The sequence below is a fragment of the Pempheris klunzingeri genome, chromosome 15 (assembly GCF_042242105.1).
Source record: "Pempheris klunzingeri isolate RE-2024b chromosome 15, fPemKlu1.hap1, whole genome shotgun sequence".
Taxonomy (NCBI): Eukaryota; Metazoa; Chordata; class Actinopteri; order Acropomatiformes; family Pempheridae; genus Pempheris; species Pempheris klunzingeri.
Window position 1 is genome coordinate 12,383,619 of NC_092026.1, and position 212,660 is coordinate 12,596,278.

General features: G+C 39.6%; 5 protein-coding genes across 6 annotated transcripts in view; 4 read left to right on the forward strand and 1 right to left on the reverse strand.

Annotated features, from left to right (window-relative positions):
* atp6v0b (ATPase H+ transporting V0 subunit b) overlaps nt 1-6,014 on the forward strand; it is an 8,673-nt gene extending 2,659 nt beyond the window's left edge. Inside the window, exons 3-8 of the mRNA XM_070845511.1 lie at nt 1-32; nt 1,243-1,320; nt 2,032-2,101; nt 2,305-2,356; nt 3,511-3,701; nt 3,903-6,014. The exon at nt 1-32 is cut by the window's left edge and continues 52 nt beyond it. Of these exons, the coding sequence (XP_070701612.1) occupies nt 1-32; nt 1,243-1,320; nt 2,032-2,101; nt 2,305-2,356; nt 3,511-3,701; nt 3,903-3,929 (450 nt within the window). The 3' untranslated portion in view covers nt 3,930-6,014. The remainder of the gene's footprint in view (nt 33-1,242; nt 1,321-2,031; nt 2,102-2,304; nt 2,357-3,510; nt 3,702-3,902) is intronic.
* A 21,450-nt stretch (nt 6,015-27,464) lies between these two features.
* On the forward strand, nt 27,465-162,213 carry b4galt2 (UDP-Gal:betaGlcNAc beta 1,4- galactosyltransferase, polypeptide 2). The gene is made up of 7 exons (XM_070845154.1): nt 27,465-27,876; nt 82,993-83,111; nt 84,165-84,281; nt 129,257-129,444; nt 135,328-135,450; nt 153,578-153,682; nt 162,063-162,213. Exons 1-7 carry the CDS (start codon nt 27,465-27,467, stop codon nt 162,211-162,213), a joined length of 1,215 nt encoding a protein of 404 aa, XP_070701255.1.
* Nucleotides 162,214-168,877: 6,664 nt separating this feature from the next.
* On the reverse strand, nt 168,878-171,659 carry LOC139214789 (von Willebrand factor C domain-containing protein 2-like). The gene is made up of 3 exons (XM_070845712.1): nt 171,309-171,659; nt 170,144-170,273; nt 168,878-169,921 (listed from the first exon to the last, which is right to left on the reverse strand). Exons 1-3 carry the CDS (start codon nt 171,657-171,659, stop codon nt 169,731-169,733), a joined length of 672 nt encoding a protein of 223 aa, XP_070701813.1. The 3' UTR covers nt 168,878-169,730.
* Nucleotides 171,660-189,788: 18,129 nt separating this feature from the next.
* Nucleotides 189,789-192,827, forward strand: LOC139214373 (protein THEM6-like). The gene is made up of 3 exons (XM_070845214.1): nt 189,789-189,868; nt 191,526-192,033; nt 192,120-192,827. The coding sequence occupies exons 2-3, from the start codon at nt 191,530-191,532 to the stop codon at nt 192,225-192,227; spliced, it is 612 nt and encodes a 203-aa protein (XP_070701315.1). The 5' UTR covers nt 189,789-189,868; nt 191,526-191,529; the 3' UTR covers nt 192,228-192,827.
* A 2,339-nt stretch (nt 192,828-195,166) lies between these two features.
* On the forward strand, nt 195,167-197,446 carry LOC139214473 (protein THEM6-like). 2 transcript variants are annotated; one of them, XM_070845339.1, is made up of 3 exons: nt 195,167-195,253; nt 195,821-196,325; nt 196,907-197,446. In XM_070845339.1, exons 2-3 carry the CDS (start codon nt 195,825-195,827, stop codon nt 197,012-197,014), a joined length of 609 nt encoding a protein of 202 aa, XP_070701440.1. In that variant the 5' UTR covers nt 195,167-195,253; nt 195,821-195,824; the 3' UTR covers nt 197,015-197,446. The 2 variants fall into 2 exon arrangements, with proteins under 2 accessions (XP_070701440.1, XP_070701439.1); XM_070845338.1 differs by having other exon boundaries at nt 195,212-195,253; nt 195,825-196,325.
* The last annotated feature ends 15,214 nt before the right edge of the window (nt 197,447-212,660 follow it).

Here is a 212,660-nt window from a genome sequence, read left to right on the forward strand (position 1 = left end):
GCCATCTCTCTGTCTGTGGTGGGAGCTGCCTGGTGAGTACCTAACAAGGAACACAGTTTGACGCAGTATTTTCAATGTGTAAACCAGTGGTGGTGGTACTGGAAGGAAGGCCTAAAATGCACCATTCCTTCATAGTTATTTCCTCTTCTTTGAAACACTCAGGACAGTTGATCATCGTCGTGTAAATGTGGAACTGGAAAATGTGAGAATTGGCAACACAGGAACTCTCGAAGTATCTTTAGGATGGCTTTGTGTTCAGTCTTTAGGTTTTAAAATAAATTAGTGAATCAAAAACTTGAATCTCCATCACCTTCATACTACATTACAACAAAACAAACGCTTTTGATGAGCTTTATTTTTACATTTCGCTGAGGGCTTGTGAACAAAACAAACCAGCAAGCTTTTTTTCACACCACTGAATCGGATTTAATAGTTTGATCATAAACTTGGATTACAGATTACAGAGAATATTTCATATTTTAAAGACGCCAGCTGTCAGAAAAAAACTTTGGCTTTGCTTTGCACTTCTGTTGTCAACCTTGTAGCTGAGGATAAACCAGAGATTTGATATCAATGATTCACCAGCGTGAACAGACGGTCAGAGAGCTCTCTAACTGATTTCCTTTTGATGCAGATTCTATCGGCTTGCTGTGTTGTGGCCCGGCCATGCTGTGTGTGTGCATATGAATGTGACCAAATGTAATATAGCTGAAATGCATTCACATATGATACTGACATTGTGTCTCTAATCTACACGTTGCATCACTGATTTCCTTTCATCAATACATGGACATTCCTCTTTTAATAATGACATCATTCAAAATTTGTTGGAAGCGTCTTGTCCCATTTGTTCTATCCGTATCCACATGTATTCTACTGTCAGCTGCCTGTGTCTTAAGTTTGTTTAGTTTATTTTCATGTAGTTATATTCATTCAGTATAGGCTTTATAAACTCATAGGCTTATAAGCTAGTATAGACTCATTAGGCTTTTCTGTGGTATGTGTTTGTGCAGTACAAAAAAGAACCCTTCCGCTGATAAGCCCCTACTATGATAGTTAATGGTATAATTGGAATTGGAAGTGTTCACGTGCCTAAATAAGTACTTTGTCTAGCTGACAGGAGCTGCAGGCTGACTTGTCATTAGTGTTTTCCAGAATATGTAAATCAATAAGTAGTTTTCTGGTTATTCCTTTTCTTAATCCGTAATCTTTGTTGTGCTGATCGTTGTTGGTGTTTTCCAGGGGGATCTACATCACTGGCTCAAGCATCATTGGCGGTGGCGTTAAGGCTCCACGAATCAAAACCAAGAATTTGGTCAGGTGAGTTCATTCAGGCATAAAAATGTTCATTCCATTTTGTCCTATTCTCCTCTGTTATATCCTATTTTATATTGTCATGTTTTATTCACTGCATTTTAGTTGTAGTTATAATTTTGACTTTCTCACCGACCTCATTTGCTCTTTTTGATTTATGTAAAGTAGCTGCTGTACCGCTGCAATTTTCCCTTTGGGTGTAGTCAAACACTCCATCCATGCCTCCCTCATGAAACCTATAGGCTCAGCTGCAAATCTTAGTGTTATTCAGTTAAACAAACTTATATATTATAAGTATTGCTGTTAAATTTGCTGTAAAAATTGCATTTTTATATTAAATTCTAACCTCCAGTTGAAATAATGGGCATAAAATGGTTTGGAATTACATTCCTCACAATGAAATGTAGTAGCCAATTAATACCATAAACCTCTGTAAATACTTCTCAGATTAGAACAGCAGTTTTATACAAGTGCTAGATATTTACAAAATCCCTGCTCGCACTGGCTTTCCCAACACGCTGTAGCCAGTGACTGAGCACCGATGAGTGACTGCTAGTGTAGGCAGTGAATTACGGCTTCGCCAAGCGTCGATGAACACAGTTTGTTACTGTTAGTCCTCAGCACCACTTTGTAGAGACTTGGGAGAACAAATTGGCAATTTCAAACCCAATCACTTCTCTTACTTGGTTTCTCTTTTTTTTTTATGTCTCCCTCTAGCATCATTTTCTGTGAGGCTGTGGCGATCTATGGGATCATCATGGCCATTGTAATCAGCAACATGGCTGAGGTAAGCAATAAGTGTTTTTGTTGTTCATGATCAAGACAACTGTGCAATTATCCATTTTGTCTCGTTCAGGAAATGGGGATCAACACAACCATAAATTTAAGTATTACACATATGGGACAGACAAGTTTAAGGAGTAAGGATGGTTGTTTGTCCATGAAAATATAAATAGATCTCTTAAATAATCTTTCCTTCTTTCTTTATAGAACTTTAGTGGAAACACCCCTGAGACCATCGGATCAAAAAATTACCAAGCTGGTAAGAAAACTGGCATAAAGCGAATGTTGTCACAGAATTTTAAACTTTGATAGAATACTAGTGTAAAAAACCAATACGCGATACCTCTTTCGAAACCACAGCAAAAAAACTCATAGACACACAAAAGAGAATCTTTTAATCAACAACCTGCACCCAGTGCTGATGCAGAAAAAGTCACCGAACACAAACCAACTCATTTTCAATAGTGTTAATTGACAGAGTGGAATTGATAGACAAAAAAAAGTAGTGGTCAGACATTTTATTATCCGATGAATCAGGGAAAGCTCTGCACTCGCCTGCTGAGGCACATATGTGTTACTATGGTTACCAAATGATTGCATCGTTTATACAGATCAGATCAGCAGATACATTTTTTAGCAGTTTAGCTTTTAAAATCATGCAAAGTCACGTATTTGCCAGCAGGGTTCGATTGACAGCTTTCACAAATGTATCGCACTGACCAAGAGACTGTTTTAACCAAACAAAGCTGGTCAGGTGTGAGAACACAAGTTTGGATATTTATAATGTTATGGTGCTTTACCACAGCTGCCACTGTTCATAGCATGATTAACTTTACTCGTGTCATTAACCCTAACTAAAAGTTGCAAACGCTAGCCAGCTCACGTTAGCCGTGCCCTGAGGTAAATTTCTCACTAGCTTAATGTTAACGTTAAGGTTAGCTGCTAGCGTTACAGTATAAGCCACTTGTTTTTTCATTAATGAAAATAACTGTACACTTATTGAATTACACTAACGTAATATTACCTCTCAAGTTTGATTTCCTTCCCTGTTGTTTCATCTGTGAAGCTTTGGGTTGAAAATCAGTTTTATTTATTTTTTTTATAGCTCTAGTACTTTTGATACTATTGAATAATGTATAAATTATGAATTATTGTGAATAATTCCTCGTCTGGTATTCAAGATTCCTTCCTTACGTAATGGTTGTAAACTGCAATGAAGATGTAGCCTAAATTAGTATTAAGTATTGATTGCACAACACATTTACAAAATCAAATTGACAGATCTGTTAATATGCATGTACCCCAAATTGAATGCACTCATAAACTATGACAGTCTAGATCCATTCTTACTGGCCAGGTTCATAGTAGGTTAGTCATGGACGTCTCTGACTCATTTGATTTCCGTCTGACTAGGTTACTCCATGTTCGGAGCTGGTCTGACTGTGGGCTTTTCCAACCTCTTCTGTGGCATCTGTGTCGGCATTGTGGGCAGCGGAGCAGCATTGGCGGACGCCCAGAACGCCAGCCTCTTTGTGAAGATCCTCATCGTGGAAATCTTTGGCAGTGCAATTGGCCTGTTTGGTGTCATTGTAGCCATTCTGCAGGTGAATGAGCCCAGCTGCTTCATTTCTGCTTCTCCACAGTCTTTCTTTTTTCCTTAGAGTAGGAAACTATCCGTGGCTTTTGTCATGTTGACCATTGGCGCAGACTTATTCTCATAAAAGCTTGAATGGATAGACGTTATTTAGGTGTGATATGACTGTATTTCGAATTCTGTAATAACTGTTTTCCTTTTTCTCCCCCAGACGTCAAAAGTAAAGATGGGTGACTAGAAGAATCATTCATACACTGAGAAGATAAAAAGACACTGCTGGAATATAAGATGGATTATTGTGTAAATATATCGTAAATTATTTAAATGTCTCCATTGGCCTGGTATTGTTTTTAATTCTTGTCATTCATGCAAGAGTGGTACATGCACACCTTACGGTCTTGTCCTGAGAGGAAACAAGAATTTTGAATGGGGGAAAACTGGAAGAAATAACCCGATGCCAGTATTTCCTGTGCATTTCTTACACTTTTTTAGTGCACAAGATGCTGATAAATGAGTGAACAAGCCAAATGTACATGTTGCGAAGGTTTCCCAACACCAGCCCGTCTGTAGTTTTCAGTGCTGTGAAGACGACCTGCAGCTGCAGCGTATGGTTTGAATCCCTCTCAAACTTTAAGGACAGGTCCATGTATTTTCTGACTACTCTTGGATGAATGGCGAGTTTAAAAATTACACTAGAGTATTTGAAAATATTTGTGCGTGTGTGTGTGTGTATGCTGGACATGTGTTTGTTTGTTTTTTTCTTTTTTCCTGTGAAGCATGAGGGTGTTTACCATTGTGTTTATTACTGTAGCCTGGTCTCAGTTTTTTTTGTTTTTGTAACTGTTCTTTGCTAATAAGCAAGTGGTCCTTAATCCACACTGTGGCCCAAAGACAGTATGTGTCAGGCCTCCTGCTGTAGAAGTGACAGAAAAATCTATGAAGTTTCAAATTATATCGCTGATCTAGAATCATCAGTAAGGTCACTGAACAGTTAGACATGCTCTTTGGGAGGCCAAATAGTGTCACATCACAGCAGTAGATCTGCTCTAAATATGTCATCCTGTCATTAATTCACTTACTTCCCAAAAACGTCATGGAAGTAAGATGTCTGCATTTGAAACTTATGAGCCTCCTGAACATAGCTGCCAGCCATATCCACCCCTTCTTCTCTACTTTTTGAGTTATGGAGTTTCTGCAAGGATGAGTTGGACTTGAAAGTGGATTTTTCAGTGTTGATGCGGAGGAGGATACCCAAAATACCTTTCTTTTGAGAGACCCTGTGTCCATACTGTGACTTTAGCATGAAGGCAAAGTTGGAAATGAACAAAGTCAAACTTGCTTTTCTCTTTCTCAAGTCACGACTCAACTTGATCTTAAACAGGATACAGGAATGTATTTTCGAGAGCACCTCAGTTAAATTGTATCAACTGCTCCTCTGACTTTGATTTTATGTTATCTCTGGTGGTCAAGCTCCTAAAACTCCAGGCTCCATTACATAATCAAAAAACTATACAGATTTTTCTCATTTTTTATCTCCTTACTTTACACAGAAATTACAAATCTTCATAGTTCTATATTTTTTATGAACCTGTCTTGTTTTGAATGTACATCCTAACATGTCGGCTGTTTAAGTCTTTAGTCCCTAATGATTTTCTAACATTCCTCACAGAAGCTTATCGTGTGTGTTAACCTGATATGGGTAGAGTGCAATTTTACACTTAAATTAGACCCCTGCTGCATCACAACAAAGCCATTATTCATTTTTAGTCATCAAAGCGTGTACTTTTTATTAGCTGGTAGCTACAAAGGATTTCAGCTTTTTCCTTTTGATGCTGATTTGTAAATCTAGATTATTTTTTCTGAACCTTTGGCTGACAGAAGAATTAAGTTGATGTGACCATGAGTGCTCAGTGCTTGTATGAAAACACATTCTGTGACACTATTTGTTCTTAATGCATCATTCCACAAATATGTCCTGTAATTTCCCCTCCCCCCAACCCTCTTGTGGAGCTGTGAATGAGTGTGAACAATTGATCTTAACATGGGGAAACTGGATTGTCTTCGGTGTGTGTAGACCTGGCCTCCCAAAGGTGTCTAAACAGCAAGATCGTCTTTGCCCTTATGATGGTTTTATAATGAAACCAGGCTCTGTACCAAACCCCAGGCTCTCAGTGACTAGTTGGTACCGTGTGTGCATTATGTTGATGTGATGGTGATCAGAAAATAAGTCATTGTTTTTGACACTGTGTATAATAAGAACAGAAACAGATCGTCCTACTGGCTTCATAAATGTCATTGAAAAAATAAAATGGTCCAATCAAGATTTCTGTATTTGCTTCTGATTTATGTTCATGTTGTGATTTCGTCACTCCTATAGTGATCACCAAGTGTCTGGTCATAATAAACACTAGTGCGTGTACTGCTGTTTGAAATATGAGCGGCATGTGACCGAGGCTGCTGACTGTCTGTCTGTCTGTCTGCCTGCCTGTCGTGTTTACCTGCTTCCACTAGATGGAGCAGAAAACTACAAAATTCTCACTAATGAATCCATCTGCTGTATTTATGAAAGTTATTTTGATGCCAGATCAACTCAATCTAAAATCTAATGACTGCAATAAACAAATAGACAAAAAGCTTCTCAGTAAACCAAGACCATATGACCAATTAGTTAACTAAATGAATAAAAAGGAGTGCAAAATCTTTAAAATATGGCTGTCAAAAAGAAGAAGTCTGTTTCTATCTGAGGTTAAACAAAACCTATAAGGTAAGATTAACCTGTTCATGCCTGTATCTTTAGACTTCTTTGAATTTCCACTTTGTTACATATGTATTGAAAAGTGCAATTTTATTATCATTGAGACAAAACGTATTTACTATATAATACTGTGATGCCAGCACAAACAAGAGTAAAAGTGTCTCAATCTGCCAATACCATAACGATTAGTCGACTAATGGAGTTTGCCATACAAACCTTTAAAATATGATCAAAGGTTATGAAAAGAAAGACGAAATATTCAGTCCATCTGTGCTTAAACAAAACCTGCAAGATGAAGATGCATGTCTTCTGTTTATTAAGACATTTGAATCATTTCATACTGTCTTCTGCAACACTAACATCGACTGTGAAATCAATGAACATCATTATCATTACTATAATTATTATTATTTCAAACTAATATTATTAACTCCCTGTCTTCGTGTGTGGATTTCTGAGTAAAGTAGGTTATCACATTGCCAGCTTCCCATCAGTGTCAGAGGAGCAGAATAAAAAGACAGCGGGTTTCTGGACCAGCAGGGCTTCCGTAGGCAGCAGGAGCGGAGGGACCTGCTCGCCGCCTCAGTCTGACAGCATCCTTTTCTTTGCTTTCTTCTCATCCTCACCAAAACACAGCGGGATGACGGAACATCATGAGGATAGCATCTCTCTTCTTACCGGTTTGCGGTAGAATATCGGTACGGGCTACGTTAGCCGTTTGGCTAGCGTAATGCTAAACAACATGAGGCTTTTCTCCTGATGAAGAGCACACAATACAGCCTGTCTGGAAGCGAAAAGAGTGTAGTTAAACCCAGCAGGGCGAGCTGGGCTGAGCCTCTAGCTTTCAGTGGAGGTTTTTTTTTTTTTGTACAAATTTGCTACAACATTTTTGCCAACTACAAGCTCATTGACAGCTTGTTTTTTTTTATTTTAATGTTTTCCTCGGCTGATATTTATGAAATCAGCGGTGCTCCAGTAAAGAAGACGCACCGATAGAAGTCTTCGCTTGACAAACATCAAGGTAGGTGCTCTATCTGCCCCGTTGGGACGCATTGTTTCATTCAGCATCGCATGCACGCTTCCCCTTTGTTTCCATCCAGCCTCCATACATCTATGCTGCCATCCTGCAAGCCTCTGATTTCATCCAAGATGTGGATATTATGGGGATATAATCGCATGCACTGCCCCCTACCCCTCTTTTGTTATCATGCACATTTCCTCAAACTAGCAGCATCTTAACACCCGCCATACTAGGCTTCACTCTGCACTGTTTCACCACACTAGATCAACCATCCCAGCCTACAGACTGCTGAGTATCAGGAGGGATACTCACCCATGCATTTGGGTTTAATTTGGAGCTTTTTAAGCTCTTTAAATCCACTTTCTCCTACAGCATTTACTGTGAAATTTCTCAAAGTATGCGTTCCCTTATGTAAAAGAAGGGATGCAAAGTCAATGGACTGTAGCATCTCTTGTCTCATGGTCTGCTCACAGCACACTAAGAGCAAAGAGTACCAGTGTGCACGGCCAGCTTTGCATTGTGGAAACAAGAGAGGAGAAAGAGGAGGAGGAGGAGGGGGCTTCTTCATCGTGATGTTTAACCTAACTAGGCGTTCACACAGAAGCTCTGTACCTAGACCATAATCCAGTCTGACATCTCTCTCATTTATGACACAGTATCTCTTTAGGGCTGCCGCTATAGAGGCTATAAGAGCAAGTGGACTGGAAATGCGTCTCTTTGTGCTGTCACGAAGTTGTCCAGTGCAGAGCGGCCTTTGGTGTAGTGTTTAGTAGAGTTTAAATCTTTCTTTTAATTGCACCAAGCATTTGATCTCGTCCCGTTAAGGCCGTGCTTTATGATTTGCATAGTCATTCTGTAAAATGTCAGAAAATAGTGAGAAATGCCATCAAAATGTCTTTAATCGTAACTTCATGTTATCAAACGGATTGTTTTGTCCGACCAACAGTCCAAAACCTTAAAGATATTCAGGATACGATCACAAAAGAGAGGAGAAAGGCAGCAGATACTCTCTATTTAGAAGGTGACATTTAAAAAAGAAAATTGAATGAAGTGATTAACGATCAAAATGGTAAAAAGAAACAGCTGATTACTGCTCTGTAAATCCACTACATTCGTCTATACAGAGTAACCTTCAAGAAGCCCCTGTTACACAACAATCATTTGTTCAACTCAATTAATCAGATTAGTTAAGATCAGATAAGTATGTGTGGTCTGTATGTACTCTACGCATCTCGTGTGTGCGTACAGCCTGGAGGAAAGGTTCCCTTTATACAAAACAATCTCAACTTAAGCAACAGATGATCACTTGTTCTGGAGCTTATGACCGCATCACACTGTCCTCATCAGTCGTTCGTGTCCGCTCAGTTGCCATGTGCTGACCAGCCATTTTCACTGAAGACATGTCAGTAGGAAATGCCGGTTTGAATAACAACATTAAAGATGGCTGAGTTCCATTTAGCTGCTTCAGTTTCAGGGTCCTAGTAATGTGCATGCTGGCTTACTACCGGGACACTTTAATAGACACACCGTTAATGGTAGTAGTAAGTACCACCTGTGCTTTTCCTACTACGACAATGATTTCATTAACCATGTGATATGGTTGAAAGCTCCACAAAAGCTTACAAGTGGACCTTGAGTAGGTACTCTTTTTGTTAATTGTTGTTTCCGAGCTCAAGAATTAACTGTCAAGCTGCACACGGTTTCAGTAAACCGGTTCAGTGTCACAGAGCACATATCTTAGTCCAGTTAAATGCTCTTGTGCAGCAATATTACAGGAACATCTTTTGACCATCTGCTGTAAAAACCTGTGTTATCTGCGATTTGACTCAAGGCTCATCAGATAGCTGAGAGGTCGTTATGGCATCAGACTGTGTAATTACAGGTGTCAGGGTGGTGGTGTTTTTTATTTGATAGTTTTCTGTGTTTTGTATGTGTCACATTGTGTGTGTGTGTGTGTGTGTGTGTGTGTGTCAGGATCTTCCTGCTGGCTTACAGGTGCAGGCTAACCGTTCTCTGTTGATTTCCTCTCACATGAAGTGTGATGAAGAAAGCTTACCGCTGTCATACATGCTCTGATCAAGGCTTCATGTAGTCAGCCTATTTATTACAAATAGATGTACCCGAAAGATCAACACATGCTGGGATTCTTCCGCTGTTTTTGTCCTGACTTAGTTGTTGTAGAGGAATACAGATCCAAGCGTGGTCAGAGTGGTCTCTGTGGTTAGTCAGTTTGTTGGACCCAGAAGGTCACCGGTTCAGTCAGGGTTACTCCAGCTGTTTGCTATTTCTGTTTAAAGTCCTTCCTAAATTCTTGTTACATTGTGAGGAAACATTTTTAAAGTACACAGGAAGTCAATTTAGCATCAAAAATGGTCACATAACAAATGTTAATCTATGTTATATTACTTTACTTTTAGATTATATTAATCTAAAAGTGAAAACTAGCTTGTGTGGTGCAGCTTATTTTCATTTAGCCATGTGTAAATCTCCTCTTAGTATTACGTAATAATTTGGCTAATTCTTAACGTACGAAGAGCTGGTGTCGAAGCGTCCTCGAGGCTCTGATTTGATTCAGTCACTTTTTCAAGGGTACACATTTCTAAATAGAGGGTATATTTTATAGGCATACGTCTTCTCTACTGTACTGGCTCATGTGTTCTGAGTGAGGGTTTTTATGATAAGAAATAAATAAATAATAAAAAGAAATTCAGCCAGCCTCCCGTGTGCTGTAGCTTGGTTGATCATAGCATGTCACTGTTGCAACTGAGTGTAAATACTATGATCAGGTCAGTCATTTTCCTGTTCAGTCCTGCACAGGGGAAGGCACAGCTGTAGACGAACTCGCTTCCATCTTTCATGAAGTGAAGCAGTGGAGAACAAACAGCATGTTTCACATCGGTTTCCTCAGCTTCACTCATTCTCCTCGTCTTGTTGGTCCTGACCGTACAGACTGTAGTCATAGGAACTGTATGTGTCCTGAGATGATCTGAAGGATCCATGTCAGAGCTAATTTCGAGATATTTCAATGGACTGATATTTGCTAAAACGAACGTGATCCTTTCTTTTCTGAACTCTGTGGTTAACAAAAAAATGTACGAAATGGCTGAGCTCCATCGTTAATTATCATCAGCAAAGTGGGCATACAAAACATTCAGGTAGCAGCTGCTGCTTTTCAGCTGGACCGTGGCTTTTCACCGGCTAAAATGACAAACGTTATAGGTGGCGGTTCGTATCAGCTAGCGTTAATTAATGCAAATTCAGCGAATAAGTTGCTAACAAGTCAAAAGCAATTATTTCTGAGAGAAGAAACTAAATAAGTTACTCTGTAACACTGCTGTTCAACCAGAGGGGTCTGGGTGCTTCTATAATTCTCCCAATTCCAAGTGGGATATATCTGCTCTCTATCTGATCATGTCACGTCGATTTCAGGAGTCACATTGGTTAATCTTTCATTCATATTATATCCAGACATGCCTGATTCTGTTCTATTCTATCTTATGCTACCTGTCAGGGCGAGACACTTCAAACTGGACCGTTGTTGCGTCTCCCTTTCTGCCCAGTTTCCGGTCATGTCTCCACTGTCGCCATCTAACAAAAGGCACAACATGGCCCCCATTACATGGGGGTACAGTGCTATTTAAAGAAATGCTTTGACATTTTGCGAAATGCTTGGCTGTTTGCCTGGCAACCTCGCTGTAATAACAAGACTCAAGGAAGGCGCTCCTGTCCAACATATAGTCCCCCACATAACCAACCTGGAAAAACCACAAGTTGCCTTTTTTATACTTTGGTTTTGTAGAGATTAAAGAAATGAAATATAACGTTATATTAGTGGGCTGTAGAGGTGCTGGTAAGTAGATTTTGAACAGAGCCAGGGCTGCTGGTTCCCCTTGTGTCCTGTCCTTGTGCAAAGCTAAGCTAACCTGCTGCTGGCTGTTGCTTCATATTTAATGGACAAATGTGAGAGTGGTATCGATCTTCTCATGCAACTCTCAGCAAGAAAGCAAACACGCCTAAAATCTCAAACTATTCCTTTGTTGGAGTTATTGCAGACAACTGCTGAAGATGATCTCTTCCCAGGCAAAGGAACAACGAGTAAGGCCTATGCAACGTCTCGTTATTAGATACGTTATCAGGTACAGGTCAGATGTTAATACCAGGTCTAAATGAGGTAGAGTACTTCAGACTAGCCTACTAGTTAGTAACACAAGATTTCTAATGGCTGTTATCTTTACAGGCCAGTTTAACTCCTCAACATTGAAATTATGAAGCAAGGGAGCTACCCTTCAGTCAGGTTTATCTTCAGTTTATCCATCATGCTCTATCCAGCATGACTACAGATAAACATTGTTCTCTTTCTCACTTAAAAGAATCAACCCTCCTCCAAACTCCAGCTATTAACTTAATAGAGTTATAAAAAAAAAATAACATTGAAGGACTCATTGAAAGCAGCCATTGAAAGCATAACTGGACAGTAGTGGCCTTAAGCCTAATGTCCCACTGATGTATTAAGCCAAAAAAACCCCACACTTATTTAAATAAACTGTCTTTAAAACCTCTCACCAAATCCTCATCTCACCCCCTGTACCCACAATCCTTCTCCCAGTGAAGCCTTCCTTCCGCTGAAGCACTTCATTTATTTCTTTGCTCCGTTGCCAAATGAGCAGCTGGATCAGAGCGAGAGGGAGGGAGACATAGAGGAAGAGGGGTGAGAGAGATGATGATGTCTCCACTGTAGTCTATGGATTGTAGCTACAGACGGGACTTTGTTGTATTTGCATAAGGCGAGAGCAGTGTGCGTGCCGAGAAACAGCAGACGCAACGCTGGAGCAGAATTCCTCAAATGGCTTTCAGCATCTGACTCTATGTGATAATACTTTCCCAGTCTCATCAAATACCTTTCCATGCTGCGATATGCCATTGATTTTATCTGGTTTTTTTTTTGACAATTTTGTCTGGCGAGCCAAATTTACAAAAACCCAGAAGGGAGTGGGACCTTTAAAACAAAGCAGGGCACTTGTTTTTCAGATGAGAGAAAGCAGAAAGAAGGGCAGAGAGGCAATGTGATATCAGACTTTTAAACAGTCCAACCTCCTTCAGATCAGAGACAGCTGAGAGGCAATTTAATATCCGCATGGGCTGAGCTGAGTAAAGGAGGGTTGAGCACAGAGAACACTGTAGTTTTGTTCTGATTAGGTCTGCATTTACTCTCTTTTCTCCTCAGCCTCCCTCCACTCAGCTCCTTTCATATATGCTCTTTTCTTCTCCCCTCGGTTCTGTTTTTAGCTTGATGTCTGTGCAGCTGGAGTGAAATGCATGTACAAGTCCACAGTCTTCACTTGGTACAATGCGTCTGTCAAGATAATCAGATAACAGCACAGACTGATCCCCTCATTCATGTACTTATATACATTTCCTTATATAATAAACATGAAATAGTTTATTCCATAATGGGCAGAAAATGAATATTTCAGTTACGTATGAATTGTAATCATACTTTTTACTGACAGCTGAAATATCTCATAACTGTAATGCAGTGTTCATGCTATGGACACTCCTTTTTTGTTTCATTGTAGGAACCAAAATGGAGATTTCAGACACAGCACAGGCTTAATGAGATATTATATTAAGGTGGTAGCATTGCAACACTTGCTAGCAGCATGGCTCTAGGTATGGGAATGTCGATCGTTCCACCACTTTGATCCAAGCTAGGATGTATCCCCTTGAAGTCTTTTCATAGACTGCCATGACTTTACTTCGCACTTGATTTATTACCTCAGTAACCACTTTCCTAATGACTTTTTTTGTCCCAATGGCTATTTTGAACTCTTCTTCAACACAGCATGATGTTCATTTTGTGAATTATGGTGCCATTTAGAGTAAAATAGACATTAAAGTAGGTATGTTTTAAGGCAGGATTGTCTTGTGATCAACCAATCAGAGGCGGGCCATGCCCCAACCTAACCAATCAGTCGGGCAGAAAAAAAGTGTCACCTCTGGCTCCAAAATCAAAATGGCAACGGCCTTAAACCAAGTTGGCGAACTTAGCCATTCATGATCCCATCAGGACGAATTCACTTCAGCTTCAGCTGTACTTTGTGTTTAGCGGTAATAAGCAAATGCTAACTTGGTGACATGCTAACATAACACGCTAACAAAGATGGTGAACATGGTACACTGTATATGTTTTTCTGACGGGGTTGCAGAAATATCATAACAGGACAATGAGACGCATGCTTGTCCCGTAGACTTAAACTGGAATGATGTCACACACATAGTAATTGCTTTTTTTATGCGCAAGGATTTTATCTCAAAGACCTAAAAAAAAAAAAATCATAACATAAACTGTCATAATCAACATTGTTGTTTCAGGTGTCCAGTTAACAGTTTTATAGACGTTTAGACAGAGAACAGCTTGGAGTTTTACTTTTTTTTCACCAAGTTTGGCTGAATTTGCGGATGTTAATCAGCTACGGATGATTAAGTTTGCCAGCGACAGTTATCATTGCAGCAGGTGAATTCAACAACTTTCACCTCTTCTCGCTTGTCAAGATAACAGATTATGGTTAACTAAGTGCTATTGTAGTCCTGGTGATTAGAAAATTGCATTCTCAAAGCAATAAGAACGATTAGATGTCCTCCCAGATAGACGGGTTAGAATTCTCCTCTCCTCTCCTCTCCTCTCCTCTGAGCATGTTTGTAAGCAGAGGATGACAGTGGGGGAGAGCAGAGGTCAGAGTCACTCTCATATAGCGCTCCTCTCCTGTCTTCACTTCTCTTATTTTCCACTGTTTATTCTCTCTTTGCTCTCTTTCTCTCTCCCTCAGTTAGAAACTGTACTGGTTGCCTTTCCTCTTGGCGTTAAATATTTAAATATTTATGTGTTCAAAATATAGGTCTATATACGGCATTTGCATCAACAAACATTTATCAAAGTTACACACTCAGTACAAATCATGAACTATTGGAATAAACCTGGCTAAATGTAGACACGGTCTCAATCCTACTCTGAGGCACAACTGACACATTATTTTGGCATGCAGCTCTGACAGCTATCATGTTATCAGTCATGTACCCCACACTTTGGCCTTGAGTTATCAAACTGATCTCATGGCACAAATCAAAGGTTATCAAGGGGTAACTTTGTGCTGCAGGCTCCTCTTCAGGCTCTGTGGCTTTGCTGAAGCAGATAAACATGTAGCAAGTGTTTTTTTTTCTTCTTCTTCTTCTTTATCTGACTCTTTGTTGTTCCCCTATCTGTTGTTAGGAGAAATTGTGATCTCTGTTTGAGTTTCGAGAGCTGCAGCTTCTCCTCCCTTTGAGCAATAAAGCATTTGGCAGATATGCAATAAAATGTAATATTCAGCGTAAATCTATTAGCTAGTTGCTCTTCTGCAGAATGAAACAGCAAAGGTTTATGGTTGCTGATTATAATGATTATGCTAATTATTGATAAGTCTGTTTAAAATCTCCCATATGAATTAAAAAGATAAATTGTTATAGTTGTCAGAAAATAATGAAAATTGGGCTCATTTGTCTGCTGATGTAAAACTGAGTAAATCTGCAAATTGTCACATTTGAGAATGTTTGGCAACTTTATGTGATGTATGGACAAAGCTACTAATTGATTATCAAAATTGCTATTGTTTGATTCTTTGATGATTGATGATTGTTCGAGTGTCAGAAATGCCTCAATTAAGATGAGCGAAATCATTTAGCTGTCCTGGAAAATAGTCATTGGAAAAACATCTATGCTGGTTTTTGAAATTGAAAAAGAAATTGCCATATTTCTTCATTTGACATGTCATAAGTGAAGTGGCTGCAGTCTCTGTGTCGAATAAAGCCTCCCAAAATAGAAAAGGGGTAACATAAACATGTCGGGCTGAATAATGAAGAGAACATTAAATGGCAATTCAGTCAGATTTTCAGGCTACCCATGACCTTAGATCCAACTAGACAAATCAACTGAGGTCTCCCATTATAATCATTATGACTTAAATCTGCCCTGGGCAGTGGTCTTATTTATTATGTAAGACCTACATTTATTATGTAATAATTATACTAATGTTGAATATAGTAATGATTTATTGATGTCTAAATAGCACATATAATCCATGGAGCAGCTTTGAAAACCGCTGTCTTTTCACTTACTGTTACATATCAACTCTGTCAATATCATTTATTTCCTTTTTGTTAGTCTGTTTCATCACTTACTAGGCTGAGGGATGGAGTCGGTGTTGTGCTGGAGTTGAGTGGAGCAGAGTGGCTGACTCATTCAAGATGTGCCGTCAACAGTGAGACTGGAAAAGCAAAATCATGTATTCAGTGGTCTCAAACTCAGCCACTTGGTGGTGAATGATGAGCTCCGACTGACATATTGGTCCAAAGCCATAGTTCTCAATTAGGATTCATTATTCCGATCAGATTTTTTTTTTTTCTCTGGATGCTCACATTGTTTAATAAATTTGGTCAGTATCAGATTCCAATGTGAACTGGTCATGGTCTGGAAATGACCAGCAGCTAAAAAAATCAGATTTGGGCCACTGTTGCCTGCAGTTCGAACGTAGCCTGGTGACAGTGGGATTTCATGGGTATATTTTACACAACATGATCAGATCAGGGCTCAAAGTTATTTTGATTCTGATGGAATAACTTGCTCAAGAAAACTGTTAGTAGCTGATATGTCATGCTCAGCTTGCTGAAATTTAATTTTACATATTATTGTAGTTGTAAAAATATGTTTTTACTTTTTACTGATTTCCATCTTAAACTCATGACTTATTTACACACCTATTTAAACACTTGTTTATGAGAAATTGTGAGTTTTTTTGTTAATTGATTAAGCATTTGGTCAATGAAATGAAATGTCAAAAAACTGTGAACTGCAGGTGACTTTAATGAATATGCTAAATTTCTCCAAACAACAGTTCAATCCAAATCCACCAAATTGTCTTCAGAACAGTGAATTTTGTGGCATTTTTTATTTGATCATTTTTCAAAAGAGTTGCTGGTTGATTGTGTCTTGATTAACCTTTCAGATGACTAATTGTTGCAGCTTTAGTTTGAACACAGTATGGGAGCGAGAATTCATGTGATGGTGGTGTTTGAAATTTTATGAGCTTTGATCTTACTATAATATTGGATTTTATTATCTGTTCTGTGTCCAGGCTGAAACACAGACAATGGTACAATATGACAGTACGTCATTTTCTTAACTCCTGCACAATATGTTTTATCGTTGCCATCATGCCCTGCTTCTTACTGACATGACCCAGATCCTTCGTAATGACAGTGTGTAGTGTGCTCCTCTGTTTCCATCCTTTCTCTCCCTCCCCCCCCTCTCGCTTCATTTTTTATGATATCACTCATTCTTTTGTGCTTTCAATGGGGGGATATAATCTTCAGCAGACCTCGCTAGACTGGATTTCTTTGAAAACTGATTTGCAGTGTGGAAAAACCTTGACTTTAGATAGACTGCAATACCCATGAAAACATTTTTGAAATTGTAAATATAGATAAATCAGTCAAAAAAGTGCAGTTTTATGAGACATACTCTCTTTTAAGTGACCTTGTTTTGTGTGCAGTCAAAGTAAATTTTGCTGCTTTTGCTGCTTTTTCCTAACACTGTTGAAGCTGGTAGTGCCAAAACCAAGAGATAACTTCTCCGTCCCGCTGTGCACCGGTTTGTTTGTGGGAGATGAACTTGCCTACAGCAAGATGTGCTGGAGCCATGAGAGAGCTCTGAGGCTCCGTACTATCAAGTGCAGCATGGCTAATGCATTTTTGATAAGACCGGGAGGGCTGGGTTGTAGGTTAAAACGCAAGAGGCCTGGGGCTCAAGAGACAGAGGGAGAGCAAAGGAGGGAAAAGCGAGAAGAGAGAGAAATAATATAATTTTTCCTATGATAGCTTTTCTACCTTTATTTTATTTATTTCTACCTACTTTGTTGCAGTTGAAATATAAAGAAATTATACATTCACATTATGTTTTTGGCCACCAGGGGGTAGTGGAAATAAGATGTAAACTCAACGCTGACATATTTCCTATCTAGACATCCAGGAGATGCAACATTAGTATTCAGTTTAAGTTGTGTTTCAGGCTACCTGGCAAATATAAGACCAACATTCACTCTTCTTTTAGTTCTGTTTCTGGTCTCCACCAACTCCTGAGGAAAATATGCAACTCCTTAGCTGGTAAATGCTCCACAATGCTCACCAACTAGTTACTAATTGTGTCTGTCTGCTGTGTGGGGCTGTACAGGTACGTGTATTTGTTATATGTATTTATGTATGAAGCAACAGCCAGCAGCAGGTTAGCGTAGCGTAGCACTAAGACTGGAAATGGGGGGGGGGGCAGCTAGCCTGGTCCTCTCCAAAGGTGACAAGGTCTGTATACCAGCGACTCTAAAGCTCACAAATTAACGTTTTATATCTCTTTGTGTAATTTACCAGAGGAGACTCCAGGATGTTGCTGTGCCTGACCAAGTCGCTGGCTGTCTCATTTAACAGACAGAAATAGGAGTGGTATAAATCTTCTCATCTAACTCTCGGCAAGAAAGCAAAAAAAAAAAAAAAAAAAAAATCCCAAAATGTCAGACTATTCCTTTAGGCTCCAAAGAGGGAACTGCAGGATTGGATGAAAATTCTCTGTTAGTTCATCACTAGCGACACGTTTCACATACAAGTAGTACAATTAATGATCCACTGTTTATATGAACATATCTGTCAAAACCACTTTTCTGGCTCCAGAAGGATAATACAAGTGGACAGAAATAATTGTCAAAGCTGTAAGACAAAGGAAATCTTCTCATAATGCTGAATGTGGAAGTCAGTTGTCTTTCACATCAGTTGATGAGAAGATGAGTGTATAAAATAAACAAAACAAAGCCTGTAGCCTGAGGGTTCGACTGAAAACATCTGCGAAAGAAACACACAGAGCTAGAGACTCGAGATGTAGCTGTGAGTGTGTGTGTGTGTGTGTGTGCACGCTAGAGAAAGGCCTTCTGCTCTGTTGCATTAAACCTTATTATATGTGATCAATGATGATGTCATCGACGGGAAAATCGAGGCCTGTGTACAGTCTCATATTCTTACTTTATTTGAGGTGCTCAGCTCTCTGATGCTAAATGAATAGAAATGTATCATGCTGAGGAGTCGGCCCCGGGCAATATCATCTGTATTACTTTATATTCAAACAACCCATCATCACTACATCGCTCTGCAGTTTATAGACATTTTCAATTTTTGCATCTACACCTGATGCACAGCCTCATGTTCCACCTCCCATACTTTCTTTGATCTTCTGCCACGTGCCTTCAGCAAGGTGACCTGCGTTAAAGCCACATGTGTCCTCGTGTGTCTGCCCTGCTGAGGTGCCCTTGAGCACGACGCTGATCTCCCAACAGCTCCAGTGGTGCCGCACTTGAAACAAAACTAAAACCGTCCATTCAGAAATTGTCGAGGGTCACACTTCGTTCCACAAAAGCCAACTGTGACGGTAATTATGTGTTGAAATGGTGTTGCGTGGCTTGTTGCTGCGGAGCCTGTTAAGTGTTAAGTCTCACCTGGTAGGAAGGCGACCTGAGGGGTGAGACCGACTGATGGAACAAGTAGAAATGTTAGGGAAGGAAAGGAAAGGAAACATTGGAGGTATTAACTAAAGGAAAGGAAAGATCTCTGCATAACCTTGCCTTTAGACCAACAGTAAATGCTTTTCCTTTAGCATAACTAATCTGATGTTTCTATGGTGCACTGCAGGCAGCTGTGGTTGTGCCATTTCTAACAGCAGTAGATATTAGTCACTGTATCCTTGCAGAGATAATGTTGCTAATTTCATATTTTTGTATGGTCTGTTCTGTGATTAAACAGCTAATTGTCACTTTTTTAAAGCAAAAATGACAAAAATTCTTTGATTCCAACTTACTTCCAACACTAATTCACAACTTAATTATGAATTAGTGTTACTTTTCTTTGTCTTCTATAATGTTAAACTGAGTATATGTGTACTGCGTTAAAAAAAACTGTGTGGGAGGTCAACATTTTGCACCATTGTCTGACATTTGTGAGACATTCAAGAAATAATAAAGAGATTCATTGATAATCAAAATAATCATTAGCTGCAGCCATAATCTGTCATATGGAGACCATGCAGTGATTTTCAGAACCCTGTGAATATTGACATACAGTACATGATTTTATTTATTTATTTATGTATTTATTCTTTCATTCATTCATTCATGTTTGTCTCTTAACATCAGCAGTGGCTTCTTCTTCGGATACACTAATGCGTATTAATAATATCCATGATACAAGCAAACATCAGACTGCACAAATGTGCATGTCTCTCATAACTGCTTGAAATAATTGATGCTTGAAAATACTTTCCTCCTTTTGTGTTCCTGTCTTTGAGGAGAATATGAAGCGTGGCTGCAGTTTTGAATATTTGACACGTCAGGTTGCTTGGTTTGAATGAGAAGGGAAGCGGTGCTGCACTGTGAAAGCAATCTGTGGAGGGGAACAGAAGCTACTATGCAGCATGAGTGGAAGGAGGAATTTAGAAAACTTTTCATTCGCACTTAAAGATTCCTCCACCTCATGCACTGAATGTGAATTCCGCTGTAAACTGACTGGACTGAACTTGGGAACTTAAGTTAGCATTACCATGGAGGATTCCCCAGGCTTGCTTTTGACCCTTTGGACCTGAATGTACTATAGCTGAAGCTGAACTCAACCCACAGATGTTCCAGTCGATCTGACCAGTGGTCAACAGTGGAGGATAAAACGTCTCCTGCACAACTCAACACTACACTACACACTACACTCAACGCTATAACTTCTCTACAGAGCAACAGCCGTTGCTTATAGGATAAATCATTAATGTAACTGTGTGTAACAGGAGGTGGTGTTACTTTTTTACTTAATTTTTTTGAGTTTTTAGTTATCCCTTCACATTAAAAGCCCCCTGTTTAGTCACAGGCCATCTCTCCTTCCAGCATATGCTCGGCCTAGACTCGATGAATTATGTACACTCACAAATTACCAGTCTGGCCACCCGTCTGGCAACCAATTAAAATTTTAAGATACAGATGTTGCAGACATTCTGCGAGCTTTAGTTGGCACTTCATCTGAATGTACTTTTTGATACTGTGTGATCGTGTGTGTGCGTGTGTGTGTGTGTGTGTTCTAAGACTGCAAGTGAGGCATCCATCGCATTTATGTGACAAGACCTGAAATTATTAAACAAGTATCTTAAAGAGTTCCTTTAAAACCTGCAAATGTTCATGTGCACACAGAAGTGTTTCAGCTTACCCCGTACATGGCAAATTAATGCCTCGATTTGACAGACTGCCCTTTGAGACAGATTGGTGTGGACACACACACTCTGTCAGTGAATCGTGTACATATGTTAGTTATATCCCTCTAGTTAATCTTACATCCATGTTTGTGTGCATCCTCTTTAGGGTTTGACTGCCAAAATGACTTAAGTTCCTGACCTAAGTGGAATTTTAACATATTATGTGGTATTATTACTTTAAGCCTTTGAAAGTCACATCTGTAATTGTGTACATGAACAACTGTCCAGTAAAGCCAGAAACCACAGTACTACAACTAAGCCCCGCGGTGTTATTAAAATGTAAATTTTTTGAGCTGAACCATAAAGGATGAACTTGACTGAAAAAAAAAAAAAAAAAGTTTAATAACTCAGAAGAGCATTTTTTTCATCTTAAATTAAGAATTATCACTAACTATTAGAAAGGAAGCTAATTTGCATAGCAAGAATGATTAAAGTTTATAACTCAGTGTTCTGGTTTCTGGCTTTAAGAGATCTCCATAATTATACACACTTGCTTTTCCTAACCATAAAAATAACATTATATCCTACCGATTGGGAGATTGCATGAAAGCAGATAGTGATAGAATCAGTAGTTTGTGTGTACATCAAATGAAACATGCTGTCTTTATGCCCTTGCTATATAAATTTAAAACGGCTCCTTCGGCTGGCTGGTGCTTCCTTAAACCTGCTGTGAGGAGCTCTTGTCTCCCCCTTCTGCTAGTGAGGAAGTGACCACACAAGCGCTGCCAATGCGTGCTCATGACGTTTGCTGATTTAATTCATTTTATTTGTTTATTTATTCATTATGAGTTTCTGTCAGAAACTTTTCTTGTTTTCTCATTTTTTTTTTTGCCATACTCTGCTGCTTGCTATAGCTTAGTCCGTCGCGACAGTTGCTCCCCGCTTAAGCTCTGGCAAACCACTCATTCCTGGTTGATGTGAAATGCATCACTGCCGGTGCACCAATGGGGGAATGTCACACCTGACAGCAGATTTAAAAACTCTCGAAATGGTGGTGACAGGCTTAATCAGAACTGTGTGAACTCTTTGGTAAGGTATTTGTTGAATGCGTGGTACTGGTATGTAAAAGTCCTGCTCTGCAGCTTGAACGTACTGTTTATTTTCTGGTGATAAATACAGTGCAGTGCAAAAAGAGTGTTTTTGGAAATGTACAGTCCCTGTGCCTCCTGTCAAAGCTGATGGCAACAAACCTGAAAAGGTGTTAAAAACGTGGACCCAGAATTAGACTGTCAACGCTGAGGTGAAACAGGAAATAGTTTCTTGTTCTTACAGATACGTCTGTCACTTCCCCTCTTACTGTATGCTAGTGCAAGTGTCTTTGCATGTTTTTATATGTTGCAATAAATTTAGCACTGCGGCAATGAAAAGCTAGATTTGCACGTTTGTGTGCTCAGTGTGTGTTTGTGTATGTACAATATTTGAAATGCTTCATAAGGGAATCAGTCTGTATTTAAATTATGAGTTCAAAGAGCTTATTTGGCTTGTAGTTTGTCAAGAACTGAGGCGTAAGATGATCACTGCAAGAAAGTGACATTAACACTAACATGCATTCACCCTACCTATGCAAAGCGAAATAGAGATGACAGGCTGTTAAGTTTTATGTTTTTCTCTGTCAGTCTTTTTCCTCCCTTTCTGAGGTCAGTTGCTCTTGTATGTTTTAATATTCTAGTAAAAGCTTTAGTATGAGGAAATCAGCATCTTAAATTCTGGTTGAAGTGCTGCTTGAAACACTCTTTTATTTTGTATCCAGCGCTTGCCAAAACAGCAGCTTAACTCAAGATGCTCTGTAGAGTTTGTAGAGAAATGGAATTCGGGTTTTCACCTCTTAAACAGAATCAATATAATTTCCTTTTGGTAGGAAAAAAACAAAAAAAAGAAATGAAAGATCTGAAAGATCAGATGTACAGAACTGTGTGAGTGAACTTTAAAAGTTTAACAAATGCCATCACAAGTTGCCAGAGACCAAAGAGACGATTTCAAATGGCTCATTTAGTCCAAAACATTTTTGAGAAGCCGCAGCCAGGAAATATTTGATATTTTACAGCATAATTAATTAAAATTGTGACTTATATTCTTTCAGAAAATCAGTTTATTCATTGACATTTCCAGTACTAATGATGCTCTGTGTTAGTTCAGACAGACTGCTGACGTTACTCTGGCATTAGCTGATTGATATCAGCTGCTTCATTCATGCATAACAATCACTGGTTGTTTAGCTACCAGCTGACTAGTTTCGTCCAATCATACTGTATTTAGGCAGGTGTACAATGTGACCAATATAACCCGACACTTCTCATTATTACTCTGTCACTTAATAGTTATTAGTTCTTCATTAACAATTTACTGGAGTAACATTTTTATGCTTTAGTGAGAGATTAATTAAACAAGATATAATGTTTTAATTAGTGAGCTTTAGAAGCCATTGTTTGAACAGAGCCGGGCTGTTTCTCATTGTATCCACTCAATTCAACCAGGAGTGACTTGTTTCACTAGAGGCTTGAAGAGTGATCAAGAATATTAAGTGACAAATGCATGACTTTGCAGTTATATCCCATCAGAATGAATTGGGTATATATTAAATGTATAACCATGTACATGGGGGTAAAGATGTACGATATGAAAGGAAACCCCCCCCCTGATGGAGTCTAGACACTGGTGGAGAACTGAAGGATGCGGATCTGACTTCTGAGACGATTGGAGGCCCACGATCAGCTGATGAGTTGGAAGCGGGAAGAGAGAGCATAAGCTTAACGAGTGATCATGACTAGTCTACCTGGTTGATCGCTAAGCTTCATTATGCTAAGCTAGGTTAACTGTCTGCTTTATATTTACTATCCAAACAAAAACAATGGCACCAGTCTTCTCATCTAACTGTCCTCTAGAAAGCTAATCATTTCAAACATGTTTTTAATGGCCTTAAGTGTTGGTTACCTTGGTGAGGTGTCACCCATGCCCGCCTCTTGATCCCGCTAGCTCACTTTGGCGACACCCTCTTTCACAATTTCTCCCTTGCAGTATTGTAATTAATCCACAATCCACTGAACAATGAGTTAGCACGGTTGTTAACCTCTGTGATGAGGGCTGCGCTTTCTGCAGCTTTACAAAGAGATTAGTGAGCCCACTACTCTCTGTGGTAGGAGAAACACTAAAATCCTCACAAATGACGACACACCTCTGGTTTAATATTGCTGAAAATTGGAGGCATGACGGACAGTGTTGTGCCCTTGATGGTGTAAGTTGTTCCTTTTTCACTTACTTCACACGTCATCTATATTATTTTCCCACTCCATCATCGATTTTAAATATCTATTTGAATTTCATCTTTGCCTGGAACTTGCTTTTGCTCAGTGATGATGATGATGGTGATGATGATGGTGATGGTGATGGTGGTGGTGGTTTTCCCCAGGACTGTCCAGTCTTGGTCTGCTCGTTTAGAAGCAGCCTTGGAACTTAATGGAGATGGAAACAGGCAGTTGAATTCCACTCCGGTTATTTTCATAGCATTTCTCTGCGGGTTTCTCCGCAGATGTGATATGATCAGGGAGTGTTATGAAATTTATTGCTGTTGTTAAAAGGGGAGTTACAAGGATCCTTGAATAAACTAGTTACATAAAAGGTCTATTTCTCTCTTGTCACTGTGGCCATCTCTGCCTTTTCTTTTCTCTCTCCTTGGTCTTTCTCTTCATCTCCGTGACTTACAAGCTTCAAAGCACTTCGCAGACTCATTCCTGACTTTCCAGTTTCTCCCCAGGTGACATTTACATATTAAGTTGAAAGTGAACACTCTGCACCGCCCTGTGTACAATCCCTGTGAGATGTCCCACAGAGAGGAAAAAAACAGCAGACAGGAGCAAGAGAGCAAGTGGAAGTGAGATTTCCTCTGCTTCTATTTATTGTCTTTTGTTTCGGTCCGCTGACCTTTTCCAAGACAAAATAAATAAATAGATAAATAAATAAAATCCCAAGATAGCACTTGTTGTCTTGAGAAAAGTCAGCGAAATGTCAGCAAATAAAGAGGTCGAGGTGCAGAAGGATTTAGCCCTCATGGACTTCATTTTGGTGGCTCACATGAGAGAAAAAGCACTGACGTGCGTCGCATCTACATTGATCTAGGATAAGTCCTGCGCGTTTGGTCGTCCAGGGCAAAATAGGTTCTCGATCCCGTCTGTGGATTTATGCCATCTGTTTTTCTGCTGGTGATTTTAACAGCTCCTCGCTACATTTTTACATGGTTCAACACCTGTTGGACACCGATGGCAACCTGCTAGCCCCGGAGCTCTGTAGCTGAAGCAGAAAATAGGGCAAGGATCTTCTGTCTGTCTTACTGATTTTCTGTCTGACTGCCTCACCACATGTTTGAAAAATTCACCTCTGATGCATTACATGCCAGCCTGTTTAGTCACTGAAGAACAGCACGGCTGGGAAATAAATCCTGACCTGCACAAGCATTATGGTGCAACTTGCGTGTGGTGTCTGGGTCCTTTGGTCAGCAGAAATCCATCTCATTAAGTTGCTCACACATTCTCACCCCCCCACACCCCTTGAGGCTCGGTCTTGGCAGTCTCGACTTTGCTGCCCACAGACAAAAGTCAGAACACAGCAAGCAGCGGCCAACTTTCTAGACAGGCAGCCACCGTCAGATCAGTCACCCAGCATATGTTCCAATTTGCTGCATTTTTGTGTCTTACTTGCCTCAAGATGCTCAAGAGAAACTCACCTGACTGGTCAAGCATAGATCTTAGTTCATTCTGCAAGTTTACCTTCATGTGTTTTGATGTTTTAAGAGTTGCACTTGGTATAATTGGATTTTCTTCTCTATTTAGCAGTATTTTACAAACCATTCAGGCCAGGTAGGCCTGGGTGAACAAGAATAGACATAAAATGAAACATTCAAAGGCATGAAAGTAATCAGTGTGAAGTTGAAGACAGTATAAGTGTATCAGTCAGTCAGGCTAATGGAACGGCCAGTTTCCAGAAATGGCAAATATTTTGCAAAAATATAACATTTGCCAGATTTGAAGGATTTTCCCAGAGGATATCTGGGATGTTTAGTACTACTGGAGAAAATCTGTGCTGCCTCATGCTTTAGATATATGTCCTTTTGCAATTAGCAGCATTTGTATTTCAACAATTATCTCTCCCTCGCTTTCTCTCTCTCTGACCCGGTTGGTTTTACATCAGAAGCGCTGGTGTCTGTCAGGGTTTTTATCGTCTACTTCAGGCTCATCTTCTTATATTCTCTCATTGATTGAAAAAGCCATAAACTCGCAATAAGTATAGCCTGTGGGAAATCTTGGAAAGCGCCGCCTCTTTCTCTCTCTGCTTGTATGTTCACTGCATTGTGTATTCCCACTTGCCATCTCATTCCATCATAAATGCTTTTTAAAGCACTTGACTGGAAAATTGACTTGGCATGTCAATTGATGCTGAATGGCCCCAGTCAAGGCTTTTTGTTTGTCTGCGTCCGTAGACGCTTTTGTTGTTGATTCTGTCAAATTGTCATGTTTTCTTCTTTTTCTACTGAGGGTGAACTTCTAAATTAATTGCATTGCTATTAAGCCAGGCATATTGAGTAAGAACAAGGTCACTGAATAATCTTAAAATGCCAGAGGAAGATCAATGATGTTCGGGTTGATTTTATACAGCGAATAATGCAATAAGCCACTGTACTGAGTGAACATGCACAACTGAAATAGATTATGCTTCAACTGCATTGGTTTAAGTTAGCAGTCAAGGCTTTGCATCAAGGTCCTGCATCACCCCGTCACCCAGGTTCAGCTAAAGAAGTCAACAGTTTGACACAAAATACTGACTTTAAACAATTCAATTGATTTAAGAATTATTTTATTGCTTCTGAATCAAGTATTCAACAAAACTGTGTAATAACACTGTTTAACTGCACACAGCTAGTCCTTTTAGTTAAACATTTGATAAATTAGTGTAATTAAATCACCTCTGTCTTTCATTTTCCTTCAGGTGCCTGAGACTCTCCTGGTTTAAGACTACCAGCAAAGAGGACAGTGTTTCGGAGATCACCAATCAACTCTGTGAGTCTGACTGACTCGATGCCATAAGACGAGGAAATCTTGACTGAAATGTCAGCTGACCCTCTACTCTACACTAATGAATGTTTGTCAGCAGCTTCCAGTTGTGCTCCATCACTGGGATCACGTATCAATTGGAAGTTTTAAGCTATAGTCATCGGACTTGCCTTTAACATTGGTATATCACGTGGCTGAAGCAGCAACTTGATACTGAGATTTTGACTAACTCAACATATGCTCATATGCCCATATCAGCAAAGTTTTATCCAAAGTCGGGGCCTTATGTCTGAGATTACACTGAGGTTATCATTAGTACTTACTTGAACATTAATATATTAGTGAATGAGCATAAGTTCTTGGATCAAGGTTCATCTCACCCAAATATTTTAGTACTTTTGTCATGCAGGGAATCTGTGGACGCAGCAGAAACAAGGTGGCAACTCAGACTTTAGGTGTAGCTGACTGTGTAGCCTCCATATCCTCATTAATGACCCCATGACCCCTGCAGAAGTCAGATAGTCGGGTGTCAGGTAACCACATGTCCTCATCAGAGATCTAACAGCAGCTGATATTTCCCTAATGGCCGCCAGGATGAGCGCATGCCTGTAGCCGTGCCAGCGTTGTCGTGGCTGGCCGTCGCAGGACGGTCATCTTCCTCGGCCATGACCCGGCTGATGCTGGGCCGGACTCTGGAGCGCATATGTAAAGGCGTCCTGCTGCTCTGCCTGCTCCACTTCCTCATCATGATGATCCTGTACTTCGATGTCTACTCGCAGCGCTTTGACCTCTTCAGCCGCTTCAACAATGGCCGCAACGGATCGAGGAATAACGTCAGTGGAGCAGCAGGAAACGGACATCATTATTACTATTACAATCTCACCCGGCCCAACACAACGTTGGCCAGCTATCTGGCCACAGGCGAGCAGCTGATGCCAAGTGTGCAGCCCGAGACCAATCAGACACCTTCTCCTAAACCGCTGCCACCGTGCCCTGAGATCCCGCCCGGCCTCGGTGAGTAAACTCATAGGCACTCCTCCACTTTCACCACATCTCCAAGTGCTATTAATAATAAGTCATGTATTGAATTAATTGACTTCATTAGAATTTTTGCTTTTCAAGAGCAGTAAAATGTCGACATTGGGAAGTTATTTCAGCAAAAAACAATCATTTTGAGTCAAAAAGTAACTTATGACAGGTGTTTCAGACTTGCCTAGTTTGCTCTGGCTATCATTTTACTTCATCCACTCTGTCCCTGCCATGTAGCCAGAAAGCTAACGCTAGCTCTTCAGCATTCCGCCGATGAAACACAAATGGCAGGAGCAGATGCGAATCAGATCTCTCTGCTCTGTCTCTGCTGTAACCGTATATTAAAATGGATATCTGTGCTCAGCTTGAAGCCTTTAGCACTGACAGTCCACAGCTGTATGAGATGACATGTTTTTTTTCCTTAATGCTTATGCCAACCCTGCAGGTGGTGCAGGTCTTTAAATATTCATGCTCAGCAGTCTTTCTCATGAAGTCATAAAAAGCATGTTTAAATGGTGGTTTAGTTTTTCTGCATTTTGCAGAAAAGAAATCAATTAAAGTGGTTAGAATTAAAATCAATATTCATATTTTTGTCTTACTGCCCAGCCCTATTTTGACTATAATATTTTTCAGTTCAAATTAAAATCCAAAAGGAAACATAGAGGGTTTTCCTTTTGTGTCTCGTGCTTTGAGTACAATGTGTTTGGGCTATGTCCTGCACTTACTTTATGCTGTAAACTCTTATTATAGTGTAAAAAATGATATACAAGCTTTTGATCTGCATGACTGAGCTTAAAATGAAGTTTTTCTATTTTAATCACTTTCTGTCTTGCTTGATCTCTTTTTCTAATGACCTATTTGTTTGATTTGTTTATCCAGTCGACTTGTTGTTATGGCCTGTACATACTATATGCCTGACAACGGAGGATTTGCACGCCATTGATTAGTGTAATGAATAACAGAGATGAGCCCTTGATCGGAGCTCGAAGCTGGAGGGTACATTTTATATTCTGTAAATAAATGCATCTCTAGTCCTACTCCAATTAGCGGGAGAGCAAGTGGAGCCATAATTTTGTTTTTCCGGGTCAGCATGCAACATAAAATGGATTTAATGTCAACGGTGTACACTGTGGTATTTCAACCTTATAGACTCACAGCGGAGCTATTAGCAGAGATTCATGCAGTTAGACACATAAACACTATAGAAACGCACACGGCAGCACAGGTGAAGCTTTAACAATATTTCTTTTGTGCTTTCATTTCTGAAACAAGCAGAAAGTGAAATAACTATATTAATTAAGATGCTTAGAGCAAATTGGAGACAGGTTGCAGGCATCGTGTGTACAGTTCTGTACACAGTCTTTTATTGAATGTTTTACAGTTTGTAACAATCTGCATTGCCTGCTTGAGCCCACACAAACATGTTCAATCATTAATTTAATTTAAGGAAAAGAAAGAAAAGTAAAAAGGAAATCATTAGAGATACTAGAGAGATACAAATCCCATAATCCAGACATCATCGCTATACCTGTGTCATGAGATTGTGCAGAGAGAGAAATTATTATTTTTTTGCTTGGAATGAATTGCCTTCATCAGTGAAAAGCCTTCTACGTACCTAGCAGTGGCATTATACACACACACACACACACACACACATACAGATAGATAGATATAAAGAATTATATGGCAGTAGCACACATACACACGTGGAAACACACAAACAGGAACACACACACATCACATTATCATCAGTATCTATCCACCCAACAACTCAGAGGTTGATTGAGTCACACTAAGCCCTGGGTTTACTAAATCCATAATTACATAGTGGACACAACCTCGTTCACACTGTATGTATGCACACACACACACACACACACACACACACACACACACACACACACACACACACACACACACACCCTCTCTCTCTCTCCTTATTTCTCATTAGCCAGTGCAGCCTTGACTGGTGATCTCTAAACAAGTGATCCTGATACCAGTGACTAAACCTGTTATATTCTACCTCTAAGCTAAGCTAAGCTAACCAGCCGCTGACAGCTGCTTCATATTTGGCGTACAGACATGAGGGTGGTGTTCTCGTCTAACTCTGGGCAAGAAAATGCATATTTTAGTTTTGTGAACTAAAACTCCAAACTAGCAGGTAGCCAGATGAACTTGCAGTGTACTTCGTGTGACCATTTTGCTTTTTAAAAGAACGCTCCCAGTTTATGCCTTTTTATTGGACAGCTGACAGCACAGTGATCGTTAAACTGGGAAACAAGGTGAGTGGAGCTCTAGTAGGATGCAAACCAGGGACATGGTGGTTCGTGGTTGGCACATTTATTTTTTTTAGTTTAGTTGTCTGTAATTCATAATAAACAATGAAGAAAAGGCTCATGGTTTTGACTAGACATAGCTCTGGTTATCTCACACAGATTACCTGTCAGCTGTTTTGTTACTTAAACAGAATATTAATTTATTTGCCTTTTCTCATTAATTTCTATAATTGCTATTTTGTGATCGCAACTTTTCCACCTATAGCTCATATTGTGCCCACACTGTCCGGAAACTTCTCTTTCTGGATGTTATTCCTATTTTCTGGCTCCTGTGCTGTGTTTTTTGAGGGGGAAATCTTTTCTCGTCATCTTACAGAAGTTGGACTGAGTTGTGAACCATTTAATATTGTCAACCTAAAAGCCCATTTAGGGCTTAGCATGAGAGATTTGGTTTTTACAAATAAACCTTTGATTTGATTTAACATATGTATTGGATGTTATGTAGATTTATATTCACAAAGTTAAGTCTGTTTCTTTCTTCCAATCATTAATTGAGAAATGTTATGCTATATTAATGCTACATGTAGGTGTATAGTAGATTTATATTCCTTTTGTCAGCTCACACTCCGCAGCAGTTTGCTGAAGAAAATTAAAATGTTTCCCCCACCTGTTCTATCTGTAAATGAGCTTTGTAAACTTAATCCCTTGCGAGCACCATTGTAGCTATGTCAACATCTTTTTTCTTTTTTTTCTTTCTATCTTTTTTTTTTTTCACTATTGCTTTTCTCATTTGATAATGAGGTTTGTAACGTGCTTTGAAATTGGGAGTGTGAGATAAAGCTGTCACGTTGATTTGTCTGAAGCTGAGGTTTGCTGATTCCATTATTTGGCCTGGAATTGGCTGTCAGTGACTCTTGATTTGGCATTCATACCAGGCACAGGTGTACTCTTGTAGCTTATCTCTCCCTTTTCTCTGTGATGGAGTGGCTGCCTGGGGGCTGTAATGAGCAGCAAGGCAGAGAAAGACTGAGCGAGTCTGTTTTTCAGTCACAGGTGCAGAGAAAGAGAGAGAGGGAGATCTAATGGATGGTGGTATGATGGTTGGTATGAAGTGAGACAGACAGAGAGGCGGGATGGAGTGAAGGAAGGAACAGCAGGTGGAGAGGTGAGGGGGTGTTGAGGGAAAAAGGGAGAGACCTTGGATAGAGGTACACACACACACACACAGAAAGAGAGACAGGGAGAAACAAACAAACAAGCCCTTGGCTGTCCCAGAACACCAGCTGACAGGTGCTGCCTGTATGAGTGGCTAGCATCCACAGTTTATACCCTGGCCGAGTGTGTGTGTGTGTGTGTGTTTGTATATGTGAGCCGGCATGTGGGATATGCAAATCAGCAGTTCATCAAAAAATCTAGCCTAAGCTTTGACAAACATTGCCAAAAGAAATGTTAAATAGCCACATCTTAAAATGGTTAAAAGGTACAATGGTAGAGAATATGGAATGTAAATTGAAAACTACAAATGAATGAATCTGTTATTATGGGTTATTTCAACATTTTCTTCTAGAAAGTATGTTAACATACTGCTGATTTGTTTTCCCAATTACCCTGTGGTGAGAAACATAATTGCCGTTATTGGTATTTTTTATCTTCTATGACTGAATATCTTTGGCTGGGTTTTGGACAGCCAAATCATATTGTAGTTTTTTTTTTTTTTTTTTTTTTTTTTTTTTCAACATTTCATTTAATCAAGAAATTAACTGGCACTTTAACCGAACCTTGAAAATAATCCATAGTTACAGACCTGTTGTTTTGCAAGATCTGCTATTATGGAGGAGAGCAAAAAAATATATATGTACACTGTTGCCCATAAAGTTGGAATAAAATGTTTTTTACCTCTTCTCATGAAATGATTGTGACAATGTGGTTTATTCTTGATAAATAAAGTGTATATCGTCTCAACTTTATTGATCAAACTCTTCCAAACATATCACAGTGAAACTTAAACCACAATTAACCTTTGCAAACTGTGTATTCAGGCTTTAACAAAATTGGGGGTATTGAACAATTATTCCAACTTTATGGGCAACAGTGTATAATGTTGTTTTACTGATAATTTGAATAACTACATTTTGCAACCTGCCAGATACTTAAATTAACAATATTTCCTCAATAGAAATCCTTAATAGAGAACACAATACTAGCTGTTGCAAATTATATTCACATAAACTTAATTGCTAGGAAAGTTCATTATTTGATGTGCCGCCTCTCCTGTCACTTCCTACCCTCTTTTTATTTCTAGAGAAACATCAACTTAAGACGCGTAACGGTCCAGAGTAGCTGCCTGTTTAAGCCTTTTTTATCTGGTTATTCATGCCACTTAGCGCCTGTATTTGTGCACGTTTTGCATATTTAATTTTCTCACTTGTCTACATTCGAAGGCACCCGACTTTTCTTTCCCTTAGCGAAGCCTTTTTGCCACTGCTACCTGTGAATCATTTGATGTGGGACCAGCCTCAGATGAAAAGGAGGTGTTGCATCAAGTCTGCATTGGACGGTGACACAAGCTTTAATGTGTTTTTGATCTGGAGTTTTTAATAAGCAATTTTCTACTCGTAGCCACTGTATGCTCAGGCGCCTGTGTGTGTGTGTTTGTGTGTTTGAATTCTTCTCGAGCTTCAACCCTATTATTTATTCTTGCCATTAATCACTTCCTCCTACACACATGGCATGCGGACGCTTGAGCGTGCTCACACACACACGCATGCAGCTCAGTGGGAGGTTAAAAGCTATTTTCCAGGCCTTGTTTTAATTGGATGCTCTACAGGGGTTTTCCCAATCAAATGTAATTAGCAAGAATTAACTGTCTTCTTACATTGTACAAAACTACGGATGCTAGACTGAGAGCAGGATGCACCTGAGCCGTCCTCATCCAGCAACATATGAACATAATGACTGAAATTAGAAAACTTTGTTGATATTAATGACTGCAAACAAACTACCAGAAATATTTCTCCTCTCTTTCTCTCTGTGAACTGGGGTCGTTCACAGGTAATGGTCAGTGCATTTGAAATACTGGAGAGATGTCGGAGTCGGATTTCCTCAACAATGGGTGCCACTGTAGCTGTAACTTTACCCCTACAGAAAGCTGATCATGCTTAGTTTAAAGTTTTTTGTCCTTTTTTCGTTCATGCTTTTCCTTAGCTTTTCTCCCTCGTGTTCTGCCTTGATGTTTCATTTCCCGCTTCTCTTAACTATTAGTTGTAAAATGTTACATTTTCTGTCATGAGTTTTATTGTCAAAGGATGAAACTCCTGCACTTTTTCTTCCCTGGTTTTATTGTCATCTTCCTTCCTCTTCTCTTCCAGTCTCTGCCACCTCTCTGTCCTTGCAGGATTGAACTTTACAGCCCGCTGTCACCCAACCTTTTCACTGTTCAAATAACTATAAAACTACAAAAAAGTAATCAAGTCTAGAGTTCCTTATTCTCATCCAGGTGGCTCCAGGTCAAGCAGAGCAGCTCAAACGTACGTCTGTGGTCGGGCACTTTGAAGTTGTAATTCCTGTACTGTGACGTAGAAGCAGCAGCTCAATACTGAGATACCGCTGCATCACTGAGCTGCTCATCTATCATGAAGCGTCACACCCGTCAGTCTGAGATCTCACTCAGAGATCTCATCTCGGCTGCTTGTATCTCATTCGCTCACTCACTGTCTGAAGAATGTGACTCCTGCGAGGTTCGGAACAATAATTGACTACATAATAGAGAACTTTGCTTTAAAGCTATAGAAAGTAGTCACAAATGGGACACGTTTGCTTTCCTCAGCAGCTGTAGGTGGGTAGCTTTCTTAAAAACAAGGGGAACACGCCCTCTGGCAACCGCACAGTTGTCTATTTATGTGTGGTGTCTTCTACGCTGTGTACACAGCCACTCGGCTGCGTTTACTTCAGAGTTTGACTGTGTGTGAATCCTCTGTGAGGATGGGAGTGCTGTTTGCAGCGGGCCAACCTAGTTTATTATGTTCATTAGATAATTGTTGGAATGCACCTTGAACGGAGCAAGATAAAAATAAAGAAAAAATAGAGAAGTAATCACTTTTCTGAGTAATTGGTTAAGAAATGCAATTGCCCTTTCAACAAATGGTTAGATCTGTATAACATGTTTCAAGTAACTTGCCCAACACTGATTAACATCATCCTTAAAAAATGCACAATTGCACACATGTACATACAGTTTATAGAAACCTACGCATACATTTGTATATTTTGCAGACCACTTTTCCACTTTTGGACCAGAGAGGAGTAGTCTTGTTTTATTCATAGCCAGAGAGTAATTTGAATGGAATGACATGTCCCTTGTAACCCTGAACTTTACATGTGTCCCCTGAGGGGGAAACCATCAGGAGAGCCTGAACCATTTCACATTTCACCCTCCCTCCTGGCAAAATGTGAAAAATACTGTTAAAACCTCTTTTAAAGCTGTTTGAATCCATGGAGGCCCCTTTCCTGCTTAGACCTTCACCTTCCCAATGCTCAGTGAACAGTGAATTTGTGGCACAGCATGTTTTATAACCTTTCTCCTACATTTTTAATAGACGGTTTAAATGGGGCTGCTTAGGTTGAGAACAATGCCCTTTGTTAGCTCACCCAATGGAGCCAAAGACTCGTACATTATATTTTGGTTCGACTTTGAAAAACTTGAAGAACTATGGATCAGGAGAGTCTATAGAACCATCGGTTAAGTTAACATGGCTTGTTGTTTGGCAACACAGTTTGTGCTTTTATGCCAGATAATTCCTTTAAAAACAGCTGGTGTTTTTATTTTGAAAAGCTATTTCTTCTAAAATTATAAACAAGGCAACATTGAAAAACAAGCATGTGGGCTGATGAAGTGTGGAGCACTGCATGACTTTATTAGTATTGATTTCTTCCCTGTAAATTATATTTCCTACAAAGAAAGAGAATGTCTCCAACAGCAAACACAAGCTGAGTAATGTTCATGTGCCTACAAAGAAATAATTGATTATGATCATTATCAGAGACTGCAACTGGAACTCATAACCGGTAGAAACAAAAAAGCACTGGCAATGCAGGACGTAGTGTGCAACTTATGTAGCCAGACAGAGAGTAAGAGAACGTGAATGGAGACTGGATGGAGATCTTACAGGAGATTGATGTCCTCTTTCAGCCCACATTTGCTTTTTTTCGTTCCCCATAATCAGGAACTGTCGCTACCTTAACCATACTGCAGTTGTCACCCATGGAAGTTGTAGAAGGCAGGAATTTGTAATCGTAAGGAGTCTGGCATTATTCTGTATCGATGTGTTAGTTTGGCGATACGGTTGCAAAAGAGAGGCATCTTGAACTGTAAAACTGAAAAACAACATATCATATCACTACATAATCAAAAGTGAATCATTGCACCCTCAGAGGCTTATTCTATATTCCTCATTAGTTCATGTTTAATATATAACCAGTACAACTATGTGAACATGCTTTGGCACAGTCTTCATCGTAGTAGCCTCATTTGTTATTTGATAAACATGACCCATTCATACCGTATGTCTTTCCTGCTTTATTTCCAGAAACTGCTGTATATATTCACATATTACTGGACAGCTCAAACCAAAGCAGAGCCTACAACAGTTCATAGTTTGTGCTTAAAATAAACCATACTTGGGATTAATTAAGCAAAATAACCCTAAGGTGAGCTCAAATAAAAAAGCTAAGACTTAATTTCTTACGTCAGTGTTTCCTCACCTATCGCTGTGTTTATTAGGCAAGGAAATTGCATCAGTCTGGTAAGAGAGGAAAACAGCCTATTTTCCTCACTGCTTTCAATCAAGCCAATAAACAAGGTCGTTCCCTTCAGAAACACATTGCTATGCACTCCCACACAGCGAGGAAGCCGACGCAGCCGTGGCCATGGAGGCAAAGGGCTCTTGACAACATAATGGCTGCCATAACTTCATTAAAATAGCTCTGCTTCCCTTCCTTAGTGCCATTCACTTCTTTCCACAGGACCATTCTGCTGCGTGTGTGAGTTTCCATCCACGTGTGGCTGCATAATTTAATTTCTTCACCTATCTATCTGGATATATTTTGGTTTTTGCAGGGCTTAAAATTCTCAGGCACGGTGCCTGGTTTCAGGTGTAGACTAGTTTTAAATTCATATAATATCTAATTCAATATATTTTAAATAATTGCTCCTAGACAACTTTTCTCAAATATTTCTTGCCTTTAAATCCCCGGGTATGGCTGTTCCTGTTTTTTACTTTCTTTCTGTGTTTCTTTTTCTGTCTTTCTCTTTATTTTCTGTATTTATTAGAGAAAAGATCATCGCCTCAACAAAGTTTTCCACTGTCCTCATTTAGAAACTGGATATAAAAAAAGCAGCATTAGCAATGTCCGTGCTTTCATCCAGTGAAATATGAGCTGGAACTCAGCCGTTACAAAAGGTGAAATGACACGTCCTCGACCATCCCACCGCCTCCTGTCGGGCCACTATGTTGCACAGTGATACTGTATCAACTGTCCCAGCAGCCTCATCACCCCTGGTGATGTGTTTGGCAGAAGGCAGAGTTAGACCTTCACCAACACTGTGTGGGTTCAGGAAATGTGATATGAGGCTAGAAAGGACACCTTCAGGGCTTGTTTTGGAGTCATTGTCGCTTGAATGAAGCTGATTATTTAGCTGATGTCGGCTGAAGACTGACAAATGGAGCACAGAACAAACATGATTTTTTTTTTTAAAAATGCGTGACGCAGGAATGTGATTTATCAATTAGTCTGTTGGTGTGTTTTCTTCACTTTATTTGTGAATGATGCTGTATGCTGAATGCATTTGCCACACATCATGTTGTTTGTGTGTGAAACTGTCCTCCCAAGAAGAACGACAGCATCAGACATAATAATAATAATACATTTCAGACATTTCAGTAAGTGCCCCAAAACAGCATGTTTACGTTCAAGTGCCAAAACCCTGTAGTCGCTGTAGTAAATATGATGGGAGCCAAAAGCAACAAATCATGTATGGAAAAGTTTTGGGAACAAGCATGGCCAATATTGTTCCCAAACCAAGTATTAATTATTGTTGCCGTGACAACAACGCTTAACAAAGTTCATGATGCTACCCTAAAACTAACCAAGTTGTGTTTGGGCTTAAACCTAACCAGACATTAACCACTGCATTGTCACATCGTAAAATGTATTTATTTTCCAGCTGTGCCATGCAACAGTTTTAGAAGGCACTTATAAATTATGTAAATTATTATGTTTTGAAGGAGTTTTTGGTACTGTATTGGTCATTTTCTGTGCACCTCTTACCACAAGTGGATACCAGCATATAGAAATACATAAGTACATCAGTATTATTTAATCCTTATTATTAAAATGTGTGATAAACCAGATATCCATCTTTGCTGCTATGCTTCCACGGCTCGCGTCCAGAATTGGCTTTTGGCTAATGTACAAAAATGTGCAAAAATGCCACCTAGGAATTCATAAAAAAAAGACAGTATAGTTGTGTGTGTGTGGCTGCATTTCCGCAACCATATGCTTGTTTGTCAAATACAAAGTGTGCTTGCTTGTGTGTGTTTACATGTTTGCAACAACACATACATGTGTGCATGTGCATATTGTTTATGTGTCTCTGTTTTATCCACAAGAGGATGTGTTCGTATCTGTTTCTGTGTGTAGGTGTGTGGATCCTAAACGTGTTGTTAGCGCTGTATGTGTGCCAGAAGCTCTCACATTATACTGTATGCTGAGTGTGTTTTGTAGTCTTGACGGGGTAATAAAACGCCTCCTCTCATCTCGGTTCTCCCGGTTCAGAGTGACTATTAAGATGTGTGTGCTCTAACAAGCAAGCTCTCCAAATGATAAATGACAAAACACACTGCCTCCACACTGCTGTCATCTGGCAACACACTGTTGTTTTTTTCTCTCACACATGAACACACACACACACACACACACACACACCGGTCAATCTCTCGTTTCTTTCTCACCTGACTTCTCCCTCAAATTTCACAACAAAAACAACTAGTGTGTCCCGTCAATGTAAAACATTCGCAGCAACAAATAAATAAAACAGATTATATTTCACAAAACAAATAAAAAAAAGAGTAGAAAATGCAGCTGCGATAGACGATGGGAATGACATTTCCATAGATATTACCAGTGTGGCAGGGTGCAGTGAAGGCAGCACACAGTCTGGCTGGTCTGCAGGCAGTTTCTAACTCATTCATACGGTACATCGCCCAAACACTCTTATGAAGTGTGACTCCTGGCGTAGATGGCTATGGCTGTTTTGATTGGTTGCTAAGCAGCAGCAGCCCATGCAGAGTGAGGTTAGGGTAGCCAGATAAAAGAAAAGCAGGGTCTATGTCAGCCAGACGAATTCAGGCGTCGCCTGATCAGCCCAGTGCATTTTTGCTACGTTTTGTTTGTTTCATTGTCATTGCCTTTTGTTTTCTGTTAACCAATAGAAGTGGAAAAGAAAGAAGTGACATGATTAGGAATCTGGAGAAAAAACCAGCCTCCTGCTACACAACATGTCACAAAAGGGAGATACAGGTGATCTGCTAGTGTGTAGGGAGTTGTGCTAACCAGCAATAATGAATAGAAAACAAAAAGAAATATGCCTTTTTGTAATAAATCCCTGAGGCAGGACAGATGGAACCAAGTTGGTACCCACAAATACACGACCATTGTAGGTTCACACAAGAAAAAGTGCTCCCTATTTTCTACTTTTGGTTCTCTAAGAGCGACATCCAATCAGATATCTTGTTTTGTGCCTCTGTGTCCTCTAGTTTAAATTCGCTGTAATGTGTTTGCTTGCGCTTTTTGTTTTTTCGTTTTGTTATCATTTCTTTCATGTGCATTTGTTTTTGAAATTTGGTATTTTGCACCTCAGAACCACCTTGAAACACAAAACAGCTTGGTAGATTTGCATATATCCTCGCCGTGAAAATGATAACAGAGATTGCTTTAGATACAAAAGGTCTGTAGTCCTTTGAGCCCACTGAGTGTTAGTAGATGTCGTGAGGGAAATGCAGTTCAATACGAATACTATATGAAGTGGTCATATGTGACACTGGCTTTCTTTGAGCGTTTGTGTAAATGTGCAAATGTGTGTGATTGCATGAACAGATCAAAGGGATTTGCTGACATCCATGTGGGATCATCCGTCTACTTGTCAATGCAGGAAGTTTATCTGATTGGTCATGGAGAAAATGGGAGCAATATTTGATGATTTGAGTGACCTATAATGTAATGTGGCAGATTTTACTACATGCAGGTTAGGCTGACTGTATATCTTGAAAAGAAAGAGAGGACAGGATAATTGGTTGGACCTGGTGAATCACCAGTACTCGGGTCAGTAAGGGCAGCTGGTCGTCTGCCAACCACAACCTCTGAGATCCTTCCTGCTTTCTGTGAGTCGGATACAGTTAATAGCAGTCGATTCAAACATTGCGTTGACCATGATGTCAGTTTTTGTGGCCATCTAAAGGCACTCAGTTGCTAAGTACTGGTTCCATATTGCATAATACATCTGCAGTAGTAGCTTCTCCGTTTCCTGTGGCAATGCCAGTAGAGACAATAGTGTCTACATTAACATTACACTCCAAAATTAAACACATTTGCCTGCATACTGGCATCTTTGAGCACGCTCAGTTCTCTCCCTTTGACAGTAGATTTCTTATTGTGTTATCCCCTCTTAATCAGTAACATCTGGCAGTAAACTGTGACTGTTTTGTATAGTTTTGTACATATCAAATGAATTGGATTAAAAGAAAAAATTATTTTGCGATACCTCTATTTAATTTCTGTACACAGATGGCACATGATATAATCTACGCATTCCCTTGGGGGGCAGGGGGTTTCTAAAGCGTCTGGATGTGAATCTTCAGTGTATTACCCATAGCATTTTCTACAGTGTTTCCCATTTCCAAAAAGAGAACAGTGTGACTCTGGGGTTGCGTGACATCACTCCCTATTCTAGCACACTATATTTACTCTCAGCTCTTTGAATGTCCTAAATATAGTGCCCTCAAAGTTTCCCATGTTAATGCACAACTTTTTGCTAAAAATCCAACAATGCAGTGCACAACTCTGAGGAAACTAAATCCCGATTTAGTGCTTATCATTGGGAGTATGTTAGGAAAAGACTCGTATTGATGTGGCTGGAAAGTTTGGACTGATCATGGAGGGTGGTCACCTGAATACACAGTGATAATAACCACAGTTAATTTGGGTTCTAGCAAGTTTCACTCTGTCCAAATGTGCCGAAAATGTTTGGCAGGATGAGACGGGCAGAGAGGAGGAAGAGCTGCTCTGCAGTTTGTTTACAGTAATCTAATGTGTTGTCAGAAACACTGAGCATCTATCATAATCACGGTGACACACACTGTATCTTTTAATATTGAAGCACTTTCCCCCCTGATTATATAACTAAATTAGCTGATCTTTAGCTGTCTTGATTAGTCTATCGAGTTGGTGCTGATGTTGAGGAGATTTTGTGTTGATGTTGAAGCTGGCCGTTGTTGACTTCATTAATTAGGCCACAAATCAGGGATGAGAGTAATCACTGGTGCCGGGCAAAGAATCCTCTGGAAGTTTTAGTTGATTAGTTATGTAGCACTGAAAGTTCTAGCAGGGAGTTTTTCCTCCTCAGTACTTAATTGCAGTGATATTAGTGTACGCAATTTTGTGGGATCAGAAATATTACCGTCAACCTTAAAACTGCTGTGTTTATTCTGGACAATACACAGTTTGAAGGCTATAATCTGAAATATATTTTTCTTAAAAATAAAACCATGTAAAAATTAGGTTATCCGTACTCCTACTGCCTGTCATGCTTTGACAAGGCTTCCCCAAATCACTCCTCTGTTACTGTGAGGGGGCAGTGGGACGGGATTAGTGTATTAGGCTGGTTATTAACAGCTGATGGTTGTGTTTAGACAGAAAAGAAAAATGACGCAAGTTTTCGGTCACCCAGCAGCAGCAATATTCATCAAACCATAAAATCTCAGGAAGCCATGCGTGTAGATAATGGCTTATTCACTTTTTTCTCAGTCAGATCATGTTAATAAATGTGTTTCATGTCTGTTTATTTTGCTACATTTTGAAAATTTAAAGCCTCAGTGGATGGCACCACTGGGTTCAGACTAAAATGTCTCAAGAACTTTTGGATGCATTGCAATAGAATTTAATACAGACATTAATGCCACCCTCAGGATGAATCCTCGGACTCTTCATCTAGGGTCATAATGCTATTTCCATCAGCCTCGGCTGTACTTTGCGTTAGACCTAACTAACAAATGTTAGCATGCTAACACACTAAGCTAAGATATAGAACATAATAAACATTGTTCTTCTGTTACCATCAGCATATTAGCATTGCGAGGTCAGGATTCAGCTCAGAGCACTGTAACACACAAAGTACAGCCTCACAGAGCTGCTAGCATGATTGTAAACTCTCTGTCTGGTTAAATTAGGCAGAGTAAATCCTTTGTAATGTCAGAGGTTTGTTTAGTGCTTTGACATGGTAATGTAGAGTACACACACATCACATCACATTACAGTGTAGCCACAGGCGTTGTATGACAGAAAACCACTCAAACTGTAATATGCATAAAACTCTAATATATGCCCCTGCGAAACACACACACACACACACACACACACACACACACTTATACACTGACCTTAACCTGGTTTGATTAGCATGATCTTAAAGAGGTGGCACATTGCCACAACACTAGCAGGAGAGAAGCAAACGATAACACTCGTGCTCAGATCAATCACATCAGCTGAATCCTCTGTGCTGACATGCAGTTAACAGTTACTGTAGAGAGACGATGAATACTTTGAGTGGGCCGACGTTTTGTCATATTCACCACCCTGTGAGGTTAGCTTTTAATGTGTCTAAGTAGGTGGATCTCAGTGTTTTCAGCAGGGGAATTGCTGTGCCTTGAAATAAGCGTTCATTCACAATGCTTTGCATATATTCATTAGCTGTGCAGAGGGCTGCTTCTGTAATATGCAGCCGCTTTGGAATGTAAAGCTCCCACAATAACTACTGAGTGCCGTCTGGATGTGTTTCATGCAGAAAATGTCTGTCTGAGGTAAAAACTGCAGTGCACTGCTTATATAACCCCCAACAGGCTTGCAGGATTTATCAATATCTCCATCTATAGGTATATGATGTGATATGAGCCTAAGCCTGGGAGGCATTTACGCCACCACATTAAAAAGTCGAGACCTTTTTATTAGAGGAGTGAGGTCCGACAGAGCGAAGCAGCACCGGCTGATTTGGGTGTGAGGGTTAGCGGGTTTTGTGTTTGTTCACGCCTCACAAATTTCATAGTTTGATTCAATACGGTTCACAGGTGTTGCAATTTAATACGTTTTCAGCACAGCAAAAACAAAGTAAGACTGTGCTTTTGAATTTAATATATCGTTTTGTTATTTTCATTCAACATTTCACATACATTCAACTTTATTTGAGACTTCAGAGTGCAGCAGCGAAGCCTGCACGAGCCATTTAGTGTGATAACCTAGAAGTAAAAAGAACCACAAGCAGTGCTTTAAAATATAACAAAAACATTCACTTATTTTTTTCAGTATTGCAGCAGCTTGCCTGCTGATAACATAACTTCCTTAGCTGACCTTAAAATAAGTGTTGTGATTCAGTATCAATACAATAGATATTAGCCGATGTTAAGATCTGCCCACTGCAGAGTGGGCAGATCATGTGAGAACATGTGGCTAACAAGAACATCTAAAGGCACATTCACCTGTGTTGGTCGCCACTTGGATTAATTTTTAATCAAGAACCTTGTATCAAATGAACTAATACCATTTGTAAAGCACATTTTCCAAAGGTGGCACATGGTAGGAATGTGAGGAATTGAGGAATGCGTCTTTCACTAAGTCGCCTTCAACCGTCCTCAATAGAAAAATAACCTCAATGTTTTTTTTTCCTCTCGCAGACATGAGAGTAACTCCTGTCCTTTCTACGTGGTAGTGTGACATTGCTGTACCGCCACAGCACCTCGCAGGGAGACAAGAGGTGGACGTATTAATCACAAAAATGGTGATTTTGACACTGACGTCATTGTACTGTCATTCAACGTGGGTTTTCTTGTAGCTATGACCGCAATGTTTTCTAACATGAGTCATAACTCTGAGTGTTTTTAACCTCGACCTTTAAACCTAACCAGACATTAACCACAGAGATGGCAGATCAGAAAACACTCTTATGACTTGTTTTTTTAGTGGTTACATGGACCGTTACGGACACTGACACACTGCCTGATTTGTTATTTAGGTATTATTGTGTTTTTTTTTCTTTCTTTTGTATCAGCACAGCTTAGAGTACATCATTACACTTATGCTATTGCTGCTTACGGTACTAAACAAGAAAATCTAGTTATAAAATGTAGATGATGATATAAACACAATCTAAATACATAACACCAATCTGCCTGTTTTGCGATTTCTTTATAATGACCCTTTACTTTATTTACTATGATAATATCTTGCTGTCTCATCCATCCAACTATCTGTTGTATCCATATATGTTTATTATGTATGTTTCATTCAAGTGTTTTGCACAGTGAAACAGACTTCTTAATTTTGCATGCTGTAATTTTCTTTTTCCCTCATCCTCAAACGCGTCACGCTTGTCTCGTACATAATGCACTGTGCTGCCATGTCCCACCCTTTTATGAATAAGTGTGAACCCTCAGCGCATGAATAGTTAAGTCATTGCCAAGCCCAGCAATACAACAAATTACCGTCACAATTTAATTATGCATGCCAGAGCACAGTTAGAAGTGTTTACAGATGGAGGACTGCCGTGGACCATCATGCCTAACGGATTAGCATTGTGAGAGATTTGATGTGGCTTAGTTAAAAGGATTATTACTAGTTGTGGCGCACGGATGGACTACGAATAAGGGGTTTGGATATATTTGGAATTTGAATGAATGGGATGAGCACTTGCTGCCGTATCATAGGAAAAATGATGTACCAAAGAATTCACGTTTGAATAGAAATGTCACCTCGTCCTACTTACTCTATTTTTGTCCTGTGTGATGTGGTGTTGCATTGTGTTACTACCACCTACTGAAAACACTGTAGCTCTCTCAAATTCCGTTCAGACCTTCAGTACTGTTTCTGTCAACTTTTCTGTTTTTTAGGTATAAAAACAGTCAGCGGTAAAGACTGTTTGTCAGCTGGTCGGCTGGTCCACCGCTTTGGTCCAGACTGAAATATCTCAGTCAGTCAGCTCAAAACTGAGTATGTTAACATGCTGATGTTAGCATTTAGCTCAAAAATGCAAAATAAAAACATACTCTGAAGAATTTGTGTGTTTCAATTTGTGGAATGGGTTTAGATTAAGGATTTAAGCAAAGTACAAATATGAATCAGTGCAAAAGGATGTAAAAAAAAAATGTTTTTGAGATGTGCAGGGATGAAGCCTTGTCTCTCGGGACTGTGACATTCATTGATGATGATGTTGTGGTTGGAATTTATGTTGTATTTATATATTGGTATATGTTGTTTTCTTTCTGTGAGTGTTGTGACATGCTGGATGGGCACCCGTACAATGGTTATGTATGTGTAAAAAGGGTAAACATTAAGATAATTAATACATTATATTTGACTTACCCTAAAGTAAATATTTATGATAAATATTTGTTATAGAAAAGGGGTATGATCATATTAGTGTATACTTCTTCTTACTCCTTTTCAGACATGTTATATTTATCTATTTTGTTTATTGAGAAGTTCCTGTATAACCCGTGTTTACTGTTTACTTGTTTGTTTGATGAAATTTTTTTGACCCAGTAACAAAAACATTCATGACTACACAGAGCAGCTAGAATTACTGTATACTTTTCAGAGTTTTAAATGGTTACAAACAGTCAACCTCCCCCATCCCAGTATCATGCCTCAAAAACTGTCATTCCTGGAGTGATGTGAACAGATGCTGGAAGTTTGGTTCAATATCCGAAAAGAAAGATTGATAAATAGTTAAAAGAAGGAAACATCCACAATCGCAAACCTCCCCAAACCTACTCAACCACTTCCTCATCCCTGCTCATAGGTCAAAGCAATTACTCTTATGTGTATGTTACCATAACAACTGTGAACCACTGTATGAAAAAACAGCCTAAATTGTAATAAACTGGCATTTTTCCCAGTACTTTTTATGAGACCAAGACTCCCAGATATCTGCTCACATTGTAGCAAAAATAAATCTCAACACATAAAAGACTGTAGTTGTGATGTTTGTGCGCTGTGATGGCCATTAGAACCGAACCACGTTGTTAAGTTGTCCTTAGTGTGTGCACAGTTTTGTGCTTTCTGTGCTGATTTTCCAAGCTGATTTTGATGCTTCATGTTGCATGTTATGTGTGAGGGAGACTAAAGAGCTCTCAGGTTAATAATTCACCATAGAGGAATGGGTGACGGAGCAGGAAGCGACGGAACAAATGAGAACAGGGAGCACAAAATGAGGGAGGAAAACGAAAAGATAAGTAACACGGGGCTGGAGGAGAAAGATGAACGGATGATGAACAGATTAAAGTCAAATGGAGAAGGTGATGGGGAGGAAGAGGAGAGAGTGGATCGTGAGAAGGAGCTGGAAAATGAAGACGAGGGAGGATTGAAGAAGGGTTTAGTATGCCAGAGCCGACGGCCTGGTGTCTGTGGAGAAGCCACATCCTCTATGGGAAGAATGGATCCATTTAGAGGGTCAGGAGGACACACACACACACACAGAATGAGCTACGTGGATATTTGTTTTAATTGATAACTAGTGTGCCTTAATATTCATAAGCAGACACTTTGACTCTGTAATGAGGAGCTGTATTACATACGAATAGAATCAGAGCAGATATACACTAGAGTCATTCTCCTTCGAGGAAAGTTTTAATTGGACCTTTGTCACATTAACAGCAACCATTTGAAAGTACAGATTAAATTTCGTGCTAATAGAATTGATTTGAGCATAGCTAATCTTCTCTTTCATCAGCTTTTATTTCAAAAGCCCTGGTTACTTTTTTCCCAATTTTGAGTATTTTACCTTTCCACTTATGATGCCTTATGGTGATTCATCGTAATGGAGCATGCTAATGCATCAGCTAACACCTCTATTCAGGCTCTTAGGTGAGTCACACAACGCCCAGCCGAGGGGAAGGGGATGAAAGACGATATATTTAACACAGCTCTGCAAATATTTGGACAGGGAGGCCATTGTTTGATGTGTCATCTCTGCACACTTTGAAGGTTTGAGATTTACTCAGCAGGTCAACAGACATCTGGCAAATTAGTTGGATAGCAGTCAAAGTTGTTGTACGAGTTAAAGATGGTGCAAGAAGCAGGGAGAAAGTTGATAGCCGAGTAAAGCCAGTAGCGAGAACGTGGGTACACAAAAGTGGACGAGGATGAGGTGGATGCTGGTTGGAGACTGTGTTCTGGTTTGGTTTCATTTAGACTTTGTCACTTGGGATTTTAGGTGAGAATAAATAAGGTAAGACTTTGAGTGAGAAGAGAAACCCAACACCTGGTAAAGCAAAAACCACCTTCATTTTCAGCAGATGTACGCCATCAAAGTCATTAATTTGTCTCATTTTGTGTCTCTCTGCATCTGTTCAGCCGTGCAATATTTGACTCATCTGTGCAATGTCCGACTATTAATTGTATTGGCATCGAAATCCTATTTCCTTATATTCTCTATTGTAAAATCTGTTCTTTGAAATATTTTGCTTGATGTTCCGTGATGATGCACTGAAATACCAAAGCAAATTCCTTGAAATATGAAGGCTTTTATGCCAATAACTGATTCTGATTTTGTGATTCCGGTTCCAAAAAAAAAGAAATATGTAGATATTCCAAATCTTTTCATGTTCAAATTTGCTCTACATTTGCTGTTTTACACTTACAGTAAGTTCACTCTCTGGGGTATTCTATTATGTCTGTAACTGGGGAAACAACATGTATTCTTATCAGAAGTCGCCATGGCTCGACCTGCGGCTTCAGTGAGCCCTGATCCAAATGACATTTAGCCTAATGGTGCCTCGGTCTCGGGTCCGTACGCCAATATGTGTAGTAGTTGAATGGATCCGAGCAGACTCAGCATCAGCTCTGACAATACGGTGCTTTGCAACCATCCGTGGGGAAAAATGTGTCGACACAAGACGAAGAGTGTGGACTGTGCCAGAAAAATGATTGATGGTATTTCCACCACAGCCACTCGTAAATTGGTGGCGCGTCATGCTGCTGTCAGTTTTATTGTCTTCGCTCTGTGTTGGACTGTTTATGTCGACTGCATCATTTTCTGGTCTCTGGCCTTTTTGGTTCCGGTCTAACAGTCTGCAGATCCCTCTCAGATTAGGCCTCCTCTTTTGGGGGGAAATTTATGGGGAGTCTCAGAGAAGATGTGCACCATGTACAATGAAACATCTTAAGTTTGATTTGTGGAGTTTTGCTTCATGTCAGTCCCCTCTTTCTGCTGTCCCTACATTTAATGTCTCCATCTTTACTAAATCATCCATGTCCAATGTCCAAAATGCAATTCTAGAAAAAGAACATTCATTTATGCATGTCAGATTTGAGTAGCTTTTCCACTGAACCCCATTTAGGATTGGGTTCAAACGTATTTTGCCATATAATTTCTGCCTTTTCAGATGTTTGGTTCTCCAGATTGTAAAAACTTGACCATAGCCTGACTCCTGGTTTGTATGTGCAAGTGCAAAGGGTTCAAACTTTTATTGAAATTGAAAAGCAGAACTGTAAACCATTTCGCTTTTAGCGATTTTCAGTTCTTCCACAATTAAAAACAGTTCACATTTTTCAGATACAGTGAAAGGTCAAAAGTAGATATGCACTCATCCAACCTGCGAAATCTGTATTGGCTCCATTAGTGACCTCTGAAGTGACTTGCATGTCAGGTCTGAAGTCCACATTAAATATTGTTTCTCTATCAATATCATAAAAATTCAGTTTTTAGTATCACAGTGATTCCTCGGCTCGTGTTACCTTACATGAAAATATATTCCACACAGTGATGTTTACATATTTCTTTGAAAAAAGAGAGTTCAGGTATTGGATCAGGAGTCAGTGTCAGGAGAGACTCTGAGGTTACAGGTCCTTATCAGGAGAGAAAAAGTCAGCTCGGTGCATCCACACTCAGCATGGTGTGCACAGGAGGAATTTATATGTTTTTTTTCCAGTGTAAAAACAAATTACATTGTCAGTAAGGAGACAGATTGTTAATAAATTGTTATGTAGTTATGACAGAGCTGACAAACAGTGAGCTGCATAAAGTTAATGACACATTTTATTCCTCGTTTGAAATGATGCAGCGTTGTTAAAGTACATACTTTCAGTTAAATGATTGTATTTCTTCATGTGTATAGCGCTTTCTATTCATGGCCCTTCATTCAAAGACAGCCAAATGTCTTTAGACAGACTTAAATTCTACTCAGATATAAATTATTAAAATGTAGTTAAAATACTTACTTTGCAATGACTTGTGCACAACCGTATATCACACATAAAGACGACTTTCCCCTTGATACCCATACTTATCTCTCAAGTTCTTTTTCCAACATTTTATGTTTGAGCATATCTTTATGAGGATTTAGCTGTGACTCCCCGGGGTGCTAAATTACCGTTTGGCCGCATGGTGTGCATGATTAACTGAAAGAATGTAAGTACATCAGGGTGTGATTCATCAAACCTGCTTCCAGTCTCCGTGCTGCTGTCTGAGAGCCTAAAGGAAGACATGTAACGGTTCACGTGGCGGGGATGAAATTACCATCCATTTAAGAAACAGCAGATTGTCTCACCAGAGGCATTTTATCCACAATGAGGAGCATCAAGTCAAAACATGAGGATACATGCCCCTCTTCTTAATTTAATCAGGAATTGATTATTGCTGAAATGACAAGCAGATTTGATCGATTAATCATTTTCAAGTCAAGTAATTTCTTTACAGAAAACTTTCGTAGGTTCAAGCCTCTCAGGGTTACATCTCGATGACCTCTTGTGCTCTTGAAACTTGTGATGAGGATTTGTCATGACATTTTACAGTTTTAGCAACTAATTGACAAAGAGATAAATATTAATCAATACTGTATGCATCAAAAAACAGACACAAGAGTCTGGGATTCAGCCACATTGGCACGGAAACAGTGGTCTGAATCAACTTCTGCATGAAATTCAGAAATGAATGATATTGCTGGTAAAAACCAAATAATTTTATTTATTTCTCTGCACTTCTCTGCCTCTGGTGTGTGTGTTTGTGTTGTTGTTTAAATATATCACACCGACCTGTATTATAGAGGTCTGATCTTCATTCTATGGAAAGCATTTCATTGTCAACACCGATCATTGCTGGTGAAATACCACCGCACAAGTGCCTTTACTGTACAGCTTCCACAGAGCTGCACAAGAGCACAGTCACGGTTTTCCCTAGAGAAGGGCTCATTGACCGCACTGGCAGTCACGCAAACACACACACACACACACACTTACGCATCAGCATGTAGCAGCCTGACAAACTGTACTTTATTGCATAGAGGCACAAAAACAATCACATGCATGTAGACACTCTTTTATTTACACACATGCTAATGAGTACATATTTTGGTGATATCACTGACACAGATACTCAGACTTCTGTGTGTGTGTGTGTGTGTGTGTGTGTGTGTGTGTGTGTGTGTGTGTGTGTGTGTGTGTGTGTGTGTGTGTGTGTGTGTGTGTGTGTGTGTGTGTGTGTGTGTGTGTATGAGACCGAGTGTGTGAGGGCTTCAGACAGACAGTCTGAGTTCCAATTACAACTCCTCAATCTCCCTTCAATTACCTGTGAAGAGTTCATGTAGGCCGTTAGAGAGACACAGCCCTCTTTCTCTCCCCAGGCACTCTCACACACACACCTGCACACACATTGACTCACAGTCAGTGGGAAATCAATGCACTGAACAATCCAGGTTGTTCCCTTGAAATACTTTAGGCTGCCAGTTCAGGTGGTAGTTCTTTAAAAGTTTGGCCTCTTGATCATAAAACTTTGAGCTTGTCTTCTATTTGTTAATTTACTTCCCATCAGATTTTGGAACGTCCTTCTCCCTTTACAGTTGAAGGTATGCGGCCTTGGTGCCTCGCGTCTAAACACGTGTAGTGTACAGGAGCCATATGGCTTAAATGTCAAATACCAGATATTGCCATTTCTCTTTTTTTACAGCCAGGTTCTAACTTGTCATATGCTCCTAATAATCTAGTGTTTACTGCAAAGATCCAAACCCCACCACTGCCACCATCTGATGCCATCCAACTTTCGAACAACAAAGTTTCGAGCCCCCTGTTGTCACACATGGGCCACAGAATAAACATGACATAAACATAAACGGTCCACGGAGAAAGTTTGTGAGCTTTCTCTTTTTAACTGTGGGCTTCCTGGCGAGCATTGCTACCACCCACAGGTGTTTATCATCACTGTTATTGGTTAGCGGCTCAGTCATTACCGTCCTTGCTTGTTGCTTTTTGTTGCCCAAGCCCGTACTTCTTCCTTCAAAGCGTTCCCATAGCTGTACATTCTGGCTCGTAGACGTTCCCCTTGACTGTGACAAAAAGCTGTAAAATACAATATGCAGTGCATTTCAGGCTTTTAGTCATGCTAGCAGTGTGGTTCTAGGGATTGTAAAGTTGGTCCAGACTGAAATATCTGTGTTGCAAATGTCAGAATGTCAGATCAACAACAACAACAACTTTGGTGATCCCTTAACGCTTCATCTAATGCCATCATCGGGGCAAAATTCGTACAGTATGAATAGATATCCACACAAGTGATGACACTCCAATCGGGCTCATCTGTGCTTTGTGTTTAGCGCTAATTAGCGAATGTTAGCATTACCTGGTAAACATCAGCATGTTAGCACTCTCACTGTGAGCAACCTCACTGAACCACTAGCATGGCTGTAAACTCTGGAGCCTTGTTTTTTTCTGTTGTGTTTAATAATTGCATTTGTTTTGTTTGACATGTTTTGTTATGAGGAATGCAGGAATGGGAAGTAAAAGACATAAACACTTTCTTTGTTTCCTTCTGGAAGTAATTATTGTCATAAATGTCCACAAGCAAGGCTATTGTGCTAAAAAAAGAGACATAATTAGGGGTTTTCACAAGTGCGTCAGATATTAGAAAATGCTTATTCTCAGTGGGAGAATGACACAAGTGATCCATTTGTACCAGGTGTATTAGACCACATCACAGTGTGTGCTTCTATAAAAATATTACTTAATAGGGAAAAACTACAGATTGCCATGAACTAATCAATACGGTAGAATTGCAATAGCAGCAACATATGCCCTCATCTCATCTCATCTCATTTATCACATCTGATCTCCTAGCAGGGGAAATTAAAACTGCCTTTGCCCTTCACGCTCCAGTTTGGAAAGACGATCTGCATTGGGTGCATTTTGTCACAATGACATCATCTGACCACGCTTTGTATGGATGTGTCAGAGTGAATTAGAGCTCACATAACCAACCCATGATCTCAGAGATGGACTCCAGAGTAAAGTCAGCTTCATGTGTCACATACTAGTCCCGAAACCTTTGATCAGGAGTCTGTCAGAACTTGGCGCCATGTGCTGTGGACACATTTTGCCATGACGATTGATTCATGTTTCATCATGTCTCTTTACAGTTAAGATATCATCGTTGTGTACACAAATTACCTCAGTTGCACCTAGAATACTCATAATTGCTGATATAGTGCAGTTGTGTCACCAACTCACACTCCCCTGTCAGCTGTCAGAAAATGGCTAGCTAGAGAGAGACTGCCTCCCAACTGTCTCCTAAACCTCTTATGCCTTCTGTCCCCCTGCCGGCAAATTTCAGTTTCCCTCCCGCTGCGCCTCTCGCCGTGTGTTTTCTTTCCTTTTTCTAAAGCCTTCATGTTCCCTGTGGATGATCAGCCACTGTAGCTTGACAGTTGCCTCTGACATGTGCAACATTGTTTAATCTGAAATTAGCTCATAACATGTTTGACAGCCGGGGGTTGTTGTTATCATTTTAAATTTTTCAGCATCAGGAGCAGAACAGGCTGGTGTTCAAGGCAGCAGGTCAGACCAGCCTGGCATTTGAGTTGATTAGAACTGATGAAGCTTAAAGCGTGCAATACAGAAATAGCTTCCTGTGCCTTGGAAGACAGCAAGAACTTAAGTTTGAGATTTGACCTTTGTTGAGTACAGAAAATATTAGAAATGGACAAATATTTGTTGGCTGAGGATGATCCACATTAACCCCCCCCCCCCCCGGGAAAAGAATATTTGATCTTTATTTGAGTCTTTGAGTGAGATACCAGCTCCAGCCTCGCTGGTGTGCCACTGACAGGAGGCCGTGAGAGACATTTCCCGACGACATTTATTTTCATTATCGATTAATCTGTTGATTCTTCTCTTGTTTAATAATTTTGGCTCTAAAATGTGAGAAAATGGTAAAGATTGCTCTATTTGAAGTCTTCACACTGCTCATTTTGTCCAACCAACATGCTGGAAAACCAAATACATTAATTTGTTTACCATTCAGTTTACCATTATAGAAGATGAACAAATGCAGCAGATCCTCATATTTGAGAAGCTAGAACCAGCACGTTTGGCATTTCACTTAAAAGATTACAATTAATTAATTATCAAAGGAGTTGCATATTTTAATTGATCAACTAATTGCTTTGTTTCACTGAATTCATTTATTCATAGAAGATGATACACATTAAATAAAATCAATATGATGTAATTGAGAAAGATTTAACCAGAAGGCTCTCTTTCATCTACAGTTCCTGGACAGGTTGATTTCATACAATAAAAGAAACAAAGAAGACATACAAAAAGCAGGTGAAACAACATGAAACACCCAATGAAATATGAATTAATTGGTTATTTGATGAAGCTAATTCCCAGACAGGACAGACATGTATGCATTATTAAACTGGAAGCCAAATTGAATAAAAGTAACAATATCTCATTGATCACTCATCTAAGTCATAAAAATATTGAAATTTACTGTGCAAAAAACTGTGAAATTACACATTACGGTGTATGTATACCGTTTATGATACAATACCTGTGTGTTCAGTTCTTCACATTTGTCTGCTGGGGTACTAATTCAGTTTTGATAAGGATGATTTCACACAATTATTCAGAACAGAAAGTTGTACTTGGCATCATCCGTGCATAGAAAGAACTTCACTGTCAGTGGAAATCTCACGTCTCCGGGTAGCTCCCATCGTGCCTGGATCATCTCCTTGTTTGTGTGATGTGCATCTCCACGTTATCCTTCCACAGACAGCACATCTCATCGATTAAGAGTTTATTTATGTATAAACGCTAGATGCACTGGGCATCTGTTAAACTAAGCACATTTAAAGGATTTGTTGGCACCCTCCAGGCACCCTGTTAGGGCCGTCTCTTTCAATGATCCTTTTAAAATTCAGCTGACTGGTGGGTGAGCTGAGCGTGTGAGGAAACAGCTTTCAAAATCATCTATGAGAGATTTGGTGGACTTACATTATTATACTTACTCTTATTCTGATATCTATGTTTATTAATTGGGTTTAATTCCTCTTATATAAAAACATTTTACCTTCTGTGTTCACATCCTCTTCATGGATGCAAAAACATCTAAAATGTGTTGTATTATCTGAGAACGAAGCCTCCCAAAAGCAAAAAATAAACTTACTAAGTCATGTGAAATTCACAAAGCAAATGAATAATTGACAAAAATAAAATGAAAACTGTCATTTTCAGAACTTGTTTATTTTTTTCCCACTCCAACTGTTTGTTTCAAATGCTCAGCACAAAGTCCAGGAGTGTTTGTTTGTGAGACAAATGCTGCAAAACAATATTTTGGTTAAACAGTCCTCTTTCCATTACTTTCATCCAAATCAAAGTAGAGAGGAGATTTAAAAAGACACATAAACACACACACACTAAGATGATGTGCTGTGCCTCGTAGCGGCGTATTGCCAGAGCTTGTTAATTTCATCTACAGTTCAACAGTCATGAGGTAATTATATTTAGGGCCCTCTGCACTTCCCTTAGTTTACTAGTACAACTTATTGTTCTACTTCCAGTGCACAACATCTGCGATGTTTTTTCTGAGGGAAGCAAAGCTGATTTTTATTATTTATTTTTTTTACAGTACATAATTTGATCACCTGCACTTGTCACAGTTTTACTACACTTGAAAAAGTTATTGAGTGGTTATAAAGAGTGGCTGTGGAAGGTCGTCTGTATGGTCTTACTGTATATATGCCTTTGTAATGCATCACAAAAGAGGCTGAGGAAATAAATTGGTCGGAGAACCGCAGAAAGCGTATTTGTAAAATACTGGCTCCTATTCAAGTAATTGGTTGCATTTAGTGAGTGAATGAGTTGTCTGCGCTAATGCTGTATTCCCAGTGGCAAAGATCTGTGAATTGGTGGTTGCCATTCAAACCGCCATTTGTGTGTTTCTTGAATTCACTCTATTAGTGAGATTTGTTAATCAGTACCTAAATTATCCACTGCAGCTGTAGAGCTGGATCTCAGCATGATGATTATTGTCCCACAGAGTCCTGTGCTGCAGCAGTGTTGTAAAGACAATGAAATCTCTCACATATAAAAGTTTTACATATAAAACATAAAACATTTTCAAGAGTTTACTCTACATTGTGTTGCTGTTAATCACTACATAAGTATAAACAAGTTTTGGGGGGAGTTTCTATGGTAAGGAATGTGCTCAGTAAACCTTAAAATGGTTTTGTATTATGTTAAAATTGTTTTACATAAGAATTCAAAGGAGACCTTTCTGTAGTAAACCATGCATGCCAATGGGCCTGTATATTCAAAATTAAGAATACAATAATGAGACATCAAGCATGAGAAATTTATTCAGAATAATTTTTGTTAAAGATGGCAAACATAATGATTCAACCAAAACAACAAAATACATCGTTTGGAACTGCCCCCCAAAACACCACATATACGCGTCACTTCCAAAAACTCTTGGGGGAAAAAAAAAAACCCCAAAGCAAATCACTGTTGGAAAATTAAAACCCTTTCCTGAATGGACACAGCTATGGTTGCGATGTGATTGGATTTGGGTGCAAAAATGACTTGGTTGCAATTGGGAAAAGGTCATGATTTTGGTTAAATTAACTTGCTTGGTTAATAGAAAGTTGGCTGTCCCCTGGAAATGGGAAGCGAACCGTAGTCTGGCAACATCTGCCAAAGAGCAATGTTCTGATGAACCATCCACTTGTTTTCGTTGGGAGGACGGCCTCAGCTGATTTGTCTGTATTCTCACAATTAGAATACAGCATTGTTTTTCCTTAACCTTAATGTGCGTCTCATGTAAGAGTATGTTATAACGAAAGGGGTCAACGCTGCAGCAATCAGCTCACTGACAATTTGAGATATTCTTAATTTGTACTACATGTGCTTGGCAGCAATTTAAAAGTCACCATATTTTCCCACTGTTGTCATGGTGTTCAATGGTGTTCACATATGGCCAGGTCTGCATTGTTGTGCAGTGTGGGCAGGCAGCAGAAGCTTAAGTGGTGATTTGTCACCTCATCCTACGTCTCGCATTGTGCTTTATATCTCCGCCTATTGACAGAGTAGTTGGCAGATTTAGCTTTACACATCATGCAGTTTGTATAAGACCTGACAGATGTGTTGCAGTTGTTGTTTTTTGTTTTTTTTAGTCCTTACCTACAGACATTTTTTAAAATTGTTTAATCATTTTAGCACACGTCCTGGGGCATCATAAATGTAGCTTTTACATGAATTTTACATGAATTTTCTATTTTCATCTCTAAATAAAAATACTTTGAAGTGAAAAAAAAAACCCACTTTACACTAAAGTGCTTGGAGAACAGGCTGTCACTGCAAAATACACTGAAGATTGTAGACAACTGCGTCCAAAGGAAATGGCTCCAAATTTTGTGTATCTCAATAGCTGTTTTTCAGGCTATTGAGACCTAGTACGGTACATTACCATGGTACCTGTATTTAGGTCACCGCTTTGAACTGTGAATACCTTTATCTTTCTCTCTCTCTCTCTCTTGCTTTCACACGCTACCACATACAGTCATGTGCAGTGCACATATGCTGCACAAATGCAAAGCATGCATACACTTTCACATGTATTGGGTCCATGCCACAGGGGACAAAAGTCCCTGGAAACCTCCCTGAACAATTAGTAGTTGTGGTAATCAGTAACAGTCGACTAGAAGAGGAGGGCAACGTCAAGCTGCAGACACAGCGGAAAACCCGCAGCAGCACCCTACGACTTCCTCTTTATAGCTCCTGTTCCTGTCAAGCCTACTTGTTTCATAGTTTGTTGTAAAGGGCGAGTCTGGTGACACTGTATATTTTCTTTTACTAAAACTATCAATGAATTGATTCAACTAACACATATTTCCTGTCCAGCCAAAGACTGATATAGTGTAGCGTATTTGTTTGTGCTGCAGATCTCCATTGTTGTCCATAAAATAATAAAAGCAGAGTATTGAGTCAGCAGTGTAGTTTATTTTGAGTTGATCCAACATTGTCCCACTGTCATGAAAACTAGTGTATGAAACTGCATGTTATTTCCCTGTTTTTTAGAGATAAACACCTTCAGTAGGACTGACTGGGCCACAGTGTAACAGACTTTTTGTTGACAAAAGAATAATAAACAATAAAGGTAACCATGTGATTTTAAGATCACTGGCCTTTCTATTTCTATCACTTTACGTCAAAACAAACACTAAAGATATTGGTACTTTTTAATGCACATAAAAAGATGTCATCAGGCAAAAACTAGGACAGGCGATTAGGATGAGCAGCAATTAAGTTATAATTGAATTCATGATATTTAGTTGCTGCTGTAAAGAGATTGAGGACCCAGACTTTTGGATTTGGGACTTTCCACACCAGGGCCAAAACCGTCTGGTTTGGAAATGATCCTATTTTCCTCTGCCCCAATTAGGCAGAGATACTGGATCAGCCTCGCAGCATTTGGACTGGGACTCAGCCATCTGTGTGTTCAGTACTGTTGTTCCTGTGCCACGACTCTTCTGTCAGAGGCTGCGTGTTTTCTGCTCTGTTGTATTGTGTTCTGGGGTTTAGTGATGCATTGTGTTCTTCTATAATCCAAAACATACAGTGCTGAGCTTTAGTTCTTAACTTCTAACTGGTATTGAATTTACTTTTCCATCATTTCCAAATATAGTATGAAGTTATTAAAAGCAAACTTCCAGCTCCAGTATTTTATTTGTGCAGACATAAAGCAGGACAGCCAAAAGTCGGCCAAAAGTCTTATATATGATTATTTATTTTCTTATTAATAAAATAAAATCTGCTTTGAAATGTTCCAACTTTACTAAGATACTTCGCTAATTATTAATTAGGGTTGGCCTCTAGCTCTCAGGCATGAGCAGCCTTGAAGAATCTCTCTAGTGTGGAAGAAATGGGTGAGGGTCCAAGGAAAGAAGAAAGGGCAGGAAATAAAGAAGGACAAACGAAAAAATGTAAGAGGAAGAGGTAGAAAGGATAACCATGGAGGGATGGATATGAGGGAAGGTTCAGGATGGGAGAAAGTGAGAGTGAAAGAAAAAATGAGAGAAATACTGAAAAATAGAGTAGATTTTACATTAGTGAAGGAGAGAACAAAAGTACTGAAGCACAAAGGTGAAAAGAATCCGTCCTGTATTGTGACAGTAGGATTTTTGTGTAACCTCTGTGTCTTCAATGTTCGTCATTTATTCTCTCTTTGCACTTTTGTGTCCTGTGTGACAGCCAGTTCAGCCTCTTCATGTTGTCGGTATTTTATTTGTTGCCGTATTACTGTTCTTACGATGCCTTGTTGAAGAGATGTGTTATGTGTAAAGAAAGAAAATGCTCAAAGAAAACAAATGAAAAACCAGTAACTAGAAGAAAATGGAAATGGTGCATTACAATTTTTACCTCTGATTCTCCAGCTGAGATGAGATGAAGTTTTGTCTCTTGGTGAACAGTTGATTGCGATCTCAGTACTATAAGTTTTTATGAATTTTGACAGGAGGTTACACTGTGCTTCTCCAAGAAGTCCTTTTGACACCACAGCGAGAAGAATACAAACCTCAGTTGGTCTCCAAAGTGTTTTTTTCCCCATCAGAGTTTCTGTGTATGTCATTTTGTGACTGCCGCCTCACTGAGAGACGTTCAGGGTTTCCATAATGCTGTTTACTGTCACCTAACCTGTAGTTACATTTTCTCACTTATTCCCTCTGTGAGTTTGTTTTGTGCGAGACGTGTTATTGTCACAAACCAACAAAGCATATTACTTCAAAATAGAGTTGTAGTGTGTAGACATAACGCTTAATCAAAAGTTACAGAATACAGGAATACAGCACATTGTGACCATTGTCACTAAGAAAACAGTCACATTGTTATTTCTGTAATCATCTGGAGACGGTCGTACCCAGTTCACACCAGGTCCATCCCACAATAAAAACAGATATATTTCCATTTTGACAAACAATCTACACCACCCTGAGATGAAGTGTAATGCATTTGTCACTCGATGGCAGCGGAAACAAGCTACACCTACACGTTATCGCCTTAAGTTGATGCAATGAACATGTTAGTAGTCAGTTGCCTATTTAGACAAAGCAACATTGGCATTAATTTGGAGTTGGTTTTTTTGCCCCTTGGGGGATATAAGTCCATATTCACTCTCTCTTTTAGCTCTATGTTTGGTCCCTACCAGCTCCTGAGGGAAATATTTGGCTCTTTAGCTGCCAATCGCTAGTCATGCTGTTGTTTTACGCTGAAAACAATGGCCTGTTGTGACCAAAACCAATGCTGTGAGAGTGATGTGAGTAAAGTGGTGGGCCAGAAAATGTAAAAAAAAAAAAAAAAAAAAAATAGAAGAGCTGAAAGAAGCTCAAAACTCTGAGGGGAAACTGAGTGATAATTCTCTGTAATTGTATCACTACGAGCGACCCCTTTCACATACAAATTTCATTTAATTTTAATCATTATTAAAAGAATAATATTGACTGTGGCCACTTTAATTGTGTCAGTAAGGATTGATCAGGGCTGCCAGCTTGCCAGCTTGGTTTTGCAAAGTAGAACTACAGTGACTAGGCAAAATAAAATTAATGAATCAATAAAAAAACAAAAACCCACAGTGCTGTCTTCCTCCTGATCACAGACTCAGTGAAATAAATGAAATCTGATTCTTCTAATTGTTGTACGCTTATGCTCAACAGGCGCTTTGAAGTGAAATTATAAAGTTATTAATCATTATTAGTGGCTGACTTTTTCAATCTTACATATCCTGTATTTTAATGAGTGAAAGTATAATTCTTATTCTTACTTTCACTCATACAGGATGTCAAAGTGTAAACACTGTGGCTTTTCATTTCTGTCAAGAGAAGGAATTTATTTCTACTCTCAATGATTAAATAAGCTGAAATACTGAATCCATCAGCAATATTTTCCTGCATTTTTGTTCATTTCACTGTGAGGTAAAAATAAACAAAAAAATGTAGCTGCACCCACTGTGAATCTTCCTCTCTGCTACCCTGCTGTCATTAAACAATTAATGTCTTTCATGTTAAGTAGTGATCATGGCTGTATGCAAAATCATTATTTTCTAAAAGGGATCTATCTAGTTGGAAAACACTACAGACCGTGTTCCCCGCTGAGAGGGGGCACGGCGTGTTTACTCAGGCATGGAGGACAAGGAACAAAACATGTGACCGGTGAGTTCAACTGTATTTATTCTTGTAACTGCAGGAGTTTTACCCAATTCAGTTCCAAAACCTTGAGACACACACTGAGCTTTTATTCATGGTTAGTTTTCATTTTGACAGAAAGAAAGAAGAGTTTCTTTCAGTGAATGGGTTTTTATATTGTAATGAAACTTGACCTCCAGAAAAAAAAAACCCAGCTGCAGCATCACTGAGCTGCAGGAAGAGAGAAAAAATTAAAGCAGCAGAGCAATTAAATACTTGAGCATCATTATTCTGTTTTTGACTGAGGCAGCATAACAAATATGAACACCAGAGACTGTGCCATGGATGTGATCCTTGCAGTTGGGCCATGAAATCCCACAGCCAGATTTTCACTGTGATAAAACTGTCGCTTCTGCCAGCATCTTTGGCAGCAAACTGGCCAGTTGGATGCAGCTCTGCAATGTAATTTAGCTATTTACAAAAAAAAACAAAAAAACAAAAAAACGTAAAACTGTAGAGTCAAGAAATCTTGATGGCTTGTGGAGGCAAAAATTAATTTGTAGGACTACTGTATTTGCTGAAAGTCAATTAATTGAACGTATACATCACAAGTAACTGTACTTTAAAAGTTATATTATTAATTATACAGGAACTATATCATCGCACATGCAGGATGTGTTTTTTTCTCTAACAGGCTCACCTAGCTAAAACTAATGCGATCTACTGCAACAGCCCTGGAATAAATCCTCCTTCACGAATGTTATAATGTTCAGTTATGGTTGAAACTATCTGAGAGAGGTCTGGATGCAACTGTAGGGTCATTTTGGAGGCTGCAGTTTTTAGTGCTTTTGAACTGTATTGAATTACACATAAGTTATTTAGCCTGTCCTCATTTATATGAAGGAGGAGGACAAAATAATAGTCCAGTATAACGGAGTACAGTTCAACAGCACCACAGACTACATCCTCCAAAACGACCTTACAGTTGAATCTACACCTCTCTAAAACAGTTTCAACTAAATTATTATAACTTTCATAAACTTTCATAAATTAGACTGCTCTAGTTTTAGCTAAGTGTACTCAATGAAATGGAGGGCGAGTTTACATTGGCAGTACATCATGCTGTGCTGTTTAAGGCAGTTTAATGTGCAGACTAACATTAGCACTGAATCAAGACACACATATTATACTCTTGATAATACCTTTTATAATATGAACATTTTCTACGGCTACTTTACCTGACAGTTGTCCAGACAGAGGAGAGAAATGTGATAAATTTCCACCTGTATACATCTTTATAGTATTATAAACTGTTGTGTGTTGTTTTAGCATCTGACCCCCAACTCATGGATTGAAGTGGACTTGAATACATTTTGTTAAAGTATCACTCTGTAAGGTTTATTGCCTCCTAGAAGCTTTTTTATGTTAGAGAATTATCACTTTTTTTGCAGTCACACTTTCCTGCAGCATGGCTCAAATATTTATATATAGACAATTTTATTTAGGTGACTTGAAACCCATACGGAAAATACTCCATGTCTTGGCGATTTCAGTCTGCTTACTTCAGTGGCAGATGCAGTTGACTTTGGTGTGATTGCTCAGCTCAGAAAGATTGCCGTCTCATACTGGGTAGTGCAAAACCACTCCGAGGACAGATCATTCACAGGAAATTATGAAAACTTTCTTCAAACTGCTCCCTGTGGTCACTATTTCTGGTTCAAGAAAAAATATTTAATCAGTTTATGTATCAAATTATTCCGGTTTTCATCCATTGTTCTGTAGTCACACTTTTTATGCCTGTGGTCATTTTGTTTTCCGCTAGTCTCTTTTTCTCTCTCTGCCCCTGCATGTTTCACCCTTTTCTGATTCCCTTTTGGCTTTATTTCCCTGCCTGCCAGTCTCATTTTCCATCCATCCATCCATCCATGCATCCATCATCTGTGATGCAGCCAGCGTCTGCCACGTAGCTTATCAAGTCTCACAGAGCTGGGGCTATGCTAATGTGGTGCTTGTGCTGTCATAAACAGTCTGTTCCCTGTTTGCATGGCTTGGCAGATAAAGAGTGATGCCCCTTTACCAACCCCTGTACATGTCTGGCATCTGTTTTCCTCAAACCTCCAGCTCTGCTTTTGTAGTTTGTTTTTGCATCAGTGGTTACATTTCCACTCCGTATGCAGATGTTTCACTGCTGATTGTTTATGAAGTGATGAAATCCTCTCAGTTGTGTTTGTGTTGTTCTTTGAGCTACAGAAACTTTGTGTCTGTGTCTAAATCTGGTGACTTGTTGTGCAGCAACCTTGTACAGTTGTATTTTTTTTGTTGCCGTGCTTTTGACCCCCATTTAAGATGAAGACACACTGGTGAAAACGCCTCATGACAAACTAGAAATACAGTGAAAACACAGCCGCAGACTGTTTTTTGCAGGACTCAGACAGCATGATGTATTTCAGCAGTGGTATGTAGCAGGCTGGCATTTGAATATCAGCACCATAACACCTGCGTCAGCAAATGTCTGGCAATACATCACATTCAGATGTTCCCTCTTACTCATATTGCTTTCATGCTGCTGCCTGTCATATTTCATACAACAATGAAATCTTTTTTTTTTTTTCCAAAATCCAGCTGAACAGTCAGCATAGTGAACAAGATATATTGCAATGCAGAAATATTAGCCTTTAAAATTACATTTAATTGTGTTTTAAGTTTTCATATTCTTTTATTTATGGAGTACTGCTGGCTGTCTTTAGATTAATGACTTGCCCTGAAATCAGCCATCATGAGTTGTACTTTATTCAATACGTTTTGTATGAAATTTTGCATGTATGCTGTCTGTCTGTCTGTCTGTCTTCTCAACAGTAAATACCACATTATTTTGTCTCAAAATGCTGTATGCATCTACTGAGAAAAATATTAGATCGAAGAAAGTACAAGAAACAACATTAATAATTCATCAAAATCATGAGAGGGTGAAAGAAGAAACAAGAGGAGTTAAGTCCCAGATAAACAAACCTTCACACTGAGTCTGAATGCAGGTTTTGTGTAAACAGGAGAGACCCGAGATCTGCAGGCTTTGTTGTCAATGAGAGGAGCAACTGTAGCTTGCAGCACAGGGGGCAGAAAGATCGTTTTACCACGAGATGTGCTGGAGGTTTTTCCTTTCCTCTCCTCTCCTCTCCTCTCAATATTTAACTATTTCTCATGTTCTGTCCACCGTAGCCGTAGCACAATGATGATAAATATTTTAGACGCGGCTTCCAAACATATTCACAGTAATTTCTTGCTTGATACAGTTTCGGCCATTTTTTAATACATCACTGAAAATCATGTGAGGCAAGCCGTGTAATGCAGGAAAACACCCCACTTGTCAGTAGGGATGCAGTTCAGAAGTAAATTACGGCCCCACAGATTTATATACTCCTTGTTGCTTGTTTGCAGATAGAAAAGGGGAGTAAACTCTCAGTTAAAGCTGCTTTAATCAATGCTATTGTCTTAACAATGGATAAAGTGACTCCACGTTTTGCGAAAAGTGTTGCTCATACTGATGAACCAACATAAACATTTTTACCCAACTCTTCATTTCCCCTTCGCTCTAAAACAGCTAATTTTTTTACAGCATGCAACTTTACTGTGTTGGTTCAGTCTCATCGCTCTTTTCAGCCTAATTTCTCGACGCAGCAGGCAACTGTTTTCAGTAAAAAGCGACTAACTGGTGAACAAAGTGCAGCATTCAGTGGCTAAAGAGTCAAATATGTCCCTCAGGAGTTGGTATAGACCAAAAACTGAGCTAAAAGGACCGTGAGCAACCTCTCAACCTCAAATGAATGATATTGTTGTTCCAGTTCTGCTAGATGTGTAAATAGGTAACTATTTACTAACACGATTGCCCCAAACTTGTAAATCCAGTAGCGCCTAGATTATAGATCTTTTTTTTTTTTTGACATACATGAATGTTAATGTTGAACATATCTGCTAACTCGTGCCTGCCAACAGAAAATATTCCACGTATGAACATATCTGTAAATGTGTTTGAGTTGTTTGTCCTGCTACAATATATCTGCTCCAAGCATGATAAACAATGATATTTAGACACCTCAAAGCTCTAGTTAAGGTCAGAGAATAATCATCATCTTGGCTAAATATTTCAAAATATCAACACTGACTTGAAGCAAGAGATGAAACAGAGAATTATATTCAACCCAAACCATGACCTACAAGTTTTGTAGTAGCCTAAACCTATACAACATGTGCCATGAAGGACACAAAAGTCCAGCAGTCCTTCTCCCCATGATTTCTCTGCAGTGTAAGAAGAAGAACAAATGCTGCCAGCGAACGTAATCCAGGCAGCAATTACATTTCCTCCAAAATGTATTTGGCAAAGCAAATAACTATATAAAGAGATTTTGTAGGAGACGGGGTGGATCAGTGCTACTGCAATTTCACAAGAGGGAGTGAGGAACTCTTCTGTTACTGCTGCTTCCAAAGATGATATTCATGTTACTTTAATACGGTAATCTGTCTTTTCTATCCACATATTATACAAGTCACAAGGTTAATTTGTCATTTAACAACACAGGCTTGCACAACGAAATGCAAATTATTGACCTATTAGATGTATGAGAAAATTACTATTATTAATTATTGTTATTATTACTATGGTACTGAAGTTTTTTTTTTACTGGCTGCCAGTTTTCACCCTCTTGTATCTACATGTACATTGTTCTATGCATATGAATGCATGAAATACAGGAAGACTCAGGACAACATGTGTCTTATTCACATGTTGACCATGTTTGACAGGTTCACTGTTTAAATGACATTACACCATCATCGAGGTAGCTACAGCAGAACTCAAGTTTCCACTGTAGAGAGAGAGAGAGAGAGAGAGAGAGAGAGAGAGAGAGAGAGAGAGAATACAGGCAGCAGAGAGGAGGCAGAAAGATCAGATTACTTCTCTGACAGATGCTGCTGATCAGGAACATTCTCCTCTCCTCTCCTCTCCTCTCCTCTCCTCTGTGTTTCTCTCTCTCTTTATCTCTGCATGGCTGGAGATGAAAGAGCATGTTGAACAGGGAGGAGAGGACAGCTGCTGATGGAGAGGAAACAAAAGAAGCCTTATGTCCTTCCTCTCCTCCTCCTCCTCTTCCATGCATTCTCTCTCTATCTCTATCTCCATCTCCCGCGTTCTCTCTCTTTGCTTTCCATTCATTTTGCTCTCTCTGTGCCTCTGCATACTTTACTTTCTCCCTCTGCCTCACTTGATGTCTTTCTTCAGTTCATTATTCTCTCCCACTTTCCTCAGCTTTACATTTCTCCTCCTTTCACCTCCTCCTCCTCCCTCCCTCCCTCCAGCATTCTCCTCTTCTCTTTATTCTTTCAGGTCTTTCAGTGCACTCTGTGGAAATCAGATCCGTCACTGTGTCTTTGGAGACGGATAGAGTTGGGTTGCCAGGGGTTTCAACCCAGCAGAAAAGCAAAACTGCAGTTACATCAGTTAAATCTGTTCGCATTGGAGGCACAGCCAAAGTCCGAGCATCGTGTGTGTGTGTGTGCGTCTGTGTGACTATGTGTGTCTATGTGTGTCTGTGTGTGTCTGTGTGTGTCTGTGTGTGTCTGTGCGTGTGTGTCTGTGTGTGTCTGTGTGTGTCTGTGTGTGTCTGTGTGTGTCTGTGCGTGTGTGTCTGTGTGTGTCTGTGTGTGTCTGTGTGTGTCTGTGTGCGTCTGTGTGTCTGTGCGTGTGTGTGTGTGTGTGTGCGTGACTGACAGCACGGTCAATGTGTGTGGGCAGTGTCATTTTATGAATGTAGCTTTGAGAGACTTTGTCTGTAGGTGGTTTTTCCTCCAAGTATTCAAAGTTTACATTCAATTGTTTCCAAATGAGAAGTTGAAAATATTTTTAAGCTTATTTGACTTTTTTCTACACTTCCTAAATAAGAAATGATGTGTTAGGTAACTGAACATAGGTATAATTATGCTATGTAATTCTTATATCATCATTTGATATTATTGTTAATATATATTACCATTCCACCAGATCATAAATGACCATAACGTTGAAGAAACACCTCTTGAACATGATAAACTTCTTGAAGGTAGGATTCTACTGCTGGTGTGTTGTATTAGACTGCACGAGTTTTAGCTAATGTAGGTGTGTATAAACTAGCAACCGAGTTGTACACGTAGATTAGACTCATCACACCAAAATCATTAGGTGTCATCTTCTGGGGACCATGAATGTCTGCATAAAATTTCATGGCAAGCCAACCAGTAGTTGTTAGGATATTTCAGTCTGGACTAAAGTGGTTGACCAGCAGGCTATCCATCCCTAAAGTCGTACTAGCATGGTAAAAAATGTGGCATTTCCACTTTAAACAACCAAGTTGTTTAAATGTATTGTAACTGGGTGGGTATTATTAATCTTGGGTTACAATAAAAGCATGAAATGTGGCCAACATTAGCTGACAGTATACAAGACCAGCATACTGAGTATAATCAGCCCATACCATAAATGGCAATTAATAATTAGTTCTTGAAAGCCAAATTTATTCACGTCAGAGCAGCTGAAAGATGTCTGTTTCACATTTTATTCACACATGAATTACTTTTGGTGGAAATAAAACACACTCTAGTTTTACTTGAAACCACATTTCCATTTATGCCTTTGTGTTTTGTTCTGTTGAATCAGAGATTGCTAAAAAAGAACTTACAAGAACAAGGGGTGAGAGGAGCTGATGTGTATATCTATAATATTATTGAGTGGTTCACTGTGTGTGTGTGTGTGTGTGTGTGTGTGTGTGTGTGTGTGTGTGTGTGTGTGTGTGTGTGTGTGTGTGTGTGTGTGTAATGGAATTGGCAGAGGTGTGTGCTTTGTCAAAAGTGAAAGGAATCACACTTTGCTGCCTGTTCTCATTCCTGCAGGTAGATATCATCATCAGCTACAGACGTGTCCACACACACACACACACACACACACACACACTCACTCACTCACTCACTCACTCACTCACTCACTCACTCACTCACTCACTCACTCACTCACTCACTCACTCACTCACACACGCATGAGCTGTGATGTGTGTGTGCTGCTTCTTATGTTGGTACTTCTATATTATTGCTGTGAACATCATATCTCTGAGTATTAGTGTAAGAAGAAGAAAGAAAACTCTCAAGTCTGTGTGTGTGTGTGTGTGCGCTGTATCGCTTTGTTGGTGCAGGTAAGAGTCATTTTTCATTCTTCATTTGCTGGACACAAAAGCTGCTGCTAAAGCAATGAAATTTGTGATTTCGGGGCCAGAAAAAGTTTTGGAGAACTAAAGGTATAGAAATGTCTTATTCCTTTTTATAACATCTGTGAATGAAGACATGGTGTTTTTCCTTACTTCAGTCCCATTCACATGAATGCTGTATCATAAACTGACGTGATGACATTTTATATCAAAAAAGTCGATGGTCAACTTCACTGTGATCATAATGTTCTTTAAAACCTCTTTTCTGGCCTTCAATCAACGCGCTAACTCGGGAACAGAAGGGGAGATTGTGACCATGTTCCCCATTTGGTCGGATACTGAATTGGTGACACAAATCTTGGGTGTCCACCTTGAAACTGTGGTGGCTCCAAAGATCCTCGAAGATGTGTGTGAAGCATCCACATATTAGAATTAGCTACTTTGCAGCAACATCCATATTTGAAGCTTTATCTACTGTCATGGTCACACATTTTAGTTCTAAAACCTTTTATTGGCCAGGCACGTGAAAATGAAGAAATTTGACTTTTGACCATCCTCTTCATTTCCTCTCCCTTAATGACAGCCAGGACAGGGGGCCTCCTCTTCCTCTGGATGGTGCATCACAAGCTCAGTGGTTTTCTCAGTCCTCTGTACTACTGTAAAAATACTCTCAAGTGAAGGCAGCATGTGTCTCACTGGAAATTACTGACGAGAATCATACATGTCAATAAAGTGATAACTGCAGTTATGGCAAAAATACACTTAATTCCTTTTTATGATTGTTTCCTTCACTACATATACTATATGAGACTCTGGATTGACATGGATGTAAACTGCAAATTGACTGTGTGGCAGAGGCATACAAGTGCGAGGAGGTAATAATTCTAGTTATTTCTATGAATATAAATGCCGAACGAGTGCAAAAAACAAAGACTCCAATTGCGCTGTCACGTCGAATGTAAACGTCTTCCAACAGCGGCTGCGGAGTGCTGATTTAAGCTGCAGCTCAAAGCATAAATCATTAACCTATGCAGGTACACTGCAGCTGAATAGGAGAAGTGTTTTCTTCTTTTTTTGCTGGACAGCAGACCATGTTTTATCTTAGAAGTCAGACTTATAAATGAAGAGAGAAGAGCAGGAGAGACCTCAGGTGTGGGGGAGTCCGTAGCAGCCTGTCAGGGCTGCTGGCTGGGCAAACACCAGGTGGAGAGATTGAAAGCATCCCTCTCTATCTTTCACTCTGTCTCTGTCTCTGTAATAGTCGGCACTTTCCTTCATACCTCTGGGTGTTTTCAGTCATTCTGTCTGCCACCAACTCACCTTCATTGTATGTTGTTTAAGCTTCATTCAAGCTTGCTTCAATAACATTGTCTTTTAGTTGGGACCAGGTAAGTAACTCAGTAAAACTCATTAGCCTCTTCGGTACACTCCCATGATGAGGGGCACTTATTACTCATTATATTAATATTTTCTTTTTATCCAGTTCATGCTTATCACTTTGGGCACACTGGCACAGCTTTTACAGCCTCTATTACAGGTTGTCGGAAAGTATTTAGACAAATAAAGACTTGACTTGGTAATTAAAAACATTTGCATTCAGTCCAGCTATTGCACTATTGTATTTGATCTAATGTGGGTTGGATTCCACCTAATCTGTACGTTGCTTCAGAGAAAAGAGTCTGCGAGGGTTCCTAAATGTGAATGTACTAACATTACAACAGCAGAATATAATAGCTAAGTGAAGCCACCCACATTGTCAGCTTGGGCCTTGCAAAATGTTGCATAAGTATCCCACAACTATACCCGTCTGTCTGCGTAGGCAGTCACCCAGATCTGCAGGTAGAACTGTCCCACTAAATCGTATACATCATTGTTAAAGCTAACTCAACCATTTGTTTTCACATTTTTCTTACATGTTTTAGCTTTAGCTAACAAGTATGATAATGTAGTAACAGAGAGGCATAACATTGACATTTTTTAAAAATTCTTTGTGGGGTGTTTTCTTCATTTTTCTCTGACAGATATTTAATAGTTCATGGTTAGCAGTAAAGTTTTTTGACTAATCATTGATAACTGTTAAGTTTTAGAACTGTGATTTTTGCATCTGTAACATATAACCAATTGCACTGTGGGACAGAAGAAAGCTGTATACTTTCCATTAGTTTTATAGTTTCATTATGGAGACTGTGATTTAAAATATGTGCACTATATAGATTTATATACATTTTCACATTTGGCTTATTTGGATTCTCAAATCAAATGGCAGAGGGTGAACATAGTGCACCATGTGATGAATGATTTAAGACATACAGCCCACATTGTGAAGCAGCACGATGTGTTCAGGCCCAGTATGGAGAAAGCGGTCACCTGTAATTTGGCAGCAATCAGAGCTCAACGCACATCAGTATTGCCTCACGTATAAAATGGAATAAGGATAGACTTGAAGATTATGCCTATATTACAGCCTGTCTAGGATGCTGGATTGATTAAAATTTAAGTGTGTCAGTTCCGTCAAATGCGCATGAGACAGATGAGTGAAAAACACGGCTCTTGTGAAGACACGCCATTTACACTGTTACCCAAAAAGTAGTTCTTCTTCCACACCTTTAAACTTGGTTTCCAAGAAGTCACCAAGGAAACCTACAATAAAACCGTAAAAATTGTCCCACAACTGTCCTGTATCCACAACTGAACTGCCTCCACAATTCAGAAATATAAAAGACATCTGCTCATAATCGATCCACAATTCTAAACGCTGTGTGCAAGACTTGAAACTGAGGTCAAAAGTCGCTGGCAATGTTTGGTCACACACTGCTAAGTTAATACTTCTGTAGTGTTATTTCTACTGCAAACCATCCACAGTTTAAATCTAATTTTTTTTCTCTTTTTTTTTTTTTTTTGGTTACTCCGTGAATTCTGTTTTCTTTTTCTGTGAGGATTCATCCATGACTCTGTGTGGCTCCTAATTATGGTGATGCACTGTGGAGTAAACAAGGGTCTGACTTATCAAGCTGCTTTTGATTCACTGTGCTGCTGCTACAGAAGCTTCGAGTTTGGAGATGGGCATGGATGACTTCAGTCTTTGCTTGTTTCCCTAATTGAACTAAGTAACCAAAAAAAAGCCTTATGGTGCAGAGTTGAAAAACACTGTAGCTGTTCTTTTCATATCTTGTAGCTCTCAAATTAAAACATATAGCCTGCACTTTACCCGCACAGTCATTAAGTCATTTTACTCCCAATGTAATTACAATAGAGTGCAAAATCATTAAACAGTGAGCCACTGTGTAAGGACTTTTAGAAGTCAAATTAAGCTGTTTGGTGTAGTGAAGAAAAGTTAAGAAGATTGTTTCATTGATGATTTAATAGAGGAATACACTCAGTGTGAGGATTTAGCTACATTTTTAATGAAGATCCCTTCAGTTTTTTTCTCTCTTTCATTTCTTACACAATTTATCTTAAGTCAAAGTAAAGTACAGCTCTGTGTCTTTGTGTGTATTTGGAAAGGCATCCATGTCTTTATATCCATCCTCCTTAATTACTGTAACTCCTTGTGTTTTAGTATCACTCATCCTGCCCAGCTAGTTCAGAAAGCTTTTAACTAAATCAAAATTCGAGACCATGCTTCTCTGATTGCTGCATCCCTCGACCGCCCTCCTGCTAGCTTGAGAATTTTTTGTTGCCCGACTACATATCACAAAATTTTTTTCCTTCCATTTCTGAACCTCTGCCCTCATTTGGAAAGATTTCTGATCCTCCTACCAAAAGACTCAAATCAAAACTATTGAATTCTTTTGCCTCTTCCATTTGATCTTTTCTCTTCTCTTCATCATTTTTAAGATTAAACATAGTGTAAATTATATCTGGCCTTGTTCAGGCTGCCAGCTCAAATCCTTTTTTTTTTAGCATATCCAGATTGTGTCCAGATTGATTTTAGAATGTCTGGGACAGCGAAAGACTACATGAAATGTGATTTTCTTTTTTTCAAAATCAGATCTAAACCACATTTTTAGATGGTTTGAAATAAGATTTCAGTGACATTTTCACAGATGTGTCTCAGTCCAGAAGCTCTGGCCACTCTAATCAGATTTCAGTGTCCTTTTTTTATTGTTCGCAATGCAACACGCAACAATGATGTCAAATCCGAAGTGTCAGATGTGCATCAGAGCGGCTGAGCAGAGTCCATGCTGTTGCTATCAGAGCAGTACGGAGGACAACAGAGAGAACGGAGGGGTTCTGCACCGTGACTTGACAGCTCGGTTTGTTGGAGGGTGAGATGATGGAACTGCTTCTGCTTCTACATCGGATAGCTGCTTCACCAGTGAATGTAGTTACACCTGCATCATTACCACAGCAGCCCATGCAGATAGACTGAGGATGTCTGGACACACAAATCCCGTCTGATTGCTTGCGAATAACAGTGTGTATAGTCCGTCTGAAAGATCTGATTTGAGAGACAAATGTGATTTGCCTGCAGTCCAAACAAAGCCTAAGTGTTCATTTTTCCCTTTATTTCTCCATTCGCCTACTTCCCTTTTCCACCTTGACTGCTTTGAATTCATTTCAAACGATGTTTCCTTCAAGACGTTAGGTCCACCAGGGTGTATCTGATGTCCATGTGTGTGTTTTGCATCTGCGTCCACGCACAGCCGGACGTATTTGGATGGCCTTTAATGGTGATGGACAGAAGAAAGAAACACCATGGAGAAAAGAGTGGAAGGAGATTAAAGCAGAGGAAGATCAAGATAGACATGCACAGAGGGACAGTGATACTGTCAGATGGGTTTATGTGCATCTCTGTGTGCACAGACAACATGCAAATACACACATGCATGCAGGAAGTGTCAAAGTACAGCCTTCAGAAATGTCAAATGTCAGATTCAGTTCAGGGAGAAATATGTGTGTGTACTTAGTCCTTCTGCGCTTGATGGACTGCTAAAAAAATCCCTCTAGGTCAGGCAAATATGATACACACACTGGTAAATTCCTCTTTGTAGGATATACAGTTCATCCAGTCGTCCACAGTAGCAACAAACCGCTTAAGACTGTGGTGCATTAGTGGCATTGTAGTATTATATGCACTGGCCATTTGTAGTAAGTAGAGTGTGGCTGTGTGTCGTTATAGGTCAGTCATTAGCTGATTTTTCTCTAGTTGCTCTTCTTTTTCTCTTTGTCTCGTAGCTCTCTGTCTCTTCACCCCGACTGTAGTCGACAATTCGCTGATTTGATCTAAGTACCCTGATTCAACTGCAAAGGATACAGTCGAATTGTCGCAGTAATGTGGAAGTGTAGGAGACAAAGGATAATTAAAGTAACGAATAATGAATCACTTTAATCATGGCGGTGGCCGTGGTGTTTTAGCCTTCATAAGAGGCAAAGGTATAAAGCTAAAGTTAATGATGTTTCAATGATTGATAAAGTTAGCAGCTGACTGACATTGTATAATTTTAACTTAATGATTAATGCCTTTATGATGGACCCTCCTGTATTTTATTTTATTCTATTTTACTTTACAAGCATTTTCAGCTCGCTTTAAATAATTTACTGTATATTAAAACTGCTACTTGACTTTTTACCTCTGAAATGTGACTTAAACTCAGCACTGGACAGATGATGAATACATTCAGCAGTGTTGTTTCTGGTTGAAGTGTTCTGCCAGCATGAAAAGTTGAGTCTACGCTGTAATCCTCTGGCAGCCTGAAACCAGCTCCCTGCACCGCTTCATGTCAGTCCACCCTGACCACACCAAGCCATGCAGCTCTGACTGCATCGTGACCTTGGAGGCTTCATGCTTTTGGCTATGGCTGTTTCAGGATACTGATTCTTCCGAGAATAGTGTTTGTGTGTGTGTGTGTGTGTGTGTCAGCATATGTGCCAACTACCACATCAATGTGCCAGCTGGACAGTAGCAGTGAGACCTGTAGCCGTTCTGCCAAACACACACATGCTTACACACACACACACACACTTACGTGCACACACACACACAGACAGACGCATGCTGGCATACTAGTGTCGTCTCATCTGCCAGTCATGCAGATTTGATATCATGTAATAGGGAGAACAGTCCAAATCATGCCAAAAACAGCATCTAGGGAAATACACACAAGTTTGTATGGTTGTCAGAGCCAGCACACAACACAGCTCTGCTGCTGCTGCTGCTGTCCCTAGATTACTTGGAATAGGTTAATTCCAGATTAATAGGATGATGATAATCAAGGATTACATTCGTATAATTGTCTGTTTTTAAGAGGCAATTGAACAACAGTTCGTGTGATTAAAAACAACACTTTTTTTCTTCTCTTCTTCTTTTCCTGTGATTGAGAGAGTTTTGCGAGGCAAAGGAAAGCTCCATGTTGTTATTATCGCTGTTAGGTAAACCTTTGACGTTACCTATATTTAAGGAGCTAAAATCTTTCAAATACAGCCAATTACATTTCTGTATACTATTTACTAATAACATACTTATGAGCTATTCATACTGATTTGGTGTACTGCTTCTGCAGAAATGTGTATATTGTACCATACTGTGGGAAAATGTTCAAATCCAGAATTTGGAAAGCTAATGTTAATGCTAGTGTAAAATATACTGTACACTCAGAACCGGTTACCCCTTAGGATGTCTTCAAAAATCTTAAAATGTATTGCATTTCCTCAAAAATGGCCTGAGGAAGTATTAAAAACTCTTCACATTTAATTGATGTTCAACACTTATGAACTAAAAGTGGGATTATTTTGAATTTTTGAGCAGTTTCAGTCAGCACCATCACACCTACAGCAAACACTCCCACTACTGGCTCTTTGTTTCATAATGGGCAACTGTCAATTTTGGCAAAGTTTAAATTAGTTTAAATGAATTAATCATCATTAGTCCTTCCATCCATTTTCTGCCGTTTATGTCAAGGTCACATCAATTTTAGTAAATTGTATTATTAGAAATTATTAAATACTGCAGGGAAGCTGTGCTTTAATTAATTTAGACCTTATTGTCCCTCTTGGTTTTAACCTTGAAACAAGTTTTAAATAGCATTCCCTGTTGTGCAAGTTTGATGATACAGTGAGTAAAGGCCTTTTGTGAATGTGTTGGATTCATGAATTACACTGTTTATCATTGGTTCTGCACCGTGTTACATGCTTCATATGACAACAATTTAAGGTTCTCTGGATATTTTCATGGATTACAACCCGTGATACAAATCAAATTAAAAAATGTCACAGTAACAGTAACAGTACGGCAGAGTAGTAAAACAGCACCTTTATTTCATGGATGTTATGTTTCCATGGAATCTGGCTCACGACCTCACACTCTGTCACCTCGCCTTCAGCGTGTGCTTCTGTTGTTACCTTACTCCGTTTCTTCTGCTGCTTCATTCCTCCCTTTGGTGTTCTGCTTTTGTCTGTTTAGCCACTCTTCTTCCCTTCTCTCATGCTCTTTCCTTTCCTTTATTCTTTCCTCTCTTTCACACACCCTGTTTCTTCTGCCAGGATACGATAGTGTGTTACATGCAGCCTCCATCTGTTTCATGCCCCCTACTTCCAACCTCTTCCGTCTCCGAACAAAAACACATCGGTGAACATACTGTGCTCATGGATTTGAGCCATTAAGTGCCTTTTGCCTTGCTTGTTTGGGTAATGATCCACAACACTGGTTTTGAATAGAGCGTTGAGTATTACTTCAATAAATGCTGCTCAAAGCACTGTTACTTGATGTAGGAAAAGGCACTATCAAAGACCTTTTTCCAGAATCGGCACTTGTATCTGAAGTGTTTACTTTCATCAGCTTGCTTGAAATTCACACAAATTCTCTGTTTACTTGTTTGTGTGTTGGTTGTTGTTGTTGGCCGTACATTTCACCAGGAAATAAAGATACTCAGTGATTCAATTTGTTACTCGCTCTATTTCTGATCATGGGAATACATCTAGTTAGCTACTGGCTCTGGAAGTCATTTTCCCCCACTTTAAATCCCCATTTGAAATGTTTGTTTTACTACTATCGCCAGTGTTTCTCAACATAGAGACAGTGGAGTCCCCTTGGTAATTATACTATATGTATATTTTATAATCAGCTGTGTTTCTTGAGAAGTTCAATTTTTGGTTTTGATTTGGAACATGGCTATAAAAACTACAATGACCAGTAGTCAGAACCGTTCCAAATTTATAATCCAAAAGTGAATTAATTCAAACTTCTGTGTTTCAAATGTTAAAATTTTTGCCTTTCACTCGTCCTTGGCAGCACATGCAGCAGAATTTTAAGCTTTGTGATTATGAGCTTCTTAACGAAATGCACCTTGGGAATTGTGGTTGACTTCTTTCCTTACGTATTTATATGCACAGTAATGCACATAAAGAATAATGAATACATCCTCCTACTTTGCAGCTTTTATCTCTTTGCTTGTGGGACCTGTATCCCGAGTCGTCTGTGTTAGCTGATTAAAAGCACACTATAAGTTTTTTCCTTCCAAGAAACTGGATGATTTTGGTTCATTTCACTGCAAGAGTTAGTAATATGTCAAGGTTAGGTGAATTGTCTGCTAAAAAATCATTTGAAAAATGAAAAAACTTACTGAAAATTCTCTGTGTTGTGCTGTCAAGGGAACTGCAGAACAGCAACCATTTTAATCCAAAAACAAACCAGTTTCACAATTTCCTCTTTGTAAAAATCATGTTTCCTTATTGTCATCTGAGTTTCATTTTCCAGCAACATAGCTTGTGACAACAAAGCTGTCAGTTTGTGAATGTTGCAGCGTTCTCTGCAACCTTTTGTGGCTCCCCTGTTAACCCTTTATCTGTTGTGCATTAGTACACAACCATGCAAATAGATGACTGGATGTTTTTTTGCGTGTCGAGGAGATTCTTGGATACCAATAATCCTCTGATCCAGTAAATTCACACTCTTGCATGCAGACGCAGAAACACGCACACACAAACGGGATTTCATAGTTGAATGCAGCCTTTGCCATGAATGGTTTTCCAAAGACAGACCTGCAATGAGGACTCTTGAAAAGATGTTTCAGCATCAGGACAAAGCAAGAGAGAGAAAAACAAAGTATAAGATACTGCAGAAAAAATGCATTGTATATGTAGCTGCTTGACGTGAAGACTTTTTTTTTTCACTCTTTCTCTTTCTCTCACATATTTTCCTCCCTCTCATTCCCTCCTTCCATCACAGCTCCTTTCCTCTGTCTGCCTCCGCCCCCATCTCCCTTTCTTTCTTTCTCCCCATCTCTGGAAAATAGCAATTACAGTCCACAGTAGGTAGAGGCACTTGTAAATGATTGAAAGAGAGGAGTGGACAGACTAATAAGATTCAGAGAGCTGAAACGTCTCTATTGTCACAGAGCCTGTGTCAGTGGGAGGCAGGAGGAGAGGAACAGTTTCTCCCTCCCTCTTCTTCTGTCCTTTCACTTTCTTTTCTCTAGTTTTTTTTTCTTTTTATTCCCTCATCCTGAAGCCAAAGAACTAAACTCAATTATAAACTCAGAATGTCTCCCTGAAATCTGACCATGACACTGCTTCAGTTGTCACTTAAATAACACAAAGGCACAAAAAGTCTCAGAACAGCACTGCTGATTAACAGACAGCCTGTCGTGTAGTTTGTGTGCTCAGATGGCCTGACCAGTGACTCTGCGAAGACACCACAAGTGGAACATTTTTGTGCAGACTTCAATGGGAAAAACGGGTTGTTTAGTTACTTGGTTCAGCTGTCATGGCCAAATGGAATCAAATAAATCACTGTTTATTTTTTTAATCTTTATTCAGGTTTGATCTCAAGCACTTGTGTAGATGATGATGATTTGATGATAATCAGATTTTTTTTATGTACATTTAACATTCAGTTACTGTTCATGGAGATATAACAGCACTGAGAAATTAAAGATTTTACTGCAGTGGCTGAACAAAGACATAATTGCATGTTTGTCGTTTTAGATAAAGGAGTAAGAACAGTATTTCAAAAAAAATTATGCAGTTTTTTCCTCAAATACCAAAGCTAATTGTAGAAAGTTACTTTATTACAGTTACTCATTTAAGTGTACTCCACCAATTTAGCATTGCACCTTTATAACGTTGTTGGTTTCAGACAAAAAGAATTAAAATCGAAGCAGCAGAATCAGAGATATCATCTAAAACTTGGCACCTACGTTTCAAACATTGCAACTCAACCATCTGCAGTTTGGTGTAAAACCACTGACTGCATAAAAGAACTCCTTCTCGTAGCTTCTGGGTTCTTGATAAGTGAAGCCAATGCAGAAGTGACTTAAACCTGCATTCTGTCTAATGGCCAACAGGAGGTGACTCCGCTGGCTCCAAAAAGAAGTCTGATTGTATGGAAGTCTACAAGAAAATGAGCCTAATTCTAAATGGATTTATTACCTTAGTTATATTAACGAGTTTATGGACTCAATCAAGCCCCCCTCAATACAGCATGATGTATTGAGAGGTAAATTATGGTCTCAGTAAAATAGTATGCCCAAGGTGGGACTACTTTGTGACTAACCAATCGGAGGTCGATCATGCCGAACATCAATTAATCAGATGCAGAGGTTTTTGGCAGAATGAATATCACTTCTGGTTTCGAACCCTAGATGTCGTCACACAAAATGCCAAACTCAAGGCCTTACTATGGCGGTCTGCAAATGATATACTTTTATATAGTCTGTGTGAAATTCAGTTATGTTATGCTAGTAGTGGCAATGTAGCCTTGAGCTACACAGGTCAGGGAAACTCACTTCTTTTTAACTCCGCATCTGCAGATTTTTTTTCATTTTCAAATGATTATGTGACCCAATCCAAACAGTCCCAAACAGAGAGACAACGCTGAAAGTGGCAGCCTCACGATGCTCCACCAGTTAACATTGAGTTCTCTAGTTCTCACCTCAAAAAACACATTTTCCTCCAGCAGTGATTGGAGGGGACCATCAGTGATGATAGGAAGGGAGGGAGAGGTGTGGATGTTGTCTGTAATATTGCAGTGAACTTTCAGCCTTGATATATGAGTTACTGTATGTGGTGAGAAGGGCAGAACAAATCAACAAAATGAGACAAAAAGAGCACTAAAATCTGTGAATGGATGCCACATCGTACAAAGGCCTCAGAACCAACAAAACACTCAACTGCTCCCATTTTTCTCCTATTTCTGTTTCCTTGTTAAGTCTGACCCAGGCTGAATCACAGCCTCAAATAGGGCGACTCACTCTCTCTCTCTGTGTGTGTGTGTGTGTGTGTGTGTGTGTGTGTGTTTAGAGTGCCTACTGCCTCAGGTCTGCTCTGAGTCTATTGTGTCGGTACATGTGCTACTAACCTAATAGCTCAGAGATTTAGTTCATTATTATTATTGTGGAGGGAAAATGTGTTGTGTGCACTGTGTGTGTGTGTGTGTGTGTGTGTGTGTGTGTGTGTGTGTGTGGGCGTGAGTGTGTGTGAGTGTGTGTGAGTGTGTATTTGTATTTGGATGCCTGTGCACAGAGTATATTTGCCGACAAAGCAGTGATGTATCCCCCAAAGTGCAGTGGGTGTCCCAGATAGAGCGATCAAGCAGCATGATTATAATGTATTACTGTAATATCACCACATAGAGAAACGTGAAATATTGCGTGTGTGTGTGTGGACATGTGTGATAATTGCATCTCTATAAGGCTCCCAAACATTACATCTCTCATTCATCATTTCTTCCTCCACCAACATTAGCTCAATTCCCACTCTCCTTTTTTTCTTACATGCAGATCTCTCCTTCTCTCTCTCTCTCTCTCTCCTTCTGTCATACACACACACTTTGTATTATTCATGTCTTCTATGTCGGGAGTAAAGCAGGATGATGTCAGTTGTTATTTTAAAAGGTTCTTCTACTCACACTGGACTATCTGAAGGCTTGCTGACCTCTACCTGTCACCATCTTTTCTAACAACATGTGTGCGAGTTGAGCTCCATCATGAGACTGAGGTGCGTCACTTCCTGTGCAGCTTTGTCAGTTTAGATCAGCTGTTTGTTATCAACAGAATCTGGATCTTAACATTTCTACCGCACAACAGAAGATTTCCGGAGCCGGCTGCCAAACAGCACTGAATTGACAAGATGTTAGTGATAAATCAAATGCAGAAAACAAACATTAAGGGAAGAAGGACACCAGTGGACAGTAGTTGTCTAAATGCGCTTGTGACTTGCTAGAAGATGAGAAAAGTGAAAGTACTTTTGAGTCAGATTTAATACAGAGGTTGAGTCCAAAATTGATTAGCTTAGCATAAAGACTGGCAACGGCTAGCAAACAGAATTGAAAATGACATTTTGTGCTTTTCACTGAGAGTTATGTGTTGTATATTTTGACAAACAACAGTTTATCCATCCGACCAACACTTCTCAGCAGCGTCTCCACTGGATGCATGACAACCTCAGGATTGATGAGACTCCTGGAAGTCACTGCAACTACTTTTTTCTTCATTTGTATTTGTGTACAGATTAAACAAACACATTTTGTGTAATTTATTGAGCTTTAGAGACGCTACTCCTGTACAAGTATTTGTGAACTTTGGACTGAGCCACGCTAACTGTTTCCCCCTGCTTCCAGTCTTTATGCTAAGCTACGCTCCTGGCTTTAGCTTTGTACTGAACGCATAGAAATGAGAGTGCCCTGTACCTGCCACCTGCCCTGTAAACAATAATCAGAGTTTTGATCCCTGCTGAGAGGTTTTAAGAATGTAAAGATCAGTTTGATTCACACCTGGGCCACATTTTAGATTTAATTGTAGTCATGTTGTTGAAGACATGTTTAGACATCGGCTTCTCTGCAAGCCTTGTTTTTAACCCTCAACAGGGGCTGCTCCATCTTTAAATACAGCACTACGTGATTCCAGAAAACCCAGTGTAAACTACACTGCTACTTCCTGAACACACAGCAAAGTCAAGGGGGAGAGTGTATGTGGCAGAGACACAGTGCACTAAAAACACACAATGCTGTCATTGCCTTGAACTGGATTTAAGACTTGTCCTACATAAAGCATAATATAGGTCTCTCAATTGGGTTATTGGTTTAGATTTAAAAGAGAAGACGTCAATGCACTATTAACCCAAAGGTGACGTCATTAATTAATTAAATAGCTTTAGTGTTAAAAAAAAAAACAACAACGCGACCTATGATCTAGAAATAGTATCTGTTTTGTGCTAGAACCTGCATTTTCTGATATTGTGTCTTACTTTTGCTGTCTCGGTGGTAACTAACTAGCTACCGTGTTCCATTTACTGCCTCATTAGTGTGAGAGAGAAAGGGGGGGGGGGACGAGTCACGAGTGTGTGAGAGGATGGAGGGTGAAAGGCAGAAGTGGTCAGGGGAGAGAGGGCTGTTGGGACTGTTTGTCTTCAGCTCTTGTGGTATGATAAAGAACTGTGTTATGAACATGTAACCTCGTTTGCATCGATCACGCTCCTCGTCTGTGCCACGTTGATTGGAGGAGACCTCTCAGCACAAGGCTCATATGTCAATGCTAAGTGGATTATTAACTTTTATACCTGAAGTGGCTTCATCTTGCTGTCTCTTCTCTGCAGCACAGCGCTCTCATATTGTTGACTCCTACACATGTCACGCAGCATAAATCCTACATTATCTGTACCTTTGATCAATGGAGACAGAGTCATTCATCAGGAAGTTGTGCTCATCTCAATGTCTCAAAGAATATTAGTTATTCTACAGTTTGTTTTTTTTCCTTTTTATTATTATTGTCAATTGTCGGATAAACGCGTGACGATGAGATGAGATTAGATTATTGTCAACAGATCTGACTTTCCTATCTTGTCTGTAGCATCAAACCCACTCACAAACACACACACATACATACGATTTTCCAATGTCGGATTTCTGTGTCTTTGAGGATAAACAAACAGCAACATGCTGCAGGGCTCTAATGTCCACTTAATTATTACACAGAGGTGAGATTTTGAGCACTGCTGCTTCTCATCAGACTAAAGTGACTATGCACGGCGCTATTTTAATTATGCACATGATACAAACATGTGAGTCGCTAATGTCACATGAAACATACATTGCGTGAATAAAACGTATGTATATCCATACACACACTAACCATCCTCATCTATATGTAAAGACACACACACACACAATACTGTACATTGCTAAGCATACATAAAGTGGTGAGGGTGACGCAGATCCTCAAATAAACATTATAAGCTATACAGGTAACATTAGAAGGAACACATCAAAGATAGACAGAAAGAAAAAAGTAGATCCAGAATAGTTCATGTGTCGATGTCTGTGTCTGCTCATTTTCTGAACTGCAGCCAGCAATTAGCGACATTTAATGTGGTGAGGTGAGAGGTGGTGGCCAAGTCTGCAGGAACTGCTTTCCTTTTTACATTTTCCACACTACTACGGCAACCAAGTGCAACACCGTGTGAGCTATTTTCATGTGTCACTCCTCTGTAAGAGGGCATGCTTTTCTTCCTGTCCGCGGGTCTTTCATTCACAAAAGATATGAGCACGTAACTCTCAAAACTCTTCATACAAACTAGCCTCTTTCAGTTGTACCCCGGCCTTTGGCACCAAGCCCATTCACTGCTAGTGTAGATGTAAATCTTTAAAAAAGGAAGGAAATATTTAGTTTCATTTAGTTACTCCTCACAAATAGGAGGCAATTGGGAACTTTTTTTATGTTGTGGATTTATAAGTAAGACTTATTAAAACTAAACTACAGAGCCCAGGTTCAATGCAGGGACATGTCGCCCAGTGCAATAGTCTCATTTATGTATTTTAATAGTTTCTGGACAACAATGGTGCGGAAGAAACGATATTAGGCTTTGGATACACAGAGAACACTTGTTAGTAGAATCAGTTAATATCTAGGGAAGACTCCGAAAAATATTCTTTAAATATATATTTAAGGAATTTGTGATATCAGCATACACATAAAAGCGGGGAAATACAAAATGTCCAACATGTCAACCTAAAATGATTATTTATACATGATTACAATTTACAGTATAGCACAAGACCAGGTATGTAAAACATACATCCTTGATATAACGACCCTTCCACAGAGATAATCCTCTATATCTATACCTTGAGTGACAAACATCATGTTGTATGGTTTTTTTTCCTTAAAACATGATGCTTCGCTAATTAAGTAATGAGTTCCTGGTCTGACATTGACATTGAACAAAAACATGCACTAATGAGTAACATTTTACTACAGAATGAGTCTGGTTTGTTAAAATGAGGCGTATGGTTGCAGGGGTTTGGTTGGAGCCCAAACAGCAGAGCTTGCTCATATATTTTAATGACCCTGGCTCCCTGAACGAGGAGCTGTATTTTAACGTCCAGGCCAGAGATTTAAAGCCAACTCCTCTTTTAAATTAGTCTGAACCTGCAATCTCATGCGCACAAATACACAGGCTCTGATAGCATTTGATCCACCAGTACTCAAAGGAATGATGGATAGATTTGTAGTGATATAACATATGGTGTAGCTTCATCACTGAGCAGCGTAATTACCTTTCATGTTGTGTTTACACTGACTGACTTCAAAGTCTTTGTTTATTTTTTTAGGAATATATGTTTTCCAAAGCCTGTGCATCTTATTAAATGCTGCATTATGCAGAGCATATCCCTTGAAACCATTATTTCTGCACACATTGCTTTGATACACGTACAGTACTGCTTTGAAGCTAAAAGCTCTCTCTCTCTGTCCCTCACTCCCTACATCCCTTGCTCCCTCTCTTGCTTTCTTTCGCCCGTCATCTGTTTTTTTTTTTTACTTTCCACTTCTTTTTTATCCTCTGCCTTCTCTGTTATGCTCTTCGTCTCGCTAACTCTTCCCTTTTTCCGTATTTCCTCAGTTGGCCGTTTGTTGATCGAGTTCAGCTCCCAGATGACGATGGAGCGCGTGCAGAAAGAGAACCCCAACGTGACGGAGGGTGGCCGCTACACGCCTCCTGACTGTCGGCCTAGATGGAAGGTCTGGAAACATGTCTGTCTGTCTGTCTGTAGTTCACATATTTGGAATGAAATACTGAAATACGCTCACACCATTCATTATGTAAGCCCATTCCTGCCTGTATAATAGGAATTTTAAGAGGAAACGAGAGGACAGGAAGTTATGCATGATAAAAAATTAAGATGCTTACGCTAAATCAAAATTATGAGCTAGTAATTAAAAATTATGAGATTGTCAAGTTTGGAGTCATTATGTCAAAATTATGAGATAATAAATCAGAATTATGAGAGAGTAAGTGAAAAATTAGACAGAATTTAATTAGTTTTTTTCATTTTATTTATTCACATCTGACTATTTTTTCCTTTTCCTGGCAGAAAATAGGCTTCCATATGTTGTCTCAATATTGGGTCTGCACACTTTGGCATTATATTTGGTTGCCAAAAAAGGGTTTTGTCTAATGAAGTGTTTCTCCTCTACACCACACTTCACTGGGGTCATGGTGCTTCCTTAAGCAGCGAAGATAACGCTAAAACAGGTGTGCCCATCACAATGCCTAACGACACAGAAACCAAGGTCAATTTGCTGCCTGTCTTCATCTGAGTGCAAAATTACCACGAACAGGGTAAATTACTGTTCAACCTTGGAGTGTTTGGACAGCTGAGACTGACTCACTTAAAACACAGAGATGCAGGACGGCCTCCAATCTGCACTCCACAGAGAGCTCCTTCCTTCAGCTTCTTCATTTATAATAAATGAGAACCAACTTTATGTACGTTATGACATTAACCAGGGGGATTTTCCACAGAAATGATTTTCTGGTGCTGAACAGTTCACTGTAGAATGAAACAAAGCTCATTTATGCGTAATTACTCAAAAAAACACTCTTTGATCTGAAAGAGAGAGGCTGTCTTCAGATAGTGCACACTGACTGATTATACTTGTGTCTCGTTTTTCATTTTCTTTCCCAGCATTGATGTAATTATGTATTAGAATGATCTACCAACTGATAGATGTGTTTTACAGTAAACACTGAATACAAACAAATTACTAACCGAGACTGTCCGTGCTGTTTAGGTGGCCATCATCATCCCTTTCCGTCACAGAGAAAACCACCTGAAGTACTGGCTCCACTACCTCCACCCCATCCTCAGACGGCAGAAGATTGACTACGGCATCTACATCATCAACCAGGTAGATAAGAGGGGAGGGACTCGGTCTGAATGAGATATAAGTAAGACAAGGATGGCTGCAACTACATCTTATATTCTTCATAGGTTAATCTGGATCATTTTTCAAAAATCTATCATGAGAATTTGTAGCCTTGCATTAGTGTGTGTATGTGCGTGTGTGAATGAAAATAGTAAGGACTAAAGGAAAGAAAGTGAAAGCTGACTGGCTGAAGGACAGACTCCACGAGAGGCCATCTCAGTGGCATACATGTTGAAGAGATTCTTGTTTAAGCTTTATTCTTTTTTGTAAGCTCACAAAGGAAACAAATCTTGAGATGGAGCTCAGCAAAGTTCGACACCCGATGCTGTTTTGCATGAGCGCTAATGTCGCGTTCTCATTATGTGGGACAGATGATGAAGATGAGAAAGATTCCCATGTGAATGGATAAGTGTTCATCAAGATGGTTGTATGATTACAGAGTTGGTTATGTGAGGATTTGAATACTGTGCATTTGACAGTGCAAGTTGCACTCAAATTTGGTTTTTGGGATGATGTGAGGCATCCATATTTATTTTGTTTTTATTTCTGTATTATTAAAGATTGTACAATCGTAATAACAACTTGGAAGTTGACGTAAACCTTGTTAACAAGTCTGAAACTCATAATTACAGTAACCTCGATAGGACACAGATGCTGCATTAATACCAGCCAGCCAAAAGAAAGAAAGAAAATGATAATGTGAGCCTGCTAATATGATCCTACTACAAAGCCTAATATAATCAGTTAATTGTTAATACGATGGCAAAAAATAGCGAAAAGTCCAACCAACAGTCCAAAACCCAAAGACATTCAGTAATATTAATCAGAGAAAAGCAGCAAATTTCAACATTTGAGAAGCTGGAACCAATGAACTTTGGCATTTTAACTTGATTTGTACCTCCAACAGCATTTAGAATAGTCATATTTAGATCATTCAAACATGGTCGTCTGCTTTCTCAAGCTGCAGTATGAGGCAGGATGCAAAATGTTTCATGACAGACTGGGTTACAGGCCAAGCAAAAGGCTATAGGAATGTCTTGTTGCAAGCACAAATTACTGTATTACAAGAACTAGATGTGAGCTAGATCTGTCAGCCCAAGTTAAGTTCTCAGGGATGAAAGAATAATTGCCACAAACAATTATTCTATTAATCTGTTCAAAATTGAGAACAAAGTCAATTTGCAGGTGCATAGCCTCCAAATGGCTGCCCTCCATCTTTTCTCATCCCTAACTCATCTTTGTTTCTTTTTCTCCTGTCCAAAACCCATCTGCAGAGCAAATCAGCAACTTATTTACTTTGGCTGCACTCAGTTAAGCAGAAGCAAAAGGAGCTTGATTTTCTAAGCAATGTTGTGACAGAGTGTGAGTCTTGCACGCTGCGCTGGGTGAGAGTTCTTCTTACTCTACATTATGGGTAATGAGCTCTCCTTTCTGCCCTTTCTCTCCCCTGTGGGCCTCGCGCAACGCCTTAATCACTCCCCCTGCGGAACAGACCTTTGGTTCCGCCTGCCCCGCTGTGCTCCACTCTTGATATGGCTACGCTCCAGTGTCTTACTCTCTCACTCCCGCTTTTACATTTATATACACACACACATAAAAACACATATTCTCTATGAGCATCTCTGAATCTTTCTTATCTCAAATGTAAAGCTGTTAGCGAGGGTAAGGGTGTGTAGAGCTGTAAGCGTGGCTGCAGTGTTGAGAGTAGTTTTTAACCTAACCTAACCTTTCCTTTCATTTCTCTAAGAATGAGCCTGGCTCCCCTCTCGGTGAAACTGCCATCACTCCTACAGGACTCATGTATACTTTGACTTCACTTTTCATCTGGAGGCAGTTTAGCTTGTTCAGAGGTCTTGGCACATGACATGTACTTTTAATCTGACTTGTGATTGGTGTTAAGTTCATTTTATTTTGTGTCCCACTTGTCTGTGATAATAAACTTTATTCATTCAGCACCTTTTAACACAAAGTATCAAGGTACTTTACATTGGAAAAACAACATCAATACAATTAAGGAGTGCAGTTAATTATGGAGAATTAAATACCAAACAAAAAAAAATCAGATAAAAGCTACTGATTCTGAAGGCTGGAAATATTCAGCCTCTCGCATTAAAAGAATGACCATGAAAACATGGTCCTTTGGATGAACCATGTAGGAGAAGTCTTTTCTCTCTCTGCCAGGAAATCAGGTTTAGCTAAAAAGCTAAAAAATGGATTTGATGTCTTGCTCAAGGACAGTTCTGCATTGTAGACCATTGGCATGGGAGTTTAAATCTACAGTCTACTCATGAAGGAAGCTGACCCAAACTGTGTCTCCTATGGCGCATTTTGTCTTGTATAATGTCCCACCATGAGGTATTATGATTTTTTGCAGTTGACAGCGGCATCAGTAGAACTGCTGTTGTATCTTCAACTCATTCACCTGCACTTCAAATAGACACAGATTCACTGCGTGGCTGTAATTATCTCTAAAAAAACTATCACCATTTTTCACCACTCAATAATTTAGAAGTTCAGAGAGGGCTTTGTTTGAAGTGGAAATTACTCTTGTGTATTTTTAAATGCATTTGAACTTGTTGAGATTCTTAAAATCAGATATGTTCTCTCATGTAACCAGCTATGCAGGGACGCTGTGTAGTGGGGTTAATTTCTGCCTCTCATATTTTAGAAGAGTTTTGAACTGACCTAAAGATAACCAGTGATTTGAATACCACAGCTGGAGGTATGTACTCCACCTCCACTGCGAGTCATAATGACTGCTGAGAGTGCTCCTCTTAATAACTGTTATAGACTGTTTCCAAAAGGACTGACTCATCAGCAACTGCTTAAGGGTACAAAACTTTTGGTTTGTCCTTGATTGAAATTTAGATTTTATACTAATTGGTAAAGGAGGGCATCTTGAGGTTAAACATTTTTTTATTCAGCAGTTGCTCGTCTAATATCATCATTGTGTAATTTTGCAATTAGCTCTAAATCTTGGGCACTGCTGCTGCACTTTTATACCCAGGATTTATGTTAGAAATGAGCTCTGGCCAAATGCTTCCACCCAATTAGTCTGAGAAGGAGGTAGTTTGAAAACCTTGAAAAATCTTATCGACAGCTGATTATGCTTTATATCAGTTTTATTTTTAGAAGCTTGATGAATATGGACCCAAATTAGCAAAAGGGAAAAAAAAGGCTCCCAATTTGTTTGTTGTGTTATGTGTTGTTTTTTTAAGCAAATAAACCAAAGATGGGACATATATTAAAAAAATATCCAATGATCTGCGCATGTCCCCAAAAAAGACAGTGAAGCAGGTAGACAACAAACAGGATGGACAAGCAGGCAGATTGAGAGGAGCCAAATCGAAGCGACAGAGGTGGGATTTTGATGACATGAAGTCCTGATGTGTCTGACACGATGGGCGATTAAACCTTTACACCCGCCACCACTTTCTGAGAGAACGGTGGAGAGCACTTTTCTATCCTGCTCGCTCGAGTGTTAAATGAGTGGAAGTCTGGAACCTTTTAACACAGAGACACTGAAGGGGGATCTGGCGTGGGGGGGGGGGGGGGGGGGGGGGGGGGGGTGAACGGTGAGCGGTGATAATTTTCCCCCTCCAGTCTCATCCTTGCTAACAGATAATGTGCTGTCATGTCCTTAGAGACAAAACAGTCGTTTTGTGGAAAGAAAGGCTGCTTGGAGATAAAAACAAATGCCCTGGGTACACCTGCATGCAAATACACACATGCATGGACACACACATGCACAAATGATCACACACAGGCTGTGCCTCAGTGGCCCACCTAAGTATGTTAAAGCCTGCCTAAGTAGCGTTACATTGACTAGCGGTGTAAAGATTACAGCAAACTGATATATATTGGAATCCCGAAACTGAGATAGAGCTACACCCACACAGCCAAAGACCTGCAGAACCAAGCTCCTTCCATCAGTGTCAAACCAGTGTAAGAAATTCAAAATGAAACGTTTGAGCCAAAGTGTATGATCCCTGCCTATCGGCGCATTTGGACGAGCAGTGCGGAGATGAAATGGGCGGCGCAGGTGAGAGAGCGAAGAGGTGGAGCTGGGAGGGAGTGCGTTCAAAGGAGAAACCCCCCCGCAGGAAAGTTCAGCTAAATACTGCAAATTAACAGATGTGTTCACAGGCGAAGGACATGGTTCGTGTTTTAAAGAAAACATGGCAGCAGGGCGGTCCTCAGCATGGCATTACATTGCAACCTCCCCTCCCACAGTAATTCTGCGGCTGTGTGTACGTGCTATGTTCTGCAGGGAAGCAGGAGATGCGTTGCCAAAGAAATAATGTCCAAAATAAAGACATTTATACTCTTTTCTATCAAGTGGAAGTACCTCCAGTTACTCAGAGCCACCAGAGCTTCATGATGATCAATGTAAGTCAAATCAGAGCTCTGATCTAGAAAAGGCCAGGTGCAGAACAAAAAGTTCACAAAAATACTTTACTCTATGAATATTTATTCCTAGAGCATTAATTATGGAGGTGCAATTTCTTGACTCCTTAAACTGAAGACACTTGACTGTTTTTAACTATTGTATTAATGTTTTGTGTCTGTGATCATTTCATTCAAAAATTTCAGTATGGAGATTCATTCTCCACCTCCTAAACACATTTTTGTGGTATATTATTCTTAACTCAGAGTTCACATCACAGCTTCAACTACTGAAGAGCACTGGCTGAATTCACGTGAACATTGCTTGAGGCTGAAGGCCGGTTTCTCTGCTTGCCGCACCATCTTGCTGCCATTGTTTTGCCTCAGCCTGACATTTTTAAGTAGGCATCATCTCATTCTTAAAAGCAGTGTTGCTGGTGAGGTACAGTGAGTAGGCGTTGCAGAGGGATCATGTGGAAAGTTATATAGCAACCTTGCTGTTCTGCCCTGCTGCTCTGTGTCCTATCTGCCTGCAGAGGACCAGGGCCAATGTTTGTTTTGTTGGCCATCCGCTCATGTAAACTGGAGAAAAGCCCAGAGAGAGGCAGAGAAAGGGACAGAACAAAAGGAAACACAGGTTAGAAACACAGAGTGAGGGAGGTGGGTAAGTGACAGAAGTGGTGAAGAAAGAAGAGCCATCTGCTGTCATGATTTTTCTGGAAGCTCAAGGTCGATCCAGAGCTGGATATCATTATTGATTTATGACATCTAATGCACTACAGCTATAGGGGGAGTCTATAAGGCAAAAGTCACATAATATTCTGCAATTTCTTGTTTATTCCCTGATATCTACAGTGGTGGAAGAAGTACACAGATGTTTTACTTAAGGAAAGGTGCAGGTGCAACAATGTGAAAATACTCCATTACAAGTACAAATCCATCATTCAGAAAGTACAGAAGTATTAGAAGTTGGAGTACCTTAAAATTGAACTCAAGTGTAGTGCTTCAGTAACTGCACTTAAAGTTTCCACTACTTAATACGTAGTGGCAGATATGCATGTCTGTATCTAAATTGCCAAAGAAAATGATGCTGCTCAGGCTGTAACTCTAATATTCGGAGGTGCCTTTGAGTCTAAAGTAGTCTTAATCTCTATTTTTGTGGCATTTTTGCACCAGCAGAAAATGGAGAGGATCGAAAGGAAACCAGGATAAAATGCAACACACTGACATCTGGTGACAACACGCACAACAATATAAGCTTCTGCTGGGCCCCTTCTTCCACTAATCCATCAAGATATGACCCGCTACCCCCTTTCTGCCTCTGCACCCCTCACACACACACACACACACACACACACACACACACTGACTCCAGTAACTCTTCTGTATCCATTGAGAGTCTCAGGTTGTGTTGTAGCAGAAGGAGAATCCAGTCAGCCTTTACACAGTTTGTTCTTCTTATTTATGTCTACACTTCAGCTCCAGCAGTGTCCAGCACTGAATGGACACCAAAGGATCAGGATGGATTAAGCTCTGTGTTTGTTTGGGCTTTATGGTGAAGGTCAGATTAATGCAGATCAAGCAGCTCATTGGTGTAGAACTGGCCAGACAGTCAACCGTGTGTGTGTATGAGACTGCCAAAAAAAACCTCTGGGTACCTCTGCACTCACTTTTGCATTTCACTGGTTGACCTTTATAATGCTGTCGTCCCTGTGTGCTGATGTGCCAATTACAAATATCAAGAGACCAGGTTCGCGTAATGCCAACAAACCAAACTGAAGTAGAAACACCACTTTTTTCTCCTGAGTTTGAAACCCATCGTTTTTTTTTCTTTTTTAATTTATGTCAGAGATGAAGCCAACTCTTATTAGAAAAGATGGTTGCTACCTGATCAGAGCTGGCATGCTGGAATGATTAGCATGCTGCACTATGGTGGTGAAAAATAAAGATGAACAAACCGGTGTCTTTTGGCTCAGACGTTCAATACAATATACCAGTTAGGGCTGCAGCTAACAATTATTTTCATTATTGATCAGGCAGTGAACTCCATAATGGTTTCTTAAAGGGGAACTACAGAAATTTTAGGTCAGATCAGTTTAGAAAGGTTATGTAAAGAAGCCATTGGAGATTATTTAAAGAGCAGAAGGACATGAATCATAAAATGTGCATGAAATTAGTGACCCTATAGAAAAGCATGCTATGTCTGCCTATGTATTAGCGGATTTCATAAAGAGTTTCAGTTTGATGTGTAGAAAGAGAGCGATAGTAAAATCCATTCACTAACTGAAAGTATTCAGTCCATGGTACTCTTTATCTTTAGTTGGTATTAGCATTTTTTTAATTCAGGTGATAGACTGTACAAAGTCTATTTAATTATAACATTCATTATTTTCTTATCTACTTTGAAAGAGCGCAGGCCTTGGCAAGATATTTAGACCTAAACCTCTCAGAATGAAGAAAAGACTGTGCCAGACTCCTCGCTTTCAGTCTCCATTTCTCTCTCTTCCACTTTCACCGTCACTCTAGCCTGTGCATGGTTAATGCACCCTCTTTCTTCCACTGCTAGAAATTGAAAATGTTAAAAAGAGTGAAAAGAAAATGGGGGAGTTTTGTGCAGTTGACCATGGAATAGGATATTGATCTGATGAGCAACAACTCTGTTCCTGTCCACCTCTCTTCCTTCTCCTCCTCCACCTTGCCCCCTCTTCAACTTAATTTCTCAGTGTTTGCTGGAGCTTTGTTTTGTAGAGGAACTATACAGTAAAATAATGTTTGTTATTTGCTCTGTACCTTTAGACCCCATTGAGTCCCAGGTGCAAAGTGCTTGATGTGAATGCGTTAGCCTGTGCTGTGATGAATTATAGATTTAGCTGCAAACTGCTCCTCTCTGCTGCTCTCGCAGCAACTGAAACTTCTATACTGTTTTCTAAATTAAACTACTTGTGGCTTTTAATTGCCTTATACTTAAATCACACACTTTTTGGAGCACTTATTGTCAAAGTAGTCAAAGTTTGCTTGAGGTGCATGGAGAAAGAAAGAGGTCTGAGGAGGTCAAGACTCCAGCACTTGTGGTGTAAAGTGCAAATTAAACTCCAAACTCCTGATGTTTAGTTTGACAGCAGTTAATCACAACGTCTGGTCAGACTCGAACATCACTCACAATCACAACCTGTTAGTATTTATGTGTTCCTCTCTCCAGATGTCATTATTTGTAGATTAAAATCCTAAAGAAAATAGCTTAAAGCTTAAGTCAATTTAGCAGCAATATTAAAGTGTCTCACACACATTTTACAAGCCCAGTATATAAGCGCACATGTATCTGTTGAAAGCGCCGGTGCTCCTTGCAATAAAAATGCAAAACACTGGCTGTGTGTTTACTTGGATAAAGTGTAAAGATGTAATTTGAAGCACAGTGCAACAGCGAATTGACATTTCAGCATTTTAGTGATGCATAATTTAACGTGCCTTTCTTCTCTCAGCTTCCCCTTCAATCAAGCGTCCATTTTGTTGAGACAGCAAAAGACAGCGGCAGAAAAGACAAATACGGTCCCAACTCACACTGCCTGTTATTTTACTTAAGGTGTGTTGTCTCACTTTTATAAAGTTCTAGTCAACTTCATTTTCCCTAATGGGCAACAGGAGCTGTAGAAAGCATAAAAAAACAAATACACAACACTCTGCTCAAGAGTAAACAGTTCACCATGTACAAATATAAAATGTGGAAGAACTGACTCAAACTAATATTTATTGTATAGAACAACTTTTCTGAGGCAAGCCTGGAATGTAAATATACCGTAGACACTAACACAACATATCAGCAAGAGATATGTACATGTTTGTGTACATCATCCTCTGTCTTCATCATCTGCCGGATCAGCATGTTGGCGCTTCATCCTGGGAGAGGAGGTAACACTGAGGATGAGGCTTTGCCCTGTAAAGCTTTCATTTATTTTAACTCATAAACTCCAACATTAATGAAAACACTACAGTGATGGTGTTTGCTTTAAACACAAGATCCAACAAAGCTGTTCCAACCCCCACCCCTTTCCAGTTTTTTTTTCTCACCTCCATTCAGAGCCACTGTGTTGTGATATTTGGACAGCGGCCTTTCAGTGTTCACGCTTTTCCCCTTGTGCTGTCAGCCAAACAGCCAAACTTGACGACCTTGCTATTCAGAGAGCTGAGAACAGCTGTATGAAACCTTCTAACCACCTTGACAAGCCCTCGTTAAAAAAGGCCTGGAAATGTCACTCTGATTCAAACCCATTCATTCCTTGGCTGTTTCCCTCCCAGCGCTCTCCTTCAGTCTCACACTAAAGCTGTTTGGCTTTAGCTCTGCTATGTTTCCCTCGCGTGCACTGTTTTGGCAGAAAAAGCCGGACAAATGAATGTTTTCTTTCCCTCTCGATCATAAAGGTTACGGGAGAAGAGAAATTATGAATAATGAACTTTTCTCTAATGGTGATTGCATAGGTTCAATATTGCTGATATTCAGAAAAAAAATAACATTTGTGGTCATCTGTAAGGCAGTGGTTACTGCCTGTAGATTATACAACTTTGGCAAAAAATTTAGAGTGAATGAAGAGGCAGGTTTTCTGTTAAAAATATCAGAGCCAAAGCTTTAATTATTGTCTTAGACTTCATGAAGGTCCCTCAGAGCCACAAAAGACACAGAGGCTCTGTAAAGACTCTTTGAAGGAATTAAATGATGCTGTGATTGTCAAGGGGACACGGGGGACAATCTGATTTCGGTGTGGGCACAGAAAATCATTATTAATGTGGAGTATGAATGTAATAATGGCCAGACACAGTGTGGATATATGACACACATGCTAATCGCAGGTAGGCGAGCTACTGAACAGATGAAAACAGAGAACCTTTCAACAGGGGCTATGCTTTATATTTCAAAAGGGAGACACATTATAAACAATCCACAGGTTTTTAATATTTTACTTTCACGCATTTTGTTCTAAAGGAACACATCCCTTTTTACTTATCTCTTTGTTTCATTCTGCCATCCTATGAGACTGTTAGGGACAAGAAAAAAGAGGCAGCACTGAAAATAGGTTATAATAATGTCAACAGTATTAGAGATTACCAGCGGGGACAAGATCATTGTGTAAAACATACTTTGACAAGCTATAAAGCACAAAAGTAGAATGGGGAAAAAATACTGCTAGTCGTAATTGTTGAGAAAATTGCCCCAAAATGCCACTCATTTATCGTTGTTTCCTCTTAAAGGCTGTGCAGCGTGATTCCAAACCAAGATGTGGATAAGTGAGACTTTCTGTAACTTTAAATTCTATCTTATTAGAGGAGCCATTGGTTTTTTTTCCTCTCATTTCTGCACAATCCTTTGTCAGCACTGTCGCTGTTTAAGGGGAGTGTGTGTGTGTGTGTGTGTGTGTGTGTGTGTGTGTGTGTGTGTGTGTGTGTGTGTGTGTGTGTGTGTGTGTGTGTGTGTGTGTGTGTGTGTGTGTGTGTGTGTGTGTGTGTGTGTGTGTGTGAGTGATCACAGTTTTCGGGCACAATAGGTTCTGCAAACCACTGCATCTCATATGTGTGATGGTGCTGTGCTTCAGCATGCCAGATGAGGTTTATAGGTACACAACAGAATCATGAGCAAGTGCAGTTTGTCCCATGATGCATTTGTACCAATAACATATGGAGCAATTTGTCATGAATTTATCGGCATTTTATGTTGATGAAAAGTTTTCATTGCTACAGAGGAACATAGTTTAGCGGTATATTGTATAAATACACAAACGCACTGCATATTTATGCACTGTGTTTTATTATGTTTGATCCTGTGATAATGAGAGATAAACTTCTGATGATGTGATATTAATCACTAGACTGCAAGACTAATATCTAATAAGTGCAGTCTAAAATAGGTAGAACCCAGAGGTAAATGAATCTAATCTGCATAAGAATAACATTTTGACAAATGTTTAAAGTAGTTAAGTTTGCAAAAAATCTAAACATACGAGTGCCAAGATGAGATAAATGAGGAGGTTCTTCTTATTCTTTGGTTTTGTTTGGAGAGATACTTAACTGCTTTATTACAACTTGAGAATTTCCATCAATTCTGATGAAATTGCATTTCATCAGAATTCATTCATTCATTTGCTGAAATATGGAAACACTACAACATAGTTTCACTTGGCTAAAAACACGAGCTGTCAGACAATAAAAAGTTATAATTCCAAATATGAACCCAGATGAAGACATGCTGACGTCAAATCTTTTTTTTTTTTTTTACAGTTTTATGACCAAACCATGTAACTGATGGGCTAAAGTTTGCTATTTTGCACATTTTACAAAAACTGAAACTGAGCAAATCACAAATTATAATGCTTATAATTCCTAATTGTACAGGAAGACACCTACAGCAAGTGCAGTAGGTCGATATTAAACCTATTATACATCTATAAATTGTAATGAAACCGACAGTTTGGATGATAATTCAAAATAAATTAGGCTAAACTGGGCTCAAATTTACATTCCCAGGTCAATGGTTATCATTCAGTTATTACAATTATTATGGTACCGATTTGTTGGGTCTATTTTAGATGAACTTTCTCATCTTTTGAGGAAAACTTGAGCACAAAGATTTGAAAAGAAAACTTTCAATAGGTAAATGATGTACAATGTAATTTCTCAGACAACCTTCAAATTCCGTCAAGGCTTCTCATCATCCATGTAGTGTTCGTCGTCCCTCCTCCGTCTGAGTGACTTGCTGCCTGGTACGACAAAAAGGTTTAAAGACGTATTTTGACATCAAGGACAGTGCTGTTGATGATGGATGGCTAAGCGGTCAGTAATGTGGTGCCCACATGATGGGCCATGGGATGTAGTATGATAGCAGGTGTTACATCAGGCAATATAGAACCATCCCTCTGAGCGGACTGACCTTCAACTTGTTCTTTGCCTTTGTGTCAGCAGCCCAAAAGTCAGAGAATCTCTGTGAAATGAGGAAAGGCTTTCGACATCTTGATGAGGGAACCCAGGAGGATATGAGCAGGGATAAAGCACACTATTAAATGCCTGAGAGGAGAAAAAAAACTCGGTCAATAGCTGCTAACACATCTTGAGAATAATGCATATTGATTTGGCAAAATGGATCTGATATTGTTCTTTTCAAGGTCTTGGTGGAAGGGGCTTGTTGTACTCGGAGCTGCTGCATAGCAAACGCTTCCTTTTGAAAAATTATACAAAGAAAGTGATTGTACTGTGCGTTGGAAGAGAAGAGCATGCTGTCAAAATATCTGACATGACCTTCGCTATGTGAAAGACACCATTCTGTTTGTTTTCTTTCAGTTACTCGCATCCTTTTTTCTCAGTGGTATGGTTTTGAATAGAGGGAGATAGAATAGAAGAGTCAGAAGTGGAGAGAAATTCAAGAATTAAAAAGAAAATTGTGGTTGTTGAAGAGCATTTGAGGCGTTGTTGGTAGTTACTCTTCTCTTACTCTCTTACTTTCATTTGTTGTGAGAAGAGATATATTATATATATGTATATAGATAGATAGATAGATCGATAGATATATTTGAGAGAAACTGTGCTCTGTTTATAGAGTCTTTTTGTTGTTGAATCACCTAAAAATGTGATCAGGTTGACAGATTATCTGAGATTTTCAAGAATAACCCTGATTTCACATTAAATGCACATGATGTTAAAGGTCCCATATTATGTGTCCAACCCACTCCATGAAGTGCTGGTTAGATATAGGAGTTCTTTCGGTGCCAGACTAATTGTACCACGATGCACTACAGAGCACCACAGGAAATCATTCCTGCCTGTGGCCATTACTCTATATAACTCCTCACTCTGAGTGTACATGTTGTTGTATGTTATTACTATTATTTTTATTATTATCATCATTATTAGTTTATTCTTATTCTTGTTCTTTTGGAGCTGTGTGTAACAAAAAGCAATTTCCCCCTAGGGATTATTAAAGTAATTCTGATTCTGATGCACAGTGCACTTTTTAATGTCTTTTCAACATAAATACGCGTCTCCATTGTGTCAAGGGATCATCAAAAAAGACCATCCTCTTTCTTTGTCTTCTGCTCAATTTTTCAGTAAATGTATATGAAAGTGCTCCATTTAGGTTTTGCTCCCTTCATGATGTCATAAGGGGACCTATTGATCATGTGATCTCCACCGGCCCCTCAGCAGGCCGCCTGTCCCCGCCCATTGAAAACTGCCTGAATCCACCGCGCTGTCTGCCATTGTATTTTCTCACTGACGCCAGCTCCCGCTAGCACGAGGATGTTGGAGTCAAGAGCAAAACACACAGGTTGTTCTGCTCATCTAAAACACAGCATGCAGAAAGAGACTGAAAACAGCTGCTGCAGCCATGTCTGGTTTGAGAAAAATAGTGGGGTTCTTTAGTTTTTTTTTTTACCATTAAACTACATAAACCTGTTCTAGTAAGATATCCAAATACAAGCACCAGGTTTTGCAGCTAAGGTTCAAATTTTAACTTTAACTTTACTGTTCAGTCCTACCAGGACTTGGTTGTTAACTTTCAAACAGGGCTCGAGATGAAGATAGGGACAACACGTTAGAAATAAATTTTACTGTCCGTTGTTGCCGCTGCATTATAGTTAACAGCTTTGTGAGATGAATTATGCCTTATGAAATGCTCTCATGAAAATATAAAAGGTGCATTATAGAAGCTTACACATCTGCATCAAATCTCAAATGCCAGACCAAATAAGATAAAAAATAGGAAAAACGGTATGTTGTACAAGACACATGACTGAAACACACCCAGGAATATCATTGAGGAAGATTATATTAATAGGTAACACTGTAATTTACAGTGCCTATGCCTAAGCGGCCTAACAATGTTTTCCACGGTGCTTCAGAATCACCTTTAAAACTTCATAAAGATCTTTCCCAGGCTGGAGAAAGAACAAAAGCACTAGAAAGCTCTTGACTTTAAACTCTTCAATGTCCGTTCCATTTCCATTGTAATGATAGTGCTAACAACTCTATAAATGTGTCATCTTGTAAATAACACTGAATCAATGGTGTGGTAGCAGAACAGAGAAAACTCCTGTGGTAAAGCTCTGCAATTGGCTGTGAAGTTTATTCTTGCATCAGTTTCCATTACACAGCTGCCAATACATTAATTAGACCTGATGATAGGTTGTTTGCCACACACAAGCTACCAGAAGCTGTTTGGACACAACCACTAAGTGTGTATTTACAATGAAAATAATATAACTTTGTCTTTTACATATTGATTCATTCATTTCTACTCAAAAAAAAGATGGAAATGGACTGTACTTGTGTAACACCTATCTGGTCTTTTTTGACCACTCAAAACGTTTTAACACTACATTCATATCCACCCATTCACACACCATTCATAGATGAGATGTAATTGGAATGAAGGAGACAATTTGGTGTCTTGTTCAAGGACACTTTGACATGCAGACTGGAGGAGCCGATGATCAACCCGCAGATCTTTTGAGTGGTTGATGATAGAAATGTCCTTTCATGTCATACTTTGTGATGTATTTGCTACCAAATATACAGTGTTCATCTTTCTGATTACGTCTCATCTGCCCATGTGAAACACCGCTTTGATTTGAATGTATCAGGTTCCCTTGTTGTGTATTACTGCTAACCTTCTGCTCTCACTGTGTGTGTGGGTGCACAGCTATACACTTGTCCAATAACTGAGGTTTTTACTGGAATAAGAGTGAAACTGAAAACTGTAGTGGAAATAATAGTGCAAATTCAATGTTGGTGATTTGAAATAAGAGAAAATAGCTTTAAATAACCAAAAACATTGTAAAGAATAACATGTAAACAAAGACAGTAGGTTCACAAAAGTAACTGCTGGTGACGGAATAAAGTTCAGAAAAAAAAGCTGAACAGGGTTAGAATTAGGAGGAGCGGGAACTTTGTCGGGAACGAACCCAACTGGGCCGTTGAGTAACCAACTCAAACCCATACGCTATTTAGTGATCTGTATTGGCAGCCACTGCACTATAAAGTCACTGTGTTTTGAATGGAATAGGAATATGCTGCCCATAGCATATAAGAACTCTATGTGCGGGTTACATTTTCTCTTTGAGCTTTTACTGTACCTTCTATTTTAGTGGAGGAATTTGTTTGTCCCGACAAACACATAATATGCTTACATATACACTGGAAAGGCCATAGCTCTGTGACATAGGGAAAGTGACTTGACCTCACGAATGCTTTTTCATTCACCTGCCAGCTCATAAAGTCACATTAAGGGCTTAAATGTAATGTTCCCTGAGAAATGCACTTGGGGGAAAAAACAGCTTTGTATAAAGCAAAAGCCCTTTTGTGTTTGTGTGTGAGTGAGTGGATAGGTGGGAGGATATTTATTTCAGCAACTTGCAGCAATTTGAGACAGTTTGTCTGCTGCTAAGGAAGCAGGCATTCAACCCTGACTACTGTGTGTAATAGGTTAGTGTATCTCTGTCCAGCCTCATGCTGCGTCTTCCCCCTGCCTTTTTTTTTTTGTTTTTCCATCCCCATCGCCTGTTTCTCTCCTTCTGTACATGTCTTTCTCTTCCCCCTCTCTCAGTTCCCTGTCTTTCCTCCTCTCACTCTCCACCACCTGGCATCTCCCAGAGAGAGTGCGGTGGCCGCTGATGACTCAGGGGAACGTGTGTGTGTTGGAGGGGAAGTAATTCAGGGAATCATGGCCATTCTTCCTCTTCCTCCCACATGATGGATTACCAGGCTGGGGAGAGACCTCACAGAGCCTGAGCCTTACCGTATCATGAGTCCATAAAATCTGCTTTGTACAAAGTGTTAAACAAAGAGAAATGACATATTGTATAAAGAGCTATGTATGTATATACAGTATGTATGTATTTGTCCATTGCTTGCCTTCGTTGGCTCAATAGTTGCTTTGTTATTTAGTAATTATTGTATGAACCTGTGAGTTAAATGGTGTATTTTCCTATAGAACTAACAATCCAGTTGTCAGCTCTAGTGCCATGACAGCAGAAATTTGCAACAGCTTTCAATCAAACATAATATATTTGTCATTCATGTTTGAACCTTTTTCTTGTTGTAACACTTTAGTCAGCAGAAGCCTGGGTCACAAAGGAGTGTTGATTACCACTGAGATCACGATGATGTATGTATTGTTTATTCTCACCACTGAATAAGAAACATGGAATCATCTAAGTTTAAACATTGAAAAAGTCAAATGAAAAGGTATCATTACTTCCTAAATATGAATTATTTCCTGTTGAAGCCAGTCAATTTGGAGTGTATCCACTGTGTAAACCAATGGGTTGTCAGTTATGGATATGAAGTTTCTGATGACTTTTGGTTGAACATTTATGTCACATGGACGATTGTGGCTATGAGGAGACAAAAATGTGTGATTTTAAACATGACTTCCAAATAACTATAGATTAAACTGACAAATTGTGAGAATACTTATCAAAGTATCGAATAAACAAAGATTTCAAGCCAATTTGTTAACAGAGCACTTTCAAGTAAAACATGTATTGAAACTGCTTTTACAGAGATTTTGAGTATAGAGTCAGACAAGAATGATACACTTGTGAGTAAATATGTTAGAAATGGGAAAAGTAATTATAGAGGAGTTTGAAAACACAATTGTCACATTGCACAGAAAACCTTTGAATAATAACGAGAGAATATGACCGGCGGTCATGTGAAATTGTACTGTTTGTACCAACTCCATCCATCCCAACTAATCTCAATGAAATTCAAAAAGTCCATGGTCTTATTCAACATAATAGTCTGTTCACAACATGACAAAACCATAAGAGATTATCAGATCTTCACAAAGCCTCTTTCATCTTCCAGAGGAAATAATTTATTTCTTTTTTTCCAACCACCTTTCTCCTTCCCAGAGTCACTAAAATCTGCCAAACATTACTGATACATTTTAATTGCTATACATTAGGAGTTGTTTTAGCGCTTTAAAAGCAAGTGGGAGGTTTACTGGGTCTTTAAATGGCTGTCAGTGACATGCTGTTGTCTAGACTTGTATATGAATGTTCCTGGGAGGAATTTTTTTAATATTGCACAGCATTTCAGTAGTTGCATAAAAGCAAGATAAACAGCGCTCAAGGCAAAAAAAAAGAAAGAAAAGCAAACGGAAAGTGAGCAAGCGCCCATATACTGCAGCTTTGCACAGACCATAATATTCAAAATAATGTATTTCTAATGTTTTCATAGCAAGGGTATGTGAGGATGAAAAATCAAACAGTCAAAAGCGAGATCAGCAGGACACGTTTAACGTTAATTTAAGATGAAGACTGCTTCATGTTGCCCCACAGTGCTCCCATTTCCCTGAACTATCAGTTCCATGTGCTGCACACTGTCGTCGGAAAGATCTTAATTCTTAGCAAACGTGCACTGGGGAGAGGGAGGTCACAGGCTGGTTAACCCTGCTCAGCGTGATATTGCCATTTTCCTCCACCATCCTTCTTTTTTTATTTATTTCCCCCCATCATATGTATGACCTTTAAAATGTAGCAGAATGGAGGGCAGCTTCTGTTGTGGTTTAATTATAAACTGACCCGAGGTCGCATCATATCAGCGAGGGCCTTTGCATATTATTCAAGGATTTTAGACCAATGACGCCTTGTTGCCGGGCGACTGCGTTCAGACAGATGATGAAGCAAAGCAGCACAACAAGGAGCAAAAGGGCAGTAATATACAATTAATAAAAAGTGCTTTAAATCAAGCCATTATATTAAATATGATACTGTGCCGTGTTTGGCTTCAAACGTGCACCCAATATTGAAATTCACAGATGTTCTCAGCAGATAGTTGAACAGGTTCTACTAGATGAACTAATTCACTCTAATCCCCTTATGATCAAACCAGTTCTGATCCTCTAAATCCAAAACAAAGATATTAAATCAAATCCATTGTAATCCACTGAAGCAAACTTTGCGCAAACGAAACATCAATGTCGCATATAAAGGGGGTTTTAACTTAGTTTTGATTAAATTTCCCCCAGAGATTAGTTTTCACCATAATTTCATGGTTAAATATAATTGGACTGTTAATTTGTCATTTTAGAGGTGTCTCCAACTATAAAACATGTTGTACTGCGAGTAGGAATGTCCAGTTATTAATACGTGGGTTAAATGGTAATTTCTGAGACAATAATTAACATAAATGAAATCGATCTCTCTTAGTATCGTATATGCTTAGTCTGCCACAGATGGCAAGCATGCTTAGCCAAAGTGGGTCACTTCTCTATTCTCTATATGTATTATCTTGAATGTGGTTCTAGTTTTTCTATAATATAGCCGCTCTCATTCTCCACATGTAGACTTGCAGCTGTTACAGGTCTTGCTGGGTGGAGCACAAACCTTTTGATTTCTGTGAACCTCAGTTGACTAATCATGAGGCCGAAAGAGAAAAGAAAATTTAACAAGTACTCCGCAGGTCAAGAATCATAAATATAAAACAGAAAAATTTAGAATTGAACATATGAATATAAAATGTAGTGGTTAGCAGATAAAATATTTTATTCATACATTTCTCTTTGTGGCCTTTGTGTTTCTTTGTGAAGGACAATATAGTAAAATATAAAATATTTGTGCACATCAGACTTTTTAGCGTTTCCAGCTATTCTGAAATGGGAATTTTGTTAAACATGTCCTTGATAGCTACAAACATGAGACTAAAGCTGTATGTTCGGGGTAAAAAGTCTTCATCATCTGCATCTTCCCCAGCTGATGATAGATGATGAAGTATGAGAAGGAAATGTTAATGCTACTCTAAACAATATATCGATCGATACTAGCATCTTCGCTCCCACACAGTAGATGGTCCATTACTGAAATAGTGTAGTTGGCTAATGATATGCTGGACATACTACCATTAGTAGCTTATGTTAAAGCAGATAAACACGTTTTAGTTCATTACTCATAATCTTGAATGTTGTTCATGCATTTTGAGGAAATGCCGGCCCACCCCGAAGCTAGCAAGCCTGTCCCAGCCGGGAAAAGGGTTTGTCCGCCACTTTCAGGTCAGCAACTACGAGCGATACTTTTGGCTCACAGGCTCAGAGGAGCGAATTGTATTGCTGGGAATGCCTGGTGTTGGCAACTGAACGACTCTGTGTTTGGAGCCGAGTCGGTGGTTAGAGTGTTTGATGTATATGGAGCAGGTGCACAGCAGCGCAGCTGTGGCTGCAGTGAAAGGAGACTTGTTGAATTCTTTTAATTGGGTTTCTTGCTTTAGTGATGACATTCATTCTCCAGCATGAGATACCTGTCTGCGATGCCATGTCCTGTTATACTGCCTTTCTGTATAATATTGATGGTTTCTATAGCCGTGGCGTCATAATGATGGTATTAAGAGGTGGTTTGATTCAGGTAGGATGCCACTGAAGGCCCAGGTGTAAAATGAACGGCCCGCCACTGCCTTGTACACTATCATTCTTACACTGGCTACATGAACACAACACTTAGTGATACCTAAAACTATGGTCTCTGTTCCAGTAAATTGCTTTGAAATAAATAAATGCTAACTTTGACGTTTGGTATAGCCATCATCAGTCTGTTATTGTTTGTCTTTAAATGGGTATAATTGCCTCTGTGCACACTTTTGAACATATTGAGACAAGAGCAGGCAGATGGTTTCAAACTAATTTCTCATGGCGTCCTGATCGTATTCCAAGACTCCAACTCTACTGGGACCAATGCTCTAATTTCCTAAATAGAGCTCAATAACATGAACTTCTCCAAGAACCACTTACCAGGTGTAAAACCAGCTCGAAAACATGGGGGCAACTGACCCTAATGACATGCTTGTGAATTATTAATTGAATCACATTTACATATCAAACTGCAAAGCACAGGAATGTATAGCGAACTGTGGGATGAGGAGAAGTGAGGAGCGAGGCTCACATTTTTCAATTAGACCTTGTTTTTCTGTATTGATTACTTTCGAAATTAAATTTCAAACCAGTTATCTCTGTTGTGTTCCCTTGTATGCTTCCCTGCTGGGTACCAACAACAAAATATTAAAGCTTTGTTATTTCTGAACATTTGTGATAGGCAACATGAGGACCTTTTGCCTCTTTCTTCTCAGTGCTATATGAGAGGAAATTTGGACCAGATGTTCAGTCTACTTCCAACAGGGAATAGTGACATTTATCTTAAAATAACCTTTTGTCAAATGGCCCTCAGTGTCTCACAGCGGTGGCTCAGTCATCTTTGGCTTATCATATAGAGGGGGTATAATGAGGACAGCAGATAGGCAGGGGCTTAAGGAGTCACCATAAAAAGCCACAAAGCACTGGCGGCATTGAAGCAGACGCTCTCTGTTTATAACAAAGAGAAGCCAGAATGTGTGCAAGAATAACCTCTGGTTACTAAGAATAGCAAAATGAAATTCATTTTTAACCACTGAAAATGTGGGGTTTTTCATTGATAACTACTTAGCTACTTGTATTTGATCACTGAGAGAGCGGATTATTGTTTGGAGGCATCTGTTTAGATAATTTCACTGATGAAAATTTAGGTCATTGGACACGGAGCAAGTCATTTGGTTTTATGTTGGTCTGAGGGTTGGTCACTGTCCGGTCACTCAGTCAGTTTGGTTCAGACTAATATATCTAAACAAACTGTTGAATGCATTGCCATGAAATTGCGTACAGGCATTCATGGTGCCTGGAGGAGGATTCCCACTGACTTTGGTGATTCCCTGATGTTTCCTCTATCTCAACATTATCCCAACATTTTTTGTTTTTATTGAAAAGTCTAAATCGCTATCGGATGGTTTGCAAAGACATTCATGTCCCTTGTAGACACTGTAATAACTTGTTTCATCTTTGTTAGCATGATAACATGCAAAAGTAAGATGTTGAATGTGGTAAGTAAGACACTTGCTAAACGTCACCATGTTAATATGCTGACGTTAGCAACAATATAAGTTTTTGGTGTGTGTCCAAATCCGGGTGTTAACAAAACTTTTTTTCAAAAACTCAGATCCATATTTGCTAGAAATTTACAGTATTAAATAACAGCAGCAGCTACAATGATAATAACAACAACATCAACTGATTGGGAAATATATTCAAATAATCTCCATCAGTCTTGTTAGTGAATTAATGAGTTGCTCTCCTCCGTCCAATGCTTTTTAGTCCAGAATATTGTCCATTGTGCTTCCTGTGTCAGTTTTTCCATCAAAATCACATCTTCAGAAGTTGCTAGCCAGGGATCCTGTGTCAGAGGAACTATATTTTCCCAGTTTGTCATAATAGCATTTTTTGTTGTTAATACTAATAGTAATAGTATTTTAACGAAATATAAAGGACTTCCTTTCTTTAGACAAATAGTACCATACACAACTCACTGGGACCTCATGTCCTAATATTGTGACAGAACATTTTAGTTTTTAAATTAAGCAATCCAGAGGATTGTAGATTGTAGTCGCATCTTTTTGCTCTCTAAATGCTCTCTTCTGCATTCATTCATTTCTCCTTCCCTGCCTCCTTTATTCACTCTTTCTTTCTGTTCTGTTCTGTTTTCCCTCAGACCTCCAGCCAAGCTTTCTGTTCTTCCCTGCATGGATAACATTTTCTTCCACTGCAGCTTCTACCACTGGGTCGGTAAACTGGTGCTGACAGCTTGAGTTCAAACTCCAGCTGTGGCACTTGACTGAACAATCTTCTATGAGTGTTTCAGCAGCCAAATGTAACTGCCAGCCGAAACAATTCCATCATCTCATGAGGAGTCGTAGTTGAAATATAAAACATTACCGTACAGCCACTCTTGTGTGCAGCTCATTGCAGGGCGCACCTGAAACGAGTCGGATCAGAGACAGGCACTCCCTTTGGAGCGGCAGCACATCAGTCCAAGACCGAGGAGATGTTCTGTCCTGTCAAGGACTGAAATGCGTCCAGCCCTGCCTCTATGCAGTATAGAGTGGTTGTAAGGAGTGGGTTATGGTTCAGCAGACATATTTGAGATTAAACACTCCAGTGGGTTGATTATCTTTCCTTGAGTGAAGGTGAAGCTCACACACCAAACTATGCTGCTGCCAACATGCTGGATGACTTCCTTCTCCCTTATTACAGGGGGGTGAACATAACGGCAGGAACACCTGCACAATATAACGCAGTCTAAGGCAATAGCCCTGCAGTAATTATTTTTTGTTGAGACAGTGGCAGAGAGGTGTTGATCGAACTCGGTCGCTTGTTGGATCAAATTTATTTGTTCCTTGTGCCTGTTTTTCTTTTTAATTTTTCTTGCCTGTCCTTAGAGCAATGACCAAACGCTGAGAACAGCTCTTTTTTCAAATATTACACCAGAAGAAATGGAGATGAGGAACATTCTTGGATGCCTTTAATATGAACTGACCTCATGCAGTTGAACTTTTGTCAGTAAACTAGTTAACGATGATGCTACTTTTTTGGTTAATCTTCAATCACAGCAGCATGTTCTTCATAATAGTTTTCAGTCTCCAAACACTCAGAGAAGGCACTGATTGTTGTATAATAATTTGTTACTGTGCTCTATAGCTCCTATGAGTGTCTCTGTCAGAACTTTGTATTGTGTGTGTGTGTGTGTGTGTGTGTGTGTGTGTGTATTGTGCATTTTAGGCATAAATTATGTCATTATAGACTTTGTAATCAAGCCTTAGAGCTCCAGCACTGAAACTGATGAGCATTTTCCTATGTAATTATATTCCATAGTGTGTTTACCTCCAAAACCCAAGGAAGTTAAGGAACTAAAACTTTATTTGTCAAGTGAGATACAGTTTTGGCATGTTTTTTAAGTAGCAAATCAGTGAAACAACATGATGAGATAATGCTAAATATATATCTATGTAAATACTGTAAAGGAGGGAAAGTAAAGTAAAGAGAAATCAGCTGTTTGCATTATGCTTCACAATGATTGGCTCATCAGCAGCTGTGTGGGTACTAACAACCAATTACATTCATGCAGGTGTACAGCGCAGACTTAATAGCATTACACTTATTGTTATGCTAACAATCACGATAATGGGGATTAGCTCTCGCTGTAGAATTGCCATTGCTGCTTGAATTCATAGAGATCTTTCTCAAACAGCAAAGCCTTTTACACCAAACTGAACTGTGTAAGCATCGACCACAAATGGTAAATTCCCTCATTCTAGTGCCTCTGATTGAGAGAAAACAGGTGGACACTGTTTGGTAAGATTTATAGGCAAGTAACTTGTTGAACAGTTGGACTCTGGAGTTAAATTCACAGATAATAATCATAGTTTTGATCCAAATATTGGTCAGAAATATTGCACTTTGATATTTTCAGCAGCACTAACCAAATGTAAAGCTGTGAGTTGATCACATGATTGTAATATGATACAGCAGCAGTGCAGATAGGCTGCTCAGTCTGTGTAGCCAAAATGACATCAAGTGGCATGGATAATCTGTGTCATAATATGCAATACCACAGAAGGGTAATCATGAACTGGATCATATAATCACATGACATTATTTGCAATAAATTACTTCGACAGCTCATTGAAATTAGCATATTTATTTTAACACATTTTAAAGGCAGTCTGTGCCAGTTAGTTGTCAAAGATGTTGTCCTAGAACAAACGCTCCTTTCAAACTGTGCATCACTACCCTGTCAGCTCTGAGCTGAGTATGTCTTAGTCCTGTTTGATAGTATTGAGATGCTTCTAGAGCATCTTGTAGCATCAGTAATGTCTTTCAACCATCAAAATGCCTTTGAGGAGATGTTGTCCTCCTTCTGCTCACAACCATGAACATCTGCGCTCCTGTGTGAAAGGAGCTTTGAGAAAATATGGTCAATATTCTGTGATCAGCAGGGCTAAATGATCTTATGAACCTACCGATTAAAATAACATCCATTGGTTATTTGCATTTTGTGGCATGTGAAGTAAGCAATCTTTCCTCTCTCATCTTTGCTTGTATGATCATCTGCCAGTCATAAAAGTTGATTTCCATCATCTGCATCATTAAATCACTGCTGTCTAAATTGGCGGATGATATGAGCTGATTGTATAAGGTGGAAAAGAAAATACGTCAGATTTCTCTGAGCATGTGAAAAGTGGAAAATCTGTTGCACTGCCTGCTTAGCAAGTGTTATCGACTTTAAAATGTAGTGGGTGTTTTGACGTGAGAAGTGTAAGTCTGCATACTTTTTGAGTACTTTTAGGTTCTTCAAAGAGGGCTGAATGCAAGTAAATTTCTCCATGTGAAGTTAGCCGAGAGAGTGAGAGGATTATGGTACAGTTAGTCCACTGTATAAATATTGTTGTTTCTGACAGAAAGACTGATGTATGAATGATGCGTATGTTATTGCCATGTGATATTACATGGGTGGACGTCAATCAGATCAGAAAATATTCTCCCAGTAATTTGTTGCATCAGTAAAGTGTTCATAATGTTACAAAGTTATTCCTTAAGCATAATTTCTAAGTATTATGGCAGGTATAAAAGATAAAGAGGCTCAGGGGGAAGCTATTATGAATTATAATATATGATAATGAAGGTTTTAAGTGCTGCCAACGATATTTGTCTTGCTCACACACTCCCCTCTTTGTTTCGTTTGAATCGTTAGAGCAACTGTTTGTATGGTTTCTAGAGGTGATATTAGATGCAACTTATTTCTGAATACAAAAGCCCATAATCCTCAAAATATATTGGCTTCATAACAGAAAATGTTTTACATTTTTTACTGTGGATCAGAATTCAAACACACATAATGATAGACAAGCATGCCTCTGCATTCACATCCTATTTGTGCCATGCGCAAATATATGATCTGTATGTGAATGTTCTATCTGGATAAGGAAAAGCCTGTAGATAGAAAGTGTAAATACACACAGAATGTATTGTGATCAGAATACAATCAGACCACATCTGGAGGTGGTCTGGTGTGTGATCCAAAGCAGTTGGACCTTAAGCAGTTCAGCTTATTTGATACATTTTAAGTACTTTGCTCATTCTTGCAATTGGGTTGTATCAACATGGTTGAATGCACTTATTGTAAGTCACTTTGGATATAAGTGTCAGCTAAATACATGTACTGTAATTCAAAAGTTACCGTGTCGCCTGACTCGTCTGCTAGCAACAGCAGCGATATGTCTTATATGTCAGTTGTGTCCCATTGGCCACATCAATAGAGTCTGGTAAGAATAATAGCATGTAAGAAACTTAGCGACTGTTATTTCAGCTCTAAAAGTTAGTTTAATGTGAAGAGTTTGGGGGCCTATACTGATAGATTTGTGTTGAACCAAGAGAGCCACAGAATGAATACATTTGCTTCCGCTGTGTGATTCACAGTTCAGGAGGTTTGAGCTGAAACGTAAACTTCATAAATGGCCACATTGTGATGCTTTTTGTATCCAAAGATAGAAAGAAAGGACTTAGGATAGGATAGTTATTAACTATCAAGTACTTTTAAGGATGTCCTATGACTTTTTTTTAAATAATGAATGCAATATTTCAGAAGTGGCATCTTAAGTTTAATTGAAAAGTTATTAACGGGGCCAGCTTCCTGTTTATTTGTCTTTTTCTATTTCTCTGAGTTGAACCGTTGTGGTTTATGGTTTATGGTTGTTATTGTTACTCTATGATGATGGAACCCCCTTTCTTATTTTCCTTGCATCATTACCCTAAATACACACACACACACTCATCTAACCACAAACACTCACCATTCCTGCTGTGCAGTTAGCTGACTGGCCACATTCTGGGCTTATGTGCCCCATGGGGCTCTATCCTTGCAGTGCTCAGTTTGAAAACTCCTTATCTCCACTCTGTCTCCTATCTCAGCTCTGTGCTCAGCCATGGCAAGGGCAAACCGCAGGCGTATTACTTTATTGGATGACAGAACAACATGCTTCCATCCAGTTATGAGCCGAGGGTTATGCCCTGTGATTCAGTACAAAACTCATCAAAAAAGGTCCTTCTCTTCCTCTCACTCACACAAATAGAACCTGTCTTGGTGTTTTCTGTAAAACTTTACAGCGAGATATTACAACTTTGAATAGAAAAGCAGCTTCGTACAGCATGTGACTTCGTGCTATTTGTGACCACAAAGGGCAGGCAATGACTGAAAAGAATGTCAGGAATGAGATTGGATATTGTAAAACCTGGTGTTAAAACTAAATACTTTGGACTACAATCTGAATTTAGTCCACAAATTTTGTACCATTGAGAACTTTTGATAATCAAAAATTGGCTCCTACTTGGCTTGCCTACGTGGCTCGATTGTTAATATTGTTTACTTATTTTTATTTAAACTAGCTGCATGGCTCTAGGGATGGCAATGTCAGTATTTTGGAGGGTTGGTTGGTTCACCTCTTTGGTATCAGCTATTAGATAGATTGCCATAAAATTTTGTCTGCCAAAAGATGAGTCCAAATGACTTTGGTGATACCCCACCTTCTCCCCTTGCATCCCATGAAGTTTTTAGTGAAATGTCTCTACAGCCACTGAATGGATTGCCATGAAATTAATTTCAGACATTCGTGCCCCCCTCAGGATGAATTGTGAAAACTTTAGTGCCATCATCATATCAAACATTGTAATTTGTCCAATGCTTCAGGTTTTACAGAAGTCCCTGCAAAATGAATGCCATACCCACCAGCTGTACTTTGTGTTTACTGCCAATCAATAAATGTTACCATACTAATATGCTAAACTAAGATGCTAAACATTTAACATGCTTAACATCAACATATTGCATTGTCACTGTGAGCATGCTAGCTCTCCATGTTAGCTCTCTAACCTTAGCATTGAGCCTCACAGAGCTAGTCTTGTTTGATCAGGTAACCTTTGGTGTAAATTATGATGCATTTTGTAAACACATGCATTTGAGAAGGCTTAAATGTTTGTGTAATCAACAAAAACGAAGTTGAATTGTCACTGGTACTGAAACAATTTTGAGCAGTACTCAGCTCTGCCAGTGGAAAGTTACTCTGTGGAAAGTATGTTAAACAATAAAATGAAAGATGAGTTTGCTTGTATCCTCAAGAGTTAGCGTAGCAGCCAAGAAAGTACATTTAGCTGCTGGAACACACCTTTGACCAGCCAGATCATTCAGATGAAGCTGTCTTATGTATAAAACATTATCATGCATGCTTCATATGCTTCATATCATAATAATAGTTAGCTAAGCACGATCCTCCAGCTGGTTGCAGATCCATGCTAGCAAAGTTTATGTCCCCTTTGGCCTTCTGTAGACATCATGTTAACATATGGCTCATAATTCACTTAGAAGAGATTAAGCTGAAGGCTGTAAAATTTATCTAGAATGATACTGTGCTTTTAGACCTCTCATTCCCAGAGCGGCCATGTTGTTGACCCCAGCTATACATGGCTATGAATAATATGACACAGCTTTAACATCCAAATAGATCATACTGAGAGAGGGAGAGAACGAAAAAGAGACTCATGTGGAAGCTGCTGACTGTTGCTATGACTTAGATTATTTGAGTTAGAGGTGATTGGTATTCATACCGCATTACACTGCACCCATGTTACAAAAATCTTTGACAACTCCCAGGCTTCCCATACTTCCCTCCTTTCACAGCAACATACTAATTAATCAGTCCTCCTTGGACAGCTATCGGCTTTGATTACATCCTCATACTTGTCTTTACACCCTCCTGATGGCAAGAACAGCCGATGTAAGCTTAATCCAATTGTCTAGAAGTGCTGCAACTTGCACTAGCTTCAAGTTATAAAAAACCAAACAAAACCTTAATTGTTTTAGAAAGGTGTCATAGGTTGGCTGTCAAAAGTTGTCTTGGAAGCAGCTGTGAATGGCTAATAATTTTACACTTTTTAAGATTGAAAAATGCACCAACAAAGCAAAAACAAAAGATATGCAAATGTGTGCTATCTAACTAATAATGCAATGGAATGAAGGAAGGGAGGAAAGTGAGGGAAGAAAGAAGGAAAGAAAAACGAAAGAAGGAAAGGAAAAAGTTATGTTTCTCTCTTTGGAGGAAGAAAGAAAGAAAGTAAGTTAAGATGTGGAGTAATATGGTTAATGCACATGCATTTTGAGATGATATAGTTTCCATTCATTATCTCTGTGCCGGTAGATCATCTGTTTTTGTTGTTTATGTGACAGGTTTCTTCACACTACTGATTCTCAATGGGACATGTGATTTCTCACTGTTGGGTCACCCTCCTCTCTGACAACACTAACAATAAATCTTCATGGGACAGAATCCCACCGGATGACGACCAAAGAGCTCCAAAGCTGGAGTCTCGAGGCGAGGCTAAATTTCTAACGTTGGTTCCTCTGACTGACTAAAATGAAGAGCTCTGTGCTTCGCCGGCTTTCATCTCACTGGATGGATTTTCATTATGTGACTTTGTTAAAATCACAACAGAAGTTTGAGCCACATGTGGAGAGAAGCCCCAGGGTAAATGTTTTTTTTCTGAAGCCAGATGAGAATTGTGGTCTCGCTTCAGAGGCTTGGGTTCAAGAAATGTAGTCTTCCTCCATGACACAAGTTTAATCAATGAATAAATCACTTAATTTAGAAGTAATTTTCTTACATCAACAATGGATCAAATGACGATGTGGAAAGGGTCACTCATTTTGACAAATCCACAGACCCCAACTCTGCAGTTCCCCTGAGCCCTTAGCATCTTTCAGCTTGTTTTGGTCTCACCGCTCTCATCAAACTTTCCAGCAGCAGCCGCAAGAAGTTCTTAGCCAAAACTATTAATAGAAAACTAAACCAAGCTAGCAAACAAAAAGGCTTAAATGGCACACAGACAAAGTTAGTAACTAACAAGTTTAAGTAAGATTATTTTCTCAGGAAGTTGGTGGAGACCAAAGCAGAACTACAGAACAGTCATTGGATTCTTGACAAGGAGCTTACAGATGATTTTATCGGAGCTTGTTTCCTGAAAACAGCTGCGTGTTGCTTAAAAGAAGGTTCATGAGGGTGGTCTGAATCCTGATATCATTATTAGCTTGTCATATTTGTGTTGTAGATTATACACTAACCGAAGAATGATAACAGGTTCTTCCAGAGATATTGGACAATAACTCAGTCCTCATTTGCTTGAGATCAAACTCAACACACTCTCTAACTCCCACACAGGTCGAGCAATATCTCAAAGTGAAAGGGAAATTGGAGAAGGCTCTGTCATTATTAGGGCGAGGCAGATGGTGTCCCATATTGGTCCTGATGGGAAATGGGGAAGGATGAATCATCTCACTGTATCGAGCTGTAGGCTTGAGGAAGATGCAGCATGTAATTCAGCCTTTGTGTGAGTTTGTTCCTGTGTGAACAAATACACAAATGTTCTTGTCTTACCTGACATGACAGGAGGTGAGGGAAAAATTGTGTCCACAGCAGGAGAGAAAAATGGCATGATGTGAAAGTGATAGAAGTTATGTCCCCACATGCTGCGTGTTTTAGGCACATTGTGGCATTTCATTGCTGTTTCCCACCACAGTAAGCTGGTATTTGTATTTTTTAATGAATAAATTAGCCTCACACATATACCCTCTTTTTTATCAACCACTAAGGTTTCAGGTTTTGTTTTTTTGGGATTTCTAGTGGAGGGCACCATGGTACATGAATATAGCACTGAAACATTACACTGAAGAGTCATTAAATGTGGCATAGCATAGCACAAATTTGTCCCTTTTCATTTTTTGAGGGACTTGAGCAAATAGATTTTGCGAGGCAATGAGGACATGGGGCTGACCAGTGATGCTAAAAAACGGGTGAATCAAACATTGAATTCAACACTTTTAACTTTATGCAAATTAGGGTCACATTCGTCTGGAGGCTCTGCAGTAATTTGTCAAAAAACTGTCCACGAAAAAGTGATGCAAAGGTGAGAGGAAGTTTTACTCGCTGTGTGTACATTACTGTAGAGGAGAATGTTTCTTGGATCCATCTTTTCCAAGATAACAGGTACAAACAAAAACAACGACCTTCTTGACACAATCTCATGAACTGTTAGAGAACATCAGTGGATTCAAGCTACTTTAGAGTGTAGAAACACACACGAGGAGCAAGAAGTGACAGAGGTGTTGTTGCACGATAGCTAATAGACCAATTAAGTCATTTGTTAAGCGAAAGGACCAAATATTTGCTGTTTCCAGCATCACAAATGTGAGGATTTGCTGCATTTCTGTTTTTCAGTGACAGTTTATAGACTAAATAATTCATTAAACAGATAATCTACAGAATAATCAATAATGAAAATATTTGCAGTCTCACATGAACACTTCGTCTACAGTCAAAGATGCAGGCACTGTGGCTGCATGATGTGTTGGCTTTATCTCTTTTTTGTTATGCCATTTTTTTCTACCTCAGCCAAGCATGAAAACCTTTTTCTGTGGTATTTCTGCAGATTGTTTCAATCTCTAGCATTTAGATTTTTTTGGTGATAGTATAAAAATGGATGGAGTACAAACAGTAAAAAAAAGAGTAGTTGTGCAAAATATATCAAGCTGCCACCATCCTTGGCCCCACTTTGTTGTTTTTTCTGATATATTCTGCTATCTAGTCCTTCCCTAGTGGCTGTAATGCTGCCATAAAAAAATCAATTTCCTTAAATTCAAGCCTGTTTGCAGTAAAACTAGTGGCTGTTACATCTTACCTGCCTTCCCTTTCTGGACATTAAATATATTTTCATCATGGATGCCTTTGTGTTTTTATCTGGGTTTTTTGATGGCTGCTCGAAGCTTAATGCTAGAAATAAGCCAGTTCTGCAAGCAGTCTGATGTCTAACACTGCAACAAAGGTGGTTTGTTGGGATATAGTTTCCAGCTGGGAGTGTTGGGGTTAGTTTGTATTGAGTGCCCTTGATGCTGGAGAGGTTAGATGTGATGAGGCACGCTATGGCTGCGATGCCTGAGAGAGAAACCGAGAGAGAGAGAGAGAGACTCCTCTCCCTCTGGAGAGTGCTCCTCTTTTGGTTTTTACAGCATCACAGTTGTTTTTGTCACAACCAGAGCCCCATATGTCTGTGAGAGCAGGTCTGGCACAGCAGGTCAAAGCAACAAGCCACAACAGCCATCTGGCCCCATATTTGTCAAAATGTCAGGTGGGTTTGATTCTGTCAGGTGGGTTTGATTCCTGGCCCTTCACCTCCTTGCCGCGCTCGTTTGGCATGCCAGTCTCTCAGTCTACACATGTCAGGTGGCAATTACTAAGTACAGTGTGTGTGTGTGTGTGTGTGTGTGTGTGTGTGTGTGTGTGTGTGTGTGCGTGCGCCTTTGTGTTTGTGTGTTTTCTGTTTGTGTGAGCTTTTTCTCTGAGTGACACATGCCGGCCAACTCCTACAGGGCAGCTCTAACCTTTGCTGTCATTTCTCTTGGCAGCTGCTCTGTCATTATGATCATCATCTTTCTCTTTTTCTTTCACTCCCTCCATCCATCCCCCCTCTTATTTATGTACGTCAGTCTTTTGTTCTGTCTGTCTTTCTGTTTCTGACCCTCTTCCTCTTTGGCTTATGCTGTCATGTTGATATATCTGGTTCAATAGTCACTCTTCTCTCTACTCTTTCCCTCTGACTGATGCTGTCATGTCAGGGTGCTGCTAACTGTACTCTGATTTGTCACTCTGTGGTCCAACGCCAATCAGTATTCTCTCTATCCTTTACTGCCTGTGTTATTGCTACATACTTTGCTTTTTTTTACTGGGTTTCCACACATTGTCCAAGTTTGCAGTATAATCTCTTAGACTTAAATATAAAGGGACCTGGGATGCTAATGCAAACATCCAAGGGGAAGTAATATCATGAAAAGATGGTCATAAACCACAGAACCTCCATTTAATTTCTAGAGGAGATCCCAACATTTCTTAAGATACAAAATAGTCTGGCTGAAGTTATGGGAAAATGTGTATGCGAGAGAGAGTATCTGGAGTGTTTCCATTTGATGGAATGGTGCATCTATAAAACACATAGTCTTGGTTTTGAATATTTCACTCTTATTTCACTTTTATACTTGGAGTCAAATGTATTCGAAAAGCATTTAATTTTTTCTACCAGACTAAGTCATCTCTGTGAAACGGGGCTGCACATTGAATCATACTTGATGCTAAGATTTCCATTTGCAGTGTTATTTCAGCGTCTGCCTCTTGAGACTTTTTGGCCTTTCCAGTGAACTTTTCGAATGAGTAAAACCTTTAATTAGAAAATAAAACCATTAAATTTTCTGTATGTGTCAGTGTGTCACACTGTGATTTCCCGCACTCTTCTGCGCTTAATATTAGATGTTAATATGTTCTTTTCCAACAATTCAGCACTGAACTCTCTGCACAATAAGCCAGAAATAAGAAAGAACACAGTGAATGGTACTGTAGTTTTTAATTTAATTTTTATTTCCATACGGACATCTCAGTCCAGATGCCTGCAATAAAACAAAAGTTACTGTACAGTTTATATTGGAGCGGGTCTCCTGTACTTATTTACTCACAACAAATTACTTGCTTCATTGTTTCAGCACTGCAGAGGACCATATTATCATCAGCTGCTGTGTTGATGTTGACCTGATCTGCAGCTATCGGCTACACTGACCAGGAAAATGATAATTGAATTGCCCGTCGTGGCCCGGCCTTTGGCTTTATTTGGGAGCTCCGCTGTGTCCAGAGTGCCAGAAGTCATTACAGCAAATTAGTTATTCTGGCCCCACGCCAACTCTGTCACACTCTTCCCTCCTCACTCTTTGTGTTCTGTGCCAAGCTCTCATAAAGCAGGAGACATGCCGCTGCGAATATGATTGAAGACTGTAAGGTTATGAATTAGATATACATAGCCTGGTGTGTGTTTGTGTGTGTTGGCGTGTGCACGGTTGACTGCAGTATCTAATCAAGCTTTGATGAGCCTCCTGTTTCCCAGGTGGCGGTGGAATGAAGGGATCATCATCTTTTATTAAGAACACATGGCCGAGTGCTTTTAGTCACAAGTGTTCAGGCTATAATGAACACAATAGCTCTCTTTCTCCTTTTCTCTTTCCCTTCTTATAGCAGTTGACTGTTCCCTTAGTTACTGTGTCCTGTCCAGCTTTACATTCCATAGACCTTAGACAACTGTGGCGACTTACCATAGAAATTAGAGGTAATATTTGAAACAATGGGTCCTTGATTTCAGACGATTTCCAGCCTGTGACCACTGATTTTGCCATCTGAAATGACAACTGTTGCTAGCAGAATCTATTTATAATATATCTAGCAATCTATTTAAGCTATGGCAGATTTGCAGCTCTGATGCTTGGGCATGAGACACACTGCCTGCACTAATCTCACGCCAAATAAGAGGAAGCAAGAAAATAAGATAGATATAGATAGATATGTGAAGTAGGTGTTACCTGGACATCAGGCTTTTCTCCACATTCCAGCACCAATATTGGTCCATAAACAGCACAGAGTGTGCACAACACACATTTTGCATTGCACACACAGGCCTCCAAAAACACCTTTCATGTTGTTTTGCCTCATTCACTTTACTCGACAATTTCACAACTTTGTTTGACACAATCTGCCATAATAATGTTAATGTTAAGTTAATAATGTGCACCTTGGCGTTGAAAGTAATACTCGGTTGCTACTATAAGTAGTGAGCTTGTTAGATGGACACGCTAACGGTTGCATCTTAAGTTAGATCGGATAAACACACTGTTGAATCCATTCTTTCCACTTTTGCTCTCATGTTTTAAAGGCGAGCATCAGTCTGACTACAGCCTCATGCACACTGTTTAAACGTGGAGCAATCAAAAGGCTGACAGACCTGCTATGGCTAGTTACCATTGCTAATCTGTGATTGGGCCTTCCTTTTTCTTCCTAACACATATGCTCATATGAAGCCATGCACACACTGGCAGGCATTCAGCTCAATCTCCATTAAGTGAGATAAGGTGAAATCTTTCTACGTCTCCTGTGGTCTCTCTTTCCCCACACTGACTGACCGGCCAAATGATAGGATGAAAGGCCCCACCTCCATCTGTCTGCAGGAGGCTGATAAATCCTGTCACACACACACACACTCAGCGCACACACATTACATTCAAATACGCACATGGACCGGTGACAATCATTCAGACAGAGCGCTGGCTGGGCCAAAATCCATCTCCATGGCAACAGTCCAGGTATGTTGTGAATGTGTGCATGTGTGCGGTGACCAAACATGGGAGAAAGTTATCCAGTATGTTGGTCTTCATCACACACACACACTCACACTCACACTCACACTCACAGAGGGAGTAGCAATGAATTTATCTGGTGATCCTCAGATATGGCTGATAGGGTTAATTGGTTTTCAGAGGGCATGTAGAGAGAGAGAGGGAGAGTGACACTGACCAGATTACTGCAGAGACACCAGGGAAGCACTGACGGAGACAGAGTGAGCAAGAAGCAGGAGAGAAAATACATGAAAGTGATGACATGAGAGCAAGAAGTGTAGGAAGGAGGGGAGATTTACCTTTTACCTTGGGACTCGAAGAGGAGGTACAAAGATGCAGCAAAATGTTTAATTCCTTCATCTCTGTCTGTTTTTGTTTTGATGAGTGCCTTTCAAGCTTATTCAGACTTATTTTTGACAGCATAATCTCACTCTATTTATTTTTTTGTGTTTGGACTTGAATTAGAGCCCATCTGATACATGGTATCAGCAAATAAGCAATAAGTCTATATACACTACTCACAAAAAGTTCGGGATGTTCGACTTTCAGGTGAAATATATGGAAAATGTAAAAAGTGAATGCTACAGTGATATTATATCATGAAAGTAGGGCATTTAAGTAGAAGCATGCAATGGTAATTTTATTCATCTTAAACAATTTATTGAAAGAAAATCTAACAACAGTGGTGGGTATACCACAACAAAAAATTTTCAGTGTCTATAATAAATTGGGATGTGGCCAAAGGACGTCCACTCCTCTCCTTTCTGTGACTCTTCCAGTCTCTCTGTATCACTGTTACAACCTCCTGATGACACTCTGTGACCCTCTAAGCTCAGTGAACACCTCCGTCTGAGGACTTCCTGTTTGAAGTCTCCAGTGTCGAGGTGCTGCTGATCAATTGTTAGGTGTCGTCTTGGTCTCATGATGTCAGAATGTGAACAGCATGATGAGGAGGACTGTTTAAATACCAATTCTAACTGAAGCAGGAAATGTATTGGTCGATTCATGGATCAAACCTGTTGTGAATTTTGCTGTTGAGCTTCTTGTTAGAGAACAGCAACTTGTGCAAAAAGTACTGAAACACTGAACAGTTGGACATGTGCATTCAAAAGTTTAGAGAAGGTCACATTAAGTTCACCTGGAAAGGTTAGAATGCATTTTAGGTTCATCCTGAAATTTCACCTGAAAGCCGAATATCCCTAACTTTTTGTGAGTAGTGTGTATATATATAAGTATTTGACAAAATAGTCTCAAAAGCTCCATTAATTGGTTGGAATTGACCATTTGATCAGATCACACAGATATCATGATATATGATTGAAAGCTCCTGAACAACTGCTAAAATTTTGCCCGCTTTCTCCAGTGGCACCCTGCTGGTGGAGTTGGTTCCACATTGTCTTCTCATTATGGTCTCATTTCCTGTCGTCAGTCTACTGACATCTCAGTAATAACTTCATGATATACCCAAAAGTATGTTTTTTTTTTAAGTATTTTTAACTACAAAATGAACTATAAATCCATTATGAATATATACCTTATCAGATTTATTAAAATACTCAAAAAATAATATCAGTATCAGCCTTAAAAATTCAATAATGGTCACAGTAACAATCGTGTTAAAAAACGAATACTAATATATCACTAATAATTTGCATTTCCCTTCTTTACTTTCTCTTGTTACATAATAATATGTACTGTAGCACCATACCTACAGTAAATGCCAGTGACCACTTGCAGCATTTAATATATGGTACTGATACTTTAGAATGATATAAATGAATTGAGTTGAGTTGACTAAGACAGAATCATGAAGGACTGTCTGTTTGTGCTTACTTATAGCCACAGTATTGCCTTATTGTAGCGCCATCTTGCTTTCACACTTAAGTAGAATAGATGATAGCAGTTTATTTACACATAAAGAACTCATCATCCACCAGGGTGCAGATAAAAAAAAACTCAGGGATGCACGCTAGATGCACCGCTCCAATCAATCACACACTCAGTAATATTGATGTGACAAGGATTTATTTTCTCCTGAAGCCACGAATTTGCAAACTTCATTCAAACTTTTAAACAAAATACCACTTACATTGACAGTAGGTAGCAACAATGACAGGTCAACAGGGCATGATAAATGACGACTGAATAAAGATAAATAGTAAGAGTGTGAGTAAGAGTGGAAACTTCTCCAGTTGTGGCTCCCACCCACCAAAGTGATTTCAATGTGGGTTGGGTTTGAGGATTAATGTCACCCTCCACTGAACCTCCTGTGCTCTTTCTAACATTACTCTTTTCATAGCGACATTCATAAAAATGATCCACAGCATCTAGAAGTTCGAAGGCGCTAAGCGGACTTCTGGGTGCCTCTTGTGCAGCGACTCTCAAGGTCTAAACGACCCTACAGAGGTTAAATCGTTCCCCTCCAGCCACTCAGATCTGGAGAAGTCTGTTGGATCAGAGACAAAACGTCCTCAAGGATCCGGCAAGTCCATTTCCCCTCGACTTTGCAGCGTGGCCGGTGTAGGTGGCGTGATCTAGTAACGTGAGCTAGTTAGCAGGAGCCCCGGGTTAGCTTATTAGCTCAGAGACACAACATACAAGGAGTGCATCTTTATTCTACAGTACTTCACATCAACCATACCATACCAGTTCTCCACTGCGCTAAATTCACTAATTATGCTTGAACAGTTGTACATGGGCAGCATAACCTGCACCAACTCATTACTCATTAGAGCTCTCTCTTGTGGACATTCATTAGAGTGGTATAGTGGTACTGTGTGCACAAATCTTAGGTTTATTATAAGTCATTTTGCACTGCAGTACTGCCATATTCACTATACTGCTACAATGTGCCACTTCTAGATATACCACCACCAAGATGACTGAAAATCAATGTTTTTGTAGGAGTGGCTGTTTTTTTTTTTTTTAACTGTGTCAAGCTAAATTATGTAATGGCTTTCTACTGGGTTACCCTGTTTAGTTGAAATAGCCGTAAGAATGCTGGAAGTGAATTTTGCAGATTATTTTTTTCTGGGCACAAGCGTAAGTGAGCAACATGTTTTCCAGGCACAGTAACCAAAACGTCCACATGTTTGTCTTGTTGTGAATTTTTTGAGCGCCGACGCGGCTCGCACTTTCAGTTACATTCTGTAAGTGTGAAAGGATTTCTAACACCTCTGTGAAAAAGTTTATAGAGCACATTGAGCCTTCAAGACAGCTGAGATATCTGTGTCTTAAATATTTCAAGAGAACTCTCAAAATCTGATGCCACTTGTTTTTACAGTTACTTTTATCTTCAGGCTTGTTGAGATGGTTAATTATCGATTTCACTGAAGTTGATAACCAGCTCCAGATGGCACAAATCTCACATTTCTGTCAGCAGCTCCCAGCCGCACACACTGTTGAACACATTACAGGGAGCTGCCAACAACCACAACAGGGAGTGTTACAGCCACAGTTTCCTGCTGTCAGTCACTGAGCTGCTGCAGTGGAGCAACTGGACACCTTGATGGCAGATGATGAGTGTTCTCTATTCAATTACCCCACCCACATTTTCCCAGGCAGCCAGTGATTCACCCCAGCGGTTTTCCAGTCAGAGGTCGGCTTTTCCACCTGCTCTCTGCGCTTTATCCCACTTATCTGCTGGCTGTGATGTATTGGCCATCAGTCATCTGTGCTGGTGCAAAAGGTGATCTGTAATCTTGTGTATTTAGACATTCTTCTTTTTAGAGCTGCTTGAATCAATATTTTATGCCTCCACACCAGTGACAGTCAGGGCCAGAGGCATTATCTTTACCAGATGTCCGTCAGTCCACATGTGCATCTGTCTCATTCTTGTGAACACGATATCTCAAGAACGCCCTGAGGGAATTTCTTCAAATTTGGCACAAACATCCACTTGGACTCAAGGATGAACTGGTTACATTTTGGTGGTGATCTCACAAAAAAAAAAATAATAATGTTTTGGCCATAACATTTCACACAAATGTCTAACAGGATAAGATGATAAAAAATGATGTTTTTCTGTGACATCATAATATTTTGTAAAAACAACTTTTCTGGCCATTTTTCAACACCATAAATCAGGGCTAGAAGGGGAGGTTGTGACAATATTTCACATTTGGTGGGATACTAAATTGGTGGCACTAGTCTTGGCTCTGGATATATGTGATGTAAACTACAGCTTTACTTTGGTGGAGGCAGAAAACCACAAGGCAGTTCTACTTGTATATCAAGTGATCAGATAACTGTGTGTACTGGTGAATACTGGTGAACCTACAGAGAGTTTTCCCCTAGCAACTGTTCCAGTTCCTTCTCACACCTCTAGTCAGCATAATTTTCAACCAAAGCAGGCAGCTGTTCGGTTCAGAGAAAAAGCTCCGATACACCAACTGCACATGACCTGGCCAGCACCAAACGGGAGAGAAAATTAGCAACTAGCTGGTGAACATAGTAGAGCATTTAGCATCTAAAGAGCCAAATATTTCCCTTAGGGCTGAGGAACACAGCTAAAAGGAGAGAGAATATCAGACTTAAATTTCTCCCAGTGGCCTGAGGCATGGTTCCAAATAAATGATAATGTTGCTCCATGTCTGCTGAATGTGTAAATAGGCAGCTGTTTGCCAGCTTTCACTATATCAACTTGAACATACGTTGTTGATCAACATGTTTCACTGCCTGCAGGTGCCCCCAAAACACAGTTTTATGTTTAAGGGTACAGGTAAGAAAGTACCTCCAGATCCAACAGGGATTTGCAGCAGTTAATATCCAGTCAAAGCTGGACTATGTGATATAGTCAATAAACTTATTAATCACTCATATTGATCATATCTAGTATTTTTTGCACTTATTGTTAATCACTTGAACCAAAGTATCTGCATAAAACTGTAAAACATCAGCTCATGAATACTTCAGTTACTTAAATGCCAACTTCTCCACAATGAACTAATGAAAGCGTGGAGACTATTGTCTGAAACAGCCCTGGCCAACATCATTAGAGCTCTCCTTCAGTGTGGGGCACCATGCAAAATGAAATCTATCATTGTGACAGGTACCAGTTTGGTTTAAGAATGAATGTTCTCCGGATATCTGAGAGCTTGCAGAGGCAGAGATCTAACTAAAAAAAAGCCATATTTGTGACACACACACACACACACACACTTGTCAGTAAACTCTTGTACAAGCCTGGGACCGCATGCTCACATGCATATGCACGCTGCATTATGTACAGCCTGATCAAAAATTAATGGAGCAGAAATGTCCTTGAAAGTTAAAAGATGCCTGTGAAATTGCAAATGCTGAGTCAAAAATCGCCCTCTGCTAAATTGGAGTACCCTTTCTGCATTTCACCCTGTCAACATGTAATTTGTTGATTTGTCAAATATTCACACATGAATGATTTTACTGTCCCCTGTGGGCCCCTGCAAATTGTGGCTGAGCAGTTCTTTCCAGTGCGTTTTAGGTGAGAAAAAAATGGAGTCGGATTTTGGTCAGAAAACAACAATCCTAAAGCTGGAAGGGGGAAAAAAAACAACTGCAAAATGGAGCTGGCAGCAGGAGTCCACAGAAAACACTGCGTCAACAAAATAAAACAACCAATATTGAAAAAACTCAACAATATAGTTGTGGGAGATGGACTGGTTTGAGGTTTGGTGACTGCACCATCCTACTCACGGTCTCTTGCCAGTTAATATACTCAGATAAAGGTGTTGCATTTTGTATATTTAAATTTGAAAAATGAACAAACTGCAGCTGAAAACCCGATCAAGTCATAATGAATAATCACTCTCATCCACACTTACAAGCCTTTAAAGCAGTGTATCTGTCACTGGGCCATTTAAGTAGTGTGTACCTACACTACTTAAATGGCCTGTCCAACATAGTGGGTGTCACTTTACCTCACATCCTGCAAGTGATGTGAACTCACTTATGGCAGGAAGTGATTAGGAAAGATGTATCGTGCCATAAAGCTGAAATGCTGGGAGGTTCACACACAAACACACACACACAGAGACGTCTTGTGAAAATAATATACAATGACTGCAATAATGCTCAATGAGGTTAGGAGCACAAAAAGAGGGCTTAGTGTTTCGTAAAGACACAGTCTGGCTCATCTGCTGTTTCTGTCTCCTGCCCTCCCTGACTCTTTGTTTCTGTCTCTCATTTTATTTCTCATTCAGTTCGGCAAACACAAACAAATCCATATATTTCAAGAAAATTTGAATCTGTGTCTATATCGATTATAGTTTGCAGCAGAAAAAGAACGTGCAATCTGCTTTTGAGATTAAACTTTTTGCAGAGACCTGAAGTAGTTACTGTGAAGGGCACAAAATACATTTATGAATTGTAGGAACTATGTCAAAGCCATAACAAGATAAGATATACATTTAGATACAATATAATATTGAAACATTGAAAATTTGTTACTGTTAGGTGATATTACAACAAGTCAATACAACTCACTGTTGAGAAATAATCCAGTTTTATGAAATAATGGCACTGTGGTTAAAGAGAAACTTTGCATTTATTCAACCGGCTATATATCATTACAGTGTTGGTAGTTTAACTTTCCTCCATGTTGCCTTCTCCCAGAGCTCCCCACCCACTTAAGTGTTGCCGGCTCTACGGCTGTTGTTCAATCTACGGATTGCACTTCCACATTTTTTGTATGCCTGCTGGAGGAAAACAATTCTTTAACAGTTTAACAATAGAATCAGACATTTGGGGCAGTTTATACGAGCCAGAATACAGTGTGAAGGAATTACTGCATATGGAGGAAGAAGCGGCCGCCGCAGCCAATAGTCTCGCACCACCAGCTGGTGAGGGTAGCGGCACATTGCATTGGTGGTTGTTGTAGGTTTTGTGCCTTTTGAGCAAAAGGGAATGCCACAGGCCCTTTTTATCTGTTTTCTCGGGTCATGTAGCACCAATTGCTAAAACCTGTGCATTCCTACAGCATAGACAGCCCACTTTTTAGATGCTTCTTTAAGGTTTGGTTGGGTTTAAGGACAAAAATGACTTAGTTATGTTTTGTAATATTGTAGTTTGGGTTAAATTCACTACTTTGTTATAGTAACAATGTCAGCAAAGGTCCCTTAACCTTAACAAACACTTGGTGTGTTTCAGTCATGACTGCAATTGCTCCTGAATCTTAACCAAGTTGACTGTCTGTTTGAAACATGAAACAAGCAGCAGTCTCCTGTCATACAATCTGATGTTTAATTGACCGATTCACTCCAACCTATTTCATACATTCGCTACTCTAGAGGAATGTCATTACGTCACCAGACTTCGTCCTTACAGCAGCCACTGAAGGGCTTTGTCATTTTAACGTTAATATATGCGAGCACATAACATCGAGAAAAATGACAGAATAAGCCACAGACTTTTTCTGTTATTATTATGTGAGCTGGAAAATTGAGAACTGATGTTGAAGTTTATGTTATTGATGACGTTATCGCCAGTGGCTCTCAGTTGGTGTCACAGTTTTTTTGACCGATTGGAGTCAAAAGACAACAAAAGGATTTTGTAACTTTTCATTCTTCACAGTAAACCAATGTAACAGACTTATCGGCTTCTAAAGATTCATTTTGTGTCAAACTCGCAAAACACTGGTGATAATTTGGAAAAGTGAGCTGGGCATGTTAAATCTCAGTATATGATACACTGGTGTTATTACTTTGTAAAAAATCTACATTACCATATAAATGCATATTTATTACCATGTAAAATCAAAGTAAGATTTTCTTGTGCAAACTTTTGGTGACAGGGACATATTTTGTCCCTGACTGAATATTGTATTTTTTATGTGAAATGTGATTGTTTTCGAAGATTTATTTCATTTTTTTGTTCTGGAATATCAGCTGCCGATCCTCCTCCTTCCCTTACCTTCTGGGCTGACATTGTTTATATTTATCTCTCCTCACATCATATGTTGTTGTTCCAACCCTCTGAACCGATTGTTGTTCAAAAACAGGCAGAAGACCACTTTAACTGATATTTGGAGCCTCAGTGGATTTGTGACAATAGATTTTTTTGTTACCTGCACAGGGGATTATGCTCTCAAATCTCAGGTATTAGTAGGTTTACCAGGAGGATTACACATTGTACTCCATTCACGGTTAGTCTGAACAGATAATGCACCAGTATGGAAGCAAGTGCACACCAAAAGTAAAAGCAAAGAAAAGAAAAGAACTGTATCCTGATCAGAAGTAAGGACAGGCAGCAGATGCATTAATCATCTCAGAGATTTCCTATGCTGTCATAAGTGGGTGGTTTTCCCTAATGGCCAAGGAATACGCAACTGCAGCAAATTTGTAACAGTGGTTCATTGTTGGGCTTCTTACTGTAGATACTGAGGCATTCATCCAACTGAGAAGTCCCTTTTCTATGATATGAGGAATGAAGAATCGCACAGGGACCCAGTCTCATTTACATAAACAAATGTAATCTTGTCATGTGGGGTCCCTCATATCTCAGAGTTTTTGCATCAGGCCTTAACAGAACTAGACTAGTCAGATTTGCATGAAAGTCTACATTTGAGTCATGCTAAGTCAAAAATGTAATTTTCCATTGTAAATAGAGTTCTTTTGTGGCTCACTATTTTGACTGTATGCCAGGAATTAATACTTAATTTACACATATTTCAATGAATGAAAAAAAGGCTTTATTATTGAATACAATGAGCCCAGTCAGCTGCTGCCTACTAGATAGCAGAAAATTATATAATCCAACAAATAATAATACAAAAAGTCCTAAAATGAAGTGGAAATTCTATATTTTTTCAGAATTTCAGTCATCCGTGTCTGTACTGACATTATGTTTGTCAATTCCAAGTATTCGTTCTAAATAGTTATCATACTACTTTTGTTATTTTTATGTCCTGATGTCCAACACTGCTGGACATACAGTATTTCAGTTGTGTCAAATGTAGTTCCTGTGCACTGTTCCAGTTTAAAAAACTACTGACTGAGACAATATCAACCAACAGTCCAAAACCCCATATATTCAGTTTTCTGTCATATAAAACAGAATAAAGAAGGAAATCCTCACATGTGAGGAACTGGAATATAATCTAGCCTTTTTTACTTGCTAAATTATTAATTGATTGATTAACTAATTGTTTCAGCTCTAGTGTGAAGGTTTTACTCTCATTCTACCATCTGTTGACTGTTTCATAAATTAATTCAGTCTTTTTCTGTCCTCTGCAGCTTTCTCGCACAATGGTCATAAAAAGTCACTGACCTAAGTAGCGCATCAGTTTCTATATACATATAACGATTATACTTACACTCTCTTAGGGAACATTTGTACTAAAATAAATGGACAAGCTGTACAGTAAGTGAATAAAAGTGTTTCCTGAGGGGATATTGTCTTGATGACTCATTCTGTTAATGCATGTACCAGGTACTGACAGTACAAAGACTTTGAATTTTTATCTTCCCTCTGGACAGCACTCTGCCTCTTTATCCACTTCCTGTGGTTCTTCACTGTCATGAAAAGAATAAATGCAGAGAAAGTTTGAAGAGGATGGCCTGTCAACGTGCATCAGAAAACTGTCTCCTAAAGAGTGTCAGGTTGCACTGTAGCTTCAGGTGTATTTCTTTCTCATTGACCTCCCTGCAGCTTTACAAGGACTTGGATTTTGCCAAGTCAAGCAGTTGCACAAGGGCTCTGCTGAAAGAGATATACAGTACAATGTACATTATTGAATTTATAACTGTCATATATATTAACGTCGACTTTCTTACGCTGCTGTGCAGCTTGGCAAGAAGGCATTTATCTTAGCCAAAGTGTTGAACCTGGGCCATGCAGAGACTGAAATACAGATGCATTTTACTGCAGCAGTTGGCTCTCTGTGGGTCAATACACACATCAGTTCATGCAGCATGTAGAGATAAATACAGACCGCCACTGCAGACACTTAATACTGACATTCAGTGATTCTCTAAAACCTTGGTGTCAGCCTTACTTGGGGAGGCGTATTTCGCTGTGTTAAAGGAAAATTCCAGTATTTTTTCAAGCTAGTTATTAAAATTATGGCTATTTTGAACCGGTTTACCCTTTGTCACTCCATGTCTCTCAGGCATGGACAGCGTGCAAATTAGCGATCATTGTGACATGAAAAGGGGCTCACGCATAATGATATAGCATGCTGCTGTAGCATTTATATGATCTCTATAGAACCTTTTAAAGGTTCAATCAATATCCCAAACTTTTTATATTTCTCACCACATATATGGAAGAGGGAACATGTCATTCATGTGCTTGTTTTGGCAGTTATAGTACCAAAACAGCTTCAGGTGCCCTCCATCCCTCTTTGGACCTGAGTTGACCCAACACTTATTTAAATGCAGCCCAAGGAAACCAAGACAAATGCAATCAGATACGTGATCTGGCCAACAGAGATGCATGTATGTGGTAATAAGCATAAAATTAAAGTGTATTACATTTTATCTGGAGTTTATTTTGATAAGCGACACTTAAGATTACAAAAGTGGAGCCTCTAACTATGGGCCATGCTAATTTTGCACTCTGCCTCCATTATAGAGATTAGGGAACTCATTAGGACAACTTAGAATAACAGGTATGACGTGAGATAGAACACAAGCTTCCTAAAGCTTTCTAAATAAGCTTAAGTCAAATAGATCATTTCAAATGCTTCTCTCTGAGTCAAAACATAAGTACATACAGAAATTAGCACCCTGAATTAGCTATAAATGCTAGCTGTATAGTGCTGTACTTCTGAGGTAGCCAGCTAACGAAGGTAGAATTAAAAATTGTCTGTTACTTTTCGTTTCATACACAGTATATCAAGAGTTTATTAACTTCAACAGAGGTAAACAGATACTACAAGAAATGGTTGAGAACTTTCACCAACGTCACATTCACTGTCACTGTTTCAGGCGACCATGGGATCAATAAACACATCACTTCATTCTGGATTAATACAGAAAAAAGCACATTTGATGTGATCCTGACCTTACTTTTTTAGTCTGACTCATTTTTCTTTATGTGATGTAACAGCGCCTGAAGCAGCTGTTGTTTCCATACATAAACATGTAAAAGCCCAGTGCATAATTGTAGTTGGCCTCTGCAACACTCAAACCCACTTTGACTGCGTTTCACAACGCAGGGTTATTGAGTATAGTTAAAATACAATGTTTTTTTTTTCATTTAGTACCTTTCCCTTGCCCTCTTCAACTACCTCTGTAACTTACCATTATTAGTCTATATTTAACCTCATCATTATAGAAACAGTAGCAGTATCTGTTATCCAGTTAATTGAACATGTTATTAATCAACACCACGTTTTGAGCTGTTAAACTTTTTTCACACAGCCCTTCAAGCAGATGAAATGCTGATGAAGCCACATTATCTGCACTCATCCATATGTAAACATTGAAATAACAAACGTTCTCGTGTGTTTTCTTGCAGTTGGGCGAGGACACTTTCAACCGTGCCAAGCTGTTGAATGTTGGCTACACGGAGGCTCTGAAGGAAGCAGAATACGACTGCTTCATCTTTAGCGATGTGGACCTGATCCCGATGGACGACCGCAACCTCTACCACTGCTACGACCAGCCGAGACACTTCGCCATCGCCATGGACAAGTTTGGCTTCAGGTGAGGTGACGATTTTCAACCTGTTGTGTGAGCTTAAAGAGCCGCTCTACAGGGAATTGTACCCTGAAGGATGTTTTTGCAGGTTTGGTTTCTTCACCTGCCTGTCATATTAGTATGACTGTTTATATCACTGTCACACTTTGTTACACTTTTCTAACATATAACTGCAGAATTTGAATATGCAATTCGCTACCGAACAGAAAATATTTAAAGTCTTTGTTCTGACAGACAATTGACAGTGTTTAATTTGACTAAACCTCATTATACTTTCAAAATCCTTGTGTGAATCCTAAATTAGCATTAAAATGGACCACCGTTCACTGCTGCCAGTTTTTACTTGGTCATACTTCTGCAGTCCTAACAAGAGCGCATGACACAAAGCCTAACTAACAAGTGTAGACTACAGTTTGTGTCAAGTCCCTTATTAACTTTGAAGACTGTGTTTTAATACCAGACCAGCAGCTGGATCAACCTGTGTGTCTGAGCAGTCCACTTTCTGTAGAGCAGTACGAAGTGTCTGTTATTTGTTTGTTTTTCATATTTTACATCAGTCAGGAACTGTTTTAGTTGGCAATGTGCCGTCATTGCTGATGAGAATCAGAAAAACCTGATTGTTCATTACAGTAAAAACACATAATACACATACAGTAGACTAGAAACACACACGTAGACTAAAGATAATACATCTAAGCATTAGATTAATTCATAATTCATTCATTTATAAATATTCAAGCTTTTATGCCAAACATTCTTTCCTTCAAGCCTCTTTTCTCCTTTCTTTATCTTGCGTGATAGTAAACTGAATATATTTGGGTTTTGCAGTGTTGGTCACACAAAACAACCAAATTTTGTGAGATGTATTTCATTAGAGAGGTGCGCCCCATCTGGACAGCTTTAAGCTAAGGAATGGCCATTAAATAACCAGGATCTATAGTAAAACATTTTAAGTCTGCAGGAAATTATCCAGCTATAGAAAGCACCATCTGGTCAATTCTCAAGCATGTTATCAAAATGCAGGGTGGTCAATAGAGCTTCAGAGTTTACAGCCAGCGCTGAACGACTGAGTCCTGTTTTAGTTGTGTCTGTTTGCATAATGACACCACACCTGCCCTTAATTATCTAAAAGCACTACAAGCATTGATTAATGCCGTAAACATGGCCAGTCAACGCAACCTACCCATCCAAGAGCTGTCAGTCCACAAGAGTTATCCTACTGGAAACCCTCAGGGGCTCCAGCAGCTCCCTGATATAGTGCTCAATAAGCTAATGCTATCTGGCAACAAACACAACACCAGGTGGTACACAGAGTTGTAGCTAACGTTTCTTAGCAGTGAATCTGTAAAGACTTTAAATGTTTAGTTTTATCAGAGTAATTGGCCCCTCGCAAATTAAGGAAAAAGGGATAAAAGTAGAGCCTGGTGGTTTGGGTGAGTGGAAGGGCACAGAAATGATTGTGGTTAATTGTTGATGTAAAAATCAGATAATTGTAGTGAATTGGTTGCCAGGGTCACAGCGGCCTGAGTCACCCAAGTTCCAGTTTTAGTATTTAAGACAAATTAAATGGAAAAAGCACAAAACAAACAAAGATCAAATAAAATGAAATTTGATTTAGGCTTTATGATGCTGAGTCATTTCAGCAGGATAACCTTAGCTGCTCTCAATGTAAAAGCACTCGACATGTTTTTTGATAAATGGTGAAAACATTGCAGACGAAAGTCAGGTCACATTAAGTGCTATTCCATTACCTTAGCACCTCGCAACACCTAAGAGCTCTCTGAACAGAGAGGGTCACCTTGAAGACCATTTCACTGCACGGCACTTTGCAAAAACATTCCCCAAATTACAGTCTCTCAAAGAAATAAAAGGTATTAAAGAAATATTTATTCAATTACACATTGTATACAGTTCATAAAGTCACATTGATGCTCGATCATGACCTAATTCTGGTAACTTTAGCATGCTATTCAGTGACTTACATAGTTCAGCTTGTACTGTCAATTTTGGGAAAAATTAAAGACAAACAATATGTGAAATACTCAAATAGGTAAAAAGTGACAATGCATTAATAAAAGTGGGGGTGAAGCGAAAAGAAGGCCACATGCTGATGTTAAAACTCTGCACAAGCCCAGTGAGAATAGCCCTGACATTTGTCAAGTGGCACAACCAAAACTGTTCCAACTTATAAAGGCATTAAGTTGTGTATTAATTTAGGACATAGAAAAAGTTTTCAGATCGAACTAAAGATAAGGTTGAAGGGGCAGGTCTCTTTTCAATCTAATCAATAGCTTTAAAGGCCAGAACATGATGAACTTCATCATCTCTCCAGTGCTGCCTGAGTTATTGTATTTAAATTTTCGCCTTCAGAACTAAATGGCTTTAGATTGTACACTTAATATCACGAGCAGAATCACAGAGAGATATTAAACACCTGCTGAAGGTGTTTGTTTCTCTGCCATCTCCAAGCTACTGCTGGCCACCAGAGGAGCTGATGTGACATAATAATGAGAAACAAGGTGTAGGGTACACACATTTACCAAAAACTTTTAGAGATGCTGGAAGAAAAAGCTAACTAATGGCAAAATTCAATACCTTCCAGCAATTTTAGCTGTGTAGTAACTACTGTGTAGTTCCTGTTTAACTGTTCCTGTTTGACCCTCTAATCTACATAAATGACAGTCAATCTACTCTCAGAGCAGAACAACGCTGTCTGAAAAGGCAAAAACAACTAGACAAGCTCATGTTAAATCCAGATATTGAGTCAAATGTATATCATAAATCATCCTGAAAATACTATTATTACAAGAAACTACTCTAGAAAAATACATATACAGAAAATCTAGGGATTCATATCTCAACGAAAGGACTATTGATAAAACTCAACCGAACAGGACAGTCCGTAATATTTAAAAAGATGTGGATCTACCTGTCGGTTTTTATAAATTCTTTTATATTGATACTCCCACATGGGGGACAGAACATGCCTCTATGAAAAGGGCAAAAAAAAGCCAGGAACATTAAAATCAATATTACACAGGCACATATCAGATCCAACACATCATAAATTGAGCCAAAAAGACATCATAAATCATATAAATCATCCAGAGAAAACAACCACCAGAAGACCTGTTATATAGAAAAATACACAGAAAAAAAGTTGAAAAATGGAAATAAGTAATATATTACCCGTACAGAAAAAAATGACACTATGGGCAAGTTCAGTGTAACAATTGAGCAGTATTAAAATTGGTACGTAGCTACAGCAGGGATGACAACACAAACAAAAAAGAAAGGGAATGAAAAGGAAGCTATCGGGATATAAACTTTTAGTAGACAATCTTATTCATGAAGATATCAGTAAAAGTAAAACAAGGTCTGTCAGCCATATTTATTCCAACTATAAACACTTACAAAACATTTTTGACATCAAATTGAAGCCCACAGGTGACGGAGTATTACCGGTGAAATTATAGACTGCCTCTCTTTTTTTCAGAAAGAGTGTCGATGTCCCCTCGTCCCTGGGGGTTTTCTCATGTTTAGTCCAAGTGTGTTTCAGTGAGTTCTTATCTTCTATGCTCTGAAATATTAAGACAGTCTGTTGTCTTGCCCATGTAAGCCAAGCCACAGGGACACTCAATCATGTGGGTGACGTTTTTTTGTGTTACAAGTAATGATACCCATGATAATGAATTTTTACCGTAATGTGGATGAGTAAACGAGTGACACATCACATTGAAATGACATTGTCTGCGCTGTGCTTATACTATGAGATCCCAAATGTCCCAGCAAGCGAGCGAGTTTGTCAACGATGAATGGGGAATCTTAAAGACCGATTCAAGATTAAGATCACATTTCAAAATATGCCAATATGATATATATTTTTCCCAAAGGAGACTACTATATAATGCAGAGGTTTTTTTTTTTTTTAAATCAATCCCTCTCTTGTTCAGACATTCACTTTGGCTGATGGTTTTAAATCTCTCTGCAGCATTTTGGATCCAGCTTTCCTCATACTGTCTGTCTCTAAATCTTTCCACCATGTCACAACTATGCTTATTATAAGACTCATTTGCGCTACAAATGCGGCATCTTCCATTGCATTGACTGTTTGGAAGACATTTTTTGAGAGAGGTTGGATGGAAACTACTGTTAGTGATTTTATATTTATGAAGAGTTTTGTTTGTCCACGTTCTAGTGAGACCTAATAAGTTCTCAAGAAAAACATGCACGCAGTTCATCAAATTTCTCTATTTCCCTCTTCTTCGTCCTTTCCCTTGGCATGTGTCCTTTTTAAGCACAAACACACATACACACACACACACTCACTCATTCCTCGCCATATTGCTGGGAGAACTTCTGCAAAAACATACGGTCTCATTAGTTTCTGCTTGTCATTTTTCAACAGGGAGCTGTCATACGTTTGACAACACATACTGTACAGAATATGCACTCATGTACACACACACACACACACACACTCACACACATGCATCACCCTCTGGTTAGACTCCAGGCGCCTGTCATGACACTCACAGCTGACCTCCGTCCCACTCCACCAGTCTCACGACTTTTGAGGAAAAAATAAAATGCCTGTCCTCCCTCTTTTGTCCACTGTCTGCACTTGCACGGACACACAAACACACGCACACACGCACACGCACACGCACACGCACACGCACATGCACACACACACACACACACACACACACACACACACACACACACACACACACACACACACACACGCGTACATACATGGTGCTTGGTGCTGGTGCTTTCATGAACAGGCCCTTTTTTTCCCTCTTCATTTCCTCTGCTCCTGCCTTCTCTTTTCTTCTCTGCATTTTACTCTCCTCTAAGCTCTAATTTCTCTTTGTCGTGTGTGTTTTTAATTGATAATTCAAGGGTCACACGATTCATGTTGGGTCAATAATGAAATTAAATTTAGCATTATCTAATATTTCCATTGTACATGTCCAATGCCACACATTTCCTTATTATTACAAGCACCAGAGGCCTACAGTATGCAGAAATACTATGGTCCCTCTTTATACCCTGGTTATTTCATGTGTCTTCACTGGATTGTATATGGATAAGGATTATCCACTCACTATACAAATGCACCCATAAATTATCCACCTAAAAAGGCATCCAAGACAAGACACATTAGCAAAATATCTGATTCCCTAAATAATTCAAGATATTATTCAAATGTAAATCCTGCCATCTCCACAAACCACATCTAAAAGTGTCTCTGCTGTCTGTCTCTGCTGCCAGGGGAGAGTAGTAGCCTATACAGCACAGTAACTTCCACTCCTTCCACTAGCTTCAAGAGATCAAGGGGACTATCATTATCATTAACTAGAACATATAAATGTTAAATGTTTATTTGATGTCATGTCATGAATGTCTTGCTGTATGAACACAGACTTAGCATGGACAAGTCAATCCCAGCTTCCCTTGTAGGTTGGACTGGATGCCTGCTAAATGTATGCTAAACCTGATCAATCTAGAATTTTTAGAAATCAGTCTACTATGTCTTAGTCAAATTGATAATGATAACGCCTTCCTATAAATTCTGTAGAATGACCAAAGCCCATACCAGAGTTACTGTTGGTGTTGTTGCTTCCTGTTGCAAGAATGTTTTTCTTTGATTTGAATAATTCGGACAGCAGAGCAGAAAGTTGAGGTTGCCAGTCTCTCTACTGTATGAAGGGTCATGTTTGTCACAGCAATTATAACTTATTTTGCAGTGATGTAGTCATTTGAAATGCTACACATACAGTAGATCCTGTGTCCTCAACTGTCTCCCTTTTATCTTCTCCCTCCTCTCACCTTTTCTCCCTCACTGATCTAACCCATGTCTTCCACTCTCTGCTCCTGCAGGCTGCCCTATGCAGGATATTTTGGAGGAGTTTCAGGCCTCAGTAAAAAACAGTTTCTGAAGATCAACGGCTTCCCCAACGAGTACTGGGGCTGGGGAGGAGAGGACGACGACATTTACAACAGGTAACTGTGGAAGGATGCAACATGGGCCGCTGCTTCTGATTTCCTCTCAAATAAAAAGTGATATTATCATATGTAGTAGGTTTCTTTTTAATTAGCTATGAGGGAAGTAAAGTTTCAAGACCCAAACTAGTTTAGATTACCTGTCAAGATTGACATTGACTGTGTTGAGTACAGCCCACTGAAAAAAGCAGTAGTAGCATCTGTCAGAGTTATGTTGAGTAGTCTGTTTTGAATAAAATCCTTGTCAGACCACCAGCTTCAACACATGCACACACACACACACACACACACACAGTCACACTCATTCATATGCACATTGTTTCAGCCTCTACTGGAGATTGTAGCAGTAAAATGTGGTGAAATCAAGTGCCACTGAAGTTCATCTTGCAGTGGGTGATTTACTGTAATTGTTCAGCGAAGGACAATGATTAGCAAATAAATTAACCTTTTGAAGCACTTCAGTCAGCTTTTAATGACTTGTTCAAGTTCACTAATAATATTACTGTGAAGTGAGCTGAAATCAAATCCAGAGGTAGAATATCTGTTTGACACACGAGGACAGAAAGATGACCCATGTCTGCTTAAATCCGTTGAACTACTTACATGGCCATTAGTTTAATTAATGGTCCACTCAGATGGTTGTTAGGGCTTGAGATTGTTTAATTACCTGGAAAACTGATGATGTGACTATTAAACAAATGATTTACCAGAGAAATAATGAAAATATCTTTGCATTGCACCTTAATCACAGCTGACATTACCCATATATTCCCTGATAGCTGCTCTGTTACAAGTTACCTCTGTCAGTCACAAACTGGAAACATCTGCTTCATATTGTTGAAATAAACATCAAAGGTTGCATAAAGACTTTCACAATTGAAGAAACTGTCAGTTGTCATGTTGAATTATCTTCAAAAGAAAATGTATTTTAGTCGTATAAGCAGATGCTCTCGCATTCAGAGAAATGGGCTCTACTCCACTAATTATAAACACACACAGGGCTACGCAGACTTACGCAGCAGGACAGTTCCTCACAGACAAAATGTGATCTCCGTCTTTATTGTTGTGCCTCTATCCTTTGTTTTTCTATCTGTTTTTCTTTCGCTCAGTCTGTGTCCTGCTGTCACTGTCACACTGTGAAGCTTATCGTTCTCCTTTCAGTGTAATAGCATTACAAGGAAACTGAAAATAGAGCATTTGAAAATTGGTGTTTTTGAGAATGGACTTTGTCAGTCAACACAGTATTCAGGAGATTACAGTTGTTTGTCAGCATCTGGCAAGATGTGATAAAGGAATGTGTGCGCGTGTGTTTTGTGCACACGCACTTATGTGCCTAAGGATGACGGATAAAGTTAAACTTCTAACTTTTTTTATTGGCTGATAGCTGCAGTCGGTCATTAGATTCTGTAGATTTCCCTCGAGATATTTTCTGCAGTCGACTGAGCCATTTCAGCTGCTATGAAATGTGAGGTGACATGCAGGAATATCATTAAAATCCCAGTTACAAAAATTACCAAAAAAACAGACATTGAATTCTGCTATTGAAATGAGCTTCCATGCATAGTGTCTATACGTACACTCAAAAAAGGTTAGAATTAGAATATCATCCTTGGATAAGAAGTGCAAACAAAAGAAACTTTCAAACTTCACTTAACATGTAAAAATGTATCCAAATTTCTCAGAGTGAGACCGAACAGTGGACATCGAATCGAATTTCAAAGAAGTCTGGTGTCAGCAAGGGCTCTGCTTTAATGATATCAGTGGGGCATTCTGGTGGCGTAAAGGTTTAAAATGCCATCCAATATAATTGCTACAGTATGTCCCTGTATTGAGTCCACCCAGGGAACACGCTCTCTCCCTCATTTTATGTCATCTCTGTATGACATACCAGAGATTTTCAAACTGTGATGCACATAGTTTTAGATGGATAGAATGAAAGCATTGATGGAAGGTAACTTTTCCAGGATAACCTTATCTCTGATGGCCATCATGAATCAACACCCTTAATTCTGCTTAGAAAGAAAAAAGACACTCCTCATGTCTCTAGTCTAGACCATGCCTAAGGATCAACATGTTTTAAAGTTTGTCTCACTTATAGTTGCCTGTAGTGAATATAGCAAACAGTAGCTTCAAATAGCTAATTGGGCATACTTCTGATGGTGCCAGTTTACAAAATGAACATAGGCTAAAAAAGTGGGGCTTAGGTTGTAGCCCACAGCGTAACTCACTGAATCCACTGCAACATCTTACCTCCTGTTACCATCCCCTAAAACACCATAGGAACTATACTTCTGAAACATCATTATCGCTGAAATACAAGTCTCGATTTTGTCTCTCAGGGAGAGCCCACTGTGTCTTAGACTTTGAAAAACCCCTACTCTACCACCTCATAAAAGCAAAAATGCTGGAAAAAAACACAGCAAAACAGACATTATCATTAGGCCATGTTTGTTTTGTCTGAACATTTAAGTCCTATGGTAAAATCTTCTTGTTTTCTTTTTATCAGAAATTGTATCTCTTACATGCTAAAATGTAGTGTAACCTTAGCAAAAAAAAACAAAAACATAAAGTCAGTATGTGTTCTCAATAATGTCCATTGCAAAGCAGCAATATCTATCTGTGGCTTGCTAATTAAAGCATCAGCCACCATAATCTACTCGTCATAACAGACCAGGTAAGGCCACAGTGTATTATACTGAGCAAGGTTGCATTATATCGCGTAAGAGTTGGACTTTTCATGTGTGGAAAATAATTTTTTGAGGAAGAATGTGTTATTTCTTCCTCAAAAAATGATTTTTGTTTTAAAACATTCAAGAATACTCACAGGCTTCATGACAATAATGCAATTTAGCCACCTTGCGTATTGATTTAGTGGTCCATATATTGGACTATCCGTATGCTCTGACTACGCACCCACTTATTATCCACACCTACATTAAATCGTAATCTGAATACAACACAATCGCACCAGTTCTGTCAAAATTCTCCACAGTCATTGTGGGAAAAGGCAGAAAATCACCAATTGACATAGAAATACAGTAGATGTTGCAGGTTAGAGTAAAAGTATTATTCTATAACCAACATCAGCAAACATACTTTGGTCCAACGGAGGCGAACAGCTTAATAGTGCTGTATGTTAACAAAACATTAAGAATACAGATGGACAGTGGTGAGACAAGTGGGTTGTGCTGTAGGAGTTGCTAAAGAAGAAATCCACTGTAACACTGTGAATCCACATCAGCTAAAATCGTTGTTTTCTATAGGAGCAAGCTACAAGCCCACAGGTAATACAAGGAGTACCACCTGACGGCTTGTGGTATAGTATTTCTGAAAACCTGTTATGCTGACATCAAATCCAATGATCTGATAACATTTGAAATAGTTTGGTAGTAGAGCTAAACCCTGAGAAAGGTAATATCCAACTCTATAGCTTTAAGTAGCATTTAGTCGCTTTTAGGACAAAAACTAAACATTCTAAACCAAACATGTTTTTTTTTTCTCAGAACAAGACCAAACAGAGCTAAAATACAATGAAAACCAAGTAGGATGTTTAGGTGACACTGTAGCAGCTGATTTCAGTTTCTGCTGGTGGCAGCATTTTTGTAAATAACAGAGAGATGTAGGCATAAGCCATGGTGATTAGTTTAATGCATAATTTTTAGACGCTTTACACAAACACTGTGGTCAGGTTAGTCGGTTCTCCTCCTCTCATCCTCTTTTTCTCTCCTTCTCTCCCTGTTGTTCATCACACACTGTAAAAATCCCAAAGTGTATCTTATAATTAATTAATGAAAGAGACGTTGGCAGAAACAAGCGAATAAAGCTGAGCATGAAGGTTTTGTCTTGCTCTGCTCTAAGGCTCACAACCCCTCCCACCATCCACCTTCGCTTTTCAGGCCTGGCTTGTTTTTAAGCCTTTCAGGGGAAAAAATCTAAAGGGAAATGCCCTTGAAAACACACTTGAACAAGCTGTTTGGAAAAGACTGTGTGGATAGGGCTGTTGGAGCAAGCAGAATAGGCTAAAACTCACTTTTCTCATGTAATGTCTCCGTCTTTAAGGCTAATTAACAAATGCTAGCATGCTAACAAACTAAACTAAGATGGTGAACCTGCTAAACATTAGTTGCTAAACATCAGCATTGTCATTTTTAGCATTTTGTTCAGCATCCTGATGTTAGCATTTAACTCAAAGCAATGTTGTGTAGAACTTCCAGTGGGGCTGTAATCATGCCTTTTCCTGGTCGTGTAGAGGCACATCTTACCTTCAGAGGACAATAGAGAAAGGCAGGCTCATTGATATTATTATGAAATTAAAGCATCATTTATGCAAAGTGACGCTGAAATTGTTCTAACAATGCAGTGACATGCATTGGGGAGGTTGGAGTCTCCATCAGATGAAACTCACAGGCTAGCAGGCTCAGTGTCTCAGGACTTTGTACAACACCCACAGTGTAAGGAAGAGGATGCAGAGATGAGGAGATAAAAGAACAGCAGTGTAGATCAGAGCATGTGGTGTCTGTGAAATCTGCACCTTGTGTTTTTTCTCTCTATGGGTAAAAGGCAGCAAAGTTCACAGGTTTGAACAGCGTAAACAGCCGATATGTCCATCAGCCTGGTGTCCAGTCAGAGTGTCCTTGAACGCAACACTGAACCCCCATCTGCTCGCTCTTTGAAAGCCGCTCTGGAAAAAGAAGCATCAACTAAATGACTAAATTGCTCTTTTACACTCTTCTTCAGCAGCCCTCCTTCGCTCTATTTTCCCTCTCCTGCGGCTCTCTAACTCTCAACGTCTCTTTTCCTATCTCCCTCTCTTGCTTCCCTGCAGCAGTTTCTTTTTTTATGCCGGTCTTGATGCCACAGACCGTGGCACAGCCACTGCCTGAAATGGGTCCTGCTAGCTGAAAGTCAGCCCTGGGGAACTAGCTGTCCATGCTTCTCAGTGTGGCCCGAGTCTGTGGTGGAGTGGACACATGCCATTTACACAACTGTCAGTGCCACTTGCCCCGTCCCACCCCTGTCTGAAAAGGTAGTGGATATTACAGAGAGAGAAAGAGAGAGGAAAGGCTGTCTTTCTCACCTTCTCTGAACATACAGCAGTAGCCTTGGGCAAAGACTGTGCCTATCCCTAGGGCTTCCATGGCACACCAGCTTTACAGTGCTCTCTCTTTCTGTGTTGCTTGCCCTCGTCCCCTTCCACTCACTAAACCTCCCAGCGGTGGCTTTCAACAGAGCCCGAGCAAGCATCATGTACACATGCAGCCACGGCAGCACAAGGTCTGAACGTGTTAATGTGAAGCTTTGACAGCGATGTAAGAGTCACGATATTTGGGCTTAACACGCTTAACAGAATGCCAAGCCTTTGATAAGTTAAATCACACTTCCAGGTTGTGGAAGTCTCCACCCTCAGGTCAGGTCAGCACACACTCTTGAGTGTTTTAAATCTCGTGTTCAGACCTATTGCGTTTTGGTGTTGGTGGTCTATCCCTTGTAATACTTGGTATCAGTCTGATTCAGTCATCTAATTGCAGTAAGTGGTAATTCAGTCATATGCCATTCAAGTCTCTTCTTTCTAATATATTTTCTGGACAAATAAAAGCAAACAAGGTTTGGCAGGGAGAAGAAACAAGTCCCCCTGGGTAAAGAGAGAGTAAGCGGGCACACTTTCCTTAAGATAATACTTTCAATACGAGAGTCAGAACACAAGACAACATGAAATGGCAGAGGACACCTCTTTTATATGGGAGTAGAATCAATGTGGAGGTGAAGGCGGGGTGACGGGGGGAGCAGCAGCAGCAGCATTAACGAACAGAAAGAGCAGTGCGAATGTGCAGCAGAGATGAGTGTGAAACTAGCATTGTGGTTGGTGTGCATCATTGATCAGATGGTATTTTAATGACTAGCCTGTTTTTACGATTTTGTTTTGAGTTAACATTCTGCAAACTCCATGAGCTAAAAGTGAGTTACTCATTATGGAAGTTGTCTTATCTTTATGTTGGATCTTGCCATCAGACATGTTACAAATTAATTGAAATATGTATGCCAGTTATTCAGTGTATTTAAATTTTATTTTAAACCCATCTATTGTAAACAAACTCTTTTGTATTTATACGTATTGGATGCCAAATTTGAGTCTTGTAAAGTTGCATTTGGACTCTGAGGACACTATAAATGCCTTCCTAAGGAATGAGAATGTAGATCCGAGGCTCTGTGGGACCCTTAAATTTCTACTGCAACTGTGTGTAACCTATCCAGTGATCCAAAATATGTACTTTTATTGCACGTGACCTTCCTAGTAAGGGCTGGATTTTTTTTTTTTCTTTTTTCCGAGTTTTAAAACTGAATACAGCTCTCTCTTTCTCGTACCCCCCTGTGTCAAATTGTATTAGAGGGTACAATAAATGAGGAATGCACTAATAGAAACAGGGCGAGGGGGTGATGGAAAATGGGAAGATGCTCAGGAAGAAAATGAGAAGCAAGTGCAGGGAGCAGAGGGAGAGGGAGGGGGAGGGGGGCAGAGGGAGGGAGGGGAGGGAGGGAAGTTGAGAGAAATGAAGCATTGAGCGGAAGGTATGGTTGGACAAAATAGACACAGTCAGCAGCTGCTGGTGCAGGAAATCCACATGCAATGAAGCAGTGGAGCAGAAACTGACCACAAAACTCATCTTACTCACCTTTTTATTTGCAGAAAAAAAATGCCTGCCTTTGTGTACAAGGACAAATCTTTACAATGTGAATGTAAACTGAGGCAGATTAATTCAAGGATTGAGTATTTTACAACAGAAATAAAACATAAGTTAATGTTTATTCATTCTAAAATATATTTGACCTGCAGGGTTCCGTATTTTTTCCTGATATTATTCCTTTATCAGTTTTTGGCTGGTTTGGAGGTCGTGCTTTATCCTCATTACACCCCTGATGATCTCTGTGAAGAAAGGCAGTATTTCAGACATGAGATTATTTCCCACATTTCCCCCTGGGGAATAGATAAAGTATGATTCAGTCTAATTCTGATTCTGATTTAATGTCAGCCGTATTGACGAGCTGCAGTGTTGTTAAACAGCCTTGTTTTTTGTTTTGTTTTGTTTTGAAAAAAAAAAGTTTGTGTATCCAAAAGGCAAAAGACCATTTAAAAGTTTTTCACTTATGCAGCACCCAGATGTGTTCCTGTTGTGTCTCCGCTCACACCCACACACTTTACTTCTCTATTACTTTTTCTGCTGTGCATCCTCCAGCCCTCCACACACCACCATTATCACCACACACTCCTCCTCTTCCTCCTCTCCCATCTCATTTCTGCAGGCAGAGGGAACTGAGGCAGGACATCAGACTTAGCTCCCAATTCTCCTCCACTCCATTGCTCTAATGCAATTAACTCCACTGGTGGGAATAGAGGAGAAGAGCTGGAGAAATTCCTGATTAATCCAATCAAATAGGTCCATGGTCTGTGTGTGTGTGTGTGTGTGTGTGTGCGCGTGTGTGTGTGCGCGCACGCATGCACGCACGTGCGTGTGTGTGTGTCCAGACCACTGTCCAAACTGCTATAATAATATTCTTTAAGGCATGCGCGCGCACACACACACACTTACACTCACACATAGTCATCGTCTGCCTCAGGCTGCAAATGAAACTTTACATGGTAGATCATATTAGTGCACAGATATTTTTCTAAGGAGAGGGAAGCGCTGGACAGTCCACTCTACTTCACAAACTTAGCAGCTTTTAAAAAGGACAAGGTGTCCCTGTTAGTTAAGTAGACGATAATACTCAATGGATTCACTCCAGGAGCCCAATTGTAGCTGCATTCATAATGAGTCTTTCATTCCACAAATGACCGGAGTAACGGCTCAATCAGAATAAAACTGCCTTATATAAAGTTGTAAGCCTTAAGATTTCAGTCCTAACAAATACATCATGTTTCCTGTGACTGCTTCCTAGCACTCTGACCCAGGGAAGTGAACATTTAACACTGAGGCTAATATCAATGACATAAAATTAAAAACACTAACACTGAATTACGCGCTGCATTGTTTCCTGTGAATCCCTCATGTATTGGTTGATCATTTGAATCCAGCATGAGCATGGCGGAGTCTGCCGCTAACAATACAAAGTGCTAGAGAATTGATGCATGTAGATAAATGCATTGAATGTGTTTGGTTCAAAGAAGGTCAAAAATGAGGTTTGCTTTCATGAAAACATGGTCAGTAAAATGGCGCCAATTGAAAAACATATTGTACATCACTTGAAAGCTGAAAGCTGAGAACTGTCTGGTAAATACACTTTCAATTACTACTCTATGGCCTCTCCTTTCATAAACTGGCCTGTATGTTGTTAACATCTTCCATTAAATAACTGTGTAGCAAATGTAATTTGACTGACCTATTGATTCAGTAGGCAGCACAGTAACAAACCAGAGTTAGTGCCCAGCAGGTCCATCTTTTTCATAGATTTTGTCTGTGGTCTTGTATTTACACTGCGTGCACAATTATTAGGCAAGTTGTATTTTTGAGGATTAATTTTGTTATTGTACAACTACAGTGCTCTTGGTCAATCCAAAATGTTAACAAACCCTCAAACCTGAACATTTAAGTAGTAAAAGTGAAGTTTTGGCTTTCTTAAGAGAATATCTATATGTACACCATTATTAGGCAACTATTAGTGTGCAGAATTATTATGCAACTAAATGAAAAACAAAGATTTTCCCATCTCACTTGTTTATTTTCACCTGTTAAAAAGTGAAAATAATAAACAAACTCAAAATTTACATTTCTGAAATTTCAAAAAAAAAAAAACCTCAGTGACCAATATAGCCACCCTTCTTTTCGATAACAGTCACAAGCCTTCCATTCACGGAGTCAGTCGGGTTCTTGATCTGGTCAGAATCAACTTTTTGTGCAGCCGCAACCACAGCCTCCCAGACACTGTTCAGAGAGGTGTACTGTTTACCTTCACTGTAAATTTCCTGCTTAAGAAGGGCCCAAAAGTTCTCAATAGGGTTTAAGTCAGGTGAAGAAGGGGGCCATGTCATTAGTTTTTCATCTTTAAGGCCTTTACTGGCCAGCCACGCAGTGCAGTACTTTGATGCATGTGATGGAGCGTTGTCTTGCATAAAAATCAAAGTCTTCTTGAAAGATGCAGACTTTTTCCTGTACCACTGCTTGAAGAAAGTGTCTTCTAGAAATTGGCAGTAGGTCTGAGAGTTGATTTTGAGTCCATTTTCAACCCGAAAAGGTCCAACTAGCTCATCTTTAATAATACCTGCCCATACCAGTACCCCACCTCCACCTTGCTGGTGTCTGAGTCGAAGTGGAGCTCTGTGTCCGTTACTGATCCAACCACGGGCCCATCCATCTGGTCCGTCAAGAGTCACTCATCTCATCAGTCCACAAAACCTTTGAAAAATCTGTCTTCAGATATTTCTTGGCCCATTCTTGACGTTTCAAATTATGTGTCTTGTTCAGAGGTGGTCGGGTTTCAGCCTTTCTTACCTTGGCCATGTCTCTGAGAACTGAACACCTCGTACTTCTTGACACTCCAGGTAGGTTGCAGTTGTGGAATATGGCAGCACTGGAGGATAATGGGTTCCTGGTAGCTTCATGTTTGATTCTTCTCAAATCTTTTGTCTTTCTTCTCGACACGTTTCTTGCGACCCTGTTGACTATTTGCAACAAAACATTTGATGGTTCTGCAATCACGCCCCAATATAATTATTAATTAATTATATTATTATCTAATATAATTAGATATTTCAAGAGTGCTGCATCCCTCTGAAAGACTTTTTACAATATTTGACTTTTCAGAGTCAGTTAAATCTCTTTTTTGGCCCATTTTTCCTGAGGAGAAGAATCTGCCTAATAATTATGCACACCTTGATATAGGGTGTTGATCTCCTTAGGCCACACTCTCCCTCGTTACACAAATTCACATCACCTGATATGCATTAAATCCAATAAGCATTCAAGTTTATACAGCTTGGAGTTGGAAATTATGGATAAAATGATGATATGGTCAAAATAATCACTTGCCTAATAATTGTGCACACAGTGTAGTATATCATGTCAATCTGGCTGATGTATTACTGTGTGAAATAAACAAACAGGACTATTATGAAACATTTTTGCTCATGTAACCCTTCCTGTTTTTCTCTTTTACGGTTTTACGGCATCATTTTTACTAATTTGTGCTCTTTAAAGTGGCCTTTTGAGAGCTCCTGCTTATTTCAAAAGTTTTCCGATGATGACATGACTCGATGCCTGTCGAAACCTCAAAAGTTTGTCTAATGAAGTTAGGCATAAAAAATATTTAATGTAGCATGTTTTTCTAACTCCATGGATTCATCTCACTTCAAATTAACTCTGATCAAGTGACTTGCGTCAGTGTTTCCAAACCAAGTAGCTGACTTCTACCAACAGCCTTGAGGGATTTTCTTTTTGTCCAGTAATTGGTTGAAAGAGTTCATTTTGATGAGTCAATATAATCAGGGCAAAAGCAATTGCATAAATACAGAATATTTTTTCAGTGAAAGGTGCTCCATCCAATGTGAAGCTCCTTCAGCTGAAAAGAAAAAAGGAAAAGAAAGACATGAATAAATAAATGCATACATATGCACATAAATAAATTAAATACAGCCAGGTTAGTTTACTGATTTAGTCAGAGATTTCACTTTAATTAACCATTTTATCCATCTTTTTCATACAAAGGTTACTCTTAGTTCATGTGTTATTTCATATTTTCTCTCCATTTTGTTGCAGCCACTTCTTATTTATTTCAAGGCTTTTACTCTCGCTGCTCTTAAGGTTTAGTCATTCTGCCATTTCTGTCAGCGTTTTCCTCGAAAGCACAAAATTATGATTTTGTCTTATATGATCTGTAGTCTGACTTTGCTTCTTCTGGATTAATATTTGCATAAATTTCAATTTATGCTAAAGTGTCACAGGCAATTGTGTTAATTATAAAGTACACACTATGACAAAATGATATAAAATCAGATTCAATCAGACCAAATCAGAGATAAATCAGAATCTAAATTTAATCTTCATTATGCTTTATTGTTATTTTCATTCTGAGTTTGTTTACCAACTTTTGTCTTCTATAATATGATTACTATTTTGGGTAACTTTGATATTTTAATCTGATTTTCAAAAAGATTTTTTTTTCTTCAGTTTTGTCGGTCCTACTTTGTCAGACATTGAAGATCTGACATTGATGGAAATAAGTCCAAGTAATTCATAAATATACTGTATTAGAATAAATAGAGAAATGCCTGACGGTCATCAGATGTCTACATTGTACAAGAGTTTGCATCTATTGCTGAACTTACACTTTCATTACAAACAGATAAGAAAATTTGTTAAGAAAATATATACAGTCAACTATCTGTAGTAAGGAAGTGAATATCTCAATTTGTGTGATTTTTCTCTGCTTGTTCCGTAACATCCGTAACCTCTACACATCATCTTAGGTCATCAGAGCAGAGAAATGGGTAAAGACATTATCTCAGAGTTATATTCACTAAATGCCAGAGCTCGACTCAAAAAACTGTATTAATCTGTGTCACCTCTCTGTGATAGATGTAACCCATGGTGGGGCACTCATATCTTTTTACCTTCATGTCTGGCTAAATATATATATATACTGAAGGAGTTCTTTTTGGCTGCTCTGAAGAAGCTCTGTTGGTACCTTTTTAAATGCACAGAAAACTCTTAAATCATTTCGAGAGGTCACATTTTCTTAGCTTATCTTGAAGGACTGGAAAAGCGCTTGTGAGCCTGCTTTTAAACATCGGCAGGACAAAATGAGTACACTTTCTTATCATTGAATGGAAAAGTCTAACAAGATTTTGGGACCTTTATAAGAGGTCTCGATAAGGACTTTGACTCTGACATGAAAGATCACAGACTTTCCTGTTTCTTATGTTATTCTGTGAAGATTGTCCACTGTCTGGCTTTTCTCTTTTTTCTTATTTTTTGTTCGCTTATGTATGCTTTTTTTATAATAAGTATAATCATTTAATCCTGGCCCAGTCTCTGAAACACAGACCAGGTTACTTCTGCCTCCATTTTTTTATCCTACTGCCACAAATCATTTTTACTTGTCGTTCCAAAACAAGTCATAAAATGCTTAAAGGTCCCCCACAGTGGGTGATTTTACGGCAGCCATTCACCCACTGTGTTTCGGTGGAGGTGGCTGTCAGCTCCAGATTATATGCATCACATAGGGGACGGTGAAGCTTTTCATCCTGCAGCTCCACTGTATCCTCAGTATCTTTTTTCCTTACATAATATTCACACTACACTGTCACGCCATGTTACTGCCCACTGCCTGTCAGTGCGGTGAGAAATAATGACTGCACTGATGTGTACACTGGCCTGCACTTGAGCATGTGTGTGTGTGTGTGTGTGTGTGTTGATGCTCCAGCCAAAGTTTTGTTTTGGTCAAGGACACAATTCTCTTCTGTGTTCAAAAATGAAGAGAAGCCGGCTGATTAGTTACCACACAGTTCATTACAACACACGCATACGTATACACGAAAACACACAACCTCACAAGGTCTTTCAGACATTTTTTTTGCATGCCGTGTCCTCATGAAACCAAACAAACCCTATTAGACATGACAACCCTGAACTTCGTTTATCAAACAGGGTGTGAACGTATTCAACTGAGGAGCTTGCATATGTGTGGAATAATAACAGCTTTCTTTGCCGTGTGTGTGTGTGTGTGTGTGTGTGTGTCTTTATTTTGTGAGCAAGAATCGTGGACCAGCATTTAATCTTCATGCAAAGTTTCATATTGACAGATGATGAGATGGAAAGTCAGCCCACCCTCAGGGAGTGTTTTATCAGACTTTCAAAGAGGATTTTTGAAAGCAGGCAAGAAGTTAACAGGAGATACAGCGATTTGAAAGAAGCTCTGATAATATTTTACACAAGCAAACACACTCTGATCAATTTACATTTGAGAAAACAGAAAAAACTGCTTCCACTTTCTCTGAGGATTATGAACTTGATTGCTCATGTTTGACAACACTCAGACTGCTTAAAGTGTGACAGTCTAGTTGACCATTACTTCAGAAAACTGAACTTCTCCTACAGCAAAAAGTGGGCAAGGAGATTTGAAACTGCTTCTAATCACTACACCATAGTTGTTTATATTAGTGCTGTATTGTACTTTTTGTATGGAATCACAGAATGGCAAATTAATTAAATAATCTCTAAATAGACTTAAATATGAAGTGATTCATTATTTGATATTTTAATGTGCAATATCACATTACATTTAATTCAACCCACAAATTGAATTAAATATACTGATATTAATCAGGCATTTTGCAGGGCAATTTCTTTTCAATTTGCAATTTGTTTCCCCATTGCTTTGCCTAGTAGCTATTTGATTATTGATTGATTATTTAGCTTCTAGCTGTGACATTTTGGGCCTTGTGCCAGCACTCTGGTGTTTTAGAGGGTTAGTTAAAACACCTCAGTCACATAATAATACAAATAAACTTACCTATCAAGGCAGTGGTTGATCAGCAACTCTAAAATTACTGTTTTTGTAAATCTGAGAGAGTCTGGTGGCTTTGAAGAAAACGGCTTCAGTTCCCGGTCAGAGAGGGCCGTTTGAGGGCAAAGTGAAGCCATAAAAATATTCTAAACACAGCTGACACTAAAACTGATATTGATTTTTTTTTTTTTAAGGTGGTCTTTTTTTAGGTGGCTAAAATGTGTTTTGCTGTTGCCCCTGTCCACAACAGTACATTGCTTACCTTCCACCTCAACTGTCATGCCTGCTTTCAAGCATGCTAACCGTAATCTACTGTGGGTAATACACTGAGTATGTACAAAAACTTCATAAAACCCAATTTAGAAAATCTGAACTAATCCTTTAAGGCCAATTCAAGTCTTACCACATAAAATCTCCTTTAATTTGAAAGATTTTTAATTTGATGTTTTATTCATTTTGCAGGGACATCGATCAGCATTACTGTAAAAGTGCCACTTTCAGCCAAAAGGGTAATTTCAAACTGTTGTCCTTTGGCCAGAAGTTCAATTAGCCATTAAAAACAACAGTGATACTCACTGGATTAAACTGCTGAACTGTATAGAAAAACCACCTTCAACAGTAGAGTACTTAAATCGATGCATCTGTATTAATACTGAAACGTATAACAATTAACCTCTACACATAGCAAACTACAAATTTGTCTCCACAGCAAACATGGAATGAATCTCAGAGTATAAGAATAACATATAGAGATTCATATGGATCAGATGAAGATGGAGGGATTCACATTCTAGCCAATATCACCAAGTCGAGCTTCACACACTCTGCAAGGCAACGGGCTCAAAAGAAGATTATTTTAAAGATGCAGAACCGTGCATAATGTATAACTAAGCTCACTGCACTGAAAAGCTCAGGAAGAGAGGGAAAGGGCTGTCTTGCTCACCCTCTCACTCATATTATTTGCACCATAATAAATCTCTAAATTATGCAAATGCATGCATGCTCGTATGTGCACGCACAGACACACTGACAAAGGCAGTCATCTATGCATGTGTGCAAAGTCAGCAAAGTCACTGAGACTCGAGAGAGAGGGAGAGAGAAGGAAAGATGTGTTATTTAGTTTTCCAATGAATTTATTTATGGGAGGGTTGTTTTGATGGAGTTTGGGTTTTGCCTCTTAAAGGGTTGATGCGCGTTTGATGGCGCAGGGCTACATTCTAGGTTATTCAAATTTCACTGGTCTGTAAAGAAAAAGAGGGAGGAGTGGAGAAAAATTAGAGGTGAAGGGGAAGGCAGAGGAGAGACGGACAGAGGGAAAAGGAGAGACGAGCAGAGGGAGAATGACAGGAGAGGAGAAACAGGGAGGTGAAAACACGCACACTGTGAAGAGGAAAGCATCGAGGGGAGGGGAGGGGAGGTCGAAAAAAAAGAGGAGAGGACGGAAGAAGGAGGATACACAAAGAAGCTAAAAGATAAGCAGAGTAGAAAAGAAAGTGCAGAGGAAGAGTTAGACCAATTAACTAATACAGCCTAGCTTAGCATAAATAATGGAGGCAGAGTGAAAGCCCTAGCTAGATAGATGTCTCTGTTCAAAGGTCACAAACGTATGTACCATCACCTCTAAAGCTAACTGATAGTTTGGAAAACTGAGAACCAGGAGGTGCTTAACTTAACTTACCTTAGCTTAGCTTAGCCTAGCTTATGTTGTGACTTCTCTGATGCCGATGATGTGCAGATGATGGGAGGAAAAACGTCCGCTGACAACAACTTGTTGCATAAAAATAGGTTTATTACAAAAAGATCAGTTGTCTAACAGGCTCCATGGTTGCCTGGAAAGACGTAACCCAATTATTTGTCTCTTACAGACAGAGTATCCCCTTGCCAAATTAACGTCTTCCCCGAGCTTCTCTGAATGTCATCTTTTATACCTTTAGAAACGCTTACCTCACCATATGGTTTCCCTCAGTAGCAAGGCCCAAAGAGGTCTTGCCCTAATATGGAGGGATGTATAGAAATTGTCCCTCTTGGGAAGTCATCACATCCTTATATGTTGCTATTCCTCTTGGGAAGTCATCCTGCAGCACCCTGACCTTATATGTTTAACACATACCATGCATCCTCTCTGACTCTCTTACCTAATCATTCACAGAGAAGACACACACATACATATAACATAGCAGATGCACATAACATATCAGATACCACACTTAGCTTTGTGTAAAATGTGGAGGCACAGGGACAGCTAGCCTTGCTCTATTTAAAGGTCAAAAACAATTTCTACCAATGTTCTAAAGCTAAAGCTTGACATTTTGAGAAATTCACTTATTTGCTCTCTCATGTTTATAAATCAAGTTTAAAGCAGGAGCCAGGAGGTGATTAGCTTAGCTTAGCATAAACAGTGGGAGCAGGGGAACTAGCTAGCGTGGTTCTGTCCAAAGTAAAACTAATTAACACATTGACATGTAAAGAAATGTTAAAAAAAATAGCAGTTTGTGACTTTAGGGAGAGCCAGTCAAAAGAAAATTTATTTTACTTTGGACAAAGCCAGGCTTGAGTTTTCACTTCTTGTCAGTCTTTATGGTAAGCTAAACACTAATGATGTCCTGAGCCTGAAAAATCAAATGGGCAAATTTACCAAAATGTTGGACTTTTCCTTTTAAGTAATGAAGAGAGGTTGCTTCATGACAACAGCCATTTAAAAATGAAACATGAAATTAATTTGTTTTCACATTTTATCAATGAATTGAAGCAAGTTACATTTAATTTTTCAGTAATAATTATTTTTTGTTAAAATATCCATTATCTTGTTACCAATAAAGTAATAATCATCATTATTTTGGAGGATTTTACTTAAAGAGGATATACTGTAAATGCCGTTCCTACCATCATTATACACTTACTGTACAAACATTGGAATCAGCCTTTAAGAGTTATGAGTGCAGAAGTGGAGGTGAGAAGTAGCAGGGAGAAATGAGAAGAGAAGAAAAGAGAAAGGTAGAAATAGGAGGAAATTATGAGGGGGGGGGGAAAGGTGAGAAAGCAAGAGGGAAGCTGGGAGAAGAGGGAGGAAGTGATGAGTTGAGACAAGAGGAGGCTTTGGAAGTATAGAGTAGACAAGCAGTTGTTGAGGAGCAATATCAGGCATGGGTGCTTTTTAAGACAGCAAGACTGCACGAATCAGAGCGTTACGACAAATAAAAATTGTTCATTCAGCACACACATGCACAATCTTTCATATCATTGCAGGTATGAATATCAATGCCTCCGTCAACCTCGGGGTTTAACCTGAGCTTTATGTGGAACAAATCTGTTGTTTGTGTTGCCTACACTTCCCATCATTTGTTGTTGCATTAGATATGAATCTCCGTGCAGATTTGCCCTTGTATTTTATCCTTAGCTCTAAGACAATGTTACCACTGTGTCTCAAACTTCTGATAGCATGCTTTGTTTGAACTGAGACACACAGTAAATCCCTGTCTCTTTTCCCATCTTGTATCCACAAAGTTCACAGCTCCTTAAGCTGAACAGTTTGCTTCCCTTGGTGTCAGAAAAGTCTCTGACCAGAGTCGCTCTCTCTGCTTTGTTTGTGTGCAACACTGTTTGCACTGTGCTGCGTTTAATGCGATTACGATATGTACTCTGCCTTCCTGTGTGAAGAAATGCAGCAGGTGCTTGAGCGCCATGAGTCAGCAGTAGACGTCGAACAAACATATTTTGGTGTTAATAGGTGGGTTTTTTAATTATTTGCTCCTTGATTCAGGTATACCACCACTGATCGTCCCACCATAGCAACTAAGGTTCGGTGCATTACTGTAGATTAAACTACCCAACAGTTTTATTGTAGTTAAAATTAGCACAACCTAAAATATCTATAGCAGTAAAATGCAACATACACATTAATGCAGCAGTAATATTAATCCAAAAAATCATAAAACACTGACAGGGAGCACTTGCAAAATTATTACTTTTACTTTTGATACTTAAAACTAGATTTTGATGGTAATGCCCACATTCATTTACTTAAGTAAGCTTTTTGAATTAGGACCTTAACTTTTCATGGAGTATTTTTTATTGATTGACATTTTGATTTTTAAGACATGTTAATCAAAAAGTCAAATGACAGAAAATTGATAAGCACCTATTTTGATAATAGGTTGACTATTTAAGTAATTTTGCAGTTATACATTTAAAAAACTCTTTTGTTGCAGCGTCCAAATTGTGACAATGTGAAGCTCTTTTGGATTATGTGACATCTTTTTTGGGGGGGGACATCGTCTTGAGGTCTAGATATTTGCATTACCATTTTCTGACATTCTGTTGACGAACCGATTAATTAATTAATTAATTAATTAATTGTACACTGGGCTGTGGAAGTTAGTGATGGCAGTTTTTCTGTCATTTTTATGTGTTAAATTGATAATCAATTTACTTAAAGATGTGATTAAAGAGTAATGAAAATGAAAAATAGTTCCAGTCCTGCTTGATTTCTTCATAAAACTTCGCTTTCCTTGCCTTCCTCTTCAGTTTGTAGTTATTTATTCTCTTATTCTGCCTCTTTTCTTTCTCATCTCTCTCTGTCTGTTTGTTTGCTTCCCTTTAAAATAGGATATTGTATCTGTATGTGTTGCAGGATCACTCTCAATGGGATGAAGGTGTCCAGGCCAGACGTTCGCATCGGCCGCTACAGAATGATTAAACACGAGAGAGACAAACACAACGAGCCCAACCCACAGAGGTACTGCATCATTGTCCAAACTCATCCTGCGGCCTTACATTTGGATCAATTGCCTTGCTTTTGTTTCATAGCTACACAGTTCAAATGTTTCTTTGCAACTTTTTCCTCTCCACTTGAGAGAATTATGATTATGTGGCGCTGCAAAGGGCACACTATCAATAACATGTCCTTATAATTAGTGTTGGCTACAGAGCAATATATCGAAACGTGCAACACCAATATCACGGCAGCAGTGAGAAGTAATGATTTCCTTTGTCATCCACATTGTCTGCTCACAGTCTGTACTGTTTTGCCAGTATTACATGTTGAACACATCTTCATCTTTAATCAGTGAAGGTTAAATAAGAAGTTTTGCCCTTCTTTTAGAGACATAGACACCTGAGAGCTTCCCACTGTTAGTTCAGAGCTGCCGCTAGCCACTGAGCAGCTCCTCATCCAAAACTGCAAGTGAAAAAATAAAATACTCTTTATAATAAACTTTAACATTGTATTATTATATTAAGTGTATTATTATAGACTTATTTTGTGAACTGCTTCACTAACTGGCAAGATTTACATAATCGTATACCCATTTTTTAATAAAAACAACATGTTTACAGCTCGGTTCTTGCTGTTCGGAGAAGTAGATGTTATTTGCTGAGGGAAATTTGAGTGTACAAGCAATATTTAAGATGTTTAATTGAACAGTAACTCTTGTAAAGAGGCTAATAGTGGTAATCTCTCCTTATTGTAAGTGCAGTTATGCAGTAATGCAGAGGAATGAAAGAGCATTATTAATTTAACTTTGCCCACTTCTGATTTTACCATTTTCTTTATTAAGGTATCTTAAAACTCCCTGAAAATCTTGTTTTTGCTGACCTGTATTGAATGTTATACATTTCTTTCTCTTTATCTGTCCCACTTTATTATAATGAATAGGGTACATTCTTTAACACACCTCCACCTTACAGACACCACAAGTCTCAAAAATGATACATTATTTAGTTTTTTTCCATCATTTATTTATTCAGTTAACTGTACCACTATAGTTTCTATAAATTATATTTCCAATGTTTCATTGTTATCTTCTGCCAGGAATTTCTGCATTTTCTGAGGGAGAAATACTGAATCTTGGTCTAAAAGTTGTAGAAATGCAAGCATATTGAGGCAGAATCCTATAAAACACCCACAATTTGTAAGTTTGGATCTATGTGAACGTCCCAGGTTGCTAGACCCCCCACCCCTAAAAAATTACTGAGGATTTTTCTCAATGGTAGCTACAGCCCTGGACTACAAACTACTACTATCTCTTCTTCCAAGACAGAAAAGTACTAGCATAAAGCCAGAAAAAAGGAATAAAACTGGTCTTACTGTATTTTTGTAAGTATAATTTTATGTTTGAGACCAAGAGAAACATGTTTCCTGTAATTTATAAAATGTTTTACTCATCACAGGATGTTAGAAGATTCACACAAGAAGCTATTAAAATACATGAGGACTTGATAAATAAATAGAAGACATGCATTTTAAAGATGCCATCGGGGTGTCTTTTTTAAATTCATTCATTGCTAATTTGCAGGTTACTTAAATATTGAAACTACTGAGTCTTAGTTGCTCTAATTTCAGTGCAGTTTTGCAACATTAGATGTGGGCTGCAGATGAGGATGGGAATTCATGTGTGAAAGTATCAGATGACTGAGCAACATAAATTAAAACACGCCTCTTAAGTCCACGGCTTGATCTTTCTGGTCATTGAAAGATTTGAAGATTTTAAAATACCAGGGACAAAACATTTTCAATAAACCAAAAATTGCTTTTCGGAGATACAGCCCTGGGGCTTAAATTGCTCCTTTGGCTACACCCATTTAAATTGCTTTTCAGACAAATGTGTAAAAATGCTTCCCTTATAAATGTGTTATTTTATGGTGTGATGAATGAGACCCAATATGCAGAGATGAGCCCTTCTAGACACATTAATCACCAGGAGTATAGCACCTAACATTAAGCTGCTTAAACGTGGATTATCACTGTTTATTCTCTTCTAAGAGCCCCTGTTTTCATGCCTGGATGGGCCAGGCAACGATGCCTCGCAACACACAAATCGATAGCTGCTGTGGCTGGGGCAGAATGAAGATATAGTGAACTCTGTTCTCTGCTCCAATATTGCTTTAGTTTGATCTCATGTGACTTTATTAAATCACAGCCTTTGTGGCAGGATGATGTCAGGGTTCACAGTTTAGGTCTAGGTAAGCTGTGGCTCCTGAATTGGTTTTTAAGAAAATTAGAAATGCCAGAAAGGAGAGTCATGCCTATGAGATAAGTGACAGCCAAACAAACAGTGCCATGTTGATTTGAATTTTACATATATCTACTGAACATATGCTGTTTGATTCTTTGATACATAATACATAGTGTGTTTTAAATAAAATATTCCACAAAGTTCAGTCTGAACTTGAGAAAGGGAGTGGGAGAGGACTATTTTATTTAGGAGTATTTATTGATTATTTTATTTTTTAATTTCTATTTTGCTTAACAGATTTTGGAAACCTTTTTTTCTTTTGTTATAAAATGTTAAACTTAAGCCTTGAAAATGAATCAAGAAGTTACAGCTCCACATGTTCAGTACTTTTAGTCAGTTAAATACAGTTCACTCAGTTATCAAAAGCAACCAAATGACACTTAATGGTTTTACATGAATGTGTTACTCTCATTCACCTGACTGCAAACCCTTGTAGAGGTACACTAATTCACTACGAGACTCCTGACTGCTCATAAGTACAAAGTTAGTGGAATAAATGGCAGAGTTGACACTTAAACTCACTGTTCAGCTGTGCATTTATAGTTTAAAGAGTTTAATCTCAACATTCGTTTGACTTAAGCTTTTCAATGGTTAGGATATGATGTAAAAGGCTTCACAGACAATATTGTTTTGCTCCACTGACAAATAATTTGGTGGCTTCTTTACTGATGCTAATGGTAATTGTAATGATATTGTTAGAAAATGTGGAGCTTGAACAAAGAAAATGCTGCCCACATTGTGGCCTTACATTCATACCTTTCTGTGTCGCTTTTTAATGTGATCACATTGTGTACTTTTCTCTGTGTTACAATCCATCCACTTAGGGAGGAAAATTAGCCAAAAGGGGAGCCTGTAACATCAAATGAAAAGAAATTAATGATTTGTGTTCTTTTTGTCTACAACAAGCTCCTGCTGATTGTCACAGACTTGAAACCTGTTAGTCGAAAAGTGGAAAATATGATTAGAATAAAAATTGTTGAGTAGCTTGAAGAGAAAAAAAAACCTTGCTCGCCTCCTGGCTGTGCTTTTTTGAACTTTTATTGGTTTGACATACCTCTGTATTTAGTCAAAATCAAATGTAGTGGGCCCTTCTCCATCCAAACCTCTACCTCCTCTACAGGTCTGGGAGAAAAGCAAATTAGCCATTGACATCAACTGGAAAGAACTTAAAGATTTTTTTTAAGCTGCAACAAGCTCCTTCTTTAACCACCGAGATGTCAGACATCCGTCAAGAAGTGGTTTAACTTTAAAACTAACATCTATATCTGTCAGCACCATAAAATAACTTAAATGTGAAGATGTCTAAAATAACCAGGCCTGCGTGGTATGTCATCCATCATTGTTTTATGTGTGTGTGTGTGTGTGTGTCAGAAAGAGAGAGAGATTCAACAATCCCTCAGTAATTGCCTGGTGAAATGACACCAATAGAGATGGGAGTCGGCTAGGTCAGACTAGTCCAGTTGCCTTCATCAAAATCAATAAATCAGCCACCAGACTGAAAGAAAGTGTGTGTGGGTGTGTGTGTGTGTGGGTGTGTGTGGGTGTGGGTGTGGGTTGCTCTGTTTGTGTCTCAGCTTGATACTCAATTCCTGTTTTCTTCCTCCTCTTGCTAGTCACTTTGCTCTCTTTCCCTCTCTGGTCCGTGGACCAGACTTCCTCAATAGGAGGTGACACCAACAGGGACGCTATTTATTTGGAGCCGATACATTATTCATAACTGTAGCGAGGGGCAGAAAATAGCAGCCTATTAGTCGGCACAAACTTCATTTTTACGGCCCTCCTGGACACTCGTTATCATGTTTCGGAAATTTCGGCTTAAAGGATCTTTTGAAAAGAAGTGGCATTTGGACTTTAATAAAGCACGACGGCTCAGAATAATCAGGAGGTTGTGAAAGGAGGAATGGCCACCTCATGGCAGTATTCAGGCAGCGTGGATGGGGGGGGGGGGCAGGGTTTTGTTTTTCCCTCACTCTCTCTCTGTATTTCTCTACATACAGAAAAAACTTTTAACGTTTCATCTCCCAAAGGAAGTTTTAAAATTCTTTCAGTGCACTTGTTAGGACTTTGATTTCTATGCAAGAGATTGTTAAACCCTCTGTGCAGATTGGACAAGTCATAAGAAAAAGGGGGGAAAAAATAACAAAGCAAATCCAGTTAACTCTGGTTTTCTAAGAAGGGAGTATTTCCCTTTAAGAAGTAGTGAGCTAAATGCTAACATCTGCATGGCCACACTGTCAATACTAATATGCTGATGTTTCGCAGGTGTGATGTCAACTGTGTTCACCATCACATTTAACATTTTTGCTAATTAGCACTAAACACAAAGTACAGCTGAGTGTCTTTATTTCTGCAGGTATTCAGTCATAAACAATTTAAGATTTTACTAGATGATGATGATGCAAGAGGAAACCAGCATCATCATCAAAGTGCTTTTAATTCATCCTGAGAGGAACATGGATGTCTGAGTCAAATTGTATTACAATCCATCCAACTGTTGACAACACACTCAGAGAGAAAGGCAGTTTAGATGTTTTCCAGGAGTTTATCAGACCTCAGAGATAATAAAGAAGTTGGATGTCCAATAAGAAAGTCATAAATCTTTGCCATGACTTGCCAAGTGACATGGCTACACGTCGACCCTTGCTGTTTGTGACTTGCATAACACTTCAAGTTTACGAATGTAAATTTATGAATGAACGTGAACGTGGAACCGCTCACATCTTCCAGCAACAACCTTCACCATCATTTTGTCTTTTAGAAGTAGCCTGCCTTAAAAACCCTAGTTTTTGTACACACAGAGGTGTGTCATTCAATTACAAAGATAAACTGAGCTTGTGTTTTCCGCCCTTTGTCTCCAGGTGCAGGTTTGCTTTTCTGTTTAGATTCAGATTAATGATTGAGCCTTTTGGGAGAGTTTATCTGGAGTACCTGCGTAATGTCCAGCGTTTACCAAGGGAAGTGTTGTCTCGACTGTCTGATGAATGTTTACTATCTCCTCTGCATCCACACACACACAAACACACGCACGCACACAAGCACGCACAGACACACATACACATTCACTCAAACATGCACACACACAGGAGTCCATTCTCTCAGACCTTTCAGAGATACTGGTTAGGCATAGCAATGAGATATTGGGCCAGCGGAAGTAAGAAAGAGGCACATTCATCACCAGTCACGAGTATCAGTATCACACACACACACACACACACACACACACATTTTGTCTTGCAAACGGCGCTTCATGCATTGCAAATGAATCAGTCTCTCAGTAACATTGTTCAATATTTCATTCATATGTTATCATCCTGGGACAGTGCAGATACAGGGAATGTGTGTGTGTGTGTGTGTGTGTGTGTGTGTGTGTGTGTGTGTGTGTGTGTTGACATTTTGAGAAATATTTGCTTTCTTGCCTCGAGTTAGATGAGAAGATTGATACCACTCTCGTGTTCATGTTCATACTATAGTGAGCAGCCAATTAGCTTAGTTTAGCATAAAGAATGTAAACGAGGAAATTGCTAGCCTGGCTCTGTCCAAGGATAACAAAATCCACCCACCAGCACCTCTAACTCTCACTCATTATTATTTAATACATCATATCTTGCTTGCCCGTACCAAAACCAAAGAGTAAAAACAACATTCCGCAACAAGGGATTATGTGCTGAGTTACTGGGCCTAGCTCAGAAATAGTCCAGGACATAACGTGCTGTTAAAGAACAGGAGCCTCTTGGCAGTGACAAGCTAACTTTACTGCTAGCAAGCTAATGTGCGAGCATGTATACTGCTAGCTGACCGCTGTTTCTCTAAATATCATAGTTTTACTTTTCTGAAATGTTTGTGCCGTTCAAATCAAGTTTTTCAAAGCTATGAATAGGTAAAAGGAAACTGGGCATATTGATCAACAAGCTTTTTCCTTCTTCTACGGTGCAGGTAGACAAGTTAGCAAGGCTACCAAAAATTAGCCTAGTCTGTCATGTGACCCTCAATTACAAGAAATGATCAATTCTACACTTTGGTGACTGGGCATATTAAACAAATTATAATTATAATGTGTTAAAATGTGAATTTTAGCAGTTAGCGTCCCCGCCCCCCGATGCCTCCAGTCTTGGTAGCATCATATTTTACATACAGAATTGAGAGTGGTATTAATCTTCTTATCATCAGTATGACAGTCTGTTGCACAAAATGCTGAACCGTTCCTTTTAGACATTTTTCCACAACACGGTCAAGTGGGCCAGCTCAAAATATATGAAGCCAGAACAAAATAACCCTTGGTAGCTGGCACGATGAGCTTTTGTTGAGATCCTACACTAGAAATGTTTTCCTGTGAGACCCTCAGTGGAATTAAAATAGAGCTTTACTTAGCCCAGTTAAGACTCAGCCTGGAAATCAGGCTAATGAATATGTAAGGAGTAAGTCTTTGTTTCGTCCTCTAAAATAAAAGTAAGAAATTAGACTAAGAGGTGTGAAATGATATAAGCAGTTGCCCGGATTGAGCACACATTCATCTCATATCATCTGTATGTATATAGGGATTAGTTTATGGCTTTTAATCTCCGCGGTTTGATAGATTCATCCAAAGATTTCTCTTTTTTCCCCCAGTTCTCATTCACTTAGTTTTTAATATCAGTATATCTTGCTCCCTCCATCTGTCACTCTTTCACAGATATATATTTATCTCTCTGCCTATCTATCTCCCATTTTTCTCCCCTGCCATCCCGCCCTCGTTTCATTTTAAACTGACTGCTTTTTTTTCCTCCTCCTCTTCTTTGCACTCTTTCTCTTAAACAAATTTCCCGTCCTTTTAGATTGAAGTGCCAATCTTTTCAAGTAGTCGGGGGAACATGTAATTCTGTTTATATCTTAATATATCATATTATATTGTTCGAGAGAAAGATGCTTGACAACATTTTTCCTGGTTCCATTCATGCCAATAAAGCTTTGATTTTTGATTAGATTTGAGAGAGATGGAAGGAGAAAGCGAAGCGGAGAGAGGAGAGAGATCCTCACTAGTCAGCTCTGACAAGGCTCTGTAGACTCGGTGGTCCATGTCGAGCTGGAGTGTCAACTCCAGTTGTACGTCCAAGCATATCATTAAGAAGACCTCTTTTGTTGTCACTCACCACTGTCTTTTGAAAAGCGAATGTGCAAGACTTGGTGTTTGCACACATCAGCTCTTTCTCTGTTCACCGAAGAAAAAAAGGCATTTTTAAGACAAGCCTGTTGTAAACATGCTGTTAGATGCTCACTCACCGTGGCCTCATTTCCGTTCTGACTGGCTGCAAGAACTGATACGACTATGGGGGTGACAAGAGAGTCAGTGTTATGATTCGGTTTTAATGCCAGGGGTTGTATCACAAAATGAACGGACCTCAGCAGCAGCACTGTCTAACTGTCTGACGCACTGTGTGAATTATTTTCCCATCTTTAATACTAAAATCAGAGCAGATTCTAACGTGAGAGCAGATGCTGATGTAACAGTTGAATCACAGCCAGCGGGGTAGGAGATCCCAGCATAATTCAAACAAACCTAGGCGGATGTAATAGATAACACTGTTCATTAAGGCGCAGTGCGATGCAATAGCACCACCTGTTGGTCAAATACTAAAGGAAAAACAGATGTTTACTTCATTTTATACAGTCCAACAGAACAGTTTCTTCTTTCTGCTCTCAGGTTATTGAACATGTGCAATTACCAGGAGGCGGCACCTAGAAGAAATCAATACAAACATCAGGCTCTTTATACCCTGTGGAATCAAATGTGGATTTTAATATTAGCAATCATGCTGCAAATTGACTTTTGGACGTGTTTGACGGTTGTAGGTACAGCACTTTGACTTTGCACTTTGAAATAACTTTCCTTGTTTTTGTCATAACTGGAGGGATCCTCTATAAAGTAAGCAAATCAAACCGAAAACATGTCCACTGTCAGTCCTGTAATTATCCGTATTTCCTGAAGCATAATATGCATACACAGTAATTTTGACAGTTGTGTTTCTAATCAAAATTTTCCTCATTGCTCCCACATTTCCCCTTACCCCTCTTCAATCTCCCCTCCCTCCCACCTCTCTCTTTCTTTCTTTGTCTTTCACCCTCCAGATTTAATAAAATACAGAACACCAAGAACACGATGAAGAAGGACGGCATCAGCTCTCTGAACTACAGACTGGTTCAGGTCAAGCGGTACCCTCTGTACACAAATATCTCAGTGGAGATCGGCAAACCACCGCCCCGGCCTTTTAAGGGCTAGAGAGAGAGACAGAGGAAGAGGAGGGGGTCTACGCACACTGGCTGGAGGGAAAAGACAGGATGAAGAGAGCTTCTGGATGATACAGGAGTGAAAGAGAGAGGAAAAAGTCACAAGCACATTATGGTCGCTTTCTCCCTCTTTACCCATCTCTCTGTTCATTTTTTAGATTTTAGCTTGGCCTTTCTGTAACCAGGACTCAGGCTCTTTCCTCCCACATCTTTTTTTTTTTCAAACAGCCAATAGCTTCACACCTCCTACCTTTACCACTCAGTGACTTCAGAATTAAAGAGTGTGGACCAAAGCTCGAACATCAGTGGCTGACCAAAGGTCGGCGTCAGACTTGGAAGCTGAAACTTGGAGTCTTTCCATTAACAATCTTTTGAACATTGGAGAGCATCCAAAGTCATATCAGCAGAGGATGTTGACAGGAACTTTATGTTGAAAGATGAGTCAATAACATCATTTAAAAGTCTGGACGGTTTTCATGGCCTGTTCTGAATCGCTGGGCAGCATTGAGTGGGATATCTGGGAATATGTGACCATGGTCATATAAACGAAATGAAAAAATGTGCTTTTTAACGTGGATACAAAGACGAGAGAAATACCTGCTGGTTTGGAAATGAAGTTTCAGGAAAATAACAAACCTGGTGGACAGCAAACCTTATGAAGACCATCAAGAGTTTTACTTTCCAAGCATTTACAGTGATGGAGACGAACAGACGAAACCTGGTGACATGCAGACATACGGTCCATAGAACTCTATGTGATGGATTGCATATTGAAAGAAATCTCGACAAATGATGCTACTAGACGATTTAATATTGACTTTTTTGTCAGGGAATCACCTGTTTGGATCTAATTACTCAATCAAATCCTCCGGTATCAATTAATGAATGTGTATTGTGCCTGCATCTACCGCAGAAGACTCTAAACAGTGCTGGGACACGCTGATAAAACATGTTCGTCAGCAGCAACACCTGAGAACTGTCTTTTTGTTCTCTTTTTTTATATAGAAACTAAAATTCTGGAAACAGAAACTGACTTAGTGGAGTGACGCAAAAGTTTTGCAACAAAAGTAAACATACTGAAGCTATGAAGGGTTTCACCGGTGCTGACGGCAGTGTGGTGGAACTACCTTGGGAATGCATTTGAAATCAAATCGAGGAACTGACGGCGACAAGAAGACGATATATACTGACAGCTCGGTTCTGATTTGAATCCCATGTGGCATATATTAGAGATTAGGTTCCTAGAAACATTGTTATTTTCTGTCCATTTTCAGGAAAAACAGAGGTTTATTTCGGTAATCTGCGCTTTAAAGGTACCTTTGTCTCTACAAGATGCAGATAGCGCGTGGTACATCAATATTCCTTAAGGTGCATTGTTGATGAAGTAGAAATCTGCATTTTTCATTAGATAATTGGACATATAGCCCATTTTCTGAACATATATGGGACACACAGGGGTTAAAGTCAGAAACGCGCAGTCAGGATAGTCGTGCTTTACAGGAAAACGTGTCATGGATACAGAAGCTCTTGTAACTCTTACACTGGCTCCACAGACAAGGCTACAGGGAAAGTAATGAGTCATTTTTAGCCTACAATGTAATATACAAAGTATCGTAGTTCATTAAAACTCAATTGAAACTGTTCCTATGCCATTTTCTCTCTCAGCTATCTTTTTCTTTCAATCTTTGAGAAAAAGACTATCATATCCGGAAAGAGGAAATTATAAGGTGATAGTCTACTGCTGGTGGAAATTGTGACTTTTTTTCTTTTTAAGTTATCATTTGAGTGGTTTGACTGACATCTGTATCGCTGCTTCGGATTTTATCATGATCAGGTGTCAGTTCTGCAGTGAACTCTATTTAACACACTTTCAGATTTCATGAATGATAAAAATCTAAAAGTCAGAGTCACTTTTTTAATAGAGACTTAATTCAAAACGTTTTTTTTCGTCTTCATTCATAAGAGATTCATAACTTTCCCTGTGTGAAAAAGTAACATCTACATCAGTACTGAAGCTTCTGACTGTTTTATGTTTCTATACATCACTCTTCTTTCATTGTTTTATTTTTCCTCTACTGTCTCTACTGTTGATGCTGTTATTGTTGACGCCTAAACACCAAACTGATGCCTTTAAAAGTTATCTATACTAAGGAGCAGGGAAGGTTACTTTTCACTCAAAGGTCATTTTTGGGTGTAAAATCAATCAATGAAGATCTGTGTTTTAAGATGGGTAATACAGAAATGAAATCGTAATAAAAAAGAAGACATTTTCAAGATCTAAAAAAAAACACTACACAAAATATTTTCTCCTATCTTTGAAATTTTAAACAGATAGATGATTTGTGTGCAGTGCTGTAACTGTTTGAATTTTATATCATTCAGAACTATTTGAGGCTTTTATTTTGGTGGAAATGGTGTATTACTGGCCTTCTCCTTGGTCAGCCTTGAGGCAAAAATATTCCCATCTGTTTGGCTCCCTATTATCTTCGCCTGAAGCCTGTTGGAAGGTATGATTGGTCCTGTCAACACACACTCTCAGACACACATACACATGCACATTCACACCGTCTTCCCTTTCTTCTTTGCATTATCTCCTCTCTCATTGCCTTTTCTTTCTTACTCTGCCAGTCCAGGCTGTAAGTGTCAATGGCACTCTGTTGTGCTTTGTGGTGGGCCCACTTCAGGCACAGCTGTGTCTCACAAGAGTGCTTCTTCTTTCAATAGATATCGACAGGGCCTTTCTTTGTGTCTATGAGTCTGTGCCACTTACTGTATCTTTATTTTTGTATCTATTTACTCAGCACATATCGCCATATCTGAATCCCCGTGTCTCCTCCCTTTTGTCATTCTCTCCCCCACTTCATCTCCCCTTTTCCCTTTCACCATCCTTGTCTTCTCTGTTTTGATTTTTCAGAGTGCAGAATTTTCCTTGTGAGTTTCAGTGGCCTCAGTCTGGAGACTACATGTGGGGAGGTCAATACAATCCCTTCTCTATACCGTTTACAGCTCTTCCTGTGCAATATTGCAGATTTGTTCACATCTACCCTATATCCTGCTTTATAGCTATTGTTTTCAAGTGGGATATGAGGTGCTAACATTTTTTTAAGGGTTGATTGCAGTTCAGTTAGTAATGCAGTTGTGCTTTCTATCCATATATATTTTTCTTCATCTTTTCCTCTAACTCAGTTGTTGATTTGAAATCCTTATAACCAGCACACAACAGCTAAAACAACAACAGAGATTTTTCCCATTCTTACAGTATTAAAGGGGCACTCTAGTGCTTTAGTGTTTTACTTCCATAAAGTTGGGTTAATGTAGAGAGACAGATTTAAAATAATAATAATAATGTTCAAATTTGAAGCAACAGAGGCCAAGATATCCTGGTTTTTAGTCAAGTGTGGTTCAAGATCTAAAAACACTGGATTCTACATTTCCCATAATCCACCTGCATAGTATTTTTCATAGAGTTGTGAAGTGGGAGGCGCTATTTTGTAAGCCCCTGGTTGCAGAGGTAAAAACTTCAGTATTGTTTCCCATAAACAATGTCTATGACCCACATTTGGAGTATTTTTACTGTTTGGATTGGCACAAAATGCCTATGATTAAATAGTCAGTACAAAAGATTAACAACTGGATTAGAAAATAACGAATTATTTGATAAAAAGTGACAAGTAAAAGTTTCTGTTCATAAAACTGCTAGTGGAGACATTAACTACAACTCCCAAGGTGCATTTCAGCATGAAACATCCAATCACAGAGTTTAGGACTACTAATAGCTACAGTTTAAATAAATTCACTTTGAATTTCTGTGTCAAATTTAATGGTTCTGATTGGCCATAGCAACAGCACATGAGGCTCATGGGTATTGTTGTGTTTAGAGTTGTCCGCCAAACTCACAAACAGAGCATGGTTTTTCAGAAACGACATTCAAATAATGAAAATTGCTAGTTACTGTATAACAAACCTGTAGGATTGTTATATCAGCCATGTTTCTATGTTCAGTAACTTTAAGGATATTGTTTAAAGAAAAGGTTTAAATACAGAATGGGGAAAATACCTCTGAAATCAGCGGCTGCTCCTCTGTTACACCCCTTCCTCCTAAATGAGTCGGTTTAATCCCTACACACCTCCTATTTTGTTAACATTTAAAGGCTCTCTCATGACCAGGGAATTGAACACATAAAATTGGCAGTGCCCCTTAAGTTCACTTTGCAAATTACAGGCAAACCTTTCAGAGGTCAGTTATGTGATGAAGGAAAGTACAGTTAATTACTGGAAAAAATGAAGGATCTAGCAAGAGATGCACGGCCCCAGTGTGTATAAACGGTAACACTGGATAAAGATGTAAAGATCAGCTACAGAAACTTAAGTAAAAAGAGTCTGTGAAACGTTTCCCTTACTTGAGAATATGAATAACCGTGAGGAGTGCTTGATGTTTCTTATTGGACGTTTGACTTGAAATTGTTCCAGCTGTCAAGCACACCTCAGGTGGTTTAAGTATTTGAAACGTTTTTTGCTTGTGTGCTGCAGAGAGCAGACAGGACTTTCAGGCCTGTGGGCATTTTTAAACATTTACTGTATCTCTAGTTATGGTTTTTTGTACATTGAATGTTGAAAATGTTATATCTTATATAGAATGCATTATGTCATATCAAACCTACTTTTTCTATACAATCAATAAATCTGATGGTTAAAGATTATATGATGGTGTTGTCAGTTGCTTACTTGCTTGCCAAGTTACTGAAGATGTAAAACTCTGGTGGATGATCCCAGACCTTTTAATCTAATATCAGCAGTTTTTTGTCAACATAAACCTCTTACTGTTGTTTCTGTGTTTTGTCCCAGAGGGACGTGGTGGGCTAAAACTCTTGGCCACTTTGTGGATTACATCTGACTTGAATTCTGCAAGTCTTTAATTTTCTCTTTTCTCCTCTGTCCTTCCTGCCTCTGTCCCAATGGTATAACCATATATTTAATACTGCAAAGTAAAGCTACTTTTACTTTCTACTTATTTTCTTATTCTTTCATTGTTTTGCGGCAAACCCTGGTCCCTAACTGTCAGCAAAAAAGCTCCACGGGGAAATTACGATGGCATCCTCTCAGAGAGAGACCAAACTGTACACAAAACAGCAAACTGTTCAAACAAAGTAAAAAGGACTCCAGGGGAAGCACAGAGTGAGAGATTTTTTAACAGACATGAAATGTTGTTTTAATGTGGAATGCTTTACATGTTTTCGTAGAGCCAGTGTATATAACCAGCATGACATACTACATGATTTGTGGGTGTGAGTTGAATCAGTTCCCTTTTAGGCAGTAAATTTAAGATCGGCTTAAATGCATAGTTTGACATTTATGGCTTTTATGCCAAGAGTTAGACGGGAAGATTAACACCACTCTGTCTGTACATTAAATATTAGGCTACAGCCAGCAGTCAGCTAACTTAGCTTAGCATAAAGACTGGCAATGGGGAAACAGTCTGGTTCCGTTCAAGGGACACAAAACTATTCCTTTAACCTTGTTTCTGTTATATTATTCAGGAATTAAGATTTTTTTAGTCTCATTCATACACTGTTTGATTTGAAACTGCCTCTCCTGATAAAACAAGATGTAAAAGGTGTTCATAACTTTCAAAGTTTAAACTTAATCCAAAACCTTGCATAAAGGAGCTTTTCAGGGAGAATTAAAGCAGTGAAAAGTGATATACCTTTAGTCTTTTATATATACAGCAAAGTAACGGCCTTTATAGGCCCCAAAACTGCATGTAAACATAAAACAAGACAAAATTATTTTTGGTATTCATTCAAAGGTCCCTCATGATTAAAGTGGTAGATAATGACAAATAACAGTCAGGAGATCTGCTGCATATAAATCTATATAAAATGACACTTCATCATACACTGAAGATCACTCTGAAGAAAGTAAATGACAACTGAGCACTTTGATAACAGTAAAAATAACAAAGAAGACTGTCTCTATAAATGGGTGCACATTCCTTCTTGTGAAAAATCAACAAAGCAGTAAATTACAGATTGTTTTTCCTGCTCTACAGTGTACAAATAATGTTCCATTAAATGAAACCCTGTTTTCAAATATCACCCGTGTCTACAACTACTGCACAGTCATACATTAGGCCATGGTCTCATACATTACGTTTCAATTACCATCGAAATTGAACTGCAGAATTTATAGAACAGTTATAAATTGTCAACTGCTTTGCTAAGCTATTTCCTAGTCTAAATTGCATCACAGCTATGCATACATTTTGGTACTGCATCATTCTATGACAGGTCAGTTACATTTTTAAATCATCCAATAGTTGTTTCCCATTGTCAGTGTCTATAAAAGCTAGTCATTCTCTCTTAATATATAATGGTAGTCAAACTTTTTGAAGAAACTGTGGACAAGCAGATGAACTATAAAAGGTTTAATATCTGTCATGTGTTGACCTTTCAAATGTCACGTTTTTTTTTTTTCCTAGATCCTGTTGGATTTGTTTGATTATGGATTTTTTTTTGTAGAGGTACAGATGTTCAGCACAAAGGACTGAGGGTGTCTGAGGCCCTCTAAATCACGCAACTTATTTTTACATCACTTCCATCACCATTTTTAAATAGAGTTTTTGAAATCCTGCTTTCCTTTATAAAATCCCTGTTTTCATAGACTACAATTCATCTTATCTTTTCAAATAATTCAAATTCTTATCTGGTCAAGTGCACATATGGCCAGATTGAGCTTTTAGAGGGCCACAAGCTTAAAAATTTGGTGTATGGCCCCTATTGATCCTCAACCAACCACCCTCTCTCTATGCATTATGTATGTACCAACCAGTACTTCTATACTGTACAGTAACACTACCTGCCCACAAGGTTTCTGTGTCTCAGTTATTTTGTGCCAATTAGATTAAACTCAACTTTATTTGGGAACATTCACCATGGAAGCACAACATTAACTAAAATAATAAATCTTACATCTAGATAATGACTCGGAGCTCGTCTACGTGACAGGAACACAAAGTTGGATAATAATGCAGGGCCTGCCTTTATTGATATTGTACTTTAGTTATGTACATTTCTGAACAAATTTGGCAGTTTGCCAAAGCCCTCTGATATACAGTGAGCTTTGTCAGTAAATCAGCCTTAAATTTTAACCTTGTTTGTGACATGCAGCTACAGTGTGGCCTGACAGTGGACCAACCACCAAAGTGGTACATTCGGTGAGTCTCATCACTATTGCAGAAATCTTGGATGAAAAGTCCTTGTTGAATGGCAGCTGATCTTTTCTGATTGCTTCTGGTGTTTTTAAAATTATTTCTTTGGCTCTTCAGTTCTGTTCCCGAAAATGTGAATTTTTGAAGTTGCAGAGTACCCTTTATGTGATAAAGGCCTAGACGTCTGACATTTTCAGCTACATAGGAGGACACAGCGTTTTCTCAGAGATGAGATGTAGGTGTTTGGTCATCCAAGATTGTACATTTTTGAGCAACAGCTGGTTCTCTGCTGATAGAGAGAGTCAGTTTTTCGGGGTGGACAGTTGTTCAGGCGTACAGTTTTTGAGGCGGGAACAGGTGGCAAGACGGTTCCCCTCCCAGTAACCGGCATCCTGGCCATCATGACAACGACACTTGGTGCAGGAGTCGACCCAGACAGGCTCTCCTGCAGGAATCACCTGGCTGCGCGTCACATCAACGTAGCAGTTAGGACCTGTAAGGAGATGAGAAACAGAGAAAAATGTATCTGCAGCTGAACAGACACTACAAACAGGGAAGCACATCACCCCTGTGATGATGATCTGATGCATTATAACTACGTTTGACAGAAAAGAAGAAAAACCCTGTGATGCATCTGTAAGAGGACCTCTATATTCTTTTGTTGTAAACTTTCATTTATTTATTTATCCATTTATCTTGCTATTTTTTGACATACCGTCCTTGCATTCAGGGCAGCATTTTCCGGGCTGGTAGACGGGGTTGACACATGGTGGGGGGGCACAATCTGCAACAAGGCAGCGGGCGATGCCATCTGTGTCACAAGTGCACTGCTCACATTCGGACGGCTGGGAAAACGCGCACACACACACACACACACACACACACATACACACAAACAACATGAGACTCAACATGGATCATTTTTCTAACCAGCACCTATCATCACGCCCTCCTCATGCCATCTCAAAAGGGGGCGCCATATACCTCCAATTCCCTGCTGTATACTCAAGTTACATACCAACATACCTTACTGTGATTCATTGGTTCAGAGTCCTGGAAGGAAATACACCGAAAAAGACGTTATATAAGCTTATTGCTGTACGACTGTAACACATGCGCTTCAGGAAAATGTGTTATGGTTGTAAGCTTAATTTTAAAAATACAGCTGTGTATAGTTATATTATTTCAATAACAAGGAATAATAGGTGCTCAAAAAGGGTGAAACCTGCAGGAAACAGATCAAGAGTCAACAGATCAAGAGTCCCAACGAGTGCTGAGCTGCTGCTCTCCTTTGTTTTTCCGATACTTGTGTGATGGACACTTTCAACCTGGGTCTAGTACACTTTATCTAAAGCTCACCCTTCTGCAAAATACCCTGATATTAAGTGCTATATTTGTGGTTATAGTGTCCATGTCTGCTGGACATTGCACTGCACATACAGTCTGTGCAAATATACTGAAGTTTGTAGCTTTTGCAGTGATGGTTAAATTGTTGCTAAAGCATTATGATTACATTTGACATTACTCATAACCTTTTTGACCCCTTAAAATGGAACAGTGTTTACTTAGCGTTTACCTCATTGCAGATTAAAGCCTTAGTTGGGACATGAGTTGTGAGCTGTTCAAGAGATGAGAGATTTGAGCTTATTGGGTTGTTTCCAGCATTTAGATACCCAAGGCGGTAAAACAATCAGAAATTTAAAAGGTAAATAGCAACAATATAAAAAAAAAAATAAGACTGAAAGAAAGATTTTTCTGACCAACAAGATGGCAACCACTGCCTACAAACATTTCAGGCTCTATAATAACAGGAGTTGCACATCTATAGGGTCATGCATTACATTTCCGTACTGAACCACAGTCATCGCTCTCAGGCTTACCTGGAAGTTCTGCCCCAGTTCGTACACCACCCCTCGGTACTCACAGCCGATCTTCTCGCACCTGGGGCAGCAGTCAGTGGGGTAGTGGCTGACATGGATGCATGCAGCCGGGAGAGTGGTGCACTCAGTATGGGAGCATGCAGAGCCCTCGGTGGTGCATTCACACTGGGTGCAATGATCAGAGTCCAGAAAATACCATTCCCCCACGAAGTAAATGCTGCCGTTGGCCTCGCAGTGGGTTTCATGCTGTCCAGCGACTGAGAAGCCAAACCCGGCCTGTGCGCAAACCAATAGTGCCAAAACAGCTGTGCGTATTCTGCGCTCCAAGGGAAGGCGCCCACTGAAAACCATGATGATTTACTTGATTCAGCTTGTCCAAAACAAAAAGTTAACACTCACTTCAGTGGACTGAAACATCCACTGTTGTCCAGCCAGGATTTGATTGACAGGTTGCCAAAGTGTTTAGTTTCTTACATTGTTCCTGAACGCAGAAATCCTTGGTGTTACCTCGGTCCTGCTTCCACAGCGGTCTACTGGGGCTGCGCACACTCCTGCACAGAGCCCGGAAGGGGGTGGAGGTTAAGGGGCATAGAGAGGGAAAGCTATACTCACAATCAGCTGAAGTCTGTCTTTCTCCCAATTCAACATCTTGGAGTATATTAGTCCAGACTTTTACAAGACTATAGGTGGTCTCTTGTGGTAATTACTTAAGTATACAAAGCATGAAAGGGCATTTAGCAAAATTACGTAATTTTGCATTGTACTTTTGCGGATTTATTTTGATAAAACACAAACTTGAACAGCGTGTCAATCCGATTAAAGGTCTACATTTTGATATCTGTAAAAACCTATTGCTGATCAATCTCGCGAGATCTCCCCTTAGCAACAGGAATGTTTTCCCCGGATACCACAGCCTTGCCTCAAACAAGAAGCTAACAAGGTGAGCATTTGTTTCTCTGTAGCAGCTCAAAAAAACAGATTTGATCAACTTTGCCGTGTTTTACACAAGCAGGTTTACAGTTCTACCACCAGTGTTTGAAACTCGCTCTGTGAACGCTTTTGTGAAATGTTTGATTCACAGGTGGGCAATTAGCGAGCTAATAGTTAGCCACCATTATCCACAGCTGTGTCTCAGTTTGGTCAGCAGTGGATGGACAAGAACTAGTCAGATTCTTTGCTTAAGTATATGTAGCCAATATAGTATTTTTACATATCGTGTAAGTAAAAGTACTCATAATGCAGGAGAGGTCCCTGTAACTTTACATGCAGCATATTATATAATTCCATGCTTTGTTCATATAAGAGTAAACTGAGTATGTATTGGGTTTTGACTGTTAATTGAATAAAAGGCATCATCTCAATACATCACCCAGCACTTTGGGAAAGGATTTGACTTATGGGCACTTTTCACAATTTTTCTGACATTTTATAGACAAACTGATTACAATTCAGATAATAAACATAATTATTATTTGCAGCCTTGGTTTTCAATGACTTTATATACTGTTGTAGGCTATAGATTGATAATGTAATATATTTTTTGTGTAAGATTGTAATCAGCAAAGTAACTCCAGGGTAACTCCAGGGGCTGTCATATAGAAGAAGTGGAGTAAAAGGTACAGTGCCTCCCTCTGAAATGTCGCGGAGTGCCAGTATGAAGTAATATAACATGAATATACTCAAATGAACACTCCAGTTCCTTAAAAATGTGCTTCACTAAAGAACTTGAGTAAATGCACTTATTTAATTCCACTACTGGAGGACTGTCATACCGGTCAGCCTCTCTGAGTTATGGTGTATACTGTAATGTTTCACGAGGTTGTTTCCATTCCTTCACCCCCAGATTGCCATTCGTATGCAGTCTGCCGATGAAAACCAGCTCTGGTGGCCTGGCCAGTCTCTGTGGAGCCTGATCGTTGAACATGTTCTTGGGTCAGAGCTGCCAAGGATCCGTACGGCACTGGGCTGCTCACTGGTAGACATGTATACAGAGCGGCACTCTGAGGTAAGAGTGCTTTCATGACTCTTATATTTCTGATTCCTTCTGTCAAAATATTTCATACATATCCATGCTTGGATTTTAGTTGAAATATATCTCTTTGTGTTCTGCCTTTGAAACTTGTTTTGCCATTCATGTTTTGTTTTCTTTCTTTTTGCATTTGCTGTTTTTATTCATTGAAAGAATTCAGACAGTGGGTTTGTTATTGATGGGATCCCACAAGAATACCACCACAACATCTGCAAGAATTTCCTTTTGAGCTTGGTTTCAGGGTGAATAAAAAAAATGCCCAGCGAAGCATTTCTGACCAAACAATTTATGAACTGTGGTGTTAAGTTGTGTAACTTGTTTATTTTAGCAGCATATACTCATTAATTACAATTCTCACACTCCCTAATAAAAGTGAAATGAGGGTTAACTGGCACTGTGCTGTAGTGAAATGCAAATGTGAGCCAGACAGACATCAATATTTACTTAAGGCCAGCTAAACTCTCGGCCCCAAAGCCCCTTGCATGGAAAGCAGTCAGCTCTTTCAAAATGATCTCACCCAAGAAAGACTTGCAGGGTGGATGAGAGAAATCCACAACTAAAACGGAGTGTTAATGTGCTAACCTTAATTTGACCAGACAAGCATTTTGAGAAAAGTCTTAAGTGAAATAGAAACAAATTCCAAATTAAAACAGGACTTCAGTAACTGATGTAGCTTGCATAGTTTGGTATGATACTGACATGGAGCCTATCGTACCGTTCACTTTTGATAAACTTCAGCATTGTTCTCAATTATTCAATTAATCTTCTCAAATAAAAATTGTAAAAAAAAAAAAGTACATAAAAATGGCTTTCCCAAATTCCAAAAGACCAAAGTCACCTCATTGAATGTCCAGCCAACAACCCCAAACCTAAATATATTCATTTCATAGTAACATGAAACAGAGAAAAGCAAAATAATGTCAGGGGAATGGTTTGTCGATTGAATGATTAAGCAGTTAATCATTTCAGCTGTGAAACTCAAACATTTCAGCACATTGAAAATGGCTCTGTGGTTGACCATAAAGACATGTGTGAAGAATAGTGGCCCAGTCTACTGAGGGAACATTCCTATCAAGCTGAATTACATAAGAGAGGTCATGCCATGTGCACTTAAGACCAAGTCTCTTGCTCCAGATTTCACACAGACACAAATAATTCCTCTCAACAGTACTTTCTTTAGGATATAAACATCTCTGTATTGGTCATATTAGTAGTAGTGTCATATTCTTTACTTTTCTACTCTGCTACCCTCTGACATCTACTCTTTTGTGAGTCCATCTGTGTTTGCTCAGTATTGAAATCTCCATCTGTGGATGTTATCAGCCTGTAGAAAAACACATGGGCATAGTCTATCTCAGCTCTCAAGCCATGCCCTGTAAACACACATATTATTTTCATTTTCTAAAAAATCACACAGAGCAACTACAAAACACTTTTTGCATGGAAGCATACAAGACTCTCCCTCTGTCACACACACAGGCATGCACACACTCTGGTGCATTAAGATGTATTCAGTTCTCAATTATATAGTCAAATTAAATGTCCTTATACTTTACATAAACTGGATTTAAAGCACTATTCAAAGGAGCTTTAAACCTTAACTCAAACCAGAATGATGCAGAGTAATTCAGCTCATATATGGACACACTCCCATCTACACGCACACACACACATATACACAAAAAGAGGCCCAGTAAGCTTTGTGAGTCAGGGGCTCGGTATAACAGGGTTAAAGAGGCTAATCCTCAACTGTTGATAAGACCGTTAGCAACACATTCTGTGAATCGATTGTGTGTGTGTGTGCAGTGAAAATATGTGTGTGTGTGTGTGTGTGTGTGTATGTGTACCGTGAGTGTAACTTCCAGTATTGCTCTGATGTTTTTTCACCTTCATTTCAGCGTATGCAGCGGCTGGGTGTAAAGCCCTCAGACGGAAAGAAAGACTTAGGCTGAAGCTTTAAGAAATTTCCAAGGAAAAAAAAAACAAAGCACAGCCTTATTCAACTCTCAGACTGGTGCATGCACGTTTCCCTCAGTTATTACTTTTACTGCAGGGTGGATCACTTCTTTTTCCCTTTTTTTTCTCTCTGTGTCTGCCTATCTCCTCGTCTTTCTGTTTTTTCTCTCCCATGTCCCTGTCTTTTTCTCTTGCAGTCATGTAATGAATTCCATCCCTCAGTGAGCCACTGTGAAAAGTAATAGTTGATCTGCTGGCGACTCCTTCATTCCTCAATACTACCATTCCTCCCTCCATCAAGGTGTCCATTGTCTCAGGCGGTTAGATCAGAGGGAACATTAGCCTCTAGTTTCAAGTCTCTCTACGTTGCCAGTCTCTCTCTGTACCTCCCTCTACACCCTCACTCTTTCTCTTTACTCTGAATGAAAATGAGACATTCAAGTTAAATGTAGTCTGAAACCCAATTTAAATAATTCAACATAATGGCTCCTAGTAGGTCTTTAAACTGACAGGTTTCAGCAGCGCTCCCTTAAAATAGCTCCTGGATGAGATCAGTCTCACAGCAGAGGGAGGGGAAAGAAAAGATCCAGGAACAACTTGTTAGCCAGCGAGCCATGAATCCTGTAACATAAACACCTCAACACCCAAAGACAGACATAGGAAGCCAGTTTGAGTGAAAAGGCCTGTGTGCGCATGAGTGTGTGGACAACATGCTGCGTGAATGCTGGTATGTGAGTGGACGTGCATGCGCTTCGACATACATGCAAAGATCAGAAGTGGTATGTTTAGTATCCTCTAGTGTGTTCGTTTGAAGTGAAGTCTTTGACTGCTGACAGAAGTGATTGGCAGGCAACAGGTGTGGAGGTGTTAATAGTATCCAGACATCGCTGAGACACATATGCACACAAGCATATGATACATACAGATGCAGAAAACAAACTGCTGAGTGAAAAATTACACCATCCTCCTTGGTGCTCAGCCTGCGTACCGGCTCATAGAGGAAGTCACGCATGACATTCACTTTTTTTTTTCCTTGATCTGATAATCCCAGCAAAATTAGAAAGACTGAAAAGCTGCCTGGTTCTGCAGCAGACAGGGTCGTTTGTCTAATGATGTGACCAAACAAAAATTCATCATGCTGAGCCTCTTCTACATGAGTGTCCAGGCATAATATAAAATGACATAGTGAAAGCAAAATATGAGTTATCAGACTTATGGGACTGCTTGAGAAGCCTGTGTGTGAGACACAAGAGATTTGGTGAATGAAAGCAGACTATAATGAGCTCCATATCTACAGGCCAGGATACCTTCACAGGCTGTAATTTGGTCAACAGTGTTCTTAATCCTGCATGTACAAACATTGTATTGTGCACCTACAGAGTATGCAGAGGTACACTCCCCATATGATTGCTTTTCCAAAGATTATAGTCATATTTTGGACTCACTGAGACTCAAAAGAAATATGATAATCCTCCACTACCTTCCCTGAGACATGAAAAGTCCTGCTATCATCCTCAGTCAGAGAGGCTGTTGGGGAGTCACTGGATGACAGATATCTGGATCACTGCTTGCAGCATGTTGCAAGTGAACTGTCCAGTCTGCTTTAAAGGAGTGGTTCACTAAATCATATTGCGCTTTGAAAATCTTTCTATTCATTTTATCTCACTGGTGCAAGGTTATAAGCTGTCAGCTGTGAATGTGTTACCTGGAATGACAGAAAAAAGTCTGCAAAGCATATCTAGAAAACATCCTATTGCTATGATTCATTATGAAAGGATGACCCCTGGTTGTCTTCACTAACAATAATAATACTATTTGCAGGCGGAGATGTGGCACAAGATGTGGCAGGAGAGCTGGGAAGGGAACAATAACAGCAGGGCAGAGAGCCTGCTCCCACGTCAGCAGGGCTTCCCTCTAGCTGACCCCCCAGCAGTCAAAGAGCTGGTGAGAGCCGAGGTCAAGATGTTACTGCAGACTCTCAGAGAGAGAGCCAGCAGGGGGGGAAGGTAGGTGGAAGATACCAGTGATAGCAATAGGATTTTGACATAAATTAATAGAAAGAACACTGATTAAATATCTTCTGTTATTTACTGTCATATTCAAATGTATAAAGACATTCAAAGTGAAAACAAAATCAATCAAATCATATATGATTTCCAGACCAATAATACATGAGCACAAGAAAAAAAGTATTACATAGTATAATATATTTCATTGAAGAAAAAAAAGAAAGCAAAAGGCAGACAATGAAATAGATGTTCCACAGTTGCCCTCACTGTGATAGACTGTGTGCAGCTTTTTGTTGGACAATGTGGGGTTAAACTAGTTAACATGGTGAAAAAGTCATTTTGCAAGCCAAAAATGAATATAGGAAGAAATGATGCAGTCACTACAATCTGCCACTGATTACTGACTAGGAATGTGCTTTTACTACAGTGGTTGGAGGTACACAGTGTCTGCCCAGTTTTATCCCACTGCAGATTATACTACTAAAAAAAACTTTATACTGTCGCACACAATTTGTCAGCCAGTCAACTCTCAGTCATTAGTTGATTTTTATGAAGGCTGACAAGATAGCGGAAATTACATTTTTTTAACCACGTCCTCAGGAAATTTACATTTTCAACATTGTGTTTGAATTAAAATTCAGGCTAAATGTTTGACAGCTACATGCTTGATAAGGCAGTTTAATTCCAGATGGATTAGAGTCGACATTTGCATGATTTATTTTTTCCAGTGGTTGAAACTGAGCAAAACACTCCAAGAGCCGATATGGACAAGTAGGCCAAGACCCTGCTCTCACACTCTCTGCGTCATTTTTCCCCCAACAAAGAGTGCCATAAAATGCCATATTGTGTTCCCTCGTCAATTACAGATGGAATGGAAAGCAGAGGGACAAAGGGTTCTGGCGTAGGGATGTTGCAAAGCGGTATGGGAATTGTGGAACAATAGGACAATTATAGGAGGGAGTATTCCATGCATTCTTTACTGAATGCCAACGAACACTATCCTAGATTTTAAAGGTCCAGTCTTAGATGTGTTTTTACACATGCTGCAGCTAAATATCCATTTTTAAATTGTTAAGAGTGCTTTTGCAAAAATTCAGAGTAAAATGACCTTATTCAATTGTCTGTGAAGTGCTCTACAGGGAGAACACAATGAGGCTTGGTACTCTGTGTCTGTTTTATATGAGACACAGTCATCAGGGAGTTATAAGCTCCTCAAGAAGTGGTAATACTTTCTAATTGCTGTTTGGTTTTTAATTTCTGTAGCTAATCTTACAGCGCAGGTCAGAGATGAGCTTGTAGCAATTGGCAATTTAACGACATGTATTAAGAAACTCTAAGGAATGTCATAAAAACTGTCAGTGTGATAATATCGGTTTGTAACACTGCCCTAGATCATTACATTTTGATACTTGAAATTAGGCTATTAAATTATGTGTGTGAGTGTGTGAGAGCTTGTATACGTGTGAGCTGGTAACTATCCCAGCAACCAGCTCAATCCTGCCAGGAATGTTGCCCTGTGTCTCCTCTCAGGTTTTTTTTAGGAAAAGCACAACATAAGATGGATTGTTCTCCGTTTTGTGTCCTACCATTTATTGCCTGTCAATTTGTTCGACATCCTTTTATTGCGATTTTTCCTTTTTTTCTGTGTCCATTTGTGTTGTGTCTTTAAACTACAAGCAACTAACTCTTTATGCTTTTTAATGTGTGTGTTTGTGTGTGTGCTTATTTTGTTATAAGCACTTTATGCGCTGTTCTAACAGATGCCATATTGATCCACTGTGTAGAATCTGCATTCATTTTATTTTATTTTTTTACCAAAATTACTAATGCACTGCATTCATTGATGTCTCTATAGATCCATTCTGTCCCCATCCTAAAACACATAACAAGATTCTGCAGGCTAGTTTAGTGTGTTAGCATGCTAACATTTGGTAATGAGTGCTAAACACAAAGTTTGGTGGCAATCCATTTAAAAACAATCCACTCAAAACCACAAATGTGTGCCTCATGGGGGCACTAGAGGAAAAATCAGAGGATTACACCCTATGGGGTCCATAAATGTCAGTAGAATGTTTCATGGAAATCCATTGAATAGTTGATTAGACATTTCAGTCTGGACCAAGTGGTGGACAGCCATGCCACCTTTGCCATCCATAGAGCCACAGAAATATAAAATGTGTTATGTAACACTGGTGTTCATTACAACAGGGATTTATTTCATCTTACAGGGGCTTCTTTTAAGTCAGAATCACATCAAGGTCTTATGTTTAAGCTTCAATCCAATATCCAAAAGGCCACAGGTCTCATGCCCACTACAGCACTGTGTCTTATTAAAGTGTCACTGAGCTCGACACAAACTGAAGCCTCACTTGCTCACACATCAAAAGTCCCTCTTGTAAAGTGCTTCGGCTGGGATGTTAATGGATTACAAAAAGTCCCATTCGGAGGGAGAAATGTAGCCCATTGTTTGGCTGTGTAGGAACACCAGCAACAAAAGAAAAAGTATTGGTGCCACACAGACTGTGCCAGCACAAATCGCTTTTTCTCTTTGAAGTTGGCTTCGGTTTACTTGTTGACCTTGATGCATGGTGTGTGTGTGTGTGCGTGTGTGTGTGTGCACGTGCGTGCGTGCGTGCGTGCGTGCGTGCGTGCGTGCGTGCGTGCGTGCGTGCGTGCATGTAAGGCCTTTGATCGTTCAATTAGGCTAAGTCCCAAGTGTGTATCAGCAGAATGGCTTTCAGGAGTGCACCAAACACTTCCCTGTAAAAACTCTTCCACTTAATAATGCTCCACAACCCTCTGTTTGTCAATTTAGTTGAATTTAATGTAGTTAATGTAGTTGATTTTCCATGGATTTGCATCAAGGTATAGACCAGCATCTTTCTCCTTATCATGACCTTGCCTGGAAATTATATTTGTATGTATGTATGTACATTAACCTAATTTACCAAACATGTTAGCCAGGATCACTTTCCTGTATTTGTAGAAAAGGCCTAACTAACTGATGTTCTTGAAGCCACATTAATTAAAAGGAGCAGGGTAAAAATAGGTACTCATACCCATAACAGACTTTTCCTCTGATTTGAACCATTTGAATGAGGGTGGGTGAGTGGGTGTGTACCTTGTAAAAGTCAACTGATTTATCTTATTGGCCTCCTCCTGTGTGGTCCTGATGCTCTAGCCATCCATCCATCCTCTCTCTCTCTCTCTCTCTCTCTCTCTCTCTCTCTCTCTCTCTCTCTCTCTCTCTCTCTCTCTCTCTCTCTCTCTCTCTCTCTCTCTCTCTCTCTCTCTCTCTCTCACACACACACACACACACGCATCCATGACTAGATGCATTTTCTCTCATGTAGGAACAAAGTAGAAGTGATCAGGCTTTCACCCCGCCTACAGCTGCCTGCACCATCTGCTTGTTTCTTTTCCCCCCTCTGATCATTCAGAAATTATAATATTGCTGCTGCTTATCTTTTCCTTCCTGAGATCTGATTTTTTAAAATAGTCATTTTAGGTTTTGTAAATGAACCCGTTTCTGAGCTGAAAGCCCCACCAGATCAGACTTATGTGTCAGTTATTTGGTCAATCAATTAATCAATCAAGCTTTATCTATATAGCACTTTCATGCAAGGTAGTGCAATTCAAAGTGCTTTACAAGTTACTGACATTGCAAGTATAAACTTTAAAACAATTGGAGGTTATCGTAAACAAAAATAGAAAGGATAAAGTACAATTAAATGGAACAAAATGCAACAAAAACATTTTAAAACAAGAGTCAAAAGCCAAACCAAAGAGCTTGATTTTACAGTCATGTTTATCAACATTTCCGGCTGCTATAAACACTGACAGAGCTGCAGATACAGTAAACTGACTTGTGAAAAGAGTCTTTCTCTGTCTGTGCTGTTGTTGCTATAGAGATTGGGGGGAGCTCTTGTTTCAGTACAAACCTGAGACGGTAGACTACGCCCTGGGTTACCTTGACAGCTGTTACAGAAACTGTGCCAACTGTGGAGATACTGATAATGGAAGCAGGTAAGTAACACTGCTGAAACACAAGTTGAATACTCTACTGAAAATATGCAGGGATTTTTATAATGCATAAAATCTTTTGTCTACTCTTTTCTTACTTTTTTCATCTCCTATCCTTCAGACCAAACTCACACTGTTCAGTTCAGTCCAGTGCAGAGGATGAGATTGAAGCAGTGAGAGGCAAGCTGAATGTCTCTGGCATTGATGAAGTGGTGAGCCGCCTCAGGTAAGTCATATAGAGCAGAGTTTGCCTACAACCATTCTGGCTTATCACTACATAATAGCCAAACTGATACTGGATTTTCATGGCTGATACTTCTATCAATATGTGCTTTAAAAAGTGCTAATCTTTAACATAAATACCGATCTTGATACGCTTCCCTCAGAAATATATTTTAAAAGAATTGTGAAGAAGACATCACAGATATCCTGAATGGGACATTTTAGAATTGAAAAACCAACTTGTCAGTGCTCTCTGGTGGACAAACTTTGTAATGGTGACATTGTTTCTCTAATTTCTTGCCACTTATCAGCTAATATCATTATGTTATACATCGGCCTAGCTCTACTTAAAGCAAAACAATCTCTTCTTGTGACCTCCAAGTTGAAAGACATTTTTCCTCCAGAGGTCAGTGTATCCAGTTTTTTATAAGAAAGAAACAAAAATTAAAAAAGTAAACACAATCTTGTGCAAAATAATTACTTTTTTCCCTGTTTGTTTAATCACTGTGTGGCCTGTCAGATTTTTCCTGGGACCACCTACAGAGAGGACCATTGGGATATGGCCCTACAGTATATGTCTATTTTAGGTTTTTTATACTAACTGGCAGAGACACATCATGTATGTTGTGCATACATTTCTTTGTGATGTATTTGTTGTTGAAAGTGAGTTCCTTGGAGCCTTCTCCTTTTCCTCAGTGGCTTTTGTTGCTGCCCTGCCTCTTTCACACTCCATCCCTCCTTTCCTTCCTCCATCCCTCAGTATGAGGCCCACAGGGCAACACAGTCACCGGGGCTACCTCTCTTTCTCTCCCTCTCCCTCCCATTTCCTGACTCGACCAGAACAAAAGGCCCCATTGTCAGAAAATGGATCCCAGAGCAGGCAGACGTTTCTTTTTCATTTGAAAGAAGTGAATAAAGTCTACAATGGTTATGCAACCAGTGAAGGAGAAAGTGGGGGGAAGAGAGGGAGGGAAAAAGAAAAATAGGACACTGTATCCTCAGAACCCTTATGAAAACTATAGAGCGTAAACTCTGAGCAGACACCAAGTGCACCTCTTCTGTTGTCACTGCCTCAGCTGTGGGATTGGTCCGCTTATCAATCTGCAACTGTGTACCTTTCCAAGATTTTCAAAAGTGTTATGCAGTGTATACTTATTATATACAGATTTAACCACTGCAAAAACCCTAAGAAAATTTCTATACTGTTCAAATTGATCATACTCATGAAATTAGAATATTTAATGTTAGAAGCGTGGATGAATTTCACTGTATTTAAGAAAACAAACCATAATCATCATTAAAAGAAGCATCAGCTTTTTACTGAGGTGTTTGGCTGTGTGTGCGTGTTGCGACTGTCAAATGCAAAGTTTCCAATTTGACCTAGATTTTAGTTTTTGGCTCCATATTTTTTAAGGAAAAGATCTGCATGATAAACATAAAGACTGTTTCTCTCTTTATGTTACTATCTATCTATCTATCTATCTATAGGTCTGTCCTAATGGAGGAATGTGAAGCACTGAACATACTGATAAAGCATTTAAAGGTAAGAGGAGCGGGTTGGAAAACAGCCAACTACCAAAAGAATCTTTAATCATCTGTGTGGTTTTTTGAGTGATCAATCCAAATCTTCAAATTATTCATGGGAAACCAAAATATTGATTTGCTGTACTGATGCAGCTGTTAATGAATTTCAATCAGAAATCCATATAATGCTGGAACGCCTTGGTAGCCTTGAGTGGTTGCTGTGCATGCCAGTTCGATTCCAGCTGGCGGCCTTTGTTGCATGCCGTTCCCCTCCCTCTCCCCATCTCCTGATCACTCTCACTGATAGCCTATTCATACTACAGTATATACAGTATGATTTTTGTTCAGGTGTAGCTTTAGAAGGTACTGGTTTTCCCCATTAATTTCCTTATTTTACGTCTGACTTTTACTAATGAAAAGTTATATTTTAAGGATTTGAACACAGTTTATCCAGGCAGCATGAGTTCCAGCCGTGTGATGTAGTGATTAATTTTATAAATAAGGAATAACTATTATAAATTATTAATTCCATGTAACGCTATTCTACGTAATTCTGATTCATTTCATTTAAACAGACCTCTTTGCCCAGAGGCACTGTCTTTCCTGAAACAACTTTTTTTTTTTCGAAAACAAAAGTTTGGAGTCTCTTAGGTAGTTAACTCACTATTGGCACTGAACCTCTGCCAAGGTTTCCATTTACACACACAAACACATGCAAGTATAGACACACAAACTCTTGTGCACACGCAGGAAACCTGCGAGGGCTCAGACTGAGCTTATATTTTTTTCCATCTGTCTGGCCAAGAGCTTTGCAGTGCTGAGTAAGATCGATCTCCTTTCAATCACTCGAACTACTTACTACATGCATACAGAGACATTAACAAAGAAAAACACATACACGCATGGCTACAGTCTGGCTACACTGTCACGCTCATCTGGCATTATGAGGGAACTCGAGAGTGAGTTATTTAGAGGCCAGATGTAGGACCAGATGTGGAAGTTATCTCTGTATGTGTGTATGTGTGTGTCTGCCTGGAAATGCTACAGTGCCAGTTTGTCTGGAAACAAGTTAAAAAATGCGAAAACTATATATAGAAGAAAAAATAACTGATTGTAATGGTCTCTTGAAGTCTATGGGTTTCAGATGTTTGAGTGAAGTCGGTGTAGGAGAAGCAGGAGGGGGCACTACTAGAGTAGAGTTTCTGGACCCAGGGCAGCATTGTTCCGATCTTAAAGGCCTGGGGGTGTGAAGCTGATTGTAAAGAGAGTTTTCTTGGTTGTCATGAGGCATTTACTGTGAAGGCAGTTAATGTCTCAAGAGGATCCTGCAGTAAAGCAGATATGTGGAACTTTTCCTGTAAAGAAATTGTCTCCTTAAGCGAAGGGTTGCCGCCTGGTGTGTGAGCAGGTGGGATGAAGCCGTGTCTCAGGTGGCGCTGCCTTATTGGCTGTGATAACTTGTGTGATATAATATAATATTTATATAATATAAATCCTATCTATAAATCTTTATAAGTCTTATAATCTGCAAATATTTTAATCATTTTTCTGTCACTGGCAAAGAAGAGAAGAAATCTAAACTATTCTTTCAGTCAGTCTCTAATCCACTGCTTCAAATTCCAGGTATTCAAATGTGTTTGAGAAAAGGAATTCTGATTCTGATCCAAAGTGGAAGATTTTACCCCATTTCAATTTTCCACCTCAAAATCACTTGTTTTAGATCGTTACATCAGTTTTGTGTATTTCATGTCCTGTCATATTTAGCTAAGTCTTTGGCAGATTTTAGAAAATGGGAGCAAAATATGCTAAATGGCTAAAAAATCTTGTAACAGTGTTTTCCAGTAAGCTGTTCTTGTACATTGTTTTACATGTCCTGCTTTAAGAGTGTCATAACTTTCTCATCAGAACAGACAGAACACTGGCACTCACAGATCATAAGCCGTCTTATTTATTGTGGGTGAAATCAAACATGTTTCAGCTACAAGCCATCATCTGCATATGATTTTCTATTGCTGTTGATTTAGTGTTATTAGACATAGTTAACAATATAATGTCATTTAATTGTGTAGTTTTTAGCTATTGAGTGGAGTCAAATCAGGCATTTAGAGGCAAATCCAGCCTTTTTATCATCAAACAACTGTAGTTATCCATCTTCTGGTAGCAGGGCATATATATGGTTCAGCAGCAGTCCAAGAGTAACTAACACATACATGCACGCACTACACAGTCTCAGTTGTTCAGAGTGTGTGTTGAATGTAAACTCAGTCGATTGAAAAAACTGTAGTATCTCATCACCCCAAGCTCAAGGGTGGAAATTCTTTCTCAAATGTCCTGGTCTCTAAAATGTAGGCTTCACCGTTACTGCAGCTTTACTTATTAATTCACTGTAACTGGTACTAACTGTTTTCTAAACCAGTGTAGTGGACACCACTGGGTAGGTCAGAGCCATCATGGATCTGCTGCATGATATCTTCTGACGTACTTAGTTAATCCTAAGGTCACATTGGGCTCTATCTATAGAGAGGTTATGGTCATTTTAATGAACATTAATGACACTTTTTCTTTCAGTGATGATGTTTTTGCTTTTGGTTTTTCTGTATGATTCCATGGTTGGGATGGTGTCTGGGATGTATGTTCTGTAACTGAAGTTTCTCCATTGGCTGGTTTCCTCTTGAAGTTACTCCAGTAAGCTTTCTGCCAATATCCACATGTAATTTGGGGACAAGTTTACAGGAATGCATCTGTGATTTTATGTCATAATGCGTTGGTGTTGTGTGTAAGGTAGTTTAAAGTTTTGCTTTTATTAATCATAATGCAGATGATCTTTGTGTATGCTCTCATAACTAAGCTATAGATACTTTGTGCCAGGAACAGGTGGTAGCTTTTCCCCAGCTGATATGATATTATCAGCTGTGTTCTCATACAATATTTACTGTGGGTGAATTTGCCACTGGTTTCAACAGAGATGGTCTGGTTTTGATGGTCTTTTTGTTCCAGTATACAGCAGACATAAGATAAGACATAAGACATAAGATGATGAGAAGATGGCGGCCGTGAAAAGCTGTTTTGAAGCAGGAATGGTGACCCTTGTTCTCCTGTTTCTGGTTCTGGAGATGGAGAGACGGTGAATGTTGGCTGTACAGAGGTGGATTTGGGTTCATGAGATTCATATATACGAAAAATAACAGTAACATACAAGCTTTCCTAAAATATCAGCAAGTCAGCACCATGATAATGGGTTCAAACCCCACATGGACCACAAAGCCTATTTCTGGAGTGTGTGTGTGCTTTCCAGTTGTTTTGGATTTCAGTCTCTTCGCTGTCAGAGACACCACACGTCCCCCGTCTGCAGCTCTGAAAGACAACACTGTGAGGTTTGGGTTTGAATCTCACTGGGGACATAGACCAAAAATATATGTTTCATCTGTCGGTCTCCAGGCCTCTGGGGGTGTGTGTGTGTGTGTGTGTGTTTAATGGATTATATAGTCTGCAGTTGCTATAAAGACTCTCCATTAGTGTTTGTACTGGTGTAAAATGAGAAGAGGAGGCTGCCAGTCACTCATAACAAAGACATGAAGACGCACTTTAAAATAATTTCTTTAGTTTTACACACACATATACACACACACACACACACACACACACACACAAACGGCACTGTGGTTTTCATTTGCTCTGTATATAGATATTTGAGGCCAAATTATGATGGAATACGGCTGCTCAATCGTTTAGTGGTCTCACATACACACACACACACACACACACACACACATACATTCCTTTCCTCTCTCACTCGTTGTTATTTTTATCATTTTTCCTTGTTCCTTTGCTATTTCCAAAGGCTCATGCTTTCTTGGAGATGTTTAATACCTTTACCTCTTCCACATGCACCACTGCTGGCAATAAGTGGACTTGGTCCTAGTTTGTGCCATAGTAAAATGTTAAACAGTACTGAGATGTACACTCAAACTGCTCTGGCTCTTTCTGTGCTGTGTTTCTCGCAGGGAAATATTAAACAAAAGTCTCGGCGTCCATCATGTGAATTTGTTAAATCAGAACCCACACTCACAGGTGAGTCTACATACCAACATTTTAGTGTTTGCTGCCATCTGCTGACCCATTATTGTTTAACACATGGTGTATGAGGAGTGTTTATCTCTTATGTCCCATTTAACCTTCAGCTCAGAGAATACATTTAGATGAAGTGGGACGGCTGATAATTTTACCCACTCCATTAGCTGGTAAAACTCACTCTGAAACATTTATGGATGAAAAAGAGAGATTGAGCCAAATCTATCTACTCTGGGACAAATGATAGTGAAACTAATTTAAGGACACTATAGGGCAGTTTAGATAGAACAACTGAAAACTGAAAAATGAGTGATTTCTTTGTTTTATGCACTCTGTTATCTTTTGATGGTTTTGTGTATTTACGAATTTCACATTGTATTTTAAATCTCAGTACTGTTGTATTTGTGTATGTGCAGAGTTGAGAGAACTCAGACAAGCCATACAAATGGACTTGGAGCTCTACCCCTCTCCTTTTGCTGCTTTGCCGTCAGCTTCCTTCCCTCTCCCTCTGAGGGATTTGAAAAGCAGGTGCAGGTTTGTATGTGTCCCCTGAAAGGCTCTGTTTTTATGAAGGCCATAATATCATTCACAGAGTTGAGGAGTAGCAGGATAACACTTAATTCATTTGATGATTTTTCAAAAAAAAGTGGGCCCAAAATGAATACAAATAAAATGACTTAGCAAAAGAAAGAGAATCATGTAACTGCTTCACAACTGTTCATAATTTCTTCCATCTCATTCAGTTAAAATTTTGTCAGTGTAAGCATGATGTTGTTATTGATTCATAAAACAAACTGTTTTGTCTGTGCTTCTTTTTATTGTCTTCATGCCACAAAATGTTTCTCGATCTGATTCCCATTGTGATTCTCTTCCTCCAGGCCATCTGCAGGACAACGGGTTTCTGATGAGACTCAGCGAGCCCTAAGGACTACATCAGTTCTAAGACCACATCCCCCTCCTTCTCCTCCTCCTCCTCTGAACCACACTAAACCCAGGCCACCGTTGGGAGCTCATCCTAGCAAGACCTCAGTAAAACTGGTTAATAGTTCTTCGCTGTCTCACAGACAGCACAGAAGCACATCAGCCTGCACTGGACCTCGGAAAACACAGGCACCTAGTCGCAACAGGATCACCACTTCAGGGCCCGGCAGTGACCAGATAATGGTTAAAAGCGCACACCACTTCAATCTTTCAGCAGAGAAAGACTGCAGCACCCCGACTCCTTGTCATCGTTTTCAAAAAAATACTCAGGGAAACTCACCCAGCCCTGAAAGCCATCTTTCATCCAATCGTACTGCTCACAGCCCGAGCAGACAGAGTGATTTGTCACCACAGACGGAGAGAAGAGGAAGCCTTGCCTGGAGGTCAAGAAACATCAATACCATCACCTCACCTGTTCCTGCTCTCAGCCCTCACTGTGATGCAGGCAGTTACAGCAGCAATGAGACTCACCAGTCTGTGTCAACAGCGGGGAAATCAAAGACACAAAGTAGGCGACTGACTAGTAACTGTGAGGGTATTTTACCTTCAACCACAGTGCAGACAGATAAACACAGAGGAAAGAGTACTTCGGAGAGTTTTCATTCTTGTGTTGGCAGTAGGAGGAGCAACAATGGAACCGATACAAATAAAAATGGTGATCCTGGGAAGGATGTCACCTTGGTACAGTCTAGGAGCTGCTGTAGCCAACATCCAGAGAGCAGTGATACACGGGGACAGGCCGCATGCTCTCATCCAGCATCTATCCAGATAAAGGGACATGTCTTTACTTCCCCCAAAAGACCACATGAGGGCACCGCAAGTCAGCCAAAAAGTGTCCAGGAGGCACAGATCGAGCCGGAGTTCATCAACAAGTTTTATCATTCAGTCCCTCCTGCCGAGGTGTTAACTTGAAGTCAGCCAGTTATTTCATAGCTGTGTTTGGTCCTAAAAGGTTTTTTTTTAATACAGCATGAATTAAACTGTCTGAAAATTACTTGACTGCTTGTATAAATTTGAGTTGAATTATTTGATTGAAAAAAGTGTGTTGTTAAGAAAGGTACAGTGAGGCCGTGCAGCCCTATTTTCTTTAAAATGTATAACACTACAAACCACGGAGTAAATGTGTTATAAAAGGTAAGAATAAAAGGTACAATATTTGCCTCCAAAGTGGAGTAGATGTATCTTAGCTCAGAATTGAAATACTAAAACACTAATGTCTGAAAACCGTTTGAGTACCTAAACCAGACCCTCTGACGTACCAAGAGGTGCATGCTGGGTGTGGTTACCTGCTAATTGCTAATTGCTAAAATGCTAATGGTGGATCCTTCAGTTCCCTGAAAATTATTATTATTATCCACTTACTAAGGGACTCGAGATAGACCCACGTGATCCACTGACATGGACAACAGAGGAAGTGAAACACCCTTGATTCCAAATTAAAGTTCCTTGACTTGTGAAAAAAATACTGAACGCATTATAGCCCTACACACGATATTAAAGTGTCATTTTACAACATTAAAAGATAAATCCTATCACGCCGTGTGTGTATTATAATACGTCTATGATTTGTAGGCTCTCCGTCTCAGTGAACGTCGTGAACACCTTCGTTGGTGGTGCTTTTATTTTGGAGGCTATGGCCGGAAGTGTTTTATCTAAACTGTCCGGCTTGCTCGCTGTGATTTCAGCTCATGAGTTGAGTAACAAACTGGCACATTTGGGTGGAAACAGGAGGAATCAGACAGCAAGTGAGTTATACTGGATTCCTCTCGCACTTTTAAACTTTTTACTTTATGGTTTCATTCACGTTCGCCACAAAGTTAGACTAAAAACTGTCGATAAAACCTCAACAGTAGTAGTTTTATGGACACGTTAGCAAAAATTTCAAATCACAAATTGTTACGGCATTGCTTCAAACTTTTGTGACTAACATTTCTGACAAAATATTGCTCTAATACTGCAGTAGCAACAAGACTAAACATATTGATGTCTTGCTAAGTGCTAAAAAAGCAATGCCACTGATTTCCATGTCGTTTATTATTCATTAGGATTATATGTAACTGGAAATATCTCAGAGTTGGCACAGCCTTGGTAACGGCGACTTCAGGGGGTGAGATTTGTCTGTATAATAATATAAGACAGATTTTTCAATGTGGTAACATTTCGTTTACTGTCAATCGTGTACTTAAAACATGCAGTTGTTCTGCAGAGACGTAACTTCTCTTGCCTTTCCTGCAGAACCTGTTTACACCTGTTAAATCAGTTCACAGTGATCCTGGAGAGTGGAAGCTATGTCCCTTGTCACTTTGAGTTACAATGGGCCTGTTGTCTGTAGGTTTAGCTCCTGTAGGGGCTGTATGATGGTGGATCACCTCCAGAGTGGAGCACAGGTTTCATGTCAACATTAGAGGGAACTCAGTCTGGATTAAATCCATTAAAACACACCAGGGTTTGGTGGTTATACACCACACTAGTGTTGTATGCCTGCACAAGAATGATATGATTGTCCTTAATAATTATTAGCCACTGTAAATCACTGTTTTATGGGTACTCGAGTACATTTCAAGCTGATATCGTGCCCCTCTTGTGCCTCTGAGCAAGTCAAAACATGCACAGGTGTAGCATTACTTAGAAATGCAGATGCAGATTGATTTATAAAACTTAGGCAGAAATACTGTAATTTTAGACTCACTTGGACAAATTAATGTCTCATACTACTGAGAGGTAGAGAAATGCCTGATGTTCCCTGGAGAAATCTTCACTTTGACCTGCCAGTCAAAGCAACACAGCACAAACTAACAAAGGTTTAAAAAATCCATCCATCCATTGTCTATAGCGCTCATCCTTCAGGGTTGCAGGGCGGCTGGAGCAGATCCCAGCTGATATTGGGTGCACCCTGGACTGGTCGCCACTCAATCACAGGGCAGACACGTAGAGACAGACAGCCATTCACACTCACACCTACGGGTAATTTAGAGTCACCAATTAATCTGAATGTCTTTGGACTGTGGGAGGAAGCCTGAGTACCTGAAACCCCATGCAAGCACTGGGAGAACATGCAAACTGCACACAGAAAGGCTCCAGTGCTAACCACCCCACCACCGTGCTTCCCAGGCTAAAAAATAATAGTAGCTGATTATGATAAGATTGTTACTTTGCCATTTTTTTGTGATAAAAGATAGCAATATGATGACCACAAGCTGTGAATGATTTAATTTCTCTTCTACCTCTTGTAAAATTGATTTTATTATTTATTGAATTATAATTGGAATCTAATTGTTTTTGTGTTACATCCTCACAAACACCATGACTGTCACACACCTACCTCAGCTTGGCTTCTTTAATTACATCCTATCTACACATCAAAGTAACCCTGCTGCCTTCCTCTGCTTGTGTGTCCTCTAGAGAGATGTGGTGGGTGCTGTGGGTGCTGGCAGCCTTGCTGGCTCTCTTCTGCAGTCTGGACGTGTGGTACTTCCTGCGGGCCGCTGTTGTGATTGTCCGGGCCTGGTTCCAGCCTCCAGTCTGGGACGTCACAGCAGAGCAGATCCTAACAGGCCGGGTCACTCCCCATGACATCGACATGTGCCACATGAACAACGCTCGTTACCTCAGGGAGTGTGACTTTGCCCGCTTCTCTCTCTACATGCGTAACGGTGTGTTCAAGGCTCTGCGAGCGCTCAAAGCTTCAATGGTAGTGGGGGCCACCACCATCCGTTACCGAAGGGCTCTGTGTATAGGCGAGGGGTACGAGCTGCGGAGCCGCATCGTCACTTGGGATGACAAAGCCTTTTTCCTGGAGCAGAGATTTGTATCAACAAAAGATGGGTTGGTGTGTGCCGTCATGTACTGCAAACAGAGCGTCGTACGCAGCAGCCCAGACAAGATCATGCAGCACCTGTGTAAGCGGAAGGTAAGGAACGGATGCTTAAACAAACAAAACCGGAAAGCTAATAAAAAGTCCCGAATGACGGTGAGTGTATGGTGTGCCCCTTGCAGGTGGAGTGTCCTGAGTTTCCAGAGGACCTTCAGCACTGGGTCAACTTCATCTCCGCCAGCAGCCAGGCCCTCAGGGCAGAGAGTGGCCTAGACGAGAAGAACAAATAAGGTGCAGCACAGGCAGCTATTACACTGGCTGTTTCACCAACTCAGGATCAAAATGGCCTCAGAGAGACATTTGTCTTCTGTTCACAATTACTGGACTTAAACCCACTTGTGCCTACAGGCCCAAAGCCAAGCTTAATTTACTGATACCTGTGTCAAACACTGGAAGATCCAGCACACCCCATTTTTTGGAGGGGCTGAAAATAGACTCCAATTGTAGGAAAGTAATATGATTGTATGAAGTGCATCCTCTTACACTATAGAAGCAATAAAACAACTCAACTTTGACGTCCTATTCATGCCATCGCTATTTATATAAAGTTACTTATTTTACTTTTATTGTCCCCAGTATGATAGAATAGTCTTGGATTAAGTGAACTGATTCATCAAAACCAAAATCACCATGAATCTCATTAAATAAGAGCATGTGGAAACATTAGCCTGAGATAAAAAAAAAAAAAAACAAGGAAACTGATCAGGCAGCCATTCACTCTGTTAAACACTACAAAAAAACAAAGGTATTAATCTCAGAATATGCACATCTTGGTACGGAATTTGCAAGCGAACAAAAACGTGTGACTTTGTATGCAAATATTATTAATAAAAAACTGCAGTCACGTGAGTGCCTGTCTGTCTGTCTGTCTGTCTGTCTGTCTGTCTGTCTGTCTGTCTGTCTGTCTGTCTGTCTGTCCTCCAGGAGATGCTCATTTATGATGTGATACTATGAAAACAGTATGGTATAAAATAGCAAAAAAAATGTCTTATCCAACAATGAATGTAGAAATGACAGCCATTACAGACCATAAACGTGTCTGGGTAGCAAAAGAAAAAAGCATTCAAGACTGAAATTTTAGTTTAATGAATTAACCCAAAATGATAAAACAAAGCAACAATAAATATAAATGCACTACTCACAATAAGTTAGGGATATTGTTATTTACATGAGTGCTTTTCCTATTTGGTCTGAATTTTAATGAAATAAGTAAAAGTTCCCTTTGATATTACTAATAATGAATGAGAAGAAACACCATTTTCATTAGTTTAATATTTATTACCCCAAAAATTTAGACAATAACAAGGATAGCCCCAAATAACAAAAATTGACAATGTCAGTAGTGGGTGTTTCCACCATTTGCCGCAATGACAGCTGGACAGCGACGTCTCATGCTCCTCACTAGCCTCATAATGTTGTTCTGAGGCAATGCGTTCCACTCTTCCACAAGTGCTACACGCAGTTCTGCCAGGTCATGTGGGGGGGGGGGGGGGGTACGATCATCCAGTCTCTGCTTCAGCTGGTCCCAGACGTGCTCTATGGGGTTCAGGTCAGGGGACATTGCTGGCCATACCATATGAGGCACTCCGACTTCCTGAAGTCGAGCTGTGACAATTCTGGCACGATGTGGTGGAGCGTTATCATCCATGAACAGAAAGTTGGGGGTGTGCTGGCGGAATTGGGGGACGATGATGGGTTCTATGATGTCTCTGAGGTAAGAACGTGCAGTGACTGAGCCATCTACAATAACCAAATCTGTTTTGGGCTGACTGGTGATGCCTGCCCAGACTGTTGCACCTCCTCCACCAAAGCGAACCCTGGGGACCATGTTGACCTCGGCGTTTCGCTCACCTCACCTTCTTCAGCAACACTGACGACCATCATTTCTGTGCAAGGTGACCCGACACTCATCAGTGAACAGGACGGTAGACCACTGCTGCATTGTCCAGGTCACATGGTCTTGTGCCCACTGCAAACGTTCACGGCGGTGTCTTGGTGTCAGTGGAGTCACCTGCAACGGTCGTCTGGCATTCAAGCGAAAGCGGTGGAGCCGGTTGCGAATGGTTTGTTGGAAACCCTAGTACCCCTCACATCTCGTAAACGGGCCTGCAGCTGTGTGGCAGTTGCATAACGATGTCTGAGTGCATAGGTCCTTAGGTACTGGTCATCGTTGCGGTCTGTCACTCGTGGGGCTCCACTCCTGGGTCTGTCACGAACTCTGCCAGTAGTTCTGTGTCTTGATGCAAGTCTGCTGATGACACTTTGAGACACACCAAGTTCACGAGCAACATCTGACTGCCTGCCACCGACCCGAAGGCGCGCTATGGCCAGGTGGCGCTGCTCGTCCATTAAGTGACGTCGTGTGTTCATGTCTGTTTGAATGATGAACTTGGAATGACTTACTGTGACAATACCAGCTTTTTATACCCACAGAATGTTGAAATTGATGCCACATTGAAAAGGGTTGTCTTTTAGTATTTTTTGGTATTGGCCCCAATATGTAAGGCGCACTGTACACAGTGAGACCATTGCATGGAAAACACAAAATGAGGTGTGTCTATCACCCCAATACAATTGCCTCCCTATCCCAAAAATCTCTGAAGTGAAACAAACACTGTATGTATGACATCCACTGAGTCTCTCACAATATCCCTAACTTATTGTGAGTAGTCTACATATAATATAGCTTTTAAGTCCATATTTGCAAATGACTGGAATTCTGGATGTACAATCTTTTAAACTGACTGAATTTTCATTAAAAAAAAAACAGGTTCTGCAGTTCTAAAGTTTTAAAAGTGAGATTTTCATTAACAAACAATAAGACGCTGGAAGGAAAGCTAAATTATGATTAGAATAATATGAAATAACATAAATTGTATATTAAGTGAATACTTGAAGAAATCAAACTTAAAATAAAAGCAATATGTTTACAGTCTTCAATATTTACATCATAGGTTATCGAGCCGCTGGGATGAAATATGCAAACAAACCAGAAATGTCTTAAAAAGTGTGCACAGTGCTTAGTTATTTAAAGTGGGTTGAACAAACCACGTTCAAGCTAACAGGACGCCGTAGGAGCTAATCAGCTCCAGAAGGTGGCGGTAATGCTATACTGCGCATGTCAGCTGTCGCTAAACCACACAGAAGACGAAGAAGAACTACGTGTCGTCACAAACCCGGAAGTCATGTTCATTCATTCTACCGGTTTCTTGAAGTTATTTCGCAGCCCATGGTAGCCCTCTCTTCTGGACGCGCAGTGAGTTTTACATCCATAAAAACAATGCTACTGCATTTATGGTTATTGCTTAAATTAAGACATAGAGAAAACTTTAAAATGGCGACTCCGCACGTAAACAGTTTGCTCTGTACTCTGGCAAGGCCACCAACTACTGGTAGCTAGCAGCTAAGCTAACAGATTTGGCTGTCACAGCAGGTTACGCCGCGTTTATTTGAAACGAGCAGATTTTGTCTTCCTGGTCTTCCTGAAGGTTGCAGTGGGTGATTACGGAAATATGCTGCTTCCGTATTTTTATCCATAGTAATATGGCAGCGAGTGAAACGGCATTAACCTCTTGTTTTTCTACACACCTGCACTGACATTGATGAGGTCAAAGTAATATTTGATTAAATATAGTGGGTGGTCATGAATTTATGGAACACCAACTCCTTTATGTAAGCATATTTTGAAGGAGACTGCTGTAGACTGTCATAAACTTAGCTGATTAAGGCTCACGGAGAAGTCATTGTAATATGTTGCATACAATTTGCCTTTTAAATGTGTCAGTTTCAGGTCTTGTCAATAATACTGTGTGTGTTGTTCCAGAGAGATGTTGCTGCTGGTGCTGGGTGCCCTCCTCCTGCTCTTCTGCAGTCTGGATGTGTGGTACTTCCTACGGGGGGCCCAGGTGTTCATCCAGGGGTGGTTCCAGCCCCGAATATGGGACATTCTAGCTGAGCAAAGCATTGATGGCATGGTCCTGCCCCATGATTTGGACTACATGGGCCACATGAACAACTCCCGTTATCTAAGGGAGTGTGACTTTGCCCGCTTCCACCATTACATGCGAAACGGGCTGTTCATGGCCTCACGCAAACTGGGGGCCAAAATGGTGGTAGGGGCCTCCACCATCCGTTACCGGCGTTCCCTGGCCTTCCGTGAGGCTTTTGAGATTCGGACCAAAGTACTGGGATGGGACGAGAAGGCGTTTTACTTGGAGCAGCGTTTTGTGTCTAAGAAAGATGGTTTTGTCTCTGCAGTGATGCTCTGCAGGCAGAATGTGGTGCGCTGCAGCCCAGAGAGCATAATTGAGTTTGTCTGCAAAAAGAAGGTGAGTAATAGCAGAGGATGGAGACATGTGTTTGTGGGACTGTGGTAGGGTTGTATCCCAAAAAATGCCATTACAATTTTTTTGATATCAAATCATTGGTTTTTCCCCAAACAACACTCAAACACATTAAAAAAATATATATTCACTATTGAATAAGATAAAGAAAAACAGCAGATCTGCGAAGTTTAGAAGCTGCAACCAGAAAATGTTTGGCATTTTTGTTTGAGGAATAACTTAAAGAAATAATCAACTATTAAAACAGTTGCTAGTTGTTTTACATTTGATCAGTTGGTTGATAAATCAATTCACCATTTCAGCTCTACTGTGTGGTGTTAAAACTAGCAAAATAGCCAACATAAGTTAATGAAACCAAGGTGATGTCTTCAAATGTTCTGCGACAAACAGTCCAAAATACAAAGATATTGAGTTTCTACAAATCCTCACATTTTGGGAAGCTGTCTTTTTCTTTGATCGCTTAAGGTTGTTACTAATTAAGTCTCTATTATTTGACTAATTGCTTCAGCTCTAGATGTTGGCTTTATCCTTCTCTGGCATTCTACTAAATTTGTGTTTATGTGCAGATCGAGTGCCCCGAGTTTCCTGAGGACCTCAAACACTGGATTAGCTTCATCTCAGCCAGCAGCCAGGCCCTGAGAGCAGAAAGTGGACTGGAGGAGAAGAACAAGTGAAGCCACACCATGACACCATGTATCATGAGTGTAGACCCACATATCACCTGCATTGCACGCACATATACAAAAAACATACTCATACACAAACAGATAAACATTGTAGAGAGTTTTTAGTTGACTTACAAGATTCCATTTATCTCTGTTTTTTGGGTCACTCCAACCTGCTGTGTATTTTTCAATGGTGTGAAACAGAAAAACTGAACTTGGGACAGCTGAATATAAAAACTTGAATTTTAAGGTATTCCATGTTTAAAAATGCACTGTACTGTATGCGTTGGGACTGTCAGAAGAAAGCGATATGAGAGCGTAGCATTTATCCTTTGAGCTTATTCAGCAGTTGACTGTGACTGGCTTCAGACATCATTTTCAGATAAGCATGTAGAGCAAAAATTAATCTTCCACTGACATCATTGCATGTTTTAAAACAAACAGAATATTTTTTGTGCCTGTTTCTCTTGATTAGCTGTAGTTTACACTTACAATTTCAGAGAATTATTATAACTTTTTATGAAAATACAAAGGTGTGATGACATACTTGAATTGACATCATGAACATGTACTGACAATTGTCCATCAGCATTTTGCACAAAGTAACAAACGGAATTCTTGTTGGCAATCTGAAAGGGAATATTTGATTTTGAAGGACCCTTTAATCAGTACAGTGTTATTTTATCAACTTTATGATACATGCATTTAAAGGGTGGGCTTCGTGATTGGAACTGCATGTAATTTTAAGAGAAAGTGCTTGAATCCGAATAAACAGGCATAAAAAGCAAATGCTAATATGAGGTTGCTGGCAACTTTTCAAAACCTGCAATGCACGATCAACAGGATGATGCTTGGTTTTACTGAGGCGGCCTTTTGAGATCTGGAACCTTAAGTTTAATGAATCAAAGCTTTAGTTTGTGACCAAAGTAATGTATTGTTCTGTAATGAAGAGGACGCAAAATCAATTTATAAACATGTATGTCTAACCTGTTATTTATGTTGTTAATGACAAAATCCTGTTCAGTTAATTTAAGTTTGAAGATATCCTTTGTCCTTTTATTTTCCACTTATATTATTTATCATGTACTGAAATGGATTAATGTACCAAACTTTATTTATTGTCTTTGTAATTTATTTACAGGCATTTTGAATTAAAAATGCACTGGAAACTATATGTTGAGTGACTGGGCTTGCCTTAAAAATGCTTGTTGCTCAATACTGATATGGCCCAATACACCATTGCATGTCATTGCCAGCATGTGAAAACAAGGTATATACATTTCGGTAGGGTGTGCATGAAACTACAGAACAGTTTCAATACAGTGACATAAATTAAACTGTTTTGCCAGAAAATACAAAAGTTTCTCAGGAGAATGCAAAAGTATTTATCCTTTTTTTTGTCTCAACCATCTATGTTTTTACTTCCTGTTTCCCCTTAGGGGCTCTGTAAAAAGGTGAGAAGATTAGACAAAAGTAGTGTCAATATTGACAGAAAATGATGAACAAATATCGCAACCAACATAATGAAGCATGCAAAAACCATTGTGTGAGCGGAAATAAAATTACTGAAAGGCCAAACACATTTGACCAGAGAGATTATGAGGTGCTTCGGTGTTGTCTTGGGAAGAGCTTTGAGGCTGTTTTTGGTAGTCAACATTGTAGAATTTTGGCTATTGGTCAACACATTAGAGACATTGTGAAGCTTCTGCGGTTTCAGGAAACACCCTCGTCGGGGCGTTAAATCTTTGCCCAAAAGTTGACCAAATTTGCCCTTGTGGTATGTCTCACCTGGATGTAAAAAATTCAGTAGGCATATGCAGACTTTACTGTGCTGTAACTAAAACCCAACAGGAAGTCAACTATTCTCTCAAAATAGGCTGCATGCTTGTATTGATTAACTTGATCCTCTTCAGTTTTGGTGATTTTAACTATAGAATCCTTCACAATAATTGCACTCTGCTTCACTCTGCTTGATAAAGTGAAAAGACTGCATGTATTTTATTGACCGCAAGAGGGCACTGCTGCCTTTCTAATGGATATCAATATTTTTTGAAGAGGCTGCAGACAACGGGAAGTCAGTCTCATGTTATCATCTGATTTACATGAAATTTACATGCTACGCAATGTGTACAACAACATGATGTGTATTCAGTTAATTTGTTCTGTTGCAAGTTTGTGGACACAGGAAGTGCAAAAATACAAAAATTCATGATGCAAATATCCTGCAATGAGTATGTTGTCTACACACTTGAGATGTAGACACAAACTTGCAGGCTTTGCTCTGTAATTAAAACCTTTTTTCTTGATGACATGATTAGTTGACGAATAGAAAAACACAGAATGAAACCTACATTATGCTTTTAAAAATGTGTATCATAATGAAAAAAAGTGATGCCAATATCCTGCAATGAGTTTGTTATTCCATTCAATCAATCTTTTAATATCGAACCAAATTATATCATAAGCTTAAAAATATATTTCAATAAAGAGCAGGTCTAAACCAAACTCTTTAATTGAGAGAGAGACCCAACAATTCAGGAATTCAAAATTGAGAATTCAAGAATCCCCACATGAGCAAGCATCAGGCATTATGTGACAGTGGCAAGGAAAAACTCCCCTTTAACAGGAAGAAACCTCGAACAGAACCAGGCTCAGAGGTGGGCGGCTTTCTGTCAGGGTCCGTGTTGGGTGGTGGTTGGAGAGAGGGGAGGGGGTGGAGCAGTAGTGATTCATAGAAGCCAGAGACCCACAGCTGGGAGAACCATGATCACAATCCATAGGAACCTGAAAGATGAGAAAAGCACAAAATCTTATCATTTTTTCCTTATTTTGTTATTATCTTTATCTTTAGGAACAAGAATACAGAATAGAAGAAAAAAAGTACTATCACGGAAAAAATCATGATGCAAATATCCTGCAAAGAGTACCTGTTTCTGCAGACGAGGTGAAGAAAAAAACTTGGAGTCTTCGCTTTATAATTAAAACCTGTTTCCTTAATAGTTTGATGACTTGACTATTACAAAAATACAGAATAGAACTTAAATTAAGCTCAAAATAGAAAAGGAATTTGGATGCAAATATCCCGACCAGCAGGCGGAGATCACCACTGAGGGACCCAGCAGGTTTCCGCCTCGCCAGTGCTGACTGAATTGGAAGGAAACTTGGATTAAGCTGAAAAAAAGAAAAGTAAAAAATAATGATGCAAATATCCTGTGACAAGTATGTTATCTGCACACATGAGGTGTAGACACAAACTTTCAGGCTTTGCTTCATGATTTAAATCTATATCCTTAATGGCATGAGGACATGATCATTAATATAATACAGATTTAAATCTACGCTGTAAAAAGAAGCACTGAGGGTGGCCAACCTCCTTAAAAGACCTGGATTAAGATGAAAAAATAATGATGCAAATATCCTGTGACAACTATGTTATCTGCACACATGAGGTGTAGACAAACTTTCAGGCTTTGCTTCATAATTTAAATCTATATCCTTAATGGCATGATGACGTGACCATTAATATAATACAGATTTAAATCTATGCTGTAAAAGAAGCACTGAGGGTGGCCAACCTCCTTAAAAGACCTGGATTAAGATGAAAAAATAATGATGCAAATATCCTGTGACAAGTATCTTATCTGCACACATGAAGTGTAGACAAACTTTCTGCACACATGAAGTGTAGACACAAACTTTCAGGCTTTGCTTCATGATTTAAATCTATATCCTTAATGGCATGATGACGTGACCATTAATATAATACAGATTTAAATCTATGCTGTAAAAAGAAGCACTGAGGGTGGCCAACCTCCTTAAAAGACCTGGATTAAGATGAAAAAATAATGATGCAAATATCCTGTGACAAGTATGTTATCTGCACACATGAGGTGTAGACAAACTTTCAGGCTTTGCTTCATGATTTAAATCTATATCCTTAATGGCATGATGACGTGACCATTAATATAATACAGATTTAAATCTACGCTGTAAAAAGAAGCACTGAGGGTGGCCAACCTCCTTAAAAGACCTGGATTAAAATGAAAAAGTAATGATGCAAATATCCTGTGACAAGTATATTATCTGCACACATGAGGTGTAGACACAAACTTTCAGGCTTTGCTTCATGATTTAAATCTATATCCTTAATGGCATGATGACATGACCATTAATATAATACAGATTTAAATCTATGCTGTAAAAAGAAGCACTGAGGGTGGCCAACCTCCTTAAAAGACCTGGATTAAGATGAAAAAATAATGATGCAAATATCCTGTGACAAGTATGTTATCTGCACACATGAGGTGTAGACAAACTTTCAGGCTTTGCTTCATGATTTAAATCTATATCCTTAATGGCATGATGATGTGACCATTAATATAATACAGATTTAAATCTACGCTGTAAAAAGAAGCACTGAGGGTGGCCAACCTCCTTAAAAGACCTGGATTAAGATGAAAAAGTAATGATGCAAATATCCTGTGACAAGTATCTTATCTGCACACATGAGGTGTAGATACAAACTTTCAGGCTTTGCTTCATGATTTAAATCTATATCCTTAATGGCATGATGACATGACCATTAATATAATACAGATTTAAATCTACGCTGTAAAAAGAAGCACTGAGGGTGGCCAACCTCCTTAAAAGACCTGGATTAAGATGAAAAAGTAATGATGCAAATATCCTGTGACAACTATGTTATCTGCACACATGAGGTGTAGACACAAACTTTCAGGCTTTGCTTCATGATTTAAATCTATATCCTTAATGGCATGATGACGTGACCATTAATATAATACAGATTTAAATCTATGCTGTAAAAGAAGCACTGAGGGTGGCCAACCTCCTTAAAAGACCTGGATTAAGATGAAAAAGTAATGATGCAAATATCCTGTGACAAGTATGTTATCTGCACACATGAGGTGTAGACACAAACTTTCTGTCAGGACCACTGCTCCTCCTCCTGCCTATGGCCAGAGGTGGCACTGTTTGTCTGTCTCTGTGTCTCTCTCTTTCTCTGTGTGTGATTGCAGGAGCGGAGGCAGCTGTGTGATCACCTGCAACTAATCAGCCTGTCTGCTACTTAAGTCTGGTTCAGGCATTCACCCCCTGTCGGTTTGTCAACTCTGCTGTTCCCTCTCAGACCTGTTCCTGCCCTGACTACGACCCCTGCTCTGCTCTGCCTTGCCTTGCCTGTCCTGGATACCGGCTCCTGCCTCCAGCTTCAGAACCTTGTTGAGCTCTGATAGCCTAGATCTGCCCTTGCACTCAGCAGCTAAGTTTTTGGATTATTTTGTTAGCTGTTCACCTTTCGTTTGTAGTCATCAGCCCCTGTAACTCGGCAGCTAAGTTTTTGTGTTTTGCTTTGTTAGCTGTTCTGTCTTTTGTTGGGTTTTCTATTTTTGCGCTCTGCCATTGTTCCTTAGTTGTTCCCCTTTTGTTCATGAGGAGTGGCAGCCTCGTCGTTTTGTATTTTCCGAACTCTGTTGTTAATAAACCCGTGTGAACCTGAGTTTGGGTTTGGTCCTGTGTCCACTTTTTGGGTTCTCGATCCAGTTCTGACAGTACAAACCGACCAAGATGGACCCAGTGGACACGGATGCCAATTGGGAAGCCACGTCTGGCCCCTCGGTGCGCCAGGCTGTAGCCAGCCAAGGGGTGCTGTTGGGGCAGCACGACCAATCCTTGAGATCCTTGACGGAAAATAATGTAGCCATGCTCCACCAGATGGCGGCGCTTACTAGTCAAGTTACGAATCTTTCTACTCTAATAGCGCAGCTTACACCAGGTCAACCCACAGAGGCATCTCGGTCAGCACAGTTAGCATCAGCCCCCCCCGTATCACCTGCTCATGGTTTAAGTTTGACTCAACCACTCCGTGAGCCTTTTGTTCCGGTGCCTGAGCGTTACGCAGGAGACATGGGTACGTGCAGGGCTTTTTTGACTCAGTGTTCTTTGGTGTTTGGACAGCAGCCGGGGTCATATGGGACAGATCACGCTCGCATAGCTTACCTGATTAGTTTGCTGAAAGGTTTGGCCCTTGAGTGGGCTACAGCGGTCTGGAATAAGCAGTCAGAGTTCTGCAACTCGTATGAAGCCTTCACACAGCAGATGTGTAAGGTGTTTGACCACCCCGTACGGGGCAAGGATGCCTCCAGGCGTTTTTTTTGCTTGCGCCAGGGCTCCCGCAGCGTGGCGGAGATGGCGGTGGAATTTAGGACTCTTGCTGCAGAATCCGGCTGGAATGACGAGGCCCTCCAGGGAGCCTTTTTGCAGGCCCTTAATGACTCTGTAAAAGATGAGCTGGCCTGCCGGGATGAGCCTAAAGAGCTGGATGAACTTATCACTCTCTCCATACGCATTGACAACAGACTCCGTGAGCGGAATGTTGGTTATCGGCCACTGACGAGCGGCGGGTCCACTCCTCGCCGTCCTGATCAGCTGAGGAGAGTTTTATCGATCAGAGTCTGGTGGCACAGCTAGCGATAGAGACAGTGGAGCTCCAGTGTCCTTTAGAAGCCAGAGCCCTCAATGGCCAACCTTTAGCCCAAGTCCACCTGAAAACCACCCCGGTCACAATTTTGCTTTCTGGGAATCATCAAGAGACTTTACACCTTTACGTCATCGACTCCATTCACACACCACTGGTACTGGGATATCCATGGCTCTGGAAACATAACCCCCAAATTAACTGGTCATTAGGGAAGATTAGTTCCTGGAGCGGGTTCTGTCATGCTAACTGTCTGCTCTCTGCTCAAGCTCCCCCGGTTACAGGACCTGAAGGAGTTCCTGAACCTCCTGACCTGAGTGGTGTCCCTGTGACCTATCATGACCTCGCTCTGGTTTTTAGTAAGCATCAGGCCTTGTCCTTGCCGCCTCACCGCCCCTATGATTGTGCGATAGATCTGCTACCAGGTGCACCTCTCCCTAGTGGCCGGCTCTACAACCTCTCCAGACCTGAACGTGAGGCCATGGAGAGATGCATAAAAGAGTCACTTGCTGCTGGGATCATCCGGCCTTCATCCTCTCCAGTGGGTGCTGGGTTCTTTTTTGTTGATAAGAAGGATCGCACCCTCAGGCCTTGCATTGACTTCCGTGGACTTAACAACATCACCATCAAAAATAAATACCCACTGCCCCTCATCAGTTCTGCATTTGACCTCCTTCATGGCGCCACCATCTTCACAAAATTGGATTTGCGCAATGCATACCACCTGGTGCGCATCAGAGAGGGCGACGAATGGAAAACAGCATTCAACACACCGCTAGGGCACTTTGAGTACCTAGTGATGCCATTCGGCCTAACTAATGCCCCAGCGGTTTTCCAAGCATTGGTGAATGATGTGTTGAGGGACATGATTAACAGATTTGTCTTTGTGTACTTGGACGACATTTTAATTTTTTCTCAGACCCCAGAGGACCACACACAGCACGTCTACCAGGTCCTCCAGCGACTCCTGGAGAACAAGCTGTACGTTAAGGCGGAAAAATGTGAGTTCCATGTTCCTTCTGTGTCATTTTTGGGCTACATTGTGGCACAGGGCCAGGTACAAATGGACCCAGCCAAGGTTGCAGCAGTCGCCAAGTGGGCCCGACCAGGAAGTCGGAAACAACTACAGAGGTTTCTTGGTTTTGCCAATTTCTACAGACGATTCATCAAGGATTACAGTAGGATTGCGTCACCCCTTACTACACTTACCTCAACATCCATCATCTTTAGATGGACTCCCGAGGCAGAGACAGCCTTTCAGACTCTAAAAGAACTCTTTAGTTCAACCCCTGTTCTCATCCAGCCAGACCCTGCTCGACAGTTCATTGTGGAGGTGGATGCATCCGACATCGGAGTAGGGGCAGTCTTGTCACAACGCTCACCCACTGACAATAAAATACATCCATGTGCTTTCTTTTCTCGCAAGCTCTCTTCCACAGAAAGGAACTATGACGTTGGAGACCGGGAGCTGCTGGGAGTCAAACTTGCCTTGGAGGAGTGGCGTCATTGGCTAGAAGGGGCAGAGCAGCCATTTATCGTGTGGACAGACCACAAGAACCTGTCGTACATCCAAACGGCCAAGAGACTAAACTCCAGGCAAGCTAGATGGTCCTTGTTTTTTGGCCGATTCAAGTTCTCTCTGACTTATCGTCCAGGGTCCCGGAACATTAAGCCCGACAGCCTCTCCAGACAGTTCTCGCCAGAGGAATCCTCCAGAGACCCGGAACCAATTCTACCATCCACTTGCTTGGTGGCATCTCTCACCTGGGAGATTGAGACGCTCGTCCGGCAGGCCCAGGCCCTACAGCCAGATCCAGGTAACGGCCCCACTAACCTGTTGTTTGTGCCTGATGCGGTCCGTTCCCAGGTGCTGCTGTGGGCCCATTCCACCCTGTTTACCTGCCACCCAGGAACAGCACGGACACTAGCTGTTCTTCGCCAGAGATTCTGGTGGCCCACCATGGAGAAAGACACCCGGTCTTTTGTTACTGCCTGCTCCACATGTGCTCGGAGTAAGGCCTCCACCCAGCCGAGCCCGGGGCTCCTCCGCCCCTTGCCGATTCCCAGACGGCCATGGTCCCACATAGCCTTGGACTTTGTAACTGGTCTGCCTCCATCTAACGGTAATACCGTTGTTTTAACTGTTATTGACCGATTTTCGAAGGCAGCACACTTCATAGCTCTTCCTAAGCTTCCCTCTGCTAGGGAGACAGCAGACATGTTAGTCTCTCAAGTTTTCAGGCAACATGGACTGCCTTGTGATGTTGTGTCTGACCGAGGCCCTCAGTTTACCTCCCAGGTCTGGAAGGCTTTCTGCTCTGCTCTGGGTGCTACTGTCAGCCTGTCCTCAGGGTACCACCCTCAGACTAATGGTCAGACTGAACGAGTGAATCAGGAGATGGAGACTGCCCTGCGATGTGTTGCCTCGGACAACCCATCCTCTTGGAGCTCCCAGCTTCCCTGGGTGGAATACGCACACAACACCCTGCCTAATGCGTCTTCTGGTATGTCTCCTTTTCAGTGTTCTCTTGGTTATCAACCCCCTTTGTTTCCCAACCAAGAGCAGGAGATTGCAGTACCTTCAGTCCAGGCCCATATCCGCCGGTGTGAGAGAACCTGGAGACGGGCTCGCTCTGCCCTTGTCCGCGCATCTGCCAAGACTCAGACCCAGGCCAATCATCACCGTACCCCGGCCCCGAAATACACCGCGGGGCAAAGGGTTTGGCTCCGATCGAAGGACTTGCCCTTAAGAGTAGAGTCTAAGAAACTCTCTCCTCGCTATGTGGGACCCTTTGAGATTGAGACTATCATTAACCCCTGTGCTGTTCGTCTCAAGCTCCCTACTTCTATGCGCATCCATCCCACCTTCCATGTTTCCCAGGTTAAGCCCGTTCGCACTAGTCATCTGGCCCCCCCTGTGCCTCCCCCTCCGCCACCCAGGGTGTTGGATGACCAGCCCATTTACTCTGTGCGGCGATTGCTGGATGTGCGCCGTCGAGGTCGGGGTCTGCAATACCTGGTGGATTGGGAGGGGTACGGTCCTGAGGAGCGTTGTTGGATCCCACGCCGCCAGATACTGGACCCGTCGCTCATCCAGGACTTCTACCACCAACATCCTGACAGGCGTCCTCGTGCGCCAGGAGGCACCCGTTGAGAGGGGGGTACTGTCAGGACCACTGCTCCTCCTCCTGCCTATGGCCAGAGGTGGCACTGTTTGTCTGTCTCTGTGTCTCTCTCTTTCTCTGTGTGTGATTGCAGGAGCGGAGGCAGCTGTGTGATCACCTGCAACTAATCAGCCTGTCTGCTACTTAAGTCTGGTTCAGGCATTCACCCCCTGTCGGTTTGTCAACTCTGCTGTTCCCTCTCAGACCTGTTCCTGCCCTGACTACGACCCCTGCTCTGCTCTGCCTTGCCTTGCCTGTCCTGGATACCGGCTCCTGCCTCCAGCTTCAGAACCTTGTTGAGCTCTGATAGCCTAGATCTGCCCTTGCACTCAGCAGCTAAGTTTTTGGATTATTTTGTTAGCTGTTCACCTTTCGTTTGTAGTCATCAGCCCCTGTAACTCGGCAGCTAAGTTTTTGTGTTTTGCTTTGTTAGCTGTTCTGTCTTTTGTTGGGTTTTCTATTTTTGCGCTCTGCCATTGTTCCTTAGTTGTTCCCCTTTTGTTCATGAGGAGTGGCAGCCTCGTCGTTTTGTATTTTCCGAACTCTGTTGTTAATAAACCCGTGTGAACCTGAGTTTGGGTTTGGTCCTGTGTCCACATTTTGGGTTCTCGGTCCAGTTCTGACACTTTCAGGCTTTGCTTCATGATTTAAATCTATATCCTTAATGGCATGATGACGTGACCATTAATATAATACAGATTTAAATCTATGCTGTAAAAAGAAGCACTGAGGGTGGCCAACCTCCTTAAAAGACCTGGATTAAGATGAAAAAATAATGATGCAAATATCCTGTGACAAGTATGTTATCTGCACACATGAGGTGTAGACACAAACTTTCAGGCTTTGCTTCATGATTTAAATCTATATCCTTAATGGCATGATGACGTGACCATTAATATAATACAGATTTAAATCTATGCTGTAAAAGAAGCACTGAGGGTGGAAAAAATAATGATGCAACTATCCTGTGACAAGTATGTTATCTGCACACATGAGGTGTAGACAAACTTTCAGGCTTTGCTTCATGATTTAAATCTATATCCTTAATGGCATGATGACGTGACCATTAATATAATACAGATTTAAATCTATGCTGTAAAAGAAGCACTGAGGGTGGCCAACCTCCTTAAAAGACCTGGATTAAGATGAAAAAGTAATGATGCAAATATCCTGTGACAAGTATGTTATCTGCACACATGAGGTGTAGACAAACTTTCAGGCTTTGCTTCATGATTTAAATCTATATCCTTAATGGCATGATGACATGACCATTAATATAATACAGATTTAAATCTATGCTGTAAAAGAAGCACTGAGGGTGGCCAACTTCCTTAAAAGACCTGGATTAAGATGAAAAAGTAATGATGCAAATATCCTGTGACAAGTATGTTATCTGCACACATGAGGTGTAGACAAACTTTCTGCACACATGAAGTGTAGACACAAACTTTCAGGCTTTGCTTCATGATTTAAATCTATATCCTTAATGGCATGATGACGTGACCATTAATATAATACAGATTTAAATCTATGCTGTAAAAAGAAGCACTGAGGGTGGCCAACCTCCTTAAAAGACCTGGATTAAGATGAAAAAATAATGATGCAAATATCCTGTGACAAGTATGTTATCTGCACACATGAGGTGTAGACACAAACTTTCAGGCTTTGCTTCATGATTTAAATCTATATCCTTAATGGCATGATGACATGACCATTAATATAATACAGATTTAAATCTATGCTGTAAAAAGAAGCACTGAGGGTGGCCAACCTCCTTAAAAGACCTGGATTAAGATGAAAAAATAATGATGCAAATATCCTGTGACAAGTATGTTATCTGCACACATGAGGTGTAGACAAACTTTCTGCACACATGAAGTGTAGACACAAACTTTCAGGCTTTGCTTCATGATTTAAATCTATATCCTTAATGGCATGATGACATGACCATTAATATAATATAGATTTAAATCTATGCTGTAAAAAGAAGCACTGAGGGTGGCCAACCTCCTTAAAAGACCTGGATTAAGATGAAAAAGTAATGATGCAAATATCTTGTGACAAGTATGTTATCTGCACACATGAGGTGTAGACACAAACTTTCAGGCTTTGCTTCATGATTTAAATCTATATCCTTAATGGCATGATGACGTGACCATTAATATAATACAGATTTAAATCTATGCTGTAAAAGAAGCACTGAGGGTGGCCAACCTCCTTAAAAGACCTGGATTAAGATGAAAAAGTAATGATGCAAATATCCTGTGACAACTATGTTATCTGCACACATGAGGTGTAGACACAAACTTTCAGGCTTTGCTTCATGATTTAAATCTATATCCTTAATGGCATGATGACATGACCATTAATATAATACAGATTTAAATCTATGCTGTAAAAAGAAGCACTGAGGGTGGCCAACCTCCTTAAAAGACCTGGATTAAGATGAAAAAATAATGATGCAAATATCCTGTGACAAGTATGTTATCTGCACACATGAGGTGTAGACAAACTTTCTGCACACATGAAGTGTAGACACAAACTTTCAGACTTTGCTTCATGATTTAAATCTATATCCTTAATGGCATGATGACATGACCATTAATATAATACAGATTTAAATCTATGCTGTAAAAAGAAGCACTGAGGGTGGCCAACCTCCTTAAAAGACCTGGATTAAGATGAAAAAATAATGATGCAAATATCCTGTGACAAGTATGTTATCTGCACACATGAGGTGTAGACAAACTTTCTGCACACATGAAGTGTAGACACAAACTTTCAGGCTTTGCTTCATGATTTAAATCTATATCCTTAATGGCATGATGACATGACCATTAATATAATATAGATTTAAATCTATGCTGTAAAAAGAAGCACTGAGGGTGGCCAACCTCCTTAAAAGACCTGGATTAAGATGAAAAAGTAATGATGCAAATATCCTGTGACAAGTATGTTATCTGCACACATGAGGTATAGACACAAACTTTCAGGCTTTGCTTCATGATTTAAATCTATATCCTTAATGGCATGATGACATGACCATTAATATAATACAGATTTAAATCTATGCTGTAAAAGAAGCACTGAGGGTGGCCAACCTCCTTAAAAGACCTGGATTAAGATGAAAAAGTAATGATGCAAATATCCTGTGACAACTATGTTATCTGCACACATGAGGTGTAGACACAAACTTTCAGGCTTTGCTTCATGATTTAAATCTATATCCTTAATGGCATGATGACATGACCATTAATATAATACAGATTTAAATCTATGCTGTAAAAAGAAGCACTGAGGGTGGCCAACCTCCTTAAAAGACCTGGATTAAGATGAAAAAATAATGATGCAAATATCCTGTGACAAGTATGTTATCTGCACACATGAGGTGTAGACAAACTTTCTGCACACATGAAGTGTAGACACAAACTTTCAGGCTTTGCTTCATGATTTAAATCTATATCCTTAATGGCATGATGACATGACCATTAATATAATATAGATTTAAATCTATGCTGTAAAAAGAAGCACTGAGGGTGGCCAACCTCCTTAAAAGACCTGGATTAAGATGAAAAAGTAATGATGCAAATATCCTGTGACAAGTATGTTATCTGCACACATGAGGTATAGACACAAACTTTCAGGCTTTGCTTCATGATTTAAATCTATATCCTTAATGGCATGATGACATGACCATTAATATAATACAGATTTAAATCTATGCTGTAAAAGAAGCACTGAGGGTGGCCAACCTCCTTAAAAGACCTGGATTAAGATGAAAAAGTAATGATGCAAATATCCTGTGACAAGTATGTTATCTGCACACATGAGGTATAGACACAAACTTTCAGGCTTTGCTTCATGATTTAAATCTATATCCTTAATGGCATGATGACATGACCATTAATATAATACAGATTTAAATCTATGCTGTAAAAGAAGCACTGAGGGTGGCCAACCTCCTTAAAAGACCTGGATTAAGATGAAAAAATAATGATGCAAATATCCTGTGACAAGTATGTTATCTGCACACATGAAGTGTAGACACAAACTTTCAGGCTTTGCTTCATGATTTAAATCTATATCCTTAATGGCATGATGACATGACCATTAATATAATACAGATTTAAATCTATGCTGTAAAAGAAGCACTGAGGGTGGCCAACCTCCTTAAAAGACCTGGATTAAGATGAAAAAGTAATGATGCAAATATCCTGTGACAACTATGTTATCTGCACACATGAGGTGTAGACACAAACTTTCAGGCTTTGCTTCATGATTTAAATCTATATCCTTAATGGCATGATGACATGACCATTAATATAATACAGATTTAAATCTATGCTGTAAAAAGAAGCACTGAGGGTGGCCAACCTCCTTAAAAGACCTGGATTAAGATGAAAAAATAATGATGCAAATATCCTGTGACAAGTATGTTATCTGCACACATGAGGTGTAGACAAACTTTCTGCACACATGAAGTGTAGACACAAACTTTCAGGCTTTGCTTCATGATTTAAATCTATATCCTTAATGGCATGATGACATGACCATTAATATAATATAGATTTAAATCTATGCTGTAAAAAGAAGCACTGAGGGTGGCCAACCTCCTTAAAAGACCTGGATTAAGATGAAAAAGTAATGATGCAAATATCCTGTGACAAGTATGTTATCTGCACACATGAGGTATAGACACAAACTTTCAGGCTTTGCTTCATGATTTAAATCTATATCCTTAATGGCATGATGACATGACCATTAATATAATACAGATTTAAATCTATGCTGTAAAAGAAGCACTGAGGGTGGCCAACCTCCTTAAAAGACCTGGATTAAGATGAAAAAATAATGATGCAAATATCCTGTGACAAGTATGTTATCTGCACACATGAGGTGTAGACACAAACTTTCAGGCTTTGCTTCATGATTTAAATCTATATCCTTAATGGCATGATGACATGACCATTAATATAATACAGATTTAAATCTATGCTGTAAAAGAAGCACTGAGGGTGGCCAACCTCCTTAAAAGACCTGGATTAAGATGAAAAAGTAATGATGCAAATATCCTGTGACAAGTATGTTATCTGCACACATGAGGTGTAGACACAAACTTTCAGGCTTTGCTTCATGATTTAAATCTATATCCTTAATGGCATGATGACATGACCATTAATATAATACAGATTTAAATCTATGCTGTAAAAAGAAGCACTGAGGGTGGCCAACCTCCTTAAAAGACCTGGATTAAGATGAAAAAATAATGATGCAAATATCCTGTGACAAGTATGTTATCTGCACACATGAGGTGTAGACAAACTTTCTGCACACATGAAGTGTAGACACAAACTTTCAGGCTTTGCTTCATGATTTAAATCTATATCCTTAATGGCATGATGACATGACCATTAATATAATACAGATTTAAATCTATGCTGTAAAAAGAAGCACTGAGGGTGGCCAACCTCCTTAAAAGACCTGGATTAAGATGAAAAAGTAATGATGCAAATATCCTGTGACAAGTATGTTATCTGCACACATGAGGTATAGACACAAACTTTCAGGCTTTGCTTCATGATTTAAATCTATATCCTTAATGGCATGATGACATGACCATTAATATAATACAGATTTAAATCTATGCTGTAAAAGAAGCACTGAGGGTGGCCAACCTCCTTAAAAGACCTGGATTAAGATGAAAAAATAATGATGCAAATATCCTGTGACAAGTATGTTATCTGCACACATGAAGTGTAGACACAAACTTTCAGGCTTTGCTTCATGATTTAAATCTATATCCTTAATGGCATGATGACATGACCATTAATATAATATAGATTTAAATCTATGCTGTAAAAAGAAGCACTGAGGGTGGCCAACCTCCTTAAAAGACCTGGATTAAGATGAAAAAGTAATGATGCAAATATCTTGTGACAAGTATGTTATCTGCACACATGAGGTGTAGACACAAACTTTCAGGCTTTGCTTCATGATT

Bases quoted from the DNA above. Each gene is read 5' to 3' on its own strand.
- b4galt2 (XM_070845154.1), top strand. From the start codon at position 27,465: ATGCCTGTAGCCGTGCCAGCGTTGTCGTGGCTGGCCGTCGCAGGACGG. The intron at 84,282-129,256 runs GTAGATAAGAGG...GTTTTCTTGCAG, and splicing joins GCATCTACATCATCAACCAG to TTGGGCGAGGACACTTTCAA. The intron at 135,451-153,577 runs GTAACTGTGGAA...TATGTGTTGCAG, and splicing joins GACGACGACATTTACAACAG to GATCACTCTCAATGGGATGA.
- LOC139214789 (XM_070845712.1), bottom strand. From the start codon at position 171,659: ATGGTTTTCAGTGGGCGCCTTCCCTTGGAGCGCAGAATACGCACAGCT. The intron at 170,274-171,308 runs GTAAGCCTGAGA...GCGTTTTCCCAG, and splicing joins AACTGGGGCAGAACTTCCAG to CCGTCCGAATGTGAGCAGTG. The intron at 169,922-170,143 runs GTATGTCAAAAA...ATCTCCTTACAG, and splicing joins CTGCCCTGAATGCAAGGACG to GTCCTAACTGCTACGTTGAT.
- LOC139214373 (XM_070845214.1), top strand. From the start codon at position 191,530: ATGTGGTGGGTGCTGTGGGTGCTGGCAGCCTTGCTGGCTCTCTTCTGC. The intron at 192,034-192,119 runs GTAAGGAACGGA...TGCCCCTTGCAG, and splicing joins AGCACCTGTGTAAGCGGAAG to GTGGAGTGTCCTGAGTTTCC.
- LOC139214473 (XM_070845338.1), top strand. From the start codon at position 195,227: ATGGTAGCCCTCTCTTCTGGACGCGCA. The intron at 195,254-195,824 runs GTGAGTTTTACA...TGTTCCAGAGAG, and splicing joins CCCTCTCTTCTGGACGCGCA to ATGTTGCTGCTGGTGCTGGG. The intron at 196,326-196,906 runs GTGAGTAATAGC...GTTTATGTGCAG, and splicing joins AGTTTGTCTGCAAAAAGAAG to ATCGAGTGCCCCGAGTTTCC.